Source organism: Erpetoichthys calabaricus, chromosome 6, assembly GCF_900747795.2.
Source record: "Erpetoichthys calabaricus chromosome 6, fErpCal1.3, whole genome shotgun sequence".
Classification (NCBI taxonomy): Eukaryota; Metazoa; Chordata; class Cladistia; order Polypteriformes; family Polypteridae; genus Erpetoichthys; species Erpetoichthys calabaricus.
The window spans coordinates 49150316-49438673 of record NC_041399.2 but is presented as its reverse complement, the minus strand read 5'-3'; the positions used below and the strand labels follow the sequence as shown (position 1 = coordinate 49438673).

At 38.0% G+C, this 288358-nt stretch overlaps 1 protein-coding gene across 3 annotated transcripts; it reads right to left on the bottom strand.

The window, feature by feature from the left end:
- Window positions 1-49958: 49958 nt before the first annotated feature.
- Window positions 49959-257665, bottom strand: chd7 (chromodomain helicase DNA binding protein 7). 3 transcript variants are annotated; one of them, XM_051929383.1, is made up of 38 exons: window positions 224879-226833; window positions 129277-129668; window positions 109820-109955; window positions 108906-109043; window positions 102500-102565; window positions 101375-101427; window positions 100855-100969; window positions 95733-95813; window positions 95410-95547; window positions 95134-95255; window positions 94664-94907; window positions 94401-94577; window positions 94164-94307; window positions 91368-91635; window positions 88647-88857; window positions 88074-88269; window positions 87772-87939; window positions 86534-86713; window positions 86292-86402; window positions 83411-83616; window positions 82605-82804; window positions 82030-82189; window positions 80467-80556; window positions 79257-79360; window positions 77465-77594; window positions 77260-77332; window positions 77115-77172; window positions 75157-75379; window positions 74568-74776; window positions 73066-73758; window positions 72392-72552; window positions 68989-69216; window positions 68088-68528; window positions 60631-60858; window positions 60363-60503; window positions 59463-59567; window positions 51534-52089; window positions 49959-51497 (listed from the first exon to the last, which is right to left on the bottom strand). In XM_051929383.1, exons 1-38 carry the CDS (start codon window positions 226616-226618, stop codon window positions 51103-51105), a joined length of 9081 nt encoding a protein of 3026 aa, XP_051785343.1. In that variant the 5' UTR covers window positions 226619-226833; the 3' UTR covers window positions 49959-51102. The 3 variants fall into 3 exon arrangements, with proteins under 3 accessions (XP_051785343.1, XP_051785344.1, XP_028659399.1); XM_051929384.1 differs by lacking the exon at window positions 224879-226833 and adding an exon at window positions 257338-257665 and having other exon boundaries at window positions 49959-52089; XM_028803566.2 differs by having other exon boundaries at window positions 49959-52089.
- Between the last annotated feature and the right edge of the window lie 30693 nt (window positions 257666-288358).

Genomic DNA, 288358 nt, shown 5'->3' with positions numbered 1-288358 from the left:
CTTCTGCTATTAAGCACCGAAAATCTAGAATAGCTTCCCAACAGAAATTCACCAGGCTGATACAGTGGAGCACAGTGGAAAACTACTAAAAACCGATTACTTTAACATGGCTTTCTCATAGCTTCATTTTAGTGTAACCCTGATATTTTGTATAAAATGATAATTCAGTGCATAATCATGGCCTGTGCATTGTTCTGCTCTCATCGACATCACTTAAATGATGAAACAAAAGCTAATTTTCAAAAATGCCACAAATTATGCACCTCTTTATGTGCTATTGCCACACTTTAAACTCATGGAGCAAAAACCCATCTTCAGTTCAGAAACTGGGTCATGGCCAGACTTTTAGTTTTGAGTTTTTTTGTAATAATTTCTCCCTGGACTTGTGGTATGACAGGTCCAGGTGTGTTTTAATGGCTTTAAACACTTACTTGGTCACTTTTAGTGATTCAGTGTGTGATCACTTAGGTATTTACTGTGGGTGTGGTGCAGTTACGGAGTGCCAGTTGAGTAGTACGGTACAGATAGCCACCAGACTACAAAGGGTGAACAGAAAAGACAACTAGAACGAGAATAAAATAAATCTCTCATTAGAAGTTTGGGTGGATGAGAGATATTTGATGGCGAGGTGAAAGGAAAGGATGTGCCACAACCAGGCCCTGTTGTACTGTGGAAAGGGAGTAAGACCAATGGCTGGTGCAGAGATTCTGAGGGGTGGCTATGTTCAATTCTACTGACATTTAGTGAGCAGATGAGAGTGGAGAGTCTGCAGGAAAAACGGCAAAGACAGTATTATCCACAGCATCATCCAGGTGAGGCCAAGGTCCTATGGTGATCTGCTGTAACCAACTGAGGTGGCAGCTTGGATCTGCCAATTGATATGGCAGCCCAGAAAGTAGTGGGCTATGCAAAGAGATCTGTGATCATGTCTTGACGAAGGGAATACTTCTTGAAGGAATGTTTAGATTTTAAATATGTTTGGATTTATTTATGAAGCATACAAAGACACTTTAAGGGCAAAATATTATAAGACTTCTAAACTGACTTAATGTATACACAGTAGCACTTTACATTCTTTGTGGTTTAAACAAACTTCTACTGAATTTTTGAAAGGAAAATCTTACCTGTCTCTTCACTTGCTCTGGCGGTCCATCTCAGTTCATGGCTGCTGATATCCCAGCAGAGGTCCGTGCCCACGGCTGCAGCCTGGGGATATCACAAACCTCAAAATGTTTTAGGTTTCTTTTTTTTTTGTACTTGATACATTGTTTCCAACGATAAAAATTAAATTCTCCTGCTTCGCCATTTTAAGAGTTATATGTCGATAGTATCTATGCTGTTGCCAGGTCAGGTCAACCAGAGCTGTGCGTGGGTCAAAGATATAAAGGTCAAACACTTCCTGCTTTCCTAACACTGGACAAGACCTTTGCTTTCAATGTTTGGCATTACTAAATTCCTCATGAATAATTATGCCATGCTTTTTGGATGATTTACATCTTTCTTTTTATTTTTGGTTATCAAAATTACCCACACTATTATTTTTAATCAAGTATTTATGATACACATCCTGAGCACTGTTTGCGTCGCTTTTTGTCTTTCAGGTTCTGATCCTTTGCTTGACATTTTTGCTTTAGCAGCTTCTCCAAATTCCAATTTTACTCAAAAGCTGCTGCCACCTTGTGCAGTCAGTATACCTGTGGCCTAACACATCCATGGCACTCTATTCTTATTCAGAAAGGTACCAATGTCCAATTTTTTCCATTTACACAGGTACTCAAACTGCAGGAATCTCAGGACAAAAGGCACAAATTGAAATCTGGAGAATGATGTACAAAACTTCCCGGCAAAGTCACAATAAATCATGTATTTGATTCTAATTGTTTTGGAATATTTTTTTAATTATCTGTGAATGGTATTTGCATATTCACAGTTCTAATTTTTGCATTTTACTTTTTTGTTTCACCATGACACCATCTTATTTTTGAGGTTTGCATATGTTGCCACCATTTTGTGATGTCGTTCACAGTGACAGGCAGAGGATTCTACTGCCACACTGCGATGGTTGGTAATCACATTAGATGAAGTCATCATGCCGATGCTATACAAGTCTATGGTGTGCCCTGCAGAGACAAATGAAGTCACAATTAGCTAGCTTCACGATGACTTTGACATTAGGACTGTTTACATGTATCTTTTCAGTTCAAATTTTGTTTTAAGTGGTCAGCTATAATATTTTTTTCTTTTGATTTCAGACCCAAGCTAGTTTTTTCCCTCTTGACTCCGAGTAACATTTTTTCTCCTTGTCCACTTCGTGCAACTTTTCAAATCTGACAGCACACCCAGCAATCTGAAAGTGGCATCTTTGGACTCTCAGTCACAAGACAAGGAAACAAATGTAGCACAATGTTTGCACTTTACTTAATTTAAATAGTTGATAAGATACCATGAACAGTCAAAACAGATTGGTGATCTGATTACTGGTTGTTTTAGGTTTAATTACATTCTGAAAATCATTTTAAAGTTTTTTGCATGCATCAAAGCTTTTTACTAGGTCAACCATAAAACTGTATACACAGTAAGTATCAAGCAGAGAGGATTCATACCAAATATCAGAAGCGCTTGGTCGCACCCTGTGCCAAGTACAGGGTAACTAGCTATTGTACTGTTTATGTTTGCAAGATCAATTTGACAATCCCAAGAGACCCAGGGCATATAGGCAATATCGAGGTTTTCAGAATAAGTACTAAAAGCACAAATGTTGCCATCCAGTGAACCATCCTGTGATGCTCAAGACTGTCTTAACAGCATCATAGACCCCTGGGCAAAGTATAGCGCTGGGGCTCCTGTTTTGATAGCAAAACAGAAACATACAGTATATAGGTATCAGAAACATTGTGCGCCCCTATGCTTCTGGAGCTCCTGGCTAGTGCCCATACTTTAAGACGGCCCTAAGCTGCTATCAGTGGTAAAGATGCAAAAGTCTGGCTGATGAAAATATTGCCATTGATAAAATTGATTTGAATGCAGCACAAATGAACAAGCATCTTTTTTTTTTTTTTTTTTTTAAATAGATTAGGATGAAAATAATCAATCATGGAGAAGGCCATTTGTCTGCAGATCAACCAATCTATCGCCAAAACTAAAGAGCCCGCCAAACCAAACACATTAAAAAACAAAACAATCACAAGATCTTTCAAAAAATAAGTCTTGAAGTTAGGGCTGCAAAGAAGTGTCTTATGCACACCAAAGTTAAATGTATTAATGACAGTAGAATATAGCTCAATTAATTAAAATTGTTTAAAAAAAAAAAAAAACAACCTGTTGGCAACCTCTGAATTGTTTACCACTGTTTCACCAAGCTTAATCACATACAGTATGAACTGGACTTGGCTACTGACTGTACTCATTTTTGAGTTCTGGCCTTAAAATATGCATTCATAGGACATCCTGATGTCAAAGTATGTACGCAACATTGTTAATCTGATCTATAAACACATTCTTAATCAAACTAACACAATATTAACAAAAATTTAACATCTGAAAACAATACCATATTTAAAGTGTTGTTGTGCTCATGAAAACATAAAACTAAACTGAGGTAGAAAGATGAAAATGCCTGCATCCAGTCAGTCTCTCTGTTGCTTGTTCAAATTAGAGCTTGCCTCAGAAAACCAGTTAACTGCAGAAAAATAATTTGGATAAATACAAAAGGATGAATTTTATTTGTTTGAATGTAACACTTGCTTCATTAAATCATCCACTTCGCTCTAGTTTAGTTCTATTTGTGCCTGTGAATAGTGTTTAATAATGGGATACCTGATTTAAAAGTATAGTCAACTCTCAACTTTTGCAGCAGTAACGTTGCTAGAATATAGCGCTTTGAGTACTGAGAAAAGTGCTATATAAATGTAATGAATTATTATTATTATTATTAGAAAGCAGCTCGAATGTTAATACAGTGATCTTCGCCTTTCGCGGCTTCACTCTACTGCGGATTTTATATGTAAGCATATCTAAATATATATCGCGGCTTTTTTGCTGGTTCGCAGATTTCTGAGGACAATGGGTCTTTTAATTTCTGGTACATGCTTCCTCAGTTGGTTTGCCCAGTTGATTTCATACAAGGGAGGCTATTGGCAGATGGCTGAGAAGCTACCCAACTTACTTTTCTTTCTCTCTCTCTTGCGCTGACTTTCTCTGATCCTGACGTAGGGAGTGTGAGCAGGGGGGCTGTTCGCACACCTAAACGATACGGACGCTCGTCTAAAAATGCTGAAAGATTATCTTCACGTTGCTACCTTCTGTGTGCAGCTGCTTCCTGAAGCGCCATGCTGCACGGTGCTTCGCATACTTAAAAGCTCAAAGGGCACGTATTGATTTTTCAGTTTGTTTTTCTCTCTCTCTCTGCTCCTGACGGAGGGGGTGTGAGCTGCCGCCTTCAACAGCTTTGTACCGGCGGTGCTTCGCATACTTAAAAACAAACAGCCCTATTGATTTGTTTGCTTTCCTCTGTTTCCTTTGAAGAGGAAGATATGTTTGCATTCTTTTAATTGTGAGACGGAACTGTCATCTCTGTCTTGTCATGGAGCACAGTTTAAACTTTTGAAAAAGAGACAAATGTTTGTTTGCAGTGTTTGAATAACGTTCCTGTCTCTCTACAACCTCCTGTGTTTCTGCGCAAATCTGTGACCCAAGCATGACAATATAAAAATAACCATATAAACATATGGTTTCTACTTCGCGGATTTTCTTATTTCGCGGGTGGCTCTGGAACGCAACCCCCGCGATGGAGGAGGGATTACTGTACATTGAAACTATGAGAAATCAAGGGTTAGGTTCTAGCAATCACCAAAAACTGTAATCATTCACTAGAGTTATCACAAAATAACTTTTCTGGATAAAATTCTTTATAACAAAACATTACTTCTCATAATATACATTTTTCATTACCCAAAATAAGCCATGAAATGCAGTACACAAAATTAAACTGGTAACATGCTAAACATTTTCTCTCACAGGTCATTCCCTAGAATTCTGTGCTAACATTTATATAAAAAAAAAAAAAAAAAAACACCTTTGGTTGCTACTGTCAGAAAATGCCAAGACTGGCGAGATTTCGACATTACCGCTGACACACTGTTCTTTAAAGATGGCGGATGGCATTAAGAGATCATGAAGGACACACCACTTTGAAATAATCCACCAGCAACATCTGTTTTAGCGATGATGGCTCTAGCCAGCTGGTCAAGTCATTAACACCAAACTCTGTCACCATTCCTGCACAATTTCTCTAAAACCTTTATTTTTTTCAGCAAACTGCATTACTGACTTTTGCACACTTGGGTCTAGAGCATGAAGGACTTGCACTATGCTTTGAGGGCATAAGTGCAACATAGAACTTGATTGTATTAAGCAAAACAAACAACATGCAAAAAATGCACATGGAACTCTTTACAATGGTAGGGTGAACAAGACTGGTTATACAGTACTGTGCAAAAGTTTTAGGCAGGTGTGAAAAAAAGCTGTAAACAAAATTCTTTCAGAAATATAAATAATGATTGTTTATTGTTATCAATTTACAAAATGCAAAGTGAGTGAACAAAAGAAAAATCTAAATCAAATCAATATTTGGTGTTACTACCTTTTGCCTTCAAACCAGCATCAATTCTTATAGGTACACTTGCACCAAGTCAGGGATTGTGTAGGATTCTAGTCAGGTGTATGATCAACCAATTATACCAAACAGGTGCTAATGATCATCAATGTCACACGTAGGTTGAAACACAGTCATTAACTGAAACTGAAACAGCTGTGTAGGAGGCTTCAAACTGGGTGAGGAACAGCCAAACTCTGCTACCAAGGTGAGGTTGTGGAAGACAGTTTTATGTCATGGCAAGATTGAGCACAGCAACAAGACACAAGGTAGTTATACTGCATCAGCAAGGTCTCTCCCAGACAAAGATTTCAAAGCAGACTGGGGTTTCAAGATGTGCTGTTCAAGCTCTTTTGAAGAAACACAAAGAAACGGGCAACGTTGAGGATCATAGACGCAGTGGTCGGCCAAGGAAACTTAGTGCAGCAGATGAAAGACACATCAAGCTTATTACCCTTCGAAATCAGAAGATGTCCAGTGGTGCCATCAGCTCAGAACTGGCAGAAACCAGTGGGACCCAGGTACACCCATCTACTGTCCAGAGAAGTCTGGCCAGAAGTGGTCTTCATGGAAGAGTTGCAGCCAAAAAGCCATACCTCCGACGTGGAAACAAGGCCAAGTGACTCAAGAATGCACGAAAACATAGGAACTGGGGTGCAGAAAAATGGCAGCAGGTGCTCTGGACTGACGAGTCAAAATTTGAAATATTTGGCTGTAGCAGAAGGCAGTTTGTTCGTCGAAGGGCTGGAGAGCGGTACAATAATGAGTGTCTGCAGGCAACAGTGAAGCATGCTTGAGGTTCCTTGAACGTTTGGGGCTGCATTTCTGCAAATGGAGTTGGAGATTTGGTCAGGATTAATGGTGTTCTCAATGCTGAGAAATACAGGCAGATACTTATCCATCATGCAATACCATCAGGGAGGCGTATGATTGGCCCCAAATTTATTCTGCAGCAGGACAACGACCCCAAACATACAGCCAAAGTCATTAAGAACTATCTTCAGCGTAAAGAAGAACAAGAAGTCCTGGAAGTGATGGTATGGCCCCCCATAGAGCCCTGATCTCAACATCATCAAGTGTGTCTGGGATTACATGAAAAGACAGAAGGATGTGAGGAAGCCTACATCCACAGAAGATCTGTGGTTAGTTCTCCAAGATGTTTGGAACAACCTACCAGCCGAGTTCCTTCAAAAACTGTGTGCAAGTGTACCTAGAAGAATTGATGCTGTTGTTTTGAAGGCAAAGGGTGGTCACACCAAATATTGATTTGATTTAGATTTCTCTTTTGTTCATTCACTGCATTTTGTTGATTGATGAAAATAAATGATTAACACTTCCATTTTTGAAAGCACTCTTTGTTTACAGCATTTTTTCACACCTGCCTAAAACTTTTACACAGTACTGTATACATAACAGGATACTAACTGCTCCCCAGACTTACATGCACTGCGCCTCATTTCTGTCATCACAAAAGTAAAAATGAAGTTACTAATAAAATCAGACGAATGCTTGAAGTTACAAAAGTTATACATATGAAAACTGAGCATTGACTGCAACTGGAATGGTTTAGCTCTAGTAATTGTCATTGTTGTTGAAAAATCTGTTCTCTGAGACAGACCATCACGCAGTTTGCATTCTAGAGCTTTCAGTTTTTAAAAGGAAAAAACTCACATTTTAAGAAATCAATTCAAACAATTCAACAGCATTAATTACTACACACGTACAGGGGAGAGTAAAAGGACTGAGATCTGATTAAGTTTCACATTTGGGGGATAAACATCACAAGAATCGTGGGACAGGTGATTTAATACCAAGCAGTTCTTCATTTATGATGAAAAATTCCTTTTGACAGAAAAAGCAAACCAACTGACCTTTATTTGCAGTGCATATGTGAAAAAGAATTAAAAAGTGATCATCTACACCATATGAAATTGTCAAACTTTGAGAATAAAAGTGCTGACTGAAAATTCAGTCCTTTCAATTTTACATTGCACGCAAGACATTTTTCAGCACTCACACAAGTGGTCTTCTACATTTTGAATCATTACAAAATCACTTCAAATAGTAAAGTATATGTAAATAAAATTGAGTAATTTTTGCATTTTTCAGCATTTTAGATAACACAAACATAATATAATGCATCATATTTTTCATATGTAGACCATTTCAATTTTGGTCAAAATAGATCACATCTCCTCAACTGAAAATTGATTAGAACTGAATGATTTTAAATCAAAAGATTACATTAATCTATGGCTAAAATAGCAGTTGGTTAGCATCAGTAAGTGGTGTCAAGATTAGCTGAAGGTGAAATCACCATTATGAGATAATTGGCTGAACAAGACACCAAGCTCACAAATTGTTTTAGAAAATTGTAAAAAGTTTCAAGACATGAGAAAGAAACCCACTCTTAGTCTTGGGCTCATTTGACTGCACAAAAGTGAAGGATGATCCACTGTGTCTAAAGGTTCCATAACACAATCTGCCTTCCAACACTCACAAATGGCTAAGAAGATAAGCACAGTGGTGTAACTCGCAGGTCAGATGACAGAACCCGCCAATCAAAAAGCAGACAGCGTGTTAGGACAGCACAGCTAAAGTCTGGGACATGGTTAAATACAGAAAACCATAATTTGCCTAATGTTTTGACTTGAAATGGTCAAACAAAAAAAACAAAACAAAAAAACTCCCTTTTTAGTGAAAGACAGAAAGAAGCCTATAGCACCGTAGGAGAATATAACAGAATGCTGAAATAGAATCCAGCTTTCACAGAAATTCTTGTGAGGTTTACACGTTTACACCATGGATATGTAAAAACTTCAAAGGTAATTGTATAAGTTGGAATCATGATGATCTTGGAATTTATGATGTGTCTCTCGACCACCGAGTAACATCTTGGCCCAGGGGCTCAGCGGTGGGATTCCATTAACCACATTTACTGCATCATCTGAAAATGACAGCTTGCCCTTATCACAGCATGTAGACCTGCATCAGGCTTTCATAGGCTAAACTGTTCTGTAAAGCTACACTTTAAGTCCTGCTTCTCCCATGTCACCAGTTACTGACAGGTTCACAGCCTCGATCAGCACATCCCCAGAAACACTGGGCAACAGTGTGTGGGAAGCTGTTGTTGCTGATTTTTATTCTTAACTGTTAGGTAAAGACTGATATGACAATACAATATGTTGTCATCTATTGCAGAAAAGTTCATAATAAACAAACAAACAGCATATTTGCCGAAACGGCTTGATGGAGACATTCATTTTTTCCGTCTGGCCACATCCCAAGGTGTGTTTGCAACAGAGCATTCTGAGACACCTATTACAGCTTACCCTACATCTTCTGTGATCATCCTTTCTTCCCTATGGAGCATTTCCATTACGTCTGGTTGAATGAGCCACAGAACTTCACTTACATCTGACTAACCAAACCACGCTAACTGCCAACCATGGGGTTTTTAATCCTATACTAATGACCTGTTCTTCATCTACTGCTCAGTGAGATGGGATAGCTTCTATGTAACCTGAAGGTGCTTGACATATAACTGTCATGAAGCACTTGGCTGTTAAAACACGGAGGAAGCCCTGGAACAGAAATGCATGTAATCTGCTCCAACTGCAGTATACATCCATAACCCTGCTCTGCCAGTAGTAGACAATGTTCAGTTGTGAACTGGAATTCAATCCAACACTAAGCATGGATTATGGCTAAACCTTAGCTGATGCCTTAGCCACCAGATGAAGGAGGCACACAGCTGTCATCTGACAAAGAACTAACCGATTCATTGAACTGTGATACAACAGCACAACTACTGCACCCAATATGACCATGCACACACTAATGATCAACATCAAGTCAACGACCCTACTTGCATTAATGGAATAACCACTGCAGACTAATGACAATGATGGCTGATAACCTTCAAAGCATAAGGATGCATGCTCAAATTTAATTTGACAGTCTGATCACCAACCACCAATAAACTCAGCAAGTCACATAACCAGAAATTTAACACTCTCAGGGCCTTGATCACAACTATAAAGATTAGTGTACTAGACGGTCAAGGTGAAGAGGTTTACTTTAATAACCTATGGCCAGAGGTTTTAGGTAGGAACTGATACACTGAGATTATGGGTAGAAAGCTGATGGACCAACATTCCCAGACAGGGTGCCTCTACCGTACCCAGCTCCCACCCTCCCTGAACCTGCAATTGCAGGTTGCAAGTTCTACAATTAAGCTAAATAGAGAGCACCATGCAGTCAACAGCTAATCGGATTGCTGACTTTGTGATGGAGCATCTGGTGTTAGAGTCTCCCTCAGCTTTGCTTCACACTGTATCCAGCAGGTGGCACTCTCTCCCCCAAGGGATGTTTCCTTTCTTGATTAAGAACAGACTAGTGCTAATGCCCATCCCTTTTGTAACCATGGCGGAAATAATCAGACGAGAGAAATATTGTACAAAAAGAGTTATATGTATTTAAGTTGCTTTAAAAGATAACTTCCATTCCCATAATAAAAATACATAATTTATTAATAAATACATATTAAGGCCAGAGAGAAGCCAAAGTACAGTGCAGTCATCACAGCCAGTTCTTCAGGTGGGGAAATGCAGAGAATACACGCACAACCGGCAATGATGTTCAAAGGCTTGGAGATGGCTTTTGACTTCATGCTGGATCCTTGTCATTATAAACCTCTCATGTATTTACATGTGCATAGAATTGTTGTCAGATATGGGCAAGTGCCAGACGGGCTGTCTGGTTATTGCTGGACTGTGCCCAAATAAAAATGTTCACCTGTGTTCATTATTTACAACTGGCTGTGGTTCTTAGCATATTGGTCAAGGAGACAATAGCACTTTTAAAATAGACAAATATGTCAAGGACACATAGGCTGGCTATCTTCTCTGGCACTTTCCCTCTTTGTTAGTTTCTGAGCTATAAAACAATGGATTTGAAATAATCTTCACAGATTACATTGGCACACAACCTTATTGCTACACATACTTACTGAAGGTTACACAGAGTGGGAAGGTGGGCTTTGCAGGACCTCGCTGGGAGTGTTCCCCAGATCACAAGGCTTGAGAGGTCAGTAAAGATGACCACTGGAAACTTCCATGTCAGGTGTATAGAGTACATAAGAGAAGGCATGGAACATGATGGGAGTTATTCAGCCATTTAGCTATCCCAGGAGCACCTAGAAATTCCCCAGGAAAAACTAAATGAAAAGAAAAGGTGGTGTGGTATGCTGAGCTACATGGGGTCCTTGCCAGGGTAGATGGATGCAAAATGCATTAACAAAAATTTGCAAGTGAAGTGTTTAACATGGTGTCTGTTAAATGAACAAAAACATTTTCATCTTTAGAACTTAATGGTTGGCCCCATTTTCATATAAACACAACCTTTATGCCATGCTGTCTCTCCAGCTACAGGACTGCTGCTTTTAAGATCACACCTACTTGCTACAGGCTGTACCACTTCTTTCAGTGTATTTGTGTTTACTGCTGTTCACAGAGTGCAGGCTCAGAGTGCTGTTACAACTTTACAGAATGACACTTTAGATTTCACAAACTTGAATCTGGTGTGTATGTTTCCATGTAGCATATAGCATAAAGCTACGGAACAAATGGAAATAAATTCAGTGAATATCTAGAGAGGTACTTTATTTGTCCCTAGAAGAAATAGAGAAAATTCTTTAAATGGCATTGAAACAATCTTCCAAAATGTGTTTTGTGAATGTTTCTTATTAAATGTATCATGTGGTAACCTGCAGATGGTTAAGCCTTTCACTTGGAAACATCTCTACTACTTTCAAAACAGAGTACCGGCAACTTTCCTTAGTGAAAGGATACACCACCTTATGACTATCATAATTTCACTATGCTGGCACCTTTTTAAGGGTAATGGTGTGCACAGGAACCTATCTACAAAAATTCAAGAAGGATCCCCAGCAGCACTTTTCAATTGAGTGTTGACATATCCCGGCATTCAAAACTTCACAGGTTGACACCTGCTCTTTGATTTGACTTTCACCTGCTAGCAACTACTGATATTTTACTGTAACAGCACCTTTTATAGAAAATTGGTGTCAACCAGAACCTCTCTGCAAACCTTAAAGTCTGAACCCTACACCACTCTTTGACCGAGTGTTGATGAATCCCAGTCTTCGAAGCATCACGGGGAGCCTCACCAACATTTCTGATGAATGTCGCTCACTCACCATAGAAACAGTACAGTCAAGCACTGGGCAAAATGCATCTTGGAAATGTTAAGACACAGACTAGAACACACAGTAAAACAAAATAATTTCAAATTGAAAGTATTAATACATATATGTGCTCCGAATCCTATCAATGAGATATGGCCAACAGACAATGGAGAAAAGAAGAAAAATAAAAAACACACTAGTCAGCAGCATCCATGGAGAAATGAACCAAATGCCACTACAGGATATCAAGAAAAGAAACAGAAGAAAAAAGGATCAGTAATAGCTGTTAATTATTGAAATTTTAAGCCATAATGGCACATCCTGCCATTTTTGTGAAAAAAAAAAAAAAGGCTGTACAGTAATATCAAATGGGTGCACAGTGCTTATGGATAAATTTGTATGCTTACATGCTTCTATGTATTCATGTAATTTGTATGCTTAAATGGTTGCTGTATATATGGACTTATGTTTATGCAACTCCTCACCAAATTAAATCAATTAACTTTGTTTTCATTGGGAATTAGTTTTTCTTGCCTCTTTCGCTCTCAAGCAGTGCATTTACATGCGCACACATCAGGTTAAGGTGAATAACAGGAACAAATCTGGTTTCTTACTTATCGGCATGTACAAGTAATCTTCTGGTGTACTCCTTTGGCAAAATGCTCCAACGTCTTTAAAGCGCCAGGGGGTGTGTGGGGAGTGGTAGCGTTCAGCAACTGTGAATATGCATGAACCCCATGATAATTGTGTTTTATAAAAACGTTTATTTAAACTGATGCTTTATTTATAGGTTTCCATTAGCAGATTGCACACAGCAAAATCTTTTCTGCTTGACTGTGTGACTGAGCCCTGCATAGAACCAGGTATGAGTGCTTTTTGCCTTATACACAGTGTTGCTGAAATAATCTGGGTATTTTTGCTTTCAATAAGTGTTAAATTACTTGTTACTTTAAAAAGTAATTGGACTACTTAACATCTGTTACTTTTAACGTGTTATCCTACTGCTCTCAAGATTGCGTTCCTCAGCTTAGCATTATGTTCAGCTCATCAACATAAATTTAGCGATTTCTGAAATATTGAGACAGATGACTTCAGCCAGGAGAAGGAATCATGCAATTGCCCAAACATTTGCCTCTTGAAATGTATTTTGTGGACACTCTACCCGTGGCTGCTGAAAGTGTGTACAAAACAAATACACATGCAGCCTGACAGAGTGCAACCGCCATGCGGAGACTACAAAACCCTTAACAGTAACCTAGTTATAGGTTTATATGGCCACATAATCAGATTATTCAGAGAGAAAATCTCTCTCTGTTAATAAGGTTTCTCAGCAGCCAATAATTTGTTTTCTCTCTTTGTAATAATGGTTTACATAGCATTTTAGATATCAGGTTTCTGTGAATAACCGGGTTATTGTAATGTATGTAAACATGCTAAAGGTAAGTGTGGAGAATGATAAATGCCAAACATTTGTAATGCTTGCTAAGGGATAGAGATGGAGGAAATTATAAACATGCTTCCATGCTAAAAATGAAGTATTAGATTTATAAACCAACACATATCCATCACATTCAAAGTCAGTATTCTTTATGTGGGCTGTACAAACTGGATTTTCTACTGTACATTTACCACCATCTACATTTACTTATTTGTCCGACACCTTTACATAAGGTGACTTGCAACGTTTGAGACACAACTGGTTACATTTCATTTTGGTTTTCCATTTGAAGCACAGGCAGGTGAAGCGTCTTGCTCATGGTCATATAATGCCATAGTCCAAAGTCTTAACCACTATGCCACACTGCCTATTTTAGAGATGTTTCCAAGTGAAAGGCTTAACCATCTGCAGGTTAAGGCAGGATACATTTAATAAGGAACATTCACAAAACCCATTTTGGAAGATTGTTTCAATGCCATTTAAAGAATTTTCTCTATTTCTTCTAGGGACAAATAAAGTACCTCTCTCTGTATATTCGCTGCATTTATTTCCATTTGTTCCGTAGCTTTGTGCTATATGCTACATGAAAACATACACACAAGATTCAAGTTTGTGAAATCTGAAGTGTCATCCATGAGCTGTACAAACAGACGGGTTCTCTTGCTCGGTGAGTCATTTCTACAAAAATGAAGCAAAATGAAGAAATGCCGTAACAGGCCGCTGAAAACAGATTGGAGTTCAAACACCAGAAACCCTCTCACTGAACAGGGAAATGGTCTCTTAAACCCACAGCTAACAACTCAAAGCAGTGCACAATGAGATTTTATTTTAAAACTAGCCGTTTATTAAAAAAAAAATGTTACAGGAACAGCTTTTTAGGAATGACAAAAGGAAGAACTTTACTTGATGATCTAATTCATATATCATTCAGAACTCGCTTGTTCCTTTACAGGCTTGCAGGCAGTCACAACTCCATACCCAGTGCAGTCAGGAATAAAGGAGGAGCCAGCCAGACATCCCATCAATGATACCAGTTAAATATTAACATAGACTTCCGCCTTTGGAATGTACAAGGTAATAGGAAACCCTGCCATTACAAAGGGGATCAGTACTGTGGCTAGGATTTGAACCCAGTTCTCTGTAGCTGTGAGGCAGTAGTCATATCTGTCATGCTCATTATATACAAGTTATTTTTTTTTAATACATACTCATGAATTTCAATTAATTTAGCAGCATTTCAAAAATTAGACATCTTCAGCTTTATTCTGAATGGCTTTCTAATCCTACAGCCTTGAGAAACAGCAGTATTTGAGAAGGCACATGTCTTGATGGCATCTCACTCGACGTGAAGGACAGTGCCTCTCTAGCCACTTTTATTTGCCACTGTGTGCTCAATTGAAATGAGAATCGAGGGCCTTTGCTGAGCATTAATAAATTATTGAGCTCCCAGAGCAGGGCACAGGCTGTGAGGTAAAAGACCTGATGTCTGTCCTTCTTGCCTTTTTTTTTCTCTTTTTAAAACAAGTAGACACATAAGGTCACGCTACTGAAACCCAAAACGACTTTTGTCTGGGTTCAGTGCTGATCACACAATAAGCCCAGTGCCCTGAAAGCAGAACGTGCAATTTGAAACTGAATAATTAATTAGTAGGAAGCAGAGCAGCCTCTTGGTGAATCCTAGATGATGATAAATGAAAGCGATTCGCCCAGATGCTTTGCCGATTTACTGTACCAAAGGCTTACCAATGGGCCTGTGCAGGAGGCAGCTCCAGGAGCACCGTAGCAGTTTAGGTACCCACTGCTCACATTCAAGGGCCATCAGCAAATCATTAAGACAAAGAATTATGAGGCCAAAGGTCAATGCTACTGCAGAAAGGAGACGGGCGGCCATTCTTCACATTACTGCATGAGTAACGATGCTGCTAAGTATGCATAATGGATTGAGAGCGCCATAATCAGACCATTAAAAGAGGCGACTCAGCACCCTGCTTTGCAAGACAACTGATGCTTTGTCAGCTTCTGGTTGTTTTAAATCAAATTTTACTCCTGTGCTTGATTAAAAAGATAATCAAAGGCTAGCAAATCAAATGGCACAAGAAGCCCGAACTTTGCATTATACCAGTAGGTGCTGTCGGATCAAAGAGAGAGCACGTCACCTAAGAGCATCCTCTCAGTGGGACACCTGCCAACCTGCCACTGCTGAACTGAAGGTCAGGGTATAAAATTTACTATTCAGTCAGTTCTCCAAACATATTCCTTTAAGCTTTGAAATGTTACAATCTAGAGGACGACGTAGGGCAAAGCAGAGCTGATAAACAAAGTGTAATATGCTCTTTAAAGTGGCTGGAAATCAACGAGAATGTATTCTGAGTCAGCAGGGGGCACAACAGAGCAGGACAGGTACACACACGGCCAAGGGTTCTGGTGCAGCAATGTCAAAAACCCAGGGAGCATCATAAATGTGAATTTTCTTAGCTTGAACTTGCTCTGACAGTACTGAGGGAGGTTCTTCTCAAGGGTCCCTGCACTATGCTTCTGATGTGCTGAGCCATATTTCCTAGAGTCCCGCTTGTTCTGTGAACTCATGATGTTCTCTACATTTTATATAATGAAACATAGGGCCAGAATTGTCCAACATTCCATGACCTCTTGTACCGATCACCATACCTGTATATGCCCCAGGAATTCCCATCCTTGACTATTCAACAGATAACTTGAGAATATCCACCCAACCTGGACCTTCAGCGCCAGCAGCTGTACATTAAGAGTTTGTGTTCTGAATGAATGTAAAATGAAGGATTTTGAAGAAAAGGGAAAATCCTGACTATTTCACGATTGATATTTGACACCAGATTAAAAAATATTTTCTAAATTGTCAGTCAATTTGTCACAGACATGATGACAAAAAAGCATAAATACAAAATTTTTAATCCTGCAAGGATAGCTGGGAAACTGAAATATTTAACAAGCTTCAAAAGAACATACTGAAAAAAAATGCTTATGTCACCTTGGTGTTCAAAATCCATACCCTTGGTAGCAATGAAACAAAAATCAACGTGTGAAGTGTGGTATGACACTAGCGTTTGGCACTAGAAGTAAATGTACAACTTAGTCCTCTTTCTTTTCATACCTGTACCAACATTACAAAAAAAGTGGCAGATTGGGGACTGAGCATGCTACAGAAAAAAATGGAGGCTTCACTGCATTGCAGCTCATGTTTTAACAGCAAGGAAGGTCATAGGCAGACTTAATTCCATCCCACTAGGAGTTATGACAGACTACCCAAATGATACAAATGTGTGGTTGAGGGGATGCAATACAGGAGCAAAGCAGACTTCCTATCAGAACCTAATCCCCCTACAGAGTGTAATCTCATTTGGTTTAAGTGTCAGAGACATAGCACCCCTCAATTTTTGTGACATTACCACCAGTGCACTCCAATTTCCCTATCAACAGCTCTTTCATGTTCATCATTCTTGGCCACTAAAATCTTCATGAACAAAAATTAATTCCTCACAGGCCCTTCCTTGAATCATTTGAAAATCTTTAATGGTACGTGGTGACTCCCTTATCTCTTTTGCCCTGTCATTTTTCTTCTCTCCTGCTAGTTCCTTTTCTCCTCTCAGAACGTCAGTCTCAGCTCTTTACTCACTGCTATGTAAGGCTTCCTATAAACCTCTACCTCTCATATTTCAGTGGTCCCAGGACCTCACATTATCCTCTCCTATATTTTCTGATAGTTTTTCAAAAAAGTCAAATTTTTATCAAGAAACCCCAATCAGTATTTTACTCAATTTAAGTTTGTACTTTACAGCTCATATACAACATTTGATGAGCCTTAGCCCAGATCGACTGTCACTTATGCCACTATGATGCCCCAGTGATATTCATGGATATGTACTGGTTTTGTCACCCTGTGGTTCTGGTCTCTCATCTCTGGCTAACTCTCTTAAATGGTCACTTCATATTCCTTTATGGCCACATATTCTTACTCTCAGATCTTTGACAACTTGCTCTGTCAGTGAACTAGCACAAACTCTTATGTTTCAGCACTATAGCTGCTAAAGAACTTTGTGCCTCTAGATGGAAGTCCTCTTAACTAATCTGCACTAAAAAAACATCTTCATTTAACAAGCTGATTCTTCTGGGGTTGTCTGTATCACAGATTGATGGAGCATCCAGCAAGACGATTCTTACCCAAGAATCAGCTGCTGCCACTGTTAAATAATTTATGTGCAGGATCTCATTATGTACTCACTCCCTCCCTCGACTGCGTGTGGTTGGTGGGCACGGCTGCCATTCCTAGTGGTATGGCACAGGACAAGGGATAGAGCTTGAGACTGAGGGTTGCCATGTTGGTTTACTTGACACGTTGTTTCCAATTTTGAAATTCTGACTTATTTTCGACTTTGTAAATTAAAATAAACAATTGATGACCAAAGAAATACTAACAAGGACCTTCACTGCACAGAATCAAGTCAAAGTAACACTGGCGAATAGACAAGCATAACCTGTTTTTCATTTACAGAAAAATAAGTCAAGATATTACTAATTTGTTTTAATTTATTCATTATGCTTTGGATATTGTATCATGAATTCCAAAGAATCGAGACATTTCATTCTAGAATTCTTTTTCATTCTCAAAAGTAATTTTGAGAAGTGGTTCATAATCATACTGTATCTGACCTGCAACCTAACTAGGACATCTGACCCCTCAGTACTCAAAAGATGTGCCATCAACACATTTTCTTATATTTTGCAGGTTCTTTTTGTCCCTGTCTTGCCTTATTCTTAGTTAACTAGCCGATGCCCGCCGTAGCATACGGCGGTGTCAGAATAGGAACGGAAAACGGTGAGATAGGAATTCAGAAATCAAGTAGAAATAAAATACTTCTTGAAAGACGCAGTGTGCATGCAGAATTTCCGGCCAAGTAGGATTACATGTGAAAGTGATAAATAAATCAGGCTATCCGAATTTACATACTATGGCCACGGCATCCTGATAGTTTTGTTGCATGTATCTTAGACTTCCTGGAAATGTGGACGGTAATATGATCATTTTGCCTACACGTACTTTATTTTCAGCATTTGCTTGCAGTGAGTCTATATTCAAACATTGTATTGCTCTACCCGCAGATCTTGTTGATGTAATCCGAGATCGTTGAGACGCGCGCCCTCTGTTTTAACATATACATCTATGACTTACTGTTGGAATAGTTTGCCGCTGGAGTGCAAAATACTAAATGTATTCCTCATTGCTAATCTGTACGCGTAAAATTGGCATTGAGTAAGCCTTATTCGCTTGGCGGTTCTTTTATCAGGAACATGTTGTAAATCTTTGTGCCAGCCAATGTCTCCGTAAGGGAATAAAAGTGAACCATAGGATCGCAATTTATATTGAGCGTGGAAATCGGTTTACAGGAGTTGCGTATGGGATAGATGCAAATGTCCCTTTTGGCAGGCATTTCGCCATCTTCTCCGACGAAAATCCTGCCCAGGATTTTCCTTGAAAACCATTTGTACAGATGCTGTTGGATTGGACTGAGCGGGGTTGATGGTTCTGAGCATGGACTCTAGCTGGAGAAGTACATTTTCGCAGCATGCAGAGTTTGCTTTATTTTGTAAGCGTACTTCAGTAGCTTGCGCTGTGTCAAAAACATACAACTGTCCATATACTGGAGAGGTAGAAGTGTTAGCGTAGAGTGTAGAGATTTGGTGATAAATTTTCCCGTGTATTTTAAAACAGTATGGTCTGTGGCCAGGAGGTTGAGTTATCTATGCACCCATGGAAGCAAACGCTAGAGAAGAGTTGTATTCTCAAATGTGTTCACGATAATTTTTAGCTTCTGATGTTTGCTGTGTAAGAACCTGTTGTAAAGACACAGGTGGCTCCCGCAAAGGTGGTAAAGCTACATTACCGTTGTGGCAGCACCTCGAGTACTTGTTGGATGTATTACGCTCAGCAGGCCAGTATAGTGCATGACATGGAAGACGATGAATAAGAATCGAGAAATGCCGTGTCGGCTGCGTGTGGGCGGGACCGGTTTTGAAGTGGAAGCAGGACGAACCAGAAGAGAAATATATATAAGAGATGTTTAGGACTAGTGATGAGTGAAACTGCGTTCACAGTGAAATAGTATTTCAGCATTGCGAAATAAAGAGAATTTCACCAAATGTATGCCATTCACACAAAACGAAAGTTGTCAGGTTCCCGTCTGGAACAGTTAAAATGGAATAATTTTACATGTGTCTGGCCGTCATTTACTATTTAAATACATATCTACTGTAGAGAAAAAAAAATGTCTGCATATCCTCCAATAGGATAAGTCAATTGGCTAGATAAGACCATGGAATTTGACAGTGGCAACTGTAAGTGTATGGAGTTTTCCCATGGAGAGAACACAACAATATGCATGACTGTTTGTTTTGATGGGTCTCCATTTAGAAAATATCAAGTAGGTCACATTTTTAAAAAACAAACCGCAATCTTTTGTGGTGAAAAGAACAAGGGGCATTAATAGAATGATTTTACCAGTGTGGCATGGATTACAGGCTTTATGCAGCTGCTGAAAAGAACACGCAAGTCTGAACAAGGCTTTAAAGGAGTAATATTTGTTTTGCACCCAAAAAAACTAACTTGTCACCCCCCCCCCCCCAAAAAGAAACTTTAGCGACTTTCACAATTATAAAATGGCCTGCAAAATTAATTTTAATGTCAGTTCCGCTAAACTTTGTCAACTGAAACTTGTCTGTTCCACTCATTATTCAGGACTTGCTTTTCTCATGTACTCCATGAAGATAGTCACATAGAAGGGGTATGCCATCTCACTTAATAAAAAATGTGACAAGTGACAGACACCACCTTCCCATGTCATTCTAAACATTCTGAAAAAGAATGACCATTTGATACACAAGAAAGTCACTTTACTGAATTAATGTCATATTTGGTCAGAAAAAACATCGGGGACCTTGTATATTAGATGTTGCTATATATATTTATATTATATTATATATATATATTTTTTAACTCAAGGACTCTTCCACAAGGAAATGATGCCAGACTTACTGAATGTGTGCATGTTGACAAATCATAAATGTTACTGAAGCAACAGCTTCTGTCCATGTTCATAAATCTTCAGAAAGCAACGCCCCCCAAGCCACACACAAGGGCATGTTTTTCTATCACAGAGGCACAAACAACAATGGACATAAGGCAGGAACTGATGTGCTGATAGTTACATTTTTGACTACAGCGTAACACTTCCTGAAAAAGTACACAACCCAAACGTCTCTGTAAAATGAAGGAACTGCACAACCAACACAGGCAGTAGAGGGAAGTAATTGATGTGAATTTAACTGAGTGGTAGTTCTTGTAATTGACCAGAAATTGACATTTGGATAAATGTCCATCAATTGCTATATGTATATTTTCTAGCCCTGAAACCTGCTTGTGCATGGTACAACAAAAGCATAAGCAGCTAGCAAAGAGTTGTGTACTTTATGAAGACTGTGGCAGAGAATTCATTGACCCATGGCAGCAGGTCAGAAACAGCATAAGGTATGTTGCTGGTTTGGAGATATAGAGGGAGCAGATAGACCCCAAAGAATCTCTCTTGGCAGCAAATAATGGTTCATCAGCCTTCCTTCATTACCTGTAAATGAAACAGCACAATATTGAAAAACTATTTTTACAATAACATCCAACAGCAAAAGACGGCTATTGTCATTAAATACCTAGAGCTAAGAGTGTTTGCATCACTGGACTAAACATGCAAGCTAGTCAAACCACTCTTAAAATCAAAGCGCATTTGCACATGAACAAAATAGAATACCAGCAATTGTATCAAAATACTTCTAGAGAGCAGCACTGGTCAATGTTCGAGTGTCAGCTTGTACATTCACAGGCTTTCTCAAGGTACTCGGATTTCTTCCTGTACCCTTAACAATAGGATGCATTTAACTGCTGACTCAGACATGGTTTGGGGACTGTACACTGTGATGCCCAGCCCTAGTTCACACCTTGTGGCTAGAGCTTCAGAGTTGTGTTTAGGTACCATAATTCCTGCAATAGAACATTCAGAAAGTAGGTGCATGAAACCCAAAAGTACTGCTGCATAGAACTAGACAACTATTACATCTGTGCCTCAATGTTTTACTTTATTTATATATATATATATATATATATATATATATTTATATATATATATATATATATATATATATATATATATAAAAGTTCCTCAACTAGCAGCTACTATGATGATCTCCACATCTCAATGAGAAGTAAGGTAAATATCCATAAGTAAGTTAATGTGGGTTAAATGGCCTGTTCATTGAAATGGTTCTTAGGTGTGTTCACACAATGTGTTTTTTAAAATTTTGCCCTGTCCGGAGGCAGGAGGAGGAGTAAAGTAAAGAGTGTAGAACTGAGGGTAGGAACCTTGAATGTTGGCAGAATGACTGGTAAGGGGAGAGAGTTCACAGATATGATGGAGAGAATGAAGGTTGATATATTGCACATGCAAGATACTAAACGAAAGGGGGGAGTAAGGCCAGGTGAATCGGAGGTGGATTCAAATTGTTCTATCATGGTGTGGAGGGGAGGAGAAATGGGGTAGGGGTTATTCTAAAGGAACAATATGTCAAAGAGTATTTTGGAGGTGAAAAGGGTGTCAGGCAGAGTAGTGATTATGAAGCTGGAAATTGGAGGTGTAATGATGAATGTTGCTAGAGCATACGCACTGCAAGTTGGGTGTGCAATGGGTGAGAAAGAAGATTTTTGGAGTGAGTTGGATGAAGTGATGAACAGTGTATCCAAGGGACAGAAAGTGGTGATTGGAGTGGATTTCAATGGGCATGTTGGTGAAGGGAACAGTGGAGACGAGGAGGTGATGGGTAGGTATGGTGTCAAGGAGAGGAATGAAGAAGGTCAGAGGATAGTGGAATTTGCCAAAAGGATGGACATGACTGTGGTGAATACGTATTTTAAGAGGGAGGGAGGAACATAGGGTTATGCACAAGAGTGGAGGAAGATGCACACAGGTAGATTACATCCTATGCAGAAGAGTTGATCTGAAGGAGATTGAAGACTGCAAAGTAGTGGCAGGGGAAAATGTAGTTAAGCAGCATAGGATGGTGGTCTGTAGGATGACGTTGGAGATCAAGAAGAGGAAGAGAGTGAGGGCAGAGCCAAGGATCAAATGGTGGAAGTTGAAAAAGGAAGACTGCAAGGTTGAGTTTAGGGAGGAGGTGAGACAGGTACTGGGAGGCAGTGAAGAGTTACCAGACAGCTGGGAAACTACAGCAGATGTAGTAAGGGTGACAGCAAGAAGGGTGCTTGGCGTGACATCTGGAAAGAGGAAGGAGGAAAAGGAAACCTGGTGGTGGATTGAGGAAATACAGGAGAGTATACATAGGAAGAGGATGGCAAAGAAGAAGTGGGATAGTCAGAGATGCAGAAAGTAGACAAGAGTACAAGGGGATAAGGCACAAGGTGAAGAGAGAGGTGGCGAAGGCTAAAGAAAAAGCGTATGATGAGTTGTATGAGAGGTTGGACACTAAGGAGGGAGAAAATGACCTGTACTGATTGGCTAGACAGAGGGACCGAGCTGGGAAAGATGTGCAGCAGGTTAGGGTGATAAAGGATAAAGATGGTAATGTACTCACAAGTGAGGAGAGTGTGTTGAGCAGATGGAAAGAGTACTTTGAGAGGCTGATGAATGAAGAGAATGAGAGAGAGAAGAGGTTGGATGATGTGGAAATAGTGAATCAGGAAGTGCAACAGATTAGCAAGGAGGAAGTTAAGGACAGCTATGAAGAGGATGAAAAGTGGAAAGGCCGTTGGTCCAGATGACATGCCTATGGAAGCATGGAGGTGTTTAGGAGAGATGGCAGTGGAGTTTTTAACCAGATTGTTTAACGGAATCTTAGAAAGTAAGAGGATGCCTGAGGAGTGGAGAAGAAGTGTACTGGTGCCGATATTTAAGAATAAGGGGATGTGCATGACTGCAGTAACTACAGGCAAATAAAATTGATGAGCCACAGCATGAAGTTATGGGAAAGAGTAGTGGAAGCTAGGTTAAGAAGGGAGGTGATGATTAGTGAGCAGCGGTATGGTTTCATGCCAAGAAAGAGCACCACAGATGCAATGTTTGCTCTGAGGATGTTGATGGAAAAGTTTAGAGAAGGCCAGAAGGAGTTGCATTGCGTCTTTGTGGACCTGGAGAAAGCATATCACTGGGTGCCTCGAGAGGAGCAGTGGTATTGTATGAGGAAGTCGGGAGTGGCAGAGAAGTACGTAAGAGTTGTACAGGATATGTACAAGGGAAGTGTGACAGTGGTGAGGTCTGCGGTAGGAGTGACGGATGCATTCAAGTCGGAGGTGGGATTACATCAGGGATCGGCTCTGAGCCCTTTCTTATTTGCAATGGTGATGGACAGGTTGACAGACGAGATTAGACAGGAGTCCCCGTGGACTATGAGGTTTGCTGATGACACTGATCTGTAGCGATAGTAGGGATCATGTTGAGGAGACCCTGGAGAGGTGGAGATATGCTCTAGAGAGGAGAGGAATGAAGGTCAGTAGGACCACCAAGACAGAATACATGTGTGTAAATGAGGAGGTCAGTGGAATGGTGAGGATGCAGGGAGTAGAGTTGGCGAAGATGGAGGAGTTTAAATACTTGGGATCAGCAGTACAGAGTAATGGGGATTGTGGAAGAGAGGTGAAAAAGAGTGCAGTCAGGGTGGAGAAGAGTGTCAGGGGTAATCTGTGACAGACGGGTATTAGCAAGTGTGAAAGGGAAGATCTACAGGACGGTAGTGAGACCAGCTATGTTATATGGGTTGGAGACGGTGGCACTGACCAGAAAGCAAGAGACAGAGCTGGAGGTGGCAGAGTTAAAGATGTTAAGATTTGCATTTGGTGTGACGAGGATGGATGGGATTAGAAATGAGTACATCAGATGGTCAGTTGGGTCAGCCAGTTGGACTGTTGGGAGACAAAGTCAGAGAGACGAGATTGCGTTGGTTTGGACATGTGCAGAGGAGAGATGCTGGGTATATTGGGAGAAGGATGCTATGGATAGAGCTGTCAGGGAAGATGAAAAGAGGAAGGCCTAAGCGAAGGTTTATGGATGTGGTGAGAGAGGACATGCAGGTGATGGGTGTAACAGAACAAGATGCAGAGAACAGAAAAATATGGAAGAAGATGATCCGCTGTGGCAACTCCTAACGGGGGTAGCCAAAAGAAGAAGAAGATTGAATTTATTAAAAGCATATAAGATTCCATACAATCAAGTCTAACTTAGGACTAAAATCAAATCAGCCCCCACACCCATGAGAAAGAGACAAAGGCCAACCACCAAATAGTATATAGCATCACTTACCCACTGAGTTAAAAGAGATGGGCTAGAATTCTTCCAGCTGAGCAAGTCTACATACTAGCAGTGAAGTAAAGACAATTACAGTTTGTTTGTCCATCTCCACTTCAAGCCCATCTGGGAGTACACCAAACACTGCCGTTGAGGGAATGTGACACCAAGGCTATCTAATAGGCAGTTAAAAATTTTCGTCCAGAATAATGTTAATTCTGTACACTCCCAAAACATGTGGCCCAGTGAAGCTGGGGCTCGACTGCAATATTCACAGGTTGAATCTTGCCCTGGAAATATCTTGGGACAATTTCAAACAAGCTAGTTGTGCTCCATAAAAGATTTTAAGTTGGATAACAATGTTTTGCACATGTGAAGCTGGTGTGAATTCTGTGCGTGGCTGCTTCCCACTCCTTTTCTGAAATGTTGAGTAAGAGATCCTTTTCCCACGGTGCTTTGGGATCTTTAAAAGAAAGGGACTTTAAAATGTTTTAATATATTATAGAAATGCTGTCTCAGTCCAAGACTGATCAATATCTCTTCTGGAATAGAAATTGGTGGGAGGTGAGGAAAGCGGACGGATTTCATTTAGCAAAGTTTTTAATTTGGAGATAGTGGAAAAATTGTGTTGATGGGAGATTAAATTTGGAGTATAATTATTCAAAGGATAAAAAGACATTCATAAACAAATTTCTAAATGATCTAATCCCATACATTTTCCAAACATTAAAAACTGTAAATTCGAGACGGTGGAAAAGGTGGTTATCATATAGATAAAAAATTTTCTAACTTAAAGTGCTTCCAACATTGGTTCCATAATCTGGGTGAATGAAGGACAAATGGGTTGTTAGTATATTGATGACACCTTGTATTTACAGTACTAGTGTACAAAGCAAGGTATATGAAGTGTCAATGTCCAGGTTTTTATAGCTTGTATGTTTGCCACCCAGTAATAAAACTGAAAATTAGGAGAGCCATGCTGCCTTCTGATTTAAGTAATTGTAGGGATGCCTTTTGAATGCGTGGATTTTTCAGATTTCAAATAAATGGTTATGATTGAATCTAGTTTCATAAAAAAAAAAAAAAAAGATTTGTTAATGTATATGGGGATGTTGTGAAATAGGAACAGAAGCTTAGGGAGAATATTCATTTTGTTAAGAATGTTAATTCTTCCTGCTATAGTAAGATGGAGGGTTGATGATCTATGCACATCTTGTTTAATTTGATCCATTCAAACAGCAATTTTTTGTTGAAAAAGAGCTTTATATCTACTTGTGGTGTTGACCCCTAGGTATTTAAACTGTTTTGCAATGACAAAAGGGAAGGTGTCCAATCTAATGTTGCTTGCTAGAGAATTCACTGGAAAGCGCACACTTTTATTCAAATTAATTTTGAGTCCAGATATCTTTTGAAATTCTGCTAGTGCTGATAGGGATGTAGGCACAGAATTTTGTGGGTCTGATATATACAGTACCATATCATCTGCATATAGTGTTATTTCCGTTCAAGTCCTTCTCTGAAAATCCCCTTTATCTCTGATGCACTTTGAAAGTGAACAGCCAATGGCTCAGTAGCGATTGCAAATAACAAAGGTGACAATGGGCATCCTTGTCTAATACCACATTCTAGTTTGAAGTAGTCTGAAATAATGTTAATACAAACTGAAGCTTCTGGACTGGTATACAGTAGTTTGATCCATGCACATATGTTCAGGAGAGTATCTTAACATCATTATTCAGAAGTGATATTGGTCTTCTGCTGACATGCATTCTAAGACAAATGAAGATAATCATAACTTTGATTTTTAAGATGGGTGTTTAACAAAAAATTATAGCTTTCGGATTGAATTAGCACATGCTAATAGAAATAGATGTCTAAATATTTGCAAACAGGCTCTTTTCTAAAATGAACACTTGTGGCCTGACAGTTATTCTCTGCCTGCTCCCCAGAGCTTACAAAGATGGTAGGCTTCAAATCCAAATTCATACCTGTATTAGGTCTGTCAGATCAAATATTGCTATTTGAAATGTAATTGGAATTTATTTTAAAAAGTTTTTTTTTTTTTTTTTTTGCAAAACGTTACTCCAGACGAGCTTTGCAAAGCTGCACTATTTTACTGATATGTTTTTCCTTGCCATTTCTAGGGTTGGCCTTTTTGTAATTTTGAATCATTAAACTTTTTATCGTCATTAAAACTAACAGCTAGACCCCTTTCACAACACAGTGGGGGACAATATTTTTCTCCCCAATCCCCCCATTTAAAGAGCTACTTCAGCGTCAGGCAACATGCCTCATACCACAGATAGTAGTCTATCATATCTGGCCGTTGGTTTGACAGAATGCATAAAAACAATGAAGTTCAATTAGAAATATCCAGGCCACCTTAATTAAAATACTATTGCACCTGTAATAGAGAAAAAAATGTAGATTGTGTGGACCCTGGCTCAATACTGTGACAATCCCACTTTTCTGAGAGAGTCCACAGTTGTCAACATGATTTTCTTTCTGAATGCCACCATAAAATGGTACCCGCCCGCAGCCAACTGGGCATCTACAAAATAATACAGGTCTGCCTTCAACCTGCCCTGCCATTATCTGCTCTTTTACTTCTCTTGCTATTCTCACACTGTTAATGCCTTACTAGCTAATCCCTATTCCTCCTGATCTCAACCCCCTCTGCCTGACTAATGCAAAAGTACTGCTACTTATCCCTCATTCTTGTCACACAACCTTCTCTAGAAAACGTGTCCTGTGCCTTCACAGAAAGTGCTTTCTCCTGGGCTCTTCCACCCTGCTTTCCATCCCCTACAACTGTCCATGCTGCAGTAAGACACGTCACAATCATGAAACCCTCAAATAACAGACAAAATAAATGTCTATTGATCAGATATCACACAAACCCAAAAAGCAAACAGAAACAAACACTACCAATGCTGAAGCATCACCTGGACCTTAAATGGTGCTAGGGATGGTACCTCAGCTGCAGTGTCAATCCCAACCCCAGTATCCCCTGCTTCGACCTATAAAGGGTTTGCCACTGTCACAGATCCACAAAAAGATGACAATATAATCACTAAACAATATTTACAAAAAATCCAAGCATATTTAATAATAATATATAAAAGGCAACATAAAGAAAACTTTCTGTCCACATCTATTTTTGCATACTTATTCAAACTGGCAAGTGTTGAAAGCCATTGTATGTGCAAATATGTTATTTACAGATTATTACAATATTTAAATAACCAAAAACCACATATTTAAAAAAGGAGAATTAAAAACAAATAAATGGCTAAATATCAAAATTGTTTAAACAATCTCAGTGACATGTGAAGCACATATATAGCAGGTCATGTCTAGCCCAGACTGTCGCTTGTTCACTACGACAAGTAATGAGCTTCACGCAGTTTAAGTCAGGCAGAAAATCTGCATGCATCTTCTCTTCTTGTCACATTACATCACATCAATGACTTCATCACTCTTGCCAGCTTGTGCACAGCCTTAGCAAAGCAGTCTACCCTGGCAGTGCCATCTCGGCTAGATGCCTGATTATCTAAGCAAAGCAAATATTAACAAGGAAGGCCAAAATACAGATAAACACACAAAAGGAACTGCTGCATAGATGCCATTCAATACACTGGCCACCCTGATTAGCTGATCTGTTCATATCGAAGTAAATGACACAAAGCATTCCCTTCCCCCACACGTATTAATTTCTGTACTTTGATTTTGAAGGAGGGAAATTTCAGCTATTTTATGAGATCACTGGTGGCTACTTTAGGACAATGGTCAACACAAACAGTGGTCCCAGCTGCACACATTTATTTCTGTTCACGATGGCTGCATGTTCTCTGGGGCAAGAGGAGAAATGACACCATAGTGACACTGAATTATTAATTGGAGTTTACACAGCAAATGCTAAGCAGCTGTATGCCATCATATATGTCCAGCCTGCTGCAAACAAAACCAGATTTTCCTTTTCCAGGACAGCCTTAATTTTTGGGGGGTTGCGACACTAGCTGGAGTGAAAATAGATAAGACAAGGATGCTGGCTCATACAGACTTCATGTGCAGTAGTTGGGAAGTATTAGCTTGTGTTTAGGTGGAACAAAATGGAACAAGACAAATGGATGTTGGTCCGGTTACTGGAAAGGAGGCAGCATTAGCAGAGTTCACCACAATATTCACTTAACCCTTTTCAGACCTTCAAAGCCTTGAAGCATGAAGCAACATTCTACTATTTAAAAAAAAAATGGATGCAAACACACACCATGGCACAGACACCAGCAGTCTGCACTGTTAGCCTTCAAATAGGTGTGATCTACAAACCTCACGTTTTTCAAGTTATCACAGTCCTCTCAGAGTGACTTATTCAAGAAAATGAGAACATTCCAACCCAAATGTCTCCAATATTAGTACCCTTTACCTTGTCTTTCCTTCCTGAAACAGTAACTGGATGCCTTATTTTCTGTAATTATATACATTCTGAAATACCTCTTTCAGAAACAATGTTGTGTTTATCTGTTGGTTTCCTGAGTGTAGCCCCTCCATTAACTTTACTCAAGCCACGTCACTCTTTGTCAGCCCCTTTCATTAGCTTTCTATTAGACTGCCACAATTGAGGGGATGTTTTTTGTATGACTGCTCATTCTCATTATACCCATGTATACCCCAAGTTTTCAAGTTGTTCCTAGCACTTCTAGCAATGGGCGTCATGCCTAATAACACTCGCTGTCAAAGTCACTTAAATAAGCAGCCATGCCCATTCTTCTTCTAAAATGCAAATGCACACAATCTGCTGAGGCCTGCCTTGTTAAACTGCACTGCCTACACACAGAATGCTGTCAGGTAACTTAGATGAGAATTAAGAAGAAGGCACATATGTGTATCACACATATTATGAATCAGAATCTTAAGTCCTTCATCAAAACAAAAAGCCATACCACCCTACAGCCAAATTATTCACTGGTCAGAGCATTTCATTTAGTCTGTTTTACTCACTAGAGCTGCCATTTTACCTCTTTAATAAAGGCTTCAGTAATGGTCAGTGGTTACAGATTCTCTCAAATCTTCTCTCTTCTCAATGTTACGTCATGGCAATTGGGGTGAGTGCCACCTTAGTCAAGTAATTTCTTCTAACTGTGGAGCAGGACTTCAGACAGAGAACCACATACAGTAATCATCAAATTATCAAAACCACTGACACCTCTGCACTACAATGCTGTTTAGAACGGCCAGGGATGACTAACCGTCCAAAGTGCTAATACACTCAATTGCTTTGTCTTCTTTACTGTCATCAGACCATTGTTTAATTTATTTATACTTTTAAAATTACCACCTGTGCTGGTGAGACAAATAAAGATTTTGTGACTGCAAACATTTTGCTTAAAAACAATGGTGGACAGATTCGTGCAGCAAGTTGTTCAAACAAGCTTCATTGAACTAAAATTTAATAATGAATCTTTTCCTATGAAGAACGTTTTTACTCATACATACATACTTCCATTCATACAGCAACAGCTACATTGCTATACTGAATAAATCAAGTTGTGCTGAGAAGCGTGGGTAGGCCGTTGAACCCCATTCCTGATGGAAGAAGGGGCTTGCAATTATTCCAAACAAACAAGGAATTCTCAGTAAGAACAGGTCGTAAGCTCATTCCTGCCCTTTGTACACACCACAGACTGCAATTACCAATTGAATGGTTTAGAGTGAGGTTCTCGGATCTGCTCCAAAGCGATCAATCATGACCTCTGGCAGAGCACCAAGAAGACAGTTGAACTTAAATATAGAGGAATTAAGTGAAAGTTTTTGTAGGCGAACCTTCGCAAGGATCATTACTTGCTGGTCTTTCCCCTAAAGCCAGCATCCCGCTGGAAACCAGTCCTATGGGAAAAATGGGATTAAAGCTTCAGTATACACGGTTTCGGTTTCAGATTGGTTTCTCTGTAAAGCAACCCCCACGGATAACAAGAACTGACTGTACATTCAAGATTAAAGCTACTGAAAAGATATAAACCATTAGAATGATTATCCAGTTACCAGTATCATCACAGGTTCAGGGATCCTAGCATGAGACAGAGGGAGACTCTCCAAACAGCTGGGGCAGAGAAATATCACCCATGTGTCAGTTTGACTTCTGAATTATGAGAAGTTGTCCTAAGATGTATATTCTCCCTCAAAGAGTTGCACATCGGAACACTTAAGGCCTTCATAAGCACCTTTTTTTCTCTCAAACTGGAATGAAACTTTATCATTGAAACAAGGATGCATTATTATTTGTGGTCTATATCCACAATTGTATTAATTTTTGCTAATAACTACAGATTTACTTTAAACTTCTATACTTTGTCTGCACATCTTCAGTGACTGAGATATTAAGGTAATATAAGGTACCAGGGGCCTCATGTATAACACCGTGCGTAGAACTCACACTATAACATGGCGTAAGCACAAAAGCGGGAATGTGCGTATGCACAGAAAAATCCAGATGCAGGAATCTGTACGTACGCAAACTTCCACGTTCTTCCGCTATATAAATCCTGATCAGCGTGAAAAGTAACGCACGTGCACGCGCCTTCTGTCCCACCCCAACTCCTCCCAGAATTACGCCTCTTTGAATATGCAAATCAATATAAATAGCCTTCTGTGAAAAGACAAATGGGAAAACGTGCTGCTGCTTTGCAGTAAGGAGACTGTGGAAAATTGTGGGTTCGCTTCCCGATTCCTCCCTGTGTGGATAGCGCTTTGAGTACTGAGAAAAGCGCTATATAAATGTAATGAATTATTATTATTTTTATTAAAAGCACGGGGGAAAATAAGAATTTCAGCGAATACCAAGTGGAGGCAAAGGAAAAACGTACTATTTGTTGGTTTAAACAGTGGTATAATCAACAAAATGAAGTTGATCAAGTGACAGAGTGTCAGAGAAACTCAAAAGCTCAAGTTCACAAAGTTGCACAGTGCCCGAAATAAAAAAGAAATTACATATCAAAGTCGCCGTGAAAAGGCGAGTCATAGCCCACCGTCTAAGTGTCATATGAAAGCTTATTAGGGTACAGACAAAAAAAAATAGGCACACAGTGGGGAAAAAGCACAATTTTCATTTCTCTCCCACATGGTTACCAGCTGAGGATAGATGTCTCCAATAGAAAGCAGCATGAGAAAGAGTAACATGCAGTTAGTAAAGGGTGTGAGACTTCTGAACTCTGAGACCCTCCCCAACAGAAAGACACTCAGAATCACAATTGCCTCTTTTGAGACTCTCCCCAATGGGAAAACATGTAGAAGTGCGACTGCCACATCTGTTGAGGGTTGCTTGTGCATTTGGGGCACCCGCATATTCACAGCACCACAGAAACAGCTACAAGCTGACTGCTGACACACGCAAACCGCAGGTTGCCCAGGGAACATTATAACCTGGCCACTGACCTGGCCCCTACCTTACCTGTTTGCTGCGTCTGTGTATAGTACAATGGTAGATCCCGCTACAATAAATAACCTGGCTGTTGTGATAAATTACTGAGACTCAGCCTCATCTTTAGGGTGCAAGACACCCACAAGTCACATGGTACCAGTAGTGGGGTAATACACTAATAGAACCCCAAGAGGCATGCAACATCCAAATACTGGCGAAGCAAAATGAGGCTCCTGCGGGTGCTCCTGTCTTCACGCTTCCCAGGGATGTGCTGGTGAAGATGGCTCCCTCAGACGATCCAGAGTGGTGCTGCTTCTGCTCTTCGAAAGCACTGCAACATTGATGTGCTGGGACAGGGGAGCCTAGGCAGCTATTGTGGCATCGTTTTTAACCGGGGAGGCCCAACAAGTCGTGCAAAACCTCCCTCCCGAAAGGCTTGATGATTAGGATATCCTGAAGCAACAGGTCCTCCTCTCCATGGCTATCATCACAGTGGTCAAGGGCGCCACGTTTATCTGTGGCACATTGACCCAGTTCACCCTATACAAGGACAGATCCAGGACTTAGTGGACTTGATACAAAGCTGGATCTGTGGGGACACTTTCAACATGTTGTGGAGAAGCTTGCTATTGACACAATCCTGTCGGGGATAGACGAGGGCCTTTGTGATGAAATGCTCTGGAATGACATCCACTTGCTGTTACACCTTACCCACAGACTGGAGGGCGCCCCAGCCAACTGGAAACAAAGGGGCTACCCGGGCTTGGCCCAGACTTTGATCCAACCAGCACAGGCTCCACGGGTTTCCGGCACCACGGGTGTACGACGTCATCTTAGGAACACCACAGTGCGGACAGAACGCTGCTGCTTTCGCTGTGATCAGCCAGGATATCTGGCTTGGGAGTGCCACCTTCCACCTGCACAACCCATGGCCATCGGTCATACAAGACTATATTTCTCCCTCTGAAATTTAAAGGGAAGAACTAAGGCTTGGACCGCCATATCAGATACTTCACTCTGGTCTCTTAATAGGAAAGAGGAAAACCCTTTTCCCATGGGTCATGGCCACCTGCAGAGTGCCTCCATCTTTAGTGGAAAGAGAGGGGCTCGCTGCTGACATCAGTCAAGGAGCTGGGTTTGAAATTGAATCGAAGTTGTCCAGTGAGGTTGGGGACGATTCCTCAAGTGAGGACCCAGGGCAGCTGGAGGACTTTATCACACCGCAGTGGGCATGATGCTGCATCTGGCTCAGAGGAAACAGACTGCCATTCAGACAGTTTGCTCACCTGCGATTTTGCATTCAGACCAGCCTACTTCGCAAATGACTTACTATCTAGAGAGAGAGAGGACCCGAACTTTAAAACACCACATTTTTTAATTAATAAATATAGTGTCTAGGGAAATCAGACTGGGATGCTCAAGACAAAAAGCTAGCAAGTCCTAGTGTGGAGTAGTGAGGTGTGATGGGCTCAATCATTGCTTAAATCTACACTGATCAATCACTATATTAAAACCACTAACAGGTGAAGTGAATAACACTGATTATCTTATTGAAAATGGTACCTGTCAAGGGATGGGATATTTTAGGCAGTAAATGATGCTGATGTGTTGCAAGCAGGAAAAATGAGCCAACATAAGGATCTGAGCAACTATGACAAAGGCCGAATTGTGATGTGTAGATGACCGGGACAGAACATCTTCAAAACGGCAGGCCAGTATGCAATGGTTAATACCTGCCAACCATGGTCCAAAGGAGGACAACCGTGAGACAGCAACAGGATCATGGGCACTCAAGACATCAATATGTGTATCTTATCTGGTCCGATCCCACAGAAGAGTTACAGTAGCACAAACTGCTGAAAAGCTTAATGTTGGCTATGAGAGAAAGGTGTCAAAACACACAGTATAGCCACAGACCAGTCAGATTTCCCATGCAGACCCCTTTCCATCACTGAAAGCACCTGAAATGAGCATGTGTCAGAACTGGATGGACCATGGAGCAATGGATAAAGGTGGCCTGGTCTGATGAATCACACTTTCTTTTAAATCATGTTGACTGCCGTGTGTGTGTTCATCTGGGGAAGAGATGGCAGCAGGATGCACTATAGGAAGAAGGCAAGTTGGCAGAGGCAGTGTGAAGCTCTGCCCAATGTTCTGCTGGGAAAACTTGAGTTCTGGCATTCATGTGGAAATGACGTTTATATGTACCACCCACCTAAAAGATTGTTGCAGGCCACATACAGCCCTTCATGGCAACAGACTTACCTAATGGCAGTGGCCTCTTTCAGCAGGATAGTGCATTCTGCCACACTACAAACATCATTCAGGAAGACTATGAGGAACATAAAAAAACTCAATATGTTGACTTGGCTCCAAATTCCCCAGATCTCAATCTGAGCATCAGTAGATTGAGCTTTTTTTTTTTTTTTGCAATGACCTTGAAGATTTTGCATTTCTTGAGACACCAAAATGTGGCATCTTGAACTCCCTGATCAAGGAAACCAATAAGGAGGAAGTGTAATTGAAACAGGAGGGTCAGCCAAAGGTAGAAGGCAATTACAGATCAGAAATTCAGGAGGCATCTAAACAAGCTGCAGTGGCGGTCAGGGGACTGGAGTCTGGCACTTTATAAAGGCAGCACAAACATGTGTATGCTTACCTCGCACGGCTTAGCCAGGCGCAAGCAGCTGAAGGTGAGACAGTAAACAAGATTGCTAACGTCTTAGCTTAACTCCTTAGACATATGTAAATGAGCCATATGTTGTTTGGAATGTGTGGAGGCACATATTAAACCACTACTGAGGGAGGACGCCAGACTGAGAAATTTAACAGGGGGAAAAAAAAAATATCCATGCACATGGAAGATGACAGATGAGTTGACACGACTACTGATAGCAGGTTTGATTTGTCTGCACAGAAGAAGAGAGAAAAGTGAGGAAGCACTTTGAAATAACTTGTTAATTAGCGTTAAATGGGACAGAGGTCATCTTTGGGGAAAACCCTACAGACAAAACAATATGGAGTGCAGGAACTGGAACCCTAATCTGCTTGAGTAACAGCTTGAAGTGATAGCTCTACTATCGAACAGAAATGAATAAAGTGAATATGACACACATCCAACTCATTGTTATACAGGACAGATACCCAAAGGGCCAAACACACTTATTATTGAACAGCTAAAACACAAAAACACCATGCAAAAAGTACAAATATATACAAAAATGTATACCAAAATGTATATAACCATTGTAATATTTATAGACACTCATTTTATCTATGCAATAATTAAAACCAGTTCTTAACAAGGAGAAAGAGGTTTGAAAAAATGACTAAGGATGACACTTAACAGGTTGAGCACACCAAGGCTGTCCCTTTTTACTTGTAGTGTGGTGCAATGACCCCAATCAAATGGAGGATAAAAAGCACTTGTAACTATTAAAAGTGGGCAATTTGCAAAAATGTAAAATGCGGTGTCCAGGCAGTTGTCAGGCCACTACTTCAACAACAGTTAAAAAAAATTAAAAAATTAAATAAATAAATAAAAAATAAAATAAGTCAAAGTGATATCTTACAGCCATAAAGAGACAGTTGTATGTGACACAAATGACAAACAATGTCATTCCTCTAGTATGTCTATTGATTTTCTAAGCCACTGCTTTTAAGATTCTGCACTGAGAAGTGAAGGCTGCGCCCTTTAACCTTCCTTTTCTTTGTTATGTTGGTGAGGGGTGCCCACCATGTAAGTCATTAGCTCGTCACTGCATTTGCCCTGAAGTCATTAGAAGCTTTGCCCTACTGTTGCTCATTCTTTTAGAGGAATATGCTTGTAAACCTTGCATAAAAAGTGGACCAGGGTTTGGGAGTCATACCATAGAGGCCCTGTTCTCTTGAGAAAAATTAAACTGAGTTAACAGCTACTGTGATCAATACCTTGTCAGATAAATTTGCTTTAAAACACCTTGGTGCTCATTTGAGGAAAGGTCTAACACAAAATTAGCTTCCCACTAAGTAAGGTGTAGCAAAATATCTACAGGTTTCCATAGAACAGAAAGCAGCTGCATTGTCAATATACTATATAAATTGCCTATAAAAGGTATTCACCCCTTGGAAGTTTTCACATTATAATACAACATTTATTCATAATGTACTTAATTTGACTTTTTCAACAATGATGAACAGAAAACACACAAAATAATAGATTCATCCTATTTAATACGACACTCCTAAATGATCACAGGTGTAGATAGTTGGTTTTAGAGGTCACATAATTAAGTCAATGGAGATCACCTGTCTGGGGTTTCAGTTGATTGTCATATAAATTCTTATCCGGAAGGTCCAGTTTGAGGTGGTGAGTCAGTATGTTGGCTTAATCTTCACAATGGAGACAAATGAACACTCTAAGTAACACTGTGAGAAGATTGAAAAGAATAAGTAAAAGGATGAAGACAAGAAAATATCCAAGTCACTGAATATCTCCGATTCCAGTTAAATCAAACATTAACAAAACAAAGGAGTATGGCACAGCTGAAAATCTGCCTAAAACAGGTCATTCACAAAAGTGGAGTGATCGTAAAGAGGAGGACTAGTGAGGAAGGCCACCAAGAAAACTCTGAAGCAGTTACAAGCTCCCGTGTCTCAGACTGGGAAAGACTGACTGCAACAACAGACACCCAGGGGCCTTTGGCAGTCACAAGTTTATGGGAGACCGGCAAAGACAAAGCCGATGTTTAAAAAACGTACAAGACATCCTGGTAGAAGACTCTGAAGTGAGCTGGAAAAAAAAGGTTCTATGATCAGATGAGACCAAAATTGAGCTTCTTGGCCATCACACTAAATGCCACGTTAGCTATGTTCCCACTTTTGAAAAATCCCAAGTGGGTGAATAACTTTTATGGGTACTGTAAAAACTTCCATGGATGTACACTGCACCATGAAAGAGGAAAACTGCGGAATGTTCAGTAATCTGCTTGGAATACTGAAATTTACACGTAGCTACCTGAATGTGGCTCAGCACTTCAACATGACAGACTTGTCCTTTTCTAGAAATAATTTGGTAATTTTCTTGTTGTATACTGATTGTTCAGTAAATCAAGGACTGATAAATCCACAACTCTCTACACACATATAGGTGATCCCAGGCATTCACTGCATCTATATTTTCACTCTTGTGGTAACTTTGGACAAATTTCCAAAACGGATGCTCATATAAAATTCTCAGTAAAACCGTTCTAAGGCAGTGTTCTCATGGACACCACTTTTCTGGGCCACCTAAGAGGAAAATGTAGCCTATACATGTTAGACTGAACTGCTCCCGTTCCGGACTGACCCAAGGCCAAGTTCATCAGACAAGGGAAAAAAGCAGAGCAAACACTAACAAATGAGCCCATGAAATTCAAAAGCTGATCTGTCACACTGTCGTCCTTGTAGTCCTGTCCCATCCATTTTACAGTTCATCACTATATATATTCATATACAACAAATTGCCATGTCTTATTTTACACTTACATTTTTTTGGCCACACACTTCATAAAATTGTTTAACTCAATTAAACTTCAGTTATTGATATGAACATATAAACCTTGTAAAGAAATGTTGTTACTCTGTATTCTAATGATTAGATTTTAAATAAATAAATAAAAAAATCAACATAGGCAGTAATTTGTTACCTCAACTTGGAAAACTTCAGTCTGTGGTTTTCATGCTATGTGAGCATCTGAATTGAAATGCTATTTTCTTCATGCATGGTCAACAACCCTGCAGGGGCTCTAAGAGGGACCTGGAGTTCCAGAAGAGCGACCAGCATCTGCTTAAGACCATGACTGCAAATGCTGACTTACCTGGCAAAAAGGACAATAAATAAATAAATAAATAAATAGTGAGGACTGAGTATCAAGTTTTTAAAACCCACAAATTCAACCGAGTACCTGAATTGCAGATAGCAACAACAGAAAGAACAGACTGAGACTTGTACTTTTAAAACAGAGTTCTAAAATGGGAACTATTTCTAATTAGGAAGACAGTATAATTTGGTTAAGGTGCTTAACATGCTGCTTAGTCCCGAATGAGTCATTATTTTTGCTCCAGTTGTATAAATCTACAAAGTTCTTATCAGTTTGATTTGGACAGCATTTTGCATACAAAAAAAAAAAAAAAAAGACCTGGATAAATAAATGCTAGCCATCTGAAGCACTGGAAGGCTGGGATGTATAGTTTAAAATATATATTTTAAAGCAAATATGTATTAATTGATGATAAAGTACCTTTATTCTTTTTACAGAATTACAAATTCGGATACTGCCATGTCAGCAAAAATCTTGATCAACCACCATATTTCTTTTATACAGTATGAATCATGGCTTCTCTTTATACTGCCCACACAATCAGCCTAGCTTTAGAGCCTCAAGACTTGGGGTCATAGTTTATTCCTACTGTTAAACCCAAGATTTAACGCTCTTCAAGCTACAGATAACCCAAGAAAGAAAACTGATGCATGCAAAAGTTGGCTTTTAAGAGAGGTGTTACTGCGTGATAGTCAATTAGGGGTGCCCAACAAGGGGTAGGACAGCTTGTGTTTAAATGAGCTAAGCCTCTTACTCGGTGCTCACAAAGAATGTCACAATTGCCTTTTCCATGCCTACAAAGCACACGTATGATTATTTCCTCTCTGGCTAGGTGCTAGGGTTCTAGAAGTGGGCGATGTGGAACTGAGTTTGATTCCCCTGGGTCCAACAGTTGCCATCTGCATCTTCAGACCTGTTAAGACAGTCCCCCTTTCTCAACGGGCTTGGGGTGGCTTCAGAGAAAATGAGGGGAGAGATACCAAAGACATGCATCCATTGGTTGTAGTTATCTCCAGATGCATCAGCAAGAATCTTAAACAAAAAATTAAATCTGACCACCAGTCTTAGAATTGATTTAAAATTTTTGGCATATAAAGATGGGATTAATCTTGCTCCTTATAATATTTTGGAGATCCTGTCCCCTTAAATTCCCAGTTGTAATTTTAAATCCTTGAGCACTAGTTTGCTAATTATCACATAAGCATAAAAGTGGCAAGCAACACTGCAGAACATTTTTAAAAACTCCTAAAAACCCATTTTCCTAATTTGGCTTTTTCAGGTCTGCGGTGGGTTGGCACCCTGCTCAGGATTGTTCCCTGCCTTGTGCCCTGTGTTGGCTGGGATTGGCTCCAGCAGACCCCCGTGACCCTGTGTTCGGATTCAGCGGGTTGGAAAATGGATGGATGGCTTTTTCAGGTCTGCTTTTTAGTTCCACCTCTCAGATTATATGGTGTATGAATTACAGTATCATATATAGTACTTCACAGATATGCAATCGCTACTATTTTCTGTTTACTTTTCAAGCTTTCTGCTCAGGTGTTTTGCTCACCACCATCCAAACAATGTACTCTGCTGCAGCCTGCGATGTTGGAAAGAATATGAAAATTGCAAATGTCGACAAGTCCAACCACATTGAATCTTCTGGGACGAAGCATAAAAATAATAAGGAATTACTTTTAGCATATTAATGTTTGACAATGTCCAGTGGAGGCTGGGGAGTCTTTGGGCATTGAACCCCTGAAGGTTTACTTTCTCCAGCATCTCATTGGCTGGACTTATAATTTTTCTGTCCTTCCTGACCACTGCATCAGACTTAGTTATAATTATTACAATTTGGCAATTTAATCAGTAATTAAGGGCTTTATTTTATCCGTCATTTGATTTCCTGTATTGTGTGCATTGATTATTCATAATTTATTTCATAATATGCTCTTCCATTTCATCTTTCAATTTTGTTCTATAACATCTTGGAAAGCACTTTCAGCTACATGTTTTGTATGAAAATGCATTATTAAAAAATGCTTTTGTTACTGAGAGTTGAAAATGAACCACCATACCTCCTCCATTCACCACTCCTCTATCATGGACAATCTTTCCATCATCATAGCGAAGCTTCATTGTAATTAGTATGTTCTCTTCCATGCAAAAATAATTTGTTGTAATTCATATTCAAACAATATGTCATTAATAAGTATAACACCTGGCTTCATACACCGCCTGCGAAAAATGCCTGGGTGCCTAATCTTTAGCAGGATAAGGCTTGGTTAAAACGCTCTGTATTCTTGTGATGTGCTTCCAGACTAGTCAAGTCTCCTCTCAATTACACCTGTCCAAGTCTGCACATGCATTTCTTGTGAATTACCACATCAAAACCCACTGTTTAATAAGAAACAATCTCTATTCCCACTTTAACTGCTTTGGCCACTAAGCTCACAAAGTGAGAACTACACTGTCCTATCAAACAGCACAATACAGCAAACATATGTTGAGTGTTTAAAAGTTAAACACGCGTTAGACTGAAGGTCATACAGTGAAACACAGGCAACACCATGTGTGTTTATAATACCTATTAAATAAGAGAAAGATACTAAATAATGCATAGACGCAAAAAACCTGGTAGCTGGAAACAGGTATATGTTCATCTGTTATTTTTGTTCCACCTTTTCAGCTCTCTCCATCCATCATCTCAAATGTCAGATATATACTATAAGCAGGCTCATCTGTCCAGCCGTTCAGTTGCTTCAATTAACAGATACATGACATGCTTCACAGGGGTGCATACTAGTGTGCTCTCTTTCCACTTTGAAGCCCACTACTTTGAAAGTGTACGTTCACTACTGTGATCCTCTATTAATGACAGAAATTAAATTAAGTTTTCCTAAATCACAGTGCTACTCTTGCCTTGCAGCTATTCTTTCACAATAGTTAGCAGCTATAACCTCCAAAAAAAAAAAAAATAAAATAAAAAACATCTCGAGCATCTTGGAAACCTGATGCAGATCCCCCTATAAAATGGCACACACCAAATACCATATGAAATTCTAAACACCAAATTATGCCAAACGTGCAGAGTTTTTGGCAATTCTTTAAGAGGGGTAAGCAACACAGCTGATCTAAGCCTAAATGTACTAGTGAACACAACCTGTGAAGATGGTGCCAAGATGAAAATAGGAAATTCACTTTCAGATAGGCATTATCAAGATGGTTCAAAGTTAATTTCAGTAAACCATGAGCTGCTTGGAAGACTCTTGACCAAACAAAAAAAATCATTAGTGAGTGAGACTGGTTCAGGTCAGGTCCATTTGGGGGAGGGGCAGAGCCTTCTCAATTAAAACTGAGAGCAAGGCTGAAAACAACTTTAGGGCGGAGTGGTGGCTCTGAGGCGAAGGATCTGCGCTGGTATCCAGAAGGTTGCCGGTTTGAATCCCCGTCACTGCCAAAAGAGATCCTACTCTGCTGGGCCCTTGAGCAAGACCCTTAACCTGTAATTGCTCCAGGGGTGCTGTACAATGGCTGACCCTGCGCTCTGACCCCAAGGGGTATGCGAACACTAACAAATTCCTAATACAAGATATTGTATAAGGCGAAATAAAAAAAAAAAAATAAAAAAAACTTTGCACAGACTGTTCATCAATGCATTATGAAGTGAACATCAGCACAGAAAAAAGAATTTGTATTAAATGAGCCTGGCCACTTCTGGCAATGAGCACAGCTTACAACAGTCAGTTAGTAGTAACCACACCACAATTATAAATTCTGAAAGAAGCGAAAGATTTCTAAAGTAGCAGCTCCACTTTTATGGGTCTAAGTTACCTTCTGGGGTGTGTTTTTGAAATTAGACGACACCATTGCAATATATGCCTCTACAATAAGCACATTTTACGTATGCTAGGAGACTGACTAGTGTAAACTGTAAAATAAGACATTGAGGACTTTTATAAGGGAACACTTGTAGTTCACATCAAATGCTAATCTGAATGAACAAATTAGATTTCTTCCATGTTGAAAGTACTGTACATTTCTTTTAATATTGGATGTCAACAAAATGCTTACTTAACCAAGAGTAAAAATGGAAACAGCTTTTAACAGCAATTCTTATTGGGCAAGAAGGAAGTGCTAGAGAGAGAGAGAGAGAGAGAGAGAGAGAGAGAGAGAGAAAGAGTCTGCTGTGTAGACAGCCTTGCAGTTAGAAGTCAGAAGTACGCTTGCTCAGTTGAGTATATACAATTCTTTAGCTTAACGCCATAAGTTGGTATATTTTTGATTAGGAAGATCCTACTTCACAGCCTTCCTCTCCACGTGAGAGGCAAGTCACGGGGTAATTTTGCCAGTGGTAGGTATAAAGCAGAATGTTTTACTGAACTGGGCACCACTGCCCTTTACCAATATACAGCAGGCATGCAATGAAAAATGAAATGGTACATATGAAAACAGGAAGATGCCAACATTACATGTAGTGCTCAAAACACCAGCTTTTTCAAATATTAAATTTTAACAAGCAGCTATTCAATCAAAAGATGGCATGCCCAAATATGATGTACTGGTTACAGCTACTGATACATTAGAAGAAAAAAAAAGTTGGATGCAAACATGAACCACAAAGATTTAGTCAAAAAAAGCAAGTAAAAACAGATGCTGCTAGATATCAAGTAAACCAAGGAGCTGATTAAAAGGAGAAAGGTTGGAGAGGCTTAGAAAACTGTCACTTTGACCCAAAAAGGATTGTGTAATACACCTCTTCAAAATCCAGAGGCTTCTGCCAAACTTGGGAAGAATTCTGTTGGGTGGACATTTGTCTGAAGTTAGTTAGAAAACCATAAAACAATCTTCGGGAAAAAAGTTCACTTTAAATGTAGAAGGCATAAAAGGTGTCTTTACCTAGATGTGGTCACCAGTTAAAAATGATCCTACCATCAAAATAAATTATGCTGGACGTACAAATGAAATCCAGGACTAAAATTCAAGATTTCAACCTTTACTTGCTGCAGATCATAATGCAGCATAACTCAAACTGAATATCTGGACTGCTAGGTGGGTAACTACAAACAAATGCTGAAAAATGTTACTTGGACTAAACTTAGCAAAAGATTCATTGAATGATCATTTAGATAACTGGAAAATGCTTTTCTGGATGGAAATGCTTCTGCCTACAAAAATGTAACACGGCCTATACAACACATTAACCGTATCTGCCAGCTTGGGATTGCCTGCACACCTAGGTTACCTGCCATTACTGAAGGAACAGTAAAATAAGAATCAAGTCCTTCAGCATGAATAAACACACACACACATGCAGTACATACTATCAGACACACACACACACAGAGAACTAATGGATGGTTAACTAAGAATTAAGCTCTGTGGAAATGTTTTGGGCAGGCTTGAACCAGCTTTTCATGCAAGGCAAAAGAATAGGCAAAATATTCCTGATAAGTGGATGGGAAGCTAACTTGTAACTAAGAAACATTTGGCTGCTGTTACAGCCACTATAAGATGTGCCACAGTTCTCTAAATGAAAAAGGAATGGCTTAAGTTTAAATCTCTTTAATGCAATCTCTTTGACGCCATCACTTACAAAAAGCGGTTTTGATTTAAAAATAAAGTAGTAAACAGTGTTTCACAGACATTTAAGAAGCAGAGAAACTGCTGCCTATTATGTCACAAATAAATGTGTCTTGTTTTAAAGCAGAATATTAATTGCACATTATCATTAAATTTTAGAAAATTCACTTTTATTGTACACTAACTGGACTTGGTGTCTCCACATGTACTTGTAAGTGATGTTACAGTTACTGAACTAGAAAACAAATGGATTTTGTACAGATTTAACAAAGATGAACAGTTTATTTCACTTGATTTGCTTGGGAACAAAAACCTAGAGGAGATTAGAGCAGGAGATTCGTCAGGTGGGGAGCACAGTTTATAAATTCTATCTTTCTAAAGTCAGTTCTAACACTACCAAGCAAAAAATTAATAGGAATAATTCCTTGGTCAATCATACAGCTCTTATAAATGATTATGGTGGCTCTGAGGCTAAGGATCTGTGCTGGTATACCAAAGGTTGCCGGTTCGAATCCCCGTCACTGCCAAAAGAGAGATCCTACTCTGCTGGGCCCTTGAGCAAGTCCCTTAACCTTTAATTGCTCCAGGGGCGCTGTACAATGGCTGACCCTGCGCTCTGACCCCAAGGGGTATGCGAAAAATAACAAATTCCTAATACAAGAAATTGTATAAGGCAAAATAAAAATAAATATAAAGATATGATAGTTGGGGATCTTTTAGCCCAACCTTCAAGCAATTTATACTCTTGGTTTAACCCAAAGTATAAAGATTTCCTTTATGTATGTGTTCAAGGGGAACAACGCTGTTACTGCAAGTACAGTAGAAAGTAAGAATTACTGTAAATGTACTAGGACTGCCAGATGCTGCTGAAAAAAATATCTACCATTGTGCCACTACACCACCAACACATACATGCTTAAAGAAAGCAGCTGCCCTTTTACGGATGAAAAGGGCAACAGGATAAATAAAATTAGCAACATATTGCAATAACATCCAAAGACCAAGTATGAACTTTTTTTCACTTTACACAGTTAAGCATTCAGAGTATGACAGGAAGGAAACCCCAAGTTAACATTAATCCCCAAAGACAGCACAACTTAACTTTTTACAAGGACAAACTTTTATTCTACCACAATACAGGACCTAACATGATGCAAGTTCTTGGCAGGTAAGTGGTTACATAATCCTGCACATCGTTAACTTGTCTTCAGAACTATCAATTTCATGTTATCCCAATGATAAAAGTATTATATGTGTTTTGTTTCACTACTAATGGCACAACTAAGCTTACAAAAAGGGTATAGGGTCATTCAGTTCTCAAAGGGGCTGGGACTATTGATTTTGATCATATTGGAAGTTTCCCCACTAAACAGTGCTATATGCGTAAACTGTTCCTGTAAGGCACACAATTAACCTTTTATTCTGAGCACTGAACACTATCTCATAACATCTGTGGTTTTGCCACTTGTAGCCAGGCTGAAAAATTGAGATTTCTAACAATATTTTTGTCAATCACCAATATAATCAAGTGCATGTACAGAACATTATGGCTTGATTGTACCTTTAGGGATTACAGGTAGGGCAAATTTGCAAATTGACAGAAATTTAAGCATTAGGGATTCTATTAGAAAGCCTTAGTTTAACATTCATACCTTCATATAACAGGTAAGAAACCAGTTACAAAGAGCACTTTCCAGAAAAAGCATTGCATACATAAGTGCAGAACACTTGCATATTACACTTAAGGTACTATACAAGCTAAGGGTATATTAAGATAGTTCCCAATACCCCAAAAAGTGTACAGTCTTTTTATAGCTGTACGTATATGTATTCAGTTTTACTCACTGCAGTTTTTTTTTTTTAACTACATCATGGCCTGCATAGGATTAATGCTCAACTTATTAGATCAAATAGATTCTTGAAACATTAATGGCTATGAATTCAAAGACTCATGAAAAGATATTAAAGACAAAGTGACAAGTGAAAAAAACTGTTGCAGGAGTTGTGTTTAAAATGTCAGAAACGTTATTCAGTGCTATCTGTCTTAAATGATTCTAAAAAAAGACAAGTACTCCTGAAGGTAACATGTGAGAATTAAACATGTACCAATTACGATTTTTAAGTTCAACCATGACTCCCCAATGTCTTTGGAAGTAATGCAGAAATGAACTCTGAATCAACTTGCAGATTTAAAAAAAAAAAAAAAAAAAAAAAAAAAGCATTATTCATTTCATACCAAGTTGACTTTATAGCACATACTACACGATTTATTATTTTAACTCACTTTTGCGGAGACTGAGGCATTTACTTTCCTAAATTCACCCACAACTGTGACTATAAGCTAGTTTTTCATTTTCAACAGGCAAGCTGAAAGGCCACCTTGCAATGCCTATCTCAGTCAACCAGGTGACTGTTACACCCAGTTACATTGCTTTCAATGTTGTTGGTTATTGGGGGGGGGGGGGGGATTTTAGTTTTTATACAGTACTGTGCAAAAGTTTTAGGCAGGTGTAAAAAAAAAATGCTATAAACAAAGAATGCTTTCAAAAATGGAAGTGTTAATCTTTTATTTTCATCAATCAACAAAATGTAGTGAATGAACAAAAGAGAAATCTAAATCAAATCAATATTTGGTATGACCACCCTTTGCCTTCAAAACAACAGCATCAATTCTTCTAGGTACACTTGCACACAGTTTTTGAAGGAACTCGGCTGGTAGGTTGTTCCAAACATCTTGGAGAACTAACCACAGATCTTCTGTGGATGTAGGCTTCCTCACATCCTTCTGTCTCTTCATGCAATCCCAGACACACTCGATGATGTTGAGATTAGGGCTCTGTGGGGGCCATGCCATCACTTCCAGGACTTCTTGTTCTTCTTTACGCTGAAGATAGTTCTTAATGACTTTGGCTGTATGTTTGGGGTTGTTGTCCTGCTGCAGAATAAATTTGGGGCCAATCAAACGCCTCCCTGATGGTATTGCATGATGGATAAGTATCTGCCTGTATTTCTCAGCATTGAGAACACCATTAATCCTGACCAAATCTCCAACTCCATTTGCAAAAATGCAGCCCCAAACGTTCAAGGAACCTCCACCATGCTTCACTGTTGCCTGCAGACACTCATTGTACCGCTCTCCAGCCCTTCGACGAACAAACTGCCTTCTGCTACAGCCAAATATTTCAAATTTTGACTCACCAGTCCAGAGCACCTGCTGCCATTTTTCTGCACCCCAGTTCCTGTGTTTCGTGCATACTTGAGTCGCTTGGCCTTGTTTCCACGTCGGAGGTATGGCTTTTTGGCTGCAACTCTTCCATGAAGATCACTTCTGGCCAGACTTCTCCGGACAGTAGATGGGTGTACCTGGGTCCCACTGGTTTCTGCCAGTTCTGAGCTGATGGCACTGCTGGACATCTTCCGATTTCGAAGGGTAAGAAGCTTGATGTGTCTTTCATCTGCTGCACTAAGTTTCCTTGGCCGACCACTGCGTCTAAGATCCTCAACGTTGCCCGTTTCTTTGTGCTTCTTCAAAAGAGCTTGAACAGCACATCTTGAAACACCAGTCTGCTTTGAAATCTTTGTCTGGGAGAGACCTTGCTGATGCAGTATAACTACCTTGTGTCTTGTTGCTGTGTTCAATCTTGCCATGACATAAAACTGTCTTCCACAACCTCACCTTGGTAGCAGAGTTTGGCTGTTCCTCACCCAGTTTTAAGCCTCCTACACAGCTGTTTCTGTTTCAGTTAATGACTGTGTTTCAACCTACATGTGACATTGATGATCATTAGTACCTGTTTGGTATAATTGGTTGATCATACACCTGACTATAATCCTACAAAATCCCTGACTTTGTGCAAGTGTACCTATAAGAATTGATGCTGGTTTGAAGGCAAAAGGTAGTAACACCAAATATTGATTTGATTTAGATTTTTCTTTTGTTCGCTCACTTTGCATTTTGTAAATTGATAACAATAAACAATCATTTATATTTCTGAAAGCATTCTTTGTTTATAGCATTTTTTCACACCTGCCTAAAACTTCTGCACAGTACTATGTATATCACAGTAATTATATATGTGCTGTTCACTAGAAACCATCAAGCAATTTTATGCACTTCTTACTAAAACATACATCAAAGTAATAGCAAAGATCACAAAAACTGGGGAAATTAAACATGATGGGAATGTAAAAATCAAAGACAACATCAGTAGCAACTTGGTTCACAGTAGTCCTAACTCTTAGATGGGGGATACAAAATGGGGAAAACTCAAGCTATGCACTTGATGCACATGACAAGAATTCACTCAACTAGGATTAAACACACCAAAGCAGAGAGAGAATTCACCCTCCCCACAAGCCTGATTCATGCAGGTTTTACAATGGTTGATACATTTCAGAAAGTTGAACATGCATTTACTGTACATTTCATGGAAAACAAGATATACAGATCTATGTCCCATCAACTATAAGTTGTGTTTTGATGAATATTAGCATATTACATTGTATATATAGATGTACTGTCATGTTTTCATATGTGCATTTGTGAGCACAGTAAACCGTTTCAAAAACATGTGGCGCAGCTTTCGGTATTAAGGGTAATACACACATATCAATCCTATCCCACAATACTATGTTCATTTAAAGAAACAGACCATCAAATTTAAACAGCTGGTGGCTAGGAACAGAACATTCTTGCCTTGTCCCTTCTCATAAAATCAGTAAGAGACCAGCTAATTTTATATCAATCAATAATCTGGTTTGATACCAATCTCTAGCCAGGTAATTGGTGCATCACTAGACATTTATTACCCATTATAAAACCTTATCAACATCTATAGTCCTCTACAGCCTATTTTCATACAGCAGGGATGTAGGGTTTACTTAAACTGTGGCATTTGATTGCAATACTACTTGAAACAAATATTTTCAACAAAAAAAGTTTAATACGTTCAGTTAATGTTAAAAGGGCTGCTTTGTATTTAACAGCTATGATAAGTTATCGCCCAGAAGAGAACCAGTATGTGCACTCCTAGAGAGCCAGCAGAACAGGTCATTCAATCAGTAGAGGAGATCACAGGAAACACACTTTTAAGAAAATCTGTGGACATGTCAGAGAAAGACCTAGACCAGTGTTTCCCAAACTCGGTCCTGAGGGACCCCCTGTGGCTGCAGGTTTTTGTTCCAACCAGATTCCTAATCAGTGACAACACCTGGTAACACTGATCTCATTTAATTAGCTGGTAATTTTTTTTCTTTTATTCAACATTCAGAAAAGCATAGCAGCATGAGTTTTACATAAGACATTTATAAATATTTCTGCTTTTGCTATAGATTTAAATGCTTAACTCTCTTTTGTTGATTTCATTATACTTTGCCCTTTCACTGTGCAGTTTTTCCTCCTTCGTTGTATCTTAATAATGACAATTTAAAACAAGCAGATCAGACATCCAGGCAAATACTGAATAATCAAAGGCTGCAACTACTTTAGAGTCAGACCCATAAAAATAGTAAATAATGGATTAAAGAAACAATTAGATCACCTTGAAAAGTAGAATAAAATCAAGATGAAAATACTGTTAAAAAGAAAAAAAAATACATTATTCCTATATAACTGCTTGGTACAATATTATATACATATATACATATACATATATACATATACACATATACATATATACATATACACATATACATATATACATATATATTTTTAGCAAACTTAGTTCTCTAATTTCTATAGTGTTCCCAAAACACAGAACTTGGGAAATAACATCACTTAATTAGCCCAGGAGTTCAATTTAAAACAGAAGCTGGTTGGAACAAAAACCTGCAGCCACAGGGGGTGCCCAGGACAGAGATTGGGAAACACTGACCTAGACAAAAAGTAAAAAAAAAAAAAAAATTTAAACTGAATCAAATTAAATGAAAATGTTAAATACATTTAAAGTGCTACCCTAATCACTAAATGGTTAAAATGAACAAATAAGCCATTTGGATTAGTCTTGATTCTAATATTAATGACTGGGCACCACCTAAGGTACCAAAGGCATGAAGGTGGCAAGGGCTGAAAAAAACTGGGTTACATATACCACCAAAATAAATATATCACCACCAAATCAGCAGTGGGTAAGGAATCGTACAAATCATTTTGCAATATAAGAATGAAGGATAGAGGTTGTTTAACCAGAAATAAATTACACTTAATGAAAGCATTGGCCTTGGATTCAAAGCTGTAACTATACAAAAACAGAAAAGAAAAAACAGGATTTATTCCTTCAAAACTATTAGCAGAAATAATTTTATTATACAAAGATACTGTATCTATTATTCATAGTTCATTTAGTATAAGCAAACTTGAACATCCCATAAAAGGTCTTCACCTGAAAAACATTCGTTTTCAGAAAGATTTCTTTTAAGTGTAGGGTCAGGCCCTCTTCATGCCTCAAACATACATTACTGGAGAAAAACTGGATTTATTTCATTTATTTAAATAGACAAAACAGTGTAAAACAAAAGCTTATTAGCTATATTTGTTTCTAAGAAAAGAAACCTACATAAAAAGAACACATACATTCTGATTTGGTTTCCTAGACGAATATCGTGAGTCACTTTTATTAAAAGCATCATTACTACAGTTGGCAGCAATTTACATCTTATCATACATGATAGTTTCAAAAAAAAAAAAAAAAAAAAAAAAGACATCACAACAAAAAAAAAAAAAAAACAAACATTTACAAAGTCATGTCTGTAAACTTCAAGGCTAGTCAGAATTGAGGTAATGCTGTTTAGCTTTGTGGCTAAAGTAACAAAGTCCTTTCATTAGAGAAATGTACCTGATTTTTTTTTTTTTTTTTTTTTTTACTTTTTCTTATTAAAGTTTATACCAGTGCATTAACAAGAATCACGAGATAACTTGACTGTAGTTTATTTTTTCTCTTCTTCTTCTATCTTGTGGTCACCTTTCTGGTGTTATTAATCTGAGAACAAATCTAACATTCAACAGCTGCCTTAGTTATTGCTGTGTCTCCAGGTCGAGACATTCACACCTCTGTTGAGATTGTCAGTGTGTGAAACTCAAAAAACACAGAGTCTATAGGCATGATATGTATGAATTTCATCCTGATCTTCACAGCAAACGGAAAACTAAAAATAAAATATATATAAAAAAAGTTAAATATACATCTTCATTAATCCTTTTCAGCAGCAGCCGCTAATGCCATTAACTAAACTCCACTGGATTTAAAAATAATTGCTGCAAGTCAACATAATACCAATGGTATCTGTGGATGGGAGCAGAGCATTATTTTAGACAATTCATTCCCAGAGGATTCAGAAATGCCATTCTTTCAGGATAAATAATGCATCACGCAATACTTTAGGATCAGGAAACACCATTTAACATTTGTGTAACATGACTTTGCTTTTGCTACACTATGTTACGAAAAATGCTTTTGTTTGTTTTTGAATAGAGGAAAAAAAAAACCCTGAAAAAAACAAAAAGCCAACATCTAAGATTTGGGTATTTAATTGGCATGTAAACAGTAGGACTAACAAAGTGTCAAAAAGTTTAAAACACTTCTTGAAACTGAGGAAAAGTGGAGCTCAGGGATAGTTATTCATTATTTGTCCCTTCCTCATCTACTTCATCTCCCCCATCAAGAGAATCAAGTTCTTCAGCTGGAGCAAGTTCATCTTCCAGCACTGAAGATTCAGCAGTCTTGTTCTGGCTCTCATCTGTGTCACTGTCTTCCAAGGCATTTTCTCCATCTTCGTCCTTGGTGCCAGGGTTAGAATCTTTATTTACCTTCTCCTCCCCACCACTGCCTCCAATGGCATTCTGTAGACCCGCCAAAGTGGCCTGTGAGAATCCTGGGAGGGTAAGGCCACTCAAACCATGAGGAAGAAACATTGAAGGGTAAAAAAGACCAGGAGCCATCGTAGATAGCAAAAAAGGATTAAAGGCCAGAGGATTAGTAGATATTCCAGCACTAGCGGCTGCTGCAGCGGCTGCTGCAGCTGCAGCTGCTGCTGCATTCACTGAACCATCAGTATTTGTCTCGCCAGTTGTCTCGCCAGGTTTCTCTGTTTCTTTATCTTCATGCTCCTCATCCTTTTTTTCCTCAGATTTTGAAGTCCCATCTTCTACTTCACTCTGCCCTGTTGAGGATGCTGTGCTAGATGCAGCAGCTGTGGCTGCTGCAATATTATTGTTAAAGAGTCCTCCCAGTCCAAACATGTTGGGCAGCCCTGCCATTCCAGGCATCATCAAGGGAAGCATGGCAGCTGCATGTTTAGCATCACCTCCACTACCAGCTGCAGCTGCAGCAGCTGCTAGACCATGAGGGAAGCCCATCAAGCCAGCTAACTGCAAACTCTGCAAATTCTGAAGATTCTGTAAGCTGGTAAGGTCCATTCCTGCAAATAAGCTGTTCATCAGTAGAGGATTGATACCAGGAGAGGCAGCAGCAGTAGCTGCTGCAGCTTGTGCAGCTGCCTTGGCAATTTCACTTTTTGGCCTTCTACCTCGACGACATGCTCCTTCTTCTCTTATTACTGGACCAGTAAGAAGACGATCAAACATAGATTCTGGAACAAAACCCTGTTAAAGAAATATATATATATATATTTAATTTACATTTTAAAATTATCAAAATTACAATTAACACAACTTACATACACCACTAATCAAGTATATAAGCACACCTTATGAAATGCTTTTTCTTTAACATATGTGAACATATCAAGAGTTGATCTTCACTTAAACTGCACCTTTGATGAAGGTGATTTAATGAATAAAAAATGACTTTTTCATTGAATATATTGCAGATGTTCTTTCTTCTGGTGTGTGGAAAATGTAAGCCCACTCTTGGCTCTAAAAGCTGGTATTTGCCTTTGACTGAAACAGACTCATCTAGGCATTTCCTATAACTACCATTTTGACATCAACTGAAAAACTTTTTCCCAGTCCTCCATGCAGAAATATTTCTGATGAGCAATGTTTGAGGGGTATATTACACACCCAGTTTCAAACGTATCTGCAGTGTCTCAATGGGATTCAGTTCTGGACTTTGACTTGGCCATTCCGGAGCACTCCATTATTTCTGTTAAGCCATCACTTGGTGGATTTAATGGTATGTTTATTTGACAGACGGTCTCACATAATCCTCATGTATCCTTTGGTACAATAAAAAATTCATAATGAAAGCAATGTCTGTGAACTTCCCAGGTCTTGATGCAGCAAAGTAGACCCAAACCATAATAACACTTATACCACCACTTTACAGTTGGTACCAAGTTCTTCTAGTGAAACAATGAAAGTCTCACAAGTCTTGCAATGAAATTATGGAGTTTTCAGCATCTTCCATTCTGTTCTAGGGCTGAAGTTTCCAAGCTGACCTGGTCAGGACTAGTTGGCAGGTATTTGAGATATTCTCCACTTGTAGATGATATTCTAGGCAAAGGAAGGGTTCAGTTCAATTTTTTCCCCAGGTCTCATGGGTATCTACAACCTTCTTCCTGAAGGACTCGGAGAGCTGTTTCAAATCTTGAAATGGATAGCAGTAGAGTATTGTACCATGTTAGCCATAGACTGATATAGGAGAAAGTAGGGTGAAATGACACCTTTTATTGGCTAACAGGTTACATATGCAAGCTTTTGAGGCAGCTAAGGCCCCTTCATCAGGCAAGGTGTAACCTGATGAAGGGGCCTTAGCTGCCTCAAAAGCTTGCATTTGTAATCTATTTAGTTATCCAATAAAAGGTGTCATTTCATCCTACTTTCCCCTGTATAAATCTTGAAATGGTGATAACACACAAGAAAAAAAACAACCTAAACATCGTATATAAGCCAAATTCAGATAATATCCTCTCTAATGATGCTCTAATCATTTGCATCCAAATCTAATTAAAAGCAGTGATCAATGTAGGGGTGTACTTACTATTCCATATGCAAAATTTGCATTTGTGTTTATTTAAATACAATGGACTACAACATGCAACTGTATCACTATTTTTGTTACATCACATACAATATATAGATACTGTTTAAATTAAGATCAAATCTTAATATGTCCACATATTAACAAAGAAAACCTTTCATGGGGTGACCTTAATTTTTCACATAACTGTACTTAACAGGCCCTGAAAGAAATAGCATTGAGGTGATGTGTAATAGTATGTACACTACTAATTCTAATGATCCTAATATGTTAACATGAAATCTACAGCTATGGCTTATCAGAAGTTTCTGTTCTCTTCTAATGAATACGCAAAATATAAAATGACTATCAGAAGCACACTGCCAACATTAGTTGGCCAAATAAACGCCCCACTGCCTTTTAATAACGGAAGCATTTAAATGATTAAAACTAAATTTTAAAAACTAATTTTTAAAATTTAAAGTCAGTTTTACAGTAACCAAGTACTAATCTTCACTGTAGCGCTTCCACTGTGCAGAGCTAATGCACCTATGGTGAGTTTAGTGTTTATCATAGCATTCCTGCTGCTTTACTAAACTTAAAACTATGGCACTTCGAGAAAGATTCTGAATGTATTTATTAAGGATTTTTCACATTAGTACATTCATTAAATACTTGTTTAGATTATTACCAGTGTTTAATATTCCAACTTTACATGGATTTCAGCCTGGGCTGGAATGTTCAAATGAAAAAATTATGAACAGTAGATTGGTGGTTCTTTGAAAATAGGCATGCTCTGGTCCATTGGCCGCCAATCGAAATTGTCTGACCTTCACTAAAGAAAGACTTAATGGGTGATTGGTAAAAAGGTAGATAATAAAAATCACTATTTTCAGCCCCTGCTCTTCTAAGCTTTATGGTAATTTAGTTGTAGTGCTCCTTTACGCAAGGTATTACGGTAGTTGAGGCAGTGTGTCTTTTCTTTTGCAAGTGGGAGCTTTTTTTTTTTTTTTTTATCAGTGAACAAGAGATGATTGGTATTATCAACCTTAATGTTAAAGAAAGTGGAGTAATAGACTAAAACAGACACCGAGTTTGGACTGCGAGGTTGTTTTTTTTTTTTTTTTTTTTAAAGAGTTTCTTTTAAATGCCAGTATTGAGAGAGAGAGAGAGAGAGAGAGAGAGAGAGAGAGAGAGAGAGAGAGAGAGAGAAAGAAAGAGTATACTGTGTATATTATATATATATATATATATATATATATATATATATATATATATATATATATATATATATATATATAGAGGTCCTGTCTCATTCATTGTTCTTTATCGTCCCCCAAAATACAATGAATCCTTCTTATCTGATCTGATTGAACTTTTGACCCACCTAAGCTCTTACTCTCAGAGAATTATCCTTCTTGGTGATTTCAACATCCATATTGACACCCCCACATCTAAACTGAGAAATGAATTCCTATCCTTACTGGACTGTTTTGACTTCACACATCATGTTGATTTTCCAACCCACTCTGGTGGTCATATATTGGATCTGATCTGCACTTCTGGACTATCTGTTGCCAACATATACAGCACTGATTTGGGACTCTCTGACCATAAAGCAATATTTTTCACTGTTTCACTGCCTTTCCCTCCTCTTACCTGTAAACGACAAATTTCTTACAGAAACCTTAAAAATATCTGTCCCTCTATCCTTTCTGGATCCATTTCTGATCTTTTACTGTCTGTACCTATTCCACCAACACTAGATAGTTTTGTTGACCACTATAACTCAGCCCTTCATTCAGCATTAGATAAAACAGCTCCTTTAAAACATAAGGTGGTTTCCTTTAAACATTCAGCTCCTTGGTATAACTCAGAATTGTGATCTATGAAAGCAGCTGGCCGACGCCTTGAGAGAATGTCACGTAAGACTGGCCTAACCGTGCACATCCAGGCTTTCTCTGACCACCAAAGAGCTTACAGAGAAGCACTACCTTCTGCCAAGAACACTCATTACGGCAGAATAATAGAAAGTGGCCATGATAACCCAAGGGTTTTGTTCTCTGTAGTTAATAAACTACTTGAACCCGCACCTGGCCCAACTACCTCTTCTACTGAAGTCTGTGAGGAATTCCTCCACTTTTTCCGTAACCAAATTAACAATCTAAATAATTCAACTAACATAAATACATCCTGTTTATATCTCTCCGTTTTCCCACTCCATCCAGCTCCTTCTCTAAGTTCTCACCAGTCACATCTGCGTTTGTTAATAACCTGCTTTGTAAGATGAGGCTGACTACTTGTGTACTGGACCCCATCCCCACCACACTACTTAAATCCTGCCTTCATGCCAAAATCCCGACTGTTACAACAATAATAAACTCATCCCTTGACACTGGCTCTGTGCCGATCACTTTTAAAATTGCTTCTGTAACACCAATGTTAAAACAGTCTGGTCTTGATGCTGACGATCTTAACAATTTCCGGCCTATTTCCCACTTACCTTTCCTGTCAAAAGTTCTTGAGCGTGTTGTAGCTTCCCAACTCACCAATTACCTAACCTCTAATAATTTGATGGAACCCTTTCAGTCTGGTTTCAGGGCGCGGCACAGCTATGAAACTGCTCTGCTACGGGTAACCAATGATTTGCTTATGGTAGCAGACTCTGGACAAACCAGCATATTAATTCTGTTAGACCTCAGTGCAGCATTTGACACTGTCAGACATGACATTCTACTGTCCAGAATGGAGAACATGCTGGGTATCTCTGGCACTGCCCTCCAGTGGTTCAAGTCCTATCTGACTGATAGGCAACAGTTTGTTAGTCTTGGCAACAGCAGATCCAGCTCAGCGCCGGTCACACAAGGAGTTCCTCAGGGCTCTGTCCTCTGCTTTTCTGTATTTACATGCTTCCCCTTGGCCATATTATCCGTAGCTATGGACTGGGTTATCATTTTTATGCAGATGATACTCAACTCTACTTCAATGTTAAAAGTGGAACTTCAGAGCTTTCTCAGCTCACAACCTGCCTTAGTGAAATTAAAACCTAGATGGAGCAGAACACATTAAATTTAAACTGCAATAAAACTGAACTCCTGCAAATTGGGACTAAAATGCAACTTAATAAAATGAGCTCCTTCCCAGTCTATCTTGGCGGTGATCTCATCAGACCTGCCTCTACTGTAAAAAATCTTGGGTGTCATTTTTTGATTCCTCCCTCTCTTATTCCGCCCACATAAATCACATTAAGAAACTTTCTTACTTTCACCTCCGTAACATATCCCATGTTCGCTCGTTCCTCTCCTTCTCTAATACTGAGAAACTTGTCCATGCTTTTATCACATCCCGCATCGATTATTGTAATTCCCTACTGGCAGGTGCCCCTTCTAATCTTATATCACAGCTCCAGCTTATTCAAAACTCAGCTGCAAGAGTCCTTACTCGAACCAGCAGCAGCGAGCACATCACACCCATCCTGCTCCGTCTTCACTGGCTCCCTGTGTCTTACAGAATCGAATATAAAATCCTACTAATAACCTACAAAGCCTTAAATAACCTTGCACCAAACTACATCAGTGACCTTCTCCATCACTATGTGCCTGCCCGCCCACTAAGGTCCTCTGATTCTGGCAATCTTGTTGTACTCCACACTAATCTACACTCCATGGGTGACAGGGCCTTCAGCTGTATAGCGCCCAGACTCTGGAATGACCTACCGAAATTAATCAGGTCAGCTGACTCCACGAATTCTTTTAAAAAACAACTCAAAACTCATCTGTTCAGGAAGGCTTTTAGCTCTACTTGACTTTATTACCTTTCTCTCAGTTTACCTCTCTGTCAAGTTGCTAATGTAACCTGTGTGTGTGTGTGTGTGCTAGACCATCAATTATGTTGTCTGCTTTTTTTTTTTCCAGAATTCACTGTCTTAATCTTCATTTATTTATTTATCTGGTTTGTACAATGCTATATACTGTATACACTGCCGTTCTTTATTATATTCTGTAAGTGCCTTGAGCATGGGAAAGGCGCTATATAAATAAAATGTATTATTATTATACATGTACATGGTGAAAACTACTGTTTCTAATTAAGCCTTGTTTCAGATAGGTACATTACAGAAAATACTATACAATATAACTTGCAATTATGAGAAGCATTTTATTTTCTTTTATGTCATATATATTATGGATAAATTTTTTGTACATTACTTAAAGTATGTATTTTAAGGAAATTATTTTAGTATTTTATGGTCACTGAACAATAAGCATATAGAATTTCATGTTCATAATAAAACAGTTAACACCTGTGGTCTATAGTGTAAATATAAAAAACTTAATATGCAGGAGATTAGTGAAAAAAGTTTTTAAAGGGATAAAGAAAAGAATGTGAATTAGTATCAGAATCGGCTGATCAAGTAACACGAAATTGGTGATCAGTATTGGCCTTAAAAACCTGATTGAAGTATCCCTATTTGAAATCAACACAATATACATCTCCGCAAAATAGTGGAAAGAAAAACATTCCTATATATAAAAAAAGATTCCATGATTAGATCCTTAAGTCTGCTTCTTTTAACTGTTCTTTTCATTGGTTTTGTTCTTCGTTACAGATCAATACATTTTTAAATATTGAACAATACCTAATTGAGGAGTTTTTGAAATATTCAGTGTGCTAAGATATATGGACATTTTATCTGCCAACAGGGCAGACATCTCACTGTCATACTACCTGTCTCAAGGGTCTTAAGCTGACAAGCTTCGACAGCTGGGACAGAGATGCATTTAAATGACATGCCCAGCATAAAATAAGAAAAGTGAACTACTAAAGCCACACTAGACCTGCATGATCTTAAAAAGTGTAACAGTGAAACAAAGGATAAAGTCTGTCATCACACCAGACCTTTATTCACTTGGTCTCAAAATGCATCAGTGGCATGGTGATTAGCACCACTGCCGTATAGCACCAAAGCCCTACTACACTTGAATCCCATGTACAGGCACAGAGTGTGTGAAGTCTGCATGTTCTCCTGGTACATGCAAGACTTCCCTCTGGATTTTCCAGTTTTCTTCTCACATTTAAGTACATACAGGTTTGGCTATATCGTTATTCTAAGCTAGGTTTCTATGAGTGAATTTGTCTCCTGCAAGGGACTTATACCTTGTGGGGCCATTTATGCAGGGGTGGACTTAATGTCCCTTGCCAAATTATAACAGGGCAGTGGGCTACATACAGTTCGGTCCATAAATATTTGGACAGACACATCTTTTTTCTAATTTTGGTTCTGTACATTACCACAATGAATTTTAAATGAAACAACTCGGATGCAGTTGAAGTGCAGACTTTCAGCTTTAATTTAAGTCCCTGAAATGAAGGGACTGTGTTAAAAAAAATGCTTTAGTTGCCTCACATTTTTATGCAATCGTTTTGTTCACCCCACTGAATTAAAGCTGAAAGTCTGCACTTCAACTGCATCTGAGTTGTTTCATTTAAAATTCATTGTGTTAATGTACAGAACCAAAATTAGAAAAAAGTTGTCTGTCCAAATATGTATGGACCTAACTGTACTAGAATGTTTCATGCAATCTCTTCTTGAATTCTATACTGTACTTTTTACATGTCAACACCAGATAGGTACCAGAGCAGCAATTGTTTCCTACATGATTATCAGGTTGCATAATCAGACACCATCTACTTATCAGGGTTAATTTAAAATTAAAATTGCCTGCACATTAAGCAATTATCTAAAAGAAAACAGGGAAAAAAATATAATGCTTACCATTGTAGAAAAAAAAAAAAAATGTAGTAATAATTCTTTTAAAAAAGAGAAATGTCCATTTTTAGTGTAATTTCAAGAAACATCCAAGTTAAGAAAATTGCGTCTTTTGTTATGAAGTGTTGCAGGCAGACACATGCCCCATTCCCATATCACACAAATGATAAGTCTGTAGCACTATAATTAAGTACTACTTTATTTTGATTATTAGTACATATTCACAAAGGTGGTCAGAATGCTTATGCTCTATGAAATGCTTTATAAAAATATTCCATTACTTACAGATTGCTTAACAATATCCGTCCAATCTGGAGCAACTGCAAATTCTGGATTTTCTTCAAGCCATCTAGGAAGATCCTTCATTGGAGGGGCCATAGCTCCACCCATCTACCAAAAAAAAAAAAAAAAAAAAATCAATCTGAATAAACATCCTATGCTACCAAATGTGGACCACCACGTCACTTGTATGTGTTTGGGGGCTAGTGGCCTAGGGGGGTTCAAAATGCTACACCTTAATTATAAGAAAGGAAAAGTAAAGCAGCAATTACAACTATACAAAAGGAAATTGCATCTTAGCTTCTGGGTATGATGCAGGTTAAACAAAAAGACTACATCATAATGTACCTGGTTTGGAACTGAAGTATATAGCATATGAATGTACCCAAGTATTGCTCAAGCACAAATAACATTAAACCTAATCAACAGAAAACAAATCTTACTATAGTTGTCCATCTTTTCATTTAAAGCACTAAAGAATCAAGTTATAAAACAATGTAAAAATGCAGTACAATAAAAGTGCAGTTCCAAACTTCATACTACTCAATTAACAACTTAAAATATTCCACACAAAAAATTGCATTTACACATTAAAAACTGCAAACTGCAAAATTGTTATAGAAAAGATTAAAATTATCACTTAATTTACAAAAGTAGAAACTGTAACATAAGACATTTTTCAAGCTTGAAAATGAAGCCACAAAAGCACAAGGGTGGCTTAAAAAAAGAGAGTAAGTTTAACAGAGCTAAGGGTTTGACTCTTCCTGTTAAAAAAATTATGTTACATAATAAATTCAATAATTCTAAATTAGCAATCCAGGACATTGACACAAAATGCCAATTTAACAACATAAACACTAAATGCTTTCTATTGCTAGTAGTAAAAGCATGTTATCTACATTTTACCTTTTTTCCATTTCTTCTATTTACAACAGGCACTCTCTCATCCCCTGTCAAAGTGTTAATATCTATTTTGTTGGGGTTTCTACATCTATGTCTCTTCTGCTTTGGCTTCTGAAATGGTGACAGAAGCAAATCTTCAGTCTTCTAAACAACAAAAAGAAAAAAAATGTAAATCCTCAAAAAACAAGATACTTTTCTTTTCTTTTCAATATAAACAATATTGTCTACCAATAAAGTATCTAAACCACAGTTAACAATGCTATATACTTACTGGTACATAACTTGGCATATCAACAGTGAATGTTGGGTGTTGTCTAAGCCATTCCATCAAGTCCTTATTTTTAGGAGCATCTTCTCCAACAAGTCTGGTCCCATCTTCTAGACTAATGACAGGGATATGAGCATTTGGGTCCAACTGTCCTGGAGAAGGAATGTTTCTCTGTGTTTGTGGAGGGGTGGGCACTCCATCATCATAAGCTTTGGTCACTTCAGCATCCTCCTAGAGATGACAAGACAACATACCAGACAAACATTATATCTGACCTGTCATTAGTGCAAAAAAATCAAGTATTTGAACTCAAATGAACTTCATGGTGATTTTTTACTTATGAGGCTAAGGCCACTCAAAAGTTTAACCTGTGAAGGATGTCCAGTAAAACTCAGCTTCTGAAGCACTCATTTTTTCCTCATACTGTAGACAGTAAACTGATTTTTAGAAGCATCAACATTAGAAAACTTTAAATAAGGTGAACACTTTGTATATCCAATAATGAGAAGCACATGAAGAGCACTAAAACCATTGAGAATAAATATAAGTGACTTATAGTGAGACACAAAATATGTAAAAGTGAGAAAGTCTTTTCAGTGATTCAGCGACCATGGTCCTAATAGCTAAAGTAAGGCTATGGAATTAATAACCCACAACTGTAAGTCAAAAAAGCTCAGTAGGGCATGCATGCTATTTATAACATTTAACCACCAAACTATGAAAGTTATAAAGAAATTAAAATCAAACTTTCTTACTTCTTCAATCTAGTACTTAATTGACTTGCATGAAGTGGATTTAGTATATTTTATTGTACACAATGTTCTACCAGTGGTATTGACAAACAAAAATCTCTCTTTTTTGGGTGTTACTGGTCAAAGAAAATTAATTCTCGGTTAACGTTTGCTTACCCTGTATTTAGCAAAAAAAAAAAAAAAAAATGAACTGAATGTTTTGGTGGCAGACTTTGGAAAATAAAATGCTTAGCTAAAAACATGAAGTCAAGCTTAAAACCCATGGTTGGCACAAAGTGAGACACTGAAACTTAACTTGCCTGCCTTCTAATCATTTAAAATAAATGTGAGGTCATTCCCAGTCATAAAAAATAAATATTAACATTCAATAGTTAATAAAGGAAACACATGCCTAAAATATCTAGTCTGGAAAGTGTGGTTAAATGTTAACCTTTAATCTCAGCTTAGAATGGGAGTCTGATATTAAGGTCAATTTGTGTTTTTGGATAAAAGTAATAAATGGTGCAATTGTGTTCCTGTACATGTCCTATAAGGATGTAAGGATCTGGCTTGCATCATTTCACTAAATGCACAGTACTCATCAATAATATATATGTATGTATAGGCAAATTAACAGTCCATGAGCTTTATATAGATAAATTATCACAAAAAACACTGTCACCAACTGCTTAAAGGTATAAGCATTATAAATTCCTAAGGAGGCACTGGGAGTTAGGAGAAAGTGAGGTTTTATAAATTTGCCTTTAAAGGTTGTGTCAAAAGATAGTCATCTATCTTTTACTAGTTTACTAGTTTACTGAAGTGTTAATTGTGTAATCAGCAGGTAAACATACCAAGTTTCACTATTGAAGAGGAGCAACACTTGCAAATCACCTGAAACGTTGTGCAAAAAACACTAAACGGAAAACCTGGACACTTATTGGATGCTACCCGACTTTGGCCCTCAGTATATTCCAGATGGCTAAGAAAATGAGTCTTTGATCAACAGCTCCAAGCAAAAATCATTAGCCACCCCTCACCAGGAGCCACTGCAAAGGCACATTTTATATATATTATATATATATATATATATATATATATATATATATATATATATATATATATATATATATATATATATATATATAAAAAAAGTGTTTTACAAGGTCTTTATTAAAACCAGGGAGTCTACACAAGACTAATAGACAATGTAGCCATTAAAATGCTAGTTATGTTGATACCTCAACATTTGATTAAGATTATAAATTGGTGCAGACCTTGGTTAACTTATTTCCAACTTACAAATTCTTAAAATAGAAACTGGTATTGTATTTCACTATAGAACATATTGTCAGATTTAAGTCTAAAACAAAAAGGATTTGCTGCATCTTAAATTTCAGTAATTGTGAATGTGAGCAAAGATGGCCTTTTGGTAGCTTTTAAACCTCCATTCAAATGTGTGCACAGTTTACCTCACACTAAGTCATGGGTCTGGAAGTGGATTCCAAAATGTTACTGCTATCCCTCAACTATGTCAGGAACATTTCTCCACACGTTTTGGGACTGTCCCAGTTTCCTGGGGCCTCATGTATAAACTGTGTGTACACACAAAAATGTTGCGTAAGCCCATTTCCACACAAATCGCGATGTATAAAACCTGAACTTGGCATAAAGCCCACATACATTTTTACAGTAGCTCCAACCCTAGCGGCACCCAGCGTCAAAGCACTGCTACTTTCTTTTTTACATCCACAACACCGGCTTTATCAAATACACTGAAATTAACCACATATTTTCATTAGTTTAACAATTGTTTTAACAATTTGTTTACACTGATTATTATAGAAACTGAACACACATGAAATGCATGTGTTCCAAATAATAATCTATTTTTTCTACTCTAAAACTTTCACTCCCAGATAATCAATCAAGGCATGAGCAGGGAGAAGTTTGTGCATGGTCTGCGGCGGTGGGGGATGGAATAGCAGGCTACTTGCTGCTTGCCTTAATTGACACATTTACAGGACAAAAGACGCTGAGGGAGAGGTGCGAACGGATTTAAGGTGGGCCGGATCAACGAGTTTTTTCATAGGCTCTGGTAATTCTAGTGTTAAGGCATCTGATTGTAATTAACATGTAACAATATAATGGTCCACGGAATGGCCAAACTATTCTAAATACCATAGCTGCTTTAGCGTTGTTACTCTCACTGCACCTTCTTCTACTTTCAGTTGCTCCCGTTAGGGGTTGCCACAGCAGGTCATCTTTTTCAATATCACTCTCACTGCACCACTCGGAGCAGCTGATCGTAAAGAGAATTACCGGTATACAGAATCAAGCATGCGCTGCCTCAGCCATTCGCTATTTGAACTGCTCTCATCCGACAAACGCTTCAGAGCCGTTCCTGTGCGGACCTCGCGGTTCAGAAACAGTTTCATCCCAAGAACTATAAAACGCACTCAATCAGTCCATCAAGTGCTCCTTATAGAACTGTTTGTACTTACAAGTACAATTACCTCACTGTAAACTTGTGATACAGTTATAATATTGCGCAATCTACTCCACTTTATAAAGTGCGTATTTACATATGATGACGATAGTGCTGGGCGGTATGACCACAATTCTATATCACGGTATTTTTCAAAATTGTACGTATTTTTTTCCCATGCATGAGTTAACCACATTTTCCACTGCAATTACTGCTAAGTAATAACTAAGAATAACCTATTCCACTGTCATGAGAATTGTACAAAAAATTTTGTAATGTGCACACAAGTATTAATACAGGTTTGCATGGCCCCATAAAGTGATAGTTTTCAAGGAGGGGGGCACTAATGAAGAGAAGGAATCACATTGCATGACAGTTGCAGTCAAAATATAGAACCTTTTTATTGAACAAATTTTGCAAACAACAAACAAAAAATTTGACAACATATTATCAACCATTCAAAGAGGCATTTAGACTTAGTAAAATATCCAGAGGTGGTTGTCAAAAGTTGTATTGCACTGAACATGTCTTAGAAAAGGAATAAATAGTAAATATTTTTTGAAAACCAACTAGACTTTCTGTTAATGTTAACAATCTCTGTCCACTGACACATTAAAGTGACTTTTTAAACAACTTTACCATCATTAAACTGAATAATACTTTAACAATAAAATAAATAATAGTGCAACTTCCAGTGCAAATACCATTACTTCATAACTTCAAGTACAGGTACATTACACAGTATTCACCAAAACAAAATAAAATAAGTGCAACTTGGTGATGACATCTTTACCAACTGAACTGTCATTAAGGCAAATTGCATTAATATGGAGCTTGCTTCAAACTAAGCCATATACATAAATAATAAAACTGCAACTTGCATTTATAATACTATTTGTGGCATAGTGGGTCTGCGGCTTCAAAAAAAAGGTCAGTTTATAAATCCAGTTCACCGTGTCCATCTCTGTGGGCGCGATTACACGACTGCGGGGAGTTGATGAGGTGATTGGGGTGAGTCGCACCCGATCGTTCTCAATTGCTTGATCGGCTTACTGCGGCATGTGAATAAGGCGCTGCACCCACTGAGACGTATATTTATGGGCCGACAGGATAGGAGGAAGGAAAAAAGAAAAGATAGAACACAAGGAGGTTAAAGAAGGGAAAAGGCAGTCATGGGAGATGATCCAGACACCAGGAAGGTGAAGGCAGCATGAGCTGGGGCTCCGTGAGGGAGCACAGGCTGAGGCGATCTAGCGGCTGGTTCACCCCACTGACTAAGAATGTAGAGTGGGGCGAGTGAAATGTAAGACCTCCCAAAGGATTTGAGGAGCGACTGAGTGAGTACAAAAGACGACAGGAGGTGTGCCGACCTCAGACGGTGTGGCTGTGCAGTGTGGCGGCAACCAAGACGGTTTGGCAGAAAGCAGTTTGTGCTGCAAAGGCTCCGCCAGCAATGCCAGTGAAGGGTGAGCCGTGGAGACAGAAGGTGGTGTGCTGCGATCGGGCGAGGAGAGAGACTGCATTTTAACGGATTTATTTATTATGGATTTTATCTCCACGTTTCACTGGTTTTATGGATTTGCTATTTATTTGTATTTGGGTACTGTATTTTTCTGAACATTGCACAATGTACTTCCACTTTCCACCATCCTCTGGCTTCAATGAGATTTCTCAGCTCATCTCGGTCAAAACTATCGACGGTGTTGGTTCAACAGACTCCCATGTAGGAAGAGGAAGTCTGTAGGGGACCGGCATCGTCACACTATTACACAGTAACCAGAAACATTATACAATATTGAAAAAAAACAAAAAAACAAGTACAACTTGGTATTATCCAGTAGTATAGAAACAGTGTTCACATTTGAACATAATGGTCCACATCCGAACTTTTAAAACCAAAATATCTTCAGACAACAGACACGGCACCTTTTTAATCAAAAGGTCTTCTGTGTCATCATGTTCAACTTATCGTCTGCTACAGCTTCCGTTTAGGAATGTTCTCCGTCCATTTTCACCGCTCAATACCTCCACTAACGCATGTACTCCATTGCATGCATGTTTAGCAGTGCAGCAGTGAAAAAGGTCCCCCTTAAACAGTTTCCCGCTGTGCCACATTCCGAACGTTGTTTAGGCTATTTAAACCGGTGTTCCAGTATAAGAAAAATCCATATCATAAGAGAATAAACGGTTTTTGGTATGAACCGGTATAAAATATATTATACAGATAAAATGTTAACGTTATTTAATAATATATATTGTTAATTAAACATGTGAGGACACAGTGGTGCAGCGCTAGCTAGTTCAGGGATTGTTCCTGCCTCGCGCTGTATTCTTGCTGGGGTTGGCGCGACACCGGATGGATAGAATAATTAAACATTACTACGAAGATATTTCAATGTTCCTTAAAAGTTTTGAAGAATCAGAGTTCTAAACTTACAGATGGCTTAATATCTACTACAGAGCTGATTGTGTGGCGATTGGTTACTTGGAGAAAGAAAAGGAAGGACAGTAATTGGGGGTTAGAACGTTTGAAAGAGACAGTACTGCTGCAATAAATTATTTCACCGAAGGTCACGCAAGCATCTTACGGGAGGCAGAAACAATCTGTAGATGAGGCGCCTGCTCATCACTATCACTGCGCCACCGTGTTCTCATGTTTAATACATGCTTTAATTCCTAGCATCATGAAAATGATATCAAATATACATGTCAGAATTTTAATTATTCAGAGAGCTGTAATATCACGAATGTAATGGATTCTGAAAGTCCATTTAAGAAGCACGTAGTGATGCACACACACAGAGCACATACAAAACAAAGCATTTAACATGCTTCTTTAGTTACGATGGCATTTGAGAAACTAGTAAATTAAACGATTTAAAGATGAAGTTTACAATGTTCTACTTTAATGACAAAATAAACTACGTGACTGAAGTGGAAATTTCGAGATTAAAGTTGGCATTTCGAGCTTTTTTTCTCTCACTGTGTCCCTGTTTTTGTTTTTCTTTTCTCTGTACCCTAATAAGCTTTCATATGACACTCAGATTGTGGGCTACGACTCACCTTTTCACGCTGACTTTGATATACTGACCGCTTTTTTTATTTCGGACACTGTGCATCTTTGTGAACTTGAGCTTGAGAGTTTCTCCGACACTCTGTCACTTGATCAACTTCCTTTTGTTAATTATACCACTGTTTAAACCAACAAATAGATAAGGTTTTTCCTTGCCTCCACTTGGTATTTGCTGAAATTCTTCTATTTTCCCCCCGTGCTTTTGCCATTGTCTTTTCACTGAAGGTTGAGCTTAAGGGCTATTTACATTGATTTGCATATTCAAAGAGGCGAAATTCTGGGAGGAGTTGGGGCGGGACAGCAGACACGTGCGTTACTTTTCACGCTGAATTTATGGAGAACAACGTGGAAGTTGCCATTCGCACAGATTTATGCATCTGGATTTTTTTGTGCGTATAAACATTTCCGCTTTTGTCTGTACGCCATGTTATAGTGTGAATTTTACGCACGGTGTTATACTGCCTCTGTTATTACTTTTCTATTATTATTGACCCCTCTCCTCTTTAATCAATCCAAAAAGGTTATTTCTCTAGATATAATTACTGCTAAATTTGTGATGGCCTCACACTGGAATCCAGCGATTCTCTGTTAACTTCAAGAAAACCTCTTGCTTTAATATAGTTTTGTTTTCTTTGTCATGGATCAATGGGTCATGAGGTTTTAATATAAAAAAGTGGTAGTCTGCTGTGCAACTGGTTGGGAAGGCCAGTGATTGGCACTGTAATGCCAATATTATTTTCTGGTTTGTGTTATTTAATGTTTGTTTTTTTTCCTCCTAGTTCTGCCACAATTGTTACCTCTCTCCTGAGATTGCACAGGCATCATTAATCCTAAATACTCACGAGGACTTTTTAATTTAAAACAACAAAACACAGTGGCATTTTTAATGTTAATTTTAATAAATTACTATCACTGCTCTATTTCCAGAACACACACTTGATCATAAAAAATAAATGAAAAACTGAGTAAGTTCAACTTGCCTGTTAATGAAATGACTAATCTATTACACTATAAAATTCATATGAAAATGCTGCTACACATTTGCTTCACAAAGCCATTACAATACTAACATTAATGACTGATGTGAACAGATAACTTATAATCAAAGACAAAGGGTCAATAATACGCCAAGTCAAATTTAGGACTGGAACTGGCAAGATTTACTTACAGCATTTAATGAAGCTCTCTTGTTACCCAAGAAGAGCAAATCAAGGCCTTCCACGTTTCTCCTTCTGCCTCTCCTTCTCTTTATTGGAAGGTCTCCATCTGGGAGTGTGCCATTCATAAGGTGTCTGACTGGAGTGCTAGAAAGACCAGCTTGCAATAGCTCCATTTGAGTTTTAAAGGCATCAACAGTGGGGCTAGAGGCATGGGGCAAGAGAAACTTGGAAGCAACAGAAGACAGGTTTGAGGTAGAGCTGGTTGCTTCTCGCAAGGCTTTTGACAAGTCCACAGCTTTGCTGTGGCTCTCTGAGGCCACATGAGATTCTCTCAGTTGGGCCACCATCTCCATTAGATTTCTCCTTTTGGCTGCTCTCTCTGCTTCAATTTCAACTTTCCTTCTACGTCGCCGGCGCTGCCGAGGAACAGCCATATTAAGTGCATTTTCCTGGAAATGAGGAAAATTAAACAAAAAAAATGCAAACAACATGGGCTAAAACAGTGGTATTAAAATAAAACAATCATGCAAAGCACAGCAACAGAATACAATGAAGAACAAAAAAAATTGGCACCGTCACAAGTAGTAATATTAAAATTTTAATTAAAAATATGGAACTTTAATAATACCACATCAGTAGAAAAATATCTAAATAAACCATACCCAGTAATGGAAAGGATACATGCCTAATCAGACCATTAAAATTATTTGTGGGTAAAGTATGCTAGTTAATACCTTTAAAAAATAGTACCATTATATTTCAGGTTTCAATGTTTCACATCATGATAAATAAGTTATTCAAAAATTATATCAAATGAAAGATTTAATGATCTAAACACAATTTTTAAGCAAACTACATTAAGAGTTTAAAGGAAATTACACAACAAGGTAGCACAATAAGCGTGCTTACCTTTGAAATCTGGGGTGAAAGAGTGATATCTTCACTGCCACTATAAGTGGCCTGGCCCACCATTGAAAGCTCTGCAAAACTCCTCCTCTGCAGAGGGCTGTCTGTAGCTGAAGGAGTGTATCCAGGGAGTAGCCCTGGGAAATCAAACAGCTGACGCCTATTTACAGGCCATTTTCCCTTCATCACGGCTTCACAGATGTTATCCAAGCGATTGATCATAACTCGGTCCTGCAAAACAAAGGGAAAAAAGGAGAATTAAACATCTACTTCCCTCAACAAATTTAGGACCAGTTTTACCCTTGGCAAAGTTAACTTGCTATTGGCAGTCTAGCAGTAGCATTAAACAGAACAAAAGTGAGACTGACTCAGTATCACTGAACCAGACTCATGGCAGACATGCTGCTCAAGCAATACAGGCAGTATATCTTTGATTATTAGTTCAGTAAGGTAGGAACAAAAATATTTCTGTGAAATTCAACCTACTAACTTCTACTAGCACTAAGATCTTTTTCATAGATGAGGAAAGAACTGATCATAACACTAACCAACAGATGATAGTAAACTAGACTGTGTTTTATAGTGTGAGCTAAGAAGGAAGAGTTTTACCAGGCAAGTCTAAATCACAATCCCCAACTAAAAAAAATCTTCATGACTACAAATGGCCAAGGTGATGTGTCTGCACTGGGTTTCAAGTAGGGATACTCCAATCAATTTCTTTAGGGCCAACACCAATCACTGATTTTATATCACCAGAATCATTCTATTCCAAATTATTTAATAAAAAGGATAAAACACCACGAAGGTCTTGCATAAATAGCCATGTAGAAGACTTATTTTCTATACTGAAATGTTAAACTGTAGACCACAGATGCTTCCTTTTCCACATTTATGAAGAAAATAAAGTTCAAAAGGCTTCTTGTTCAGTGGCCTTAAAGTACTAAAATAAGATCTCCTTAATACTTTTTTTAAACTAATAAAATAAGACATACAAGACGTGCGTCTGTCAGAGGGGCCCTTTTTCTTCCAATCCAGCTTTGGCTAGACAACACAAACATATGCAGTTAACCTTCATATGCAGGAACAGCTCCCCCGATCCCTTTTTCAGTTTTTAACTCCACTTTCTTTAATGTAAAAATGGATATTTCAATCTTTTCTCCCCTGATGTTTGCCTGGCTGCTTTCTGATCACAGGACATGTCCCACCAACAATGTGCAATCTCTCAAATATCCTAATACTATGAATCAAGAAGCACTATATTACAGTAACACTTAGAAAGGTAGAATGTGAAACAATCTTTTGACTGGCCAATTTATCCATCAAGTCATTAGATATTTCAGTGATTAATAATTTCTTACTGGAATGGAGTGAGGAACACAGCAACATCGGAGAACTCAGAAGAGCAGCCAGATAGAAACCACTAGAACTATTAAACTAACATGACATATGCATCTGTACTTTTGATCATTAATGAACTTCTTGTGAAATGTATCTGTTCTTAGAAGCATACGTGAACGACATAATAAAAAGCTGGATGTATTGTTAAAAGTACTGAAATTGTGTTTTTACTTTTTAGTTTTACTTAAACTACTGAAACCCCTCCCTATTTAGAATCATGCCAATCAGTTTCCAAGAAATCACCACCTGGTGAAAACTTAAGAGCTCCATACCCACCCAAGTAAACCAAATGCCTACTCAGACCAATAAAAGTGTTCCCTATTAAATGCACCTATGTGTTTACACAAATCCACACAAATATGCATACATTCCAGAACAGTACCCTAATTTAGTTTCCTTTACACATCTTAAAATCAGGAACTCAGTTATGCAATCCAAAAAGAGTTTGTGAGAGGATCTTGATATCCACTACCAACTTTATAATTTGGCCATAGGTGCAAGAACAGTACTGGCATGACAGTAACATAACATTTGGTAGCAGTGAAGCATCATCCCTATTGTTAATGTGAAGTCATTACTTTCAAGCAAGGTTTTCAACTGTGGAATCATTTAGTAGATTATTGCTTGTACTAGAAGTATAACTACACAGTAAGACAGGAAATTTACATTTGAGCCAGCTCCCTTTAACTGCACATGTAATTCCAGAGAAGAGGGTGAGGAACTGCAATACATTCCATTTGTATCAAATGCAAAGCAGGAATTAAACCTAGATGTGATGCCAGTCCACGGTAAAATGAATACTCTCATTAGGCCAGTTAACAGTTACTAATTACCTTGGCACATGCATTTGAAACCGCAGAAGAAGAAAAAAATTACCAATCGGGGCATGGGATGAAGACAGGAGTACTGTCAAAATGAATAAGATTGCATGGTACTTGTATGATCCATTATCTTTTCACATTTTTGTTAAAGATACCAATGTCTTGACATGTAAATTACTCATTACGTGGCTTATGCAATAATTTTACAACTACTTATGAACATTTTGGTAAAATTTCTTATTAAAGGTGGCCTTAAAGTGTAATTTGTTTGTTTACATTTCTCTATTTTCCATGGTTAAAGGGGAAATACAAATATGCCAAAAGTTAGCCACCACTCTATTCAAATGTTCAAATGACAATTAAATGCAACATATCTGCTCTCTATATATAAAATCCTAAGCCTAAAAGAGCGATTTTGTGTGAAGTTTTTATGTCACACTTTACATCAGCTTATTTTAAAACCTACATATATACGTTTGGTATCATTCTTTTCAGAATTTGTAGAACTTTAACGTGATGTTGTTAGATTTTCAGATTCTTATTCCATTTTTAAATTATAAACTAAAACATATCAGGAACTCTCGTCCTACGAGACAAGACTTTGTGCCAAAAGATTTAACAACGCTCGGGGCCGGAAATAAAAGACAGTAGAACAGCTGCTGTACAGGCTTTTAAAAGTTTGAAGCGCCGTGCAAGATGCAGACCACGCAGCACAGCAGCAAGCTAGCAGCTGATTGAGCAAAAAAGAGGTACAAAAAATAAAGAAATAAAAAATAAAAACTTTGTTTCCTATGGTATCACCGTTTAAGAGGAGGTTTCACAAAGTGAGCGGCAGAGACGCGACGTGGCTGGAGCATAGCGTAGGCCATGGAGGGGGTTGGTTTCTGGCGGCGTTCTGGAAATTTTTGGTTTGGCAAGTGAAGCAAGCGGGTTGGGGCTGGGGGAGGGGAACCCCCTAGTAGTATAATAAAGAAATGTTCTTTTCCATAAGCTTCCATAATGCTACTAATGCAATCATGTGACTCTTTGGCCACTTAAGTTGGTATCAGATTTAATTTTCAAAAATCCCAGAACATTCCTTATCCACAGAAAGAATCAAATTAAAAACAAAAAATCTCTAGCATAAACATCATACAGTAATTTAATAATCAAAATTTCCAATTAAAATAAAAGGCACTCAAACTTACCTTTGGCCAAAATGAAAAGGAATAAGACCTTTCATGAAGAATGTGAGTCATTGAGGCATCACCATCCTCACCATAGAAACCATCACGGGTTTCATCACGTGCAGTGCTTAATGATGCATTACTCTCCTCATCAAAATTCTTACTCCGAGATGGTACACCAGCTAGGTGAAGGAAAGGATATGCAATTAAAAATAGAACAAGAAAATTTGTAATCTATATTTAAGTTTACTAAAACATGAGGCATTTGTTCCAGAAAGCAATAAAATATAAGACAGACATGGTGGATGTCTGAGAAGTGAATTACAATATTATCAGAACAAAAAATTTGGGGGGAAAATATAAAATTGACCAACTATACTATCCTTGCATTTGCAAGTAACAGGTTATTACTTGTATTCTAGCTTAATTTACTTGCAAATACATTCTAAATAATGAACACCAGGAAAATGTCTTAAATGAGGCAGACTACATAGCAATAAAGTATTAAAACGCAAAGTGCATTATGGCTCTCTGAAAACCAAGGATTATATGCCAGTAAATATAAACTGGATTTAGAACTTTGAAAGCAGAAAACACCACTGCACACCACTTTATTCTGTAACAGTGTATTAGAATTTGACAATAAAAGAAATTCTAAGTTATCTCTCTTCAACATATTATAAATCAATTAACACCTTCAGCCTGGGATGATTCCTCAGATTTATCATCATCTTCAATCTTTTCCTCGTCCTCCTCTTCAGAGCCTTTTTCAGATAACGACTTTGGCTCTGTATCAATATGGGTTACTGAGTCTTCTGATAAAGGCTTTTTCATTTCAGAGTTTGTGTTCTCCAACTCCTCCATTTTGGTTGTCACTTCAATTGACTTTTCTTCCTGCTCCTCCTCTTCCTTAGCTTTTAGAGATACAACTCCATCACTCTTTTCACTGGATCCCTGCGATCTTGTTTCATCAAGATTTAGTGAGGCGTTTTCCAGCTCATCTTCCTTTTTAATAAGGGAAGCAGAAGAAGGGACCAATAGTGGTGTTGGACAGAGCAAACTTGTGCTGCCCAGTTGGCTACTGCTTTTGTTTTGAGCAAAGTTCCTATGGGCTTCTAAGAAAGAAAGTTCAGGATCATTTAATATGTGGTAATCAGTCCTGCTGACACCATGCTTTGATGCACCTAGCAGCAAGTCCTTGTCATGTTTTCCATTCTCCCACCACTCTGGAAGGTCAAGGCTAGTCTGGCATAACTTCAAGCGTTCATCTAGCTCTGGGTGGGGTAGAACTTGCTCTCGTATTTTGCGCAACAGTTCAATGCGGTACAGAGTTCGAGAAGCACGCTCCTCTGTGATTGGTTCAATAAGCTGCATAGGGTCTGGTGGTTCTGAGGATTAAAAGATTTGCAGACTTATTAATATTTAGCTTTAGATAATACAACATAAATGTATGATTCTTGGTCATGGCTGAAAATAACCCATGCAAAATTAAAAACTATAAAGTATTACTCTCCACCTTCAGTGACTCAAGCAGATTAATATAGTTCTATCCTACAAATACATTTATGAAAAGAAAAATGTAGGTGTGCATGTGACAACATTAAGAGTATACATAAACGCAAGGAAACATCCATGCACTCACCCTGCATTCATCCATCCAATGCCAGATTAACACAAACATACAAATTCAAATTACATCAGGTCAGTTTACAATTGTCAATTACCATAACCAGCACACATATGAATGTCAAAGGAAGATGGCAACACCCAGATGAAAACCAGTGTTGACAAATGGAACACACATCCAGAACAGATATGGGAGTTAAAATGCATTACTAAGGAGATGACAGGCAGTATGGCTAACCATTGTGCAGGCCACAGAATTAACAGCTTTATTTTTCATAACAAAAATTACTGTGCAGTCTTTAAGCATCCTTTAGGCCAAAGTAAAACCATGGCTTCAAACAGATGTTACTCAGGCACAACAGCACAGGTGACAACACTAGCCAAAATGCATGCACATTATGCCAGTTATTGGGATGCTTTTGACATTGATTTTCACAAACCCACATTTTTTAATAACACACACTGCAACAGTTTACACACTACCATATCACTTTAAGAAAGTTTCCAGTTGTCTGAAAAACAAAGGTTAGTTATAAGAAAACAGACACTACCACTCATTTATTTCATTTACCTTCATCAGACTTTAAAGGCATTCGACAAACCCTTCGGCACATAGCAACAAACGCATAGAAGTACTTCTCTAAACTATCATCCGTTTTCTTATCCAAACGAGCAAAGGCACGAAACTGATTCCAATCAAATCTTCTCTTTCCTGGGTCAAACATGACCCCAAAAGTGGATACCACACGGTAAAAATCTGCTTCCTCTCTCCGAGTCCATCTGTTTGACAAACATAAAAGAAAAATGGTTAAGTTGGCTGTACAACTTAAGCTGCATCTGTTAACATACTGTATATTTGTATGTAAGTACCATCTAACAAAAAATGCAAACTTTTGGACGAGCAAGTCTTATGTGATACAACAGCCCCTGTTAAGAGGCAGAATTTAAATATTTTGCCCATCAAAAACTGCATAAATCATTTTAACGCAAGATGTTCATTTAGTGCCTTGCACCAAGTTCTGCCATGAAAGGCCCAGGCTGCTAGAGACCCTAACTTGGATTAGAAGGTTCCAGAATGTTATAACTTATTTCAGAGAAATTAAAATATTGGTCCACAAAAAAGTTGAGATAGAATACATCCAAGTAAATTTTTTTCTTACTTTTGACGTCTCTCTGTTATAATTGCTTCCCTTTCTGCCTCCATTGCTCGCACTTCTTCTCGGGGACGACGTCTTCTTCGATCAGTCTTGGTCATGGCTTCTTGCCTCATCTGTTCCCTCTTGTAACTTCGCTGATATGCTGTAATGAGCCGTCTTAGCCTGGTGGTCAGTGATGAAGCATTTGGCCAGTAAAGTTTACCCAACTCTGCATTTTCACACTTGCCTGTTTACCCAAAAAAGGCAGGCAGTTAAAATGAATATGCGCAGAACAAAGTACTAAACTGCTGCTGTTTAATCTCATTAAACCCAAAATATTTTCAGTTATTTAATATCATTTAGTGGCCGAAACATAATTAACTGTAACATTTAAAATTTGAGACAAAAAAATTCAGCAAACAAGCCCAAGATTGTACACGTCTATTCCATGGAGCACAAAGAATAAAAAGCCAAAAACTAACAACAAAACATTTGCAGTCTAAAATATTTTTACATACATATACACACACACACAGTGGAACCTCAGTTCACGAACGTCTCGGTACACGTACAAATCGGTTTACGACCAAAAAGTTTGCCAAACTTTTGCCTCGGTTCACGATCACACACTCTGTATACGAACAAGCCAGTTTCCCTTTTGGTTTGTGTGCGCCGATGATTTCCACATGTGTTGCATTGTTCTCGGTCAGACGTGCGTGCTTGCACGTGCGTGCGTGCTTGCTTGCTTTCGCTGTGAACTCTTTGTGCTCTACTTCATTTCCCTTCCGATTCGTACGCGCCGATTACTGTATTTAAGCATGTGTTCAGCCTCTCCCTGTTCACTGTTCTCAGTCAGACGTGCGTGCTTTACCTGTGAACTCTTTGTGCTCTACAGTATTTCGTGTGTTTTTGTAGTTAACCATGGCTTCTAAGCACTGTAACCTCCTCTCCACCCAGTTCCTCCTCATTTCATGCCAGAACTCGACTCATGCAAGGTTAGTTTTCTTGGTGGTTTATGGTTAGTTTTTGTATTACGGATTTTTCAAATGTTCATTTTTCGGTTCATAGTGTGAATTGTTGCAATGTTACTTTTCTTGGTTGTTTATTAAGTTTCGGATTTTTCAAATGTTCATTTTTTTTCCCTGCGATCAGGTTGTAAGGCTATAGCACGAACTGCTGCAATGTTACTTTCTTGGTTGCTTGTGGTTGGTTTTTAAATAAAGTTCGGATTTGTTCAAATGTTCTTTTTTTCCCCTGTGCTTAAAACTCATTAAAAAAAGTGTTTATACAGCAATCGGGTCGTAAGGCTATAGCGCGAACTCTTGCAGTGTTAGTTTTCTCTGTTGTTCAAGGTTTTCTCAGTGTTATTCAATGTTTTTACATTTAGTTTACTATTACGATGTGCATTCTATGGTGTAATTAACAATATTTGTGCTTAAAAATCTTTAAAAAAAATATATTTACATACAGTTCGTACTGTCTGGAACGGATTAATTGTATTTACATACAATCCTATGGGGGAAATTGCTTCAGTTCACGACCAGAGTTTTGGAACGAATTATGGTCGTGAACCGAGGTTCCACTGTGTATGTATGTATACATATCAACCCCTACATTGCTTGGGCGATGCTTATGAAGTTGTTAGAACAACTTAATACACTAGTAAACAACAAAAATAATACTTGGAATTAAATAATGGCAGCTGATGTCAATGGCATATACAGTTACAGTCTTATACACTCTGATTTTATGATAGAGAAACTTGCTATTCCATTTACTTTGTAACTGGCACATAATGAAATATTTATAACAAGCAAATATGATGGGACTGAAACAAAACTCTAGACGAAGGAAAGCAAACTTTCCTGATTGGTGTTTCAACAGCCACATACAGTATTAGTGACTACAGAATATGAAGACAAATGTTCTCATAGTATTAAGGTAACTTTTTTCATATTTCTGTTCATTTAAACTTTACTAACCTATATTATCTGGCTCCGCCACATCATCTTTTTCATCCAAAGGAGAGTTGGCAAACTCCTATGCAAAATAATAGACATTGATTGTGTGTGTGTATCACTTCAACATTCCTAACACTAATGGAATTTTAGTAATTTTAAAACATACATCCATTTCATCTTTGAAAGGCATTCTGGCGGGTTTGTATTCTGGATCTTCATCTTCTCTGTCAAAGTCTCCCCTAGAAAGGTTAAAAAAAAAATCATGCATGTTTTACAATATATTGATTTGTTTAACATCATACATTTGGTATTAAAAAAATCTCAAAGCAGTTTCATGTTTTAGAATTGTTCTGATAAAAATGGAATCCTACCCATCAGCACCATCTGTCATCATGTCAGATCCTCTCTGTTCTGCAGCAATGGCCTTGGCATCAGGCATCCCAACCCTCTCTAAAAAAGAGAGAGCTGGGTCTGCTCGCATAGAGTTGTACTTTTCATAACCTGGAGGAAAGAGCAAAACAAGCTTCTGTGAAACTGACATATGAAATTAACACTCCAATGTTGAAGTTGAGCGGCACGTTGGCGCAGTGGTAGCGCTGCTGTCTCGCAGTAAGGGGGCCCAGGTTTGCTTCCCGGGTCCTCTCTGTGTGGAGTTTGCATGTTCTCCCCATGTCTGTGTGGGTTTCCTCCTACAGTCCAAAAACATGCAGGTTAGGTGGATTGGCGATTCTAAATTGGCCCTAGTGTGTGCTTGGTGTGTGTGTGTGTGTCCTGCAGTGAGTTGATGCCCTGCCTGGGATTGGTTCCTGCCTTGCCCCCTGTGTTGGCTGGGATTGGCTCCAGCAGACCCCCCATGGCCCTGTATTCGGATTGAAGTTAAATTACCTTACTGATCCATAAAAATGTTCCATTACAAATGTGACAGAAAAAATATAAGCATTAGCAAAACAAATGTGCAGGAATTGAAACCTTCACTGTTTTAAGAATTTACTTATTTGAGGATACACTTTGGTTGGTATACAGAATCTAACCATTACATTAGCATTCAATTCTATACACTTACATCCACTTAGTTTATATGGAGATACTTCCATTATTTTGTGTGCTGAATTAAATTGCTATAAAATATTTTTCTCCAACGTTTGAGTCTTCATGCAAATGTTTACAAACAAAATAAAAATGCAACACTTTAGAATAAAATAAAAATACTAAGCAAAATACTGTTTTACTGTTAAACTAATACAATCTCTGCACATTCACAAGTTTTGCTTAATTAAAATTTTCATACACAACTTTAGACATGTACAGAAAAATGGCTTTCAAATATTATTTACTAATGCTTAAGTAGAATTCATTTAAAGCAGCAGTTCATGAGGTGCAGCAAAAACTGCCCTCCATTTGGGGAATGGGAAGAAAAAAAATGTTCTAGCCCCAAAACATATTGGCACCCCCACATGTCTACAACATCACATTTCAATTACGATTTATACTGTAGCACATTGTTTTTAAGTGCTGTACAGCCTGAAGCCAAACTGTAATCATGAAAGGCTTTATAAGCTATCATTCTTTTCTGTAGTATTTTAGGCCGCCGAGAATTTCTCCTGACCTCTAGTGAATTGGGATTATGATTAGGAGCGGCTTGCTGTGTATATCTTGGTTGCTGCACATCACAGCCCTTCAAAGTTAACAAGGCAGCTTCCCCACTCCAGGGAACAGGGAGGTCTCGGCGCTGACACTTTGTGAAATACTGCTTGGAAGAAAGCCCATGAGGCACTTGTTCAGATTAATAGCAGAGGTTAAACCCACCATCCACTCTGACACTAGCAGGCAACAAATGTAGCAACCACATAAATATCAGTAGCACTGCAAAATGTAGTTTTACATTTTTACATATATATATATATATATATATATATATATATATATATATATATATATATATATATATATATATATAAGCATAAAAGTCTTAAACATTTAAGTAAAATGGTTTACCATACTGTAAAGGACAAGCAGTATTTTAAATAAGGAATCAAACAAAAGCTGCTCATCAAAAAAATCCAGACAGTCTCATTGCGTACATACCTAGCGTACATTTTCAAATAAGATGTCTGACAAATGTCTAGTCCATGTGTTCAGTTTTGTCAAACAAAAATCACTTACCATGTTTAAATACTCCAATCAACAAAGATTTATCGGCTTCTTTATTCCACCAATCCGTAGGCAGCTCAGCATGGAACGGTTGTGGAATCCAAATGTCTATTTCACTGGTGCCAGAATCAATTTAATAAGAATTGATTAACTTACTGTTTCATGCATATAAATTTGTAAGATCATAAAAATGATTAACCTAATCATGTCAAAATACAAAAAATTTACATATGTGTTTAATGTATAAACATACTACACCATTGGTAAGACTAGTTAACAGCAAACCAAACAGATTAAATAGAAACAAACCCCCAAACTTAAAACTAAAAACAGCAATTAGGTACAGCAAATTGAAAAAGTGAAGATTTTTGTGTAACAAAAAACACAGGTAACAGCAATTTCTAAACATATGTGCAATATCATCACACTTAAATGATGTTGATATTCATTGCTGCAAAATGTATTAACTTTATACATTTCCATACTGTCAACTAAGAATCGCAACTCATTTTCCAGAGTACTTCTGCGGTAGTATACAAAATTGGCAATCATGCACTGCTCATATACATTTAACTTTTCACCTAAATGCAGATATAAGGAAATCACTAAACATTTACTGCCTAATATTTTTGAAAACTTGATCAAAGCTATATATGATATAGTATATGGTTACACAAGCAAGCACAAGTTTTAGTGAATACCTAGTAGTACACTGAGCTCCGTTAATGTTATAGAAGGCAGAGTATGAGTTAGTTGTAAATTCTCCTTTTCATACTCTCTCTCCTAAACATTAGTCCATAGGCAAAAGCTAGGATATATATATTAAAACATGGAAGATGGGAATCCCAAAATCCAAAAAATGTATACACACAGAACATTCCATTATTAGCTTATTTTGTTTGTTTTTAAAAGTGATTTACCTTAACATTTTAGGTACCTGAAGATACCACAATGTTCACTGACCCACTTCCATACAATAAAGGAATCGAGTTAACCATGTTCAGTGAACTGTTTTTTTTTTTTTAAAGTTACTTTTATTTCTTAGAACTAAGATGCAGATATAAACAGAAAAAGGACACTCCTTCAAACAAAATACACACTAAATCTGTTAATGGAAATGTCCACTGCCCACCTTATCTACTTAGGCCAATAAAAATCTCATTTTCAACTCTCATTCAGTTTGGCAACTGGGGAGAGAGAGAGAGAAAAGGATTATACCAACCTTGAATCTATGCCCTCCAAGATCCTGTCTGCCTGATCACCTATTACTTCTTGCCTGAGATAGTAGAGCATGCGGACCCGCAGTAGGACCCTAGGGGAAGGTGAAGGGGGTGGGAGACAAGAGAGAGAAAAAAGTTCTTAACTTTGGGACTGTTTGCCAACAGTAGCTTTTGGCATCTGCTGCAGTTCATCCATCATCCTGCCAAGGCTGATTAGCCATGCTGTATGGCAGGCTTGAAACATGACAGATGGTGGCACATAATCACCTCTGTGTGGTGCTTTTTGCTGGCTTCCAACAGGTCTGCCTGGCAACCAGCTCACACTACATAGAGGAAGCGAGCAGTGCAGAGCTCAGGCGCATTTCATTTATTTCCACCTAATGCAGTTTGTGAAGTTTGGACACGTCCTGCCAGCACCTCTAAAGTACTGAGGCAAGTTTGTAAACAAGTGAGCAGATGGCTGGCAGTAAGCGTTCTGCTTCATTATCTCATAAAATTTCCTCAGCTGTTGCCCGATTCCATTTTTGGAAGCACATCAGAAGTTATTTAAAAAAAAAAAAAAAAAAAAAAAAAAAAAAAAAAAAAAAAAAAGACAGCTCTGCAAACCCCAGCTTTTGTCATCTTGTAATGGTAAAACAATGGCCTTCTGCTTTTGTCTTTTCAAAATCAAATCTAAAAATACAAAACTTTCAATAGCTGTATAATTTGGATACCCACTGAACTTCTGAGAAGGAAAAATGAGTGGGATGGGTCAGTTTGATGATGACTTTAGAAGAATTACTAAAATATTATATGATACACATTAAAAATTGCAAGACTTCCCCATCTAACAAACTATCTGCAGAAAACGGATCAGCACGCTATCAACCATGTGGCACACATTAATGTTAATTACAATTAATACTAATAAAATACTTACAAAACTCCTTACTGCCCTTGCTGTTAATGATCAAGGCTAGTAATAATGATGCCATAAGGTACAATTAAGTTTAGAATTTGATGTTTCCATCAGGTTTAAAAACACCCTTATCTTTGAATCTCCAGCAAATTACCAGTGTAAGCAATGACACAAAAGCTATGGAAAGAACCATAAGCAAAACAGACTGACACTCAGAAAAACATTTTTAAGAAATCAAACTGAATCCTTTAACATTTTTATAACCAGAACATTAAGCTACAAAGCCTCATCAATTCCACTAAAGCACTGTGTGATACCTCAAAAAATATGTACATAAATTAAAACTTTCTGCACTTGTTCAGCTACAGAACATTTTTTAATAAATTTCATAATTTACATAGTACTAGGGTGTTGTACCGTGTTAGCCATTATGAATGTAGAGAAAAGCCAAGCAAAATGACACCTTTTATTGGCTAACTAAAAAGATTACAATATGCAAGCTTTCGAGGCAACTCATGCCCCTTCTTCAGGCAAGATGTAATCTTACATACAAATACTTTTCCTGGTTAGCATGACTGGAAACAGCAATTTCTGTGTTTCTTAATTTGAGCGAAAAGTTAATTAAATACAGACCACAAAAAAGCAGCTTTCAAAATTCAAACCCTACTTGTTGCAGTGGTGTTTCAGGTGCTTCTTATAGCTGTCATCTTGGAAAAGTGTGTCTGGGTTACAGCTTACAAGCCAATCAGCTTGCTGCACAACAGGTTGTGCAGTCTGTGTTTTCACCTTCTTTCCTTTACGCCCTCTGGGCACTGGTGCAGACAACCCTGCAAATAGCAATAAATTGGATTAGACAGTAATTTATGAAACAGTGCTTAAGAACACACTTTAATGTCAGCAATAAACTCAAAACAATGTTCAGTATAAGAAAAGCATCCGAAGAAATGTTATGTAGTATCACATCCTAAATTTCTAAGTCAGTGAATGCCCCAGACAGAATATAAACACACCTATTCATGTAAATGGTCAATTTCTCCTTATAAAACATTTTTGTGTTTCATAGGGTTTATTTATAGGGTGCATTCAAGAAACAAAAAGTGAACCTGTGAAATCTACTTGTGCCCACAAACATATTTTGATTTCCAGATGGGATTTCTTTTGCTTTTTACGTTTCACTTGAGGAACACCTGCTTGTGAAATGTTACATCTATTGTACTGGCTTTGGCATCCAGAAAGATATACCTGAGTGATTCTGTAGTGCACGAGTCTGCCCGTCTTCAGTAGGGGTGATCAGGTCCCAAATGAAGCTTTTGATATTTTCATCTCCCTTGTAATGATTCAGGCAGTAGACAAGGACAGCTCGGCAGATGGTTTCCACATCTTGTTCCATCAAATGGCGCTTAAACCGCCCATGAGACAAGATATCAGTCCATCGCCCCCAACTTAGGGAAAGAGAAACAGTTTTGAGTTTTTGTGTGTGTGTGTGTGTGTGTGTGTTAATTAGTAGTCACATAAACAGTTTTTATATAAATTTTAAAAAGTGCAATTTAGGCTAATCCCAATTTTAAGAAAGTTATGTTCATCGATGAAGATGAGGCAATATATTTCATGTCAGTTTTTCCCTAAGTCTAAAAATGATATTCATTTTAAGAAAACAAAAAAGGAAGTAAAAAGTTGTGTGTATACATTAAAAATAAAATTTGAAGTACATCATATACCAGATATACCAGGCCCCTCTTACCCAGGCAACAGAACTATAACAAATATACCCTAAAGAGAAGCAGAATCTGGAGGGGGAAAATAATCTGCCACTATCTCAGCTGATTAGAGGAAACTCAAGGATAATACGTTATTGTGAAACCAAACCAAAATGTATAGCAGCATAACTTTCAGCTTGCAGAAATTTACAATAAAAAAAGTTTCCAAAACCAGCAGTGTATGTAAGCAGTCACCGTCCACAATTGATACAGTAGATTCGCTCAGTTACTCATTAATAGCCTAGCCCTAACAAAACAGTTTAATTTATTTCTGTACTTCTGAACACTTACCCATAGACAAGCAAATTCTTCTCCACTCTAAAGCACTCACTTCTAGGATAACCTTGAGACTTGTCCTGAGGCCTTCGTGGCTTTGGATTAGGCTTATCCTCAGAATCGCTCTCTAGTTCTGAGAACTCCATTAGCTCATCCTCTTTAACTGAGCTGAAGTGCCGCGTTTGTTTTCTGATTCTGGGTGTATCAATCACTAGGTTGTTCTGGATCAAAAAAAATGTACATATTTCAAAAATTAATACTATCATTGTAAATATTAAAGCAAAAATGTTGGGTATCATAAAATCACATTTAGTATTTCATTGCAAATCCATTTAACTTTTAATGTACATAAAAAAAGACAAAACTGGCACTTTATTTTACAATGGTCTTATTCTATCCCCCAGGTATGTTGGTGTGAAAAAACTCCCTTGTGTAGCTCAAAAACTATTCTGACTTTTAACAGTATAAAAATAAACAATCTTCTTTCCCAAAACAGAGAGGTACTTTGTTTTACGCATTGATGTAACACCACCAACGCCCCTTCCAAGCTGAGCACACTGTCCATGATTTGGCTTTAAAGCGGAGCAAATCTGTCAAATCCTGGGGCAAGACTTTCAATTCATTTCACCATCTGCGCTATAATCACTGCAATACTCCGAGACAAAGAATGAAAACTAGAACAACAAATTTGAATGTGCCATTAAAAATGAAGTAAACGTCCAATATTAGTTACATCTTTTTGTAAAACAACAAATTCTAGACAACATAACTGCTATATAACAGAAATGATGCAAGGTCAAGTCGAAGTGGGGATTGTCTACTTCATTATTGCTTCATAAGCATGCAGCTCATCGAGTTAATAACCTTTTGCATAAGCATGGATATGCTGATGAGTAGAATTACCGTATTAACATTCTAGCAACATAAGTGAGTGTCAACCTGCATCTTTCATAAACACCCAGAATCCCTTTGGTTTTATTAAAAAGATTGGTAAACAGATTTACTAAGGGAGACAATGTAAAGTTAAACTGGATGGATTAACAGGACACATTGTGATTACAGGATTTATGTTTGCTTCATGAAGGGAACAAACTCTTGTACAGCATACCATCAATATGCTCCATGTAATAATATTAGGGAAGAGGGGAGATACTTTGTGATAAAACAGTAAATTCTACACATAAAACAATTTCCCTGCCACAAAACAGGTATTTAAGAGTAATTCAGACAATCATTAACTTGTATGCAGTACAAAGGAAAAGGAGGACTCCTGAGGTGGTTTAAAATCAGCTTATAGCCGTTCTGCCACTTCAAAGTCAAAACAGTAAATTATTTCTTCCATTACATTTACATCTGGATGTGGATTAAGACTGTTGGTGGGTACAAGTTAGCTTTCATATTAAGTAAATGACACCAAGAAAATGGCCATTACTAAAGTATTTACAATGAAAATAGCACAAAGGTTATAGCACTACCATGGAAACAAAATTTGGTAATCCAAAAATATTGTGATAAACCAACATCATCATAGTTATATAAAAAAAGCCTAAAATTAGGGTCACCAAATGTTCATATATCTAAAAAAAAAACAAAACATTGGAATGTTGATCAGTCAGTATTTATATCAGTGTAATGTATAAAAGAACATTGTGTTCAAAATTATGGCAAAAAACAAGGAAGCATAAAAGCAACCAACAAATAGGGGCTGTGTATACTAGGGTAAAATTTTGTTCAATCATAGTAGAGATCTGTGCTTTCACCGAATAAGAGTCAACAACTTTAAAATGCAAACAGACTCGGCTCATAAAACAAAACACTTCTCATTTTATACAATGAGCAACATTTTGTGCAAACCAACCAGATGACATTTACCAGCCAAGCTGCAAAAATACTAAAAGAATGCTCTATCATTGGACAAAACGCTGTTAATGTCATTGATGACAATAAAAACAAATTAGGTCAAAAACAGCATCTACACTAAGTCCACGTAAAGTGAAGAGATTCAACAAATTTAATTTTGAATGTTAAGAGTAATATATTTTAAAATATACTTACTATTGGAATATGAATGTGATAACCCTAAACAAATATTCTCAAAAAAAACTACCTAGTATAAAAAGTATAGCATACTGAAAATGTCTCTTCCAAAATATCTGAAAACTGAAAGTTGTCTAACTGCACCATATTGACATACCTTTTGTTTATTTATTTATTTTTGTTCTTTATTTCTCCTTATACAATTTTTTATATTAGGAATTTGATGGTGTTCGGATGCCCCTTGGGGTCAGAGCACAGGGTCAGCCACTGTACAGTGCCCCTGGAGCAATTACAGGTTAAGGGTCTTCCTCAAGGGCCCAGCAGAGTAGGATCTCTTTTGGCAGTGACAGGGATTCAAACCGGCAACCTTCGGGATACCAGCACAGATCCTTAGCCTCAGAGCCACCACTCCACCTCAAAACTATACTATAGTATAGCTGTAGCATAATTCAAAGAAACATTCAAAAACAAAAAGATTTTTTGAATATGCATGTTCTCCTGGTGTCTGAATGTATCCCTTCCGTATTGGAAAGGCATGCAAACTTAAGATGACTGGCATGTCTGACTGTCCTGGTATGAGCGATTTGGTGAGAAGGAGGGTGTTTTTCAATGGTGGGAGGATTTGGGGTTGTTGGGTAGTGGAGAGCGGGGGGCCTTATTGTGTGAGTCAATCCTGTGTTTACTGTTGCCAGCACAAGATTTAGCTCCCCCCTGAATGAAATAAGTGACCACGAATTACATCAAGTCTTTCTAAAAATGGGTGGACGAACTATGGGCAACAGAACTATATTTCAATCTGTTCATTTAAACCACATATACTTACTGTCTAGATAGGAAATGGTTAAATATCAATTCTTACCCTTCCATTAATCACATCCATATCTAGCTCCGCCTTCTTAGCCCATTTTTGCCAGAAGTCAGGATCTTCCAAAGATATATCTGTTCGATTGCCAGATGATACAAAGCTGGCCTATTGTAGAATGAAAAAAATTCCACAACAAAGATTAAAAGAACTTGCATTGATATGATAAGAACTTAAAATATAGGTTAAAAAATTTTTAATTAAGTGTTTGCAGTTGTTGCATGGGTGGCATTTTATACCTTTGCAAAAGTGGAACCTTTTCCTTCAGACTCTATAGTAATAGTCTGGGTTCGCCTCTGAAGGATTTGATCAATATCTTCCTCACAAAATTTGGATCCTTCATCCTCTTCATCCATTAATGCACCATAGGCCCCTTTGCGAAGGAGATCTTCTATTTCTTTCTTAGAAAGCTGTTGCACCTAAAATATTTATATTCGTAATTACTTAGCAAAGTGCACACTTTTGCTCAGTAATAACGCTTAACTTTCCAAGAAGAACTAAGAAAATACAGTATTTATATAACATGTCTTTGATTGTTGCATATTGTAAGGAAAGGGAAGCAATACTTAAGTGATGTTTGAGAAAGTCTAATTTAAGCATAGTTACTTTCATTTTTCAGTTTACATATTCACAGTCTGCAAGTTCAAACTCAATGAATTCTTGTATTAAATACACACAAGTTTAGCAGTTCTCTTTTGTTTTTCCCTAATCTACAAACTAAACCAAAAAATGCAGATTTACAACATTTGAGACAATTGGTTACATATCTTTTGGTTTTGCAATTGAAGCAAAGGCAGTTAAAGTGAGTTGCTTATGGTCACACAGTCTCAGTAATGGGAATTGAACCCACAACTTCTCAATTCAAAGACCAAAGCCTTAACTACTATGTCACACTTGTTAGAAATTAAATCAGAATTCAAGGTCTTAAACTTTTAAAGTTCTTGTTTAATTTGCATTTCAAACCAATGTATCCAAAAAAACAACAACAAAAAAAAAAACTGAACAGTTGTGTTAGAAAATTAAGGAAATACCACATTTAAAAATATTAGGTACAGAAAATGATACAAAAAGTTTATATGATATTAGAAAATGGCTGATGATATGAATAGTAGTAGTTCATCCAAATTATCTTTGTATGATTATTCAAATACCTTATATCATCATCTTGACACTAAGGATTACTTTGGGTAGTATTTTGGACAGAGGTAAGACTTGACAGTAAAGAATTGCAAATGAGAGAACAGTCTAATTTAATGTTGAAATACAAAGGTTCAGTTAAGTTACTAATAGACGTGGACTTCTTCACAGTAATGCACATATCTAATATTATATCAATTATACCTGCAAAGCTAAAAGAGCTACAATGCCTCTTCTATTGAGCAGCTTTTTCTAGTCATTAAGAAAAAAACAGTTTAAAGGCATAATATAGGCCAAGACCTGTTTTGTCTGAATTATAATAGACCTGTACAAGACATACCCCATTGGCAGCATTTTCCCTTCCACTCATTGACTGCAAAACAGCCTTATCCAAGCCCAGCTTCAAACTTGCTTTGTCAAACATTTCCCTTTCATATGAATTCCGGGTTATTAATCGATAAATTTTGACAGCTTTGCTCTGCCCAATTCTATGACATCGTGCCTGAGCCTGGGTAGAGAGAGAGAGAGAGAGAGAGAAAAAAAAAACAACACCACTTCAAGAACAGACTTTCCAGGAAGAAATCTGCAGAGAAATGACTGATTTATTTAAACAATAAAAGTGTGAATGAAAATGAATTATACCTGCAAATCATTTTGAGGGTTCCAATCAGAATCAAAGATGATGCATGTATCTGCTGCAGTGAGATTTATGCCCAAACCACCTGCTCTTGTACACAGCAAGAAGACAAATCTGTCAGAATCCGGCCTGGAGAACCTATCTATAGCTGCTTGCCGTAGGTTTCCCCTAACTCTTCCATCAATACGCTCATAAGGGTACCTAGAAGAAAGATTTAAAAAAAGATAGTTACTGAACAGCTATGTTCATACAAAATGCACAATAATTTATAGGATTTTATAAAAATAAGAACTCCTTTCCCTTGTGTGTAGCATTGCTGAAGTGAGTTTAATTATGCTCTTTACTCCAACTCTCTAGGGCTAAATGAATAAAGTGTGCCATGGCATTAATTAGGCAAAAACAATGCAACAAACCCCATGATACAAAACAAAGCTGAACTGAAAGGCAGTTTTGTCCATGCAGAGCACAATTAATATTCCAAATCTGTTCATTCTGAATGGCAGAAATACAAAGTCAATGGAAGCTTTGTGCTGCAGTATTCATATGCACAGGTGAGGCTGCATGCTGTTAAGTCATACCTTTTCTGGATGAGGTAGTCCTCCAAAATGTCCAGGCAACGCACCATCTGGGAAAAGATAAGCACCCTGTGGCCACCAGCCTTCAGTTTTGGCAGCAGCTTGTCAATCAGTACTAGCTTTCCAGCAGCCTGGATCATTGCCTGGAGGTGAAAATCTGGATAGTCGGACTGGTGAGTCTCCCTGAATTCATCCAGAATCTTCTCTTCAGCACCTGTAAACATATTGTAATGGAAAGAAAAAATATATATTTTCCCTTAGACTTATTTTCAACTACATAAAGATTATAGGTTTTAAAAAAAAATACTTTCAGCTTTTGACTTATTAAATGAAAACTGAATAGCACATTAACTATGCTCACAACACCTCGACCATAGGCTTCATATTCTGCACCCTTGTAGCAAGCAGTAACTATTAAGCTGAATCATGTCCACACAATATTCATAACCCTACTTAAATCGTATGCTTCGTTCACGGTTTTTTTATACACTCTTAAAGTCTGAACTAGCGTAAACCACTATAATTTGGGGTGTTCATAAGGAATTAAATGATTACCTCAAAAGGTAGAAGTACATAAGAGAATAGCTGCGTTAAACATTTGTAGTATTAATGTGTGCTTCAAATGAAATGTTTAACCTTAATGTTCTTAATTGTAATAGCATAAAAAAAAATAACATTTGTAACTACTGACCTTGAAATAATCCAAACAACCCCACATTCTTATGCTCGTAATTTTCATATTTAACCTTCTGGGAATGGCTTTTAAATTCTACGAGGACAACTTTGGGAGCATAAGCTGATAGTGCTTTGCCGCATTTTTAAAAAACCAAGTCTTCCCTGTAGGTTGGAGGACCTGCATGCAGGGCTGGATATAGATTAACATCATACCCAAGAAAAGCAATTGCAGATTAAGTGCCTTGCTCAAGGACCCAACACAGTTGGGTCACTTCTGGATTTGAATCGGCATCCTTCTGATTCCCTTAACAGACCCTAGCTCCAGAGACAATTCTAATAATTAATTCTTACAACTCCAGTAAAGTATCAAATATAAAAATTATACTCATGATCAGTAGCATTGAAAAAACAAACCATGTGCCTCATGCCTATATTACTAATCCCCATATATTTTTGAAGTTTTGTGAAAAGGAGTAACTATGACCCCTCATATTGACTTATGTGGCATGCACAACTAAGTCCTAATGATCATTTCTGCTGCAGACTCCTACTGCTTTAATTTTATCATAAAGGTATACTTCCCGATGCAAAACATGGTCCAAACATGGCCTAAAAAAATTTTTTTTGGGTCTACAGGACATAACTAGACATTAATGTTCCGTTAAACCCCACATTACAAGTTTTTCTTGTACCAGTAAGGCAGGACACGCTGTAGAAAAAAACAATGATTTCAAAGTGCGAAGTTGTTCTTATGAACACAATAAGCACCGACAGATTTAATACAAATATTAGTTCAATAGATAGAACAATTATGGCCTCAAGAGCATAAGAAAACTGATGGAAAAAGAAACCGTCAAGTCTCACTTTAACACTCTGGAAAATTAAACTATAACCAAAAAATACAGTTAAAAAGACTACTTGTATGAAAAGATGGTAAATAACTGGCATTGTGTGTTACTAAAAGAACTGGCCAAGCCAATCTAAGATTTTTATAGTGCCAACTGGAACAGTCAACAAAAGCAAAGCATGACATTTTACTTAGAAAAGAAAAATCCTTTGACAGCAATGAGTACAGAAGATTAATTTTGAAAGATGAAGTTAATATTTCAGTTTCAATTTAAACTGGGAGAGCATGCTCTACATGAAGTGATAAATATGATATAAAACCAACAAAGAATTTAAGACTTGAACAATTTTCAGTTAAGTGAAAGCTTGTAAAATTCTGTTTAATACAGGGGGGGGGGGGGGGGGGGGGGGGGGTGTTATGAGAAACATACAGGCAAATGGGAAATTAATTTTAAATACAACAATGGCTAATCTGTCCAATAGAAAGCAAAGACTGAAAATGATCTGGCAATTAAAAACTAAATGTGACTTTATATTTTAAAAACTGTTAAATTTAAATCATTTCACATTTCATTTTGACTGTATAATGTACTACTAAGACCACATCCGAATTACTGTGTGCAATTCTGGTCACCAAACTATAAATAAGACACAGCAGCACTTAAATGTGCAAAGCACCACCAACTCGTGGATCCTCTGCACCAAACAGCATGTCCTTATGTGAAACTGAAAGGTAACTATTTCTGTAAGACTGCAAACACAGATAGGTTTGAGTACCTAATTTAAAAAATTCTCAAAAACATCACCAAAGTTGATACTGCACAACTATTTGTTCATGAGAATGTGATGCACTGTTTAGTTCAAACATGGAAACTATGGGAATGTGCATTTTAGGATGCAAGCTAGGAATCTCTTCTTCACACAAAGGTTTGTGTAGGTCTTCAACAAAACCACCTAGACATGTAGTTGAGGCAGAAGCCTCAACTGAATGAGACACTTGGACAATAAAACTACTAATTAACCAAATTAACCTGACAGAATGAATGGCTTTTTATTTGGCAAACCTATGTTTTTATATTTCAGAAAAAAGTAATGAACAGTATGTACACTTTATGCTATCTGAAATCTCTTTAAGCTTGCACTTAACATGCTGATAAAAGAACATATTGTCTAAGTAATAAAAATTACAAAGATTAAACTTGCCATTAATAAGGTAAGGATGGTTGCAGCATTTTCGGAGCTCCATCATAGTGTTTAAAAGGTTCGGCACATTTGCGTTTCCACTGCCAGCTGATCCTCCTTTTGAGAGAAAGGCAAAATTCTTCTCTAGAATTGCTCTGTAGTACTTTTTCTGAATGTTTGTAAGCTCAACCTCAATGATGGTCTCTTCCTTTGGTGCCAGGTTCTTCTCGACATCTTCCTTAAGCCGCCGCAACATCATTGGTTTTAAAATGGCTTGGAGTTTTTGTACCTAAAAATTGCAGAAGTCCATTAATGTCAGAATCTTTTTTTTTTTTATAAAGATGGTTGCATTTTCATTATTTTATTGGAACTGCCAGTCATTAACTTTTAAATCAAACCTAGTTACTTTATTTGCACTTCCAACACATTTGCATATGGCACACAAATATCAGAGTTAAAAACTATTCTTTTGGCTGCTGCAGGAAGGTGTTTAGGGATTTTATGTAAATCTCAATCTTTTACTATTCTGGAATGTTTTGCTTAATCAATTACAAGAAAGGATTTATATTCAAGGATATCAACTTATAATTTGAAACAACTAAAGCAGTTACACAGTTTTGAGGGGAAAAATATCTGGGTGTTAGGGGTTTATAAGAATTTCAATGAAGGACAATAACAGAGGCAAAATGTTTAATGGGATCCTAGGTTACATTAATATGCTGTAACTGTGTGACCAAGGTAATAGTACACAAAATACAATTTATTTTAACCTAGAGAGATGACAAATTTCACTGAAACAAAAATACCCATGGAGAGGGCCCTTCAGGGTTAGTGTGGATTCTGGCTTTAAATTCTTTGACTGATTTTGTGAAGAATAAAATGAATGACAACGTATGTGTGACAGAATTTTAATTTTGTATTATTCTACAACCCAAAAATGAAAATGGGTATCACAGTACCCACCACATCTCAAAGAAAGTACATCTGCTTAGCATCTAAGAAAGGATACTCAAGAGCAACAGCAAGCACACAGATCCTTCCTTTGAAAGTAATATACATGCGCAGTTCCAGGGTGCCAAGTATCACATAAGTAGGAACAGCCTCTGCAATAAGAAGTAGATGGAGCTAAATAAATAATCGCTTCTTCAGGCACATGGAATGAATGCACTTGGCAATGGTAAGTAGCCAGTGACAGACTTAAATGGATTCCAAGGTTAGTGCCCCATTTAACCCAGCAATACATGTAGGGTATTACATCTCTACTGACAGAGGAAAACACTGATGGAAGTCATTTCACTGCCATCTGAAGATCAACTTGTGCTTCTGTGGTGTTTCTGTACACTGATGCAGTCAACAGCCTTCATATAATCTTAGCCTCTAACATCACTCCATTGTCACATCTGTAGGGCCAATTATGTACAACAATACATTGGGCTGACCATCCAGATTTCATGAACACCAATGATTCAGGCCCCAAGCAACCTCAATAAGTTGTTTCCTTGACTGTCCACCAAATTGTTAAAGTACTGCATAAGTACTCTAAGGTTACCATAATCTGACCATAATTTTCCATCAATTTCATCACCCTCAACTGGAGTTCACAACCAAAATGGACACATTTTAAAAGCCAATTACAAACTCAAGAAACGTCAAAGTGAACAAAGATAAGTAGACATAGGTGCACACAAAAGGGCATCACATCTGAAGTGTAATGCAGCTGTGTTGTGCATTAGAGCTTCCAAAGTGAAGGTTAGTGTTTTCTAGGAAACACTGGCTGGCACTCTACAATTTGGGAGTAGCAGATCCTACTGCTGTTGGAGGAATTCAAGTACCTCCAAGTCTTGTTCCTAAGGGAACACCAGAGGCGACCGGAAAAAAAAAACAAAATCAGTACTGAGAACAGCTTTATAAACACTAATGGACTCTGGTGGTAAAACAGGATCCAAGTTCTTAGATAAAGCTTTTGATCAATTAATTTGTTGACATTTCAACACTCTGTTACAACAGGAAGTGGGTAATGACATTTAAAAGAATGCAAATACTAAAAGCTACAATGAAGGTCCAGAGTGTTGCTGGACTCGCATTAAGTTATGTAGCAAGGTGCTCAGAAACAAATGCTCTTTAGGATTAAATGGTGCTAGCTGATTGCAGTTTGGGAAAAAATCGGACAGTTCACTGACAGAAAATCCTAGACAGGGTTTGAGAAAAATCATTCTACTTCCCCAAACTTCCCTTGGAAGTCTGTTGCTAGTGATAATACCCCAGTCATTCCAGCCTAATTTAGACACCATTAAGAATCAATTGGACAAATGGAAAATCTTTATAACTAACAGATACTTTAAGGTAGCCATGACGGCACAGAAATTACAACAGGTCATTTCTGTATTTTCTCTTATCATTAGACATTTAGCAAGGAAATATGAAATGGCTATTTAACTCTTATCTTTAGGTGGTGTTAATCTTGTAACTGAAACATACTGCAAATTGTCCATTTTATGATATGATAAATATCATATGAAATGCATACTTGTATATTTTGTGAACCATATTAATCAGTGAAAACAAAACAAAATCAAAATAGCCCCTACATATCTTTCCAAAGCTAGTGTCCGTCACCAAAGATATTTATCCAATATATGAAACTGACCAGACTGAATACCGGAGTATATGCATGGTTTAGGAAATCTGGTGAGACTACTTCTTGTGGAGGGAATTTGCAGACTCTGAACAAAAGATCAAACCCTGTTTAGACTACTAACTTATCCCACCCTAACCCCCCCATAACTGAATGATAGACTGAGAACACTCATCAAGTACCTGTTCTTCTGTTTTCAAGTCCCCAAACTCCTGCATGAAAGTAGTTTCTGATGGAAATCTCTCAGGTTCTAAGAAATTCAATAAACTAAAAAGTTCTTCAACAGTGTTCTGTAGAGGAGTCCCAGTTAATAAAACTTTATGCTCCTATATATATATGTAAACAAAAGAAAAACAATTAGATCTTTTAACAATAATGTTCTGCTCAACAAACATTGCCAGGTTAGTAAAAATACTGACCAGGTCCATCATTTTAAGACCTTCTAGCAGCTTGCAATTCCTGTTCTTTAACCTATGCGCCTCATCAATTACAACACATCTCCACTGAATATTTCGCAGTTCAGGACAGTCAGTTAGTATCATTTCAAAGGTGGTGATAACAGCATGGAATTTATAAGCTCCCTTTATAATACGTCCCTACAAAGAAAACAAAATAATTAATAAAAAAAACATCAGTTTTGGATAAGCACACTCTATTACAAAGGAACAAGTATCACTGTTACCTGAGGATCTCGAAAATACATTTCATATGTCTGTATCATCCGCCGACTTCCCTGGCTTCCATGATACACTACCACATTCAGCTCTGTCCATGTGTGAAACTCCCGCTCCCAGTTAGGAATAGTGGACAGGGGGGCAATTACCAAGAAAGGGCCATGAATTCCTTTCAAGAATATTTCATATAGAAATGTGATCGACTGAATGGTCTTTCCCAAACCCATCTCATCTGCTAAAATACAGTTTCGTCTAAAATAAACAGAAAAAACTGACTTTGGAGACGAAGTGATGGAGGAAAGATGCAAGATATTCTTATTAACAGAATTTACAAACTATTAAGCTACATAAAAATACCATTATAAAATTGCTAAAACTGCTTAACACCACCATATAAATATGCTAAGTAAACAAAAACAATTAAGATTGATGTTAAAAAAAAAAAAAAACAAAACATTATCAAACACTATATACATACGCATTGTACCAGTTGAAGAGCAGCCAATTAAGCCCTTCCAGCTGATATTCCCTGAGTGCATTGCCATTTTTATATTCCCTTGAACTCTCAGATTTCTGCCAGTCACTAGAAGGTGGTCGCTCCTGTTTTTAAACATAATGGTTACTGTTAGCAGTACCAAAGACATTCTCTTTTTGAAAACACTATTTGAAAAAACAAACACATACATATAAATACATACGCACACTGTACATGCAAACACTTATTAATATGTATATATTATGTAGTGGAACTTACCACACGATTCATTTCAGGCTCCCTTCCTAACAGTTTCTCAAACTCCTCAATCTTTCCAGGCTCAATATCCTGCCTTAGTTCCCAAGTGCTGTCCTCATAAGGAAGAGAGCACCATTTCACAAGATAGTGCGTTACAGGCTACAAAGAGGAGGAAAAAAGATATTTGGGGTAAAGACTCCCTATATTTAAAAAGAAAAAAAAAAACACTTGACTAATGGTATTTTACACTTGCACAAACAGCCCATCAAAAATACATTTTGGTTCCAAGCTTAGTGATGAATTTTAAATATGCATTTACTAAAAAAGTGGACAAGTAAAAATACCTCTCCATTTTCAGTGCTATGAGAAACATCCAAGATTCTGTCCACTTCTACATAGTCTGGATTGAATGGCTCGTCATCAATCTGTATTTTAAAAGAGATCACCTTAGTGCTTTAACCAAAAATTATGCCCTGGTAAAACAAAAAAAACACTACCCAACCTATCTTCTTAGGCACATTTAGCATACCTCAGTTAAGTGGTTTGTAACACAAATGGACATTATGTATGGCAACATCCAAAGTAGTACTATCAAAGTTAAAGCATTAATTTCAGAGGTACACTTCAGTTTGTATGCCTTACTCGCACTCAGTGCTTCAATGTTCAAGTCATACATTTTCAAACTAAGGGCCGACAGACGGTGTACAGAAAGCTGCGGCAGGCCTGACAAATTTAACATTCTTGAATAAAAAAATTTTTTTTTAAAGATTCTCTTTTAATTCCTTAGATTTTAAATAAATCTACAAGTAACTGAAAATATTCCTTACTTGTTACATAAAAGTAGTCATAACTCAATGTAGTTATACACAAAAGCAATGCATAGGTCCTCAACCCATGTGGTAGAGGAACAGCTGTCAGGTGGTACACATGGTAACCAAAAAAAAAAAATTGTGATAAAAAGTGGGACCTGAAAGTTGATTACACAGTGGCAACCACCAAATCTCCACACTCAGCTGTGTTTCAATTCCACCATTCACACACTGCTGCTGCTGTGACATTTCACTCCTGTTTCTCCCAACTCTTGTCCTTTTCCAGGTTTGCTGGATGAGCAAAACTGAAGTCTTCCAATGCTCACATTGGCTTCAAGATAACACCTTCCTTTTGCTTCCTCTTCTCTTTAAGATGCTCCATGCCAGGATGAAGACTGCTTGTACAGCAAGTGCTAAGACCAGTGGCATTTTTGTGAGAGAGCATCTCAGGTGAGTAATTAACTACCGCTATTTATTGCAAAATGGATCACATCAGACTGTAGACCACTAAACACAGTTGAAGATACAGGGCCGAGAGGCAGCATTCAACGAGATCTAATAATTCTTGTACATTACATTCATACCAGATAACTGCGTCTATCAAAGATTAATATAAGAGACAAGACTTCACAGTTTGAGCAGCTAAGAAGTTTGACAGCAAAGGCATGCACGTGATATTTATGAACAACCTTGGTTAAACGTGATTATTTGAGACTAACTGAGTGACGTTATGCTCGTAATTGAAAAATATCATTTGACAGCCCTAACTTAAAGGGAAATAAATACTTAAAGGGAAATAAATCACAGATTAAGGCAGCGGTTCTCCCTTGGGGGCGTGAATGTTGCCATATGTGGCGTAATTTCGCTATTCATAGGAAAATTTTAAACTTGTAGCAGTGTATCAGCAGCAAAAAATATAGGAATACATTTTATTAAGTTTTCAAAAAAAAAAGTTAGGGGAGCGCGATTAAACTTATGAAAACTCAGGTCGCAAATACTTGAAGGTTGAGAAATGCAGGATTAAGGAATGAAAAACCACTATGGATAAATAACACTAGTCAAAGACTAGAAAAGAAGAACATATGAAGCAAACACATTCATCCAAGGGAGTCTCAACAACTTATATCAATGAAAGTTTAAGGCAAATTACTGAAAATTGTGTCCAGTGTGTGTTTTAGATCTTCCCGTTTCCACAGAATTTCCCTGTATTTATTAGAAAATTCAAGTCTTCCCAAAGAATTAAATTCGTTGCTTTAAGCACTGGGTTCATTTCTTTAACAAGCAACTAAAACAAAGACCTTTAAAATTAGATTTTCCTATTAACAGATATTTCAATCTGACTTTATTACACATTTAAATTCTTTTACAGATTGTATTTTGCTATAGCAAACCATAACATACAAATCTCCACTTTACTACAGTTACATAAATACCTAAAGCTGACTAATTCCCCATATGATACTGCAGGTCGAAAATCCCTCATCTGAAATTCCAAAATCGAAAACTTTTTCATCAACATGATGCCACAAGTAGAAAATTCCACACCAGGGGCCTCATGTATAAACGGTGCGTACGCACAGAAATGTGGCGTACGAACGTTTCCACGTTCAAATCGCGATGTATAAAACCTAAACTTGGCGTAAAGCCATGCACATTTCCATGGTAACTCATACCCTGGCGTACGCAAGTTCTCCGCTTGGTTTTGCAGACTGGCGGCACCCAGCGTCAAAGCAGTGCTACTGTTCCTGCGTGGTCACCCTTTCTTTCTTAGATCCACATTCCTGACTCGACTTTATAAATACACTGAAACTAACTGCATATTGTTTATTACTGTAATGCATCTGATTGTAATTAACCTGCAGCAATATAATGGTCCAGGGAATAACTATAGTACTCCAAATACCATAACTGCTTTAGAGTTGTAACTCTCACTGCATCTTCTTCTTTCAGCTGCTCCCGTTAAGGGTTGCCACAGCAGATCATCTTTTTACATATTACTCTCACTGCACCACTTGGAGTATTTATATCACTATATCTGAGTGGGGAATCACAGCAGCAGCTGAGCGGAAAGAGAAATATCGGTATACAGCATGAAGCAGACGCTGTCTGAGCCATGGCAAAACGCTTTAGAGACTTCCCAGTACGGACTTCGCGGTTTAGAAAAGGTTTCATCCCAAGAACTCTAAACGCACTCAATCAGTCCATCAAGTGCTCCTTGTAGAACTGTTTACTTATAAGTACAATTACCTCACTGTAAACTTGCACTAGTTATAATATTGCACAACCTGCGCCACTTTATAAAGCGCATATTTACATATGATGACGGTATTCATTTTTAAGATAAAATGCAGCAAAATATGTTGATTATATTATACAGATAAAACTAACTTCATTTAAATAATCTGTATTGTTAATAATTAAACATGTGAGGACATGGTGCCGCAGTGCTAGCTAGTTCATGGATTGTTCCTGCATTGCATTGTATTCTTGCGATGACGCGACACTGGAAAGATAGATGGATAGAATAATTAAACATGTACTACAAAGATATTTCAATGTTCCTTAAAAGTTTTGAAGAATCGGCGTTCTAAGCTTACAGATGGCTTCACGTCTATTACATAGCTGATTGTGTGGCGATTGGGTATTTGGAGAAAGTAAGGACAGGAATTGGAGGTTAGTACATTTGAAAGAGACAGTACTGCTGTGATAAATTTTTTCATTGAAGGTTGCGCATGGCGCAGCAAGCCTCTTGCGTGAGACATGAAGCAGCACTGCGCCACTGTGTTCCCATGTTTAATAACATGCTTTCATTCCTATCATCATGAAAAATATCACGTATACATCTCGGTATTTTAATTATTCAGAGAGCTGTAATATCACGAATGTAATGGATTGTGTGTCCTGTTGGAGAAAGAGAAAGCCCGTTTAAGAAGCAGGTAGTGATTCACACACAGAGCACACAGAAGATCACATATAGAACAAAGCATTTAACATCCTACTTTAGTTACAATGGGATTTGAGAAACTAGTAAATTAAACGATTTTAAGATGAAGTTTATGATGTTCTACTTTAATGGCAAAATAAACTACATGATTAAAGTGGAAATTTCGAGATTAAAGTTGACATTTCGTGCTTTTTTCCCCCACTGTGTGCCTATTTTTTTTGTCTGTACCCTAATAAGCTTTCATATGACACTCAGACGCTGGGCTACGACTCGCCTTTTCACGTGACTTTGATATGTGATTTCTTTTTTATTTCGGGCACTGTGCAACTTTGTGAACTTGAGCTTTCGAGTTTCTCCGACACTCTGTCACTCGATCAACTTCCTTTTGTTGATAATACCACTGTTTAAACCAACAAATAGTACGTTTTTCCTTTGCCTCCACTTGGTATTCACTGAAATTCTTATATTTTCCCCCGTGCTTTTCCCATTGTCTTTTCTCAGAAGGCTATTTATATTGATTTGCATATTCAAAGTGGCATAATTCTGGGAGGAGTTGGGGCGGGACACAAGGCGTGTGCACGTGCGTTACTTTTTACGCTGATCGGGATTTATGTAGTGGAAGAACGTGAAAGTTTGCGCACGTACAGATTCCTGCATCTGGATTTTTCTGTGCATAAGCACATTCCCGCTTTTGTGCTTACGCCATGTTATAGTGTGAGTTCTACGCACGGCGTTATACATGAGGCCCCAGGAGTCTCTTTTATAAACATTTCTTGGATTTGAGTGTGAAAATTTGCTTATGCCAAAAGGTGGGTGTGAATAACGTGCAGATTCAAAATGAAATTATTCTTTCAAAGCAGGAGATGGTTGGGGTGGGGAAAGAGTGCTCCCAAGAAGCATCATGCTATCAATGATTGATGGGAGGGGGATGGGGAGTACCCCATGAAGCACTGAGCACCACTAAGCAACGAAATACAGTCGAAGAGCTCTGACCACAGTGAAGCGACAACACCTGCACTCAAAACTGCTGTGCAACACCATTAAAACTACAGATGACTGCAGTGTGTTAATGAAATGTCACTACTTACAGTTAATAAAAGCAGCTTTATTTTTTACTAGATGCCCTTACTGAAATACGAGTAAGTAAATTGTTCCAGTTATATTAGGAAACTTGAACAGTGCTGCAGATTGCCTTTTTATGCTGGCAAAAAACATTTTATGTATGTACTCCCACACCATCTGAAAACTGAATGTAGGAACTCGGTTAATTACTTCCAGCACAGCAAGCATGATGAAGTGAAGGTTGGCTGAGATATTCCTGACCTGAGCCAGTACCCTGAGAAGTGACAACAGTTAGTCAGTATAAACGGATGAATAACCAAAAAAGTTCAGTGCAAATATGCAGCACTAGCCCCTTTAAAAAGGGACTAAAATAGAGTCTATACATCATATTCATTACGTTTGATATTTAATACGTTTCTCATGTCAGCAGACAATGACTCAGGGATGTGAATTATTATAAACTTAAGTCGTTGTTTAGCTGGTTTGGATGCATTTCCCTACTGGATCAAACATTTCCCCAAAGATATCTCATGTATATGGAAATATTCCAAAATCTGAATATCTGAAATAATTCTGGCCAAGGGCACTTTGACATTATGCATTATCAGGACACAGAACATGTACTTATACAAGCACAAAAACTCTGCCAACCTCACTGAGAAATTTGTTGAGGGACTGCTTGGCTTTAAACCGTTTAATCTTCTGATGAATCCTCCTGTCTTTCTCCAGTTCTTCCAAATCAGCCCATCGGCAATGAAGGTATGAACTATGGGAAGAAAAATTCACTCCTGTAAATCATTCAGTTCACAAATATCAAAGGCAACATTTCTTTAAAAGTGCAGGTAAATTTGCTTCAAAACTCATAGGTACAAAAATGACAATATGGAAATGGTTAAACAGGCTATTTTGCAGATGTGATTATACAGGGGTGGGCAAAAGTAGGTTTACAGCTGCAAGTACATGAAACAGCGTTTTTTCTTTATTAACTGAATTTTTTGCCTTTTTATTACTAAAGTGTGTTCGAGTGTACCAATCATATCCTGCATGTCTTTTTCCATATGAACAAATGTAAACCTACTTTTGCCTACCCAGTATATATTACACTCTTTGGATTTCAGACCAGGAATATATTTTAACAAATAGACAATATTCTCATAATAGATTAACTCACAAGTTTTTGAATTTGACGTAGAATTCTTCAACTTCCACTTCTCCAGACTCCATCTGAAAAAAGGCAGCACATTTTGAGGTTTACTCTTTTTAAAAAGCCATCTGTCAATTTCTGTCTGAAACTTCTTTCACTTTACTATGGGCACCGACAAGCATAGCAAAAGTATTCTTTGACATAAAGTAGTAAAATGGAATTTTCATTTAATTTCAATATTCTGAAACAAAAAAAAATACTGAAAACCTCTACCACTCTGTCCTAAATGTAAACAGTGACATGAATCATTTTAACTCCTCCTCAACCACATGCAGCTCCATTCACAATAACATGACCCAGAGGCTGGCATACTGCCAAAACCACAGTTAAGCTGACGCCAAACGTACCATTTCCTCAGGCAGCAGCCAATTTGCAGCTGTACTACTAGAAGCCGCAAGTATTATTTTTGGCTGGCCCATTTAAAACTTCTTAAGGATATCTCAAAGGAGAATCACAGAGTTTACCTTGTTTACTTGCAAACAATAAAAATTACAGTGAATTCATATGCTCTGTTTAGGAAAGCTTTTCTGGGCCATGCCGGCTCTAAACATTTTAATTTTCGTATCTTACATCTTTAAGTCAGATACCAGTACTCTAAATTAGATGTTGTGCATCAATCACTTAATTTCGCAGATAAGAAAATATTCACAATTTGCAAAAATGAAAAACCTAAAATCACAGAATGACGGGCTGGTGATGTTCTATCCTTTACATAAAACTATCAAGATGTCCTAATAATCAGAGTTTACACAGTACACTGTATATTTTACACACAATTTTAAAACTGACTATCCTACTCTGAAAAGCATTCTAGTCTCTTCTTGGAAAAACAGTTGCATATTACTAGTTCAGGCTAACATTTGTAAAATTTTGTAATTGTAGGAAAAAAAAAAAATGTGTTAGACAAGTAAGCTTGAAATTATTTCTTTAGTAACTGTTTTGAAAATAATACTAATAAATTAAATTTTAAACAGGAGTGTCGCTGCTTATCGATATTTCAGCTAGAATACTTCTCATAAATTTCAGGTGCTTTATGATTAGTATTCACCTTGAAAAATATGCAAGTAAAGCTTTACTTCAAATGTCACATACCTGTTTCTTGCCCATGCGCATGCTCATAATTTTTTCAACAACGGGTCCTTCAGTCTCAAGAGACTCCTTGGGGGGGAAAAATATATATGCTAGTAAATTTATAGATAAGCTGAGAAAAAGATAATCTAAAAACTCTTAAAAAGGTACAAATCTCCAAGAAACCAATCAACAGAAGGAGCTAGAACCATCTACCCGTTCCTCAAAGTCTGGAGTATAATTTGAGACAGCAAGTCTGATAAAGTCAGCCGAGCCTGTTAGGCCGGAGTTCTATCACATTTCATTACCCATCAAAATATCCTGCACTTCAATCAGAAACCAAGGAAATGTAGGGAAAACTGAAGGTTACAGTGGGCTTACAAACATCCAGTTTGTACCTTTAGCTTTTAGCAGCAATTTCTAATAGAATTTATTTCAATATGTTTCCCGCATTTGATATTGATTTCATATTTTGCATTTCCAATTTTGTCTATCATATTTGCAGTATATACGAGTAGTTTTACATCTGGGTGAATATTCAATGTGCTTTCACTCTTTTTTTTACTATTGGACTTCCTAAAACATTTTATGCATTACAGTGCTTTGTACAATTTTGCTATTTGTTGGAATTACTGGATATTGTTAACACTGTTAGCACCTTTTGTGTAGACATTACTTCAAGGATAAAATATTTAGATCACAGTTACAAAATATTTTAAAACTTTTTAAATTCCAAACATACCATTCATTAAGTGTTTTTGTTTTATTTTGATTTTCCCCCTTTCATATTCCCAATTAATGTCAGTTAAAGTATCAAAATCTGAGGAAGCAGGTTATTTTAGTCTGGTCATATTTTGCTTCCCTTGCCTCTGACATCTACAAAATGTGAAAGGGCAGGAGAAAAAAAAGGCAGTGCATTAATGTCACACACAATTTTTAGTTGTAATCTTTTCTGATGGTCCACCTTTAGACACCTTTTTTAGAGAGTCTAGGTAATTTAATAAGCTAGAAGTGTATAATCTACAGATGTTTTGACTGCTCTCTCTGATTCAGAGTGAAATACAATATACAATTAAAACAATATATGAGGAGGCAAAGAGTCTCAGGCCAAGAGGGTTCCATTATCATCTAAAATCTTCCAACAAACACTGATTGCATATACATATGTATATACAAACCTATTCTATATTGAAGCAAATATTATTCTTTGAACTGCCCCAATGGAAACCTCACTTTATTACATTTGTCTTATAACTCATACCTGTCTCTTAATGACTGCATTTCTCGTACCAAGCTTCAGTGCAAAATAGCAAGCACTACAAAACAGATCCATGTACAAGAAAAGTTTGCTATGGAAACTATGATAGAGAGAGGCACTGTGCCTAGGCCAATTACTAGTCTTACTCTGACAGGCTGTTATACAGTCAATGAGCAAATTAGGAAGACCTATATACCTGCTTATGGATGCAATTATCTAATAAGCCAATCAATGCATAAAACCATGCAGACACAGGTCAGGAGCTTAAGTTAATGGTCACAAATACCAAAATAGGGAAAAAATGTGATATCATTGATTTTGATTGTGGCGAGATTGCTGGTGCTAGATGGTCTAGTTTCAGTACTTCTGTAACTGTTGATATCCTGAGATTTTCAAGCACAATAGTCTTCAGAGTTTACTTAGAATGGTGTGAAACATACAAAAAAAAAAAAAAAACAAACATACAGCAAGTGGCAGTTCTGCGGCTGAAACGCCTTGATGATGAGAGAGGTCAGATTGGGTCGAGCCAACAGAAAGGTAACGGTAACTCAGATATCCACTCTGTACAACTGTGATGAGGAGAAATGCCTATCATGAACTAAAACGAGAACGAAAATCGAGTAAAAAGGAAAAAAACAGCAATAGCATTTTCATTCAATCCGGTTCAGTCATGCAGAGGGGTCGTTAGTAGGTCACCCTGAGCATTAAGTTATGCTGTGCTGTTTACTATGCGGTGATCTTGTAACTTGGGCTTAACTATAGTCACATGGCGCTTATTCCGTAAAGGAGCGTTTTTTGTTGAGCTTAGTAATAATAATATAAAATAAATGTTCACTGGCGTGTGCAGTAAATTTGTTTTTTGTAATAATTTTGATCATTTTTATGGTCAAAATCACTGAATCTACACATTCCCTGATCAAATATAGCAAAGTGAAAGGCGAGTTGCGGCAGCAACGAGACTAGACGAGCTGAGCCTCAGTTTGGACTGCACTATCCCTCACACACTGGGTTGATGCATGCAAATGGCGGTGCCTGTTGCTATCTCTCTGTATGTTGTCAATACAATGTTTGCACACGCGTTTATTATTACACCCTGACTTTCGACAGTCTGGCTAATATCTTTAATGAATGTGTGGCATATCTAGTGAAAAGGCACAAGGTGAGGCAGACAGTACTGTGCTGCACTGAAGGGGGTAGATGCGAGCGCAACAGGTGCTTGTTGATGCTGTTCTTCTACACAGAGGCTCTAGGCACCAATAAGTAAGCGATTTCAGAAAGTCAAGTGCACTGCAGCAATCCGTTTATTTTTTGTTCCGAATGACTGACAAAATGGAAGATTAAGACTTTTAAAATTAAAGGAAATTGAGGACTTTTACAAGAAAGTGATGAAGATTTTCGTGGAGAAGGATAGGTGCATGGACTTCATTTACACATAAAGACCATAAACTGTTTTCAATTTTATAAAAAATGGGATCACACTAAGAAAAAAAAATCCAATATTTAAAAACTACATTTTGACCTTGAATAAATTTTTTTTTTCCCCGTGTTATCCTTTTGTTGAAGCTTTTGTTAAAGCATCAGACTTAAAACTTAAAAACTACATATTTCAATTAAGGTCAAAATTGAAATCCTTTTTTTGTACAACACTCTATACTTTCATTTGTATTGAATGAGTGTAAATTGTGAAATTGCAACGGCAAATATAGAACACAGAGTACAGAGCAACTGTGCTTTCTCCACTCTCTCTTGCTGCTATAAATGTAATGTTCTCTTAGCCAAATGTGTCTTACCTATTTGTGTAAAGAATGTTGATGAGATATGAAACATAACCAGTAGTCAATGTGCATGCTGCCAATTGAATAGTGAATAAGCTACTCTATTGGGTTCATATATTTGTAACTCACTCAGTCAGTGCCTCTCACCAGCCATGAACCTCACTGCACGTCACTGCTTCAGAACTGCCAGCAGAAATCGTCAACATACAGTCTGCTGGCGCCAGTGGCTGAGGATCTTGTCTGTGCACCTGCATTAAAGGCGCTCGTCAAGCAAATATTTTCACAGTGTGGCTATCTGTGCAATGGACATCGTTGCAGCATGAACAAATCTCTCGAAATGTGTGCTTGTTTAAAGCTTAACAGCAACGTGCTTGCATGGACTGGTTTCTTGGGTTGAAACACTTGATCTTACTGGCTGTACTCATTAGGCCACTTAATCTGTTTGATCATTGATAGTCAAGCTGTGTGTTTAATGGCATTATGAACTGTGAGTGTATTTTGTTGACTGAAACAATTTGCATTGAAATGTGTAGGCCTGTATTTGTATAGTCTTGCAAAAGGAAGAGAGAAAAAAAAAAAAAAAAACTAGAATTGTACTATTGTGTAAAAAAGCCAGAAAAAAAATCACACTAAAATTTGGAACATGGAACTAAATAAAAATGAAAATTGTTGACTCCCCTGAAAATTAGAACGAAATAAAAATTTAATAAAATAAAAATTAAAACTACAATTAATATCAGAACTGAAATATCACTGGAGTGTATAATTTGAGCTGTTAGAACTTCACTCATTCGCTCTATTGAAGGAATATTTTGAACAATTTTGTGCACGTACAGGCATGGGTTTTGCATATCTGTATGAATGTATATATTTTAATTACTTCCAGATGCCTATTAAACAGTACATATTAAACAGATGCATATTGAATCATGTTCTACTGTATTTTTTTTATATTTGTCATTCCAATGTATGTTTCTATGAAGATGCACAACAGCTATAATGAAAAAACAGTCAACAACTAGGGGTATCTGGAAGATTGAGTAATCAAATCGACTTGTTGGTGACCACGGTCTTGAAATAAAAATTTTTGCACTGAACAAAGTAAAAACTAAACAGGCCTACAAAATACACAACAACAGTAAACAGAGCTTAAACTGGATCTACAGGTACAACTGTCAGCCTTAACAGAGACAACCCAGTAGAATTAATCCAAGAGTTGTGTAATACAATTTCAACCTTCAATAAAGAACCTTAATTTTGAACAAAGTTGGCTTTTCTCATACATTACACTATTTGTTGTTCAAAAAATGTAAGATCAACAAACAAAAAAGCTGTCTCTTAATGTCAATAAAAGTTGCCTAATTTCATTACATTTTAAAACTATAGTGTTTTCTTTTTCTAAAAAATGCAAGGCAAGGTAGCAATACAAGTTTGTTGTACTACAGCAAAACAATTCATTTTTACAAACCTGACCAAAAAAAACTCAGTTAATTTACAAAATACTAATAGGCTGGCAGCTCTCCCATTAACTAGTGAAGGACACAAAATGTGCATTTTTTACCCTCAAAGGAGGGCAGTGAGGTATCTATATTCGGCTTTTACCTAATTATTACTCCTCATGTTGTCCTAAAATTGTAAAGTTTCATAGGTGCCTCTCAAAGTGGCAACCCAAGGACCCAAAAGTGGACACCAGAGGTGAAGGATGCCACCAGGCTGAAAAAGGAGGCTTTCCGAGAATGGTTAAGCACAGGAAACTCCTAAAGCAGCAGAGAGGCACAGACAGGCCAAAAGGGCTGTGGCCTTGGCAGTTAGGGAAGCAAAATTCCAGGTGTGGGAGGAGTTCAGAGACCATGGAAAGCAACATGTCGATCAGGCCGCGAAGAGGTTCTAGCAAACCATCAGGCGACTCAGAAAGGGAAGATAGGCATTCACCCTCAGCAAGGGTGGAAAAGTGCTGATCCAGACCAAGGATATTGTCCAGCGGTGAAAGAAACACTTTGAGGGGCTCCTGAATCTGATGGACACGCCCTCTGTTAAGAAGACAGAGCCAGAAGCGGATGGGAGGACTGATGCCCTCCCAACTTATTTCTTTAAATATATTTGTACACCTTAGTGATCTGTTGTTCCTAACCATTCTAAGCGGCAATTCAATTATCCAGTAGAAAACAATGGCTCCAAATATGATTCAATTTATTTCCAAATCATCTTAAGCTTAAAAATGATTAGCACATTAAGTGAATATTCTAATCCTGGCAATTAATTCAATAATAGTCTTCAATTGACAAAATTAATTTCAGAAATGTAACCATAAAGCTAGGAAAAATTCTACTAATAAATTTTGCTTAACTATTTAATAAGCTAAACTGAGATGCATTGTATTAAAATAAAGATATTCTAAACCAGTAGTATCTAGTATTGACTGAAATCCACTGGTTAAGAATGTATAATTATACAAACTGGACAAAATCACAGTAATTTCTTAATACAACACCTAAAAACAGAGGATTTCAAGTTTTGCTTATTTATACAAAAATCATGGACACCAAGTCCTCCAAATTCAGACTCCTGGAAGGCTACATTTCTGATGTAACAGACTAATCCAAAACTTGAGCTCCCTGCAGAGAGGGGGAAAAAACCCTGTAAAAAAATCTCTGTACAACACAAGACGATACAAGAACACAAGACATTTAACAAACCAGTTGAGACCATTCAGGCAATCAAGCTTTCTTGGTTAGCTAATAGCTAAGCTGCTCAAATACTGTTCGTGTCATTAAAAGAAAAATAAAGGACACAAGTTGATTAGTTTGAATTATACAGTAATGTATAACAATTAAACAGTGCTGCCACAGATTAGCTGAGTAATATAAAACAATACCATTAACACATAACGGAAGCACTTTTCTTAAACCCTAGTTAATTGTTTTCTTCTTGCTAGTTTACCCATACCACAATTTTGCAAAGGATATCATGGTAATTTTGTGAAAACGGTAACATTCTCATCGCTTTCAAACACATATAAATTTCCAAAAATACATATTTTTAAGTTTATATGTTAAGAGTCCCAATTGCAGGATGAGATAGTCATTGTGCAAGAAAACAACAAGTGGGTTAGATCTATTTTTACAAAAAAGAAAAAGAAAAAAATACTGGCATACAGTCTGACCTAAAAGGTTGTACATTAATATTACTATGTTACTTTAGCAGACTGAAAAAGAATCCAGATGTAGAAATATAGTATGTAAACAATTATTCAATACTTGTATACTGTCGTAAGAATTATATAACATTTGCAAATGTTCCAGATGCACATTAATAAACATGGAGTGTTTGTAAAACAATCATTCTACTGAAGTATCACAATTTTTAATGCCTACGTAACTTTATTTTCAATGCTGACCTGCTGCTCTGACTGTGAAGCATTTGATGGAGATTTCCTTCCAGCAGCATCAGCATCATCTGCCTCATCTTCAGAGATCTTGAACTCCAGATCCTCTGTGTATCTCTTCCTCTTAACTTGCCGGCTTGAGCGCCTCTTCTGTTTGATTAAGGGGAAAAAAAAAGGGGGGGTGGGAGGTTTAATATTTAGTCAGACTAATATCCTGAATGCATTACTTACATTTTTTGAAAGTTAGAATGAGGACACAATAAGTGTACAACATTGTCTGCACCCAGTAAAGGTGGCAGACAACATAAGGATAATTACGTTTACACAGCACTTTAAAAGAAAAATTACACTTTGTTTAAAGCTGTGTATCCACTACATTAAAAGTAAAGGAAACAACACAATTACTTTAATTCAAAACCACAAAGAATGTTAAATGTCTAAAATAATACTCCTATAACTGCATCCACGTGTCTGAAAGGAGGAACTCCTTCCACTGGAGCTAACCCTTAACAGAAGATAGTTCAGGAATTAACACAACAGCATTGTATGCTAAACTATGAATATAAAGTTCAATTTAAAGGTATGTTAAACTGTTAGAGGAGGATAAGGCCAAAAGAGTGAACTGGAACTAAACTTTGACCTTGGCACATTTGAGATACTTTTTATTTTGAATTTTTCAAACAAAGATTCACATATACATCCACACCAATCCCTGGGTAATTTACACAAATCCTTAACCCCAGCCTTGTATTTGTAACCCAAATACAAACGCTCATGCTTGTGAAGAACACTTCATTGGGTCCCCAAAGGCAGCAATGACAGTGATTTCCCAATGTTTGAAACTTACCAATAACAGGTTCTAGGGAATAACCCAGTTCTGTCATTTGCCTTTATTCCCCACAGTCAGTAAGATTAAGTATCTTTACCTGAACACCAGAATCATCCTCCTCCTCTGGTGAGGGAGGTGGCGTTTTTTCCAGGTCTGAGTTGTCAGAGGACTCTCTTTTGCGTTTCCCATCCTTTTTCTTTGTAGTGCTTGCCTCTTGATCCGATTTCTTGACACTGAAATTAACAATAAACTTTGCATGAACTAAATGTACGAAAAAAGATTTTTGGCAGAGAACTAAAGAAAAGAAAGCTTCTATTTTAGTATCATTTACTAGCATCTTGTAGCACCTCTTGCAGAAACATTTTAAACAGACGGCAAGCTATTTATTTTTAATATTGAACTTGCTGTAATTTTACTTGGACTGTCAAGTATTATGCTGACTTCCTAATGTAGGTATTACTTTTGCAGTTGTGAGATCTGCTCTTCAAACATGATTTTGTTCTAAAAGCACCAGAAAAACTGACAAAATAAACAGCACTTTGTACAACACAACACTTTACATAGCAAACCAATGTCGTCTTGAAATACACTTTGGGTTTGAAGGGTGTTATGGGTTTGTTGTAAAAGTACACTGAAACAAGTATGGACATTCATTATGTTCAGGTATGCTGTAAGACAATGTTACACTTATGATTGTTATTAGAGTGAAGCAAATTAGCTCAGAAATTACCAGATATAGTCGATTGAAAGTGACCCCGCAGACACCTTTAGTGCTCATAAAGCTAAACAAAAGGATAGGTTGATAGCAGCAAATCATAGATCTTCATAAAGCCAGGTGAAAAATCCACATATTGTGTCATAGGCTAGCTACACATGTTCATGTGAAGTGATAATGCCTGCTATAGATTAAACCGATTTTAAAAAATTCTTATTGGTACACAGCAGGAAAGGTCAAATATGTTGGGAGTCATGCAGTTAAGTACCAATGTTTACCATAGATGGACGCTTCTGCTACATGTAAAGATAGCCTGACTGCAAAATAAACACAGAAGAGATATGGATAATCATACAGCCTTTTGTGGTCTGTCTGCCTACCTACTGGCATTTTTTTAAAACAGAGTAAAGATGGCAGTGTATATATAGGCAACAGACAATGTAAGGGCTGTTAACCCAGAACATGCCACAGAAATTGCAGCATTTCACACTGCCTAATTTTTGGGAGGAAACCAATTCCTGTGGTTAATGGAATAGGCCATTAGACTCTCTCTTATTCCTATTACGATCTTGATGCTGTAGAAATTTCTACCAAAGTACAGAAATTAGGCACCTGAACATATTTCTTTTTTAAAAGATACAAAAAACACAGGTGATAGTGGAAAAACAGGTCAGCCTTTTAAATATTTTCTACCACATTATTTGTGACCCTTTCATCATGAAAGGGAAAGACAAATAAACAAGCGCGTGAATGATTATAAAACTGAACCAAATCCTGTCCACTAAGCGCCATTGCATCATTTTAAATTTCTAACATAAGGAAGCACAAACAATGAGTTGAGTCATTGCAACTACGCAAGAATCATTCAACTAACACCAACATCAAATGATATCAAGTGTCTGCTTGCTTCTGGGGACATTTAGATGCCAAAGACAATTCACTCCACTCTATATCCTGTGGGCTATTTCAAGCCTGGAGAAGCAGGCACACAGTTCTTAGGGCCCTATGATTTCCGTGATGCGGAAAACACGGACAAAAATCACAGAATTAAAGCATAAAAACTAATTTTACATTTAAAATGGAAATGTGCGGAGTTTAGAGACTGAAGGGGTGACTGTTACTAAATTTCCCAATAAAATAAACGATTGAATAATCTGTAGTTTTATCATTCAGATACTATTTTCTAGTTGGTTATTTTTCAAGTGAACGCAATTCGTAGAAATTCATTCGTGCTTTTATCTGTTTGTACGTACGCATGTTTCCTGTATGTTTTCTCTTTAAGGTACGCAAATTAGCTAGCTGCACAAGAAAAATGTCGACGCGTGCAGTTTCAGATACCCTAACTACATAGAAAAAAAACTAAGACACACAAGCTTAACTGCAAAATTAAGGGCACAACAGTATCCCGGCGACTTTTACAAACAAATCTGGACAACTTTTCTGCAAAAGATCAAATCTAAAACCCATCTAAAGTACAAGGAGAAATTAAGATCAAAAAGTGTTCTTCAGGTAACAATAGAGGAAATAACAATCGTCAAATGCAAGACGCCAGTTTGTGGAGGTCTTTGTGGCCATGCGAGACAGACATACCACTTGAAAAAATTAAAAAGATGCGTGTCCTTTCTTTATTAAGCATTGTAAACAAGGAGGCATGCTGCCAGAAAATGAGAGCAGCCTTCTTCAAACTCATTTGCGCCGCGTCTTTGCGCAACATATGGACGCCGTACTACGCAAGATTCGTGGCAATAAAATTTATATTGTAGATGATGAAACCACTGACAGCAGAGACCACAAAGTTCTTAACATAGTCATAGGTGAGTAAATGTTTAGCTGCATGGTAATTCTTTTATGCAGGCAGTTCTAATTGTACATGAAATTATATTTAACTGACATTAACAGTCTTTCCCATAGAAAATGTTATTAGTGAACAGCACTGGTTGTTAACGGGTTCCCTTTTAAAAATTAACAACGATGTTTCTGGATTTAATAAATGTTTTGCCTCGCGGTGATGAAGAATGCAAGGTCCACATTTGACTCTTCCGTTATTAACTCAGCACCTAGAAACCTGGGTGGAAGAGCAAGCTTCTCCTCAGTGGCAACATGCCCTTAAAAGGAGGGGTCTCTATTTTTCTTTTTTAATTCCCTAATTTAGCGTCTTGGAGGTTAGTTTGCTTTGTAATTATTTTAAAATACGCAGTAGATGAAGCTACAGATGTAATGATGCACGTTTTTAATCTGTAAACATTTAAGGTTTAAGAATCATTAGAAATAATTTAAATAATTATAATTACAGGTAGTGAAGACAAGTATTTTTTGGAAGATGTTATCTTTATGGAGAGCTGCAACTTTTCCACCTTTTCACAGGCAGAACTTCACTTCCTTCACAACAACCAGCTGAATCTTAATGACATTTTAGCAGTGCTTACAGACAATGCATCTGAAAGCATACCAGGAAGTCTTAAAAGGGGTTATGCCTAACAGTGTACATTCAACCTGACTCTGTCATCAGTTTGGTGGGACAGACCTGGCAGCACTATAAATACTTTAGTGAGGCTGCACCAGTAGTGATGTGGGCAAAGTTTGCCTTCTTCAAGAAGCCCGCCAGGAACCACCGAGGAAGGAAACACCAGGTGGAATAGCTGATTTGAATCAGCAGGGTAACTCGCTGAATACATTCACCTCTACAAAAAGTTTGACTGAACACATCAGCTCAACAACATTTATTTATATATAGCACATTTTCATACAAAAAAGTAGCTCAAAGTGCTTTACATAATGAAGAAAAATAAAAGACAAAATAAGAAATTAAAATGAGACAACATTAGTTAACACAGAAAAAGAGTAAGGTCCGATGGCCAGGGAGGACAGAAAAAAAAAAAAAAAAAAAACTCCAGACGGCTGGAGAAAAAAAAATAAAATCTGCAGGGGTTCCAGGCCACAAGACCGCCCAGTCCCCTCTGGGCATTCTACCTAACATAAATGAAATAGTCCTCTTTGTATTTAGGGTTCTCACGGAAGGACTTGATGGTCATGCAGACTTCTGGCTTTTAATCCAGCTCAGGCTGGAACAAATATCCTAGACCCTAAAAGTGAAGTTAACCTTCATCTCAGAAGGATGCATCGAACTAGTAACAGCTCCTACTATTCTGGAGGGCACTCACTATCCTACTGCAGTCTCAGCATACTGCATCATGGAGGATCTGGGCTCCTACCTGATAGATGGAACTGCAAAATAAGGTTCAGTTGTGCTAGTGTGCAGTTTCATTAAAGGAAATGTAAAGTGCCATTTCATTATTGTTTGTTTTGTTGTAGCTGTAGGTACTTATAGTAAAACAAAATCCAAATCAAGGAAAAATACTGAAAACCGAAAATCAAAAACAAACTAAATTTGTGAAAAAATAAAACCGATTCCATTGGGGCCCTAAGTTCTCCAAACAGAAGATCATCACATGTATTGAAGACCTATTTTAGCTTAATGTTTTCCCCCTTTTTGTAATCAATTCACATTCTAACTTGCTCTTCACAATGGATTTTATGCAAATAGGATTTTTGCTTCAGGGTGCAAATTGGGCACACACCAACAAGCCAACACCATACGGTACATTCATACTCTTTTTGGTGAGCACAATCAAGGTTAACAGGAAACATTTTCCCAGCGTTATATACCTGACTGAAGATAATGCCAATATGGTCTGAAAAAGGGGGTTATCTTTTTAAACTATTTAAGAACATCTATTAGAAAAATCTAGACATTAAAAAACAATTTGTAATTGATCCCAAACTTTTACCACATCTCACCAATGGGGAGTTAACATGAATATGAACCATCTAAACATTAAGCAAAAAGATAAAACGCTCTTAACCAACTTTGCATAGCACTGGTAACATTACAAATTAGAGTTAACCAGTAAGAGTTTGCAGATGGGAATGCAACAAATGCACTGGGACAATGATCTTACTAGCGACCAGTTCTCCAAAAGGGAAAAAGCCTACCAACCAACAATGTGGATAGCAAGGAGGTCAGAGAACTTGCATTTTTTTTTTTTCCTGGAGGGTGAAGTCTTCCAACTCTGGTTCTCATTTCAAGACTTACAAAAGAAAACTAAGGGAAATTCCCCTTAAAAACACTTAAAAAAAAATTCTGAAAAAACAAAACTATATTTAAGGCTCAGATGCACACAGAAATGCACATTCCGCCAAACCCTCCCCAAACTGAAAGTTTTGTGCCACACATGGCTAGAAGCCACCTCTTCTAAGAGGCTCCACTTCCAGCATTTATTTCCGCTCTCTCTGCCACAAATTATACAATGCTACAGCAGCGCTTGGGGCCCCTCTCCTTTCATCTGCACGCCAAGAGCAATCAGATTACCCTGGTAACCAGCGGTCACATGACCAGCACCTGCTCCTTTGGCTGGATGCCACTGACTAAAGCCATCTGCTTCCCTCAATCATCTTTCAAACAGTCCCAACACCTGCACTAGACCATTTTGTGGTTTGCTTTTTATCAAATCACTGCTTACAGTGTTACCCAAACTTGAAGCATTTTGTCCACATACGGTTAACAACACAGAAAAGAAAAAGTCATCCATCAAACACTAAGAAACTTCCAGGTTCAAAGGGAGAGCAGAATGGCCTTTTATATCCCAGCTCTATAAATCAGGCCTGCAGGATGCAATTTAATTTAGAGGAATCACAGCTAAAAACTGCTGTCATAAACTATAGGTAGGAAGAATATATACTATTGATTGCTGTTGAAATATCAATGCAACTTTTGGAAGGCTGGAAAAGAGGACAGGAAAGGTCAATACCAGCCTTGCTCTTGGACAACATTTCCATAAAATCCAGTACCTACTGTATGCATAAGGCCTAGATGTAACCTCCTAAAACAGCAACATGCCTTGCTACCGACCTTTGAGGGTCGCACAGTAGGTGTAAATAGGTGCCGACAGAATTTCATGGTTTACTCCATTGCAGCCGCATTGCTTTAACTGTACATTGCCCCATTAAGAAAATGGCGCAAGCTGCACTGCCATGGATTTGTTTAATAAACTAAATAAAGCTCAAGAAAGTTAATGTAAAAAGTTCTGCTGCATGTCTCTATAATCCCTCACCTCATGATGGGGTTTTGAAATATACTTATACACTAACAGATAATAGTTACATAGTAGTTATAAAGTGCTTTTCTGGTGCATTAATATAGACATATGAGATGCCTCACACCAGGCTACACAGGGATAAAAAGTTGTCATTTGCACCAGAAACCTTGTGATATGAAGTCCACCATTGTAAACACAGATATGTATTCTGGCAAAAAAAAAATCTAAACTTCAACCAGGAAAGCAGAATCATAAAAATCTATAAAAGGAACAAGCAAAAAGTCTAAATTAATGAAGTCCAAATCTGGTGAACAATTTAGGGAGCAGTGAAGGCAGAAGATAGCTGGAGTAAATCCCAGAGCTATTTTTCGGTTTAAAAAAAAAAAAAAAAAAATCTTAACACAATTAACGATATTCAGTATTTATTAGTGCAACTGTATACTATAACCATAAGGTGATACAAATTTTTCAGTATTGCTTACATGTTTTTGGCTTATGCATAGTGTTGGATCAGTACTAAACTTTTGACTTCTGTATTGATACCGGCTTTGGGACCTCAGTGTTGGTACCAAAACTGTTCCAAAGCAACTATCAAAAAACTCCAAAACTTTCCATCTCACTCCAGCCTCTCTGGTGCACCGCACAATTGCTTACTTCCCTAGTGTGCTGCACCATGCACCACATAACACACTGCATCCCACTTGATAGTCAATCGTGTTTTAGTGGGTATCCCATTAGGGGATGAACCTCTAGGATTAGTTGATGTGGCAGGCACAAACCCTTCTGATAAATTTTTTTGCTGAAGACACCAACTGGTGGACTCTTTACGCGTGTAAGTTCCTGCGCAAAATATATTCCAAAATGGTTAAAACAATTTTTTTTTTGGGCACAAAAATAACAGGGAAACCCCAAAAAGATATACAGGGCATCAAGGTGCATTATTCATTCATAAGTAAGGCGCACACATCTTTTTTGGAGTTAAGCAGCATATGAACTTAAAATTTAAAAGACAATTTCCCATATTTCTGGATCACATAAAATGTAAAAAAAAAATAAATATGGTAAGAAATTAACTTTCATGCAAAACAAACATGGAAGATTCTTATGACAGACCAAGACTGGATAGGACAAGAACATACAGAAATCCATCATAAAAGCCAGATGCAAGAGAAAATTCTATATTGAAAGCAGTAAAATGACAGACTAATACATGTGGATGTTGGATCACAGTTTATGAACAAAACCAGGAAGACTACAGTCACAATGCTCACCTACAGATTTTGCTGTACAATTACATGGGATGCAACAAAAACCTAAGATAACAAACATGAAGGTAGACTAGTACTGTATAAGAAACCGCTCAAAAGAGAGAGAGCTGGAAAAAAAAAAAGTTGAACTAAAAAAGTTAAACTTAGAAATCAGATGATGTATACTTGAGATGTAGAATTGTGGAAGTACACACAAAATACTGCAGTCCGATTTATTTTGATGCTCATTGTAGTTGCACTCCTTGTTTCCTTAGCTCACTTTCCACTAGATTCTTATTGCTATTAAAGGTCTACGTTATAACTTGACCTGCATTTCAATAGCCATGTAGTTCAACTAGAGCCTCAGTACTATCACAACTTGCCAAACTACTTAATGTAACTTCACTTACTGTATTGCTCCCACACTGGAAAGTAAGCTCGCTCTCTCTCACTTGAAAGGTGATTCTCCCCCTTCAGTGCCCTTAAGGTGTTTCACCATTTATACAGTACATTCAGATGGAGCAACTACTACTTCTATTCTTTGAATTTACACCATTTCTTTACAATCCTTTACACTTTCAATTTACTCTGTTCTTTCCTGTTGACATTTTGCTTATTCTAAGAGCAGTATATTTTTTGCACTTTAATTTTGTTCTTAAGTTAAATGTACACATTCAGGTTTATCCCGGGGTTGGTACTGGGTAGGTTAGTTCACCCTGCAAAATTATTCTACACATCCAAGTTTTCTTCTGGCATCCTAAACACACGATTAAGTGGCAACTCTCAACTGCTCCTGTGCAGGTGGGCGTGTGTGTATGTGTGTGTGTGTGTATAACAGCATGCCTCTTAATGCAGTGGAGCTCCACTCACTGTTGGTTCAGTTCTTGCGCCTAATGCAGTAAATGGGCTCTAACGTTCTGTGACTGATTCATCCATTCATGTTCTAAAGCAGCTTATCCAGAGCAAGGCTGCAGTAAACCTACAGCCTATCCCAGCAAGCACTGGGCAAATAGCAGGACCAATCAGTGAACAGGGTGCTAGTCCAATGCAGGGTGAACAAACACACACACAATGTCAGTTTAACATTGGCCAATCCACCTAACCTCTGTCATGGGACTGTTAGAAAAACTCCACATACACGTGGTGACACCATGACAACTCTAGGTAGGGAACAATCCTGGACTTCCCTGTGCCACCTACTTTCAATAATTCTAAAAACTGGCAATGAAGATGTTTAAATTTATGGATGGATAAATCGAACAATTATAATTATTACAATGTGTGCTACAACCTGCCTGGTTCTACACAAGTCATACAAGATCCAAACAGTAATGGCATGAAGAATGGGGTGGGATGTCAAAGACTGGCTTTGCAACAAAACAGCTTATATCCTCAAGAAATAAGAGTTTTATCAATTTGCACACAACTATTTACTAGTGAGAATAATAAAACTTTCACCTTAACTGAAGAACACTTCGAAACACAGGATTATTGTAAAGTTGCAAATTCATGTTATCAGTAAAATGTACAATAAAAGACACTTAGATTAGTCCAAGTTTTGCAAATAAAAAAAAAAAAAAAACTACACTTCTGCCTAGGTTACCTTACTTAAACAAATGGTTTTAAAAGAAACAAGCACTAGGCAGATAACCAATCTCTAGACAAAAACTAAACTGAAGCGAGGACTCCACCCCACGTCTGTCTGCTTCTGCTCTGCAGAAAAGGATGACCCCCCACTGCCTCACAGTAGACACCTCCGCAGTAGCGCGTTAAATCCACGTCTGTGCCGGAAAAGTTGTGGTGCACATGGCAGCTGGAGAGCAGCAAGGCAGCCTGTGACAATGAAAGGGCTAAAAAGGGTTTTAAGTCAGACAGACATGTGCATGCACGCACACACAAATAAACATACATGTCTAACAGACACCTGTCTGGGGCAGCAAGTCGAACAATAAATGAATTAACAAGGCCTGACATCTGCAATATAGCTGTACATTGTTAGCCAAGATACCTGACGGAAATGATAAAAGCGGACAGAGTCACCTGAGGTGTAGCCAGGTTTCTAATTGCCAGTTTCAGCTTGCCCTCCCATTATTCCACTTTTGTTACTTACTATACATAGGAAAAATACCATTCTCCTCTATCAGCAACAGTTTCCAACTGAAACTAAAAAATCTGACTGGAATCAATTTTGAGGCTTGCTAGCACACAAGCTCCCCATATGTTTAAGAAAAATGACCTGCCGCGAAATTTGTTTTTTATATATGTGTCTGAAGACTACGTACAATATTTTTTTAACCTATTTCACAATACAAAAAGGACAGTTCTCTCATATTAATAAAGATACAGATGTGCTTTTCATCAAAATAAGTCCTCTGTTTATATTAAAAAAAAAAAAAAAAAAAAAAGCCTCTAAGTCATGCTTTACCCTTTGGACCAAACAGACAAAAATATGTGCAAACAGATGAAGACAAAATACTATATAGGTACATCATAAGTACATATCATATGATGTGTTCAAACATTTTTGCAGGTACCTAATCAGAACCTGACCTTGATAAACCAAAGATGCAGCAGACAATGGTTAAAAGGCTATGGACCTTAAGTGAGAATGATGAATCTACATATTCAAATCACATTCAAAGTAACTGCTGACAGACTATATAAATGAGTCTCTGTGGACTTCAATATAAATGTAAAATGCTTTTTAATAACAATCACCACAAGCATTATGAAATACATTGATTAATTCTGAGTCATGAAAAAATGTAAACTGAACCAGTAACTGTAGTAGTCTCTCACTTGCTCTGTACTATAAGGTACCCATGGCCTTAAAATACATTATATTGCAAATGCTAGTGAAAAATATTAGCCAAGTTTTGTTTAAATTGTTAATTTATGATGGATTACAAGTAGATACAAAAAAAAAAAAAACAGGAGAATGTAGTATATGAATATTTGGTGTTTAACATCATTAAGAATAAGATTACAGTGTATCCGGAAAGTATTCACACCGCATCACTTTTTCCACATTTTGTTATGTTACAGCCTTATTCCAAAATGGATTAAATTCATTTTTTTCCTCAGAATTCTACACACAAAACCCCATAATGTCAACGTGAAAAAAGTTTACTTGAGGTTTTTGCAAATTTATTAAAAATAAAAAAACTGAGAAATCACATGTACATAAAGTATTCACAACCTTTGCTCAATACTTTGTCGATGCACCTTTGGCAGCAATTACAGCCTCAAGACTTTTTGAATATGATGCCACAAGCTTGGCACACCTATCCTTGGCCTGTTTCGCCCATTCCTCTTTGCAGCACCTCTCAAGCTTCATCAAGTTGGATGGGAAGCGTCGGTGCACAGCCATTTTAAGACCTCTTCAGAGATGTTCAAGTCTGGGCTCTGGCTGGGCCACTTAAGGACATTCACAGAGTTGTCCTGAAGCCACTCCTTTGATATCTTGGCTGTGTGCTTAGGGTCGTTGTCCTGCTGAAAGATGAACCGTCGCCCCAGTCTGAGGTCAAGAGCGCTCTGGAGCAGGTTTTCATCCAGGATGTCTCTCTACATTGCTGCAGTCATCTTTCCCTTTACCCTGACTAGTCTCCCAGTCCCTGCCGCTGAAAAACATCCCCACAGCATGATGCTGCCACCACCATGCTTCACTGTAGGGATGGTGCCAGGTTTCCTCCAAACGTGACGCCTGGCATTCACACCAAAGAGTTCAATCTTTGTCTCATCAGACCAGAGAATTTTCTTTCTCATGGTCTGAGAGTCCTTCGGGTGGCTTCCGTCTGGCCACTTTACCATACAGGCCTGATTGGTGGATTGCTGCAGAGATGGTTGTCCTTCTGGAAGGTTCTCCTCTCTCTACAGAGGGCCTCTGGAGCTCTGACAGAGTGACCATCGGATTCTTGGTCACCTCCCTGACTAAGGCCCTTCTACCCTGATCACTCAGTTTAGATGGCTGGCCAGCTCTAGGAATAGTCCTGGTGGTTTCGAACTTCTTCTACTTACGGATGATGGAGGCCACTGTGCTCATTGGGACCTTCAAAGCAGCAGAAATTTTTCTGTAACCTTCCCCAGATTTGTGCCTCGAGACAATCCTGTCTCGGAGGTCTACAGACAATTCCTTTGACTTCACGCTAGGTTTGTGCTCTGACATGAACTGTCAACTGTGGGACCTTATATAGACAGGTGTGTGCCTTTCCATCATGTCCAGTCAATTGACTTTACCACAGGTGGACTCCAATTAAGCTGCAGAAACATCTCAAGGATGATCAGGGGAAACAGGATGTTCCTGAGCTCAATTTTGAGCTTCACGGCAAAGGCTGTGAATACTTATGTACATGTGCTTTCTCAATTTTTTTATTTTTAATAAATTTGCAAAAACCTCAAGTAAACTTTTTTCACATTGTCATTATGGGGTGTTGTGTGTAGAATTCTGAGGAAAAAAATGAATTTAATCCATTTTGGAATAAGGCTGTAAAATAACAAAATGTGGAAAAAGTGATGCGCTGTGAATGCTTTCCGGATGCACTGTATATGCTAAGGTTTCTACAGATTTTGCTTGGTAGAAGAGTCCAGTGAAAAAAAACATTCTTGTATATTAAAAAACATCACACTGTGTAGACTAAACGAACTAAAAATTTATTTTCAGGTGAATGTGTATTACACTAAAACTTGGGAAAAAGATCTCCTACCCTCACATTCCAAAGTAGCTGCATTTACTTGGAGAAAATTAATGTAACAGTCTTATAAGAGCCAATCATAGAAAGTTAATAATGGAACAAGCTGCCCACCTACATCAATGCTGAACTGCTGACTCCCTCAATGTATTTAAAAGACGCAATTCAAACCCCATGTTTACTGTGAATCTGTCTAACTGATTGAAGGAAAAAAAAAACTGATATTCATACTGTTGGTTGATTTGTTGTGACAAAAAGTTGCTTAATTGTTAACCTATGTTTCTAAACTTATTAGTTATTACATCTTTCCACTTGTGGCAATCAACTTTTGTTACCTGTCCTACTGCACTTGCTGAACAGACCCTAACCTAATGTTTCTCAATTATATTTACCTCTTTTGTAAGTCGCTTTGTATAAAGATAGATGTAAATGTACTGACAAATGCCCTGATACTTGACACAAAAAATAAAAATGTAAGATTTAAACCTTAAAATGAAACGTGTGTGTAAAAGGTTTTTGCTTTGAATATAACAAAAACTTTTAAAATGAAGACATTTTGGTCTCAATGCCCAAATAACCTTTACAGTAGCAGTAGCATTTAGAAAACACAGCTAAAAGACTATAAAAAATGGTGCTCATTCCTTTTGTAAAACAATGTAATTATCAATGTCTAATTTTTTGGAATTCAAATTTCCTAAATAATTTTTTTTTGTATCACAGCTGTAATAAAACTTTTCCTCATTCATTTCTGTAAATTATAAAGAGAGTAAGAGAAATTAAGAGCAGCAAAGGAACATACTACATGCAATACTCACTGCAAGATGTACAATAATGAGCATAATGCATACAAGTGACAAGTGCCAATGTGAATTGATCACAGTGTGACTTCACTGGTAGAATACTTCAATGCATACAATTGTATTCTGTGCCAAATATGCAAACATATACATGAAAACTGTCATTTTAAGTTCAAATACGAACAAACAGTACTTTGCTCATTATTCAATAGACTAATGGAGAATACAAGTCTTGCATTTCTTCTGTACTTGTTTCAGCTTTGGATTTATACAAGTGCCAGCTTTACATACCTGAGAATTACTGCAAATGGTGACTGAAAAGAAAAACTGCTGAACTGTCTATACTTACTGCATTAGAGAAGATGAACAGAGAAGCCCAAGAACAGGATGTGTTTACATAATGTTCCACTTACATCCATTTCTTCAATTGCATTAAATGTTTAATTCCAGAATGCATTTAAAAACTTAAATGCAAGCTTAAACAGTGGCAAGTATGAATATAAAAATTAAATGCCAATTTTGGTGAGTCTTAAGAGGGCTAAATTTGAACATAGGGGCCAGACAAACTTGACATTTAAAATATTTGGGGAAAAGCAATCCCAAAAGCTTTGGCATATTCCACAATAAAAGATCCATATTGTCACATGTATGGAGCACAGTGAAATTCTTACTTGAATGTGCTAATCAACATGCAACACACTGCCATTCTTTAACATCATGATCTTTGAGCATTACTACCTTATCTAGAAAGTTCTTCCTTCCTTGCCTGGAATATCACAGCGTAATAAGTTGCTGTGTACAGTCATGGCCGAAATTATCGGCACCCCTGGAATTTTCCTTGAAAATGCACCATTTCTCCCAGAAAATTGTTGTATATACCAAAACATTTGTAATTGCATGTTTATTTCCTTTATGTGCATTGGAACAACACAAAAAAACAGAAAAAAGCCAAATCTGACATTTCACACTAAACTCAAAAACCGGGCTGGACAAAATTATTGGCACCCTCTACTTAATATTTGGTTGCACGCCCTTTGGAAAAAAATAACTGAAGTCAAGTGCTTCCTATAACCATCAACAAGCTTGTTACACCTCTCAACTGGAATTTCCGACCACTCCTCTTTTGCAAACTGCTCAAGGTTTCTCAGATTTGAAGGGTGCCTTCTCCAAACAGCAATTTTGAGATCTCTCCATAAGTGTTCAATCGGATTTAGATCCGGACTCATTGCTGGCCACTTCAGAACTCTCCAGCGCTTCGTCTTCAACAATTTGAGTGCTTTTAGAGGTATACGGTCATTGTCCTGCTGGAACACCCATGACCTCTGACGCAGACCCAGCTTTCTGATACTGGGCCATACATTGCACCCCAATATCTTTTGGTAGTCTTCAGATTTCATGATGCCTTGCACACAGTCAAGGCATCCAGTGCCAGAGGCAGCAAAACATCCCCAAAACATCTTAGAACCTCCACCAAGTTTGACTGTAGGTACTGTGTTCTTTTCTTCGTAGGCCTCATTCGGTTTTCTGTAAACAGTAGAATGATGAGCTTTACCAAAAAGCTCTACCTTGGTCTCATCTGTCCACAAGACGTTCGCCCAGAAGGATTTTGGCTTCCTCAAGTACATTTTGGCAAACTGCAGTCTGGCTTTTTTATGTTTCTGTGTCAGCAGTGGGGTCCCTCCTGGCTCTCCTGCCATAGCGTTTCATTTAGTTCAGATGTCGATGGATAGTTCGAGCTGACACCGTTACACCCTGAGCCTGCAGAACAGCTTGAATAGGTTTTGAAGTTGATTTGGGTTGTTTATCCACCATTTGGACTATCCTTTGTTGCAGTCTTTTATCAATTTTTCTCTTCCGTCCACGTCCAGGGAGATTAGCTACAGTGCCATGTGTTGTGAACTTCTTGATTATGTTGCACACAGTGGACAAAGGAACATGAAGATCTCTGGAGATGGACTTGTAGCCTTGAGATTGTTGATATTTTTCCACAATTTTTGTTCTCAAGTCCTCAGACAATTCTCTGCTCTTCTTTCTGTTCTCCATGCTTAGTGTGGCACACTCAGACACACAACAGAAAGATTGAGTCAACGTTTCTCCATTTCAGGTGTGACTGCTATATTGCCAGCACCTGTTTCTTGCCACAGGCGAGTTCAAACGAGCATCATATGCTTGAAATAAAACGATTTACCCACAATTTTGAAAGGGTGCCAATAATTTTGTCCAGCCCATTTTTGGAGTTCTGTGTGACATGTCAGATTTGGCTTTTTTTCCCTCTGTTTTTTGTGTTGTTCCAATGCACATAAAAGAAATAAACATGTACAGTAATCCCTCCTCCATCGCGGGGGTTGCGTTCCAGAGCCACCCGCGAAATAAGAAAATCCGCGAAGTAGAAACCATATGTTTATATGGTTATTTTTATATTGTCATGCTTGGGTCACAGATTTGCGCAGAAACATAGGAGGTTGTAGAGAGACAGGAACGTTATTCAAACACTGCAAACAAACATTTGTCTCTTTTTCAAAAGTTTAAACTGTGCTCCATGACAAGACAGAGAGGACAGTTCTGTCTCACAATTAAAAGAATGCAAACATATCTTCCTCTTCAAAGGAAACAGAGGGGAAAGCAAACAAATCAATAGGGCTGTTTGGCTTAAGTATGCGAAGCACAGCCGGTACAAAGCTGTTGAAGGCGGCAGCTCACACCCCCTCCGTCAGGAGCAGAGAGAGAGAGAAAAACAAAGTCAAAAATCAATACGTGCCCTTTGAGCTTTTAAGTATGCGAAGCACCGTGCAGCATACTTAAAAGCTGCACACAGAAGGTAACAACGTGAAGATAATCTTTCAGCATTTTTAGACGAGCGTCCGTATCGTCTAGGTGTGCGAACAGCCCCCCTGCTCACACCCCCTACGTCAGGATCACAGATAGTCGGCGCAAGAGAGAGAGAAAGAAAAGTAAGTTGGGTAGCTTCTCAGCCATCTGCCAATAGCGTCCCTTGTATGAAATCAACTGGGCAAACCAACTGAGGAAGCATGTACCAGAAATTAAAAGACCCATTGTCCTCAGAAATCCGCAAACCAGCAAAAAATCTGCGATATATATTTAAATATGCTTACATATAAAATCCGCGATAGAGTGAAGCCGCGAAAGGTGAAGCGCGATATAGCGAGGGATCACTGTATATACAAAAACAATTGTAACTGCAATAATTTTCTGGGAGAAATGGTGCATTTTCTGGGAAAATTCCAGGGGTGCTGATAATTTCAGCCATGACTGTACATGTGCCAGTTGTCTGGCTACAAAGATACAATTACTACCACAACTAAACAAAGCCTGATACCCTTCCTTCAGCAAACTAATACTTGCTATTACAATGTATAAATGTATACAATTATGTGGTGTTATGGGTCCACAGCTCTCCCAGCAATGGCCAGTTAAATAATCGCCGCACTCGCGGCTTAGCGAGGGGGCGTGGTGGCTGAAGCAAGCCGCAGGGCGATCTGCGGTGTAGGCGTTTCTCACCTAAGTGCACAGATGAGGGACTGCCCACATCCGTGATCGTTCCTGTGGCTAATGCACTGCAGCTGCCATGTCCTTTCCGCATATATAGAGAAGCGCGAGCAGGTTAAAGGGGAGAAAGAAGTAAAAGGAAAGACAAAGAAACGGAGGTTGCAGGAGGAGGCAGGAAGCAGTGGAGAGAGAGAGAGAGAGAAAGTTGGTGCGGGAGAGCGAGCGAGTGCAGGCTCGCGTGCAGCTGTACAGGTAGCTTGGGTGTTAGGCCGACAACCGAGGAGTAGCAGTAGTGGTCACTCCCGCAGAGTTGATTTTGAAGGGCGGGAGTGACCGGAAGGTGAATAACTCTCCGCATAAGGCCGCGGGCGGCAGCGGGAGTTGGGACTTGGGGTGTGTATTCCCAGCGTGGGCGCCCCGGTCGCTGTGGAACCCAAGTCACTGTCTGGATGAGCCTACCGGAGCCAGGGGTCGTTGAGGCGATAAAAAAAGGTGAAGCAGGCAGAGAGAAGGTCAGCTGCATGTAGGGCGACACTCCTGTAGAACAGCCCAGATGGGTGTAGCAGGGGAGCCGCCAGGCTAAACAGAAGACACCGGGCTTTTTGGTTTTAACATTGTTGCTTCCTGTACTATTTTACCTCGTGGTTTTTAGAAGTTTTTCCTAATGGATTTTAACCTCCACGTTTGTTCCTTTGGTTTTTCACTTGCTTTTTTGTGGATTATTTATTTATTTAAAGAAGACATTGGAATGCACTACTACACTTTAGTTTGGACACTGTTTTGTTCTATTTTAATAAAAGCACTGTTTGCACATTTGTTACATCATCCCCTTGCTCATTGTTATTGCCTCACTGTCTAGCTCATCGGTGACATTACCGACGGTGTTGGGTTCAAGGGCTCCCTAACAGAAGATGGGAGCATGGCGTCGAACCCGCATCGTCACAAATTAATGATCCCCTGGGTATATAGTAATTCAAAACCTACACTATAGGTAAACTACATTTCAAGTAAGTTTTTTGTCATTATCAACTCAGAAAAAAAGTCTTGAAAAATACTACTGAGAAACAACCAAGGAGAAATATGCTGAAGAAATATGAAAGTGAATACAGCTCAGACTTGCTATCAAAAGAACCTGCAAAAAATCCTAAAAGTTACTATTTAGACAAAGATGTTACATTAAATATTATCCTTTTTAAGAGAGTCACGATCTTTGCTTCTGACTGAAAAACATTACAGAGAAATGGAACAGTGAAGACTTTAGCTATATGAAACAAAATTTAAAATAAATAGCCACATAGTCTCACAAAACATTGCATAATTGAGGAGTGTTTGCAACAATGTGCTGAAATTATAAATGAGATACTGAACAACTTTCAGAACAAAGTAATGTGAAGGTTTCAAATTTCCTGGATGAAGTGCTCAGGTGGACCAAGATCTTGTAACTTAAATGGTCAATGCATTGAATCAGAAGGAATATGAATTGATTAGACAATGTACTTTCAGCTCTTCAGTTATATAGTGTTTGTTACTAAAACAATGTAGCTGCATTTTGACAGAAAAGAAAAACTAAGATGCTGAATGTTTTTTGGATGGTGGATGATTCTTGATAGACTAGTGAAACAGACTCCCAAAAACTACAGTAGGGTTTGCTGGCATACACCAATGGCAGTGGTTTTCAACAATACCTGCTATGCACAAACTTGCTTAAATCCTTTATCTTACCCATCTCCCTAATGAGCTGCACTCACACATTTGTAGCTTCCTAACTGCTTTAAATAACATTTGCACACCCTGTAAACTGATTGAGCTATCAATTATTTGGTAATTCAGAATATATGCAAAATATCCCATGTCAACACATATTAGGAGAACAGAGAAAGGAAAATAATTCAGCCTTTTAAAACATATTGTACAGTAGCAGTAAATTAATCCACAAACTTTTCTATAATGAAATAAGAATTTAACGGCTCAATTTCAGCTTTGTTAAAATAAGATCATGTTCCTTTCCAAGTCAGCAGTCTTTTGATAATACAACAAGAAAAAACTCCATTATCCTAGCCAAATACACAATTAGATTCATATGTCTGATTTAAAGGCCTGGACTGGCATGCATTAAGTAATTATAAACATCTGCATAAAGTTTAGATGATTTGTTTTGATTAATTGGTATGTGTATTACACTATGTGCTGGTTTAGAACTGAAATTAACTTAAAGGGCACGAATTACCAAATGTGCCTTTTTAAAAAAAGTTACCAGTGGTTGTGTTATTGTACACTACTAAATTTCTGTAACACTTTTTAGTCTAACAAAAGTATATAAGAGTCACATGGAAAAAAACTTGAGGTGGACATTTTTGGCATGTTAAGTACACATTTTGTGAACACAAAAGTACAAATTATGCCTATATTCCAAGAATGACAGTTTTGCAATATGCAGCACAATACCTAAACTGTCCAACAAATTGCAAAGGACCACCTTCCTACTATACCACGCTGCCTGCTAAGACACTGGAATTAAAGCCACAGTTACCAGTTTAATTCTTGATTACAACTCGCACTGTAAAAATATGCAGGTTAAGTAACATGGCTGTGTCATCCAAGAAATACAAACAGCTGTTCCATATTGTAAATGTGCTGGCCAAATATAAATAAAATAACACCCACTTGAGACATTCAAGCTTCACTTAATAGTCAGTGAAGTAAATCAAAGTACACATGAAAATCTAATTTGAAGAAAAAAATAGGTACACTGGGCAAAATATTACAACTAACCTGATATATGTATCAAGCAATACAGTGGAAAATGATGAAGCAGTTTAATTTCCAATTACTATCAAATTTAGCTACCAATTTCAAAAAACACTCGGCTCCTACTCATTCATCCACCAATACCAAAATAGCTAAACAGAAGTGTGGCTTCTAAATTCAAACTTAGACTTTTTTTCTCTAGTTAATGCCTGGGAAAACTGGACACTGATAACATTTTAGACTATACTACCCAAAGCTGATGGAAATGAAAAATCAAATTGTTGTGTCAATATATGTGAGAAGGGAAGATATATCACACTGTTCTTCTAATGTATTGTGATTAAGACATCATCCTCTTTTCAATATATTCTCCAAAGTACAGTATGTCAGTTCTTTATTTTAAAATCATGACCTCCACAAAACTTGCATGCAAGATTCAGGCTCTACATGTGAAACAACTATGCAGAAAGCTAGACCAGAAAGCTAAAAATACATGTTCCAATGTCAAAAGAAAATACATTTGTGCTTTTCCTACTTCGAGAAAATTTAAACAGGTACCATCATTGCTGTATACTATCCTATTCACAAAGGTTTAAACCTGATCATTAGTTTGACTTTAGCTAAAACTGTGTATTAATAGGAGCATTAGAATTCTTCTGCACAGGTTACACAAATATTCTACATGGTTTGATTAATACCCCACAACAAATACCACAGGAGGGAAAGGAGGATAAAGACCATCAAAATTCAGCTCACCTGGCTTTCTTAGTACTTTTAGGTTTGGGGTTAATTACTTTTACTTTTTTCTCTTTAGGTTCTTTTGGTGTTTTGGGAGGCTTGGGGGCTTTGGGAGGTTTCGGCTCCTTGGGCTCTTTCTTCTCTTTTGGCTTTTTCTTTTTCTTTTTCTCTTCAGACAATCCATCAGCTACAGGACCCTTGAGAAGGTCAAGTCCATCATGAAAATGTTCTGCGCCAGTATCATTCATGATGTCCCCTGTGTTTATGCGGTTCACTTTCTTCTTCTTTTTTTTTTTTTGTTTCTGGTCCAACATTAGCTGGTCATCACATTTAACCATCTGAACATTCTGGCCAAGGGTATGAGTCATGTCTGATGGATGTGTATCAATGGAGGAATCTGATGGAGAAAGCTGCAGAAAAGGAAAGAAAACAAAGTCATCACACACTGGCAATATTGCATTTAGAATTTTAAATTGGGAAAGAAAAAAAAATGAAAACCATGTAACTTCAATACAATCAATACATGCAATACAATCAGTACTTAGCTATGCTTATTAAGGAATGATTTTGCAGATCTACAAAGAAAAAGAGCAAGTTAATGTATGAAACAATAGATAACTTCAAATTTCTAACATTTTCCCAACAACTATGTCTTCTCAGTAAATAACTGTTCTTGTTGATTAATCTATATAAATAAATAAATAAAAAGCCAGATACCACTGACTCACTCATCACGAAATCTCCTGAACCAGGTGGACTTGGGACTTGAAATTTGGAATGTTACCCTTGGCCCATAGGTGCTCACTAAGAAACAGTTTTAAAATTTCGTGGTCCAAGCACATTCTGTCTGTATGTCTGTCCGCTTTTCACAAGAGAATTACTTAACGGATTTACATCTGATTGTTTTCTATAATTTGCTTGAACTTTCCGGTTGATTTTGCAACTTCTCTCATCGCACGAAGTACCATAGTTCGCTTGCAGTACACCGATGTATTAATGCAAATCCAAGAGTGGCTGTGGGCCGAGAGCAGGGGGGCAGGGCCTACCTCATTCACTCGCCAGCCCATTTTCGAGTTGGTCTACGTCTCGCCACGTGTTGGGGTGAACCTTGCTTCTGCTCAGCTAGCGATACTCGTTTGTTCAGCAGACATCATCATCTAGAGATTGTTAAGGAGCATCGTTTGACGTTTTTGAGACAGATCAGAGCTCCATGTGTTTTAGAGGGTAACTGCTGATTTCCAGAGATATCACGGCCATGTGCTTTTCTCTCCACGTGGGGAACACGCTCCCGTCAGAGCTGAACACGATCAGATATAGTGCCAACGTCTATTGGTTTTTAAAGTTTGTCCTGTTTCATTACTATCTGGGCACAGCCATGGGGGTATAGCTAGTGTATAATAAGGTGCAATATAAATACAATTATTATTATAAAACAATGGCATCAGGGAGAGACAACTAGACATTGTGACCGTATTAAAAAGAGGTACAGCAAGCCTATCCTTTTTCCCCATAAAAACATAAAACTCATGCACTTCTAACAGTGATGCAAACATTTCTGTATATTGGGAGGCATTTAAGCGCGCTCATTCTGTGAATGTAAAAAGGCAGGCAGTCCAGGGGCCACTATATTTTTATATATACATATAACTAGATGCAGAGATAACCAATAGAGTGCAGTGTGAATGGAACCAAGGTTATTATAGTTTTGCCTTTTTATATTAGTTTTTATTTCTATATCTTTTCTGACCTTACTTGGAAATTCAGTTTAGTTTTAGTTTTCCTTCATCATGTATTTTTAGTTTTAAGTTTAGTTTTTTATTTCACAAAGACATTTCTATTTTATTTTTATATCTATTAGTTTCAGTTTTAGTAATTATAGCATGGAGCTCCTACGGAGTTTAGTTTTGTGTCACAATCAGACAGAACTGTACACTTAACAGATACGAGTTTAAGGTTAGTGGAAGCTAACTACACTACATGGTTTACTATCTGGTTTTGTTTCTGTCCGATTAAAAACAAGCAGAATCAAAACCAGATACTGAATATGAACAATTTTACACAATTTTATAATTAAAATATTTTCTCATGAAAATCATGGGGGCTTAGGAAGAACAGGGCTCTTAGACTTGAATGAGTGTGCAGACCCCACCTGGCTATATTGAGGGAAACAAAGAAACTTTTTGACAAGGAAAGGGGCATTACATGTAGCAAGTGCAAAGCCAGTAGTACTGATTGGTGAAATTTGCCAAAGTGTTTTTAAAAAGAATAAGTTGAATTCAATGACTGTTTGCTGAAAATTTTTCTGGAAATTCACCTTGTGGCCCGGCTTTGACAAACATTTACTCCCAGATCCCCATGATGCTTTCTTAGTGCAGCATGACTTCACAACACTTACGCGGAGATCAAAACTCTAAGACATTTCCATGATTTCACCAAATTTACAGCAACACAAACTCATTAAGGTTCAATTTCCACCAATAGCCAGCATTACCAAAAAGTACTAACTGCCTGACTTTTGGTAGTTAGTTCCGGCACCGCCGAGAGTGGCAGCCTTTTCAGCAGCTCCGTGTATGACTGTATGTGTATTGCATGTGAATATCCCCTTGGGATTAATAAAGTATGTGTCAGATTTTAAATTTTATACTAAAGTACATGCCATCAACCAATTATCAGCAACTCGTTCTTGGATAAATCCTAGATGACTCCTAGGTTAACAGGTCTGAAACTTAAACAACATTGAAGGAAAATATTAAAATACTGAATACCAGGAAAAAGTTTACCTCAATGCTACCTTATAAAATATCTTGCTAAGAAAAAGACTTCCCAGGAATGAAAATGCAACAATACAAACTCAGCATAAAAAGAAAATATTCCCAAACAATAAATGTTATTTACCATAGCATTAATTAAATAAAGGGAATTTAAAGCTGCAAAGGCAGCAAACAGAATTTTAATCATAATCAGCAGTTTCATCTTGTATTTGATGAGCCTGATGTATAGGAGTTAATCTAGAAAGGCTGGCAAAATGTGTTTACCATAAATGGTGAACAAAATTTTCTGGATTTGTTTATTTTTATTAAGATCATCTCCTGAAAAGCTGCCATTTTCCAATATAACCAAATTTCAAAATTAAGTGTTATGAATCATAAATTACACACTGACCTTAACCTTGGAATTGTTTTGTTAACACAATTTAGATCATACACAAAATCTCTGTGTACCTGAGAAAGGTTGACCAACAGCTGCTGTAGTTCACAAATATACATACACATATACATAGACACATACATAGATAAATACACATATATACATTTTACAAACATTCTAAAGAAAGAAAAATTGAAAACTAATGTATTGAATACATTAGTGCCAAAAAAACAACTACTGAAGATTGATTGGTGTTTATCCTGAAGACACAACAAGCACTTATTTGCTCCAAAAGTCTCTAATAATGCACTTTACGACAAGAAATGATGCTTCCATTCAAATAAAAAACATTCCACTCACATAAGTAGAGAGAGAAAAGTTATTTGATGTAAATCTGAAAAGATCAAAAACAGTGGTATTGCTTTAGCCAGACTTTCACAAAGTCAGGTTCAAAAAATCCTTAAACATGGGTAACAAATTAAAACAGACTTTGCCAAAATTAAAGTTCAACTTCTACAGCACCAACTGTATCATCAACTATTCTCAAGACACTTGAGAACTCCAACATTCAGTTAGTAATTCATGCCAAAAGATTCAAATCTTCTGTAGTGGCATCTACTCATGTAGAAACTTACCTTGTGTATTGTCCCTTATTCTTTCCCAGTCCATTCTTTTAAGCAGTAAGTGGTACGAGTGACTAATATGAATTCAATCACTTTATATTTTTGTCATGTGATGTCTGCATATTTTCACTAGACTACTTAAAAAGAAGCTAAACCCCTATAGAGGTGCTTCAAGAAAGAAATCAGCGGATATCAATTACGGCTGTACATGTTTTGTTAAAAACTAGACTGAATTGCTTCATTCACCTTTAATACAGTATATTAATATGTGGAAATATTTTTAAAGCAAGTCCACCAGATGAGCAAGGGCTTAAACCGACAGGAGACTTTCAAGAATACAATGAGGAAAAATATGCCAGGAAGGACTAGACTACTAAAGGGGGAAGTATAACTAGTCGACAGAACAATCAGACTACTGCTGCATATATCCTGTTTAGAAGTATACAAGTTGGTAAAGGAAGCTGAACTGATGTTTGTGCCTTGGAGGGAAAAAAGTATGATGATCAGACTTGCTTAATCTAATTAAGGGCCACAGGAATTATTCACAAGTTACTGTATCAATCATGAAGTTCTAAACAGAACAGATGCTAGCATTAAGATGCATGCTACACTAAAAAGCACACACACAGTGCAGAAGCTTGGACACCCTTACTTAAATGTCTGTTACTATGAATTGATCACTAAAAGGCATAAAGTTAAACATGACCTTTCTTTTCAGCATTTTATGCAAGATTAGTGTATTGTTTTTGTTTTGTACAAATGAACATGTGGAGAGAGAAAAAAAATAAAAGGAAAAGAGCACCATGCAAAAGTTTGGGCACCCCAAGATATTTTAGGTCTCCGATAACTTCTATCAAGGTCTCAGACCTTAATTGGCTTGTTAGGAAACTCCAGGTGATGCAAATTGCAAAGCAGTATAAATTCTGACTCCTCAAACCTTGTCCCTACAATCAGCAGCCATGGATTCATCTAAGTAGCAGCCTAGCACTCTGAAAAATAAAGCAATTGACGTTCACAAAGCAGGAGAAGGCCACAAGATGATAGTTTCTAATATTATTAAGAAACAGCAGTTAATGGGAATAGTGGAGGTCAAGTTGAAGTTTGGAAGACCAAGAAAACCTTCTGAAAGAACTGCTTCTTGGATTGCTAGAAAGTTAAAAAAAAAAAAAAAAAAAAAAAAAAACCCATCTGACTGAAAAAGACCTTCAGGAAGATTTATCAGGACTCTGGAGAGGTGGTGCACTGTTGTACTGTGCAGCAACAAATGAACAAAATTGCCTTAATGGAAGAGTCAGAAGAAGAAAAAAAAACTTTTCTGCATCACAGCCACAAAATTCAATGCCTTAAGTTTGCAAATGAACAAGTAAACAAGCCTGATGCATTTTGGAAACAAGTGACATGGACTGATGAAGTCAAAGTTGAACTTTTAAGCCACAATTTGCAAAGGTATGTTTGGAGAAAAAAAAGAGTGGAGAATTCCAGGAAAAACACCACCTCTCCAACGGAGGTGGATCTATCAGGCTTTTGATTTGTGTTGCAGCCAGTGGCACAGGGAAATGTCACTGGTAGAGGGTAGAATGGATTAAAAAAATACTAGCAAATTCTGGAAGCAGACATCAATCCATCTTTAAAAAAGCTTAACATTAACAAGAGGATGGGTCCTACAAGATAATGATCCGAAACACACCTCAGAACCTAAAATGGAATACTTCAAGAGGCACAAGCTGACAGTTTTCCCATGGCCCTCACTGTTCCCCGACCTAAACATCATTGAAAATCTATGAATAGATTTCAAAAGAGCAGTGCATTCAAGGCAGCAAAAGATCTTGCAGAATTAGAAGCCTTTTGCAAGGACAAATGGGCAGAAATACTAAGTAGGAATTGAAAGACTCCTAGAGGACTACAAAAAGTATTTACAAGCTGTGATACTTGCCAGAGGGGGTGTTACTGAGTACTGATCATGTCAGGAACCAAACTTTTGCTTCAGGCCCTTTTCGTTTTTTTTGTATTTTGTATGTAATCATGCTTATTCTTTAAAATATTAAAGAAACGAGTGAACTTTACTCTGGTTATTAGTTAACTATTCAGAGTACCAAGCATTTTAAGCAAAGGTGTCCAAACGTTTGCATACCACTGTGTCTGTCATCTGCAAGAGATTTTCTGCTACAATCTTTTCTTCAAAGTTGTGTTTCACCTTGTGTATTGTGAATTAAATAATTACTGAATAAAATATAACGATTGATTATTAAGTTAACATTCAAGCTTGTGTATGTCTATACACTCTTTATACTTTATTATTAGGGTAACGGACACTTTGGCAGCCACAACAAGAACAAAACAGTGCAAAAATAAAACACAAAAGAATCCTTGTGGCACTCTTATTTGAAAGTACCAACAAAATCCTGAGCATCTGCACTGCCATCTTTTTTTTTTCTTCAGCCTAGTTGTGCGAAAGTCCGTCTCAGAACAAAAACCCATAAAAACAGCCACAAAAAGGAGCTGAAATCCAAATGTGAAACCCATATAAGCCTCAAGCGCTGGCACTGTGCTTTGCTACATTGTTATTGTCATTATTTTTTGCTGTTTTACTCATGTGTCTGCAAATCATGAAGCACTTACGGCAATGTTTCCTGGATCCCAAATACAGGACTCGGGTGAAGTCCTGTGGTACAAATGCATTCTGAATTGTCTTGCTTACAAATAGGCACAGGGAGGTAAGTTTTAGATCAGGAAGAATACCATTTAGTAAGACAGGGACAGTGTAAGAACAGCAAACAAAGTTTGGAAAAAACAACAACAAAGCATCCAAGAGGCAGGCAGGTCAAAGGTGGACTTGTTTTATCATTTTGGAAGTATCCAACAGATAACAGCAGGGTACAATTACCATCACAAGAATAAAAAGCCAGTCAGCACCTATGGACTATCCCAAAAAAAGGATTTCCACAGTATTAAATCAGTGTCCACATAATCTACTTTTCTCCTTTCCAGATGCAGCAATACTTTAATAAAGGTGGTCTGAATATTTTTTAATTACACTTCATTGTATTAGCCACTGTTTTTCAAACCAGAAGAAAAGTAAGACAGACTAATAGTAGGACAAAGTATGTTGGGTAACAACAGTAAAATGAAAATTGCAATTACAAGAGTTATTTTAAATTTGCTTTAATGAGGAAATTGTAACATTAAACAGTCAGGGATCCTAGGTTTAAGGAGTGAATGGGACAGAATCAAATGCAAAAAAAAAATACTTTTAAACCACTGGATAAGTACACTACTGAGTACACTTACATATCAAAGGGCAGAGTAATGGGACAGAGTTTTGGGGGACAGGACACACTGTCCCAAACTGCATTGTTAAGGGGTCTAGCTGTTAGTTTTACCAATGATGATAACAAGCTATATTAAAGTGATCTGGCTGTAAACTTAATGAAAATGAGAAGCTAACCAGTCAAAATTATAAAATGACTGATCATGAAAGAGAAGCACAAAAACAGGTCAGTACAATATTGCACCTTTGCATAGCAAGTCTGGAGTATCACAATGTCAAAATTAGTGCAGGTAAAGCAAACAGCCACTCTTTTACAACTGAATGTCAGCTTTTGCATTCAAACAAAACCTTTATTTAAATTTGAATCATATTCGATTAGTGAAGTTCAATCTGAGCCCAAATTAGCTGTTGAACAATGAAAGCAACAAACAGGTTTTCAACATCCACCTATGTTGTGGTGTTTTGACTCAAAGGTTATTTTACGCAGAGAATAAACAAAGAGCACAGTGAGTAATGCAGTCTGGTCGTGATGACGGCTGACAATATTAAAACCTAATAATAAAAATTTAAAAAAAAAAATTTTTTTTCAAATATGAAACCTATGCACATTTTCTTCAGTGGACCTCTCTACTACTTTGGTCGACTTTAACATTTAGACTTTACAAAACTGCAGAAAACATGAACGCTAGCTATAATACAGTATGTAATCAAGCAGTGTTAAAATTTTTCAAATCCATCGCTTTGCATACTTTAACATTTCTAGATTATGTACAATTTTCACATCCCACAGTGATAGTTCTGTACAACATTACAGTTTTTTGCCGTTTGCTTCCAATTTGCTTACACTGAAAGCTCAAAAGAAAAACTAAATTTGCATTATTAGGTATGGCATCAAAGGTTATTACCCAAATCTTTTGAAATGTGAGTGATCAATATTAGAAACATTTAGAAAATAACATGGTTCAAAACCTCATGTATTCTACCCTCATGGTCTTGCATGAGGTATGTATGAGTCATTTTAGACATGGGTTAGATTGTAGAACTGATGACAGGACTCTGCAGTGAATAACAAATTCTCCTTTCTTTTGTACAATATTCCCAAAGCCTAACAGTAAAAAATACTCACTTCTCTGCTTCACCTTTGAACATACCAACATCGGCACACAAAATAACAGATTGGCTGCCAGGGAAAGTATATGAGCCTACAGGTACTGCTGATAATGCAAGCTAGAGCTGAGAGACATACACTGGCCGACTCTTTCTACAGAAACAGAGGGTGCAGCAAGGCCTTCTCATTCATTAGACAGGAGACTATCCATTTCTTGGATGAAAAGACAATCCATCAGATCAAACAAAGACTGCTACTGAATATGATGCGCAAAGTACAACAAAACTAAACAATCTCAAAAATCTCACTGTAGTGACAAAATAGGAGTCAAAGTCCAATTTTGTAAATTTTTATTGGAGTATATTCTATTGTCATGGTACAAGGGAAAAAAAAGCATTAATGACTAAAATAATTTGTCTATTACAGTTTTCCTTGCTCTTAGTTGCAGAAATAGGCCTCAAGTATTACTATAGTCTCCACAATATATCTAGTTACAGAACATCACACCTTGGCACACCGTTAAATTTATCTCTAGGTAAGTGTTTGAGTTGAGACTACTTTGAATATAAAGCAAATGTATCTAAAATTGAAGCAACATGATGTGTACATGGTCCTTTACCTTGCAATATTTGTAATAAATCAGACTTTCATACAGAAGCAAAACCTTGAACACTATTCAGTTCTCAAATACTGATAAAAGTTACAAATTTAACTTTGGGGGGTGGGGCATTTTATCCTGCTTATTTCACAATCAGCAGTATTAATTTGCTCTCAGACATTTACTGCATGTCATGCATTTACACTTAACATGGATATGAATTTCAGCCAATCAGGAGGGGAGTAAATACACTGTCAAGATGATACTGCGAACACTGCAGCCTAATTTAACAAGTGGTTTCAGGTAAGGTTTCTCAACTTTCTCAGATTACATTCAGTTAGGGCTAGTGGTGAGTTCTAATTCAGGATAAATCAGCTTTCAAAAGCTTCTATCAACTGGAGATGGAGAGACAGTGCAATGTGTAGTATGGGTTTGATTTTAATGTCAACACCTGCAACAGGGTTTGTATTAAGTAATTTCTTCACTGGAACAGTGAAAGCCAAAATGAACACATACTTTAATTAAGCATGAAAAATGTAAAAATGTAAAAATCAACTCAACTATTCTAACTTTTACAGTGTACCAGCTGTGGTAATGTGGCAACGCTGCATTGTGTTATGCAAGTTCCAGTAAACTGCATTGCTTCTGCATTTCTACCAAAGGCACAAGGAAAACATGAACACTTCCTAAGTACCACCTACATGCCTTGTAGTGGTGGTGGTGGTATTTTTCCTCAGCATGTTCAATATATGGTAAAGAATATGCATACACACTTACTTAAAAAAAAAAGAAAAAGAAAAAAGATGCCAATCTTGAATTACCAGTTACACAAAACCTAGTCTTCATATTAGAAAAGCTGTATCTAGTTTATTAAAATAAGCTCTTTGATAAACACTTTAAAATATCCTGCCCCTTTGAGTATAAACACAAGTTCAGATAAACAAAATGTCCAAATAAAAGTACTATAAAGATTATGAACTTTCAAATTACATTAACATTTTACTCCATATACAGGCATATTAGAATAAAGGTTAAAAACCTCTAAATATGGTCACTTAAGACATGATACAGTATATACCTTAAGTATACCGTAACTATTTAAGCAAAATTATAATTCAGCATTTAATCTGTACTGCTATTATGCTTGTACATTTAATTTTGTTTCTCAAACGTTACAATGTTAGCAACTAATGCACTTTAGTTGGAACAATCCAATAATCCGGTAGTATTTGTTCCAGTTCAATTTTTGGCTGGTTGTACAAAACAGCTCACTTTTATTAAATGTGTCTATATATATTTAATCTTTCACTTCTTTTGAAAATGACCAGAGGCTCAGTCTCTATATTGCTGCTTTGACATCAGATGAACTGCCTAATGCCAAGATACAGTATATACAGTTGCCCTCTACTGTTGCAATACTGTATTGATCTGAAACAAAAAATGTAGTTGGAAATATTTTTTGAAAGAAAAAGCACAATTAACATGGGACCTATTAGCTTTAATTGACTTCAAATGCTTGAACATCAGAGAACATTAACCACAACTAGCATTTTTGAAATGGTTTTGCTTCCTACCAAAACGTGTTTCTGCAAATGGGTAAACAGCTCAACATTTCCCTGCACTTGCTCTAAAACAAGATGCACAGATCACAGCAATGCCAGTGCAAATACAGTGCTAACATAGCATGCATAAGCCAACTCAACTTGTTCTTGTTTCAGAATGCATTCATGTATTATTAAGCACTTTAAATAGAGAAACTGCTTCTTACACAGGAAACTGAGTTCCAAATGAATGGAGTTTCAAAAATATTAAGAATCTCAAATTCTGGACACAATGCAGAATCAGGCAGAAGGCATGAAACACAAATGGACGATAATGGCATGCCACTAACAGTCAGGTTAATTGATAATTCCAAGTTAGGCCTATCACAAGTCTTTGAGGAGGTAGGAACAGCATGCACATATCATGAGGTTTATCTCTGGGCATGCAACGTGAAGTTCGGATGTTGGATAACTGAAGCAACAGTACTAAGAACCGCCCCACGATGCTGTTCTCACTCTGCAGCAAATTAAAATTGTCTTATTTTTTTTTACAAATACTCCAAAACCCAAAAGCCCCACAGTATTAAAGTATTGTAAAAAATCCAAGTTTGATATTGTCCATTCAGGGGAAAAAAATGATCTGTCAAAAAAAAAAAAAAAAAAAAGTCAAAGAAATAGATTACCTAACCATAAAAAAAAAAAAATGTCATTCTCAGTGCTCTGTTCTTAACATGGACTTGCAGAGTCATTAACTTGAGTCTTTATTCTGGCAAACAATACAGGAGCATTGGCACTCACTCCTTTAGATCCAGGGATATATTTTATCCTCAATCTACAAGGTTGCTTAACATGCACTCATCTTGAGAACTGCACAATTCATACACACACCCCCAACAAAAATTATACAGTAATCCCTCCTCCATCGCGGGGGTTGCGTTCCAGAGCCACCCGCGAAATAAGAAAATCCACGAAGTAGAAACCATATGTTTATATGGTTATTTTTATATAGTCATGCTTGGGTCACAGATTTGTGCAGAAACACAGGAGGTTGTAGAGAGACAGGAACGTTATTCAAACACTGCAAACAAACATTTGTCTCTTTTTCAAAAGTTTAAACTGTGCTCCATGACAAGACAGAGATGACAGTTCTGTCTCACAATTAAAAGAATGCAAACATATCTTCCTCTTCAAAGGAGTGCGCGTCAGGAGCAGATGTCAGAGAGATAGAGAAAAGCAAACAAATCAATAGGGCTGTTTGGCTTTTAAGTATGCGAAGCACCGCGGCACAAAGCTGTTGAAGGCGGCAGCTCACACCCCCTCCGTCAGGAGCAGAGAGAGAGAGAGAGAAAGAGATAGAGAAAAACAAGCAAGCAACAATCAATACGTGCCCTTCGAGCTTTTAAGTATGCGAAGCACCGTGCAGCATGTCGCTTCAGGAAGCAGCTGCACAGAAGGTAGCAACGTGAAGATAATCTTTCAGCATTTTTAGACGAGCGTCCGTATCGTCTAGGTGTGTGAACAGCCCCCCTGCTCAATCCCCCTACGTCAGGATCAGAGAAAGTCAGCGCAAGAGAGAGAGGGAGAAAAGTAAGTTGGGTAGCTTCTCAGCCATCTGCCAATAGCGTCCCTTGTATGAAATCAACTGGGCAAACCAACTGAGGAAGCATGTACCAGAAATTAAAAGACCCATTGTCCGCAGAAATCCGCGAACCAGCAAAAAATCCGCAATATATATTTAAATATGCTTACATATAAAATCCGCGATGGAGTGAAGCCGCGAAAGGCGAAGCGCGATATAGCGAGGGATTACTGTATTCTCAAACCTGCTTAATCTAGTATAGGGTTGCAGCTGTACATATTGTATGTGTGTTGCATTCAATTTAGGAAGGATTACTAATTATCTTTATCAACTGATAGAACTGTACTCTTGTTACTAGTCTGCGAGAGATATGAAAAAAATTCCTTGCACTATACACAACACACCAATTTTGAAATAATGCTTAAAGAATACAAGCTAACACTTTAAAATCAGAATGGATTTTTTTTTAACCCTCTCTACCCTACAAGCCAAAATCATCCATCTGCCAAGAGAAACTTCTCAGGTCCCTTGCAACCACACCTCCTCCTCTGATGCTCAGTCCTATCTAATGTGGGACTTATTTTAAAAAATGCAATAGCAGGAAAAGCCTGAAAGTATGCCACGGTCTTCATGTTTCACTGCATGTGTGTTTTCTTTCTGGCGTAATGCTGTATCATTTATGCGCAACAGCTTTTATTAAAACAGCTGAGAGCTGCATGTGCAGAATGCTCCACAGCCCAAAGGACAACAATGTTTGAAATTAGGTAAACTCTGAAGACTGTAAAAGTGATGTAGACTTTAGTAACAATTTGATGCATGTGCCCACTAAAAATGTCACATAGGTAAATATAAGGTTCTTTCTTGTGTCGACATTAATACATGCAAGAAACAGAGAACTTTGATGTGGGGGGTGCACAACAAACAAACAAAAAAAAAAAGCACTTTTAAAAGTAGGATTAAGTTAATCAATCAAGTAGACACAGGGTTACCTGTGTAAAAAAATGACAAAAATGTATAACGACTGAGCAGCAAGTAGAACATTCATGTCTATATATACTTTTTTTGAGTGAAAGCTCTATAAATCAGTAGACGTTTAGCCATAACCTCAAACTAGGTTTTCTTTCTTTTCCTATTCTGTTCTGGTATGTAAAATATGAAATGAATCTATTGTTTTATTTGTGAGGTCAAAACACCCATGATGCTCCTTTTTCCTCATAGCTGCAGCCTATGAGTTGTGCATTCAGCTAAACAGTCATTGGTCCTCTACTCACACACACACGGATCCTGCCCATACAATTTAAATCAAAACAACCTGTTGCCAAGATCAACAGACTGGTTGGATGGAGTCACTACATATGTCAGACTTCATGACGGAGCAGACCACAACTGTAAAGTCATTTAATACGACAGATCCTACATTTGAAATTTTCTAGCAGATAAAGCCATTTCTTAAAAATATCCTGATATTTCGTGGAGCTCAATGCAATTTTGATCATAAAGGAAACAACTTACAGAACAGCAACAATCCACCTCATTATCAAATAGTATGCGTTTTTAGTTTTGTTTCCAATGGAACGTTTAAGCAAAAACTTGATTTTGCCTCACTTGACAAGAATTTCCAACCTAACGGTGTCACAAGAACCTATACTTCAGTATCCAGTCAATACCAAAATTCCAAAAACGTTATAATTGTACTCTGTTCTTTAAGTTTTGGTAGTACCAAGTGAACGTCAGTAATGCACTCATGTATGACAGCAAGTAAAATTGCTCCAAAAGGCACAATAATAATTAAATAAATGACTAAAAACTACACATAAAAATGACTCAGAGGTGACAACAGAGCTCTACATTAATACATTTCAAAAAGAAAACCAGCAGAAGTTAGGCATGGAAATGCTTTGTAATTAGAAAATCTTCTGCCTCTGAATACTACTATTAAAAAAAAGCCACACCATATACAAAGCATTTAATGTAAAACTGAAGACTGATTTCCAACAAGAAATGTAAAAGCATAAAATAAAGACAGATTTGGAAAATTAAAGCAACACGATATCTGACATTTGAAAACTGAAGCAATTTGACTCATTCATTAAATATTACTCTTAAACTGGTTAACAAAATTTTTTTTTTACTAATGATGCAAATATGTATCTTATAAATGTTACAATAGCAAATGTCACAAAACAGCAGGATTCTCTGACAAGCCAAATCTTAAAAGCATGATGGTATAAACAGTTTCAAAGACAAGTTTGTTTAAAGTAAATCATGAATTATCTTGAATTCACCAATTCAACAATATAGATACAATAATGTTTGAATGTTTATTGTAAGAACTGATTTTACCTTGCATTTTTAGTTATCAGAAAATGTTTGAGAATAATGCACATGACAGAATATATTAAGATAAATCTTTCACGATGATATAATCCTTTAAAGACCAAATGATGACAACCACCCAGATTATAAAATCCCCCAATATTATGTTACACTGAGGGAATCCCTATGGTCCATTACACATTAAAATTCAACCATTATTGTAGTTTGATATTTATTAATAGCAATACCAGTTTAATTAAAGGATAGATGGGTTAACTATTTAATGAATATACCATTATTTTAAAGCTGCGGTTACTATTAATATATATAGATTTTATATTCTGTTACAGAAAAAGTGATAGTATTGTTCACTTGAATAATGGAGGTACTTTTTTTTTTAATAAAAGGCTGCAGAATTTGATATGTTTTTATTGTGGTATCAAGTATTTCACTGGTACTGTATTACCCTAAGTTCTTGTCTATAAGCCGCGGCTTATCTAAGGAAAAAAGTTGTGAAAATGAAAAAATAGAATATCGGCTTATACATAAGTCCGGCTTATACATCCATCGCGGGGGTTGCGTTCCAGAGCCACCCGCGAAATAAGAAAATCCGCGAAGCAGAAACCATATGTTTATATGGTTATTTTTATATTGTCATGCTTGGGTCACAGATTTGTGCAGAAACACAGGAGGTTGTAGAGAGACAGGAACGTTATTCAAACACTGCAAACAAACATTTGTCTCTTTTTCAAAAGTTTAAACTGTGCTCCATGACAAGACAGAGATGACAGTTCCGTCTCACAATTAAAAGAATGCAAACATATCTTCCTCTTCAAAGGAGTGAAGCAAACAAATCAATATGTCTGTTTGGCTTTTAAGTATGCGAAGCACCGCGGCACAAAGCTGTTGAAGGCGGCAGCTCACACCCCCTCCGTCAGGAGCAGACAAAGAGAGAGAGAGACAGTTTGTTTTTCAGTCAAAAATCAATACGTGCCCTTCGAGCTTTTAAGTATGCGAAGCACTGTGCAGCATGTCTTTTCAGGAATCAGCTTTACAAAAGATAGCAACGTGAAGATAATCTTTCAGCATTTTTAGACGAGCGTCCGTATCGTCTAGGTGTGCAAACAGCCCCCCTGCTCAATCCCCATACGTCAGGATCACAGATAGTCAGCGCAAGAGAGACAGAAAAGTAAGCCGGGTAGCTTCTCAGCCATCTGCCAATAGCGTCCCTTGTATGAAATCAACTGGGCAAACCAACTGAGGAAGCATGTACCAGAAATTAAAAGACCCATTGTCCGCAGAAATCCGCGATATATATTTAAATATGCTTACATATAAAATCACAATTTAAATGACCGCTACGCGCTCGTGTTGACTCGGCGACGCCCAGAGCAGAAAGAACACGCTCCGGCCGCTCCAACCGCGCCATGCGGGGAGTGAGACAGACGCCAATATCTCACACTCTCTCCACCCTTAAAGAAATTAAATGGGCGCGAGTGAGACCACTGACCTCCCTCCCTTCTATTAGTTATAGGTTATAGTACGTTCGGCTTATCCATGAGTCCGGCTTATCTATGATACGATTTTATTTTAAAAATTCGTATGATTTTTGGTCTCCGGCTAATACATGAGTCCGGCTTATAGACAAGAACTTAGGGTACTATCTGAAATTCTGGTATTATGACATCCATAATCCAATTATCTGACAGACTTCAGTAACTTCACTTTGGTTCTTGCTGCAAAGGCCTTTCCTTTCTGGCAATCCTTCCATATAACCAGTTCAAATGAATGTACTATATAATTTATTGACCCTATGAGCAACCAGATACTGACACTATGGTTCACCAAAAAACTGTTAGATTTGTTTCTACCACTTTAGAAATCATCTTCATGGTGTCCGAGGATAGGCTGTTTCAGTCTTTTTCCTGGCAAGTTAACCACTATTTAAAGGGTTTTATATCTTCTTCAATATTGCCTTAGCAATTATATTTTTTGTAGCCCTTATCCAATCTGAAGTTGTCAACTATTTGTCTCTGCTCATCAGTTCTGCTTTGTCCATTATGATGGGAAAACTGGGTCTCCAATACTTTCTCAATTTAAATATCATAGAGAATGAATAAATATATATACTGTACATAAGCAGGAATTAGTTATTTCAGTTTGCCCAGATTTGGTTCCTGTCTTAGCACTGAATGCTTCTGGGATAGGCTCCAACCAGTGTGATTACAAGGGTGTGAAAATGTTTTTTAATCTTGTTGAATGGACACAACCCCATGGCAAACAGATTGATTAAAATTGATAACTGTCAATTAAAATATTACAAATTAAACTTATTGACTTGGGTGACTTATCTATGTACTGTTAAGCAATACTACCATTAAACACATATTAGTTAATGCCAAGGAGTAAGGAAGTGAAACAAGTTTACTAACTTCTCATAAGCTTGAATGTTATGTGAGACTGAGAAGGGTTAGAGACAAACACAGAAGAAAAAAAGAAAACCTTAGAGAGCAGCAAGTGGCTTGCAGATAACTGCTTTACTATAGGGGCATAACCAAGCTATTCTAAGTAGGCACTAGGAAAACTCACAGCAGAATCAGTGGAATACATACATGAAAGGCAAGCAGGCAAGTGATCAGTGAGTTAAGGTAAAAAGGGACAAACTTTAAATAAATAAATTTAAATATAGCATGATAGTGGTTGTGGATGTGGAGTGTGACAAAAACAATTTTGGGATTTCTCAGGAAAAGGGTTTAAAGAATGATCCGGAATAGAAAATATACAGTACCTAGCCAACAGCAGTCTTATGGCCAGAAACAGCCCATTTATGAAGGGGTCAATTAAGAATGACATGACTTGTGGAGCAAAGGCTGGACTATTGCCAATTTTCTCACAGCACAGACCAACTTTTACATAACAGTCACATTAAAACATTCAACTCTTATGTTGTCACAAATAAAATAACCTAAGCTTCAATCCTGTTGGCAAAAGGTAAAAAGATGCAGCTCCTATGGAAAACAAAAATGTGTACACACACACACGCACATACAGTCTGGTTAGATGAATCCCTGTTCCTAATGACACATTTCAATAGGATGGCAAAAATGTGGTGAACCTAAAGATCCATTGTGTAGAGTGTGATATATGCTGGCTAATACAAGTACTGGGATGTTGAGTAGCACACCTAAATAAGTGTAGAGCAATGTCCGAATGCCACAGAATAGCCAAGCATGACTACCAATTAGGCACATCTCTTCACAGCAGCAGTGTTCCCATCTGTGAATATGCATTTTCAGCAGGATAATGTTCCTATTCATAATAAGTCAGTCCTGGAATAGTTCCACTAACATGACACTAATTTAATAACCTACACTGCCACTAGAATTCAGACTAATCAAACATTTCTACAATGAGATGGAGCATAAATACACAATCAGGTAGTTGGCAAATATAGTAATATACAGAAGTCTACTTGGAACAAACTATTCTATGACAAATCAGGGATCAGCCTGCGTGCTATTAGACAAGTACACCTAATGATGAGGCTGCTCAATAAGATCAGACAATTTGATGGTCTAAGGCTCTGAAAAAAAATAAAATTATTTGTTCAACACTATTAAAATCAAATATTTAAAGCATTTCCCACATGACGCATCCATAACTAACAAACCATACACTATGATAACCATGGCCAGATGAAAGTTACCACCTTATCTATATGACCAAAGAGCATTTTGGATATTTCTGTTACACAGATTCCATATAATACCATTGAAATATAAAACACAACCCAACATCTTAGCTGCGCCCACTATGACGTTCAAGAATTTTTATAAAAGGCATGGACATACTGCAAGCATATGACGACAGTAACAAGAGAGGGGGAAAGGGGGGAGTACTATTCCCCAGTACAAGGGAAATGTGGAGTCCTTCATTTCAGCCAAAACATTGATTTTTCAATACCAGTTCACATAACATTTCTCGAACAAACACCAAAGCGTTCAGACATGTTCAATGTACTGTAGATGAATAAGGTGAAATGGTTTAGAATCACTGTTCTAGCTATTTTAAAAGAAATATTGGCACCCTCTATATTGCTTTAGCATTCTTTTACTGCTCATATTACTTAACTCATGTTATAAATATACATTTTGCATCAGACAGCATAATGCTCAGTTGTATTTTGCATGAGCTTACCATAAAACCTACAATTTAAATATAGAAGACAACATTTATATACATGATATACAGTATGTTGCGTAAACAGGGTAAAAATTCTACTTTCATGAAACCTTTTACACCTATTAAAAACATTTAGAATTTAGATACTACCTGTTAAAATAAAAAGTTTCAAATTAAATCTTTAGTCAAAGAAATTAAACCACATCCAGTGATACTGGCCTCAACTTTTAAGTTGCATTCAATTGTGATAACAGCTGCTGGCTCCAAAAGACACTCCTGCTACTGTCGCTTTGATATCTGACACTTCTATTATCCAGAAAGGATACTACTCAGACTCAAATGCCATCCATCTGCTTCCTTCAAAATAAGCTATTTAATATCCAAAGATAAATCTATTTTTCAATAATTATTTTGTTGATTTTCTTGCCAATATAATATTGAATTAAACAAGAGCATGGAGAGTTAAATTGGATTTTCTGATTGTCAGGGAAGCATGATGGGTGGATGTGTATGTCTGTGTGTTTATGTGCCCTTTCAAGATGTCTAGCAAATGTCTTAGGTAAACACTGGGTGGCCAGAGGGCTTAACTATTTGCGAGTATAGCCTTTTTTAGCACTGTGACGAACCTCTACAGCTCAGCCAGGCGTAACTGATAAGTGGTGGCAGGGTCAGCTTCCTGTGGTGTTGTCCTCATGCACCAAACAAAAACAGTCCAACTAAGCTCACAAATGCAACCAGTGCAGACTGTAATTGAACAAGCACAGGAGGAGGAGGCTGAAAGGATGTGTTTAAAATGAGATGTATGGAGGAGCTTGAATGAATAGCCCCATCAATCATAAACCACCTTATCCAATAAAGGGTTTCAAAAAGCCTTCCCCTGAAAGACACACCAGTCCAACAAAGCTAATTGTGGCATAATATAGGAAAACTGTCATCCACAAAAAAAGTTTAAGAAAACAAATTAGAATCCAATATTATACTACAGGTTGTACAATTTAGTCTCCAATGTAGAACTTCAATATTGCCACTTGTTCAGCTGTCAGAGGGAAAGCCTTAAAACTTTTGATACTGTGTGGAATTTGCAAGCATTCCTCAGGTTTCCATACAAAAATTAGATATTTTCTTTAAAGCAGACTGGCATCAATGCACATGAGTTGAATGCTTAGAAGTACATTTCTGTTTATCAACAATATCAGTGTCATCTGTCCGCCATTATCATCCCACGGAGATGTGCCTTCCTTAAGCCCATGCCGATACAGAATCAAAGTCAACAGATTATGCTAGTTGTGCTTTGTGCCAAAAAAAATAAACAAAAATAAAAAATTAACCTTTAAAATAGAGGCAATGGTTAGATTGCCTAGCCATGCTCAATAGTGCCCCCTGAAGTAGGTTTGGGGATTTTTTTGCTCAATATGCTCATGTTAGGCAAATCTCAAAATTCAGTGCACAAAAGATGAATGCTTTAGCACCTTGCAAATTAATTGTGAAGAGCAATTACGTTTCATTAAAATAAGTTTGTCTACAATAATTTTCCATGAGTGCAAAGCTTTCTAATAGGCTCAAATATTTGCTTTTCAGAAGGACTACGGCAAATTTTAAATCCATTCAGCATGAAACACATCTTTCTAGTGGAAATAACCAGCTTTAAATGACTTCCAAAACATTCTATATCTTCTTTACAGTAAAATGGTGATTAATGTTCCTAAGTAATCAATGCAAGCAGTCACCTACTCAAATTTAGCATTTATATACTGTGAAATTGACAGTTACCTATTAGGTGGATAAAAGTAGCAGCAGTTTTAAATATCAGTAAACATCTTGTGTTTAAAAATCCCATCACAAAGGATCCATTTGCAGTCAGTTTCATTTTAAGGAGTGTTACTTAAGGGATATTGAAAGTGTTGCACCTCTTTCTAATTTGGTCAACAAAACCAGCCCCCACTAAGCATGTATGCATGGATTCAAAATAAGGCACCAGTCTGACTAGTACATTAAAAATTAACTAAATAGCAAGACAACTGAATGTTCACAGAAGACTTGTTTTATCCTCAGTCATTTATCTGTTAATGCAACCAGGTAAAATGAACTCATGTTCTTTCTGATCCACCAAAACATCACATAAGAGAGCCAATTAAATGTAAATCTAGTGAAAAATAAAACCAACCCAACAAATCAGAAGACCACAGCTTTGTAGAACACATCAATGGCAATAAGCAAGTTTCATATTTAAAAGTAAAATTAAAAATAGTTGAAAAGTAAACAAAGGCTATGTAACAATATAAAATGGGACAAAAAGTACCATATACAGGTAAATTATAAAGCATGTGACAGGGTAAAGTAGTTACCAATACTGTCTTACAGATCAATGTTTGTGGACTCAATAGCAGTCTTTGTTTTGTGGAAGTAAAAGCCACGTGTAGACTCCAGATGCAGTACAAAACGCATCCACGAAATGGCTGCACTAAATTGGGCATTCCACAAATGAATATAAAGTTTCAGCCTATGCAAGGTTCATTACTGCATTGAGCCCTGGTATATGGGCATATGGTTCAGCAGTTATGACTCTGAACGGTATGGATGAATAGTTCAAATACTATTCAGTACTAGAGACCGATCAACTCTTGAACCCAGTTCCCTGTAGTAGTTTTAGGTATGCAGCGTGATACTTTGTGTTATATAAAGATTCTGAACTTAGGCAGAGGGTGAAGCATTTCCCACCTTTTTTGTATACAAAGAAAAAAAAAAATCACAATATATAAATACTATATCTGTGCATTTTTTGCTTTACATAATAAATACACTACTGTTAAATACTATTCCACTATATTTCAAGCCAAACTAACTAATGAAATCCTTTATGATCAGGGAATTAAAATCATTCACTTATTACTCTATGGTCAATTAAAGAACAAAAAAAAAAAAAAAAAAAAAAAACCATAGCTACATCTGAAAAACTCTCAAGTAACTAGTTCTAGTTTAGGAAATCAATTCACTCAGTCTGATAAAGTTTAACTCCTTGGTGGCAGGGCCGTGGGGGTGGATGAGATACACCCGGAGTTCCTCAAGGCTCTGGATGTTGTAGGGCTGTTTTGGTTGACACGTCTCTGCAACATCGCATGGACATCAGTGCCTCTGGATTGGCAGACTGGGGTGGTGGTCCCCCTCTTTAAGAAGGGGGACCGGAGGGTGTGTTCCAACTACAGAGGGATCACACTCCTCAGCCTACCTGGAAAAGTCTATTCGGGGGTTCTGGAGAGGAGGGTTCTTCGGATAGTCGAACCTCGGATTCAGGAGGAACAGTGTGGTTTTCGTCCTGGTCGCAGAACAGTGGACCAGCTCTACACCCTTAGCAGAGTCCTGGAGGGTGCATGGGAGTTCGCCCAACCAGTCTACATGTGTTTTGTGGACTTGGAAAAGGCGTTCGACCGTGTCCCTCGGGGAATCCTGTGGGGGGTGCTCCGGGAGTATGGGGTACCGGACCCCCGGATAAGGGCTGTTTGGTCCCTGTACAACCGGTGTCAGAGCTTGGTCCGCATTGCCGGCAGTAAGTCGAACCCGTTTTCAGTGAGAGTTGGACTCCGCCAAGGCTGCCCTTTGTCACTGATTCTGTTCATAACTTTTATGGACAGAATTTCTAGGCGCAGCCAGGGTGTTGAGGGGGTTCGGTTTGGTGGACTCAGGATTAGGTCACTGCTTTTTGCAGATGATGTTGTCCTGTTTGCTTCATCAGGCCGTGATCTTCAGTTCTCTCTGGATCGGTTCGCAGCCGAGTGTGAAGCGGCTGGGGTGGGAATCAGCACCTCCAAATCCGAGACCATGGTTCTCAGCCGGAAAATGGTGGAGTGCCCTATCAGGATTGGGATCGAGATCCTGCCCCAAGTGGAGGAGTTCAAGTATCTCGGGGTCTTGTTCACGAGTGAGGGAAGAATGGAGCGTGAGATCAACAGGCGGATCGGTGCGGCATCCGCAGTGATGCGGGCTCTGCATTGGTCTGTCGTGGTGAAAAAGGAGCTGAGCCGTAAGGCAAAGCTCTCAATTTACCAATCGATCTATGTTCCTACCCTCACCTATGGTCATGAGCTATGGGTAGTGACCCAAAGAACGAGATCGTGAATACAAGAGGCTGAAATGAGTTTCCCAGCAGGGTGTCTGGGCTCTCCCTTAAAGACAGGGTGAGAAGCTCAGTCATCCGGGAGGGGCTCAGAGTAGAGCCGCTGCTCCTTCGCATCGAGAGGAGTCAGATGAGGTGGCTCGGGCATCTGATCAGGATGCCCCCCTGGTGAGGTGTTCCGGGCACGTCCAACCGGGATGAGGCCCCGGGGAAGACCCAGGACACGCTGGAGGGACTGTCTCTCCCGGCTGGCCTGGGAACGCCTCAGGATTCTCTCGGAAGAGCTAGAAGTAGTGGCCGGGGAGAAGGAAGTCTGGGTATCTCTGATCAAGCTGCTGCCCCTGCAACCCGACCTCGGATAAGCGGAAGAGGATGGATGGATGGATGGATGGATGATAAAGTTTAAATATGGTAACAGGTATGTTAATATCTGCTCTAACGTCGTAACTAGTTTAGTGGTTACCATTAGGGAATCCATTCCCGGGAATTCAGGAATCCTGCATGTCATTCCCGGGAATGACACAGTGCACGGGCATCTCGCATGTGAACGGTTTTAGAGTGAGCGACACTTATTTTTAATAAAACTACTGCAATATGTTGACACCAATAAAAGACTAACCTTAACTACAAGCAGTTCATGCTGTCATGTAACTACATGTATCTAGTTAGTTGCGGTAAAGAGAGTGTAGAAAGCACAACGTGTCAAGCGTGCAGTCGTCCAGGCGAGAGCGCACCTTCGTGCAGAGTACGCCAGCTGCTGAGAAAGCACGCTCTGCCTCCACTGAAGTAGGCGGCAGTGTCATCAGATACTGATACACTTGTTCTAAACAACGCCCGCGCTTGCCGTTGCTCTGAAACACCACCGTTTCAGCTTTTACTGATGCATCCAGTTTCTTGTCATAGATAATGCGGATGCAACAGACTGATGCATTGCAATTTCAAGGTGCTGCTCAAAGCTGTTGTCTGATGAAGTGCAAGCTGCAGCAAATGGCGCCACCTTAATTATTTTCAACTATAACTCTTATTTCTTGATCGATTTTTACACTTTTGCACGTTATATATGCAAGCTTGGCCGTTCCTGTTCAGTCGGGAATTCCAGCAGTTTCATTCCCGGGATCCGGGAATGGATTCCTTAGTTACCATATGGAGCTTGCATAATGCACTGTACAGAAGAAATCCTTAAAAATTCCAAAAACAAAACTACCATAGGATGCATGGCTTTAAACAATAAGGCAATCAAAGTTATACCTAAAATGCTTATCTACAGAGAAGCTTCTTCAGGCCTAACAGTTAAATCAAGACTGAAACCTCATTTTAGCTTCATATTCTTGTTGCAGCCAGTGGAAATGCTTTCTTATTTTGCTTTTTAAATGTATTTTGGTAATGGACAACAAAATCACCAAGTGTAATATTCAACTGAAATTGACATTTTGTTGTGGAAAGGTCACTCTCAGAAAGCTGCAGACTAAGGAAAGCTATAACACGGGCTTAAGAAATAAAACACTGTACACTTGGGATATCGTAAGAACTGATTCTACAGTACCACGTTGATGCCAAAATTCCAAAAATGTAATGGCGGTATCTCTTTTTTCTTTTCTTTTTTATAAGCCAACAGCAGTACCAAATGAAAGTTGGTATTACACTTGTGTGTGACTGCAAGTAGATGAGTAACTTCGGAATGAACAATAATAAGTGAGAAAAACGTGAGTGAAAATTGCACATGAAAATTGTTCAGAGTGGTGATGATGCAGAAAAACAGCAAAAGTTATGCCTGGAAATGCTGTGAGCTCAGGGCAGGAAGATTTCAAAAAGCAATTACAGGTACTGTGCTTATTTAAAATAAGAAAAACCACACACATTTATCTCATCAGAAATAGATTTATGCATGTAATGTGACTTTTAATCATATAACCTGGAATGCCACAAAGCTGTAAGAGGAGACGAAATTATGGGGAGATTAATCACTTTAATATTGTGTGCTACATGGTCCCTAAAAATGAAAAAAGCTTTGCAGTAATTCTCCAATTGCACAGTGCCTGTCTACAAATGAATTTTAAGTATCCATTCATTTTCTTCAGTTTATTAGTTTATCCATATTATAAGTGAGTTATAATCACTTAACTTTTATTGTCATATCTACAAATGACTGTCGAAGTATTCATTTTCTGACTGGTGTATACAGTCAACGGACGTGGGGGAAACGTCACACGCATCCACATTTACAAATATAGGACTGTGTGATGTGGGAGAAAATTCCACACTGGCAGAACAGCAGTTGAAGCAAGGGCAAATTTAGGCAAGTTTCATTCCAAGTAGGTATTTGGCTTGTCTACACCAGCAATGAAGCAACCTTTCATTTCTTAAGACCAAAATAAAATTCACTTAGGTCTTCAATGCTTCAAAACTAAAAATTGGGAGTGTGCTCCCCTCAACTTTCTTGTATACGGAGATAGAGGAAAGGGTCATCAGAACCACTTCCAGTTGCACAATATTTCTCAAATATCCTTTTTGTTTCTCATCATAACTAACTGATAAATACACAATCATTTATCTCTATTTATAATCAAACATTATATTAAAATGATATTTTCGCACTGAGGGAGGTCGAAAAAGCTTACTGTTTCCATTACATCTTTATATTTACATGCCATGTTCAATATATACAGGTTTTTGTTAAACTGATGTACAAATTAAAATAAAATAATAATTATTGAATGAATATGCATTATATTAAATACAGTTTTTAATGTGTGTACACATTTTCCATGATACATAAAATTGGGGATGGTTGTTTATATATATAAAAAAAAAACAACTACTTTCTCAGATATGAAATTTTCCCCAAATTTCAGATCTGTTTGCTTTTTATCATTATAAACATCTATACAAAATACGAATCATCTATCTGTAATTATAACCATAGTTTACATGAAAATTCGCAAATGTATTCAGTTAAAGTTCCACTTCGGTTGCCGGAAGTGGCCCAAAAATTGACGGGATTCCTTATTTTTGATATAAAGCAGGTGTACAAAATCTCATTGACCTTGGTCAAAGTGTTTTTGAGTTATCGTTTTTACACACACACACTTTCAAAAATGGTATTTTCGGACTTGGGAATGTCTAAAACGTCAAGATCTATCAAAATTGAGGTCAATTTATTCACAATTCCTATACTTTCTCTATACTATGAAGGCAAACTAATGATCCCGAGTATAACCCCAAACACGAATGTAGTAAATGCATATACAGTATATTTGAATTGTTAAGATGGACTAGTTAATTTTATATTTCTGAAGTTGTACAGAGGTTAAGAATAATAAAATCTCTGTGTTAAGGAATCCTTACACAACAAAAATGTTAGTTCTTAAATAAAGGAGGACTTAACACGATTTCACACAGGAAGCCCTAAAGTCTGGACAAATGTTATTAAAAAAAAAAAAAAAAAGATTTAGACCACACACCAGGAATTTGTAATGTTTGAAATATGAAACAAATCTGACTTATCCGTTAAATGTTACTCTTTAGTAAGTTTTAAAATCAACTAATAATGTAAATATACATCTTACAAGATCAAATGCTGCAAACAGAGGAATTCTTCAACAAATTAGATTTTTAAAGCATGTTATAAAGAGAGCTTTCAATTAGTTAAATTTCAAAATAATCCTGGTTTTTTTTCTGTTAAAAATACAAACATGATACAGTGGAACCTCGAGATACGATCACCTCTGTATACGAGAAATTCAAAATACGAGGAAAGTATGAGCAAAAAATTCAGATCTAAATACGAGCATTGGCTCACGTAACGAGCCACGAGGCAGGCTGTGGGTATAGCTCGCGGCTTAGGGAGGGGGCGTGGTAGCTGTAGCGAGCCGCAGGGCGATCTGCGGTGTCTGCGTTTCTCACCTAAGTGCACAGGTGGGAAACTGCCCACATCCATGATTTGTCCTGTGGCTGATGGGCTGGGCAGGGTTGCCACCCGTCCTTTAAAATACGGAATCGTCCAGTATTTGAGAATGAAATTGCGCGTCCCGTTTTGAATCAATACGTATGCGTCCCTTATTTTTTTGTATTAAAAGTGGTAACCCTAGCAGCTGCCATGTCTTCCCCGCATATATAGAGAAGCGCGAGCCGGTTAAGGGGGAGAAGAAGTAAAAGAAAAGAGAGGAGAGAGAACGGAGGTTGCAGGAGGAGGCAGGAATCCGCAGCAGTAGGAAGTCGGTGCGAGAGAGCGAGCAAGTACAGGCTCGCGTGTAGCTGAACAGGCGAGCCAAACAGCTGAAGCAGGACGGTGTAGAGAAGGTCAGCTGCATTAAGTGTCTCGCCTGTTGCAGAGCCCGCATGGGAGAAGCAGGTGAGACGCTAACAGAGAAGAAGCACCGGGGATTGTCATCTGTTTTTTGAAGACTGCTTCCTGTTGACGTTTTAACCTCGTGTTAAAGGATTGTTATTCTTATGTACTTTAAACCTCCACTTCACAACTGTTTTAAGGATTAAAGATTTATTGAATGCTCTACTGCACTTTGGACACCTGTTTTGATTCTTTTAATAATCAGTTATATTATTTACCAGTGTTATTTATTAAAGGTACACTACAGTATATATAATTTATCAGTGTTATTTGTTAGGAAAATTGGTTTTTATGTTAATATATTTGGGATGCGGAACGGATTAACTGGATTTCCATTATTTTCAATGGGGACGTTTGTTCTAGATACGAGAAATTCGCTATACAAGCTCAGTGCTGGAACGAATTAAACTCGTATCTAGAGGTTCCACTGTATCTGTACTGTTCATTTTTAACATTGATTTAAGCAGTATTTCAGGTATTAGTAAGGAGACAAAAGAATAGATTTAGTAAGATAAATCAGGTAGTTCAGCACGATATTCTGCAGAAACCCTACGCTGAAAACCCACCCCCACACAACACTATAACTTCCCGAACTTGTCATTACACTGGGGGAATACCCATGCCTATCATACAGCAAATTTCAAGTTTTGCATTGTGAACGCAATACTAGTTGACTTAACATGATATTTTAAATTCTATTACAGAAAAAGACAATTACCGTCTTTGTCATGGTATCAAATAGGCACAGAGTATCTTACAATACCACTAGTACTGACATGGAATAAAAACACTTGTGACACATCCCTACTGTTTTTGTTGCATGAGATTTCTCGGTTTTGTGTTTAATTTCGCAGATGGTAGCCAAACTATTTGTTTTATAGTGCACTGGACTCTTACCTAAAGTGTGTTTAATACGAATAAACTGAGATAATCCTGTATGCATATAAAAAGCATATCCTCTTCAGAATACAAAGGTACTTAAACTAATTCTGTAACAGCCTTTAAGGAACAATGTCTATAAAATAAGACTGCAAAAATAAAATATACTAGGTTCCAAAATAAAAAAGAAAGCTGTAAATTTTCAATATACTTTAAAACACTTTCAGAATAATTGGGCTCATTCATATGATGTCCTTATGGAATTACAGTGATGAGATTAATTGTTTGTCGCTTCCTAATATCCCTTATTTATTTTTACATTTGACAAAAAGAATAGCTTCAGATCTTTAGACAAAATGTAATATTAAATGAAGATAACCAGAATTAACATAAGACCATTTCTAAGTTATTAACCAATATATTGTGATGTGTGGGTCACAGACTTGCAAAAGAGGACTACATGAGTCCAGGTTTCCCAAAAAAAAAACAAAAAAAAAAAAAACAAAAAACCAAAATAAATCAGATTTATTGTTGTGAAGACAGGAACATTCTCAAAGCATTTATTCAACGGGAGCTGTCACTCAAACACACACAGCATGCAAGTGGTGACAATGGCGTCATCCTGCATATGCTCCCTTCTCAGACCAAAATAACAGACAGCCTTCCTGCACAAGAGAGGAGACAAAGTGAACGCAAGGCCAGGTCAGTGGCCAGTTTTAAATTTCCCCATATTAACCATCGGGCAACAGACACGTTATGCAGTGAACCTACAAACTTGAAGTTGCACCAGCAGCAGAAAACCAATCCCTGCCTACATTAACAGTTTTGGTGGAGAGCATGGTTGGTGGGTTGTTGGGGACTCAAAAATCTCACAATATTAAAAGATATCAGATTCCTGAATCGGCTGGGTAAATAGATAATTGCCCCTTACGTACTCGAACAGATTTGAGAAAAGTTAATTGAATATTAAACTGAGCAGATTGAACATCACCAGGGGCCTCATGTATAAACGGTGCGTATGCACAGAAATGTTGCGTACGAACGTTTCCACGCTCAAATCGCGATGTATAAAACCTAAACTTGCCGTAAAGCCACGCACATTTCCACGGTAACTCATACCTTGGTGTACGCAATTTCTCTGCTCGGTTTTGCAGACTGGCGGCACCCAGCGTCAAAGCAGTGCTACTGTTCCTGTGTGGTCACCCTATCTTTCTTAGATCCACATTCCTGACTCGGCTTTATAAATACACTGAAATTAACTGCATATTGTTTATTAGTGTAATGCATCTGATTGTAATTAACCTGCAGCAATATAATGGTCCAGGGAACAGCCATAGTATTCCAAATACCATAACTGCTTTAGCGTTGTAACTCTCACTGCATCATCATCTTCTTTCAGCTGCTCCCGTTAAGGGTTGCTACAGCGGATCATCTTTTTCCATATTACTCTCATTGCACCACTCGGAGTATTTATATCACTGTATCTGAGTGAGGAGTCACAGCAGCAGCTGATCGGAAAGAGAATTATCGGTACACAGCATGAAGCAGACGCTGCCTGAGCCAAGGCAAAACGCTTCAGAGACTTCCCTGTATGGACTTCGCGGTTTAGAAAAAGTTTCATCCCAAGAACTATAAACACACTCAATCAGTCCATCAAGTGCTCCTTGTAGAACTGTTTTTACTTATAAGTACAATCACCTCACTGTAAGCTTGCACTACAGTTATAATATTGCACAACCTGCGCCACTTTATGAAGCGCGTATTTACATATGATGACAATATTTTTAAGATGAAATGCAGCAAAATATGTTGACTATATTATACAGATAAAACTAACTTCATTTAAGTAATCTTTATTGTTAATAATTAAACATGTGAGGACACAGTGCCGCAGCGCTAGCTAGTTCAGGGATTGTTCCTGCATTGCGTTGTATTCTTGCTGGTGCTGACGCGACACTGGAAGGATAGACGGATATAATAATTAAACATGTACTACGAAGATATTTCAATGTTCCTTAAAAGTTTTGAAGAATCGGCATGTTAAGCTTACAGATTGCTTCACGTCTATATAGCTGATTGTGTGGAGATTGGGTATTTGGAGAAAGAAAAGTAAGGACAGGAATTGGAGGTTAGCACGTTTGAAAGAGACAGTACTTCTGTAATAAAATTATTTCATCGAAGGTCATGCATGGCGCCACAAGCCTCTTGCGTGAGACATGAACAAGCACTGCGCCACCGTGTTCCCATGTTTAATAACATGCTTTCATTCCTATCATCATGAAAAAGATATCACGTATACATCTCAGTATTTTAATTATTCAGAGAGCTGTAATATCACGAATGTAATGGATTATGTGTCCTGTAGGAGAAAGAGAAAGCCCGTTTAAGAAGCAGGTAGTGATTCACACATGTACAGCACATAGAAGATCAAATACAGAACAAAGCATTTAATGTGCCACTTTAGTTACAATGGGATTTCAGAAACTAGTAAATTAAACGATTTTAAGATGAAGTTTATGATGTTCTACTTTAATGGCAAAATAAACTATGTGATTAAAGTGGAAATTTCGAGATTAAAGTTGACATTTCGTGCTTTTTTCCCCCGCTGTGTGCCTATTTTTTTTGTCTGTACCCTAGTAAGCTTTCATATGACACTCAGACGGTGGGCTACGACTCGCCTTTTCACAGCGACTTTGATATATGATTTCTTTATTTCGGGCACTGTGCGACTTTGTGAACTTGAGCCTTCGAGTTTCTCCGACACTCTGTCACTCGATCAACTTCCTTTTGTTGATTACACCACTGTTTAAACCAACAAATAGTACGTTTTTCCTTTGCCTCCACTTGGTATTCGCTGAAATTCTTATACTTCCCCCCGTGCTTTTCCCATTGTCTTTTCACAGAAGGCTATTTATATTGATTTGCATATTCAAAGAGGCATAATTCTGGGAGGAGTTGGGGCGGGACAGAAGGCGCGTGCACGAACGTTACTTTTCACGCTGATCGGGATTTATGTAGTGGAAGAACGTGAAAGTTTGTGTACGTACAGATTCCTGCATCTGGATTTTTCTGTGCGTACACACATTGCGGCTTTTGTGCTTACGCCAGGTTATAGTGTGAGTTTTACGCCAGGTTATAGTGTGAGTTCTACGCACGGCGTTATACATGAGGCCCCAGGTCTGACTGTAATGCTCAGTTGAATCTAAACCTCACCATGTACTGTTTGTTCTACCTTTCCCATTAGAATGATGTAGTCATTACAAGATAACGTCTCCAAAGAGATAAGGAAAAAAGTTTCACAATCAGGAAGGGCTATAAATTCATTTCTAAGAATAAGGGACTCCGCCACACCACAATGAGAGTCATCATTTCCAAATGAAGGCAATATGGAACAGTGGTAAATCTTCCCAGCAAAAGCTGGCCTGCCAAAATGAGCCCAAGGGCAGAGCAGAACTCATTCAAGTAGTCAGAGGACCCCAAAAAAACACCCAAAGAACTGCAGACCTCTCTATCCTTAGATAAAAGTCAAATTTCATGACTTCAAGATAAGAAAGACAAAGTAAAACTAGAATTCGTGGCAGAGAAGCAATGGGAAACCCTCTGCTATCCAAAAGTAAAATCAGTGGTCATCTTACATTTACAAACAATTGGATGAAACTTCCAGCCTTTCAGAATAATGTGCTATGAACAGTCAAAAGTAGACATCTCTGCATGACACACTTTCCAATATCTAATATAAAGCGAATATACTGTAGCACTTGGCAGCAAGAAAATTGTACTTAAAATATAAAATATGAAGTGGTAGTGTGACGGTGTGGGGATGAGTTAATTGCTTAAACAAAACAATGACTCAAAACACAACAAACACAAAACAACTGTATGAATAACCCAAAAGAAACCAAAAGTTTGAGTGTTCTTAGTCAAACCTGACTTGAACATAATAAACACAACTGAAGCAGGACCTGAAACAAACATCATGCTCACAAACATACCAATGTGTTGGAATTAAAGCAGTTCTGCAAAGAAAAGGGGGCTAAAACTGGGGCTAAAACTGTCCAGCAGTGAATTGAAAGACTGATACCAATTTATAGGAAGCTATTAATTGCAATTTTTGTTGTCAAAGGTACTACAACAAAGTAATAAAACTATACAGTAGGGGCAAATATCCCACTCACACATGTGAAAAGGTGTTGGAGTCAAGAAAGTCATGATTTAAAAAAGTGGATTATGCATAAAGTCAGAATCCCTTTCCCTAATGCATTTTGAATAAGGGATGGCCATTAATTTTGTAAACTTTACAAAATCAAGGATAATAAGAAGGGGGCAAATACTTCTTACTATTTTTTTCCCCTAACCGAATAAAGAGTACTGAGTGAAAAATTAAGCAAAAATAAACAATCCACTTTCCTGTTCGGCAGCCATCACATCACACCTGAATTGGATCCGGTAAGTTGACTATATTACGACACCAGCAGAAAAAAGTAAAATAAAATAGGCAGCAAGCTACCTTCATTAGCTTAAATGTTCTGTATATGGTCTACCGTAAATACCCGCATATAGGACAATACCATGTATAGGACGCAGTGGATTTTTGACCCTAAGAACGATGGAAAATCCTGTGTACCCGTTTATAGGACGCATCCTGATTTTGAGTTACCGGTGTACTAATGAAAAGCTGCTGCCGCCAGCGCCAGTGATTGTATCCATGCGTTTGTGTTAGGCTGGAGTATCTCTGAACAACAAAGAGCGAGAAACATACTAGACAGCGAAAATGACGTATCGGTGATGTGAATATTCAAAATAAAACAATTTCCAAACGTTACAAGAAGGCATACAGGTGGATGTATAGTAAAATGAGCTTTCAAATGCCGTGTCATTCTCCAAAATCGATACAGTATTAGCGACGCTACACCTGAAAAATACTTTAATTTGAAATGGTGTGAAATGCCAGTGTGGGGGCAACGGCTAATCGCACGCGGACTGAGGCATACCCCGGTAGTTACAATTGCAGTACTGCTAACCGACTGTCGCTTGAAAACAAACCTTGAAATTCAACCTGGATTCAAACCACTCCTCTCTGCCCCCGTCACACAGCCATTGAAGGTGAAGGAGAGGCACTGACACACGCGCACACGATCATAAAGTCTAATATCCCATTACGTAGTTTTAAAGATAGCTGTTCATTATTACCCAGTCAACATGGCGAAGACAACACGACAGAGCTATACTGCAAAGTTTACACTGGAAGTGATCGTGTACGCAAAAGAACACGGAACTGGACAGCTGACCGGCAATTTGGTCCAACAGAATGCATAATCAGAAAATGGAGAAAAGCCGAAAGTACCATCAAAGAAATGCGAAAAGTAAAGAGGGCGAACAGAGGCTCGAAGGCTCACCACCCTAACCTGGAAAAGGCGCTCATTAAATGGATTGAAGATACCCGTCGAGACTGCCTGGGGGTCAGCACCACTACCATTCGTTTACAGGCTCCAAGATTGGCGAAAGAGCAAAACATCATAGAATTCAAGGCGTCGATGAACTGGTGTCGGAGATTCTTTGGAAGAAAGAAGCTTTCAATAAGACGAAGAACTACTATTAGTCAGCAACTACCCAGCGACCACGAGGAGTTAATAACGAAATCTCAAAGTTATGTCATCAAGATGCATCAGAAATACAACTACGACATGAGCCAGATTGGAAACGCCGACCAAACTCTGTTGACATTCGACCTGCCATCCGAGAACACAGTAAACATCAAAGGCGCAAGGACCATCACTATGCGATCGACTGGAAACGAAAAGAACCGTTTCACGGTGATGCTTGGGTATATGGCTGATGGTGCAAAGTTACCACCGTACGTCGTCTTCAAGAGGAAAACCATGCCCAAAGACAAGTTCCCGAGTGGTGTGATAGTCAGGGTGCAAGAACAAGGATGGTTCAATGACAGCATAATAGACGAATGGCTGAAAACAGTATGGATGAAACGTGACGGTGGTCTAGGGAAACAACGATCGATGCTGGTGTTAGATGCTTTCCGATGCCATACAACCGACAATGTTAAATCCAGATTGAAGCGACACAATACAGACCTCGTCATCATCCCCAGCGGCATGACCAGTATTCTGCAACCGATGGATGACGTCGAGAATAAGCCATTCAAAGCAGCACTAAAGAAAAAATGGGCCGAATGGATGATTAATGGTGAACACACTTTCACCAAGGGCGGCAACATGAGTAAAGTCGACATGCCTACAATCTGCCAATGGATAGTAGATGCCTGGAAAGAATTGCCAATCAAGACCGTGGTGAAGGGATTCAAGAAATGTTGTATCAGCAACATGTTAAGACGGCACGGAAGACGACATTCTTTGGATGGACGACGCTGATGACGATGACCAAAAGGAGGAAGAGCTGGACTATCATGATGATTGTATAGCACAACAGGAGTGGGATGCTTTGTTTAATGAGGACAGTGACGAGGATAAATATTGATGAATACGGTATTGTAATTTGAAATTTTTATAATAAATTTCTGATATTACATGGTAATAAACTAGCCAACCCACGGCGTACCATACGCTGCATAATTATTTATTGATGACTGAACACTTCTTGAAAGACTCAGTTGTCCAAATGGGGTGGGTTTGAGGATATTACTGTGAGTGAATGAAAAGAAGGAACTCTGGAGAGAGCAACATACAATTGTCCGTGACTGAAAACTGGCGTTGGCAGATACAGGCATATGTTTTTGAAAGTTTGTCCCTGTGACATACCGTATTACGTAATTGTCATTGCAAATGCCAATCTAACAGGAAATTGTCTGCGTGTAAAAGTAAAAGGCAAATTTCAATCTGATGGGGTCAGGGATATCCGGGGAATACGGTAAGGACAGTTTGTGAGGTATCAGCTGCGATAGTTTAACACTCCAGTACATTGTGGTGAATGCTGGTAACAGTCAGGCGGGCGGGCAAGCCATCAAAGTTTGTTGCGTTTGGGAATCGCTGTATGCAGCATGTAAAACAGTTTGCGAGTGTGGTAGGAGGAGGGTTAGATTTGGCGGGCGGGGCTCTGTTGTGTCGTGCATAGTGAGTTGTTGGTGGGCGGGGCTCGGTGAATCTATACTAATTAATAAAAGGCAAAGCCCTGACTGACTGACTGACTGACTCATCACTAATTCTGCAACTTCCCGTGTAGGTGGAAGGCTGAAATTTGGCAGGCTGATTCCTTACAGCTTACTTTCAAAAGTTAGGCAGGTTTCATTTCGAAATTCAACGCGTAATGGTCATAACTGGAACCTCTTTTTTCACAATATACTGTAAAGGACGGCAGCTCGATGGCCGTGGGAGGAGGAGTTGAGTGTCACGTAATCACGTGAAAAGACTGTGAACGCAGTAGGGAGAAATGAAGGAGGAGCCGCAAACAGCGAAGAACAAAAAATTCATTAAACAATTGAGAAGGGAGCGAAACAATAAGAAGCGAGCGAGTAAAGCATACAAGCATCTTCATAAGGGAAACAAAGCATGGTGTAAACCGTAAGTTTAAGTTAAGTTTATAGAAACGCTCCTGCTGCGGATTGCAATAACATATTCGCGAGATAAAAGAACGCAGTAGGGAGAAATGAAGGATGAGCCGCAAACAGCGAAGAACAAAAAATTCATTAAACAATTGAGAAAGGAGCGAAACAATTAAGAAGCGAGCGAGTGAAGCATACAAGCATCTTCATAAGGGAAAAAAGCACGGTGTAAAACGTTTAAAAGTTTAAATTAAGTTTATAGAAACGCTCCCGCTGCGGATTGCAATAACATATTCGCGAGATAAAAGTTTAATGAGAAGACACGAGGTATAAACGAACCACACGCCGTAGCGCAACGTTAGGGGCTTCACCTCTGGCGCTGACGTTCGAGATTCGATTCCCGAGAGCGGATGCAGTGAGTGTGTATGCCTGATGAGTCCAGAATTAGGGAGAAACACATGTCGCATACTCTTTGCATTATTTGAAAGTAAACTATTAAAACCATTCTATGATCTGCTTCTGGGAACAGAAAGAGGGCACGTGGCGGACGTAAGGCGACTTGCTGACAAACCACAAGCGTGACCTGGCAGGTAACCACCCAAACAATCAGATTGTGATTCAGAAAACGAATGCCATGAATGCAATTACCACGATCTACATACTGTCAAATAAACAAAACACACGCCGTAGCGCGACAGCTGTGAAAAGGGAGCTTCACAAAAAAACAGATCCTTAAATTGTTATTGGTATATTTTCGATCCGTTTAAAAAGGTTTTCTTTTCTTCTTAATAAAAAATTAAAAGCAGTACTTCGCCGCAACGAAGCGCGAGAATTTGGCTATATATATCTGCTTCTCGCAATTAAAAGAGGGCACGTAGCGGCTGTTAGACGACTTGATGACCAAGCATAAGCGTTACCTGCCAGGTAACCACCCATACAATCAGATTGTGATTCAGACTAGGAATGCAATGAATGTAATTACCCCGATCTACATACAAGGCGAAAGTCTTGCAACATTCAAAGATGATGGTTTGGGATAAGTACACCATGGAATATAAAAGAGCTTATGAAGCCTTGAACCGAAAAAAGCAAGATCTCAGAGATCGTAAAAAAAAAAAAGGAGGTAATGTCGTTTTACTCGCTGTAGATTTTAGTCAAACATTACCAGTTATTCCAGGAGGGAGACCAGCAGATGAACTCAACGCGTGTTTAAAATCCATGCTTCTCCCACGGTCGGTTATATGTTGCGTGTTCTCGGCTAGGTACACCAAAAAATGTATACATTTAAGCATGTAATGGGCAAAGAAAAAATGAGGTATACCCGAAGGCACTGCAGTAGTACTCAATGTAACTTTACTTCTTAACTGTTAATGTTTTACTGTTTAATAATTTATACGCTTCTTATGTGTTGTTCAAATTCTTTTATCAAAATACCAGTGAGAGCGCAATGCATGATAACATGGAGTGAATACACCATACGCATCCGCCCACGGCCGCCCTGGTGTGCGCAGATAGGAGTTGATTCTACAATAAAATAAAATAAAGATAAAAAGAGTAATACAATCATCACCCATAAAGCGGATAGCAGACGTGACGTACTATATGTGTACCAGATTTCAAGCCAATAGGTGAAACAGTTTGCGAGCTACAGGTGATTTAAAATCCTGGACAGACAAACACATAGCCACGGTAGCAAATTATAGAAGAAGATTTTACTGTTTAATAATTTACATTTATATGAAATGTGCTTCTTATATATTACTTCATATTCTCATATGATAATGATGTTAATGTTGTTTATATTGATTTCTATGTTATTGTAAGTGCATGTATGTGTGTATGTATATATATATGACAGCAACACTCATAACAATGACAACACAATTACATTTTTAAAATGTTTCCTTTACTTTTTCATAACCTCTTTAACTCACTACTTCTCCACTGCGAAGTGCGGGTATTTTGCTAGTTATATATATATATATATATATAGATTTATAATTTTTGTAATAAAAAGTATCCATGTATAAGACACACCTGGGTTTTTAGGCCTACTTCTTAAGAAAAAAAACGCGTCCTATATGCGGATATTTACGGTATCTATTCAGTGATCCTTTCATTTCAGTTCATCTTTAGAGAAGTAGCTTTGCAATTTTGCATCAGTTTTAAATAGGCAACACTAACTTTCAACAGAGAAAAATAAATACTGTACATGGTTAAGGAAATTCTTCCTCCGTTTTAGTTCATTCACGGAATACAGATTTCTTTTTTTTTTTTTATTAATAAGTTTCAGGGTTACACATTTTATTATTATTCCAAATTCAAATACTTAAGAATAGAATTTTTAAAGACAAAATCAGTTACTTGTCAGCAGACATCTTAGAATACAAATTTTAAAAAATGCCACCTATGTAATACCTGAGCTCCGGGTGCTATAAATTGCACCAACAAGTATCATCTTACCTATGCACACATTGCACTTATTGTCACATTTATTGGATAAAAACAGTATTTAGGATAATTTAGTTACACTGTAGCTTCCAAGGAAACTCTGTGAAACTGGAGAATTAGGAAGATTTTTAGAAAAAGTCTACAAATTTACACCAAAAAGTGTTTTAAACTCCCAGTATCGATAAAATGCACAGAAAAATAATAAACCCCCACACAAGATTTGCAAGGGAGACCAGAAAGAGTCATATACCCACTTTAAAAAACCTCCAATGGTAAGTGGTTAAGAATGGCTTGTGGTCAAGCATACTCTTACATGGAATGCAAAACATGTAACCACCTATTCCAACAGAAGTCACTGCTGCTAGGCATGGCTCAAATTTAGGCAACCAGTGGTTTTTATTTAGGCAACCAGTGTATGCCAGATTGACTAAGTTATCGGCTTAAAATAAGTAATGTGTATATTGCTAAACTTGATCAGATAAATTGTTAGTGGAAATGTTTAATTGAGGCAAAACCAGATCAGCTTTATATAAGAGCACTTGTCCAGAGGAAGACATTTCCTGTTCTCCTTTGCTGTGGGGAGAGGTGAGTGAAGTCCAAAAATGTAAATAGACATATAGAATTGGTCATACTTTTTCATGGCATCAACACAGACCATTTAGCTGGCCTAGACACTGCATTAACAGGAAAATCTACTTTAGTTCTATCTTGCTTTTAAATTGAACTGAGGACTCTCTTTAATAGCAAATATTACATCAAAATGTTCAACCATGGTTATAAGTTGATCTATCTTGCTCAGGGTAAGTATGAATTAGACATCACTATAAAATAATTTAGTAATATCTAATACGGTAAAATTGAATGTGGATAGTACATACTGAAATCTGTACATTCAGTAAGGCCCTATATGGATTGGCAAAGCCGATGAAAAACAAAGCATTAAAAAGGTAAAAAAAAAACAAAAAAAAAAAACACACAATTACTTTGTAAAACACACAGCTTGTGGAGTTAACCCAAGAGTAGTATGCCTTACTTTTTTCACCATCAGAAAACTCGAGAAAAATGGTTTAAGGCATGCCGTAAAACTTGTACTCAATCCTGTAACAAACAGGAAGCCAATGAAGAGAAAAGGCAGTTGGTGTGATATGATTCATTTTTCGTGTGCCTGTTAGGAGCCTGGCAGCAGTGCTCTGAACTAGCTGAACATGATGACTGATTAACTCCAAAGTATAGTGAGTTGTAATAGCCAAGCCAAGAAGGGACAAAAGCATGAATTAGTGTTTCAAAATCATGTACAGAAAGAAAGGGCTTGACTTTAGCTAATACCCTGAGCTGACAGAAACAGGCTTTAACAATGGAGATAATTTATCAGATTTGAGGGCATTATCCCCCCCCCCCCCCCCCCAAAAAAAAGACCAAGATTTTTTGTGTAGGGATTACAATATGCTGTCAAAGGGCCAAGATTAATTGCAGGATCACAAGATAGATCAGAAGATCCAAAACACACAATCTGTGTTTTTGTCATTTAACCTAAGAAAATTCAGTGACATCCATATTTTAATGTCTTCCAGACATTCCAATAAAGGTTTAAGAGAATTTGCATTGATCTGTTTCAGTTCAAAATTTCATTATAATGGAAATTCTGTTATAACAAATAAGGGAAAAACATGCATACTATTGTGACCAGGGTCACTGGCGATTCACCATCTCAAACAGCAATGGCTCAACGACTGCTCCATAGCTGCTCTGCTACATCTGGTAAAGAGTAAACCAAAGGTTTTAACATTGGACTTTGACCTGCTCTTCCTTACACTCATTTCTTTTTCCAGACTGCAACTACCACAGCTATGATTCCGAACTGCTGGTGTTCTTCTAATCTGAAGATTGGAGGTAAAGCAGGACTTGGACTTGCCTTTCTATCTTTCATGCAACTCTGTGACCCAAGCTTAATACCTGCACAAATAAAATAGTGCTTCTTAAACAGCAAAAAGTATTTTATTTGAAAATAAGATGTTAGATCAGCGGGCGGCACGGTGGCGCAGTGGGTAGCGCTGCTGCCTCGCAGTTGGGAGACCTGGGGACCCGGGTTCGCTTCCCGGGTCCTCCCTGCGTGGAGTTTGCATGTTCTCCCCGTGTCTGCGTGGGTTTCCTCCGGGCACTCCGGTTTCCTCCCACAGTCCAAAGACATGCAAGTTAGGTGGATTGGCGATTCTAAATTGGCCCTAGTGTGTGCTTGGTGTGTGGATGTGTTTGTGTGTGTCCTGCGGTGGGTTGGCACCCTGCCCAGGTTTGGTTCCCTGCCTTGTGCCCTGTGTTGGCTGGGATTGGCTCCAGCAGACCCCCGTGACCCTGTGTTCGGATTCAGCGGGTTGGAAAATGGATGGATGGATGTTAGATCAGCGGTTCTTAACCTGAGATCCATGGACCCCTAGGGGGTCCTTGGATGGGTTTCTGGGAGTCTGTGAGGGTCAGATAAAAATTAACATTCATATTCACTATATAGCCCAGTACTATTGAGTAGAAGGAGTAGTAGATCAGTTTTAATCTGTACAAGAGGATTGTATTTTATAATTATAATGAGTGGCCAATTACATTTTGCATAAAATAAGGAGTTATTTTTTGAGATTGTTTAAAGTTAATTTTGTATGTGTCATATATGCATGAGACAATCAAATCTTGATAAATAAAGCAAATTATATTGATTGCATGCAAAGTTGTGTTTATGTGAATATTTCTGGGGAAGGGGGTCCATAGCTTTCAGACTCTTAAAGGGGTCCGTGACTCAAAAAAGGTCAAGAATCACTGCGTTAGATGGAACTTTCTTAAAATTGAAATACAGGTATAGAATACAGAATGAAAATGTGATATTAAATGAAGATGAAGGCACGGTTCTGAATGCTTTTGCCATGTCATTTTTCTTCATTCCAGAATAGACTTTTTCCAGGATTGTTAATTTTTCTTTCAATGTAAAATTATGCCATATAACAATTTTTTTTGTTCATCTATAAGAAAATTTTGATAATTGCTATGAAACTCGAACAGGACAGTATCCGCAAATGACACAACTACCCATGTGAATACTAGGTAGAGCACTGACTCAGAATTGGCCTGTATATGATGTCTCACCCACACTCTCACCAAGCCTCAGAGACTGGAAATTTTGCAAAAGATACTTTTTTGAGACAGCCTGTTGCAGGGTTCCCAAGAATCAGCACGGAAAGTGTAGGCATGGCATTAATTACTTTTTGTATTGCATCATATTTGTTTTTTTGACCAAAATGGCCACCATTCGTTAAGACTGATATTTTCATTTCGTTAAAATGAAATTCATTTAATATGATGTATGAACTTTTATTCGGGCCAACAAAAGTGTTTATTACTCCGAAAAATTTTCTTTAGGATTTACTGTAACTGGTATTTAACCCCTTTTTACATTTGCTGAGCTCATGCGAAGAGTGTGCCATCATTTGGTTCTAAATCCAATCATAGTCCAGTATAAAGACATTACTGTTTTTGGGCAAAGGATTTCTTATGTAAATGAACAATACCACCAGGGATTCACATAATATTGAGTGTTTTGAACGGATACATATTTAAAAAAAAAAAAAAAAAAAAAAAAATTACTTTTAAAACCACTTGGATAATATAGTCTGAATTCTTCATTCTCTTTTGAGAACAGAAATAGCCTGTGAACATTTATTCTTTAACAAAGCAATAAATGGCAACCAAACAACACACGCAAAATGTTCAATCCATATTTTGTCAAATTTGATATGTTTTTCTTTGCTACAGAAAAAGCAAGGATGATGTAGGTAATTAAGTTTTGCTTTAGCATATGTGTAGATTCTCTCCTGATAAATCCTGATAAAAAGTCCATATACTGTAGGTTTGATGAATGTTAATTTATTTCATTCATCTTAATGGCCGCTGTCAGCTAATCATCTATAAACTAATTTTCAGTTTTGAATAAATTCTGACACCAAACATAAATGAACTTTTCACACTTTTTTTCTTATGAAGTGTTGAAAAGAAAAAAAAATGCAGGGAAATGCAATGGACATCTGCTATGCTTGAAAGTTTGTGGACCCATGGAAAAATGAGATTTTTTTTATCATGAAATACATAAGGGATAATTGCCCAGTTTGAGTGTTTTCAAAGAAAATGTCAATGCTACTATAATAAGTTAACCCTTAATTCAGAGACGTACATCAGAGGTAATGCAAGATCAGGCGAGCCAATAACACTTAAGATCTGAAATGATGCAGAAGGGAGGAGTAAACAGGAAGAAACCTGATCACTTCAGGTCCTCCAAGTCTAGCCTCAAACATCACTAACATCAGCAAAATTGGGGATTTCAGAAAGTGGAATCTGATAAACGTTGGCGAGCCATTTCAAGACAATTATGACTCCATAAACTAGGGTCATACAGACTTTTTTCTCCAATACCATTTTAGTTTTTTCCATTTTTGGATTTGTGGTATTTTTCTCAGATTCAGATTTTTCTTTTTTTATGTTCTGTTACAAAACATAGATTTAAAGGGGGGAAAAAACTGCATCATTATTTTTAAACCGTTTCTCTTAAACTGCATGTAAAAACATTAGTACGAGTAGAAAACAATTATTGCTGAAACTTTCAGCTTTATCCTAAAAATTATCAAATTATCATAAAAAGATATCAATTTAACAAATGTTACATAAAATAAAATGTGTACTTGCAGAATTAACACCAAAAATCCTTATTTGAAGTGAAGCTACACAAGAATAAAAACTGCTTATTTTGACTGTCTCGGCCATATTAGAGTCGCAACTCTGTTGAAATACATGAGCATCAAGTACAGTGGATACTTGACTTACGAACTCAATTCGTTCGCGAGGGCTGGTTGTAACTTAAGTTGGTTGTAAGTCAAGACTATTTTTCCCATAAAAAATAATAAATACCCATAATGCGTTCCGAACCTCCCACAGCAACACAACACTTTTCATAATAAAAAAAGGGTTGTATAATGTGCATAATGTACCAAAAACACCAATAATTTTTCTAATGTACTAACCAAAAAGTTATAAAAAGTGCCTAGCCTACCAGAAACAACAATTTCATACTGTACTCACCATTTAAGTTGACATCTTTGGCTTGCAGGAAGGGAGGAGGAGGAGAATAAAATGGAAGGTGGTTATTGTTTGGAAGGAGAGCCCCACTCATATGTCCGCACAATGTTTCTTTGTTTCAATTGTGATCGCTTTCTTTACCTTCATTACCTTCTCTTCCTTCCTTAGCTTCTTTTCTAGCTTTTTTGGGGCCATTTTGATAGCAATTATCGAAATATATAAATCACTGCACTGAGCGAAATTACGTCCACAAACACACATATCTGGGCTCCGACCGACGCTTACGAACGCTTTCGGCTGCTTGTTTACAATCGCACAAGCGGATACACATGATAGCATTCGGTTCGTAACTCAAGACATTGGTCATAATTCAAAACAAAAATTTTGGTCATAAACCAAGTTGTTCGCATGTCAGGCCGGTCATATATCAAGGGTCGACTGTACTTTATGTTTTATACTTACTATGCCTCTCTTGTTTTCTGGTAATGCTTACAATATTTAAAAGACAAGATTGGTATTTTTAAAGTCAAAATTATTTCTTCATAACAATGTTACCCAATAATGTATCACATAAAACTGTATTCTGAATGCTTTTTAATACATTTTAAAAATACCTTCCCTGTATTTGCATCTTACAATGGGGTAAAAGGGTACACTAGTCCATAGATAAATGAAAAAGCCTTAAAACTTACCAAATGTTAATTTTTTCAAATCGAAAATAGAGCATTGACCTGCAGTCTTCACATTACACACAATGTAAACAGTGTATCCATGTTATTTTAAGGTGGTAAAAAAAGCAAAAAGTTCAATCATTGTTATGAGATTCAGCCATTTTAAATGGACTGGCTGTGCATATCACTTTGCCAACTATCCTCTTCACCTTCCTTTGCGGCAACACTAATTCTTATGGAGTGGAGCCTGTCCTGGCTGTTGCCTGCGGAATGATGTGGAAAAACCTGGCCCTGGGGACACTGATTAATCTCGGAAAGTCATCAAGATTATTTAAAGTCATGAGATTGTTTAATGTCGATGCGCTAATGTCTATATTCTAAAAAACACTAAACTGAAAAAGGTACACTTGTGATCACTTTTATTCTCTTACTTATATGGAAGATTACATCTTTTTGTCTCAAAGACTGCATAGTGCAGTTAGACTGATAATGCATGCATTTGATTTAGTGAGAGAATACGGAGCTTATGAGTAGCATGTAATCGGTTGACATGTACTGAACAGACAGGCATCCATCAATCAATTTTCCTAACCCACTTACCCAGGGTAGGCTCACAGGGGCAGCTGAAGTCTATGCCAGCAAGAATCAGACATAAGGCAAGAACAGTTACTAGATGGCAAACCAGTCCATCATAAGGCCAAACAAACATGGGACATTTTAGCAATGTCAATCCACCTAACCTGCTTATGTTTGGACAGTGGGAAACTGGAATATCTGGAAAGGACATGCAGATTGTGTGCTCCACAAAAAATTTGCTCCAACTATAGGGGGATCACACTCCTCAGCCTCCCCAGTAAGGTCTATTCAGGGGTGCTGGAGAAGAGAGTCGGTCGATGGTCGAATCTCGGATTCAAGAGGAACAATGCAGATTCCGTCCCAGCCGTGGAACACTGGACCAGCTCTACACCCTGGCCAGGATCCTGGAGGGGGCATGGGAGTTTTCCCAACCAGTCCACATGTGTTTTGTGGATTTGGAGAAGGCATTCGACCGTGTCCCTCGAAGAATCCTGTAGGGTGTGCTCCAAGAGTACAGGGTACAAGGCTCGTTGTTACGAGCCATCTAGTCCCTGTACAGGAAGAGCAGGATTCTTGGTCCGCATTGTCGGTAATAAGTCGGACTCGTTTCCTGTTGAGGTTGGACTATGCCAGGGCTGCCCTTTGTCACCGATTCTGTTCATAAGTTTTATGGACAGAATTTCTAGGTGCAGCCAAGGAGTGCAGAGGGTCTTGTTCGGTGACCTCAGAATCTCATCTCTGCTATTTGCGGATGACGTGGTTCTGTTGGCTTCATCGGACAGTGACCTCCAGCTCTCAGTGGAGAGGTTCGCAGCCGAGTGCAAAGCAGCGGGGATGAGAGTCAGCACCTCTAAATCCGAGGCCATGGTTCTCAGCCGGAAAAGGGTGGAATACTCTCTCCGGGTTGGTAACACAGTACTGCCTCAAGTGGAGGAGTTCAAGTATCTCGGGGTCTTGTTCACAAGTGAGGGAAGAATGGAACGGGAGGTTGACAGACGGATCGGTGCGGCACCCGCAGTAATGCAGGCTCTGCAACGGTCCATCGTGGTGAAGAGAGAGCTCAGCCAAAAGGCGAGGCTGTCGATTTACCAGTCGATCTACGTTCCTACCCTCACCTATGGCCACGAGCTTTGGGTAGTGACCGAAAAATCAAGATCGCGGATATAAGTGGCCAAAATAAGTTTTCTCCACAGGGTGGCTGGACTTTCCCCTTAGAGATAGGGTGAGGAGTTCAGTTATCCAGGAGAGACTCGGAGTAGAGTCGCTGCTCCTCCGCACTGAGAGGAGTCAGTTGAGGTGGTTCGGGCATCTAGTTAGGATGCCCCCTGGGGGGGGGGGGGTGTTCCGGGCATGCCCCACTGGGAGAAGGCCACTGGGCAGACCCAGGACACGCTGGAGGGATTATATCTCCCGGCTGGCCTTAGAACGCCTCAGGGTCCTCCCAGAGGAGCTGGCCGAGGAGAGGGAGGCCTGGGCCTCCTGCTTAGGCTGCTGCCCCCGTGACCTGACCTCAGATAAGCGGTGGATAATGGATGGATGGATGGACATGCAAATTCTATGCACACAACCACTGCATCACCTTGCCATCCAATATTATTAAATTGCTATGTACATTATCTTCCACCCATCACTCCTTTCAAATAGAATAGCATGCCTCTAACGGTATGGCCACTTGATCCCAGCAAAGATATGTCAGTAGCAAAGACAGCCTTGAACTTCAGCCCCTGGGGAAAGCAGCCATGCGGGTGTCCAAGGAAATGCAGGCTTGATCCGCTAAGGATTATTATGCATAACAGCCCACGTAGATGCTCTAGATCAGAACAAGTGAAAAAGTGGCATACTGAAAACCAGATCCTGCATCATAATAGGACAAACGCTAGAAAGAAGATTAATATATCCATGTACAACCCCAAATCAGAAAAAGTTTGAACAGTATGGAAAAATGCAAAAAAAAAAAAAAAAAAAAAAAAAGCACAGCAGTGATTCTTAAATTTACTTTCGACTTATTTCATTGCCTGAGTTGCCTTGAAAGCTTGCATATTGTAATCTTTTTAGTTAGCCACTAAAAGGTGTAATTTTGCTTGACTTCTCACTACATTGCTTACAGTATAAAAGACATTTCATGTTTTGTCTGGTTAACTTCATTTTATTTGTTAATATACATTCATTCTTGCATTTCAGGCTTGCAACACAATACAAAGTGGTAAATGTTTTACTGTCCAACTTTTTTGGAATATCACCATTCCTTCTCACAACACTCAAGATGTTTTGACATGGAGGATACCAAGCGATGAAGCGTTTCAGGTGTTACTTTGTTCCATTCTTCCTGCAAAAAGGATTTTAAGGTGAGAAACAATATGGTGTCACCACAGTCACATTTTTCATTTCAAAATTTTCCACACATTCTCTACTGGGGACAAGTCAGGACTGCAGGCAGGCCAGTCCAGTACCTGCACCCTCACCTTTCACAGCCATGCCTTTTTAATTTGTGCAGAATGTGGTTTTGCATTGTCTCATTGAAAAATGTGTGGACATCCCGGGAAAAGATGTAATCTTGAATCTTGTTCTAAAATCTCAATGTACTTTTCTGCATTAATGCTGCCATGACAGAAGCATAAAATGACCTTTGCCAAAGGCACTGACACAACCCCATACCTATGACAGACCCTGGCTATTGGACTTGATGGTGATAACAGTCTGGATGGTCCTTTTGGTCTTGAGCTCACACTTCCCATTTCTTCCAAAAAAAAAAAAAGATTATGAATACTGATTTGTCTGACCTCAATAAGTATTTACACTGTGTGATAGTTCATCTCAAGTCGACACCGCATCTGGACATAGTTAATGTGCTGTAAAGCTTCTCTCTTACACAGTAAACTCTTAAGTGGCACTAGTAAATGTAACTCTGCATTGTGGTACTTCCAAAATGTTTGCCAAAGTAACCCCTTGTCCATGTGGTTATATCAGCTCGAGTGACTGTTCTTGATACAGTGCCATCTGAGCAATAAGAGATCATGGGTGCTCAGGTTAGGCTTGCAACGTTTCCCTTTAAAACACTGAAACTCCACCAGATTCTTCAGAGATCACGGGTGCTCAGGTTAGGTTTGCAACTTTTCCCTTTAAAACACTGAAACTCCACCAGATTCCTTTAATCATTTGATATGCGCTGTAGAGGAAGAAATATGCAAATCCTTTCCAATCTCTCAGAGGAACATTGTTTTTAAACATTTTAATTTTCTCATCATTTGCTGACAAACTGGAGATTCTTTGCTCATCTTTGCTCCTCAAAAACTCAGCCTTTCATACTGTTTTTGTGCCAAAGCACGATTATAATCACCTGTTGTCACCTGTTTGAAATTACTTTTTTTTTTTTTTACCTCACTACTGGCCCCAACTTTTCTTGAAATGTGTTACAGGCATGAAATGCAGAAATGGATAGTGACGCTGGGGTTGCATTTATCTCCAATATAGGCACAATAATGAACCAGTCTTCTTAACATTAGAAGTTGTCCTTATGGGGTGTTGTGTGTAGAATTCTGAGGAAAAAAATGAATTTAATCCATTTTGGAATAAGGCTGTAAAACAACAAAATGTGGAAAAAGTGATGCGCTGTTAATACTTTCCGGATGCACTGTATTATTTGAAATACATACATTTCATGTGTGTTCCATCTCTACAATGATCCATGTAAATGTACAACGAAACAAAAAAATGTTAGGTCTTGCAGACCCAAAACAAATGTGGGTGTTTATTATATGAAATATAACCACTTTAAGGAGTGTTTTTACTTTTTTGAAATTCGGATTTCCCTGAGATCAACCTGCACACAGACGGAAATTGCCGTCTAGTGTTGATTTTTGCAACTAACAAACCTACACAGACTGTTACTCAAAAGAAATGTATTGATTATATCCAAAACAACTGCTTGCTTGTGAAATAAGCACAAACACATAACTGCATGAAAGATGCCTTTATTTGGAAACGATACTTGGACTGCCCAGTCCGTATACATTGAGCAACATGTCATCTGGTTTTTTTTTTATATTCAGTTTTATTTTTGAATAAAAATCATACTTGGTTTGTCATACCTTTTGTGAAAGTGTATTTTATATGTTGTCTTAACTTAAAAGATTTGTACTTCACATTCAGAGTAACAAAACAATTTGGCTTTTATCCAAAAATAAAATCAAATGAAATCGTTCAAACATGTCACTTTGAATGTTATAGAGCACATTTAAAAGCCTTCAGTTCAAAACTCAGGCTGGTCATAAAGTGGATGTTTCAAGAAGATAACATGCAAGTCCACTAAAGTATGGGATTTTGTGCCCTGGAATGGGCGCCAAAGCTCCAGCCTAAATCATTTTAAAATGCTGTGACGGAATCCAAACGGAGCTTTTTGATACAAAACACCAATCATACTTGACTTAAAAGTTTTGTAGAAAGGAGTTTTGGGTCACACCTACCATGGAGATTTCAAAGACTAATAATTGATTACAGAAGGTGACTGTTTGAAGTTATTACTGCTTAAGTTATTGAATAAAAAGCCCTCATTTACTTTCTGGTAGTTTGTTAGATCGGTCTACTCTAGGAGTTCAAATTCTCCTTTTTGTGAGTGGTGAGTCTTTATTTAAGATATCCATTTTATATATTCATTAAGACTTTAAGCTCATGTATAACACTGGTCAACAAGCATTTTGCTACTGGGAGTCTTTCACTTTACTTTAACAGGTTTCACTTGCTGACTCCAAATCTGAAAACTGTTTTTGTCCAGCACATCCCATTTTTTAGTTATGATGACCCAGGTCTTGGACAACTAGGGTGACTGGACAGTAAAGGCAGATAACCATTTTGATAAATACCGGTAATTCCACTAGGGATGCCATTGAGAGAAAAGAATTTGCCACACGTTACTAACAGCTGTGAGTTGTTTACCTTGTCATTATTCATTTTATTTAAAAATTATTAATTTTTAATTAGCAGAAAAAATATTGGTTACTGATTATCAGGTCTTATATGACATGACTCTAAAGCATAATGACAACTCAGACATGACGGTGCAGTAGGTCGAGGTTTTACTGTTAAACAGAACATTGCATTTCAGGACATTTAGTTTGTTAGATTCACCATTACTTTGAAAATTTTGTAAAGGCGATGGACAGAAACGGTGATGCTTTTCAGAATTTAAGAAATAAGTTTGGTCTCGAGAAAAGTGAACCCAAAATTAAAGGTGTTTTGTTGTTCCTGAAATCTGTGAACTGATGCTTGACGATGAGTTCAAAAGGAAACTGAAGCCCACTGAATCAGCAGCATGGGAAGCATTCGTGCAGGTTGTCCAGAAATTTCTTGGCAGTCACAGAGTAGAGAATAACGCTGAGCTTGTGGTGAACCTGCTGAAAGCGTATCAGCTTATGGGAGCCAGAATGTCACTGAAGATGCATATTTTACATTCTCATCTTGACTTTTTTCCACAAAATCTGGGCAATGTCCGCGATGAGTTACAGGGAAAAATTTCATCAAGATATAAAAGTGATGGAAAACTGATATTGGGGAAAATTCACTCCGAGCAGGATGGGTGACTACTGTTGGTTCTTGCAAAGAGAGATGTGCAGTACAAGTGCAAAAGCGAGTGCTTCCAACATTTTTAGGCACGCTGACCTCACTTTTATATTGAGGTAAATTGACATAAATATGCTTTAACTTGTCTCTGGTATCATCGTCTGGTTTGTTTTCAGAGTAAAACACATCAAAACAATTTTTGTGAGTCCAAACTCCAGATGTCGTGTTGATATATTATATTGATATTCAAAAGTGTCAAAACGTCAATGATGTGTATTTCAAAAACTTGACGTGCTAGCTTACTTCTGATTTCATATATGAAATCAGTGTAAAAAACTTGAGCAATTCTGAAGTTCCCAGTAGCAAACAAATATCTTTGTAGACCAGTGTAATCTTTTAAAATCCAAAATGTTAATCTTTGAAGAACTAGCACCCTTTCAGCAATGACTGAAAAGCTACACTCACACTACTGCTTTAACCTACATTATAAATGTATATCTGCAGCACATCAGTAAAATTATCTTCTATAGCCCCATTTATACCACTACAGAGGACTGCTGTACACGAAATAAAAAATTAAAATAAAAAAAGTGACATGCTGCATAGGATCCATGCATCAATACACAGAAGGAGCCTTTAAAAAAAATCAATGCAGATACAGGAAAGTTAACCTCTTGAGTTTTAGTGCCTTTTTATCCAGAAGGAAATGCATAACATAGTCCAGCTAGCATACATATTACATACAGCACTGTGAAAGCTGTGTGACAATATAAGCCTCGCCACCACCAAACATGTAATTATTAAATTCATGGTCACTCTGCCTGGTCCATTTTGTACCCTATGAAGGTTAAATCCAACATGATACATTTGTTTCAATGTGTTTTTAAATTGAAAAGTTCTCCTTTATAGACGTAAAACTTGAAAGATTTCTTAATAAAAGGCAAAGCCAATCTCAATATAATCCGCAAGTAAGGCAATATCATTTGTCATAAAACACACATCTAAGTTACAGATCAGACACAGTTATAAAAGTAATGCAAAACTGAATAAAAATTGAGTGTTCTGAGCAGTGGTTTTAAAATATAGCACCTTCCCTTAAGTCCTATGCTTGAATGAGTGGGCTTTCATAAACCAATAGCAGAAAACCAGTGATCAATTTTATGCACATATTGTTTGCTAATGTATCTACCTAATATCACCTTTCACCACGATTGCCACAGTAATTAGCAAAGCTGAAATCTTTAACACTTTTAAGACAAAATACATTCATATGGGAGCAATTTTTTTTTATATTCAAAAGTAAATGGATACAGAAAAATGTGGGTCAACACACATGAACACATACTGTATACAGAAAATGCACGTTATTAATGTTTCTGAATACATGTAAGCATGAATCTACCCTAAGGCTGTCTGAAATCTCCTCAGTTATGGCTCCTAAACAGGCCACACCTCGACAGTCTACTAACTTTGCTGAGAGTGCAGAAAATATTACATACATATCATTGAAAGGGCATAGTTAGAGCATCATTTTTTATATCTTTAGTTATTTCGACAAAATAATCCCATTATCTCATACAGAAATAGACCCCAGTATAATTCAGGCAGAATTAAGAAGACTACCGGTGATATGAAAAATAATTTGCAATCAATTTCTCATCAAAATCAATTACTCTGGCACACTACAAACTAAGACTAACTCTCTTACTCCAGCTAACATGAAGCATGGAAACCCAATATTATAATGAATCTTAAATCGACACACTAATAAATCAGAAAAAAACAAGAGCTCAGCAGACAACCTGTTAAATTAGCCAAAAAACAAGGTGTGCATATTCAAATTAAAAAATCTGAATATATTTAAACTCAGGTTAATGATTCTGGATCTTGTATACACATTTTGCATACTTTATTATGGTAATGGTGGCAGTGAGGCAAAACAGCAAAAACAAAAGACAATCCACCAAAGTGAGGGTGGAAAAAAAAATTCATAGCCATCCTTGAGCAACCATTATGTAAACATTACAGTCATCAAAATTCCATTGGGGGTGGGGTGGGGGGTGGTGGACCTTACAAAAGAAGCATCTACCCAGCCATCTCATCTTCAGTTTAGGACAAACGTCGGGGTGAGCAAGTTCTTGTCAGGACTGCAAACTATAAAAATTTACCATGAAAAGGTGCAGTTCTTAAGTAAATTGTATTTTTTCATTTCTTTTTTTCTTGCTGTGAGTATACAATTCATTAAGAACTTTTGATTTCTGCAGGTGAATGAATACTGCATCCTTCAAACAAAAAGTGACACTTGAAAATGTAGCCAAAAATTATTATTCACTGTCTGTACAAAGCAACATGATCAAACAGAAAACAGAACCAACGCTTAGCATTGCCTGTAATGAACATATGAAGCTCAGAGAAAATCTCCTATAACTGTTTAAACATGTTAACTGCGGGTTTGCATTCTCCTGTACAGATACAGTAAGTTGTACTAAAAATGGTGTGAATATCTCATTAAGACATTGTAGATCAATTCAGCAACTGAGCAAGACAGACTGACTGAGTGAAATCACATTTTAAGTGAGGTATCCATTAATTACAATAAAAGTAAAACTAAAATTATGACTTATTTCACCCTTTGCATTAAAACAGTGAAGGATATTAAGTTAAAGATCTGGGAAAAGGAACACACCCATTATTAATGTAATGGACATGTGCTCAAAATCTACTCTGAGTACATCAGTAGATCTTTAGGGGGTTTTGGGATTATTTCGAAGCAGTACTAGGGTAGAAATGACTGCCTAAAAACTATGTTGTAAAAGGATTTGGCTGTTTTACTAATTAAGAGGAGGTAAACTGATCACGGAAGTGATGTGCAAAATTAGACTGGCAAAATACTGACTTGTCTATATACTAACAATGCCAAATTTAGTGCGATATAAAAAAAAACTCTTACAATCAAATATCTGCTTTTTGCTTTCAAATATGACTTTTGTTAAACAACCTCAAATTATATATTTGAGCAGTGGTATTTGATCCAACAGTGACACTATCTATATGCTACATTTAAAATGTTTAAGAAAATGTGTTAATTCATACCACACCAACTGCCCTAAACTGAAATTAGAACTTTACAGAAGTTGCAGGAGTACAGGGAATATTTAGGTAGATGAAGGAAGCTGTCCTGTACTGTTAACAGTCAGTCACAAGATGGGCTATGAATGAACTGCTGAACTGCGAAAAAGATTAAAAGGATGCTTAGACACCCTGTAAGTCTTGACGGGCACTCAGTAGTTTAGATTTTCTTTTTAAAACACTACTGTCATACCAGTGCATACCACAGGAATCAAACTAAATTATACTACTCTACTGAAAGTCATCACTTATAATGCAGTTTCATGGGCACAAGATGGAATTTTTCCCTGAAAAAAAGTTTTACATACAAATACTCGTGGACACACTAATGTATACATGTATGTGTGAGGATTCAAAAAAGGATGTTGGCCAATTATACTAGGAGCACCAAGATGGTAAATTTGCCACTCAGTGCAAAGCTAAGGACCGTTTTACCTTAATTATACCAAGTGCCTCTTCTTTTAAACAAGCATTCATATCTAACAAACATCAAATTTTAGCATCAATTGCCCATAATAGATTAATGGCTCCATAGTTAACCTCATCTCAAATTACAATCCCTGCCTCAAACAGGACACACAAAATGCCAAAATAAAGGAAGCTTTGCTAAAAGAAAGAACTATGCTATACGAAGTTGATCAGCATTGTCCATCTTTAAATGAATATGGATGGCAGTTACTTATAGCAATGACTTACTGCAGCACTCTTCGTTCAATCTTCAGGCTACAGAAATGCATGTTGCATTTTTTTATTTTTGCATCTAACCTGTTTAATCCACATAACTACTGTTCATGGAGCTCACATTCTTTTTCACTGATTATTACTTTTGTACAACACATTTATGCTGTGGATACATGACATGAAGATGACATAACTTGATAGTGTGGACTGAAAAATGGAGAAAAAGAAAGAAAATTGTGAGGGCTGAAGTGAAGAGACAGGTCAGAAGACACTTGAAAGTGCCCAAAATTTGGGGATCATTTCAAGCGGGGGGGCGGGGGGAATTTTCTGTACAGTGTGTCTATTGTAAAACCAAACTAGCCTAGCACAATAGCACAAAGTCAATCCTTCAGCATCTCGACAAAGCATTTAGACTATACAGCCAGTCCATAGAACAAAGCAGACCAGACACAAGGTAATGTTAATGTTAGCATTTAACGAAAATAAATTGCATTGCTAGCGGAGATGAAGGCTAGTAAAGAATGGCTATATGTAATGGCTAGTTAACAACAGAAATCAATATGGTGGCTAGTTATGGTGTCCCTAAGTTTGGTTTAAGAAATGACCACAGAAAATAAAATGCTAAAGTCAATCTGTGAAAGACTGAGGTTCTTTCAAGTTTTTACTCACACACAGACACTCCCACTCATTCAACTCACCATATCTACCTCATCCAGGGAATACGATTCTGCCAGAACTTTGCCTCCTACAAAAACTACAAAGAATTCCAAAATGACAGTAAAGGCTTAAGTTATGCCTGAACTTAACTTAATACATAAAAAATTCCTTTATTAATTTATGTTTTACGGTGGATACCTTTTTTCCAAAAGTACTTTGTTTTTGCATTTCAGACAATGTTTTCTTTAAAATCAAAAACGCTATGGAGCACTTATCTGTCAAATCTAATCCCGTTTAGCACATATATTATTGGCTGAATTTTCAGCAATAAAAATGCTTATTTTTGTAAAAAGGAAACCATTTAGTGATTCATTTTAAGAGACCCATCTGGGGGATTATTTCAAGCGGGGGGGGGAAAACAAAGCTTATTTTCTCTTTTGTACATTTACTATTTCTTTTTAATAAAGCAAAGGTATTTCTTATCCAATTACTTATTAAATGATGGGATACGTGGCAGAATGTTCATTACTTCAATAATCAATAGTTTACAATAGGGCTGCAGCTATACACAACACACAAGCAACACAACAAAGCTGTCATTAAAGGCAAAACTGTGGCATGTTTAAACAGAAGCAAATTGCTCATCCCTTCAAAGAATCAAGAGATTTTTTTTCTGATAATTAAAGAGTTTCTTTAAAATGTTAGGCAAGTAGTGTGTTGATTGATCATTCAGAATGTTTTGCAAGAAACACCGAAGAATTAAGTTAATCGTCATGCTATTCACAGGCCAAGTACAAAAGCATAAGCATGTCACACCTTTACAAATGAGTACAGGAACTCCTCACTTAACGACAGAGTTCCATTCCTACGACTAGGTTAAGTGAATTGGTCGATAAGCAAGGAGCTGCTAGCAGAGCTGTGATATGAGCCCCTCCATTTTGGGTGCATTACTTTCAAGCAACAGAAAGGACAAGGGCGCAGCAGTGGCAGCATAAGAAACGAAACAGCTCATCTGGAGAAACCTAAGCATACTGAAGATTTTGTTTCTGCTACAGCCGAATTGAAAATGTATAACGACATGGCGATTTTCTTCACCCAATCCCCCCCCCCCCCCAAAACCACAGCTTCATTGCAGCTGCAGGAGGACCTCTACAACTCTTGCAACAAACTGCAGCCCGATTCAGTGGGGCAGAATCACATGACTGACATGCAGCAGTGGCAGCACACTGATGGGGCAGGGGGGAAACAAAAGAAAAAAAAAAAGTGTGCTGGGCTCGGAACATGTAAACTTCACACTCGTGTCTTGGCGAATATTGACCGACTGCAGGAATGAAACTGAGAAAGGGTGAAACGCTTAACACAGACACCGCGCTGCCGTTTTCACAATCCAAGTTCTTGTACAATACCGAGTGGACTGAGTCCACACAGTCGTTAAAGGGGTAGGTCGTTAAGTGAGGAGTATCTGTATATATCACCTACATTTTGGGTGACTTCAATGTGAAAGTAGGCAAGCAAGCAGAAGCCGACATTGTTGGGAGTTTTGGACTAGGCAAGAGGAACGAATCCGGGGAACGCCTGATTCAGTTCTGCCAGGAAAACCGATTAAGAATCACAAACACATGGTTCATGCAGCCAAAGCGTCGGCTATACACATGGACATCACCTAACGGATTGCATCGAAACCAGATTGATTATGTCCTTTGCAGTCAGCGTTGGAGAAGCTCCGTAGTTGCCGTGAAAACATTCCCTGGAGCATACTGCGGCTCAGACCACGAACTGCTAGTCGCGAAAATCCGGGTGAGACTTTGTGGCATCAGAAAACATGCACCGCTGGAAAAATTCGATATATCGAAAATGCCAGCATCATACGCCATCGAAGTAAAAAATCGCTTTCAATTACTTGATGCAGCGTAGAAACCACCAGAAGAATTATGGGACGACATCAAATCAACAATCACGGAAACAGCGAAGAGGTACATACCAAATAAGAAGCCAGAAAAGAAAGGCAAATGGTTAACGGAGGAAACTCTTAGGATTGCCCATGAAAGGAGAACGGCTAAAGCTGCAGGAGACAGAGATAAGGTGAGGAGGCTGAACATAGAATTTCAAAGATCCGCCAGGAAAGATAAGGAAGTGTACTGGAATGAGCGCTGCAAAAAGCTCGAGGAGAATTGCTTGAAAGGTCACACGAGGCTTCTATTCGCTCAGGTGAAGAACATCCGAATGCCTTTCTCCGCTCATAAAGGAACAATCAAAAACAAGGACGGAACTGAAGCATACGACCAGCAAGGTATAAGACACAGGTGGAAAGAATACACTGAAGAGCTGTACGCATGCGAAAGTGAACCCGGGACTTTGCAGAATGACGACGTGCTGGAATTAGAACCACCGATCTTGGAAGCGGAAGTTGCATTGGCCATCAAGCAGCTTGCTAAGAACAAAGCTCCGGGCATAGATAACATCCCAGTGGAATTATTGCGCCCTGTACCATCGGCAGTCATCACGACCCTGTGTCAAAAGATCTGGGAATCTGGCAAATGGCCGAGGGACTGGAAAAGATCCATATTTATCCCATTACCGAAAAAAGGTGACACCCGAGATTGCTCAAATTATCGCACAATAGCTCTGATCCCGCATGCAAGCAAAGTGCTCCTAAAGATCATACAGGAGCGGCTGAGGTCAACAATCGAGGCAGAATTGCCCGATGTACAAGCAGGTTTCAGGCAGGGACGCGGCACTCGCGACCACATCGCAAACCTGCTTTGGATCATTGAAAGATGTCGGGAATATCAAAAGAAGATCTACCTGTGCTTCATAGACTACACAAAGGCATTTGATTGCGTTGACCATATGAAACTGTGGGAAGCCTTAAAAGAGTTGGGTGTACCACCGCATCTGGTTAAGTTGATCAGATCATTATATTCTGAGCAGGAAGCCACAGTTCAGACACAATGCGGAGACACTGAATGGTTCCACTGTAGAAAAGGAGTGCGACAAGGTTGCATCCTCTCCCCCTTTCTGTTTAATCTGTACGCGGAAGTCATCACGCAGAAGGCAGGACTGGAGGAGTCAGAAATTGGAGTAAAAATCGGCGGAAGAAACATCAATAATCTCCGATACGCTGATGATACTACCTTGTTGGCTGAAATGAAAAAGGGACTTGAGGATTTGATAATGAAAATCAAGCACGAAAGCGAAAAAATGGGCTTGCAATTGAACTTAAAAAAGACGAAAGTAATGACGACCGCAGTCAACAACATCAAAATAAAAATCGGCGATGAGGAAATAGAATGTGTTCAGGAATTTACTTTCCTAGGCTCAAACATCAACCGGGGCGGAGAACTTTGCTCAGAGATAAAAAGGATAGCGCTCGGCCGAAGTACAATGCTGAACATGGAAAAAATTTGGAAAAGCAGAGATATCGGCCTCACCACTAAATGCAGGCTAGTCTGTGCAATTGTTTTTCCAATAACCATGTATGGATGTGAAAGTTGGACCCTGAAAAAAGCCGACAGAAGGAAGATTGACGGATTTGAACTTTGGTGCTGGAGAAAGCTACTCCGCATTCCATGGATAGCGAGAGTAACGAACAAAGAAGTGCTAGAGCGCATAAAGCCAGATATCTCGTTAGAAGGGAAAATTACTAGACTCAAACTGACCTATTTCGGCCATATAATGCTATCAAATTCGCTAGAAAAATCAGTCATACTAGGGATGGTAAGCGGCAAAAGAAGACCCGGCTGCCAGCGGACTCGTTGGCTTAACACCATCAAAGCAGACACGGGCATGAACATAACACAGCTCAAAGAAGCTGTGCAAGATCGAAAAGCGTGGAGAGTGCTAGCTTATAGAATCGCCGAAGGTCGGAAACGATTGAACAGATGACACACACACATCTGTATAAGCAATAGCATGCAATCTACACAAGCGTAAAAAGTAAATACTCCCAGAATAACGTGCCTGCTCCTCCACTTTTGCTGCACTATATAATTTTAAGCAGTTTAAATGTTGCTGTGTGTTCAATATTCCCAGAATAAACACATTTTTTCAGTGTAATGTATAAGTGTAAAGACATTTTAGTCTAAAGGCCTTTATCAAACAGCAGAGTCATTGGCTATACTAACTTCACACTCCCATATTAGTAAAACAAGCTGCTAATGACCAGACAACATGGAAGTGTAGTACAGACTGGATGTGAACTGCAAATTGCTCAGTTTTATAAGTGACTGTGCTTTGTCTAGGGATGTTACAGGTGAAAAGACAGGAGGCTCTACATTTGCCATTCCCCCCCCCCCCCCCCCCCAAAAGGTTAGCAAAAAAACAAGCAACAAACCAAAGATTTAACATGCAAGAAACAGTTTGTGAAAACAATATTCCAAAAGAAAATGTATGTGAATAAAATGACAACTTGAATATAAATTATATAAAAATATATACATAAGTATATTAAAATTCTACCTGTCATCTTTAAAATAAATGTACTTAAGGATATTTAACAAAACAAAGAAAGGAAATGATTTTTTTGCAAAATGAAGGGCAAGCGCAAGTACATGAATTTTTTTCTTACTAACAAATGCTTTTGCTTCATTGGCTGAGCATAGTTTACATGTAACCTTTAAAAAACCACATTAGTGTGGTTTAAAATACTTATTTCCTGTAAACAGCTATTTAGACAATAAAGTGCACTTTCAGTGTTGAACATAAGCCTTTAAACATGAACAAAGGTATCTGCTTTAAAACAAACCAAATTAAAAAAGTCAAAAGCAAAATGCTACTGTCAAATACATATTGTGGTTTTGTTCCTTCTCCACTTAAAATGTTATAATCAATAGCATCAATAACAACCAACCTACTAAACAGCCATTGAAAGGCTAATACAAAAGCAGTACTCTGTATTCAAGAGGCTTGTTAACTTTTCATTTGTCAGGATCTAATGTGACATGTCAGGCAATGCAACGGGCAAACATTCATTCTGTAATCTCCTAAATATTCTCTCCACTTTGCCTCGAGCTCCCTGAACACATTTCATTAATAGCTATGTTTCTCTGCAAGCACCGCTGTTTCATGCTTTCTAAGAAGCAGGATTACATTTAAGTGCAGTGTTGAACACCACAGGTATGATTTGGAGAGCACTGTGCTGTGAAGAGCTAAACTAATCCAAGTGGTGGAAAAAAAATAAATATGACTAAGTAACAAAATAGATATTACAGGATAAAGCCAAATGAAAAAGGCGAAAAAAAATTCCCTTCCATACTGAAATTCTACATTAAAAAAATGACAATGGACTAACCTAACCAATGCTTCATTGAAACATGTCCAAAACCAACATCCCAAGATTCCTCCTTGATGTTTTTTTTTTTTTTTTTTTTAATCAAGACCACCAAATACGGATATATTATATAATGCATATATAATCAAACTAAAGTCTAGACAGTCCAGGACAATTTCAACTTTCTAAGTAATCATTAGAAAATCCTCTTGGTATACTGGTAAGGACACTAAACTGCTTCCTCATTCTGGCCGTCTCAATGCCAAAAAAGATAAGAATTCTTTAGACCTTAAGTGGCAGGGTTTCATTATTTGAACAGTGGCCATCACAATATGTTCAAGTTAGAAAATTTTCTTTAGAAATACGCACCAAAAAAGAAAATGTAAAAAAGATTGTGTGAAGAAGTAGGAAAATGCAGAATGGGAAAATAAACTTTACTATGGTTAATTAATGTGATTCAATTATATTCCTATTAAACATAAAATATTCAAAAAGAAAACACCATTTAGAAAAATGTACCTATAAAAGCACTAAAACAATACAGATCAACTATAAAATGAGTTTATTAAAAAAAAAACAAAAAGACCACCAGTAACTGCAACTAGGAATCAAAAAAGTTTTTAAAAGGCTAAGAAACTGACAAAAAAAATTAAACAGAAACGAAGAAAAAAACCCACTTAAAATTGCCCAGGTATAACTCCTAGGGCAAGTTGGGAACAAAAAGCAGTCATAAATAAGTGAAGAATTGTCAGAGCCACACAAGATACAGTTTACCAAGTATGATTAGGGAACCAATACCTATGTGAATTTCAAGCCAACAAAAGACAAGAAGAAAACAATTACCAACAGTGGGACACTACTCTCTCCATGTGTGCTGCTTTAAAGGATGTTGCAAGACGCAACTTTGTTCCACCAATACAGTTCCTGAGTTTTAGTATCTACTTGGTACCGGAGTGAAAGTCAGTACTGCGTTCCTATGTGACTGAGTAGCATGAATTACTTTGGGAGACCTAATGCGCAAGATAAATTTGTAGAACTACTACATATAAAAATGGCTCAAAATGATGATGATATAGTACCACATTTACACATGTCAATAACAAAAAAACACGTTTAATTCATCCCTGGAATTGCTCTGTGGTCAAGGCAGAAGATTTCAGCAAGCAGTTGCAGAAATTGAGCTTTTTCTTCGAAAAACACTAAACACACACGTTTATTACCACTTTTACCTCATTATTAAGTTAGCTCAGAACTAGGTTTGTGCATGCCTTCAGAGCACAATGCCCTGACCAATCAGATGCAAGTTGCAATCGCTTAACTTCTACTGTCACAAATTTGTAAAGAGATGAAATTATGGTAAGATTAATTGCTTTTTAAATGCAGCATCCTACACAGTGTCATTTAAAAATAATGGCGGCATTCATTCTCCGATTGTAAGGAAAACATTTACCAATGGCCATCCAAACAGCCATGCACTCTAACAAGCGTATACAGTTCAGGGTTGCAGGGAAAACCTCACACGTTTTTGGAATAACACTTAATGGAACTTGGTAAACTGCACACTGGCACCAGTAACAGTCGGAGCAATTAGAGGCACGTTAAAAAAAAAAAAAAAACTGACTTGTTTACACAAATAATGGAATCCACTGCTCCGTTTATTAATATCAAAATAAAATTTATGGTTTCAATGCATGAAAGCATTTGAAATTTGAATCAGTTTAACTAATTTAATATTACTCTTTGGTAAGTTTAACCTGCTAAAGATGCAAATGACAAATGTTAAAAACCTGAGTGATTTACTGAAAAACCATATTTTAAAAGCACCTTGTTAGCAAAACAGCATTAAACAGTTTACTTAAATGAAAGTAACCCTGAATTATCTTGGAATTCACCAGTTCAACAATTTTTTTTTTTTAGTACTGACTAAGCAGTATTTCAGTTACTGGAAAGAAAATGTCAGCATTTAGAATACACACATTAAGAAACTATAAAAAATAATATCATGGGGCTACCAAAACAATAAGCTAGAATCAAGGTGTTTTTATTCTTAGTCTGTCCTGTTAAGAGGAGAAAGCCCCACGGGATAAGTATTTAGTGATCTCTAGGAAGCTGTAGAATTATGTATTAGATACTGGAAGTAATATTAACTATTGTGATACAGAGTAAATTTATTAAATTTTTAGACAAGAAAAAGTTGTCTAAAAAGTTGATAGAAAATATAGGTGGAGGCAGGAACACCGATTTAAAAAGACCTTGAAAAACACCCAAACTGGGCAAAAATATGGAAAATGAAGTTTAACAAAGACATAAGGTAAATTACTGCATGTGGAGAAACATAATTTAGAATTAGACGGGGAAAAAATAAAATTCTGACTTTCAGGAAAGAAACTTCTCAATTTACGTATTTGTTAATGGAACATTTTCATCTTCCGAGAAATGAAAAGCAGCAACTGATATTGTCTTAGAAAAATGGTTGTGTAAGATTACAGCACACAAAATGCTGACCTGAATAGGTAAGGTAAGAACTGTCACAGGAAACGTGCATGCCATTGAGCTTCATTTTACATAACCAATTCTAAATATTTACATTTTGTTTCCAGAAGAAAAGTACCTGAAGAAATGAAAAAATGTATCTGTTCATGCGACATATTTATGTCCGGTTACATCTCTAGAACAAGTCTTCAATTTATGTCCATAATCCATTGTCTGTAAAAATTAGCAAAGCCTGTAGCTGATGAAATGTATCTTCAAGTGTTGGGTATACTTTTTAATTTGTTCAATGATGCTCATAACATTGACGGAGTTTAACAAAGTATATGAATGAGATTTAAGTACAATTCAACAGAATATCTAGCTCCTTACAAGCACTAAAAAAGGCAAATGACATTTTTCAACCCATTCATTCCATGACTCTTCTTTTTCATTTATAGGATAATGGTAAATGATAAAACAAAGCCTACCCAGGAGATCAAACAGAAGCAGGAACAAACTAGGAGATGGGAAACCAGCCCATCAGATTCACTTGTACAAGGTCAACTTACATTAACTTAGTTTAACACACACACCTTTTAGAGTTGAAGGAAAATAGGAAACCTATGCATACACCGAGAGAAAGCAGTGTGCAAATCAAACCAATATGCCAGCAACACTCAACTACGTAAAACATTCCCAATATATTTTTGTAGAAGGAAGCCAGAGTTTACTTTTATGAATCTCTGCTATTTCAGAGCACCGCAAATGATCTCTTCTAGACTAGGAAGCGCTCCACTGATAAGCACACAAGTGAAACGTAACTCCAAAAACAAAAAAGTAGCTATACAATTTTGGGTGGAAAAATGAAAATAAACCAGAACATTTATAACAGTAACTCTCCAAAAATACTCAAACATGTTTTCTTTTCATAATTCTGGTAGTTTTCACTTTTATCTATAGGACAATCTATCACAAGCACTCATAGATCAACAAGAACAATTTACAATTATACGTTGTTCAGTTCAAGGTGAAATATCCACCTACACAGCCATATTTGGCTTTACTACAGTATTGTACCAATAGTAATAAAATTTAATATAAAATTAAAGAAATCTGAACTACTTTTCAGTAGCACCTTATACTCCTTGCTACAGTTAAAGAATTTAACTTTAGTCTGTCTTATAAAAGCAACAGGAACTCAATTTCAAACAAAAGAAGCTCACTCTGCATGCAGCTCAAGATGGCCTTATTCAGGTTAATGACCATTTCTTTTTAGGCTGCCTTCAGGTATTACCTTTTCCCATTAAAACATATAAAGATAAATGCAAAAAATCAAACTGATTTTCAATGCGACTATTGAAATTTTTATAAAGTACATAAGTATATGAATCATTATAGTCTGTATTCAACGTTCATAAATATTACCCATAAATGTATACATTTCAAGAGTCTTAACTGCACAATTTTTCTGTCAAATGCTACAACTACAACTTTACATCTACAGTATACTAGCTTTTGGCTGGAGAAACTACAACAATAGAAACTCAAACAGCTATTTAGGACAGAGTAGCTTAACCCTTTGTTCCGCTACTAGTTATGTGACTTTCATATTTAAATTTCAAACTGGGTATATTGGGAAAAGGATGTTAAAGATAGAGCTGCCAGGAAAGATGAAAAAACGAGGAATGAAGGCCTAAGAGAAGGTTTATGGATGTGGTGTGAGAGGACATGCAGGTGGTGGGTGTGACAGAGCAAAATGTAGAGGACAGGAAGACATGGAAAAAGATGATCCGCTGTGGCGACCCCTAATGGGAGCAGTCGAAAGAATAACAATTACTACATGTACAACAGTTTAACAGTTCAAAGTTGACTTGAAAATTTCTAATGGTTTCAACCACAGTTTTACTTGCTATGCCAGTATGCAAACATTGTTAGATTTTCCAAATTGCCATCTTCTATTCACAACTCACTACGTGTAGTCTTCATTTCAGCTGGAGGAGCCAGGTGCTGCTTGGCCACCCAATCTCCCGCTGTAAAGTCTAATGTACTTACACCACCAGATTCGCAGGTCTCCAACTTTTTTTTCTCCTTCATAAATATGCTGGTATACAGTTTTATTGCTTCATAAATATACAGAATCCTCACATTCTCAACATTCCTGATACCAAAGCCAAATTATGCCATGGACTACCTTATAATCATTAGCACAGACTTCAACATGCCCACTTAAGTTGCGATTCATTATATTCACCCTTCTCCTGGACACCCCACACATCACCTCCATCAACCTTTCACATCAACCTTCGCTTCTATCAACCTGTTAAACAATTCTCATTAACTAGATGACATGCAATAGAAAATCAGTGTTGAGCATGTAACAATGCAGGTTCTTCTCCATCAGTAGCTTAATGACTCAAAGTTCTTGCAGCTGACAATGCTGTTATTTATAAAGGTTGTGTCATTACTATTTATTAAATACTGTTGCAATATCATACTATAGATAAGCATGATGGTATTAGATTCATTAGTCTATAGTGAGGTATTGCAGAATCAAAGAGTTTATTTAACACCTTTCAGTAACCTAAAGACCATGTGACATTATAAAACTTTTCCAGTAACTGATGTTGCAGTCACAAACATCATTTACATAATCTTGCAGGTTGGTGCATAAGAGATTCATATTTTTATTAATATTTCAGTAACAATGAACCATACTCAAAATAGTTGGACTAAAGTGTAATTACATGTATTAGACAATGAGAATGAGTCATACTAAATGTAAGTTTTAACAGCGCATTACAATCTCATGTAGTGAAAAAACAAAACCCAAAAAAAGGCTAGAGGTGACTGAAATAGCTTTCATGGACACCAGATTCCAACTCCGGAGATGTATAAATAGTGATTAATGCGCCATTGTTGCTCGTTGGTTGTGGAGGGTCTATGGCTAATTACAGTTCATTTTATCCAACAGAACATTGCTTTAAAGTACCCAATCAACTTAAAATATGCTGTCATTTCAGTAACTTGTATTAGGGATTTGTTTTGCCCTAAAGAACAGCTATCAAATGTATAAATGGGAATAAATATACAGGCTGAAATAAGTTCTGTTAATAATAATTTAAATGACTGAAATTTAACTTAAGTGATACAATTCTTCAACCAAATATATCAATGCTTCTTAAATGGAAGATCTGAAAATTCAAAAATTTGTAGTGTGCTCTTCTCAAGTTCATGGAAAACTTAACTTACCGGACAAATTTCTTTGAAGACTACTAAATTTCAAAAAAATCAGTCCACTGGGGACTAAAATGTTTCATGCCGACAGACACACAATATGCATTTTTTCATTTCATACCAACTATAATACCACTTCCAGAGAAACCAGAACAGAAGTGGAAAAAAATTAATGAATACATGGAATAGTAGGCAGTCCTTTCTTCGGGTTTTTTTAAAGCAGAAGTCTGACCATTTTATTAAAAGAAGTTAGTTAATAAAAAGCTAACATAAATGGCATGCAATAAAATAGTCAAACTTCAGAGGTCGTCACTGCCACAAATGGACAATGAGACCCAAGGTCAAATTAATAATCAATTTCTTCCCCCAAAGTTGAAAATTCTTATCAAGATTTCATCTGAAAAAAGCTGTAATAAATGAAACCAGGTATGTTTATAACGAGTTGTTGTACTTTTGAACTTCTAATAGTCCTTGAAACAAAAAGTACGTTTGAAATATTGGCTAATTTAACTTCAATTACTAAATCTTTTTTTTTAAATTTTGCAACATAAAACTAAACATTCGGCACGAAAATGGCAAAGGGCTGACTAAAGGGCGGGGGGGGGGGGGGGGGGGGGATATGCAAGACTGAAGAAATTAATTTCAGTGTCCAAAATACTACATTATACAATACTGCTTTGGTTTTAAAGACAAACAGTCCCTAACAGCTACAAGTGGAAAAAAGTATATTAGGTTTGACATTTGCAAAAGGTAAATTTCTTTATTATCTATGACAGCTTTTTTACAAGCCAGACCTCGCTAAACATCTTGCCTACTAGTAAAATAGAAGCTATGGATTAGCACCAAAAACTGCTATCCTGGAGAATATGCATCATCACAACCTTAAGAAAAATTAAAATACATTTAGAAGAATGTTTAAAATATTTCTGCTTTTATAAACTGACACTGTTCAAAAAGCCACTTTGTGTAAGCAATTTTGAAAGTTCATGTTTATAATTTAAAGCATCATAGCGCTTATCAATAAAGAATTCATCTCTAATGCGAACACTCAAAATGTGAAGAGTGCCAAAAACTCTTATGATAATTGGGGTCTATTAGATGAAGAGATGAAAAACTAAATGTTTTTGTTAAATATTTCAAAATTAATTCAACTATAAATGGTCATAGTCAACTTTTAAAATTAGAATATTAACTTAAAAATTCTACTTTAATAGTGACGGGTACAAAAACAGCTGTGAGATAACAGGCACTGGAAACCGTTAACTGCAACTAAATGAAAGTTTAATAGTTAATACATTTTATTTATTTTTTCTGCAAATATTTTAATTTCAGTCTGTTACTAGGAAATATAAAATGGGTGAGTAGATACAACCTCAAAATTAGATACAAGGAAGCATGAGGAGATTCACCAAATGCAGATGCCAGACCACCACAGAACATTTTTAAAGAGACAGTAATTTTACAACAAACAAAATGCGTATAATTTTATCATTATAGGAGTAGCTAAAGAAAAATATTGCTTGGTGGCCTACTACAGAGACAGCAAGGAAAGCCTTCAACATTTATGCAAGTTAATAAAGGCTGCCAATATATTCAGATGTTGACAGCAAATCCAGTGTCTCTCTGAAACTACTCTTATTTTCCTATTACTCTTATGTTCGGTCACCTGAAACTATTTCCATTTCCATGCTGGAATCATTTTAATGAAAAAAAAAAAAAAAAAAATCTGCGGGATTACCTGTCAGTATGATCTACTTAACTTATTCTCTTCAAGTAGGCTGTATAATTTTCTAATGTTAAGAATATGCCTATACAAAAACACACAAAATGTAATAATTTAACAATTTTGGGGTTAAATTGTGAAAATTACTTTCATTAGTCATTCACATTATACTTTTATATAACTTGGAGCCAATCAAAACATTCACAAGAGATAAAGCCATTTACTGAAAGTGTTCCAAAATAAAACACACAATTTAGCAAGTGTCAGAATTAATAGTGTGGTTAGTATCTTTAAATAAGCATACAGTCTCTTTTTTCCAGCTATACTGGGGAGGTTCAATCTTGCATCTGAATTCCACACACAGTTTAAATCCATGTCTCAATATAAGCCTTTAACCGGCAATTTTCAATCATAGACTTCATTTGTATAATCCTGGAAGGCAGTCATGGTGCACTCCCATGACCACCAGTTATGTAACATGACATACCCAGTGGTTTAGTCCAACTAGTCTGTGTGCATGTGACAGGACAACAAATGAGTACTCAGCCAGAAGTTGCAGTGCATATGACAATAAGGAACATAGGTATTTGCGATCTCACAAAACAGAAGATGTTCACCATTTTACGTATAACAGAATGGAGGGGAAAAGGGCAGATACTTTAGGTGAACTTGCTGTACTTGCAAAGTAATCACATGGGAACAGGCTCTGTCAAGCATCTTGGCGGACAGAAAAAGGGCTAGCATATGATAGTTTGGTAATGTGAAACTGTGCTGTAATTTGACATGCCCTGTGATTTATAACCATGTGAATTGACACTTAGAAAATGAGATCAGCAACTGCTGTCATCAAGTTTGTCGTCCCCCTATGACCAGAAGTCATGTAATGTGACCTCAGCTTTAAGTAATTTTTACCTTTTGACTGAATTTTTTCCAGTATTCTGAAGATTGTACACTATATAGCATTCAAGCCTGAAGCTGGAGTTGTGTCAATCTTCACCATGGCACTAACCTTAATCAGCACGCTTTTGGACTACCATCACAGGTACCAACTACACACAATCTACTGCAAATGACTAATGCATTAACATTTTGATTCATTACTTGATGTTTTGTCAGCAACTTCTGAAACAAAATTACAAAACTGTTGTAAAATGTACGACAACAGTAAAATAAAGTATTTATAGCAGTGTTATAATCCAAATTTCAAATGATTTGGAAAGCTTTAAAAATATAAAAACAACACTTAAAGAGAATGTAACCTAAGTATATACAATTTCATAATAATTCAGGAGCAAAAACTTTTCAATTTGACTACAAAAATAAATCGGGGGGGGGAAAAAAAATGTCATGGTTAGAGTACGGAGAAGGCCCCAACATTACTTCTAAACCTTGAGGCTGCTACAAAAGAAAAGCAGTAAAACAACAGGGAAGTGGACTACTTATACTGTAAGGTGCTGAAATAATGAATTGCTTCAACAATTCAGCTGAATTCAATGAATTCAGCTTCAACAGAATCTACCTGTTTCAGTGCACCAAAAGGGTACCATAAGAACACATTTTTTCCCCATTCATTTAAGTTTAAAAAACTGGCACAATTTAAATTTTAAGCTTTACTACTTCCACGGTTTAAGAGCTAAAAATGTCATTAAATATTACCTTCATTAGTATTAAGCATTAAACTACGGTTATAAAAAGATGATAAATGCTATTTTCAGTTTATAGTGTGAAAGTGTCTTCCCCCATTCATTTTTAACATTGCAAAATTTTCAGTGAACCTCTTCCAACAGATGCGGATTTCTACACAAGGAGCAGGACGGAGAGATAGCTAAAAGCTGAATATAATGTGTTAAGCTTATTCACACATTTTCACTGTTAAATTTAATTCAGTAAGTTTCTGAAGATCAATTACTTCAAAACGTAGACTACCATTTGATAGGCTTGGCTTAACTTTGTCCCTTATCACATGAATGATGCCAGTACATATGATCTACCAAAACAACAACTGAGGTCTACTAGTCTGGAAAAGGTTAAAGCCATTGCCATTAATGGAGACGTGTATATTTATATAAAAAAAATAAATAAATATAAAAAAGTCAGAGCAATACCACTAGAACTGAAAAAATACTTGAGATGGAGTTAATCTTCCCATGCAGGACTACATTCCCCAAATCTCAAATAGGCATACAATTCTGCATGAGGACACAAACATTAAAACATTATATAGGGATCTGCTGGTATTTCTGGTCTAGTCCAAGGCTTGTGGTAGTTGTGTCATGGCCTTAGGATAGTATGCTGCATCAGAAACTGGCTATCTTGCTTTAAAAAAAAAATGGTGGGCCTAAAACCACACCACTGCAACAGGAGACTTACAAGGAAAGAAACCATCTGATTATAGTTTTTGCTGAAAGAGTAATGCAAAGAACCCGAATCAGCAATTACTTTCGAAACGGTCACTTCAATGTTCTACTGCTTGAAAGAAATGAGCGTTAGAAATTACTCATTTAAGGTCCTTTGACCCAACTATTACATTTCAGAAAGCCGGTAAAAACCATGCCATACTGCAGAAGATTAAAGTGTGGTCAAAATATTTTCCATAGGGATACAGCATGATATGTTTAATTAAAATTTAAAAATCACATTTTCAAAATTACTTGTAATAAAAATGGCTAAATAAAGCTGGTAAAAATCAGCATTTTGTCAAAACCAATATAATGTATAATTTGGTGATAAAACTGGTCTTTAAAAGCAAATTAATCCATTTTTAAACATCTAAGTGGGCACCTCTATAGCTATAAAAGTCCTAACAAAGCAAAATGACACTGCTTTGAAACTGCCAGTGAAAATGGAACAATTAATCAACACTTTATAAGATTTATACAGTAAGGATAACAGATATAAAACCCACTGCTTAATTAAAAAAGGCTAAAGTAAATGTGAATTTCACAGCACTACTGACAAATGCTTTGACTGAAGGAATTCAAATTCTCGCAAAAACAGAGGAACATGACAGTAATGCCCTGATTTATCAATTTCTAACTAATTATTCAGGTAACATTGAATGGTGGTGCCATAAAATAAAAAGTAACTACTTCTAACAATAAGCCAAGCTGTAAGCTTTACAATAGTTTGTCTTCAATACTGATAAAAATAATTCTTTATATATGTTAAAAAGAGTAACTTCTTTGCCATTGACTGTTTCAAAGGAAATCCTCTACAGTGTACAAAACAGTACAACATGTAAAACACCTCCCTAGCACAAAACAAAAAATACAAGCTGCCCTTTGACAAAGGGTCACAGCTCCCCTCGCCCCCCAAAATATTGCAGAATAAATTGGTTTGCAAAATAAGTTTTAATTTGCAGAACTGTCAATCGTCATATACAAAGTCTCTTAAAGGATGAAGCGGAATATACAATGACAAGCACAAGAATGGCATTTTGGTACAGTTACTTTAGAATAAACTCTTACATACTGTGCTGAACTTTATTTCATGGTTTGTGTTACAAAGCTCTGATGCTCATAGTATGCATGTCCTCGCACACATTAATTGATTTTGACAAGTTTTGTAGTGAACAATCCAGAGATCAATTTTAATAAGGCTCCATTATGACAGATTCAATGGCTATGTAGGAGGTACCGCTTGGGGCTTAACATGAATAGTGCATTAGACAGATATGCCCATTTGTAACACCAGTAGCAGTCAGGTCATTTTACTCTGCCATTTCATTGAATAGACGCCATCAGTTCCATAACGCCATCCTCTCATATCGATTTCATTCAAGGTTTTGTAATGATACACTGATTAGATGAAGCTCAATGTGCCCTCAAACAAGATACCAGCTGTGCCAGGTTTTACCTGTATAACAAGTTATGAAACATAACCGATTTCAAGGAGAAAATGCCAAATGGGGTCCAGTGCATCACTGCTGCCACTGAATGACCTGCATGAGAATTATGAAACTCCAAAATTACATAGATCATGAAAAGTATTGGCTAGCCCTAAATGGTGCTATTTTTCCAGTCCAAAGTATGGCGCAAGCTACATTGACAGGATTTACAAATTGTTGTTTAAGTTTCAATCATGTCTTTACCTCACCACAGTATGACAACCTTCTCAACCTATCCAGGAGCCCACCATAATTTTAGCTTGAACTGAACTTGCCAATCAAGGACCTCAGGAAGCCAGCCATAAATTTGCAGTGATGGACAGTTTGTATACAAGCAACAAGGATATAAACCTGCATTTTCTAAGAATTCCCAAGCTTTTTGGTGAAGAATAAAGTGTCCTGTGATCAACATAAAAACAAAATAGAATCATTCTTTCCACAAATATCTAAGCAAAATGACACCTTTTATTGGCTAACTAGAAAGATTACAATATGCAAGCTTTCGAGGCAACTCAGGCCCCTTCTTCAGGCAAGATGTAGAAGGGGGGGCCTGACTTGCCTCGAAAGCTTGCATATTGTAATCTTTCTAGTTAGCCAATAAAAGGTGTCATTTTGCTTGGCTTTTCTCTACATTCATAATGGCTAACACGGTACAACACCCTAGTACTACACAAATATCTACAAAGTGTACGACATCATGGAACTCTACTATCAAAACAATACAGAGACTTCAAGAGAACAGCAACATGGATGACACATACATATGTCTTTTATACTGTACACTTCTGGAAAAGAAAAAAAAAAGCTGCCAGACTAAATATTTGTTTATATAATGCCAAAAGAAGCAACCCAAGCAATACCAGTGAATTTCTATGTACAACTTCATCAGCCACAAGCTTCCTAAGTACTGTATCACAGACTTGTTATTCATGAATCTTGCATTTTAACTCAAATTGGAGATTACTTAGCACCATGTAGCTAATTCGCACGTAGGACAAAGGACTGTTTAATATTGGAAGATTTCAGTTCAGCTCTCCATTTTCTTAAATTGTTACCACTTGGACAATAGAATTGGTTACCTCAAATCATGAAAATACAATAGGATAGAAAAGATCTATGAGGTTTTCCAACTACACTTCTTCCATAAACAATAAATCACTTTTAGAAATTGTTAAACTTCGATACCACCACAATACCTGAACACAAATACAGCACAACTATAGCATGACTCAGTTAATAACACAGACAATGTCTCATTCTCACTTTTTCAGTTTGAGAATTTTACTTCCAGTTCTGACTTTTGTATAAGTTGGCTTGAACAAATTCCCTTTCCCAAAGTCATGATTTTTACATACTCTGTGATGGTGGACATCTTTATACATCACTGTCTTTGAAATCTATCATGGAATATAATCTCAAACACCTAGAAAATTACTATACAGATGGATAATTGTTAAGCTTAAATGAGATATTGTGACATCTATATCTTTGAAATCAGTATCTGGTCACCTAATAATCACAACAGCAAAAAAAAAAAAAAGTGACACATGGTGTGGGGTATCGTGGATGGGAAATCATGATATTGCAATATCTAATCTTGAAGCAAACTGAATTTGTTAATTAAAACATTGTGAATTTTTGAAGGAGTACACAACAACTAAGCTATCTGTGGCGTTTACTTTTATGTGGTTGTTCTGTTCTTCAGGTATTCTTTATGTTAAATGTCTGCCAAAATGACCCTCACCTTGTGCTACATGCTGAAACAAGCTTTAAATTGCTTACGTATTACAATTCACTTAAGGTGACATTTCCACTGAATGTCAGTGAGTGTGTTTACATACATTTTAATAACCTGGTTATTCACAGAGACCCAGTTTCAAAAAAAGCCGTGTACCCTTATTTCTGTTAGTGAAACTGGGATATTGGTCTCAGAGAAACAAAGTTTCATACACAAACAGGTATTTTGTGTTTACATGTCTAATATGTTTTTAACACAATAAGCATTAAACAGAGCTTGCTCACTACTGCAAGTTTTTCCTGCAATGAGACATTCTTTACGAATATTGTTCAGTCCCTAAGTATCTTATGCACTTTGATTACCATTTTATTTTTTCCCTGAGCTATGGTCCTTTAAATTGACAGAAAAATGAGGCAGCATGTCATTGATGGAGAGAAAGCAAGGGGTTACCTTACTGGAATGCCACCATAAATTGGCAACTGGTTGGCTGGCTGACCAAACCAATGAGAAACACAAGACCATTCTCTATACGGCTCCATATGTATCTTCCATTGACTAAAACAGTGCTGGAAGTCTTCTTGCTTGAGTCTCTTCAACAGGCTTGCAGTTTCATTCTTCACTTCATCCACTGAAGAAAAAATGTGTTCCCTTCTGGTCACTTTAGATTTTCAGGAACAAGTAAAAAAAAAAAAAAAAATCACAGGGCACTAAATCAGGCGAAGAGGGAAGATGATCAAGGACAGGAATGTTTTTGTCAGTCAAAAACTGCTTTACAGAAAAAGCAGTACGATCATTTCAACAATCTGATTCGCCATTTTGATGTTTTCATCCGTCCGAGACAAGCGCGGTCGACTTGGGTGTTGAACGTCTTCCTGTCCTTCCTTGAAACGTCTGTGCCACTCAAAAACTTGTGTGCAAAACAAACTTATTTTTACACTGTTTTTATCATTTCATGAGTTTCTGTGGCCATTTTGTTCAATTTAATGAGAAATTTGATGTTGATTCACTGTTCGATTTTTTCACCTGACATAGTGGCAACTCGTGTAGTAATTGTTGTGCAAATACTGTATGGGCTATTCAAAGGATATACGTAGCCAGTCTGTGGTCTGAGAGGGCGTGTATGAGGGGATATAGTTCTATGATTCACGTTCGGCTGACCTCCAGACAGCTTTCCAGGAAAGCCCCAAGCCCCGTTCGATTTTTTTGTCTCACCTCGTATTTATGCCAGGGGATCATCTTTTATTAGTACTCACACGGTCTGGTGTTGATCCACTGCTCGTACAATATTCTTTCAGGTACACTGCAGTGGACCATATGGCTTCATGCTTGCTTTCAGATACACAGGGGCCAAGGAGGATGTTAAACTCTTTTGCACAGGTTAATGATGGAGCATTTTGTCAAGGGTTATCTCCATTAGTGAACTTCAGTATGTAAACAAGGATTTTTTGAGAATCCAGGTTTCTGCATTAACTGGTTTACTGACCTTATCCCCATTTTACATATATATGTCAACTCACTCCGCTTGATGTTAGCAAATGCAGACCTTACATGAAACATGCTCACCATTTAAAGTTGAGAGTTGTTATGAGATGTCAAGCTGAAACTACCTTTACGTGAAACAATACTACCAGGACCCCTAAAGAAAAGGTACACCTCAACTCTCCCTTTCTTTCAATAATTTAAACTAACAGAAAGCAAACAGTGTTCTGACTTCTTATTTGCAGTGTGGCGTAGGGGATAAGTCTCTGGCCATCAATCCTTGGGGTTGTGGGGTCAAATCCTGCTTCTCACAGTGTGTGACCACAAGCAAGTCACTTCATTTGCCTGTGCTCCAAATGGTGAAACACAAAATGAGACATAACCAATTATATTGCAAATTGTGTAAGTAGGGATGCTCACTTGACCAATGTTCACACAAAAAAAGAAAAGACTTGCTCTGTGATTGGTAAAATGACCTATCACAAAAGCTGATCTTTCAGACCCTGCTTTCTAAGTTTTACAGTAATTTAGTTGAAGTGCTCCTTTAAAAAAAGGTATTACAGTAGTTGAGCCAGTGCCGGCTTTTTTTGCAGCAGCAAACTTCCTGCTGTGCAAATAAAGAGCAGCAAGTCAAAGCCTGTTTTAACAGTGCGGACTCTTCCGTATAGCAGAAAATGAGAAGCAATTGGAATATTAGCCTTTACATTAAAGTGGAGTAATATACGGAGAAAAAGGAATCGATGGAGTCGCCCTCCTGTGTATTTAGACAAACAGCAAGAAAAGCTACTTTAGTGAATTCAGAATTTTTTAGTTTCAGTTTGGACTGCATGCTCATTTTAAATGCATACATTTTTAATTATAAAGTTTAAGAATTTTAAATTTCTACTTAGTAAACAATAGGCTTGCTAGCTTAACAGCAAATGCATCTTTTACTTATAAACTTAAGCATTTTAGTCTTGTATCTTGTTGATAAACAACTTATGAACATTTGATACATTTGCGGCGGCTTCAAAATTTTACACTGGTTTCATTTGTTACTGTGCGTCATACAGCACAAGATTAGGTAAGAAACAAGTACTATACAAATAAAATGGTACTCCATATTTAACACTTCAAGAACTGCAAATGTCTAGCCGATACTCTGAAGAAAAGAACCTGTGTAAATATAGAAATTGTGTATTTTAATTAATGAAATTCAGTTACATTTGTTTGGACTCTCGTTAAAAAAAAAAAAAAAAATTTCTTTGCATTATGTTTACAATTTATTACCCTATCCAGTCAGTAGGCAATGCCACATACTAGGGCTGCAAATAACTCTCTAAGCAACTACCCTAAAAATATTGGGTTTTATAAAAAGAAAAAAGAAATGTGTAAAATTGAAAGCATTTTATTTAAACAATATTTTATTGCACAGTGCTCTCATAATAATAGTACAAGGTGCTCTAAAATATAATTTGCCAAAACAGAGCATAACAAGGCTTATAAATATTAAGGTTAAGCGTCATAATCTCAAGGCTGTTGGCGGAGGGGTACAATCGTAAAATCACTTTCCAGCATCAACAAAAGGTGCTTACAATGTATGCTTGATTGTGTCCACCAGATGGCAGCGAAAACCACAAAATGAATAGAGTGTCATACATTTCAAGACTTCATTTTACAGTACAGTATTGAATACAAGCCGTCTATATCAAAAGAAATAGTTCACCACCACTCCTATACATTTTCTAGTTCTCCAAAACCACACTTGTGCTCCCACACCTAGTAAATTTTTTTTTTTTTTTTTTGATAAAAATAAGACCTTCATACAGGGCTTTATGTTTGAACTGAAAACCTGCACCTCGCTGCTATCAATTCAAAAGTACAATCCTGAGTAAAGGGGTTGTGAACAACATCCATTTTCCAGGAGTTTTTTTTTTTTAATAAACCAAAATTCTATCAAAATATATGCAAGCATGTTGCATGTTGTGACCATATGTCTGAATGACTTGACAAGTGGGTTACCCAACACAATTAACAGATTTTTCTCAAAAATTTTGACTGTTGCATAGCACAGGGTCACTACAGGTTCCCATTCTATCAGAAACGTTATCTCCATTCTCGATAAAAACATGACAATTTTTTTTTCCTCTACCATTGCAGCAAACTACATGGAGTAACATTAAAAAAATTGGATGTAGGATTCCTTTAAAGTTAACTTTGATATAACTATTAGATATAACTACTGTTCTATTTCAGCTTTTACAAGAAAGAAAATAATGGACAAAACTATTAAAATATTGGAAAGAGTAGCACTGTTATTCAAGCAAGCGGACAACCAGAATGACATGACACCCATACACATTCAGTGGAAGGACGCACATTGTTGGTAATCAGTATGCAAACTGGGTACAGCATTTCTGGAAATCTGACACCTTTCAAACTTCAAACAGAGAAAAAAAAAAACCTTACCTACTAACAAACACTATCTAATTAAAGCAATAACACACAAAACAATTGTACACCTTGCCAAAATTGATCACATTCTTTAAACAGTCACAATCCAAGTTATAAAAATTGTCTGACAACTTCAGAACCTAACTGGTGTCATGTAAGACTGACAATGCCCTGTCCTATAGAGTTTCACACAGAGTCTGGTCTCATCCAGGAAGATCTAGAGAACCATAACCAAACTAAAAAGATTTATAAAACTGGAAAAGAAGATGAAAGCATTTTGAAAAGATTAGGATTATTTCAATCGATAGTAAAAGAAACTGTTCATACATCCACCCTGTAGTTGTGGAAGGTATCAAAATATTGAGAAGTATAGACTAATTTAAAAAATTAAAAAGTATTTTTGAATTGATCTTAAAGAAAACAAGACTACATACACTCAATTCAAACAAACTAGAATTCAACCCCCCAAGAAAAAGGAGAGCCAACATCAGTACCTCACAGGCGGCGCAGTGCTAGTGCTGCTGCTTTGCAGTAAGGAGACTGTGGAAGATTGTGGGTTCGCTTCCCGGTTCCTCCCTGTGCGGATAGCGCTTTGAGTACTGAGAAAAGCGCTATATAAATGTAATGAATTATTATTATTATAGCCAATCTTTAAAAACAACAAAGTGAGTGTCTGAACCCCCCCCCCCCCCCCGATATAAATGCTTAAATCTAAGATTTGTTTAATTAGATCTTGTCATATTTTAAAAAGTTTTGAACAGATCCACTAAGTTAAAATAAAATAAAAAAAAATTTCCCCAAATAGCATTGAACATCAGTTACCGACCGATTTATAACAGATTCTTCCAGCTGAGCAAGACAATTTACTTGTTAGAAGTGAGGTAAAGGAAATTACAAGCAATTTGTTCTTCTCTACTTTAAGCACATCTGGGAGTACACCAAACACAGCTACAAATGGGTCAGGACAGACTGACATGAAGGTTGTCTGACAGGCATTCAATAATTTTTGTCCAAAATGATGTTAATTTGGTACACGGCCAAAACATGTGGCCCAGTGAGGCTGGAGCTAGATTGTAACATTTACAGGTTGAATCTTGCCCTGGATACAATTCAAACAATTTTAAACAAGATAAATGTGCTTAATCAAAGATATTAAGTTGAACAATTGAATGCTTTGCACATATGGAGTTAAGAGTATATTCTATGCATGGCTTCCTTCCACTTCTTTTCTGAAATGTTAAATGAAAGATCCTTTCCCCCATCATATACTGGGGTCTTGGAAGAGACTTTAAAACGTTTTTATATATTACTGAGATGCTGTCCGAGTTTTCAAGTCTGACTAGTATTGCCTCAGGAATTTAAATGGGTGTTAAGTGAGGAAAATTGGGCAGGTTCCTTCTAGCAAAGTTTCTGATTTGAAAGTAGTGGGAAAATTGTTGATGGGAAGTTAAATTTGAAGCATATCTGTTCATAAGATGCAAAGTCATTATCTATATACAGTTCTAAGTGCTTCAATCCCAGATGTTTTCCAACCATTAAATACTGCGTATATCTGAGAGGGCAGAAAAAGATTTTGCTGTCAATAGGTTTAATCCTGATTGCAAAAACCTATGTTTTCCTATGAAGTGCCACATTTGCAGACCTGGCGTAAGAAGATCATGGGTTCATGTCCCAGGTCCCCCCTCTGTGTGGTAGCACTTTGTGTACTGAGTAAAAACGCTAAATAAACATAATGAATAATTACTATTGTGGTAACTTTGCTTATTAACTCTAACATCTACTTGGTTTCCAATTTATTTTTTGTGAGAAACCTATGAAATTAATCTGTCCTCTTAAAAAAAGCAATTTCCCCATAGTATTCCTACAGAGAACAAGGAGGATACATTTATCTTTAAATTTAAAAAAAAAACAAAATTGAAAATAAAATTTCCTCTGAGGTGAATTCTGCAAATGTCTGCATGTCCACAGCAAAAACCCCCAGCAGTGGTGTAGTACCAATTAAAAATGAGAAATCTTATGATAGCACAAAACAGATGCAATAAACCTAGGGTATGATGTTAAGTAGTCCTCTTGGAAACAGGGGTAACTTATGATAGTATAGTCCAGATACAATAAACCTAAAATTGTTTCAATACTTATTTTTCATGGTATTGATTCTACAGCCTTAACAACAAATGCACTGGTTTGTTTTGGCTGTCAGAGTACAGCTTTGAATGCTAACAATGGGCATGGCTAGAATTGTAGCACCACTTCATGGGCCCTTGAACAAGGCCTTTAACCTGCAAATACTTCATACTAGGTATGACATTAATCTCCATCCAGCCCTGCAAAAACTTCCTCCAACTTGCTGGGAAAACTTGGGGGTTGGCGGCAGGACTGGCACTGTAGCCACCAAAAAAAAAAAAAAAAAAAAAAAAAGACACTGTTCCAGTGTGGTGCTGAGGTGTCACCCACTGCACTCAAGTCTCAATCCAGGTAATTCGTCATGTGGTAGGTGCAGAAACACTATCAGCTAATGCTCCCAAACACTCTAAATTACAGAAACATTTATCAGTATAAGCCCATAATCTGCTGATGTTGGTTTTCTACAGGTTAAAACTTTTGTTGCAGTCAAATGTTTAACGCATTGAGACAAGGGTATGTAACTATTTTTACCTATGCTGTTCATTCAGGGCAACACTCTTTAGCCCTAGGGCTCCAAAACCTCCCTCAAGTATTAAACCCTCACTGTGTCTGTAGTTTTAAAACTATATTTTTTCCAAATGTACTATATGAGGCATTACATCTCCATGTGCTCAAATACTCTCTATTACAGTAGATTCTGAATTGTGGAATGTTGGCTAAAGTAAAAGTTAACTGGATTTATCTGGCTGTTGGCCACGTCACTGATGGGGTCAGCATTTGAGCTGTATCACAAAACCTTAATACCAAGGCTTTTGACTTCTATTTAAGTTAATTCTTCATATACTTTAATGAGCAAAATTAGTTTTCATCCATGTAAAGATCTGAATGCATACACAACTGAAATTTAAATACATTTTTGATTGAGTCATATTATATACTATATTGGGAATCAAACTTTAAAGCTTTTTATTATTGTATTCAAGTTGGAAATTTTGGTAATGTAACAACTATTCTACACCAAACACACTGTGCAAGAAGGAATGCAAGAAGGAATGAAACCACTACTCTCAAAAAGAAAAACCGCTACAGGTGTCAAGTTATAAAAAGGAATCCTAAGAATATGAATTAACTAGAAAAGTTTTGTAAGGAGGAATAAAGTAAAAGTTTTACGAGTTTAAATCTAAATTAAATCTTTTGCAGACTTTAAGGTTTTAAGTGTGACGGTTTAAACAAAATACAGTATTGTCTGTGTGTTTGTTAAGTCATCATATTTGTGCATTTTTGTGACTCAGATGACAAGTGGACAATTTTATGAGAAATCCCAAAGGGTTCATGCATTTTTTTGCAACTGCAAAATCAACTGGAAAAATGATTATGAAATGGACTGTTGTGAGGGATGGGCATTTTACTTGTACCATAGACAGAACATAAGAAATAAAAGGGGGTGTGTTATCGTACGTGGAGCAAGATGCACTGCAACAAAAGTCAAATCAGTAAAGATTATATTACGGTCAAAATCTAATCCAATAGTCTTGTTCAGCCTTCAAATATTGGTGAATGCATAACTCTACCAAGTGGTGGGAGACCAGACCTCAAAATCAGTATGCAAACTTTAATACATAAGTTATGAAGGAAGTGCTCTAAAACAAGCTTACTGTAAACAAGAATTAAAGCATTTTTTAAATAAATTAAAATGGAAAATGAGTGAAAAAGCACATACTTAAAAACTAAGAAACTGAAGTGGGTGGAAACATTTTTTTTTTAAATAAACAAACCAACCAACTGGTTAGAAATCACCCCACCAAAAGTTTATAAAAGGACAGCACAATGTTCCTCCTCATAGTAATCAATTAATGAAAATAGGCGTGGAAAGCTCATATGTGAATCTTTTGAAAACTGACATTGCAGTGAACTCCTTAAATTAGCTTATACCCCCCCCCCCCCCCCCAACTGAGAATATTCTTCATGCAGTTTGGCAGTTATTTGACTTTTAAGTTGCTTTGATTTATGAAGCAAAGGTGCATGAAGAAATATTATAACAAACCCAGCTTGCAGAAGAAAGCCCTAATGTCTGATCTAAGATGAAGCTGTTGCATCAGGCACGAGTCCTAGACATGGCAGATTAGGACATATTAATTCCATGATTAAGAGGGCAAACTTCAAGATAATTAGAAGATTCTGAAAAAGCATACCATTTTAATTCAGAATGATACATGAAGTACAACTGGCTTGAAGACAGCATAGCAAGAGATGCCTCTTTCTACATAATGTACAAACACATTTTACAGAAAACATGCTGCGGTACAAAAAAAAAAAAAAAAAAAAAAAAAACTTAAGGTGGAGTTGTGGATTTCCTTAACAGTCTAAAGACACTTTATGAAGGGTAGCTCTTCACCTGAGCTACTGGAAAGTGGCAAGTGACAAAGATATTCCTTAGCATATACAGAAATGGATAAGACAGCCAGCTAAAAGGTGGTCAATCATCCTACAGACTTAGCAAAGAAAGTTAATAGGTAAGCAAGAAACTTAAAGTACACAACTTATCATACGACCCAAGCTATGCCATATTGCAAATGAGACAAAGAAATCCTTTGACTGACAATAGCAATGTCAAATGACTATACATACAGATTAATATTTTTTCAATATATAAAATTAAGTTTATATATTGAAAAAATAACATTTCATTGTGGTTAAATGATTTTATTTTCTCTCTCAGGAACAAACTTGTATCTGATTTTGATTTCTGTTTTGCATCTATAGCTCTTTTGTCAGTCTAGGTGTATGTTATTATACATTATTAAAAAGGTAAGCAGTTAAGATAGAAATTTTTTCTCCCCCACTTCTGGTCATTAGCAACATCTGTTCGGCATTATGAACAGATTAATGAACAAACAAAATTTTATGCACCGGAAAGCTTAGTATAAGCATGTTACTTTAATGAATACATATTCAGCTGGGTTCTCTAAAACATACAAAAGTCTGTTTACATACGAAACTGATATTCCTATTGCATAACAAGTTGTGCTCACAAGGTAATGTAACTGGTAATTTTTATTCATATTCTTTGAGGATGCATTGCTGTTCACTGTCCCTCCTTTTCCACTAAACTGCTATGGTTATACAGCCTAATGAGCATGACAGCTATCAGTGTCATACCTATTTGAGACTATTCGCACTGTCTACATTTAAAAACATTTTGCCTAGGCCACTGACCGTTATAACTATGTAACTGAAGAAAAAGCAATCAGGTTTGTGGAGCTCAGGTAAAGGGAAAGCATCTAAAGAATTAAAACATTACACTGTATTCAAAAACAAGTCTGTAAAGAGGCTCATGACTGACATACTGAAAAAAGAAGATGTTGTCTGGTCACCTCAGTCAATCTCACAAAAGATACTGACAACGTGCCTTGGCAAAACTATTTACTGAATGTCTAGGACAACATGTATACACTACCCACCTTCATAACATACTGCAATGTACTTGGATCCAGAGTTTAAAATGCTTAGTGCTGCAAAGGAAAACAACCCAATTCTTGAACAGATTGGCAAAATGTGTGAGGCACACAAGACAGAAGACAACTTTCAGAAGTTTGCAGAGTTTTTTATGGGCATATCAGCATGTTTCCTAAGTTTCTATGTAGGAACATGCAATTCCTCATTGAATAGCTATTTTTCAATAGCAGTGATCAAGGTTTCATGAAGTTAAACTGAAAATGAAATGACAGTGGACCGGACTAATTTTTTTAAAAAAAAGAACTAAAATAAACTTGCAGCAAACAGCAGCACCTGGGCATCAAATGTCATCTTTGTGTTCCAGCACCATTTACAGTATATTGTTTGCTAACATGGTCAGGTGCTATCGATTGTGATGCATGGAATAATGCCAGTGTTAACTGATGTTCTTTTGTTTTAGCACTGCCACTTTAACTTTGTGCCGACCAAGACAACCGTTACAGGTGGTCTTCCAAATCCCAAGATACAATGTACTAGATCACAGTGGCACTGTGCAGGTAGTGGAAGTAAATAGTTTTTTTCTTTTGTTTTTTTTTCACTACCATGTCATTTTAAGCAAGCATGGCGGTTATGTTCTCTTCCACCCTTGTTTCATCATTGGCATCATTATAATCATGCAGATTTCATATAAACTCTATAGATTTCCTTTTTTCCCTTTATTTTCAAAGCACAGTGGACTACCATTAGGATCGCTTATGTGCCCATTATAAAGCCTTGAAATACGAGAAATTAAAATATTCCATGGCTAGAGTTCTGCCTGATCTTTGAAATGATCAGCATTCACTTTACAACTTTAACATTTCTTGAATTTTTAATATATGCTTATTATGCCTGCTTCATATTATTAGTATCAATGTGAACAATTTGTGATAATTATACAAAATCTTCGATCATAAAATATACAACAACAACATTTATATAGCACATTTTCATACAAATAATGTAGCTCGAATTGCTTGTCTTTTCATTAAAAATATTTACTTTTTAAAGCTGGTATTCTGTTCACAAAATGCAACAATCAATTAACCTACCCATTATGTTAATTTGTCATTTATATATGTGCATTTACATATTTTGTACTTAAGATTCTATGATGCAAAAATGTTGTCAAATTTATATTTTAGTTAATTTATCTGCAGTAAACTACTAATTTTCTTTGGCATCATTTATTAGAAATGGAGGGAGGGAATGGGTCAGTGGCATTTACATCTTTGCCTAGGGCAGCAAAAATGCTAGAGCTGGCCCTGGAGCTGACATTTCTTCAGCAATACTGATTTCTGTTCTATGGCAACTGGAATCTTTCCTAATCAAATGCAATGTCCAAGAAAATAAAAACTGATAAAGAAAGAAGGCAGCTTTAAAATAGATGTGAGGCAGATTATACAAGTATGATGAACAGAAAGGTACCTGTGTGTCTTGTATGTAAAGAAAAATTGTGGCAGGTTTTTTGATATATTCTGGCACACGCCATGTATATAGTGCAATGTTTGGCTCACAATAAAAACACCACTGTTTGACACCACTGAAAGAGAAACACAGTATCATACAAGTAACAACTATCATATTTAGAGTAATTCAGTCCTGCCAGCAAAAATAGTATTACTGTACACAACATGTAGTGGTAATCCATTCTCCCACCACCACAAAATACACACAAAATCCCTTTTAATCAGGCAGGAAAGAGTGCCTACAAATCCATTAAGATCACATGGTCAAAATAGATGCATCCCTTTAATATCCGGATGGGCAAAGGAAAACAATCTGTGTCCAACTGGAAAAGCTTATGGTTCTGGAAATGAGAAGAGCCTTATTAAAAAATGAAATTTCAACATAAGCAAATCTGGCAGAATCTGCATCTAGGAAGCAGAAGGTATTTGTATAAAAAACAAAAAATTAAGGTTTTGAATTGCAGGCACTAAATGCAAGTCATATCAATTCTAACCAAAAGGCCAGCAGCTGTCTAACTAAACGTGGCCTGAAGTAGATGCCTAGTAAAAGGAAGAAGAGCCATTTGGGGACAGGAAGTTTACAAACAGGTCTTTTTCCACATTTTGTTATGTTACAGCCTTATTCCAAAATGGATTAAATTCATTTTTTTCCTCAGAATTCTACACACAACACCCCATAATGACAACATGAAAAAAGTTTTTGAGGTTTTGGCAAATTTATTAAAAATAAAAAAACTGAGAAATCACGTACATAAGTATTCACAGCCTTTGCTCAATACTTTGTCGATGTACCTCTGACAGCAATTACAGCCTCAAGTCTTCTTGAATATGATGCCACAAGCTTGGCACACCTATCCTTTGCCAGTTTCGCCCATTCCTCTTTGCAGCACCAGGTCCATCAGGTTGGACGGGAAGCGTCAGTGCACAGCCATTTTAAGATCTCTCCAGAGATGTTCAATCGGATTCAAGTCTGGGCTCTGGTTGGGCCACTCAAGGACATTCACAGAGTTGTCCTGAAGCCACTCCTTTGATATCTTGGCTGTGTGCTTAGGGTCGTTGTCCTGCTGAAAGATGAACCGTCGCCCCAGTCTGAGGTCAAGAGCGCTCTGGAGCAGGTTTTCATCCAGGATGTCTCTGTACAATGCTGCAGTCATCTTTCCCTTTATCCTGACTAGTCTCCCAGTCCCTGCCGCTGAAAAACATCTCCACAGCATGATGCTGCCACCACCATGCTTCACTGTAGGGATGGTATTGGCCTGGTGATGAGTGGTGCCTGGTTTCCTCCAAACGTGATGCCTGGCATTCACACCAAAGAGTTCAATCTTTGCCACATCAGACCAGAGAATTTTCTTTCTCATGGTCTGAGAGTCCTTCAGGTGCCTTTTGGCAAACTCCAGGCGGGCTTCCATGTGCCTTTTACTAAGAAGTGGCTTCCATCTGGCCACTCTACCATACAGGCCTGATTGGTGGATTGCTGCAGAGATGGTTGTCCTTCTGGAAGGTTCTCTTTTCTCCACAGAGGACCTCTGGAGCTCTGACAGAGTGACCATCGGGTTCTTGGTCACCTCCCTGACTAAGGCCCTTCTCCCCCGATCGCTCAGTTTAGATGGCCGGCCAGCTCTAGGAAGAGTCCTGGTGGTTTCGAACTTTTTCCACTTACGGATGATGGAGGCCACTGTGCTCATTGGGACCTTCAAAGCAGCAGAAATTTTTCTGTAACCTTCCCCAGATTTGTGCCTCGAGACAATCCTGTCTCGGAGGTCTACAGACAATTCCTTTGACTTCATGCTTGGTTTGTGCTCTGACATGAACTGTCAACTGTGGGACCTTATATAGACAGGTGTTTGCCTTTCCAAATCATGTCCAATCAACTGAATTTTCCACAGATGGACTCCAATTAAGCTGCAGAAACATCTCAAGGATGATCAGGGGAAACAGGATGCACCCGAGCTCAATTTTGAGCTTCATGGCGAAGGCTGTGAATACTTATGTACATGTGCTTTCTCAGTTTTTTTTTTTTTTTTTTTTAATTTTTAATAAATTTGCAAAAACCTCAAGTAAACTTTTTGTCACGTTGTCATTCTGCAGTGTTGTGTGTAGAATTTTAAGAAAAAAAATGAATTTAATCCATTTTGGAATAAGGCTGTAACATAACAAAATGTGGAAAAAGTGATGCGCTGTGAATACTTTCCAGATGCACTGTACATCGCAAGGAGGTGCACATTTCTCTGCAGTAAGAAGTTAGCAGAATCACTGTGTCTAATCTGTAATTTTGAACGCCTAAAAATATTTAGGTAAAGACATAACTGGATAAAGCAGGTTAAAAAGGTTAAACACTGGGACGGATTAGGGAAGGGAAGTCGCTTTTTAACACAAAAGCCTAGATCATGCTATAGGAACTCTATCTAAACATTATGATTAAAAATGTTCCTAAACATTATAGCCCTACCTTGTAATATACAGTATTCATCAAAAGGCAGTGAATCAGTCCAAAGTTGTCACACACCACTATAGTCTCTCAAAGCAGCAAATTACTTTTCAGGAGAAAAACACATACAAGTACAAGCTCAGTGGATCTACCTCTTTGTAGAAAATTACACGAATACATTGCTCCCATAATCTTTTGCTTGATGCATGCTAAACAGCAGAACAATTTGTGTAAGACGGCAAAATGGTGCACATGCCTTGCAAGTAAGAGAAAAATGAAAATCTAAGTTCATGCTAAATAGTTTCAAAAAGAGTATATGAATCAGGATTTTAGGCAGGGATTTTCAGATAAACGCTGTTATTATAAGTAAATATTATATGAATGATCATTACATTTGATGGTCCTAGTATATACAGCAATATGAAAAATTCAATAGCTTTGCCAAACTATCCTTCACATCCGAAATCAATGGTTCATTTCCTAGGTGGAACTGAAGGAATCTGAGGAAGGACACTCCTTGACAATCCACATTACAGTAATCCCTCGCTACTTCGCGGTTCACTTTTCGCGGATTCACGACTTCGCGGGTTTTTAAATACAAGTGATTGCCCGCCTATCGCGGAAGTTATGTTCCAGACCCATCAGCAACAGGAGAAAATCCGCAATATAGAAAGACCATATAAACATTTTTATAGTTTAAGCCTTAAAATACCCATCCCACATGCTTTAAACACATGTAAACTTATAAAACACACTTTGTTAACACATATGATATGTGGATGTCGGGCTAAGGATATGAGTAACATCTCACTATTATAAAACATTTTAACTTCACGCAAGACAAGACAGTGAGACAGGAAAATACAAGGCTTTAAAATTATTGACACGCAGAGCAACAAGCAGCACAAAGTCCACTTCTCCTTAGCGTTCATTCAGCTCCCCACCCCCTTGACAATGCGAAGTGGCAGGAGCATATTGCGCCTCCGGGGAGGGGGGGGTTTGAGCGAATGTGCGTTCAGCCCTCACCCCCCCACCCCCCCCACTCCTCCTCCTTCCGAACGCGCAGAGCGACAAGCAGGCATTTTGGCAGAAGCAGCACAAAGTCCATTTCTGCTCAGCGCGAGTTCAGCTGCCCCCCTTCACAAAGCGAGTGCAGACACATCGACGTCTGATAGCTGCGTGCAGTGTTGGTCTGCGGTGTTTAAGAACGTAGAAAGTGTCTGCGGTGTTTAAGAATGTAAAAAGTGTTTAAGAGCATAGGAAGTGTTTATAAGAGTGTGGGAAAGGTTAACAAGAGAGTGAGAAAGGTTTATAAGAGTGTGGGAAGGGTTTATAAAGCCTTAAAATATGTATAAATAATAAAATAAATATAGGTCGCTACTTCGCGGATTTTCACGTATCGCGGGGGGGGCTCTGGAACGTAACCCCCGCGATAGGCGAGGGATCACTGTAGTTAGGTGACAAACTGAAAAAAAAAAAAAAACATGTTTGTATCATTTACTTTAATTCACATGCATTCAATTTCAAAGCAATGATAGAAGTTTTTACAAACACTTGTTAAAAAAATCTTGATCAGACAAATCCTAATCTCAAAATTACAATTCCTTTTTCTACCTTACAATGCACAAAGAGGCAGAATCTGATGGCCAACTCTCAGGATCACCAACAAGAAGGGGTGTAGAAGGAATGGCTACCAGTCTATAGTTGGAGAGTACTCATCTGACCATTACCCAGAAAAAGCAATCATTGCTTTGATTTAAAACGAAGGTTGTTCCACATGAAACGTAAGTTACACGGAACAAGAAGAGAAAAAACTTTAACCACAAAAGCATTATGTCAGAATTGTAGAATTTTTTAATTCCTGTTATTGTCAGTTGTTTTAAAACAAGATCCACATTTCAGTGACTAGATTTGAGCTTTGAGGCATAAGTACCATGCCCTCATGTTGCTTCATTTTAAATATTCTGCACATCACAATTATTATTTTCTGAAAGCCTAATCGTACAACACCAAACAACCACCCTAGCTGAACGCAATCAGCAGCTTTTTCAGCATTATGTACAACATCTTAACAAAAATTAGTAAATTAGTGTGTTCCACTTGCTCATGAGAAAAGCCCTTGGGGGGATCCCCCCAACCTTGTTAAGTGGCTTAAAATAAGTGCCCATCGGCACACATGTGTATGACATAGCATTATACAGAGCAAAGGCAGCAGCATCAGGCTGCAGCTGGTGAAGATGTATATGCAGGAGACCCTAGGTTATGTCCAAAAACAAACAAAATCGATAAAACACAGCAAGAAATCCTTCCACTAATAATGCAGTCTTACTACCCTACCTGCCTGTCTGGATCTTGCTATGCAGATTGATCTAGGAAGGACGCAAAGCTCCTAATCGGATGGAAAACTGGTGCTGTCACTTACTCTAGTCTCATGTGCTCAAGTTTGTCCCAGGACACTCCCGATTAAGCAGACGGAAATTGAGCATAAGCTAGTTGCTCGGCAGAGGTACAGCATGACAGTCTCTCAACACTGGCCACTAGGGATGGGAATCGAAAACCGGTTCTTGTTGAGAACCGGTTCCCACTGTTTCAATTCCTTGGAATTGTTTGCCATTTTTGCAAACGATTCCCCTATCGATTCCAGTCGCCTCGAATGACGTCACTGTGTTGCGTAGCGTCATTTACCCAGCAGGAAACATGGCGCCTAAGCGGCACAAATGCTCAAAACTTTGGTTATACTTTACGAGAAAGGATGACAACAGGGCAACTTGCAATACTTGCAAAGTAGATATTTCATCAAAGGGAGGAAACACTACGAATATGCAAAAGCATTTGCACACAAAACACGCGATAACCTTAAATGAATGTTGTGTTTTTGATCCGCTCCGGACTAGTGAATCTCAACCCAGCAGGAGCGGTAACGTTTGCACGTCCTCTCCAGTTAATACGGCAGGTAACTAATCAACTGACATTGCATATTATGTTAGCGCGATTTGCCTTATTGCAAAACCTGCTATTACTGTGCATTGCATTTAGATGACCATGACGAGAGAGACAGACAGAGTCTGGCTGTCTCAGATGCTGGCAGTTCTCGCTGCAGTCTACCGGTAGCTTCACCTTTCACAGAGGCAGGGAAAAGTAAAATGACACAGGCCAGGATAGACGAATGTCACCGAGCAGTGACTAAGTTTGTGGTAAAAGGCTTGCACCCATTTGCCACAGTAGATGCCCCCGATTTTCGGTAAGTGAATGTGTTTAATTGTAGGCTAAGTCAGGGAATGTCAAATTTGTGTGTTCTCCTCTTACCAGATGTTTCATCCGTTTCCATTTCTGAGCTGAAACATGTGTTGAAGGCAGCCGTCACTGCAGATGGATGGGCAAGTTTTAGTCAAGATCATTACCTCACAGTAACGCTGCATTATGTCAGGAATGGCCAGGCTCAAGAAAAAGTCCTCAAAACCAAACCAGTGTACCAGGCACAGACAGGGACAGCTGTAGCAGAGGAGACTGATGAGATCTTGGAGGAGTATGGTATCAAAGACAAGGTTGTGGCAGCCACTGTTGATAATGCGGCCAACATGGATGTAGCTGTCAAAATAGTTGATGGTTGCAGAATTGCACTGTACACGGTTCCATTGGACTTGAGTTGATTGTATTTGTTGCTGTCTGATGTAGTTTTATTTTTGAGTGCTCAGCTCATATATACTTTTAAAAAGGAGAGTGTAAATGTTACTGGACATTCTTGTGTAATTGCCACAGAATAATTTATGTTATACTTTGTTATTGCTACAGAAGAATATTTATTTTATTATTATTTTACATTTACACATTTTTTTCTGGGGACCCCGTGGCACCCCATCGAGGAGCCGTAGGCTGTGGATCTCTTAAGATCTCACTGTTGGGTTTGTAAGGTCATGCTACTCCTAAATTTCTGTCTTGTTTAAAGATATAAAACAAAGTTCTAAGTTAGTCGACCTGTGTGTTCTCCTTTTTTAAAAATAAGAATCAATAGGAGAATCGATAAAGAATCGAATTGTTAAACAGAATCGAAAATGGAATCGGAATCGTGAAAATCTTATCAATTCCCATCCCTACTGGCCACTAAAAAAATTCTGTCTGGAAACCAGCCAAAGACATTCTCAAGAACATCCACCATCCACACATCTTGTACAGCTCATACCCAGTAATGAACAGTTTTTGACAAGTCAAAAACTCCTTGCAAAAGGAGGCTATCCCAGGACCTAATTGTGTCAAAATGTGTGTACAAAAGGACACCAGAAAAGTTGATCTGGTAATTTCCCAAATCAAGACTCCATATAAGACAACCTGGGAAATTCTAGGAAATAAGTGAACAAAGTCAGAAAATTGCCTGGTTAAAGCTTCATAACATTACGATGGACTGAATAGGCTTCTAACGAACATTCTAAGAGGCTTGGGCACTGCGTAAAAGTTTTAATGGATCGTTTAGCAAAGCTTTCTTAAGGTAGCTATTAAAACCGAGCTCACTTATTGGCACACACAGCTACCAGCCAAGGGAGAAGATTGCCCCAGAAGTTATGGAGTATGGAAGAAAATGCAGAGAATGCAATACTGTTGCATATCTCATGTAAATTCTGCTTACTACAATTTTCTAGGACATCTTGATAAAATTTCTTCAAATTTTTTTTTAAATTTCCAAAAAGCAGTATTGCTTGTGTCAGACATTTTTTGATTCAAATACATTAAACAACTCAATACTCATCCTTTGCTGCTCAGCAATGCATCGTCTTTAGGAGGTGGAGGAGGAAGGAAGAGGGGATAAATCAAGGGCCTTCTAAATGCCTGCATAGGTCCACACCCATCACCTGGGATGAGAGGTTAATGTGGGAATGCTATTGACCCAGGAAATTGCCAGTGTGCAAATCAAGCAATGGGTAACTCAGAAACCTCTCAGGTCACATAAGTACAGTACATATGTAAAAAGGAAATATCAAGTGATATAATCGGTTTCATGATTTGTCCCCACTTCATGTAAAACACACATTGTTTTTATAAAATTTGGAGAGGGATTTGCAGAATACCCCGACTGAGAATATATAAGCAATTAAACATTTTTTGTCCAACATATTAAAACAAAATGGCAGCCATGAATAGATAATGACATACTATTTATAAAAAAAATAAATAAATAAAAAAGGCAAGCACATTACTATTGGTGTTTACTTCAATTGAGAATACCCCTAACGCTTTACCCTATAGATGGCATCAGGTACATTAAATTGAAACCATTTAACGGGAGGGGGAAAAAAAAAACTACCATGGGGCAGACTGGATGTCTGTCTGAAAAATGACAGGCTTCTAACCCTATTAAACATATAATCTTAAGGCTGTCAGATTGAACTTCACTATTCGAATGTAACTAGAATATTTTTGGAAAAGGTCTAATTCAAAGGAAAAAGGCTGACATTCGATTGTAAATAAATAGTTATTTGGTTTACCTTATACATTGTGTTACTCCAGACACTCGTTTCAAAGATGCAGTATTTTGCAAATTTGGTTTTGCACATCGACCTTAAAGGTGAATTGTAAACTTGTCTTCTTTAGTAACACTTACATCCACTTCATCTCACAATGTAGTTTGAGACAATTTTGTCCATCTTACTGTCGGGTTCTTGATTAACAGAGCAGTTTTTCTAAACATGTTTCAGGTATCTAGAAGCATTTGTTCTACTCTTGATCTTGTTGTGATAGTGATCACAGGTTTAGGAGCCTAACTGTTTAATGCTATGACATTCTCATTAAATGTATGTGGAAAAGAAATGGGCATCATTCTGTTTTTCTGTTCATTATTAGAATATAAAATCTTTACTGTAAAGAGCTTCTTTAGTATTACCAACTTTTAGCTATCTCAACCAGTGAGCAGTGTCTCCATCTCATATGGATGCTCGATAAATCATGTATAAAACAAAGGTGTAATTGAAAATACTGAGGACATATTTATTAAAAAGTTTTGTTGCAACAGTAAAGAAGGAAAACACCTTATTTTAGTTTAATCCAGTCTGCTACTCATTAATGGCTAGTCCCTGCTTGCAACACTGAACTGGCTTTCAGCACTAAAAAAAAAAAAAACCCTACAAGTCTGTCTTTTCACACATCCTTTCATTTGAAGACTGCAATATCCATGTAACAGAGTCATAGTGCACCCACAAGCAATAAGGCACTTTCGACTGAAAAAAATAAAAATGCTGAAGTAGCAAAGCACTTTGCTAGTGCACGTTGTTCATAAAGATTTAAGCTCATTTTTCGTGACTGATTTCATTAATGGCTAGCTTCATCATCATAAGCAGTAAAAAGTTTAGAAAAGCGCTATATAAAAGTAATTATTAGTCCCTAACCAAGCGTTCAATTCTAGACAGAAGACAGCTGTGCACATTCTTTCCTTTCAGAGGATGCACCTGCACAGGTGGCTATGATGGACTCTTATATTTAAAGAGCAGTTGCAGAGTACCGCTAGGAATTTTTCCTTTTGCTTTTTGTTCTTGCTGTAGCTGCTGCCATGGCTATAATATTAATGTATAAAAAAAGTCACACAAATGTGTGTTGGCTACCTAATACATGCTCAAATATTTTCTTATATATTTTTTTAATTTAAATATTCAAACCTTAGTTGTTGGCTAATTTGACAGCCCTAATTAAAGTCCTTCAAAAGTTTACAATAGAACAAAATATTAAGTTAGTTTTAACTTAACCCAACATGGTGGACTTGTTAGATACTTTAACTCTTTTAGGGCGGATGTCGACTTTTGTCGACAGGAGGGGTTGAAGGCGAATGTCGACAAAAGTCGACATCCAGGGATAGAGGGCGACAATCAGCTGTTAATGGCGACAAATCTCACTGTCACGTCACAGGCATTCCCTCTGTGCTTGGAGGAATGCTAGACTCGTTGACTCGGCAAATAAACATTGCGTGTGCGTGAGTTGCGAAATGTAAACAAAGGCAAGATGGCACCGACATGTGAAAAGGCAGCGAAGCAAGTGCAGAAAAGAAAACACTTGGCAGACTTCGTTTTGCGCATTATCGCGGAGTCGGACTCTTGATTTTTCAGAATCGGACTTTATTGGCAGTGATCAGGAGATCGAGCAAGAGAGTTAGAAGCAGGCATCAGCTGACCAGACACCAGCCGATGCCGCGCCAGCGGATCTGCTGCCAGTTGAGTGCCTTCGCGCAGCCGATGCATCTACGGCAAGGTTCGCATGGGATAAATACACATACATTGATCCGTTGAGAGCCGATCTGGCTACCGGAGTTTACAAGACGGCATGGCTTGCTTTTGGACACGACAGATCACCAGCTGCTGTACTTCAGGCTGCTCTCTCCTGATGCTGCTTTTCAGCTACTGTCAGACGAGACAAACAGGTAGGCAGAGATTTTTTTTGAATCGCGGGCTGCGTTTGCATCGCATTCTCATTTTTCAAAGTGGAAACCCACAACGAAAGACGAGATGAAGCGCGCTGTGGCATTACAAATAGAGATGGGACAGAACTGGTGATATAACTTCAGGGAGCATTGGTCCAAATGTGTTTTGTCCCCTGGTGGCTTAGGTACGTGCTGCTGCAAAGTTTTATTCACTTCTGTAATAAACAGAAGCAAATCCCATGGGGTGAGCCAGGCTATAATGCCATACATAAAGTTCATAAAGTTTCAGAAGATGAAAAGAGGTGACAATACGGTTTTCATGCAGGCAGAAAACTTGGTGGCAGTGGCATGGCACGATGGCAAATGGGTGACTTGTCTCTCTACAGTACACACTAACAATATATGTTAGAAAATGCAGCAACAGACAATTGAAAAATAGGCATCAAAACAACACATATTGTAAGGAGTGCAATGTGGCAATGACTGAAATTGGCTGCTTTGAGCGAGATCAGACTTTGCTGTGTAAAATGTATGTGTTATGTATGTGAAATCATAGAGTATGCAGGCTCATACAACATGCAAGACAGTAACATTTGTCAAAAGTAAATATTTTTTGTAGATTTGATATGTTAAACAATTGCTTTGTGTTCTTTTTAAAAAAATGTTAGTTTTTGGAAAAATATTCAGCCCTGGGAGAAAACAAACAAAAAAAAAATTAGCCCTAAAAGAGTTAATATCCATACTCAAATTTAAATTTGTCTCTAGTTTTCTATTTGTGTTTGTTTCACTAGTTGTATTAATAAAACACAAGAACAGCCTTTGGGTGTGCGGTCTTCAAATGAGCACTCAAATTTTACCAGAAATGCTGCACTTAAAATGTGACATACTATGAATCTCTCCATTAATGCCATGTTAGTTACTTCTAATATTTAATAATTTACCCATACTCAAGTGTTAAGATTAAAACAGACATCTAAACACACCAAAACTCCAAGGACCACAAAATGGCCGACAATATATGGCTTAAAAACTGAACTGACTAATTATATTATAGAACATGAAAGACACAAACCCTTCAGAACGTGTTGCATCATATGTAAAATTAAAATGATTACCAATTATAAAACGTTAGCCTATAAGTCAATCGGTTTAAAAATTAACTATAACAGTAAATAGAATTCCTAACTAAATGCCTAAACCACAAGTGCTGGATCATAACCTGTCTTAATGAACGGACAGGATAGCACAGAATGAAAACAGTTTGGAAAAAGGCCCTTCTCAAATTTTTAAAAATTCTTTGAGGGGTTATAAAAAAATAAAATAGCAAAAAAAAAAAAAAAAAAAACAATCTCTGGTAGCATTCCAACTGAACCTTATTTATGGGATATCTAAAAAAAATGAAAAATAAAGGCCCACTTTAATTACTCTGGATCAAAGGATATTAAGGCTATGACTGAGTTTTGAAGATGTGCAATTCCACAAAAACCTTCCTTGTCATTAGAGAAGAATGCCCAAGTTGAACAAAAAGTGGAGATGATATGCCTCAAAACACAATGAAGCCTCAGTTTAATGCAAACATAACCAATTACAAGAAAACAATTTAAACAATTTCACAACAATTACTAGTGAGACTCTGCATGAAGTGCATGTTTATGGATGACTTAATTAGCATTGCTGAATTCAATTTCCAATTAAACAATCTGTTTGCCTTAAACAGTGCTGCACCTTTGAGGTAGGGGCAGCATGGTATAAAATCCATTTGCCACATTTCTTTTCAAGACAACAGTTGGTTTTTCATGTGTAGCAAACAGTCTCTGCAAAACTAAATGACAAGATCTCGTGACTCAGTAAGCACAGCTTGCTCTAACAGTCCCATAAACAAAAACAGCACAAAAACTGCTACACACACTTAAACATAGCCCAAACATTTAACAAGCAGACAGTTGGACATGAAGCAAGGACTAAAAATGTACCACATGCAAACGAGAACAGGGTGTCTGAAGGCAAACCACCTGCCCCCTTCACAAATGAAGTGTTTGCTAATTACTAACAAAGGGAGCACAATGAGGCCAAATGGTCCACTGCTTACCAAATCACCCTTTGATTTAGAAGCGCCAAATTTTTGCTTGAAAAGGATGACTAAGGATGATATACTGCTAATAAATCTCTTCTTTCAAGCAACAAACATCTATCCAAACAAGACACAAGCAGTTTAAAACAGTCTGGCAAAGAATGAAAATAGAACAAATTGCTTGATAAGATTTTTGAAAGCCTGTATTTTTAACATATCAAGTCAAAACAGGACTATTGCTTTCAAAAACAATACTGGGTGGTGGGGGGGTCCTTTCATTTTAAACAATCAGCAACAAAGTAACCTTTGCAAATTTTCTATAGCCTTCCAAGTCTGAGATTTAAGCACTCAAGCTCCACTCACCTGTGGGATAGGCACTTTCTGGGGTGTAGGTGGAGACTGATGTTGCTGAGCCCATGGCTGATGGTGAGGGTGCTGGGGAGGAGAGCTCTGAAGATGCAAGCCTAGATGTGGCGGCTGTTGCACAGAATGGCAGGTTGTCATCTGTTTCTGAAAAGGCAGTGGTGGTGGCAGTTGTTGTCCAGGGTGAGGCTGTGGCTGTGGGGGGCCCAATAGAAGCCGCTGATCCTGCATTCCTGGCGGCTCAACGTGATTGTTCCCCAAACCTCCAGTGGGCCTTAAAGCCCCAGCCATGTCCCTCTGGCTAGGGGATAGCCCCATGTAGGGCTGTGGAGGTGGTGGTTGCTGTTGCAAACTCCTGGGTCCCACGGTTCTTTGCGACAACCCCATGGCTCCTGGTGGCTGGTGAGGCATGCTGGGATAGCCACCTACCTCTAAACCAATGCCTGCACTGCCAGGCCGCACCTGCTGTGGGGGTGGAGTACCAGCTGGATTGCTCATAGCCTTCATTGGAGACATTGGTGGTGGAGACCCATAGGATCCCTGAGGCTGCTGCTGTTGAGCCGGCTGTTGCTGAGATGGATGCATAGGCTGGGAGTTGATTTGGTTCACATGCATGGACTGTTGATGCATGAGCCCCTGAGGAGCTCCGGCTGGAAATCCAACACCTGTGTTTGGATAATGTGGCACCACAGACCCTTGAGACATGGGTGCATTGTTGCTGGTAAGGCCGATGTTGGGACTCATGCCTGTATTATTCACTAATCCCTGATTGAGATTGCTATACGGAGGGTATGGAGAATACTGCCCTGAGTTATTTACAGTCGGAGAAGGGACTGTCTGATTTCGTGAGCCAAAGCCAAGACCTTGCTGTGGTCTGCCAGCTACTACTGCTTGCTGCTGCTGCTGCTGTGAGGGACTGGGAGAAAACCTGGGGCTGTGGGCTACTGTGTCAGGGTGCAGAGCAGCTGGAGAAGGTCGATGGTGAAACTGCTGTGGTGGCGGCTGCTGTTGGACTGGATGTCGCATAGATGGACCAACCATATTAGGGTTCTGTTGGGGGGGCATATGTCCTAGAAAGTGGTTAGTCTGGGGCCCCCTGCCTCCTTCCTGTGGTGGGCCTTGAGAAAACTGGTTCATTCGGGGAGGGGTGGGTGCCTGGTTGTGCGTTTGCATGGAGAAATCCCCTCGAGCCATGTATGGGCCCATCTGCTGTACATGACCTTGAGGACCAGAAGGGGTAGGTTGCTGTGGAGGTGGAGGTTGCTGTTGCTGAAATGAAGCTCTCACAGGCTCAGCCCTGGGAGCCCACAGAGAACCTCCATCCACAAAAGGCTGATTATGCCTTTCACTCTGAAGACCTGGGTAGACTCCAATCTGCCCCCCACCACTGTGCGCAACAGATGGTGGTGGATTGTGGTACTGAGAATGAGGGGATGACATTCCATTTCCAGGGGCATTCCCCAGCATACGCCCTCCCTGTTCCATCAAGTGCATCTTCTGCTGCTCATACTGGCTAAAATGGTCAAAGTGGCTCAACTTGGGTTGTCCTTGGTTAGGAGGTGGCTGCTGTGTGTGATGTAGAGATGACTGAAGTGGCCCATATCCCTGGTCAATTGAAAGCTGCTGTCCCAAAGGGTTGACCTGACCCTCTGTGAAGCCACAATCACCCAGACCTTCTAGCCCTTCACTGAAGAGATTTGCATCATCGCCAAATAAGCTCATCATTCCAGGGTCAGCCATACTTCCTTCCGGCTTTTTGGCCAGTGGCTTCCCTCAGAGAAGTTGATGGTACAGGCGAGCCACTTGAAGGGTCGCCTGCACTGAGGTGTGCGTCCTCAAAGCTCTTAATCCTTTAACTAATCTCCTGCATGTCACTCCATATTTCCTTAATGAATTAGGACAATGCAGTGTCAGGCAAAGCCAGGTTACAGGACCTACAAAGGGTGGGGGGGGGGGGGAGAGACTGGGGGAGGGATGAGAGAGAGAGAGAGAGAAAAGAGAAAAAAAAAATTAGTGGAAACAAAGCTCACATTTGTCACTCTCAGTAAAGAGCCAGCTAGTCATAGAAAAGCTTGAACCAAATAGTTGTTTTCTAGTAAAGTTAGCTCAACTACCCAAAGCTGCTACCCCCACAACCCCCGCCTTTCCATTCCCCCCAACCCCCAGCTTTTAGACAATAGGTTACTCACAACACATGCAGGCACCAACCCTAAATTAATTCATTCTTTACAATCCTTGGCAATTCATTCTTGGATGGAAAAGAACAAAAGAGCCCAAAGTGCGGCAGCAGCAGCAGCTGCCACACCAGGCAAGCAGATGTATGAATACAGCCAGGCAGCCCATCTGCTGAACCGAAGCCCTGAAAATGCTCTAGTTACCACCAGCCTCGTCCTTAACCTTATCCTCCCCCGAATGGCATAATCAGATGAGCAAGCTGCATTATCTAGATCTGTGATAAACTGAGTGGACAGGAATTGTGGTGTTGGGAGGGGTGGGGGTTAGTGAAGAGTCAGGGGTGTCAGAGTAGGAGTTCTGGCAGGAAGCAGAGAACTCCCATCAAGCCCTTAGGAATGCACCAACTCACTTCTCTCACATTTCAGCTCCACTACAAAGTGCATAAGAGCATTCAGCAACCCTAGCCCCATACTGCCAACCCCCTTAACCCCACCCCCCACCTTTATTTAAAAAAAAAAAAAAAAAATGCCACACAATCAAGAAGGCGCTCAACATTCCTTGCTAAAACAAGAGAAACCTTTGATTTTCAATTTTAAATTCATCATCAGTGAGGGAGAGAGGAAAAACAATAGTAGTTATAGGAAAAAAATAATGTTACAAGATTTAAATATTTACATATACAAACAATATTATAGTTACTTTAATAAAATGCTAAGAATATACATTATTAAAAACTAAAGAATGACCTTGGAATCAACTTCTCAAATAAAGTGTCATCTGGTAATGTTGGCAGGCTGTTTAATAGACTATTAGGACTTGGCTCATTTACACTTTCTCCAACAAACGATACCAGGACGACTTAAATACCCAAGCTGCAAGCAGAACTCTAAAAATTGTACTTTTTAAAGCATTAATACAACATACATACACACCTGTCACATTTACACTTACAAGGAAAGGGCTGGTGTAAAACAAGTGTGGCGCAACGACTTGCAGCTGAGTACTCTGCTTGGCTGCTAAGAGTTTTCAGCTGACTGTTTGCCTAATTCCTTCTCAACCTGACAACTGTGGCTCCATGCCCACAATGCTATGAGATCCATGCCAGAATTTACTACTGTTAGAAAGAGAGGAAGTTCAGTGGCTAGGTTCATCCCTCGCCCTGAGGCGAACTGATTACCCAGTGACGTCTGTGGCTCCTTGTGTGACTAAGTGCAAGCCGACTCCAGCTGGAGTCTCTGGAACACAACTCCTCTAATACGTTACCAGCACAAAAAGCAAAACAGCAGGACAGACATTTACTACTGCATCTCTGCTGCAGCGCAGTCAGAGTCATTACTGGCAGCCACATGCTCCCACGATTCAAGCGAGCCAGAGGCTCTCCTGGGCTGGCTGTACAGTGTTCAAATTGTACAGTCTGAAAGTGGGCCAGATCTCATAGACGCTAATAGATAGATATGCAAAATTAAACTGGATACACTGCAAAAACTCACTTTGAACATATTCTTTGAGTTACAAAATTAACACTTGGAGAATGAGATTCAAAGCCGATAGTAATAATGATGGGGAACCTAAAGTTATGATGGTCAAAGAAACAACTCAAATATTCTGTTGGTGACTGTTGAGGGCAAGAAAGTAAAGTGCCTAATAAAAAACTAAACCACTTAATGGCCCAAATTAAAAAAAAAAATGGACATCTGAAAGAGTGCAATTTCTATGCCACTAAATTGTGAAACATTTCTATATAACTGCTCCTAAAATTGTTTATATCAAAAATACCCACACCAGAACAGATTTTTTTTTACTTCCATAGAACTGAAGAGCTGTGGGCTTCCTCCTCATTTCAAGCCAAATACCTGTCACATTTATTTTTATCACCACCACCACCTTTACAAATACTCAACGGAAGCTTTAGCCAAAATAGTACTTCATAGATAATGATAAAACACGAATGCTGGTAGCAGGACATAATAAATTTAAAAAAAAATGCATAAGGTGCCACAAAAAACTAAACATTAACTTTAAAATGTCTACTTCATTCACTTTCCACACCTGACATTTCTATTATATGACCAAAACCGAAGACTATGGTAACATCTGTCACAAGATGGGAACCACCATTAGGCAGAAAACCACTATCACAAAGAACAAACATAAACCCCTTTCTCACAGCTGGGAAATTTAGACACAAAGGTCTCTGTGAAAAGCAATGCTGAGGACATAATTTTATATTTATATATACCCACATGTCTGGAGGGATAAGGTAGCAATTCTATCTGCTATACTCTGCCATAACCCACTTAAAGGCTTAAGAACTTTTCTACAGCATAAGTGTCTTACAAAATCATAAATATATAATTACAGTATCTTATGATGAAACCATTTATATATTTACAAAAACACACTAACTACATAACACCCCACACATAGGTGGTCATACCTTTAAGTGTAATTTGGAGAAAACGTGACGGCAGATTAACTATACGCTTTGACAATTGTGGAGAACATCAATGCAGCTTCCTTAGCATCACATTTTTACCTCAAAATAAACATGTAAAAAGTGTAACTTTTTGGCTTGAAAAAATTACATTTATTAAATCCTATCTATCTTTCTACTGTAAAACGGGCAAAACACTAAAAGTACAATGTCAGAACTGTAGAAAGTATAATGATACAAAACATGGTGAATAATAATATGAAGAGCACACTGCACATGTGCCAGTGATGCGAGTGTCACTTTGATTCCCAGAATCACTTTCGGTTTGGTTCTGACAGTTTCAATTTCACTGCCTGAAAACAGAATCACCTTGTCATCACTGCTGATTAGTGGTGTTTCTTACCAGACGTCATTATGAGGCTAGGAGAAGATGTGTCTACACCGTTGCCCAGGTAACACTCAGGCCTGGCGCTTTCGCAAAAACATACCTGTACTGTTGTCCAAATAAAGCTCACCGTTGGCACTTTTACTTCCCGAGTAAGCCTCAGGTCTTAAACAATGCAGCTACACAGTTTGCCCGAGTGACACTTGGGACTTCCACTAAGAAAGTTAAAAGTCAAAGCAGGCGATTTCTGTTGAACCAGGGGTTTTGTTACAGGAAGCATCCAGCATAAAGTTTACAAATAATTCAACTCAATCTTCTTTTGAATTAATTAGTTTCTGTGCCAGTCCATTCTCAGAAAAATCAAGGTATATGGTCAACACAATCCAAACTAATATTTCTTCAATGTCCATCTGCAGGCAGACTTTTTCCCCAAAATTCAGCGGTCATGAGTTCAGAGTGGTTGTGGCATATCATCTCCATTACCAGGTTCAGCAATATATTCCTAAAACACACCTACAGAATACACTACTCAGCCAGTTTTCTGCCAGCCCTGGTTACTCCTATATCTCATGGTGGAAACTTTGTGCTCATTATGCCCATCTTTCATTCCAACTGTTAAACCACTCATTTCCAAACTCACTCTTTTATATCTTCAATGGACTTTATTACATCACGTGGGTAAGATGATTTTTTTTTTCTTTCTTTCTATTGAATGGAATGCACAGGCTGCTCTGCCAGTCTCTAACACATGGATAAACATGCCTACACTTCTGGACTGACCCAAAAGTTCCTAGACATCAACCAGAACTACAATCAAAGGTTTTTTCTTCAAGAAAGAACCATAGACCTATGGAATAAAATGCTAAGTACTAGAGAAAAATGGTATTTTTAGGGTCCCTCATCTCAACCTGATGCTACTTTAGACAAGCTATGTAAATATAATAGATTATCTTGTTGAGCTAAAAAGCTTGTTCTCAACACAACCGGTGTAATTTAATGATGTAATATACAGCACATTAAAAACTTAGTTTCCTTCTGAAGGAGGATGGTGCTTTGCTTTAAACAACATTGTTCTTTCAAAGTTTCAGCAGAGTCTACACAAGAGCCTTTCAATGTGGGAGTTGCTAACATGTAATGCTCTAAACTTCCTTTAAATTTTCAATTTCAGCTTTCAATACAGAACAAACAATTCAGCACTAGGACTATCAAATTAGCCAAAAATCAGGATCCGAGTACTCACAGCAAAAATAAGTACATATTTCAATGCAGCCCAAATAATGTTTTTTCTATTTCATAATTCACCTGCCTGCTCATGGTGCATCTCTAAAGCATTATGAGGCTATGACTAAATGCACAGTTGCTAAAAAGATGCAGGAGAAAAGCTTTCAAACAAATTATACACTTGAAAACACAGCCTTTCACAAAAATGGGATTCCCTACAAGCACAAAGTGACATGATTAAAGAAAATGAACGGGGCACAATTCACACACAAAAAAAAAAAAGATGTGCTCACAATTGTTGAAATATAACAGTCAAAAACAAACCATATGTAACAAATCAGAAGTGTTGGACCCAAACAAACTTTATATTTAACGGCACCGGACATGCAAGTTGAATGTTGTGGGCTAGGGCTGGCAGTCAATGAAATGAACTAAATGCAATTAACTGGTTACTTTATTATTTATTATGGGTTTTATTTTGGACATTGTATGTCAAGCCAACAGCCACCTAAGACAAAGCGCATGTTAAATGAAACTTAATAGGCATCTTTTTCATCATTCATTTGTAAACCAAGTTCTACTTTTGAATTTTCAAAAACTATTATATGCAAGTCACCTACTACATAAAGTAGTATTTAAAACATAAATATGGCTTCTTTCTCATAGTCCTAAGAAGTAGCAATGGATGTAAACACACAAGCCTGCTATGCTTAGGTGTCAAGCTAACATGGAACATCTTGGGGAGTTGCATGGAAAAAGTCTGGAAAAGCATTGGTCCATGCCTTCTCTAAATGTTGTAGTGATGGCTCACAAGAACCACTATTCTGGTACTAATTCTGCATCAAAGTAAGGAAAATGAAACAGCAACAGCTTTTTTACAGTATCTATAGTACTGAATACTAGGATGTTGTACCATGTTAGCCATTATGAATGTAGTGAGAAGTCAAGCAAAATAACACCTGAAAAGATTACAATATGCAAGCTTTCGAGGCAACTCGTGCCTGACCGCAAGTATTACTCTGGAAGGCATAATGTGTGAAAAAAGTGAGTAAAAACTACATATAAAATGGTTCACATTGTTCACGATACAGCACTGCATCAATGAATGTCTGAAGACAGCAGAGGTCATTTAAGCAAATGCTTTTGTGTTCATGCAAGAAAATTGACATATACAGTAATACTATTTTTAATAAAGCCACACACACAGGCTCACATTATAGCCATTTTAGGGCCATTATGGAATTAATTCAGAAAACAGATTAGTGTGTGCTTTGAGGGCAAAATAACATCACAGATTACATGAGGTGTCATCGTTTAACTTGTATTGTCACAAGTTTTTAAGAAAAATTGCTTTAAAAGTGTTCTACACAGCCCCAATAAATGAACAGAGGCTTCGCATTCATTCTACAATTATAATATGCACTTCTACAAATGTCAATCGTTCCAATCATCTGTCCATTTTCAAAATAGTGTACACAGTTCCGGGTCATGCTGGGGAGGCAGTTACGCATACAAGAATGTGGGATGTAGGAGAACTGCCACTGCAAACAGCTATAGCAAGTAAATATTGTCGACATTTAAATAAAGCAGCTATGTAGCCTGTATACAATCGGCGATGGCATGAGTTGTAACATTTGTTAATATTATAAAATGTAGTGGTGTCAATGCCTCGAAGGTCACGGTACATCTTTTAATTAATATGACGTGTACTGTGTTGACAGTGACACAATCACCAAAACATGCAATTAGCTGGACAATCAAAACAGCACAAGTAATTTTCAAATTCTGGATTTCTACATAGGCATAAGAAATATTTTTAATCACCTATGCAAGAAACCCTGAAAACGGCAAAAACAGTAGTACAGCAGTAGTTCTGAAATAAGGGATTACTGTAAAATAGAAGTTTAACACAAGAAGTTTTGGAAAATTTATGCACCATGAATTTGACTAACCCATTAAATATTACTCTACTGATGTTTTTAACCAAGTAATGATGCAAATATAAATCTTACAAAAACAAATATTATAAAACCAACTAATTGATTCATCAACAAACCAGCATTTAAAAGCATGTTACAAAAACAGCTTTAAAAAGAACTGGTCTAAACGGAAATGTATGGAATTATCCTGAAATTAACCAATTCAAAAATACATAAAGTAATGTTTAAATTCTTATATTTAATATGGATTTTAGCAGTAGTTTTCAGTTACCGGACAGAAAATGTCAGAACAGATTTAGAATATGCATAGGCTAAGAAATAAGGTAGTTCATGATCATTCATTACTTATGAATCCTATGTTGAAATCTTCCAAGATATAAATGCTTTTTGTTGTTATACAGGGAGGGATTCCCATCTCTGCCACACATTAATATTCAAGCCTTACCTCTTATTTTGAAATGTATGAATCCCAATACTTGTTTACTTAAATGATAGTTGGGTAACTACTTGGACACACCAGTTTAAAACTGGTGTTACTGTTGTTTATAAAGTATATTACTGGATAGGTTATATTTTATATTGCATTACAGAGAAAAGCACGGTATTGCACCCTTCAATACTGGTCTTGAATGGAATTTTCCATTTTTGATACTGAAAGGTATCAAGTATCGTAAAACTTCACAGGTATTGGTATCAAATACAAAAATTCTGGTACTGTGATGTCCCTAAACTGTTGCGTATGAGTCACTGCTTGTTAACTTCAGGAGATCTAATTTATCATAATGAGTATTGTATAGTACCATCACTTCTACACAAGCAGGTAAAGACATTTTTGGTGCACTACTTCTGTGTTCCCCTTGATTCAAAACCTCAACTCTCTGTAGAAGGGAGAAGCAGAGTAACAGAATGACAGCTGTTGGGCCAAGCAGCCAGCTAGATATTAGCTACCAAAGTTTATACCATCTCTGAAGACTCTTAGTGTCTCCTCCTGCTGGGATTTAGGCAAGGCCAGAGGTACTCTGCTGCCACAAAGGCCTTAACTATAAACAAAGCACAAGCCAAAAATTTTTTGTCACAGCATCTGTATTCATACTTTTAAGCACTTTGTATTCTGTATATAACTCACTGAATTGGTTGTTAAAGTGCTCCACCTAAGTTTGCTATGGCTGCGCAACAAGTGAATGAAACGCACAGATGCTAATTTTAGTTGAGAAATTCTCAGATAAAAGCATGTTCTTAATTATTTACATAAAATCATCTATCCTTGGTTAGTGATCTTGTTTTATACATGTATAAATCAGTTTTTAATGTACTGCATTTCTCCAACAGAAGCTTGACACAGTCTATCAGAATAAGGCTATTGAGACTCTGGAAAGAATGGAACAATCAGTTAGGGAAGAAATGACATACGTGGAGGAACTCTAGAATTTTAAATCTAGAATGTGCAATGGAAACCAACAGGACAACTACAAACTATATCAAGATATAATAAAAATACGTTAAGACTTCATTTTCTAAATGGGCATCATTACTCTCAAGGAGTTTTGTAAGGAATCACCCAAATGCACCACCATGAACCTACGTATCTAATAAAATACACACCACAGAAGCAGAAAGAAATTAAAACATTTTCTTCAAACAAAACATCATGTAAGTGTCCTACTCCAAAGAACTTCAGAAGACGACTTATACACCTTACACACAAAAAAAGGAATTATATTACTGCTATGCAAGGGTCAATTCTGTCAAATGTGATGAAACCAGGAAGCCATGAACTTCGTAAGTGCTACGTGGCCTTGCTTCTTCTACTTTCCCTCTCCCGAATGGTTTTACAAAGGCAGCTTTCTTCACACTCACATCAACAATAAAAGCTTTGTGCCGCTGGGCCCAAGACTGGGTGCTCACAGCCGAGACTGAAGGATGAACCAACTGTGAAAATAATGAAGGGAGATATGGGGAGGTGGGGGTGGGGGCAGGGAGGAAGGTTATATTATTGCCATCAACCATCAAGTGATCTCCTGGCAATTACATTCTCTACAAAGCAGACTAAACCACTGGAGGATCCAAGAGGTGGGGCCCCGATGGCAACATGCTGGGACGCTGAAAAAACACTGAGCGCAACTGATTGCTCTCATTAACACCACTGCTTTGTGCGCCGAGCATAGTTCTTAACGATTAAATGATTCAACAGCAATTTACACTCATACGCATTTAATAAGGCTTTTAAATAGTGAGGGAAGAAAAAAAAATAGAAAAAAGCACACAAACACAAAACCTCAGACTAGGACTTTGTCTTATTGTCTGCTGCCTGCAGGACTGTACCCTGCCCAAAGTATCCCATGCAGGGGCCCCTGTTCAAACAGGCTTCTCTTATGCACACCACCAGCATTCCTGCTTTCCTCTGCTCTGACTGCAGCTGAAAATAATTTATCTGTTCCTCTTAAGAGTGCTCAGCATGTGTGATTGGGGGGTGGGGGGTCTTATCCATCATGAATAAACTTGCACAAAGGCAGGCAGAGTGTCACAGGATACAAAAGGGCAGAGGTCACAGTGGAGGAGCCACAAGGTTTGCACAGGGCTCGGGTTGCATTTATGCATGGCTGGCTCACTTATAATGCCACATGCAAATTCTGAGAGAGAAGCTGCAAGAGACATCTTCCTTATACACCCCACTGCCACACTTTGATGGAATGTATACACGGCCCCTAAAAAGGAAAGTCTCAGCCATCTTTTTCAGTATAAACAGTTTTGGTACAACATGCAGTTTGCAACACTGACCAGCATGGACATAAGCACCTGTTTTAAGCGTTGACACAAAAGCACAAACCTGTTATTCTTCACCCAAAAACCCAACACTGTCTTCTTTGCCTCCTTAATTCCATGCTGTCTAACCTAGTTCATTCCATTAATAAAATTCTACTTCTTAAGGAAAAATAAAAATACTTATGAAAGTCTGAATGCGAGTAATCACAACCATTCTTGCTCTCAACTTTCAGCTAAGTACATTACGCACAGCTGGTCTTATACATCTTGCAGTAAATCTTTTAACCTTCAAATTAAATAGAAAAATGAGACAAGGCCTTTTCCCTAAGAACTGGTATACTTATTCAACTCACTACCAATATTTTTTTCCATTTAACACCCCTTTAAATATACCACGAATGGAGCCAAAGGGTGCATGTACATCAATAAAAATTTACCATCTTCTTAGTAAAATCCTGTTGAATGATATCTAGTATGAAGAGTGATACACCCTATATTTAAAAGAATATTTAATCACTTTCAAAATCAGTGCTCCACGCAATGAAAGCCCAAGCATCTAAAAAACACACCAGCAGTATTTGTCCAATCTTTGGCTATGTCAACATTTTAACAAAAATTGAGTGATTGAATTATCAAATGGGTAACTAAATCATGGATTAAATTTACAATTTACAGTTAACACACTGAAAAAGAAATTACATATTATGACGACCACTTTTATCTAAGATGACTTACATGACCAGGACATAGGATTTTTTTTACTCCTGCTCTAAACAGAGCAAAGGCAGGTTAAGTGATAGCAAGTCACACGTGGGAATGGAGCTGGCAGCTTGGCGGTGTAAAGTCCAATGCCTTGGTAAAAGCATTTCAGCACCAAGCCTATAAAAATAATTGTCCTTACTAACAAAGCTCAAACCCATTTATTATGATTGCATGAAGAGAAGACAAACTAAAATCACAAGCATATTAATTGTATTTACTATCATGATTAACCACATTAAAATTCTCTGTTCAACTCATGCACCACAAAAATCTTTCCAGTGAACTTGTGTACCTTTGCTGCCAAGTGCCATGTTGCATCCTGAAAACTTTCATAACCGTGCTTGGGTTATTACAGTACTATGCTAGACAGGCTACCCCTGTGTCAATGAAATCATTCAGGGACTTAAAAAAATAATAATAATAAAAACACATACCACACACTCCACTCACATACTGTACACGCACGCCATGTTGCAGCATGACCTCCCTGCTAAGAAAGCACTGTTCCTCTTAACTTTATCTAGAGGAAGAGGGAAGGCCTTTCTTCCATTTTAACCCAGTACAGAAAGCACATTATTGAGATTTAAACAAAAGGCATATAGCACCTGTACTGTATGTTTACAGATGAACAACAGTCCAATTAGATCAACCAATGATACGCACTCCAGAGAGTGAAATTTGATCTTCACAATGTTAAAAGAGGAAGGGGTGGGTTTGGGTGGAATGTTAAAGAGGTCATTCTAAAGAATCCCTCTGGCACTAAAATTAGAACTGCACACAAAATATAAATGTCCAGTTACAGTACGCACAAAGGATGCTCCAAGCACACTGAAGCAAGAAGAAACATTGCATAACAGAGGTTAGTGTTGCTAGTTGTGTTATTCCATGTAATTCAGCCATATAAAAAACATGCAACAGTAAACCTGAACAGGAGGACACAAAATTGTTAGTCCTCATAAAATATCAGCCATAAATTAATACTGCATGCAAATGAAGACACTCCGACATCTCTCCAAGGTATAGATGGTGGCACTGACAGGGTGTGCTTGTGTTTGAAGTTTACAAGTTCTTCATTGGCTTCAAAGATACACAGCAAAGCAGACATCGGTAATTTAACAGGTACCAGAAGGCTGAGACTTACGCCAATGGGCGATTTTGGCACCAATCAATGACTGAACATTTACACCACTAATTAAGTTACCTTGCCAATGATGTGGACCACATAACAAGAGCATCTTGTAAATGTTCTAATTATACTGGGTACTTGCATCCCAACTGTACATGGACAGGCAAGTAAATGCATTATATTTACACTAGAAACTTTAAATGCATCTTTAGCAGGCAAAATGCGTATCAGCAGTGTGACAACCTCATTTGACATATGTTCATACCATGTTAAACCCAACAAGTTTTTTTTCCTTTAATCCTTTATGCCTTCTAACTGATGACTAAGGCCTATGGAAGAAGCCTTCTGTGGCATATTATTAAGAGGACAGTAGAGGTAGATGTTGTATAATGTTGCAACTGTAACAGCACGTCAAAGACTGACATTTGCTGTGGTCAATCCGGACATGTGAACAGAGTCAAGACTGGTGGTATAAAATGCTCCCTGGAACATTCATTAACTGCCGCTTGCTGTTAAGTCTCAGTACACCTCACATTTTTCTATATTTGCGCAAAGCAGTAGCCTCACTTAAGAAAATATGAAATTTCAAAAAATATATACCCATCAAAAAGCACAATGCAGTGGCATTACATCTTACAACTGGTGTTGACCAATATTTTACCCAATCTGTTAAGAACAAGCAAGCCATCAGCAAATCCGTGCGTTTCAGAAGTGTGTTTTGCTCTCCAATTAGTACTGCTGGAAAAATATACAGGTCTACAAAGGAAGCAACACTATGAAATTGTGGGTGGCTTTGAAAGGAGATTAGAATTTCCTTAGTGCAGCAGTGTTTTATAACTAGTCAGGTATCCCCATCATTGGCACAAAATAACTTTACAACCAAAGATAACAACCGAAAGGGATGCCAACTTAATTTCAATTACAGGTTATAACCGATAAGTCTTCCGTGCTGTAAGTTTGTCATTTGAGGGGTGAAGGCGACATATGTGGATTAAGTAAGTAATTTACTCATTATGCCTTAAAAATGACACCTTGCACAGAATGCGTAAAAAACATTTATTCACCCTTATAATGTTAAGCAGCTATATATAATACATGGTGCTCATCTCTAACTGCCCTGCTCATTTTCTGCTTTTTTCCAAAATAGAGGGCCCATATGGTTGGTGAGACAATACTTTTATCACCTGTATTAACAGCATTGCCTAAACTTGAGTAGTCAACTGTATGGTGTATACACAAAACTATGCAAATTCGTTGTAGTCACAAAATCTTCCTGCTTGTTCGACAAATTGATTATATTGTTTGGTTAACCATGCTCATTTGCTTGGAGGCCAAAGTACTGCCAAATTTTCAAGGGTGACTTCTCTTTAGCCACTTATTATTCCCTATTGTGCTTTTTGATATTAAACAAGTCCTTTTCACACCTTATGATAGTGCATGGCTATTAACAAGGACACACTGTGGCCAAACTGACAACAGGAATTTTACAACACCCTTTGCAATAACTAATCGACAAGGTTTAACAGGATGATTCACCAACCCAAGAATTTTATATATTGACCAGCTTAAGTGAGGTTTGACCACATAACAGAAAAAGTAAGATTATAAATTTTAAAAAAAATGACAAAAAAAAATAAACACACCACATTATGGCCTACCATTCACACTGAAATGCCACCCAAAATTTTAGAAAAACTTCTACAAAGTGCAAAGATTTTTAAAGTCCTGGCCTTGCACAGCAAAAAAGATGAATAAAAAAATGCAGCATTCCAAAAATGCTGACATATGATCAAGCAATCAGGCACAAACTTCACTTTTGTTGTGATAATGCCCTACAGTGGGGATAGCTCGTTTACTAACTTCTAAATATTATGTGAACCGGTACAGCACCTTGAAACCCTTGAATATTTCACTATATTTTAGAAGGGCACTCGGGTCTATTTTTACATGGATGTTGCCAACTACAGTGGAACCTCGGTTTGTACATGTTCAGTCTCTCCCTATGCAGCGAGCAAGAGAGAGAGAGCGACACACACACACACACACACACACAGGCAACACGAGACAGAGAGAGCCGCGCACATACACAGGAGCATGCGTGAGAGAGGCGCGCACACGCAGGAGCACTCTCGAGAGACACACACACACACACATACACACACACAGGCGCTCCAGGCTCACAAAAGAGAGACGCACGCACACACACACAGGCGCGGGAGAAAGAGAGAGAGTGAGCGAGGGACGCATAAGGTAGAGAAGGCTTGTTTTTGTTTTCAGTTCTATTTACAGTGATCGGTTCGTAGCCTGCATTGTTGCAATGTTACTTTTCTTGGTGGTTTACTAAATTACGGGTTTTTCAAATGTTCATTTTTTCCCCCCTGTGCTTAAAACTCATTAAAAAGTGTTTTTAACAAGCGGATACTAGCACTATAGCGCGAACTATTGCAGTGTTAGTTTTCTCTGTTGTTCAAGGTATTCTCAGTGTTATTCAATGTTTTTACATTTAGTTTACCATTACGCTGTGCATTCTATGGTATAATTAACTATTTGTGCTTAAAAACTAAAATATATATATATATATTTACATACAGTTCGTACGGTCTGGAACGGATTAATTGTATTTACATACAATCCTATGGGAGAAATTGCTTCGGTTCACGACCAACTCGGTTTACGACCAGAGTTTTTGAACGAATTATGGTCGTGAACCGAGGTTCCACTGTATTCATATTCATTTGCAACCTTTAAAAGAGTGTGAACTCATTTGGTAGAAAGCGTATATGTACCCTTCAAATTGCAGCTCAGTACAGACATGCATTCAAAAAAACTAGGCACTATCACACAATTACGCCAGCCAAAGAATTAGCCTGAATGTATCTAAACATAGATTTCTTAAATAAAAGCCAGAGTCAACATCCAAGGAAACTCAATCCAGTAATTTCCAAAGTCAAAATCTAGGATTATTACCAAGAACACGTCAACTCTTCTGTCTGAAAAATAGCCATAAAATTGTCAGGTCAAGCAGCCAAATACCAAGACAGATTGACATTGCAATCTATCGTAAGAGACTCTGGTAAATAATATGCACAACTAGTCAACGAATAATGAAAAACAAGCACAAAAAAAGCAAGGCAAGCTACAGTATTTAAAATCTGGAACGAACAGATTTTGCAATAAACAAAGGATGAAATGATTAATACAACTTTCATAAGGAGTAAAACACTGACAAATTACCAGTTTGCAAATGCTCTGAATAAGCATGGCAATAAGACAAAATATTGTATCATAAAGTGGATTTGGGTGTTAAACAGTTTTCGCAACTGTAAGAATCTGCTCCTTCAAGTACACAAGAGTGTAATAACCAAATACCAACAAATTCTTGAAAGAGTTAACCCAGGAATAATTTGGTCCATTAATTGAAACACTAGAGTTGAGATATTCTACATACACTACACAAAGACAAACAGATTAAAGGATATACTTTTTTTTTTTTTTTTTTACTGAAATACATTCACTTTCAGGGTAGCATCCATTTGCAACCTGTGTGAACTGTATGTTTCTTACTCTCAAAGCCATGAGTGTTAGGTTAAGTGGTATTTCTAAATTGGCCCTGTGCAAGTGTGTATACAAGTCAGTTCTCCAGTGGACTGGTTTCCCTTCCATGGCTGGTTCCTGTTTATTGCCTATTGTTGCTTGGATGGGCCACAGTCAGTAAATGGCTTTTAGAACGTTATAGACCCTTAAGGATAGAAATTGAAATCATACCAACTATCTAAAAAACCATTACACACATATACATTGGCAGTAAATAAAAAAAAAAAAAAAACAATTAGGCATTACCAGCTTCCCCTCAAGTTGGTGAGCCGGAGATCATCCAATAAAAAAAAAAGTATGAGAGCAATGTTTTAGAGAACAAAAAAGATACACAACCAATTTGCCTAGATAAAAGTGGAAGAAAATGAAGGAAATTAACTATCAAGTAAGTAAATACGTGGTTATGCTGTGCTACAGTGTACGCTCACAACCAGGTACATTACACAAAATCTTCCTACAATATGGATTCAGTGGCCTACTAACATTCACTAGATTAAAAAAAAAAAAAGTGTTTAAATGTTTGTATACTCAGTCATTTCAAAGCTTTTTGTGTAAATGTGTGGATAGTTGATGCTTTTTGTCCGAAGTAATATGCTCCATGAATGGAAGGTCTGAGTGGATAAAGTCCAATGTCTTCACTTGGGAGGTACTAAGACATAACCCAGTTTTACAGGGAAAAGCAAATAAAAAAAAATATGTCACCATGGTTCACAAAGTTAAAATTGGGAAGGGAATAAAAAGCAGGAAGTCTCTCAATCATTGCAAAGAAATTAAATAATAAAGTTACCACACTACACAAGACCAGACACTTATTTTGTTCACCAGACTTGACAATTTAAAATTTTTTTTAAAAAAAATCATATATAAAAGGCATCAGCTTCCTCATTTCCTAACAGCTACATCAGAAAGCAACAAAGCACAATAAAAATGATAGCAATACATGTTCCTTCCAAACTATCTAGTATACCAAGTGTTCAGCAATATTGCCTTTTATAAGAAAGCCCGTTAAGGAGACAACTCCTTTAAGCAACACCCCACCATAGCAAAAATATACTGCAACATCTCAGTAGAACTCTTTACAGTGGTTACAACAGAGTTGGCCACAATAATAATACCTTGTTGGGTTTGTGTCAAGCTGTACCACACTGAAGAGATTAAAAACCGAGCTGCTTCTGCCAACAATGGACTAGAAGAGTGACACAAAAATCAGAACTTTCATTTTACAATTGAAAATTCTTTTAATCCTTCTGTAATTATCCATTAACTTTAAAAATATAAAGCTACACAACTAAGACTTCTGAACTCTGTCACTAACAATTTAGTTTGTTACATACAATAAACAAAAGGATTCAGGCAAAGCAAACTGGGTTTTAAAGAAATGGAAAATTTTGAAAATAAACAGAAGTATACTTCATTAGTAAAGAAAGTTCATACATATTCTATTTGGCTTTTAAAATTTACATTGTACATTACACAAAATGAACTGGAGAACACAATTAGACAACACATAAATGTACACATTTGGTTAAATGACAACCCTAAAATGGTTCCAGAGTGTATATGGTTTCAAGTCCTGCAATGGATTGTGCTTGTGCCAATTTCATTCCCACCTTGTTTCCACAACTGCCAGGAAAGGCTTCAGACACCTGTTACTCTAAACTGAGGTAATGTGGCTAGTGAATGCATTGTCTTGATAGTTACAATTCGACTAAGGTTTACTCAAAGCAATGTATGAAACTGACCAGATTTAGCTTTCTCTTTTGCTGTTGCTGTGCAGATAGGACAAAATGAACTGGACCACCAAGCTTTCACCCAGATTAACTTTGCAGACCTCAAGAATCTGTTCACATGGCAGCAAAGCTTGCCTGGTCTAGACTAAGCCAAACACCATTCATGCATATAAAAATCTTTCATACTTAGATTTTGCTTTCAGGGCACAGATGATCTCACCAACCCATATTCTGGCAGCTTATGACAAGTCATGACAGCCCAGAAATTTGATGATTTCCCCAACAGATGCATATGCACATCTCTCTATTATAAAAGAAAATCTTCAGATAAGACTTTTTGTAAGAGACGTTTTAAGTACCACAAAACAAGACTTTTGCCAAGAGATTGTGTCAAGTCCCGCCCTTCTGTCAACCATTTACAACCACGGTCCTCTCACTCATGTGAATGCTTTTGTCAGACAGTTCCTGCGCTCTCAGCTCATAAATTGTTACGTTTTCCTCACTAAGTTCCCTGTAAAAGAAGGCTTATTATGTCCAAATCTTATAGATGAATTTCATCCCGAAGGGTTATCAACAGAAGAAATGAGTACATGGGCAATCCTAGCACCGAGAAACGAAGTCCAACAAATTAACGCGAAAATTGTCAATCAATTACACGGCAGCGACGTAAAATTTTAACAGGCGACAAGGCAAGGTTAAATAATGTAGGAATGGTAATGTAGTTCATCTTCCGGAGATAACAGACACCAAAGGAGATCTTGATATACCATTCATATTAAAACGTTTACAGTTTCCCATTACAATATCTTTTGCTAGGACTGTTAAATCACAGAGACAAACATTCGAAAACATCAGTTATACAGTATGTTGCGTTGTCACGATGCAAGTCCAAACATGGAATCAAAATTTAATGCGATATTGACAAAAAGTTAATTGAAAAAATAGTTTTTACTTAAGTTTTACAGTAAAAGTGTAAGTTAAAGTATTAACATGTTCATTTCAAAGCCAAAAAGAACAAAAACGTCTAATGTAATGAATACCTCTAATGCAACATGAAACTATTTTCTTTCAATTTATTACATTTTACTATGGTTAATTACTCGCTGTAATGTAAAATAGATAGCTCCAGTAGGCATATGTAACACTTGCGGCCACATGTCCTGAACACTCGGGCAAAGAGAGGGGTGGAACTGCCAACTGATCACCACCTGGTGGTGAGTTTGCTTCGTTGGTGGGGAAGGATTCTGGTCAGGCCTGGTAGGCCCAAACAATTGTGAGGGTCTGCTGGGAATGTCTGGCAGAGTCCTGTCAGAAGTAGCTTCAACTCCCACCTCTGGCAGAACTTCGACCCTGTCCCGAGGGAGGTGGGGGACATTGAGCCTGAATAGGCTATGTTCCACGCCTCTATTGTTGAGGCGGCTGACCGGAGCTGTGGCCGTAAGGTAGTCGGTGCCTGTCGTGGGGGCAATCCCCGAACCTGTTGGTGGACACTGGCGGTGAGGGGTGCCGTCAAGCCGAAGGAGTCCTACAGGACCCTTTTGTCCTGTGGGACTCCAGAGGCGACTAACAGGTACCAGCAGGCCAAGCGGAATGAGGCTTCGGTGGTTGTCGAGGCAAAAACTCGGGCATGGGAGGAGTTTGGGGAGGCCATGGAGAACGACTTCCGGACGTTCTTCGAGGAGATTCTGGTCCACCTTCTGGTGTTTCAGGAGAGGGGAGCAGTGCAGTGTCAACACTGTATATGGTGGGGATGGTGCACTGCTGACCTCGACTCAGGAGTACTTCAAAGACCTCCTCAAACCCACTAACATGTCTTCCAATGAGGAAGCAGAGCCTGGGGTCTCGGAGGTGGGCTCTCCCATCTCTGGGACTGAGGTCACCGAGGTGGTCAAAAACCTCCTTGGTGGAAGGGTCCTGGGGATGGATGAGATACGCCCGGAGTTTCTCAAGGCTCTGGATGTTATAGGACTGTCTTGGTTGACACGCTTCTGCAACATCGCATGGACATCGGGGACAGTGCCTCTGGATTGGCAGACCGGGGTGGTGGTCCCCCTCTTTAAGAAGGGGGACTGGAGGGTGTGTTCCAACTACAGAGGGATCACACTCCTCAGCCTACCTGGAAAAGTCTATTCGGGGGTCCTGGAGGGGAGGGTCCGTCAGATAGTCGAATCTCTGATTCAGGAGGAATAGTGTGGTTTTCGTCCTAGTCATGGAACAGTGGACCAGCTCTACACTCTTAGCAGAGTCCTGGAGGGTGAATAGGAGTTCGCCCAACCAGTCTACATGTGTTTTGTGGACTTGGAAAAGGCATTCGACCATGTCCCTCGGGGAATCCTGTGGGGGACGTTCCGGGAGTATGGAGTACCGGACCCCCGGATAAGGGCTGTTTGGTCCCTGTACAACCGGTGTCAGAGCTTGGTCCGCATTGCCGGCAGTAAGTCGAACCCGTTTCCTGTGAGAGTTGGACTCCGCCAAGGCTGCCCTTTGTCACGGATTCTATTCATAACTTTTATGGACAGAATTTCTAGGCGCACCCAGCGTGTTGAGGGGATCCAGTTTGTTGGGCTCAGGATTGGGTCACTGCTTTTTGCAGATGATGTTGTCCTGTTTGCTTTGTCAGGCCGTGAACTTCAGCTCTCTCTGGATCGGTTCGCAGCCGAGTGTGAAGCGGCTGGGATGGGAATCAGCACCTCCAAATCCGAGACCATGGTTCTCAGCCGGAAAATGGTGGAGTGCCCTCTCAGGATTGGGATCGAGATCCTGCCCCAAGTGGAGGAGTTCAAGTATCTTGGGGTCTTGTTCACAAGTGAGGGAAGAATAGAGCGGGAGATCGACAGGCAGATCAGTGTGGCATCCGCGGTGATGCGGGCTCTGCATCAGTCTGTCGTGGTGAAAAAGGAGCTGAGTCGAAAGGCAAAGCTCTCAATTTACCAGTCAATCTACGTTCCTACCCTCACCTATGGTCATGAGCTATGGGTAGTGACCGAAACAACAAGATTGTGAATACAAGCGGCTGAAATGAGTTTCCTCTGCAGGATGTCTGGGCTTTCCCTTAAAGATAGGGTGAGAAGCTCGGTCATCCGGGAGGAGAGCCACTGCTCTTCTGTATCAAGAGGAGTCAGATGAGGTGGCTCTGGCATTTGATCAGGATGCCTCCTGGACGCCTCCCTGGTGAGGTGTTCCAGGCACGTCTAACCGGGAGGAGGCCCTGGGGAAGACCCAGGACACGCTGGAGGGACTATGTCTCTTGGCTGGCCTGGGAACACCTCTGAATTCCCCCTGAAGAGCTAGTAGAAGTGGCCAGGGAGAGGGAAGTCTGGGCATCTCTGCTCAAGCTGCTGCCCCCACGACCCGATCTCGGATAAGCAGAAGAGAATGGATGGATGCATCTGCAACAATTCCCATGAAAATAATCTATTTAAAAATTGTATATCAGCTTCCCCATCGTGAGCGAAGCAAGCAGGGGCAAAGCCTCCTAGTATTATATACACAAATACATACATACACAGGACTAAGGTGATTGGAGTTTGTTGAAACTTTCAAGCAGTAATCCATGATTTCCTGTTTCACTGGGGCATAAATATGAGGCAAAAATACCATAAGATGAAACCTCCAAGCCAGCATATTTGAAAGGATGCCAGAAAAAAAAAATGCCCTCTCTTTCATTTAAAAGTTCATGAAGTTTATTAAATGTTACTAGAACTTAAACAGATGAAATGCAAATTGAAAAAGTCAGTCATGTTTTACAGTACTTCATAACTATTATGCAATGTTTAACACAAGAAAAATGGTACTTGGTAAACAAATCAAGCATATTGCCACCATAACAAAACACTGTCATGAGCATGTGACAAATATATATTTTTTATATATATATCTATCTCATTCATAGAGATACAGTATATATATCTCTATGCTGTATATATATATATATATATATATATATATATATATTATCTATATCTCTATATATTATACATACATACATATACATGTATGCATGCATGCATGCATGCATGCATGTATTGGAAGCTTTGCATTTTCTTCCTAGACAGTAATGTGTGTTTTTTGCCACTCAATTATACAGGATTTGGCCAGTTCTACATAAAAATCAGACATAAGACAGTTAAAGGTAACTGGACACCTAAAACTACTTAGCCATCTCTGCCTTGTAGTCATGGGCAGAGTCATCTTTTGTTATTTAGTAGATTACTATAAGTGCTTGATTATTTCTTGCTTTTATACATTATGCATCTATTTTGAAATAGTCATTTAAACATCAGATAAAGTAAATTTATTTTTCATAAATACTGTTTAAATCTTGTAAGATTTATGTAGAGTGCATGTTCTGCCATTCCATCCCCTCGATATTCACTCTACTTAAGAAAAATAGAGCAGAGTGCAAACACAGGCACAACAAAAGATGGAGGAAGTGGGCTGACAAGATTCAGTGACACACTGCCTCTGCCCAAATAATCTAAAGTCAAATGGACATAGAAGTGTACAGAAGGAGAATTACACAAGAAGTGATTTTATTATTATTTTTACTGCTTATAAAGCTTCTCTAAAACAAAAAAGTGTGCACACACACGAACACCACTTACTGAAAGCTACATTCATTGGACAAGTAAAACTAAACTTAAAAACACTGAAACTAGAAATGTTTTAATTTGCACAAGTGCCACATATACTAAGGGTAGTCAAAGAAGGGCCATGTCAGTGTGTTATCCGCAAACAGGAAAAAAAAAAAATTAAAAGAGGTTACTCCTGCACTGAAAATGTTACAGCCAATGTTTTGGCCATGTAGATTTCATGAGGTGTTTCACACCTTACACATCTGAGGGAAGGGTATAAATGAAAACCATTTTGAAAAAGATTGTTCCTGTTCATTCTATGACACACAACTTGTAATGTTCCACTTAAAAAAATAATTAAAAAAAAAAAACATACACACACATATAGCATGATACAGAGAAAGCCAGATGCTGAATACATTTTAATGTTTGTCTCACATTAACATATACTTTTCAAAATGTAAATTCTAAACTTAAGAATAAGAATGGGTACAGGTCTACCCAACTTTTCCAAGATGGATGTGCTTTGAACAAGTCCTGCAGAGGGACATCATAATTTTACTCCCAAAACAAATCAGGTAGGATCCTCTTGATCAAGAGCAGCAGTTTTTAAGTGATGCATTCCTGCATTACAAAGCAATTCACCATATTAGAGAGACCAAGAAAAACAACTCAACAGAGGAACATTTTGGAAGTTGCATTTGGCCGGGTTCTGCTTTAGTGCATATTGGGAGAATTATTTAATTGCCTCCATTTTTAAAAGAAGGGGAAGAAAAAGGGGTATTTCAATTACTGATGGACCTCTCGTCAGAATTTCTGGGAAACTATATGTCAGGGTACTAGAACAGACTATGCCCGATAGGTGAAAAGGTGAACTTAGACCAAGGAGGTAAAAAGCAGACACCAGGGCAGTTTGTAGTAAAGTCTGCACAATGAAATGCCACCTCAACTTTATTTTGGAATGAACAACCTGAGCATGTAATCCATATTTCATCTCACATTACTACAGACTCTAAGGGAGAGTATGCATTGCAAAGGTGTTATTGCAAAGTAGCGCTCCCCAAGTGCTACTAGAAAACATATTGGCTCCCCATCATCCTAAACAGGATAAGTGGGTTAGAAAATTCATGCATGAATGGATGGATGGATGGATGGATAACTGCTACAACATCCTTTACATTCAGAGGATGAACGCAATGACTGTTCCCTTACTAGTGCTAAGCATGACAGAATTAGCCAGTAATCAATCTTACTATCATTTCTAATTCCCTCATTCACCTCTACAAAACCCAAAAATTATAACTTGATATGTTAAATACCCCATGTGTTCTGTAGTGATAGCCAAGAAAAAAAAAATAATCTCACATTTTTAATGGGAATAGAGAAGTTTGATAATACAAGCCAACGGTGACCAATGCTTTACAATGGTAAACAACTTGAAAAATAATCCAAGTCAGATATGCAGTCATTTACATGAAAACAAAACATTTCTTGCTAAATTAATTTTAAGTGGATACTTCCACAAAAATCAGAGCACACCATAAACTGGAAACGAAATTCATATGGGACTGAGTTTTTGAAGACAGGAGTCTTGGCCAATGAATGACCAGGAGGGCCAGATATTCAATTCAAAAAACATAATCCCATGTGAATTGTGCTTCCTATTTACAATGTGCACTTTATCCCCAGAACTACCCATTAGCGACATTTTAGCCAAAAAATTGTTTTGCATGTTGTGAACAAACAACTGAGTAACTGACATATGGATTATGTGGCAATTATATTGCCACTCCACCCATTAACTGTTAAACTACAAGCCAACGGTGGGCAATGATGTACAACAAACCTTTATCTCTGCTCTCAGTGTAAAAGTGACATTAAATATTTTTTTCCTGTCATCACTGAAAACATGTGGGGTATACAAAAGTACATTTTTGAGTGGAGTATTCCGTTACGGGTTATGCACTGTGGGACATCCTGAGACTTCGTGGGATCCCCTCAAGGTTGCTGGATGTAATGGCCAGCCTATACACTGGTACTGAGAGTGCTGTGCAGAGTGGAGGCAGAACCTCAGCGTTTTTCCCCCAGATGATTCTGGGGTTCATCAAGGGTGTGTTATTACTCCTACTCTGTTCAATGCTTGCATGAGCTGGGTGTTGAGCAAGGTCATGGGGTCCAGTGGCTGTGGGGCATCTGTTAGTGAGGAGAGATTCACTGATCTTGAATTTCCTGACAATACTGTGATATTCGCAGAGTCAATGAAGGCTCTGATTGGGGCTCTCGAGAGAAGGAACAAGGTGTCTGAGTGTCTGGGCTTGCAAGCGTCCTGGATAAAAACCAAGATCCTGGCCTTTAATGACCTCTTAGGCACAGCCATCAGCAATGTGTTTGTCTGCAGAGTGTTGACACCTTGTCGAGAGGTTTACTTACCTCGGCAGTGACATTCATGTCTCTGGTGACTCTTGATAGATAGATAGATGGATAGATAGATACTTTATCAATCCCACTATGAAGTCAGTAGCCAGATTAGAAGAGCATGGGGGGTCGTGAGGTGTCTAGAAAGGGATATACGGTGCTCCCGATGTCTACGCAAAAGGATGAAGGTCCAAATCTTCCTGCCTTGCAAAATTGTTGAGAGACATGGACATTATCCAGTGACCCAAGACAAACACTAGACTCCTTTGGTACTGTGTCTCTGGAGAATCCTTGGGTACCGCTGGTATGACATTTTGTTGAATGAGCAGCTGCTCATTGAGTCCCAAATGAGGCACATTACCTGCATTTTGAGGAAGAGTCAGTTCCAGCACTACGGCCATGTGGCACGATTCTCTGAGGGTGATCCGGCTTGCAGAATCCTCATTGTTGAGGACACCTACGTAACACCTGGCAGCGGCAGATAGAAGGTCATTTCCGGAGGGTGAGACTGGACTGCATGGGGGGTTTGTCAATCAGGATCCCGAGTTGTTTTGTCGTGTGGTGGGTGTGGCAACACACTGTACCAGTGCATGCTCCCTGACCTGACTTCTGTTAAGGTAACCATTTAGGATTTCAAACAAAACAATGTTAAAGTGAAGTGAAAGCTGTATCATGCATTCAACCATTTAAAAATTTGACTCATGGCTGTATATAAAAATTTCAAAAAAAAAAAAACACAAAAGTAACAGCCAACTAAACATTCAAGTACATCACACTGTGGACCAATTGTTCTCAAACACATAAAATTTGGTCAACTTCCTTCCTAACAATTAAACTGCATAAATGGAAAAGTCCAATACATCAAATTGGAAAAACACTTTCCTCCAAGAGCATAAAACTGAACACAGCAAAATAACCAACTAAGCATACTAAGTAGATCACAACTGTAACTTAACTTCCCAATACACACTGATTCTCTACTGACATTGGTCACCAAGCACCATACAAAAGAAAAGAATCACACTCATAAGTCAATCTATAGGACTTTTGACATCTACAACTGTTAGTCAGCAAGACTCTTCCAGTTCTAATTAAAACTGCCTCTAAACATAGCTAATGGTATGGGTTATAAAAAAATGGCAATTCTTAAATGACAATGACCGAGATCTCAGGCCCACCATTTCCAAAATTTAAAACAGCAATTTAAAATTAAATTAAATTTTTTGGTGGAATGGGACCAGACTAAAAATTAGGCATCTTATAAGTTGGCCAGTTACAGACCTACCTGAACAAACAGTCAAAACCGACAATCTAGTTATCAAATAATGAAATATAAATTCTTTGATAACATCTAAAGTAAGAAATGCTATGCTCAAGTACTTTTTCCTAGCCAAAACTAGAACTCAAATGCATATAATCACTTCAAATGTTAAAAAAGCCACTTAAGGCTTAATTGCTGTCCATGAAACTGTTGGGCTCTTGCAAGACAACTGTAATGCAAAACAGTAGTTAGCTATAAGTTGCATCTGTTATTTTTCTCTCACAGGTCAAAGGCAGGCACAGAAAACAAAATGGCAGAAGCACAATATGTGATGTGTAAACAAGCTGTTCCAGGAGACAGACAAAGATATTTTGGCACATTTTTGCATGTTCCAGGATAAATAAAGCTTTTGTATCCGATACCTCCAAGAGGGCTCACGCAAGGTCGTAGTTGTGTAAACATCCGTAGCAGGGGGCCTGTTTCATCACCAGTACATATGAAGGAAAAAAAAATGAAAAACCATAAAAAAAATACAACCTCATTTTTACAAAGCTCATTTATCTAAGTAGGCTCAGACTTGCATTTTAGCTTCAGTCTCCAATTACAGAAATTCATGCAGCCCACACCCTGTGTATTTCTACTAAAGGGAACTAAAGCACATATGTTCATTTCAAAAAGACCACCTTTTGTGGAAGGGTAAATGGCCCATTTATTATCAACTAAAATGTTGTACAGTAATGCACACACTATGTTCTATAATGACAGTAAAAGACAGATTTTACTGCTGCTTCAGTTTATTCAATAATTTCATTTAACTTGTGTGTTTTAGTGGGGGAATTTCAGGTGTTATCAATAATAACCTGAGTGCTGAAGGATTAACCAAGTATATGTAGTGTTGCCATTATTTAAGCTTATAACCAACAATTTCCATTTTTTCTCCAATTTTGGGACTTCAGGACTCTTATCCAACAATAGGTATTTCTATCAGATTAATTTTTAATATACACCAGACAATCCAGCCCAATATTTTTAATATTTAGATGTTAAACACCTCCATAGAAACATTGTTATAAACCAATCATAAACAATGGACACTGATAAATGACAAACTTAAAACATTTCTGCAAATGCAAACACTTTTAAATGAGAAACCAACTCACATTTAGTGGGAAGATAACTACTACTACTTAAGTTTCACTCAATATGCTGACCTACATCTAATGCCACTTTTCAACTAGCACCAGAAACCAGAAAGAGGCCAGGTGTTCTTCCATTACAAGCAAAAACTCTTGAGGTACTACTTCTATAATATTTCTTTCAGACTAATGAACTGTATGTACTTTACCACATACCTGATATTAAAAAAAAAAACACTACAGTGCAAATTGTTTTCTGCACATCAAGAGTTTCTTAGGCAGAAACAGGCATCCTTCACAAAGTATTTCAAATGCTGTAACACATGATGCTGTGTTATGGCATAAGTTTTCAAATTTGCACTGAAATAACTTACTCAGCAGTCCCATACATATATATGACACCATCTTGTATAAAAAGGCAAAATTTAAATTTCAAAAACAGTTAATGCAATTTAGGGTACATGGCAATCAGGTACAATGACATCATCACAGGCATGATGAGACATTACCAGACCCAGCAGTTTCCTCATACAGTTTAAGAGGGAAACACACCATGAAATTTGATGGTTGCTTCCAGGTACTTTGGGTGCTGGCCTTGCATGAAACAATGCAGGAAAGAGGCTGGGCCTTGAATCTTGGTTGCCTTTAGAACTGAGGAAAAAGGCTCTCAAGCTGAAAGACTAACCATAAAACAGATTAACCAGTATTAAACAACTAAATTGAAATTTAACAAAAGAATTCTTCTAAATGTTTAAGAAATGCTGATAACTTAATCCCACTCCACTCATTAAAATTAAAGGAAAAGTTCTCTTGTACCTTCATATGTCAAACAAATTAATCATATTTTTACAGCTGTATTTAAAAAAACATATGCATTATATATACACACACACACACACATATATATAACTGGAATAAAAGGAGTTACACATTAAGTACTCTCAAACAGAGTAACAGGCATTTATGAAATTACAACTCATAGGTTCATAAAAAGCAGATGTTAGTAAATTGTACATTCATTCTCTTACTAATTCTCCTTTCAATATTGTTAACAGCTCCAGTTAAACAATGTCACCAGAAGTCATCACCAAGTAATAAACCACTGTTAGATTTTAAAATTAGTGTTAACTTTTATTAGTTTCGAGAACACCTTGCAACTCCAACAGTTATCAAAATTTCACTATAATATCACTAGGAAGTCCAGTTCCTACCACATGCTCACAGAATGGCACTGAGCAAGTACGTATGCTTGCCTGTGCAATATAGCTAAAGAAATATGTACACAACTGGACTTTTGGAACTTATGTTGATTTAGATAACCGCAGTAGATTTTAAAAACTCAAATGAAGGACTTCTTTAGGTTTGTGCATCAATAAGCACGGTCTTGTTCAATAGAATGGACTAAACAACAAAATTAACAGCTTAATCTCCTGCATTAACTGCATGATCATTAGCAAGAGAGCCCACCAGTAGACTAACTGAACAAATATGGAAGGGTGGAAAGGGTACTTTTCTCTTGCTAGAAGAATAGTAAATCCATCCATCCATTTTCCAAACCGCTGAATCCGAACACAGGGTCACGGGGGGTCTGCTGGAGCCAATCCCAGCCAACACGGGGCACAAGGCAGGATTATTTAAAAACATACAGTGGCAGATTGTGGTGAAAGTGAAAAAGCCATGTAAAGACTTAATCTTGTTTTACTAGTTAACTATAAAACACTTTCCCCTTTCAGAATTAAACAAGGAGATGGTATTGCCTCCTGGCATGTTGGCACCAATTAATAAATATACCTTCAAGATGAACAGCATATAGCACGTTTTAGATGCAAAATCATTTAAAAGGCAACCATCCATTTACTGATCTCACATGCCACTCCACCCTACCCAAAGTGCAAGGTCACTAGAAGCCAGTCCCTGTCATAACAGGAGCAAGAACTGAACCAAACTTGACAGGACATCAATCCATCAAAAGGCACACTAACACAGAGAGCACACAATGGACTCGCTAAGTGTTGCTAGTCTGCTCACCAGCAAGTCAGTAGATCAGTTAGATGTTTTAATTGGCATTGTCACAAATGGAACCTAAAATCTTCATATTACCATTCATTCAATGCAGCTGCAATTTCTTTGCCAGTAAAATGCATGTCAATTTGTATAAAACTACTGCAAACAAATGTAAAATCAGTGCAAATAAAGCAAGGTGTAAACTACTTGGCCTTACGAGTGTGTGTTTCAGTGCTAAAGAGTTATACAGTATTGAAACGTTTTGCTGCCAATCTGAGCAAAAATCTTTTAAAAGTGTGTAGCCAAGCAACTTTTTTTGAACTATGCCAGAAGCTGGTCAATTCAATTTCTGCTTCTCGGCTTTCTGTGCAACTAAATGGAGTTCTTTACGTGTAAACGGACATAAGAATCCACTCTTAAGATTTTGGGAAAACATACACCACCTTTTTATTAATCCATCCCATCTATTTTTCCTAACCCGCTTAATCCATGGCAGGGTCATGAAACTGCTGGGATAGGCTTCAGCTGCCCCACAAACCTGTCTGAGTTAAGTAGGTTAGGAAAATGGATGGAGAGGCAAACAGACCCTACATTATTCGGATATCTGCCATATTAGGGGAAGGTTTGGAGCAAACTTATTGATAAATAACACTGGAGCAGGAAACAAATTCATGAATGTTTTCCAATTGATGGAATTCCAGTAACCTGTATTTCTCCTTACAAACTAGTTTCACTGGGCATCAATCATTAGGAAAAATTGATTTCTGTGCTTAAAATTCGTTGTTCAAGTCGAAAATGTGAAAGGATTCATAATCAATATGCCCTGAACACACAGTCTTGCAGCAGATCCAGTAACCAGCGCACAAGCAGTCGCTCTCAATCACACTGGCTTCAGCTCCTTCATCATCTTTGTTCGCCGAGTGGCCCGAGTCAAATTAAAGCTGCCATCTTAGGTTAAAGACTTGAAAGCCTCTCTTTTGTGTATATGGAGAGAAGGGGGGGGGGGATGAAACACTGACCGAACAGTTGCGATAGGGGAGGAGTGGAGGGGAGGAGAATGATGCTCCGGCGACAAGGGTGCTGGTGCTGCAGCTACCGCTGCCGCCTGCCCCCGGCCGTACAGAGAAGTGCAATCCATACGATACGGGACTTGAGGATCTTCTATCTTCTCCATTCTCTTCCAAGTGATGTAAAAGATGCACAATTTTCGGAAGAGAGAAAGAAAAAAATATTTCATAAGGCAAAAACGTCAAACTGGCTTGTTTCGAAACAAGGTGTTAAAACTTCCTTTTTATAAAAAAAAAAAAAAAAAAAAAGAAAGTAGCTTCCGTCGCTTTTGCCTTACTTCAAGTCAAAATAGAAAAAGTTACAGAAAGAAAAAAAAACGGGCCCCAAACCAAGTGGCCCTGGCGAGCTCGATTCTTGCGTGCTAGTTTGGAGTCACCAAAAAAAAAAAAAATGTCCCGGCTATTGTTTGTGCAAACTACACACAGGATAGAGACAAACAACAGCAGCGCGCCCCCATACCCCCCTTAAAATTAATACATAAAACCTCTAAAAAGAATAAAGGCGAGTCCCGGGCGGCGTGTGTGATTCAACGGCGACTGCTTCTCTTCCCCCCCCAAGCCCCCCCGTCTGTGGCGCTCCGGCTGTCCTCTCTAATCCCATCACGATAAATGAATGTAATTTAATGATGGCTGCGCTGCCTCTGCCTGCAGCTCCCTTCCCGTTTGAATCCCACAGCCACCTCTCGATGACCGCCTAGCTGCTCCCACACAACTAATTACCATCCGGCACGTTTTTTTTTCCTTGTTTTTAAACACCGGGAGCAGCCATGCTAGCTAGGAATTTAAAGAGGTGGAAAAGCAACGAAAGTACCTCAAACACTCAAACACAGGGGGTTCGATTCGTGTTTACGGTGTTTTCTTTCAAACGCTACCAATCCCGGTGGCCTCTTCACACCAACCTTCTTATAAAGAATGAAGCCGCGACGGCCGGCTCCCATTGTGACCACCTGGCCTCCAGCTGCCAGTCCGATCCTCTCTCTCTCTCTCTGTTTCACACTTTTCCCCCCATTCGCTTCCTTTTTTCTCTTTTTCGTTTATGTGTTTGAGAGTGGGTGTTTTGATTTCTGCGTGTATGCTTCTTGAACTTATTACTTGAAGTGGAAGGGAATCTCCCATCTCCTCGGTGGCCGTGACTCACCTCTCTTTCTTACTCTTTGCCCACCTCGTGTTTCGTTTCGCACAACTCGACCTGTTCTCCTCATCCCCACTTCAAAATTAAAAAAAAAGTTTTAACACTCATTGATACTTTTTTGAAAGGAAATGCCCGAACATGGAGCGCCGATTATTTACACTCGAACTTCCCAACATGGGCTAACATTTCCATGGGAAATAAAAACGGGAGGGGAGGGGTGTTACTCGCACCCGTGCGCGCTGCCCCGGAACCGGGAGATTAGTAAAAGGGTTATCAAGCCCTTAGATGTCTCCCACTAAGAAACCTTCTGCAAATAAAAACGAAACAAAGTGAGATTCTAAAATAAAAACCCAAAACAAACTGTACAAGAACTCTTCACTTTACCGCACCTTGTTGCTGCCAACTTGTCGGCACTGTGCGTCGGTTCCAAGGTTTACTTCTTAAATTTTCCTGCAGATTGACTTTTTTTCTCGAATAAAAATACTCAAAAAACAAACAAACAACGAGAGCTCGCTCAGCGGTCAGCAAATCGTTCGCCCTCCTCCTCTCTCGCTCTCCCTCCCTCCATTATCTAATCAACCTTAACTGAAAGAAACAAAAGAAAGACGAAAAAGGACAGATGTCCGTTTACGATGTTAGGTTCGCCGCAAGTGAAAAAAAACAACCCAACACGCGGGCGAACACACATACATCGACAGAAAGCGTCAAATATCGGTGGAAAGGCAAGAAAAGTCACTTACCCTCTTAGTTTAGGTCAGTTTAGGGGTCCGTCGCGAATTATTTCTCCGTAGTGTGTTACTTTCCAAGCAGCAATGCGTTATCAGCGCGTGTTCCGAACGGTGCGAGGTGAGCGATAGCGGTCAGTTACGGTGTCTCCGTGTCCCGTCTTCCCTGACTCTCGTTCTCTCTCTCCTTTGTGTTAATTTCGCTCGATTCAAGTTTAATCCGATCGATCCCGACGGCCGCGTTCTCGATTCCACTCCTCGAGACATTCACTCTCTCTCACCTTCCACAGAGGCGCGTTCGCGGTTTACTCGCTCACGTGCGTGCGCGCGAGCGAATCACCTCGGGCGCTGACGCAACCGCGTTATCATTACCATAATAAGATGCACGGCCACGGGGACCGCAAAGGGAGGGGAGGGGAGCTCCTCGCGGAGCCGCTGGCTGCCTCACTGTCATTCAGCTCGCCGGGCCAGGAGTGCAGCCATGGAAAAGGAGGAGGAGGAGGCGATAGCGATGGCGAAGGGGGGGTGTAATCCCACAAGGCCTTGTGTTCCCATAGGTCAAGGCTGTTTGAAGCGACGCGGCCATGCTGGATGGCCGGCCTTGTTTGTGGAATTCACCAGGCGCTGTGGAAAATAAATACCGGCCTGCTTGTACGTGGCGAAAAAGTTTCGAGACATGCAGTGACATTTATAGTCAAGATTGGAAAATAACATTTTGGCTTTGTAAATCGGATGCATTTAATTGTAATGATTAAAAAATATTTAAATTTAGTAAAAGTTTAACTTTTTTTCTGCCAAAGTTATCATTCATTTTCTCGGATAACATAAGCCATATTATGGCCGATACAAAAGGTCGGGTGCTGAAAAACAGACAGTAGTGGAAGTTTTTTTTTATAAAGGGTATACATCAGCTATTCTGTTTAAAAACTTATATGTTTATGCCTTTTCCTAATGCATACAATGCATAAAATGTATCAGGACTTTGACCTTCATTTTGCATAGGTGCATCAAGTCCATCAAATATAAATTAAGTATACACTGACCAGGTTGTGCAGCATGAAAATGGTTAATGGGGCTCTTGTTCAAAAAGCAGACACCACTTGTTTTTAAGATTAGGCACCATTACACTATTGTAAGATTAGGGACCCTGGTGTACCTGGCCTTACCCCACGAACCTTAAGTTCAGGGTTTGTAGTAGGGGTAGACCAGTCTAAAACAACAAGAAAGAGATGGTGTCCCCATTTTTGAACATGACCCGGGTTAACAGTTTATTGTAAATCGGTTCTAATTCAGATGATTGCAAGGTGTAGAATAAATACAAATCTCAGAATGTTTATAAATAAATTAAAAATTTGCAATGATGTTAATGGATCTATCTTCTACTATATAATAAAACACTAAGGTTTGTATGTGTCCAGTTCCTACGAGCAATCTGATTGGTCAGTTTGGTTTTGGCAATGAAAAGAGTAAGGCATAGGAGGCACGCTAAAAGTCACATTCAAAGGCAAGAAGTATACTGTAAAAGCAGACATGAAACAAGCAAGGTGCTTCAAAATGACAGAGTCTGAGAAACAGGAGTTTTGGGCTCATGCTCAAGAGAGGCTCAGACTAAAGAGGATACCAAGTAAAGGAGCTGAAGGTACATGTAGTGCAAGATATCCATCCGTCCATCCATTTTCCAACCCACTGAATCCAAACACAGGGTCACGGGGGGGCTGCTGGAGCCAATCCCAGCCAACACAGGGCACAAGGCAGGAACCAGTCCCAGGCAGGGTGCCAGCCCACCACAGTAGTGCAAGATATATTAGATTTTTTAATGTATTCTGTTACCTGTCTTTAACAGGTAATGTGGCAAATATGTAATAAATGTGTCTGTCCTGACCTCCAAGCGAACTGATTGGTTAGTTTGCCTTTGGTTTCTCAGTTAGACATGATTAAGAGGGGAAGCGCCAGGCAACAGAGGTTGAGACACACAAGGTGTAGGAGTAATGCTGAGAGTTGCCCTCAAACATAGGAATTACTTAAATGAATACAAATAATGTTTTCACAGTAGGTCATGGGGAGCCATCTACCTTTGGTGATAGTCAAAAATCAGACAGGTGGCAAGCAGAGACAGGTTGAGGCACATGAGGAAACCAAAGAAAGGTATAGGACGAACTCTGATGGTACACATAAGGCAAGAGACATCAAATATTTAAAATTTTATTCCATTACTTGTCTTTGACAGGTAACGTAGCTAGCTGTAAAATAATAGAACATACAAAATTTGATAAATGAAAGCAAACCATTCAGTCCATCAGGCTTGTTTGTTTTAACTAATAGCTAAGCTGTCCCAATATCTAATGCAGGTACTTCTTAAAGGTATTGAAGGTTTCTGTTTCAACTATATGTCTCAGGAGAATGTTCCAGATAGGTCACCATAAAGTCTCCTCAGCTCGAGACTAAACAGATTTAATTCTCTGAGGAGTAGGACATGCCCTTAAGTCCTAAGATGCACTTGGTTGATCTTTGCTGCACAGCTTCAAGTTTTGTTATGCCTTTTATAGAGTTTGTCATGGACTAGGAGTCAAAAAGCATGTAAGTCCACATAAGTTCGAAAACATTTCCAAAAACTGCCCATTAGATGGGGATATCACAGTCGAACCTCAGCTAGTAATAAGGTCAAACATCAAATTTTTATAAAATGAAAAAAACTTATTCTCACAAGATGCTCTTCAATAACAATGAAGCTCCAGGAAGCATAAGAAGCCAAAACATTGCTCAAAACCATTAAGGTAATCCAATGCAAACAAAGTCCTAATAGAGAAATATAGTTAAACACAAAGCATGACGGTCAAAATTCCAAAATACACCAAAAGCACAAGTGCAGTAAGAACACAATTAACTCGCCGTCTCCAGAGCGCATTCACTGAACTGCCGGGAACTGTGGAAGACCCTCCAGATTTATAGGGCAGAAGGCAGTTCCTGGCAGTGATTGGTAGGTGTTCCAACCTCTTGGGGGACCATCCACAAAACCAATGGAACATAATCAAGGCATCTTATATTCATAGACAAAACCAAAAACAAAGAATGATGCACATAATCCACATACATTAAAAAATCAAAAATGAATGAAAGTGACATAAAATGTGAATTTAAATTGGCTGAGACATTAAAGCGTGGTGACCAGAACTGCACACAGTACTCAAGATGTGGTCTCACTGTTGCATATACTGTAATAGACTGAGCATAACATCCCTTCATTTATATTCAATAGTTTTTACAACATCATCTAATATTTTGTTTTCCTTTTTAATAGCTTCTTTGCATTTCTTGGATGATGAAAATGTTGTATCAATGTAAACCCCTAAATCCTTTTCAGAGTTTGTTTCCTTTTAGGACAGTGTCTGCCATCTTGTATTTTTAATCGACATTCCTTTTGCCCACTTGTAGCACTTTGCACTTTCCTACATTAAGCAACATTTTCTAAGTGTTCGCTTGGTTCTGAAGCTTGTCCGAGTATTCTTGAAATTATTTTTGCTGCCTCCTCAGTGTCTGCTATTCCTCCAATTATAGTACTGATCAGTTGACCACATTTGTGCTAATTCATCCGTCACTGGACTCGCAACACATCCGCAGTTGGTTCCTGAACTGGATGGTTTAGAAAACAGATTGATTGTTGGCTTATGTGGAGCTAAACATGCTGCTTTTACCCACTGTTCCCAGAATAGACTATGATTATCGGTAAGTCTGAACTTAAGCAGATTTAAAAATATTATGGTATGTTACAATGTTGCCCTTAGGAACCACATCATATCACATGCGAAAAGCTCTTTGATAAACTTTTACAGGTGATCCAAAGATAAATGCAGGCAATATACCTGGAACATCACATTAGAAACATACTGGGTTTGCATGCTGGTTTGTGATTCCTGTCATGGAAGGTAACGGTACTTTACAGGTTTTTTATATTTACTTATTATAAATCTCAAAATGTTTACAATTAATTTTAAACTTGATAATGTCATTAATGACACTATGTATAATACATTCACGTTTACATTTATTTGCTTAGGAGACACTTTTATCCAAAGGGACTTATTAAAAGAGGTCAACATAATCAAGTAAACAGTCTGGGGGACTGTTTGGGAACAAGTATTAGAGGATATAGGTTATAAAATTGAGAGCAAAATGCAAAATAGTTGTAATTCCTAGGTTACAAAAAACTAACTAATATCAGTTAGACAGAAATTCACCAAACAAAACAGTCTTGAAACGTTTCTTAAATACATTAAGGGAGTCTGAATTTTGAATCGAGGTAGGCAGCTTGTTCCACCACCTGTGAGCTGCACATGAAAAGAGTCTGAATTGAGGTTTGATGCCACAGAGGTGGCATCACCAGACTCCATTCATCATTCGACCTGAGTAGTCGAGAATGAACATAGAGTCTCACAAGTGTCTCTACTGTATATACATAGGTGCTGAACTGTTGACTACTCTGTAGGCAAGCATCAATGATTTAAACCTAATACATCCTGTTAAAGGGAGCCAATGTAATGATCTGAAAACAACAGTGTCATGTGCCTGCCTCTGTTGGTTGAGCACTAGACATGCCGCTGCATTTTAAATCATTTGCTATGGCATGGTGACATATTCCACTACCCCTGCCAATAAAGAGTTGCAGGAGTCCAGACATGACAAGACCAAAGTCTGGATCAGGAGTTGTGCTACAGATATTGTACAGAGTACAATATCTGCAAGATCAAGAGTCTGTTGCAATATGGTTAGTGAAGGACAGATGGTTGTTAACAATAATGAGCCAAGCTGAACAGAGACGGGGTGATGAATAAAACGATGACCTGGGATAACAAGGTCTGCATTTGCCAGGGTGATCTGGAGATGGTGTTCTTTCATCCAGGTTGAAATATAATTGAGAATTACAGAGACTCTATCTTATGGTCTTCTGTAGGGAACAACAGGTACAGCTGTGCATCATCGGCATAGAACTGATAAGAGAAGCCATGGGATAGGATAACAGTGGCTAGTGAGAAAGTATAGAGAGAGAAGAGAAGAGAGTTCAGAACCAATCCTTGGGGGAACCCCATGCTTGCCTGGAACACCCTTGACATCTCTCTTGACAGAAGGATCTGCCCAAGTGGCAGGACTCAAATTACCTGAGGGAAGTCCCAGTGATGCGATGGTCAGAGACGATGGCAAGGAGGATCTGGATGTTGATCGTGTCAAAGGCAGATTAGCGATCTAGCATAACGAGGACAGATGACATGTTGGTAGGTCTAGCCAGCGTTAACACATTGACAAGGGTAAGTAGAGCCATCTCTGTAGAGTGTTCCCTCTTGAAGCCTGACTAATTAGGATCAAGTCTGTCTGTGTTGGCTGGGATTGGCTCCAGCAGACCCCCATGACCCTGTGTTAGGATATAGCGGTTTGGATAATGACTGACTGACTGTTCTGTACAAGGAAGGAAGACCAACTGACTACATATGGGTTACATTGTCTATCAGTGGCCTGGCAAACCATTTTTGGTTTGTTTCTGACATGGATACATGGTTTAGAAAATTGATGGATTAATAGTATATTGTTGGTTTATGTGGAGCCAAACATAGAAAATGATTGGAATAAAATTTTTATGTGTCATATAGTTTTCATCCTATGTGTTTTACTTTATTTCTTATCAGTAAACTTACATCCTCAAAGACATGCATGGTAGATGAAATGACAATACTAAACTGTTCCAGTGTGAGTGTGGGTCTATACATGAGTGGGCACTGTGATGGATTGATGCCCTGTCCAGGACTGTTGCTTCTTTGTACCTACTATTTTGATAATAGACTATGACAATATGTGAGCCTGAACTGGATTAAGCAGATTTAAAAATATTATAGTATAAATGTTACAATGATGCCCTTAGCAACCACATCTTGAAATATACAAAAAGTCTTCGATCAACTTTTGTAGATGATCCGAAGATGAATACAGATTTCCATGCTAGTCTGTGATTCTTGCAATGGAAGGCAAAGGCACTTTGCAGATTTTATTTACTTACTTATATTTGTAACCTGACCTAGTAATCAACTTTGCCAGACTCTGTCACTGCCATTATGATAAAATACATCTCATGACCTTGGAAAGGGACTTCAGCATCCATGTGTCATCACATAGTACACACCCAGCATCATATTATTTTTGTATTTCACCAAAGTAGTAAATATTTGTCTGCACCATGGTATGTTTTATAATGCTTATGAGGAACTGGATGACAAGTTGGCCAAGGACGGATTAATTCTGACATTCTATTTTTTACCTAAAGACTACAGGAAGCCAAGGTTTATTTTTTCTGGAACAGGCTAAAATTTTGTTTTTTTCTTCTCCACTGCTAACCAGACCTAACCTGATGAAGAAATACATTATCATCCATTTGTCCCTCATTGTATGCAGTTAACCCAGCTCATGATCATGAGAACAGGAACCTGCCCTGACAGGGCTAGCAAAGCAAGAACCATTTAGTGGATGAGGGATTAGTCCACTAGCAGAGTACATTCATACACATCCACACTCATTTATTCAGGAACAGTTTAAAGTTTATACAGCTAGAAATGCATTCAAAACTGTCTGTAAGGGAGTGGAGTAAAAAACATAGTGCCCAGAAAGACAAAATGAGACTTGTATGTATAAATGTTTTGGTGCTTTCAGAACCTAATCAAACGTTTCACAAATACTGTACATGAAAAGTGACATATTTCTAGGTAAATACTTTAAGGCATTTTTGTGTTTTAGTTTATGTTACTTTGTATTTTATTTTAATTATAAAATATTTATACAATTAAGGAATCTGAATCCTAAAAAGTAAGTTGATAAAAAAATTAAAAGAAGTATGTTCAATTAGTTACTCATATAGATAGATAGATAGATAGATAGATAGATAGATAGATAGATAGATAGATAGATAGATAGATAGATAGATAGATAGATAGATAGATAGATAGATAGATAGATAGATAGATAGATACTTTATTAATCCCAAGGGGAAATTCACAAAGTGGCTAGAATGAAAACCTGCAGTCACTGCATTGCTGAATAATCTGAGGTTGACACCTGTGGCATAAGAAGGTTTAGGCATGGGGGTATATCATACATAATGCATTGGTTTAATCACTAGCGATGCATACAGTAGACTGAGCCTGTCATTTACAAGCTTAAGAATTTATTCAAGGTGACTTAAAAAAAACAAACCAAAAATAAATTGAGTGATTACAAAGTTAAAAATAACAAAGAACAATTACAAGAAGCATATTATAATACTTAGTCACCATTCTAGAATTTAAACAAAAAAAAAATCAAGGTTTTTAACAATAAAGTCAGTTCAACTGTTGATAACTAAAATAACAGTAGACTGGAAGATGGTCTAAACAGTCCAAGATGATTTGTAAAGAAATATGTCTTCAAGAGGTGGTTGGACGTTGGTAGATTAGGAACAGATCAGATGTTTGTAAGAAGGTCATTCCAAAACTTAAGCAACAGAAATAACAAGCATTATCCAGTTTTACCATATCTGGTAAGAGGAGGGTTAGTAAGCAGGCATGGTGATGCAGAGCAAATCTCTCTATTATATAAAAAAATCCTGGGACAAGACAAGACTTTTTAGCTTGGGATGAGACATGACTTTTTCAGAGAGATACTTTAACATCCCACGATATGGAGAGTTTGTGCTAAGAGATTTAACCACACCCGGGGCCGGAAATAAAAGACAAAGAGTAGATGTCAAAGTAGAACGTCATAAATAGGTTCAAAAACGTTGCCGCAATACACATGCAGGGCAGGTTAGAGATAATGGAAGTACTAAAATTCGAAAGTCTCAAAAAAATGATAGTAAAGATCTCATTAGCGCAAACAAACAGAAATTATTACTCAGTGAAATAACGGAACAGTGAAAAGAGATCGAATATATTGATCAGATTTAAACTTTAAGTTAGAGACTTGTAGAACGTCTAATTCGTGTTGCCATCAGGGAAAAGTAGAGTTTCTTCCCAATGAAGAGGCGTATCCGCAAGAATTAAAAGATTTGTTGTTTGGTGAAAGTTAAATCCACATACAGTCATGGCCGAAATTATCGGCACCCCTGGAATTTTCCCAGAAAATGCACCATTTATCCCAGAAAATTGTTGCAATTACAAATGTTTTGGTATACATATGTTTATTTCCTTTATGTGCATTGCAACAACACAAAAAAACAGAAAAAAAGCCAAATCTGACATAACTTCAAACACAACTCAAAAACCGGGCTGGACAAAATTATTGGCACCCTCAACTTAATATTTGGTTGCACGCCCTTTGGAATAAATAACTGAAATCAAGTACTTCCTATAACCATCAACAAGCTTGTTACACCTCTTAACTGGAATTTCCGACCACTCTTCTTTCGCAAACTGCTCAAGGTGTCTCAGATTTGAAGGGAGCCTTCTCCGAACAGCAATTTTGAGATCTCTCCATAAGTGTTCAGTCGAATTTAGATCCGGACTCATTGCTGGCCACTTCAGAACTCTCCAGCGCTTTGGTGTCTCAGATTTGAAGGGAGCCTTCTCCGAACAGCAATTTTGAGATCTTTCCATAAGTGTTCAGTTGAATTTAGATCCGGACTCATTGCTGGCCACTTCAGAACTCTCCAGCGCTTTGTCTTCAACCATTTCTGGGTGCTTTTAGAGGTATGTTTGGGGTCATTGTCCTGCTGGAACACCCATGACCTCTGATGCAGACCCAGCTTTCTGACACTGCGCCCCAATATCTTTTGGTAGTCTTCAGATTTCATGATGCCTTGCACAAAGTCAAGGCATCCAGTGCCAGAGGCAGCAAAACATCCCCAAAACATCTTAGAACCTCCACCATGTTTGACTGCAGGTACTGTGTTCTCTTCTTCGTAGGCCTCATTCCATTTTCTGTAAAGAGTAGAATGATGAGCTTTACCAAAAAGCTCTGCCTTGGTCACATCTGTCCACAAGACGTTCGCCCAGAAGGATTTTGGCTTCCTCAAGTACATTTTGGCAAACTCCAGTCTGGCTTTTTTATGTTTCTGTGTCAGCAGTGGGGTTGGGTCCTCCTGGCTCTCCTGCCATAGCATTTCATTTCATTCAGATGTCGACGGATAGTTCGAGCTGACACTGTTGCACCCTGAGTCTGCAGAACAGCTTGAATATGTTTTGAAGTTGATTTGGGTTGTTTATCCACCATTTAGACTATCCTTCATTGCAGTCTTTTATCAATTTTTCTCTTCCATCCACGTCCAGGGAGATTAGCTACAGTGTCATGTGTAAACTTCTTGATTATGTTGCGCACAGTGGACAAAGGAACATGAAGATCTCTGGAGATGGACTTGTAGCCTTGAGATTGTTGATATTTTTCCACAATTTTTGTTCTCAAGTCCTCAGACAATTCTCTGCTCTTCTTTCTGTTCTCCATGCTTAGTGTGGCACACTCAGACACACAACAGAAATGTTGAGTCAACTTTTCTCCATTTTAACTGGCTTCAGGTGCGATTGCTATATTGCCAGCAACTGTTTCTTGCCACAGGTGAGTTCAAATTAGCATCATATGCTTAAAATAAAATGATTTACCCACAATTTTGAAAAGGTGCCAATAATTTTGTCCGACCCATTTTTGGAGTTCTGTGTGACATGATGTCAGATTTGGCTTTTTTTCTCTGTGTTTTTGTGTTGTTCCAATGCACATAAAGGAAATAAACATGTGTATACCAAAACATTTGTAATTGCAACAATTTTCTGGGAGAAATGGTGCATTTTCTGGGAAAATTCCAGAGGTGCCGATAATTTCGGCCATGACTGTACACAAGCGGCAGAGATGCGAAGTGGCTGGTGCGTAGTGCATGCCGGGGGGTTGGCGACTGAAGTGAGCAGGGAGAGAAGCCCCCTAGTACTTTCTATAATTACTAGAGACTGGATGCATTGAAGAGAGACTTGTGTATCATGGCAAGAGTTTCCTGAAAATGATCCTTTCTGAAAATTGGAAGCTAGTGGAGACAGCAAAGCAGAAGGGTAGTGTGGATAAAATGAAGAATGCAGTACACTGGTCTAGCAGCTGTATTCTAAAGGAGCTGGAGAGGTCTCATAGCAGCTGATGGGAGCCCTGCCAGGAGACAGTTGCAGTAACCCAGCCAAGACAGAGAACAAGGGCCCAAACAATGAGTTGAGAGGCATAGATGGTAAGGAAGTGTCAAATCTTGCAAGTGTTCAGAAGAAAGAAACAATAGAGATAGTGACTTATAAAAGTAATGACATTTTTCTTAGAAAAGTATAGATATGAGTTAGTGATTCAATCCTGTCTCACTTACCAGCCTCATAACACATTTAGTTAAACATCCTGAATGTCCCATGGAACAAATGCATTTTGCTAGCAGCAAAGGTTATAAAGGTCTTTCGTTTAGGAGTCAGTTGGAGAATAATGAGGGGACAGCATGAGAGTTGGTACAAAAAATTCATTAGATATCTTTTTACTAGGTATCAGGAATGAAACAAAAATAAACTAATGATAAAAAAAAAATATTGGGCAAGACCAAATTTTTTCTTTCTGTAAATGCTTTAATTTCTGATGCTGCTCTAAAACAGTTCTGAAGTTTTGTGGTGTGTGCACCTCCTTCATTTGTCACACATTGCCAAGCAAAGTGCTGCATCTTGAAGCACAAAAATGGTGGAGTCCGTGACAAAAACATGAAGAAAATCAAAACAGCAAGAACTAAAAATTAGTAACAGATCAAAACGAGAACAAAAGGAAACTTCATAAATGAAATACTAGTATGTTTCCAATCATAATGATATTGTAATAATGATGAAAAACAATAACAAATGGGAATGCAAAATTATTAGTATAAAGAAGCAAAAAAGTTTCACAAAAAAAATAATCAAACATGCATTCCTGACACCTAGGAGGATGCAGATTTAGGTACTAATACATCGACCTGTAGATGCCAACTGTGCCATATGACCAATATGCATATTTCATGCATAACATTCAAATATTCACACGGCTTAACTTAAAAGGCAGTCTTGAAGGATTTACTATACGTCAGCCAAACCCTAAGTAGAAATGCAAAATACATAGAGAAAAGAAAAAAATATAATATCAAAAGGACTCCAAGAGTGCAATGTCCCCTGAAACTACTGCCTTGATAATGCAGTTGAAATTCCTGCATCTTATTTGAAGGGGTGACTGCACTTGCTTTGTTACTCAGCAGACACCAGCCAATATACTGTATTGAGCTGAAAAGTACTACAACGTGCATCCATCCATCTATCCATTTTTATAAAGTACCCAGGACTAAGCAGTACCAAGAATCCTGGCTAACGAACAATATAAAATAGATGCAATTGTTATATGTCTCACCTGAAGCACACACAGACATGGTTATAAATAGCAGAAGTGCTCAAAAGAAGGACCTGTTAAGAAATTTTTTATTCCATAAAATATCATGCTCTGTCGATAGACTTTTGCAGCTAAGTTGTCAAGGCATGTAAAGAAAAAAGGAACAAGGCTACAATCTGCTGTGGAGTGGAATGGGAAACATCCAAACAACCTCTGATGATAAGGATTCTGAGCTGGGGGCTGGGTCTTTCTTGGCAGTTTTCCTAAAGTTTTCCTATGTTTGCAAGGCTTTTCTCTAAGTGGTCTAATACAGACATAAAATTTTTTTTTTTTTTTTTTTTATAAGATTAAGACATTCCTTCTTAAGTTGCTTGCAAGTTTCAAGTGATCTGCCTAAACATCTATAACTTTTCTGAACCTATCCATCCATCCTTTTTCTAAAACAGTTATTTTTATGACAGAGCTGCAGATGCTTACTTTACATCAAGCTGTGAAACAAGTCTGGATGCGAAGGAAGTCCACACAGTAGACTAAATTAGAGACATCAGTCTACCTAACACACTTATCTTTGAATGAAGGAAGAAATCACAGTACCAAAAAAGAGTTGCGGGCTCCTTCCAGACAAAGACCTGCCTTTGATATTAAATCTAGGTCCCTGGGGCCATGAATACACAACACTAAACAATGAACTACCTTCAAGCCATGTAATTGTTTTGAGTACACAGAACTTGACACATGATGCATATATCAAGGAGGTCTCAGTTCATCCTGATCTAACTCCACTTGATTCGTTTTAAGGCCTATTTTACTACTATAATATGTCAAGTCAAGTTGGGGAGCATGCACTGGTACAGTGCGTTGCCTCACCCACTACACAACAAAACAACTCGGGATCCCGGTTTGCAACACCCCAGGCAGACACGCGGTCCAGTCCCACCCTTCGGAAATGACCCTCTATCTGCTGCAGCCAGGTGTTATGTGGGCGACCCCTTGGTCTGGTCCAGCCACTCAGGTCCCTAACAATGAGGATCTTACCAGCTGGATCACCCTCGGGGAAACGTGCCACATGGCCGTAGTGCGGTAACTGACGCTCCTTCACAGTGCAGGTAATGTGCCTCATTCGGGACTCCATGAGCAACCGCTCATTTGACAAAAAGTCAAACCAACGGTACCCAAGGATTTTCCGGAGAGACACAGTAACAAAGGAGTCCAGTCTTCATCTCAGGTCACTGGATAGCGTCCATGTCTCGCAACTATATAGCAAGACAGGAAGCACCAGGACTCTAAAGACTTGGACCTTTGTCCTTTTGCATAGATATCGGGAGCGCCACACACCCCTTTCCAGCGACCTCATGACCCCCCATGCTCTCCCAATCCGTCTACTGACTTCATAAGAAGAGTTACCAGAGACATGAATGTCACTGCCAAGGTAAGTAAATCTCTCAAGAAGGTCAACACTCTCTCCACAAACAGACACACTGCTGATGGCTATGCCCAAGAGGTCATTAAAGGCCTGGATCTTGTTTTTTATCCAGGACAATCGCAAGCCCAGACACTCAGACTCCTCACTCAGTCTCTCGAGCTCCCTGATCAGAGCCTCCATTGACTCCACGAAGATCACAGCATCGTCAGCAAAGTCAAGATCCGTGAACCTTTCTTCAGAAACAGATGCCCCACAGCCGCTGGACCCCACGACCTTGCCCAACACCCAACCCATATGCATTGAACAGAGTAGGAGCAAGAACACACACCTGATGAACCCCAGAATCAACTGGGAAAAGCACAGAGGTCCTGCCTCCACTCTGCACAGCACTCACAGTACCAGTGTACAGGCCAGCCACAATATCCAGCAACCTCGAGGGAATCCCGCAAATCCTAGGGATGTCCCACAGGGCAGTTCGATCAACTGAGTCGAACACTTTGCGAAAATCGACAAAGGCTGCAAAGAAACTCTGACGATATTCGTGTTTGCACTCCATGAGAACCCTCAGTGCCAGGATGCGGTCGATGGTAGACTTCTTAGGCGTAAAACCAGACTGTTCCGGTCGCTGGTAGGTGAGCAAGTGATCATGGATCCTATTGAGGATGATCCTAGCAAAGACCTTACCCGGCACCAAGAGCAGTGTTATCCCCTTGTAGTTGCTGCAATCCAGGCGATCACCCTTCCCTTTCCAGATAGGAACGACAAGTCCCATTTTCCAGTCAGTTGGGATAATGCCAGTCTCCCAAATGGAAGTAAAGATTGCTTGCAATGCCAGGAGGACAGCCTTACCCACCAGCCTGGAGAAGTTCACCCCGGATACCACAGATCCCTGCATCCTTTCACCCCCTCAGCTGGTTTACCACCTGTGCAATCTCAGTGAGACTGGGTGGTTCACAGCTAATTGGAGGATCAGCCTCAAGAACCTTGGACCCAGAGATATCCAACGTCCTAGCCAGAGGATCAGCTTTGAAAATCTGCTCAAAGTAGCCAGCCCAGTGGGTCACAACTGCAGTGTCATCCGTAAGGACCATTCCATCAGCTGCCCTGACTGCAACTCTCCAAGGAACAGATTCACATGTGCGTAATGCTTCGATTCCTCTGTAAGCAGGATGTGGGTCGCTAGACCACAGATGGTGTGTCACTTGCTCACAGATTCCTCTAACAAATGCCTCTTTATCTGCCCTCAGAGCCCTCGCAGCCATCCCTCTCAATTCCCGGTACAGACCAGAGTTTCCCTTGAGCCGTGCCCTGCGACTCCTCTCAATGATATCCAGGGTGCCCTGCAAGATGAAACACCTCCTTCTGGGAACACCGTAACACCAACACAACCCTCAGCAACCTTCAGGGTCTTGTCACGGAAGGTCTCCCACATCACATTAGGATCGGCATTCGTACCCAAATCTGAAAGTTCCTCACACAAACTGTGTGCAAACTCATTAGAAACAGCATGGTCTTGGAGTCTGGCCAAGTCCAGGCTCATTTTCCTAGTAGGTGATAACCTACTGGACCTAAGCTGGATCCTAAGAGTAGCAACAACAAGTCTGTGGTCAGAATTCACAAACTGGGCACTTCTGTAGACCCTGCAGTTTTGCAAGAGCCTCCAGTGTCTGCCCACGAGGATGTGATCGATCTCCTTCACCACACCACCAGTATTGGAGTACCAAGTCCAACGATGCGGTTCAGGGTGCTGGAACCAGGATCCAGCGATTCGCAGCCCCTGACCTTTTGCAAAGTCAAGGAACATGGAGCCACTTTCACCATGGTCACCAGACCCATGGGGACCGAGACAATCCTCATAGCCAGCCCTGTCAGTGCCAGTGGCTGCACTGAAGTCACCCATGACCAGAGGAGTGTCACCTCGCAGGCACCCATCAACCACAGAGCGAAGCTGCGAATAAAATGTCTCCCTCACCGAGACATCACTCACCGTGGTCGGAGCATACACTGAGACAACAGTGGAACATTGGGACCCGAGTGCTACCGTGCAGCGGGCGACACCTCAGCACCACATCAGTTCCGATCCCCAACAGACCTGACCCTATTGGCTCTCCAACGGTTTCGACTCTTCCGGGGATGGGGCTCCCAAGGGCTTTCCCCCATCCCCTTCATGATGCGAGCAGCCTTCCTATGGGCGGCTGCAGCAGAGCTACTCCCACGGAGAGCAAAAAAGAGTCCTTTCTGTAGTCTCGGTGCTTTGTGAAGTTTTTTTTTACGGTGGCTGGAGTGCCAATCCTGCCACCAAACCCTATGATTTATCTGCAAGTTGGAGGACCGGATGCAGTTTAACGTCATACCCAGGACATATAATGTGTAAACGACTTATTTCACATTCAAAACATGTTTCCAAAATTACTAGAATAATATATTACACATGCTGGAACATAGATACTATATATCCACTGTTAATGCATGTGCAACTGGAAATCCACTTCAGGATTTATTTTTGAGGTAAGCAATATCACTCCAGTGTGAAAGGGGGTGCTGTTCCTAAAGTTATCTTCTCTTTCCACCACAGCCCTGAGAAGACACCCAATGAGGCTCTACACAAACAACAGTGACACTCTTAGCAAGCCCTGTCCCTTCCAGTCAGAATACCATAAAAAGGGATAGCCCAGCAGGTAGCATCTAATTTCTGACCTGGACTTGAGTTTGAATGTGCTCCTGATCAAGAACCACAAGACCGCAAACATTGCAGAGAACTCTGTACTGGCTGATTTTTGGTCACCGTTGTTTCAATTGTACCCTTTTGTTCACTTTTGTATGAGTTAAAACAGTGATTACTTGGTTGGTGTCCTAACAATCTTTGCCATTCTGAAATGGTTCCCTACCACCAGTCACATCACCCATTTTCTCCACCTGCTTTTCCTGCGTAGGATCATAGGCAGCCAAGTCTCCTTCCACTAGCAACAGGTGCAAATCAGAGCAAAGGACAGGATGGGCACAAATATAATGTAGGCTACATGTAAAAACAGCCACTGCTTCAAACACTTTTACCTCACAGTTTGTAGAACTAAAATATAAGGGCATATGTGTATTGATACATATGATACAGGATTTACATATCTCAGACCATAAATGCTGTATATCTTTAAGTAAATAACTATAACTATTTTTAAATATATAAAGAATGCGTGTTTTTTATCTTTTTTGTCTCAACCTTTTTAAAAATACTGTTATGTCTTAATGCAGAGAGAGATGAAGCACTAAAGTGTAATTTAGAATTACATACATACCTCCATTAAGGACTCTCCAGTCTAGTTGTATTAAAAAAAAACAATAGAGAGTCAAAAAACAGAATTTGTGACTATAGAGCAAAGGGCACCAAATAATCTTAAAGTACAAAATTATATAGTGCATATTCTTCTCTTGTTTCCCGGCCATTCTTGGTTTGTCTAAAAATCTTTTTTTTTTCTGTAATGTCTCAGATGAGCAAAGATTAAGGCTGGGATCTGAAATTTCATGGAAGTACAAAATTCCAAGCCGGCATGGTAGCACTGCTGCCTCGCAGTAAGGAGACCCTGGTTTTTGCTTCCCGGGTCCTCCCTGCGTGGAGTTTGCATGTTCTCCCTGTGTCTGCATGGGTTTCCTCCAGGTGCTCCGGTTCCCTCCCACAGTCTAAAGACATGCAGGTTAGGCGCATTGGCGATTCCAAATTGTCCCTAGTGTGTGCTTGGTGTGTGGGTGTGTGTGTGTGTCCTGCGGTGGGCTGGTGCCCTGCCCGGGATTTGTTCCTGCCTTGCACCCTGTGTTGGATGGGATTGGCTCCAGCAGACCCCTGTGGCCGTGTGTTAGGATATAGCAGGTTGGAGAATAACTGACTGACTGACAAATTTCAAGGTACACTGATATTGACCATCTGTGTATTCAAAACTGGAAAAAGTACTTTTCAAAAAATATACTGAAAACAGGATAATGGTCAAATGGGTGGAAATGCTGCCTCCCAATTCCAGAAAAGAAAATTCAATTACCCACCTGGTCAATGTCTGTGTGTAGGCTTCACAAGTTACTGCTGGATTTTCTCTGTGTACTGCAGGTTCTCCCCACATCTTAGAGACAGGCATGACAAGTCTGCGTATCCTTCAATGGACTGGTGTCCTGTCCAGAGCTGGCTCCTGCCTTGCATCCAAAGCTGCAGGGATGGACTCTTGGTTACACTATCAATGATAAAGCACTTTCAGAAAATGGATGAACAGACAGATAATGGTGAAATATTCAAAAATGTAAGAAAGAATGCAACAAATTATTACATTTAGCAGTGATGTAATATGTGAAGTTAAATCAATTATCTGCACTTTTGTGAGTGGAGCACCCTTGTTTACCCCTAGAAAATAACAAGAGAAACTGACTGGTCAAGGTCAAAATTTGAACATTATGACCAAAAGCACACCATGTTTCCACATGTGAGTGGGAGAAGCCGTACAGCTAACCTAAACAAAATTATCACAAATGTGCAGATAATTATTGACTTAGGCAAAATATGCAAAAGCAGGAATGTGTTCAGTGTTGGTATGAATGTGATGACTTAAACTACTACAATTACAATACATAAGATTTTGTGTGTTTTGTATGCAGCCATTTTGTGCACACACTTGACTGTGTCCACTGCTCTGCAAAATAAGATGGACCATGGAGGACAGGAATAAATAAAAACAATAGATCACTAACTTTTATATAGTTTAGTCCTCAGTCATGTCTGGGGATGCATCACATTATATAGCAGTCAGTATCATACAGTAGTACAGTAACATGATATACATTTGCACAACCTGCAAGTAACTTAAAATGTGTGAAAAGTGTTCTTGTCCATTTATCTACTTTATTATTATATCTTTTTAGAATTTATAAATCAGTACAATACAATGCATTCACATTTACATCATTTATTAATTTTTCTTTATTATATTTATTCACTAATGACACTCCCCCGATAAATAGTCTAAATTTAAGTGTAGAAGAAAATGTCCAAGTCTTTCCTGAGTGTTTAACAAATAGAGCTATAACCAAAAAAGGCACACATATTTTATTGAATAGAGATCGTTCCAGCCATCGATGTTTTAGATGTATTTTCATATAATGTGAACAGCACCTAATATTATATCCCTGTCCATATGGAACAACCTGAATCCAAGTGGACCAGCTTTGTTGAGATTTGTCAAGTAATTTATTGCAACAGTTGTATTTTCATTGAGATTTCTTGAATACTATGCTCTGTACACAAAATCTCTGTCTGAAATGCGTTGAAAGTCATCTATTTTAAAACAGGAATATTCTGTGCAACTTCAACTACTAATCTATTTCATGTTTTATCTTGAGAGAAGTTAGTACATATTTATATATATTTTTCTTTAACTCATTCCACAGCCACAGCTGATGGCAAAATATCACTGCAGGACACAGGATGAGACAGGGTTGGATGATAAAGTTTTACTATATTAGAAACGTATGACATTAGATGTGCATTTATTTAATTCACTAATGATGATATTCTTTATTTGCTAGTGCTCAATACGATAATAATCATATTGTTTATTTATTGATTCTGGCTGGTTGAATTTTCATCATCCCTTCATCAGTATCTAACCCCTCTTAAGCCAAGTGTAAGTTAAGGTGTGCTGGGGTGGAAGCTTATCCTGGCAACATCAAGTTGAGATTAGGACATAATCCTAAATGAGGTTTCAGTCTGTCAAGGGTATGTTCATGCACATACCCAAACTTGTACATACAGGACCCTTGTCAGAGTGCAAGAGTGAATAGCAAATTAACAGTAAATTTCTTGTGAAACTGAAGAAAGCCGCAACAGAAACTTTTCAATTTTTGACTGTTGCTTACACTAAAGTGAGCATGTCTCGTGCACGCAGTTCTGAAAGGCACAAGTTGGTGCTCAAAGGAACCCTTTTTTTTCGGAAGAAGATGTAAAACTAAAAATGACTGAGATCCTGAACAGACTTCCAGAAAATGATCTGCAGAATAGCTTTGAATGTTGGCAGCTGTGCATCAACTCTAAAGGGAACTATTTTGAAGGTGATTATAGTTAATTTCCTTCATTATTAAATAAAAAGAGTTACAGACACAGTCTCATTTTTTTTGTGTTAGACCTCGTACATTGCCAATAACTGCCAATACCCAAATGTAGCATCTCAGACATTTTGTTAAAGTTTACCTTGCATCCAGACATTTTTTGAAAATAATCAGTTACCTGTACCATACATTGAAGCAAGTTGCCAGAGATGAAGATATATAATACAAGGAAACTTTTGTTCAGATTTTTCTCTCTGAATTAAACATATCTCCATGCTATTATTTTTACAGCAAGATGTCAATCTTACCTTGTACCACAACCTAGCGAAAAAAAGTAAGGTATAAATAAGTATATTATATTTGAATGACCTCAGCTGCAAAAACTTGAATGCAACAGTTTTATGCATGCTGTTATTTTCTGTATCCAAACAGATCTAGATGATCTGATAGCAATTAGGTATAAATTACAATGAACAGGAAACAAAAGGTTAAATACCTGTGCCTGATAAAAACTGATTTATCCTGTAAGTACATCTTTAAGATGTGTTTTTAATGTTTTTAACAAGACCTTGGTGTCAGTGTTGAAGACACGCATGTGTCAGGTAAGTTTTGAATTAAGGGGAACTTATTTTAACAAAAACAGTCACCTCACAACTTCACAGAACACATAGCATTAGTGGTAATAAGATGTATTGTTTAGTTTGTGTTTTTTAAATCATCTTGGTATTAATATAAACCACTGCGTTTTCCAATCCATATGGACTTAATAGTGGTTGCAATTTCAGAAATTGTTAATGGCCATAAATGGACCTTAGAGGGTTGTGAGTCAGGCCTCTTAAGAAAGGAGTTTATTTGATCATTACTTTATTCACAATAATGCAGCACTGCACAATTATTCTTAAATACCATATTGATTTAATTTTATTCAATTGTGCATTAATGTTTGAATGTCTTTCTTCTAACATATTTAGCTTACTAGAATCCTATTTGCCTCCTTTCCATATTCATCCTTTTTCTAAACTCACTCACCCTAATGTAGTGCCAAATCATTACAGAGAATGGTCAGACCAACAGTTACTTACTCATTCAGGGTGATTTAACAGTCACCACTCAGTCTCATGCCGGAGTTACATTACCATCCTGAAGTGAACTGTTTAAAATGTTTCTGCAAATCTGACACCAATCAAATTTTGGTGTAAATACCAAAAAACCACACAACATCTGATTTGTTTTCAAATTGGTTGTATGCTGCTTTCAAATGTGGTAATGAACTGCACAAAAATTTAGATTGCATATATCCAATTTAAGCTTAAGCAGTCAGACTGAATTTTTACTCAAGGATGTGTTTTAATTATATCATTTTTGTGCATTATGTTGCATAGATAGATAGATAGATAGATAGATAGATAGATAGATAGATAGATAGATAGATAGATAGATAGATAGATAGATAGATAGATAGATAGATAGATAGATAGATAGATAGATAGATAGATAGATAGATAGATAGATAGATAGATAGATAGATAGATAGATAGATAGATAGATCCTTGTCCTTTTCCTCTTTAAGCCCATCTGGGACTACACCAAACACAGCAGTTAATGGGTTAGGGGTGATTGTGACACCAAGGCTGTCTGATAGGCATTTAATTTTTTTTTTTAATTTTGTCCAGAATTATGTTAATTTTGTACATGCTCAAAAAAAATGGCCTAGTGAAGCTGGAGCTTGATTGCAAAGTTCGCAGGTTGGATCTTGCCCTGGAAACATTTTGGACAATTTTAAAAGAGCTAGAGAGAATTCTGTGCATGGCTACCTTCCACTCCATTTTTGAAATGTTGAGTAAGAGATCCTTTTCCCACTGTACTCAGGGATCTTTAAAAGGAAGGGACTTTAAAGTAGTTTTATATACAGTGATCCCTCGCTATATCGCGCTTCGCCTTTCGCGGCTTCACTCCATCGCGGATTTTATATGTAAGCATATTTAAATATATATCGCGGATTTTTTGCTGGTTCGCGGATTTCTGCGGACAATGGGTCTTTTAATTTCTGGTACATGCTTCCTCAGTTGGTTTGCCCAGTTGATTTCATACAAGGGACGCTATAGGCAGATGGCTGAGAAGCTAGATTGCTTACTTTTCTCTTTCTCTTGCGCTGACTTTCTCTGATCCTGACGTATGGGGATTGAGCAGGGGGGCTGTTCGCACACCTAGACGATACGGACGCTCGTCTAAAAATGCTGAAAGATTATCTTCACGTTGCTATCTTTTGTGCAGCTGCTTCCTGAAACGACATGCTGCACAAAAGCTCGAAGGGCACGTATTGATTTTTGACTGAAAAACAAACTCTGTCTCTCTCTATCTCTCTCTCTCTCTCTCCCCCTGCTCCTGACGGAGGGGGTGTGAGCTGCCGCCTTCAACAGCTTTGTGCCGCGGTGCTTCGCATACTTAAGCCAAACAGCCCTATTGATTTGTTTGCTAGAGATTGTTTTCTCTATCTATGTGACATTCTGTGCTCCTGACACGCACTCCTTTGAAGAGGAAGATATGTTTGCATTCTTTTAATTGTGAGACAGAACTGTCATCTCTGTCTTGTCATGGAGCACAGTTTAAACTTTTGAAAAAGAGACAAATGTTTGTTTGCAGTGTTTGAATAACGTTCCTGTCTCTTTACAACCTCCTGTGTTTCTGCGCAAATCTGTGACCCAAGCATGACAATATAAAAATAACCAAATAAACATATGGTTTCTACTTCGCGGATTTTCTTATTTCGCGGGTGGCTCTGGAACGCAACCCCCGCAATGGAGGAGGAATTACTGTATTATAGAAATGCTGTTTGAGTCTTGAAGACTGATCAATATCTCTTCTGGAATAGAAATAGGTGGGGCATGAGGAAAACTGGGCAGATTTCGTTTAGCAAAGTCTCTAATTTGGAGATAGTGGATAAACTGTGTTGATGGGAGTCTAAATTTGGAGTGTAATTGTTCACAGGATGCAAGGACATTATTTATATACAAATCCTTAAGTGATTTAATTCCATATATTTTCCAAACATTAAAAACTGTGTAAGTTCGAGAGTGTGGAAAAAGGTGATTATCATGTAGAGGTGCCACAGATAAAATAATTGGTTCCATATTCTGAGTGAATGAAGGACAATTGGGTTGTTAGTATACTGACGATACATTGTATTTACTGGTGTACAAAGCAGTAAATAGAAAGAAGTATTGCAGGATTTCTTTTCTATTGCAGACCAAGCTAGTGTGTGTTCATCTATTTGAGTCAATGTTCAGGTTTTTATAGCTTGTATGTTTACTGCCCAGTAATAAAATTGAAAATTAGGTAGAGCCATGCCGCCCTCTGATTTAGGTAATGGCAGGTCGCATTTTGAATGCATGGATTTTTCAGATTCCAAATAAATGAGGTTATGATTGAATCTAATTTTTAAAAAAATTATTTGTTAATGTATATGGGAATGTTTTGAAATAGAAACAGAAGCTTAGGGAGGATATTCATCTTGACAATGTTAATTCTCCCTGCTAAAGTAAGATGGAGGGTAGACCATATATGCACGGCTTGTTTAATTTTGTCCATGTAAACAGAAAAATTTTGTTGAAAAAGAAATTTATATTTACCCCTAGGTATTTAAACTGATCTAGAATGATAAAAGGTGAGGTGTTCGATCTAATGTGGTTTGCTAGAGAATTCACTGGAAAAGGCTCTCTTTTGCTTAAATTAATTTATCTCTGTTGCATTTTAACAGTGAACAGCCAATGGCTCAATGGTGATTGCAAATAGCAATGGTGACAAGGGGCATCTTGTTTGGTACCGCGTTCTAGTAGTCTGAAATAATATTGTTAATACAAACTGAAACTTCTGGATTGGTATACAGTAGTTTGACCCATGCACATATGTTTGGACCAAACCCACATTTATGCAAAGTGGAGAATAGGTAATCCCATTCAACCGTATCAAATGCTTTTTCTGCATGCAAAAATAATATGATCTCTGGAGTGTTAGACTTTATGGGATTATATTAAATAGGTGTCGAAGATTGGAAGCCAAATGTCTACCTTTAATAAATCTGGTTTGGTCTTGTGATATTACTGAAGGGAGCACTTTCTCAATCCTTCTAGCTAGGGCTTTGGAGGGTATCTTAACATAATTATTCAGAATTGAGATTGGTCTGTATGATGCACATTGTAATAAGTCCGTATTTTTCTTAGGAAAAGTGGTAATTAATGCTTGGCAAAAAGTTTGAGGTAGAATTTTTTTGTCTCTGGCTTCTATAAATGTTGGTAATAAGAGGGGAGCTAAGTTAATTGAATTTTTTTTATAAAATTCAGCAGGGTAGCCAACAGGACCTGGTGCTTTCCCACTCTGAAGTGAGTTTATAGCATCTAGCAATTCTTGGCTTTTTACTGATGTGCAATAAATTAAATCAATTAACTAATCAATCAATCAATCAATTAATTATACATATATACATACTTACACACATACAACCACACTATGGTCTAAACACATAAGAATGACTAAAACAGAAGACAACTAAAAAGAAAGAAAAGTTCTGACTTGACACTCACAGTCACAGTGAGGCACTATAATACAGGAGTACTGCTATTGGTATAAAGGAGTCCCAGTAACATTTCATGACACACGTCTGCTGAATATTTCTTTTGCTTGAAGTGCTCAGTGTTAGTGTGTTAGAGAGAAAATATACAGCATTTTTCCTAATTGCTCTCAGTTTTGTTTTAATTCTCAGTTTTGCTACTAATTTAAGGGGGTCCAAAGAGCATCCAATAACTGAGCCTGCCCTTTTAATTACCTTGTTTAATTTGGTGGGCCTCTCTTGAACTGATGTTATCAGCCCAGCACACCACAGCATGGAAAATCACACTGACCATCACAGAGTTGTAGAAGATATGAAGGATGTAATTTCCCACATTAAAGGAACGCAGTTGCCTAAGAAAAAACAGCCTGCTCTATCTTTTCTTATATAATTTCACTGTGTTTTGAGACCAGTCCAACCTGTCATTGATGTAGACCCCCAAGTACTTGTAGGAGTGCACCACCTCAACATCCACTCCCTGAATAGTGACCGGACATAGAGGCTCTTCAGTGAGGCCAAAGTCAATAACCATTTCTTTAGTTTTGTTGATGATAAGTTGCAGACAATTATTTGTGTACCAAGAAACAAAATCCCCACCTGACTCCTTTACTCTGTCTCATCCTTCTTACCAATACACCTCATTAGTGAAGAATCATCTGTGAATTTCTGCATCTGACAAGACCTGGATTTATATTAATAATCTGGGGTGTACAGAGTTTGTTCCTTGTGGTGTTCCAGTGTTGCTCACATCCATATTAGAAACACAATCCTTGGGTCTTACAAACTGCAGTCTGCTTGATAGATAGTCCATTATCCAGGACACCATAGGTTCATCCACGTACAAATCTGAGCTTACCCCTTAACAGGGATGGCTGGATGGTACTGAAGGCAAAAGGAGAGAAATGATTGCATCAAAAGTTATTCATCTCATTGGAAGGATCTCCAGCCACCAGAAGTCATTATAGCAGCTAACAATGCTGTCCCACATCTTCTGACTTCTGTTGTGGACCAAATGCTTCTGTTAATGGAGGTTGTATAAATCATGACAGAAAATGCTATGGTATATAATACCATGCATTTTCTGCACACAATAACCATATTTAGAAGATGAGTTCTACTCCTAAAACACAGAAAACTGAGGAGCACCAGTAAAAGAAACATGGGATTCTTGTTTATGCCTTACTTCCTTCACAATCCATGCATTGCACATAATCTTAATGTGTATGTAAATGCTCAGGACACATGTAGATCGTGTTATGTAAATACCACAGACATCAGATTTTTTTTTATCATTTCCGATGCAGGCATCAAGACCTGGTAGTGTAAATGTGGCCTCACAAATGTCCTCAGAATATTAAAGGACACTGAAAAAACTAACAGAGTTAATGATTTGTGATTTTCACACAGGTCCCATGAGTAGTGCCTTCTGCAATGGAACATGATGATTAAATATATAACAATTCTCATTTATGAAAACATTTGCTGTCATATTCCTGCTGGAAATTAAGCAATATATGCAGAGTTATAAATGCAAAATCTCTGTAATATTTTGTAATGGACAGATACTTCTGAAGAAATGGCTTCACACTTAGAAGACCCTATTGAGATCATGAAATGAATACTACAGATTCAGACATGCTGTAAGATGAATGTGATTTAACATATAGCCTACTAGAGAGCAATTTTATGAATCTGACACACTCTAGACTATTGGCTTAAATATTTGACTTCAAAGTTCATTGATTCAGCACACCTCTAACTTATGCTGTGATCCGCTGCATATCATTCTACACTGTCTGTGCTCCAGGTTTAGAATTATGTAAATTTAACATAGAAGTACTTTGGATAAATGCATCAATGATACGAATTCTTAAAATATAACGCCAAGTAACATTTGTAACAGAAAAACTATTGAAGTGCCACAAACAATTAAAATGTTATATCACCATTAAATTAGTTGAATTATTGATGATTTTGATGATATTATATTATACTCTAAATGGTGTCACATGTCAAATATTGTCCACTTTAAAGGCAGTTTACAAAACAAAATACAATAATGAAAGTTATAATAATCAATATGCAGTAGGGAAAATGAAAAACTTGCAAGCAACCAGTGTCATTGTGAGTGTCTGAAACAAAAAAATGTTTAAAGCTTCTTGCATTTTACAGACCCACTTTAATATGTGTGGATGCTATACCAAGAAAATAGGGAAAATAACTCCTCAAAAAAGGGTGAGACAGAAAAAGGATTGCTGATGCATATTTTATATATACTAACTGTGTTTTCCGGCTTCACCTGGGAAATTTCATAAGACCATAAGAATCAATTATAGTGCCAACAGTTCAGCAGATGTAGTTAGACGTGTACGATTTTCAGTTGTTTGCATCATTAACTGAAGTATTTCTGTTGGTGGTATTTATATTTTTTTTAACATTTGTATCTGCAAGGTTGCCTTTTTTATGGCAGACAATAAAGTTCTAACATATTGCATTGTACTTTAACTTATTAGAAACAGCATTGACATTTACTGGCTGCACATTTAAGAGGTCCTACATAAGGAATTGAATGTTTGTACATTTGGGGTTGTTTGCTGTAGTGGTTGAAGTGGAAGAATACTGATGGTAGTATGTTTTGGAGGTTTCTTAATTGATGTGGGGGTCCCTGTTTAAGGTCCACAGATGCAAATGAACATGTAAAGAATTTTGGAGAGTGGTGCTGTGTGTGTGTGTGTGTGTGTGTGTGTATGTTTAGTCTGGGATGCATCCATTGCCAAAGTAAGTAGACACTCATGTAAATGTACAGTAAATGATTTTAGAGACTGAAGTGGGGGTCCTCTTTCAAAGTCTGTACATGTGAATGTATATTACAATGGAATAGCTTGTTTGGAACCAATTAACTTTAAAGCTATGCAATCTGTCCCCCTTACTTTTGATCAGTGGATACCAGTTCCACCTCAGCTTCTCTCTCCCTGCCTTTTTGCTTCTAGCAAAGAGAAACCAATACTCACAGCTACGGCATCTGGAGATCTGTAGGGTTTGGCAACCATTGAACTCTGCATCTTTATTAAGGTTCAACAAACTGTGTCTTTATATTTCACATCTCACTGTATAAGGTAAACACGATTACCTCTGTTTTTTTTCCAACTTCACTTGTCTGTCCACAGTATTATTCAGTGGTACTGTTCAATCGCCTGTAATGAGCTCATGATTTGCATATATTATCTTATCAAAAGGCACAACATACCTTATGAATTTGTTTTGAGGCTTTAGAGTCTCCAGATGAATTAGGAGTCCAGTTCAGTTCTTTTTAGGCCAGTAATTTTCTTTCTGTTTTCTTCAAGCACAAATATATTGTCTAATTGATCAGTTTCAACTTGCTTAATTATATTCACTTTACAAAAATTATGATAAATTAGTTACCTGTTGAAAGGTTGGGCCCATTTGAGTGCAACATTCTGTACAATAATAGACACCTGTTGAATACTCATTGGACAGCTTTTTGTTCTCTGCTGTTCAAACTAGAAACAAAAATCTTGTTAGAATAGGACAGAACTACCAAGTTACACTGATAGATATGTTTCATCCATTAGTCAAAAAAGCACTTTCTAGGCAGTTCTTGGATATTCTGGCAAATATGGATGTCCCATTAATGAGAAAATAAGGAAATCTTGGGGCATCTATGGAGACAACACCAACAATCAATCTATGAATTAATACAGTGGTGCGCAAAACTTGAAAAAGAGCAGTCTGTCCCAGAAAACTGGAGCCACATGATCATCCAGTTCTATATGATTACTAGCAAGTGTCAATTTCCTTTCACTCTGTTTACAGAGAATGGTGTGAAAGCTGAATGAAGATATTTGGTAAGTACAGCCTTACCCAGCCTATGTGGAGTGAAGCACAGAACAATCATTCAAAATAAAGCACAGCTACATTTCAGCCGTCCTAAACCAAGTTGCTTTTCACAAGACTGATCTTAAGAAATAATATTTACATACAGAAATAACACACTTAATTTATTTTATTAACTTTAAAAAAGTATCATATGTTGATCAAATACAAGTAAAAAATAAATGAATAGATTAAACAGTTAAAAAAAATCTATAGGCAATCACATTGAACCAAGTATTGTCTTAATAAGAAAGTGGTAAAGTGCTTTGCCACTTACCGAGATCTTATACTGGAAAGTCATGTATGACTGGATTGTAATTCTTCTCAAATCTAAAAAAAATGTTTCAAAAGAACACATAAACCCCACTACCTACAGTTATAAAGCCAAGAGAATGGCAGACCATCCCAAAAGCAGTAGGAACAGTGCTGAAATCAACACAGACTATGAGACTATCACAAGCTACACTTAAACCCCATTAACAACACTGTGTTTTTAAATGTTTTCACCTTTCGTCCTCACAACCCCAGCATTTTTGGAGACTCTGAAAACACTCTCCAGCATTGTATACTTTTGAAAATGCACTCTAAGTCTTGTGGTGTGGACAGACAAAAACACAGATTCTTGAAAACACAAACTCTCAAATTTGTTTGTGCTTATTACAAAGCCCTTCCCCTATTGGATACTACTCATTGCAACATCTCATTCCCTGACTGGTTGCCTTTCATGAAAGAAAAACATATTCCAACATAAGGGATGTAAAAGAGTTGTTTCCCATGGCACTTTTTGTGTTGTTTACCTGTATGCACCTAAATTGCATTTTGTACAGTTTGAATGCTGCATACATGCAGAAAAGGCAAAAAAAAATCCTGTTTGCTATAGTTTTTTGATAATGTCCCAGTTATTGCATTTGTAAAAATTGTGACCAAACCCTGCTAATCTTAAATTTAATAATAACCACTAAGTTCTGTGACTTATAATTTGATAAACATAAATGTAGTCATTTCAGTGTCCATCAAAGCAAATCTCGATTTTTTTTACTCTTTACTCGCTATTGTATCTCAAAGTACTTTAATAATTTATATCATCATAACCAAAAAGAATTATAAATGTATCTAAAAATGATATAACAATATTTGTTTTAAAAATTACACAATGATACATATTTAGATACAGTAAAAAACAGCTAAAAAATGATAACTGTAAGCAAAAATTTAAAACAAAATGAAACACACAGTAGCAAGGGTGTTGGTGGCCAGGAAATTACCTTTAGAAGCAGCAGAGACAAAATGGCTCTCTGTGATGTTGAAGGCCTTCAAAGCCTGGCTCACCTGGAATAAGTATTTCTGTTCAGGTTGGAATATAAACTGAGCAAAGGAAACAAAGAAGAGAGCTTTGGGGATGAGAATGGAAGCAGCACTTAGTAACATGTTGAGGGGCATCTTGTAGAGATATCCAGGTGAAAGTGTGTTTGTTTGCCTTTTATGCATGTATGAGGGGTGACAATATATTATGAATATGTGCATGTTTTACTGTTTAGTTTTAAAAGTACACATACTGTACAACTGACAAATGACTCTACCTATAACAGTAACATTTGTCGGTCTTTCTTAGTGTGTGCCCATTTATTCATTCATTTATCCATCCATCCATGCTTCAGTTTTCTAAACTTGCTTCAGTAAAATTTTAGTGTCATGGGTCTCCTAGCCTATCCAAGCCACATCAGTTATAAGGCACCAACCACTGTTACAGTGCAAATTGTAAATATGAAAATAATTTCCAAAATATACACTTTGAGGGTTACTACAGTTTAACACTGAAGTTTTGATGTGGAGGAGCCAATCATGGAACACACTAATGCACAAGTTCAGAATCACTCATTCAAGAAGAAGAGCTGCTTTCATGGTGCTTGTTGCGTTGCTTACTTGTATGCTTCTAAATTGTTTTTGTACAGTTAGAATGTTTTGCACTGTGCATGCTAAAAAAGACAAATAACTTACTGGTCACTACTTTTTCCACCAATGTGCGAATGCCCAATGTAGGCAAACATCTACGTCATCTGCATTTTCAGTCATTTTAGTGTGGATGGCGATACTTTCGTAAACAGCATGAAAATGTTACTGTGGACAAAAATCAATTTTGTTTAAAAACGCCATTTTTAAATAAAAATGTTGTAGCGTGGAAATAGTCATAGTCTCTTCTTATGTTTAATTCCTGTGGTTTATGTGTCAATGGTGACTGGAAGTGATACAGTAATTCCTTAATAATAATTATATTTATATAGCACCTTTCATACATCTGAATGCAGCTCAAAGTGCTTTACAGAGTGTGCAAATAACAAGATAGAAGACTATGCTGAAGATTTTTAATAACTCTTTTTATATAAATTCTTCTCCATGTTGAAAGTTGGTGTACATTTAAAGCACTTCTTGTTCTAAAGGTCAATTTATAGTCACCAACAGACCTGACAACCATGTTTTCAGGATGTGGGAGGAAAATAAGAGTACCCAGACAAATAGAAAACACACAAACTCAAACACATGCTGATATGCTATAAATCCCTATGATCATCCATTTTTCAAACCTGCCTCTACTGTAAAAAATCTTGGTGTCATTTTTGATTCCTCCCTCACTTATTCCGCCCACATAAATCACATTAAGAAACTTTCTTACTTTCACCTCCGTAACATATCCCGTGTTCGCTCCTTCCTCTCCTTCTCTAATGCTGAGAAACTTGTCCATGCTTTTATCACATCCCGCATCGATTATTGTAATTCCCTACTGGCAGGTGCCCCTTCTAATCTTATATCACAGCTCCAGCTTATTCAAAACTCAGCTGCAAGAGTCCTTACTCGAACCAGCAGCAGCGAGCACATCACACCCATCCTGCTCCGTCTTCACTGGCTCCCTGTGTCCTACAGAATCGAATATAAAATCCTACTAATAACCTACAAAGCTTTAAATAACCTCGCACCAAACTACATCAGTGACCTTCTCCATCACTATGTGCCTGCCCGCCCACTATGGTCCTCTGATTCTGGTAATCTTGTTGTGCCCCTCACTAATCTACACTCCATGGGTGACAGGGCCTTCAGCTGTATAGCGCCCAGACTCTGGAATGACCTACCAAAATTAATCAGGTCAGCTGACTCCATGAATTCTTTTAAAAAACAACTCAAAACTCATCTGTTCAGGAAGGCTTTTAGCTCTACTTGACTTTATTACCCTTCTCTCAGTTTACCTCTCTGTCAAGTTGCTAATGTAACCTGTATGTGTGTGCTAGACCATCAATTATGTTGTCTGTTTTTTTTTCTCAGAATTTACTGTCTTAATCTTTTTTATTTATTTATCTGGTTTGTACAATGCTATATACTGTATATTCTGCCGTTCTTTATTTATTCTGTAAGTGCCTTGAGCATGGGAAAGGCGCTATATAAATAAAATGTATTATTATTATTATTATTATTAAACCACTTATCCAGAGCAGAGTAGCAGTTAAGCTAGAGCCTATCCCAGCAAGCATTGGGCGCAAGGCAAAAAACAAACCCTGCACAGTGTGCCAGACCATTGCAGGATGCACACTCACACAAATATATATCAGGGGCCAATTTAGAATTGCCAATCCACCTAATCTACTGTACGTGTGTTTGGACTGTAGGAAGAAACCAGA

Bases quoted from the DNA above. Each gene is read 5' to 3' on its own strand.
- chd7 (XM_028803566.2), bottom strand. From the start codon at position 226,618: ATGGCTGACCCTGGAATGATGAGCTTATTTGGCGATGATGCAAATCTC. The intron at 102,566-108,905 runs GTCAGCATTGAA...TTCCCCCCCAAG, and splicing joins CTTCACAGTCAGAGCAGCAG to GAGTCTCTTGAGACTGAAGG. The intron at 101,428-102,499 runs GTATGTGACATT...GCCTTTTTTCAG, and splicing joins TGCGCATGGGCAAGAAACAG to ATGGAGTCTGGAGAAGTGGA.